This window comes from Lutjanus erythropterus, chromosome 18 (assembly GCF_056507025.1).
Source record: "Lutjanus erythropterus isolate fLutEry1 chromosome 18, fLutEry1.hap2, whole genome shotgun sequence".
Taxonomy (NCBI): Eukaryota; Metazoa; Chordata; class Actinopteri; order Lutjaniformes; family Lutjanidae; genus Lutjanus; species Lutjanus erythropterus.
In genome coordinates, this window is record NC_139334.1 from 11495473 (window position 1) to 11783830 (window position 288358).

The 288358-nt window shown below is 40.7% G+C and overlaps 3 protein-coding genes and 1 long non-coding RNA gene across 10 annotated transcripts; 3 read left to right on the forward strand and 1 right to left on the reverse strand.

Moving 5' to 3' along the window:
* Nucleotides 1–390: 390 nt before the first annotated feature.
* On the reverse strand, nucleotides 391–2971 carry arf6b (ADP-ribosylation factor 6b). The gene is made up of 2 exons (XM_084741950.1): nucleotides 2813–2971; nucleotides 391–2555 (listed from the first exon to the last, which is right to left on the reverse strand). The coding sequence occupies exon 2, from the start codon at nucleotides 1910–1912 to the stop codon at nucleotides 1385–1387; it is 528 nt and encodes a 175-aa protein (XP_084598076.1). The 5' UTR covers nucleotides 1913–2555; nucleotides 2813–2971; the 3' UTR covers nucleotides 391–1384.
* A 4545-nt stretch (nucleotides 2972–7516) lies between these two features.
* Nucleotides 7517–30245, forward strand: aspg (asparaginase homolog (S. cerevisiae)). 4 transcript variants are annotated; one of them, XM_084742215.1, is made up of 17 exons: nucleotides 7518–8062; nucleotides 10759–10885; nucleotides 14740–14851; nucleotides 15100–15225; nucleotides 15312–15395; nucleotides 16155–16281; nucleotides 16377–16489; nucleotides 18576–18761; nucleotides 19038–19151; nucleotides 19311–19430; nucleotides 19806–19901; nucleotides 21803–21966; nucleotides 24989–25075; nucleotides 26641–26740; nucleotides 26843–26908; nucleotides 27045–27098; nucleotides 28805–30245. In XM_084742215.1, the coding sequence occupies exons 1-17, from the start codon at nucleotides 7816–7818 to the stop codon at nucleotides 28847–28849; spliced, it is 1968 nt and encodes a 655-aa protein (XP_084598341.1). In that variant the 5' UTR covers nucleotides 7518–7815; the 3' UTR covers nucleotides 28850–30245. The 4 variants fall into 4 exon arrangements, with proteins under 4 accessions (XP_084598344.1, XP_084598341.1, XP_084598342.1 ...); XM_084742216.1 differs by having other exon boundaries at nucleotides 27045–27093; nucleotides 28803–30245; XM_084742217.1 differs by lacking the exon at nucleotides 27045–27098.
* Nucleotides 30246–37619: 7374 nt separating this feature from the next.
* kif26ab (kinesin family member 26Ab) lies at nucleotides 37620–135755 on the forward strand. Of its 4 annotated transcripts, none has more exons than XM_084741860.1 (16): nucleotides 37620–38086; nucleotides 40701–40919; nucleotides 78490–78966; nucleotides 87321–87532; nucleotides 114436–114619; nucleotides 118758–118970; nucleotides 121450–121543; nucleotides 122700–122962; nucleotides 123842–124025; nucleotides 126160–126319; nucleotides 126660–126822; nucleotides 128208–131445; nucleotides 132534–132727; nucleotides 133770–133793; nucleotides 134526–134676; nucleotides 134781–135755. In XM_084741860.1, the coding sequence occupies exons 1-16, from the start codon at nucleotides 37952–37954 to the stop codon at nucleotides 134960–134962; spliced, it is 6093 nt and encodes a 2030-aa protein (XP_084597986.1). In that variant the 5' UTR covers nucleotides 37620–37951; the 3' UTR covers nucleotides 134963–135755. The 4 variants fall into 4 exon arrangements, with proteins under 4 accessions (XP_084597986.1, XP_084597987.1, XP_084597988.1 ...); XM_084741861.1 differs by lacking the exon at nucleotides 37620–38086 and adding an exon at nucleotides 40227–40469; XM_084741862.1 differs by lacking the exons at nucleotides 37620–38086; nucleotides 40701–40919 and adding an exon at nucleotides 69378–69504.
* An 8048-nt stretch (nucleotides 135756–143803) lies between these two features.
* LOC146310708 (uncharacterized) lies at nucleotides 143804–270474 on the forward strand. The gene is made up of 4 exons (XR_014772270.1): nucleotides 143804–143934; nucleotides 187921–188022; nucleotides 189224–189368; nucleotides 270319–270474. It is a non-coding gene; the product is annotated as an uncharacterized LOC146310708 (long non-coding RNA).
* Nucleotides 270475–288358: the final 17884 nt, after the last annotated feature.

Below are 288358 nucleotides of genomic sequence, written 5' to 3' on the forward strand. Positions count from 1 at the left end.
GAATTCACAATTCAGCTGCCCCTTTCCACTCTCATGCAAACTATCATGTGGCTCTGTTGTTGCTCCATAAAGACCAGCAGTTGGACTTCCTGTTTTGTACATTTTCCCATTTACTGGCGAGGGAACTGAGGCCAGCAACTTAGTCTGAGGGTGGACATAAACGTTTTATGAAGAATCTAAGCAATAGCACTAAAACACAGGAGAATTTTAAAACTGCAGACTTCTTTGAACTGAGCATTGTTGAAACTTTCCCACAGCTTTCTTTTTTTTGAGAAAACCACTGTTCATATATTATGCTCTGCTGCTTCCAAATGAATAACCCTTTAGGCCTAAGCAAGCAACCTGAAAGATTAATCCTTGAAAGAACCCCAAATAACCAGACATAACAGATTTAAAATCACTTTTTTAATAAGACATTACAATGACATTGTTCTGTACATGAATCCCCCAGTCAAAATAGGAGTAAGAGCTGCACCACGGGGTGTCTTCAACAGCTCCCTCTGACTGCACGACAGATGGACTCTGATGTAGGGTTACTGTACTTTCGTACTCATGCTACAGATATAGGCTATCATATAATGTCCCAAATACTGAGACTAATCAACTGTGGTATCAGATTGAGAGAGAGCTCAGAGCTGAATGACATTCCTTTGGAAAGATTGAGTCGATTGACTACGTGTTACCCAAAAATTAAAAATGCATCCCGACACAAGCATGTTTAAGAGTTACTGGAGGCCTATTTGTTGAATATTCAGCACAATTAGGTATCAAGACATGACACAAAAGGTCAATCAGTAAACTATATAGCCCACATAAGGGGATTGGAAGGGGTAACAAACAAAATGTCTGAAGTAATTCTTTTTCTGATGCCAAGACAATGAAATGTAAGCAATGGTGAACATTTTCAGTCAATACCATTGAGAAGAAATACTTTTCATCACAGTACTGTGTTTAAACATGTCAAAGTCCTTCACGTAGGCTACATGAAATTAAAGATCCTCACCTTAGAAGAAAAAAAACAGACTGAAGAACCTTTAGTCCAAGAATGAAGATAGAAAGCTGCATTAGAAAAATAATATAAAATGGGGAACAGAATAGGCAAAGGTGGTGATCTCTGTGGCTTTAACATTAGGACCAATTAATTCAATATTCATCAAGCAAGCCCCAAAATAATGAATGTGATATTGGCCTGCTACAGAGTACAAGCAAACTTTTAAGCCAGCAAACCCAGTTTAAGATAAATTAGTCATGGGGTAAACGTAGTATTAAAAATAAACGGGAGATAATCAACTTTTTCTTAACCATACTCATTTTTGAGAAGTTATTTGTTGTTAACTTGCAACTTTTATTATAGTTTCGACCTAAAACAGTCTGCACTCAATCATTAAGATTTGTAATTTGAGGTTAGCCATGTCAAGCCCTCATACAGTCCATCACCTGTGGTCGCACAGGAGGGCTGAACATACCAATTCCTATCTCTGATGCGGGTCAATCCGAGCTTCTCCTGGATTTCATGCGGCTTCATGGCATCAGGAAGGTCTTGCTTATTGGCGAATATCAAGATGATGGCATCCCTCATCTCCCGGTCATTGATGATGCGGTGAAGTTCCTGCCTTGCCTCGTCGATGCGATCCCTGTCCGCGCAATCCACCACGAAAATTAACCCCTGGGTGCCCGTGTAGTAGTGTCGCCACAGAGGACGAATCTTATCTTGGCCTCCAACATCCCAGACGTTGAACTTGACATTTTTGTAGGTGACAGTCTCCACATTGAAGCCGACTGTGGGGATTGTGGTGACAGACTGTCCGAGTTTCAGTTTGTAAAGGATTGTTGTCTTTCCAGCAGCATCAAGTCCAAGCATTAATATTCTCATCTCCTTGTTGCCAAATATTTTCGAGAGCATTTTCCCCATTTTGAGCTCTTGTGCATAAATACTTTGCTCCTAGCGAGAAAAATGTCCGATACTGTGCTAATGATTATTCACTTAAGACTACAGCTTCAGTTTATGGGCTTATTTGTGAAAACATGAGAGCATGAGAGCAGTGGAGAGCATATATGAAGAAAAAAAGTTAAAAATGCACACTCATGTTAACACACAGTACTTATAGATCTTTTACTTGAGAGTGTGTGCGTCCTGTGAAGTGCTGCTGGGGCATTTATGTTCAGAGTATCACAATGTTTGCAAGGCCTGTACACAACATGGCACGGTTACACTAAGAACTTGGCAGCAGCTGTTGCAGGACGTTCATTTTGTTGTCCAAATCAACATGAAACTGCGTGACTGAGACAGGCCGAGGCGATTAAAAACTGCAGGGAGTAGACATAAGGCCCAGAAAAAGCCGCGGTACTTGTGAATTCCTTGTGGTGTTTGTGTCTGGCGGTCCTCCTCATCGGGTGCGCCCTTGTTCTCTTCACGGCTACCGGAGGAGAAAATCAGCTTTCTGCGGCTGGTCCATCAAGCGTCGAGCCGGGTCAACTTCACCGTCTTCGAGAAAAAAATCCTCGGTGACTCAGCAACACATGTATCCACTCATGAAACTCCACTCCTTGTCCCCCTGAAAAGAGATTTAGGAAGGAGGAGGGTCAGACATGCCAAATTAGCAAGCTACCGCTCATGGCTGCTAAAGAGGGCTAGAAGCTAACATTAGCTAGCTGGTTGCCTAGCAAGCTAGCTAGCCGTAAGCTAACTAGATAACGACAGTTAGCGGCTGGAAACTATTCATATCTGGATGTAAAATACGCGCCAATGTGACAAAATTTTTAGCTCACGTCTTTCAGAGTTGGACTGGCAATCGAAATATAAGTAATTTACCTCCTATCTCCCCCTCCTGTCTCGGTAAATACACCCAGCTTTCGTCTTTCTCCTTTAAGTCGAGCTGGTCGCAGTGCTGCTACACCGGAAAGGTGTGGAGCTGCATTAACCGCCACTTCCTCCCGTCTGCTTCAGTTCATTCAGCTGCTGCCTGCTGCTGCTGCCGAGTGCAGCTCTCACTGTCTGTCTGGGCCATACACCACTCACAGGATGAACAATGAAACACACAAACTGACATTAAATAACATGAAACATAACTTCTTTTCATGTACAGCCTCGTAGAGTTCATAGTTACACATCAACAGCAATTAATCTTAGTGCTAGAATGTAATTTTATGCTTAATTAAAAATGGGCAAGCCAAAGACGTTGGCATTTTCTTTTAGGTTTCTTTGGGATGACCACATTATATGTCTAAATGTTTTTTTTAATCAATAAAAATGCATACCATAGGTAAAATTTCAGAATCTGGTGTTTTCATTGATTGGTGGCTTCTATGTGGGCTATGTAAAGGATAATATCACCCCCTTGTGGAGTTATATCGAAAAGACAGTCAGTCCTATGTACTACCAAACTTAATATAATTAACTAAACTCAGAACAGCCCCAAAACCAAAGACTCTTCTTTTAGCATTATAACTGACACCAAAAAAGAAGCAAATTCTCACATTGACTAAAATTATTAATTGATCATTAAAATAGTTGGCAACTAATATTCTTTCAATTATCTTATCTATTAATCACCTAATCATTACAGCTGAAGTGTAAAAAGATATTATATACATGATGTATATAACTGAAATACAAATAAAAAGTAGAGAATACTGTTTATTTTAAAACCTAAGATATATACCAAAACTAATAAAAACTAAGCTAAAACTAAACATTTTTAAACAATAAAAGTGAAACTGAAATGAGCGTACCCACTCTGGAAACTAACTGAAACTACACTGAACTGGGAACAAAATTTAAAAACAAATAAATTTAAAAACATAATTTCAGTATCTCACTGTTGCTTCTTCAGAATCACATTTTCATTAATAATCAACTCGACTTCAACTAATCAACTCTAATGAATCACACAAATAATTATTCCATAAAAATACATAAGCATGACTCACTACAGAAAAGATTACCAAACGAGCCAAAGGTCATATCGGAATTAGGGTTTCTTATTTTCTGAGCCAGGAAATACAAGGGCGTGAATATAGGACTATACAAGAAAGCTATGCCTTGTGTGTTGAAAGCTTGGCATAAAAACTGGGTGCTGGATATATCACACGACAAATTATAAAGAGAGGATGACACCACATTGAGCTCCAACTAAGATGTTTTGACTGCACTTTGACTTTTTTTTTTTTTGCAAGTGTCAGATACAACCTTATAATAAATACGCATATTTCACTTGGTGGCTGATAATCAATTTAAAAGCTTTTTTTTTTTTTTTAAGGGAATCAACCTTTTTCACAGCAGCCATTTTGACATGAAATAGAGTAAACACAGGAGTTACCAATCATACTAATTAAGGTTCCATTCTGTTCAGGTCAAACAGACTCAGGGTGCTGCTATTGTGCATGTTGGCTTACTCTAAAGGCACTGCTACACTAAATGGAACGGGACCTCAATTCATCATTGATATCATTGGTAACACCTGTGTTTACTATTTCATATGAACATGATTGTCATAAAAAAAAAAAGGTCTGTGGCTTTTTTTCCACAGCAGACATTTTGACTTGTCATAAGCAGGAAAAGCACAAGTGAGGTAATACTGTTTGCTAAAGTTGGCTGTTTGCACCCACACAGGCTGAAGTCAGTCCCATGTGATCATTTTGTGGATTTATTTTTTGTCTGCCTTGACAGTCTCTATCAACAAAGTGTTTTGTTCATGCTGTGATTGGTTGTGGGCTACACACCTCCGTCAAACAAGCATAAGCCCAGAAATGTCCCAAACACAAATAATACAGGCAGAGGTCAGGGTCTCTGCAGATACATGTACATGACTGGGAGAGATTATTTATTAACAAGCTTAAACAAGGTGCACAAAAATTGAGTAGTTACCAGGGAACGAATGGGGAATGAATGAAGAACATCATGCTAGTTAACCATTAGTTAATGATTAACCCCTAATCAAAAGTTATAGAGTTGCTAATGATTAGTTAATGAAAAAAATAGTGAGGAACAAATGCGGAACTATTAGTTAACCATTAGTTAATGAGAGACCTGTGATCAATTTTCTAGAGTTGCTTAATGAAAAAAATAAATAAGGAATGGTTCAGTTCAGTTATCACTGATGAATTGTCACTAAGTACTTCCCTAATAATTCCTAATGGAGGAGTACATTGCAGATAATGATGAATTACTACAGAACAGTATGGTGGTGCAATGGTTAGCACTGCTGCCTCACAGCAAGAAGGTCCTGTGTTTGAATCCCCCAGCTGGCTTGCATGTTCTCCTCATGTCTGCGTGGGTTCTCTCCAGATACTCCGGCTTCCACCCGCAGTCCAAAGACATGCAGCATAATAAGTTAATTGGTGACTCTACATTGCCCGTAGGTGTGAATGTGAGAGTGAATTGTTGTGTCTCTATGAGTCAGCCCTGCAATGAACTGGCGACTTGTCCAGGTTGTATCCTGCCTCTCCCAGTGTCAGCTGGGATAGGCTCCAGCACCCTGCGACCCAAGGATAAGCAGTTAGTGACTAATACTATAGTCCTACAGAACAGAGCAGGAGATCCTGTGCTGATGAATCAATAGATAAGAATTCATGAATATCTGTGAAATAATCATACTGCACACTTTCTGGATAAATGGTTCCTGATTAACCCTGTACTGGTGGTTGAATGGCACAAAACTGGCAACGATTCATTAATAACGAATTACTTAAACATTAGTCTTTTTGTGTCCCCTAAAGTTAAGAGATACATAATGAGTTGCTAATAAGTAGTTCCTCATTTCTCTGGAACAAGACTGCTGTAAAATTTTCACCAACTTACTGACTGCAAGATTTTCACAATATAGGATTACCATGGTCTGAAGGCCTTTCTGACCAGATTTGAGTTAGATATGGTCAACCTGCTTGGAGGAGCATGTCAAAGTCTAAAACATGTCATTTCCTGTTGCCAGTTGGGGGCAGTAGGTAGAATATTGTCAAGTAGATGTGTTCAGGGTGGGCCTGCTATCAAACGTGAAGTTTGGTGTAGATCGGATCATTTATATTAAAGTTATAGCAATTTCGTGTTTCATGGTGGGACATCAAAATTACACGCCCTCAAAAAAACATCGTAGGTGCCTGTCAGATGGCAGCTGGACACAGGAGGTGCCGGCCGAGCTGTGATCGTCTTGTCAGCAGCAAAATCAGATTATATCACAGCTCTTTAGCATTTAAACACAACACAAAATGAACCATTGCCACAAATCTTTGCATGTATCACAATATGACAATAAAGTGTTTCTTCAAAATCAGTACGATGACAAAACTTAATATTCCAATACTCAAGTGTATTGATATTTTCTTACACCCTTAATCACCCTGTGTTTAGGGTGGGACTCTTATCAAACGTGACATTTGGTGCACAAAAGTCATATCATATGTTCAGGCCTGGACGACTGCTGAACATGGGAAGTTTCAGGCAGATTAGACCAAACAAATGGATGTCCTGTGAGCTGCCTATCACACAAGCTGTTGACTCCCAGAAACTTGTCTTCTGATTCTGTTGTGGCTTTGGGTCTGCCAGACCTCTTCCTTTTAGAGTTTCCCCCAGTTTCCGTCTGCCTTTTGATGGTGAAGGAAACTGTACTCACTGACACCTTGACTTTCTTCACTGTAGGAAAGATCTACATTTTAAGTGTTATGATGGTCTGTCTCTCTTCCATTGTTAATTGCCTTTTTCTCGCCATTTTTATAGCAACACACTAATTTCTGCAGTACAATACTGTTCAAATAATGCTCATGAGGGTATGACACTGTAGTGTGTTCAAATACGACTTTTATGCAGACAGAGGGGGTTGTAAGGAATCAAGAAAAGTTGGGACACCTGTAGGAATTGGTAGCACCAACTTTCAAGGCTTGATCAACCTCCATTGCTGCAGAACACATTTAAGTTGTTAACCCATTTCTTGTTCCCTGAAGGCCTTTTTGTATAATTCTGAAATGTACATTTTTTTCAGTTTTGGGTAGCCTTACCTTTTTTTTTAAAAAAAATCTCTGGCAGTTCGCCACTTACCTTTGTACCATTTCAAGCTATTCATTGGACTTGAACTGCTTGAATTTCAATAAAAAAAAAAAAAAAGGAAAAATTGGGGTGTTCTAAAACTTTTGACCGGTAGTGTACTTTTCTGTCTACTTTACCTCTTGCATTAAATTGAATAGTCTTGTCCTGAATAAAAAGAATATAGCAAATGTATCATAAGGTAGTGCACATATGTTTCTTATATCAAAATATGACTAGTGTATTTGAAGTACTCTAAGTCATGAAAGAAAAGTGAAACATGTTACAATTGTCTCCCCTACTTAAGAATTCATAGACTTTATTTATTTATTTAATGCCTGAAATCTATAGTATTTTTATGTAGTTAATATTACTCACACAAATTATTAGTTGAAAATAATTCTTTAAAAGTACTGAGCAGTTTAAATGTTCTGAAATAGTGCGGAGGATTTTTGGTGCGATTTTTCCACGTTTGGCCACACCCACACCCGCGACGTCAGAGTGGATACTGTTCATCAGCCTTTCAAGGACGGAATCATAGAGCGGGTCCTACACGAGGAACAGTAATGTGCTGTAGACTATACTAAATATAGGCTAGCTGTTAAAACGATGGATCCGTCCTAATCCACCATATGACTGAGACTGAAGCTGTCTTTCTGTGTGTAAGACCGGAGAAACGGGACCGTGTGTCGGCTCGTCCTCAGCACGTGAAGACCACCGTGTTTTGAACACTTTCCAACAAGCGTGTTTGTGTAGGGGAATCACTTCTTCCATCACCCTCACCTCAGACACAAGACATCATGGCGGATTACAACCTAACGCCCCTCGCCCGGGCTCTGTCATACCCACAACTGGACATGACAGAAGGGACGTCTGACGTGTCTCCTCCGCGAAGTATCCAGCTGCATCCGACCCGGAGGAGAAAGTTGTCGAGCTGCGCCTCGGTCGAGTCACTGGAGGCGTTGGTGTCTTCGCCGTCCGCCGCTGAGGCGAGAGTCCTCGTAATCAACACCGGAGGAACCATCGGGATGACACTTCATGATAACGGTATACGTGTAGCTAACTGTCACTGTTCTGCCCTGTTCCCCGGGGCAAAAGCATCGACACATGCTAGCACAGCAGGTAGCTTGTTGTTAGCGGGTGTGCTGCATGTTGGTCTGATGTTATTGTGAGCATGTGGCGTGAACTAAAGCCCTGCGTGACAATGGCAGGCGAGTGCATCCTAAAATAGTCCTGCCAACAGCTTAGCCACGCAGCACAAGATAGATTAGCAAGCCAAATGAAACTAGAAGGTGTACACATGAGCAGACTGCCCTCCTTCACTAAACTGCGGAACCAGCGCTTTTAGCCGACTAAAATGACTTAAAGTTAGCGAATTTCTGAGGGAGGCCGTGATGTAGCTCAGTGGTTTCCAAACTGGTGGGGTGGAGAGTCACTGCAGGGGACGTGGATGACCAAGGGCCAGTATTTCAAGATTTTTAATCTTTCAGTCTTAAAATGTGCCATTTCCAAACCAGGATATGTGATCCCGATCCTACTAAAACAAGATACGGATCTGGTGATCCAGTCCTGCCCAGAGTCCAGATCAGTTGTTGTTTGGGGTAGTCAAAAGTCTAAGGCGTAGATTAGGATAGTTTTGATGCTAAAACCCAGGATTACTATGATCCCACTGGAAAGTTAACTTCAACATGGAATTCAGGTGAATGTAGAGACATGTAGTGCTTGTGGGGATGTATTTAATCATTATTTTATTGATTTATTGCATATTAAAGTAACACAGATCACATCAAAACAATTTCCACTCAAAATTAAACAATTAACAAATGGACAAATATTTTCAATTAGAACACAAGTGCAAGGTTCCTCACTGTAGTGGAAGCCACAAGTAGATGATCCTGACATCCCACCGGCAGCACTGCAACCAGACTGACCAGCTGTACATCAATGAGAGACACTCTAGTTATGTGACAGTTTTGTGTGTTTTTTTTTTTTATCCAGCAAGACATTTAATTAGTCATAATATTCCACTTCCCAACATTTTCACATCTGTGTTTCACTGACAGATGGTGACCACAAATTTAGATTCTGCAATCCTGATCTTTGGTATCTGGATCACAATGATCCTATTTGACAGTTCTCTAAAAAAACAAAAAAAAAAAACAAAAACAAAAAAAAAAACGGGCCAAATCCAACAAGAAGAAAAAGTCACAAAATCTGGATAATTCTGATCAGATTGAAAGGTTTGAAATACTGGCCCCTGGGTAGAAATACAGAGTGAAAAAAGTAAAAAGTGTGTGTGTTCTGTTTTCTGTTCCTGAAAAAGTTTGAGAACCACTGGCTGCACAGCACAAGCGAGGTTAGCAAGCTAAATGAAACTAGAAGGTAACACATGAGCAAAATACCCTGCAGTTACTGCTGAATGGAAAATTTCACCATTATTTCAGTTCAGCACATTTAGCCAACTAAAATGAATTAAAGTCAGTAAATCTCAGCGGGAGGCCATGATGCCGCAACACCGCAGATTCTCTGAATGAATAACTACATGTTGACACGAGGTATTGGGCAACCTCAGCAGCATGTAATGAAACCAAATAACATGCAAAGGTCCCACCAGCTTCAGGTACTGCAAGCTAGAACAAGACTTCTCCATTATTAGGGCTCGGTGATATGGCTTATAAATAGCAATGTACAATAAATATATTGATATACAGTAACACACCCTACCTGTATTAAAAATAGGGCTGCAGCTAACAATAATTTTCAGTATTGAGTAACCTGATGATTATTTTCTAGATTAATCATTTAGTTTATTTAAATATAAAAAAGTGAAATACGCTCATCACAGCCTAAAGTGACATCCTCAAGTTTTTTCTTTTGTCCAACTAACCGTCCAAAACCCAAAAACTCTTCATTTACTGTCATAAATAATAAAGAAAGGCGGCAAATTGTTGCATGTAAGAAGCTTGAACCAGCAAGCATTTGACATTTTTGCTTGAAAAATAATGGAAACCATCAATTAGTATCAAGATAGCAGCTGATTTTCTTTTGATAGAGTAATCAACTAATCATTCCAGCTCTAATTAAAAGGCATTCTCTTATTTATTTTGTAGTACTTATTCTGAATCACACTTGCTGAAATGTATCTCTATTACCCAAGGAACTAAGACATTGAGTCTACCACTTAGTTAAATATCTTGAGGACAGCTTAACATGAAATATGGAAATTACTCTACCAGGTCCAACTACTGAAACGTGCTGAGTGAGTCCACTTTGCATTTTTGTGTTTTCTTTGTGTGCTTCAGGTTATGATTTACTATGACGGTGTTCTCTCCGATCTTTCTTTTTTTTCTGAAGGTACTGTTTTTCTTCAGGGCCTGTGCTCATGTGACTGTTAGCTGCCACGTGTCGTCTCTCATTTTACTTGGCATGAAGAATTTCTGCTGGCGTTCACTCAGACTGTACAGAGGCACAGCTCAACTGTATTCACAGTTCTTCACTTTGGATTAAAGATTTTAGAAATGTGTTTTGTTCAGTAGCAAACTCTGAACTCAGTGTTTGTCTGCAACAAAACCATTTCTTACATTTACCACTAGGGTTCAGTATGAGACTGATGTTTTGTGTTGAGATTATTTTAAATCCCCTGTACTGTCTCATAAGTTGTTATTGATTAAAAGTAATTCCACAGAAGGCAAGTTATTAAGTAATACAACAACCACCTATTTTTCTGTTTCTTTAACACACAGTGCTTGCCCCAAAACCCAATGCTTTTGTGAAGAGCTTGCGCAAGTTGCCCATCATCCATGATGAGACATATGCCCAGCAGACCTGCCTGTATGACTACTATGGATCTGAGAACACGCTGGTCCTCCCGTAAGTTAGTGCACCAAGAATTCATTCTTGCTCAGTCAGCACATACTTATAACTTTACTTAAGAAAATTACAGAAATATGTGTTCTGTTCTGCACATTAACATGCTCTTGCCTGTAGAGCATGAGGAATTTCAATGCATATGTAATATCTTATAAACTAGGGGTAATATGGTTTGATTCTGGTTAAAACAGCGTTTAAAGGGAACAAAATACGTAATTTTATTAAATCACTCTGTTACTTACAGTACATTGAACTGAAAGATTGAGTGTTGTTAGAATTTTAGTGATCGATAATAATACTGCTCTTATTGATACTACTCACCATAATTTGGAGTAAGAAATACAAAACAAAACATAAGAATACATGCACAACAAATTATACGTGAAATGGTTTCCTGAATTATTGTGTTTTGCTGCATTTTGGACACTTTTGGACATCTTTACAATATGTTACATAAATACCGATAGCAGTAGTGTTTGTCCATGCAGTCTGCTCTTCATTTTCCTTACTCTTATATTTTTGCATGAATAATGACACAAACTGTGTCTATCACATCCCATCTGACTTACAGGATGACCTGTTCCATAGCATAGGGCCTAAATCATATTGTTTCTACAGTATGTGAAATAGTTTATATGCTCGTCAGACATTTTTACAAGGTTGGTTGTATAGACTAAATCAGGTTTAAATTAATGAACACTACACATTATAATCATGACTGTTAATATATAGTCATGAGTCTAATGAATATTATGGTCTTCATACAGTGCAAGATACATTTCATGTCAGAAAAAATAGAAACTAAATGGAAACTAACTCACTCTCCTAATTGTTTTAATGACTTTAAATTACTTTTGTTGCTTTAACAGGAAGCCAACACCTCATTCTGAACATCTTTTTCATGTGTGCGTAGCACGGGTAACATTGTGTGTGCCTGCACTGAAACTGAGAGTGGCTTAATGTCTCAGCTGTCCTTCAGACTGAATACTAGGGTGTGCTTGTTTGCCAGGAAATGCTTGCCGATGTGGCCTTTAGCAGTAAGGGAAAATACCAGGAAGGTCACAGGAGCGGTATATTATTTCCTGATGTATTTCTGCACCAACATGCTAGCTGCTTTAATGTGTAGCAGACAGAGGAGTAGCCCAACTGAGATAACCTCATGTTTCTTGGAGCTTTAGTTTGTGAATAGCTGCTGCTAGCCTGCTGGGAAAAGCAAGGCTATCCGACTCACTTGCATGTTTGATCCACATTGTCTTGATGTCTGGTGCCTGTGCTGTGAATCAGTGAGAGTGGAGCTTGTGACAGGCCTCCCAGCTGATCAGCTCTCTCTGTAGGGTCTTAATTGTCAGTGATAGCGGGGGCGCCTCTACCAGAAACGTACCCTCACTCTCTAATTTCCATACCCCCCCTTCATGTTGACTGCCACTGCAAAAGTGGGCTGAGCAGCAGGGTGGAAGAGTGGGATGTATCGTAAAGATAAGGTATCTGTGCATCGGATGCTCTTAGCTTGCTTTGTGAAAACCCTGGGGTTGATTATATGTGAGCAGTCGTTTGTTAGGATTATAATAATTATGTCGCAGCGCTGTTCAGTTTTACTGTCTTCCATTCCACTATTTCCACTCCTTCAGCAACTATGCAAGTGCTGCCTGTTTGTTAATAGACTTTTTCCACAACATCAATATTAATATGAAATAGTAGGTGTCACCAGTGATTCGCATTAAAATGCAGTGAGCCAATATGGAAGCTAAACGACAAGGTGCCGTCAGCAGCAAAGGCCACTTAAAAAAGGTCCATCTAAAAAATCTATATCAGTAGAAGTGTGCACTATATTTAGAATATTTTTACAGCTAACTTTGCAATCAGACAACTTTTTACAATGAAAAACCGCCCTTATATGAGCCAACTATCATTCTCTTTAAACCAACCAAACTTCATAGATGAAATCAATATTTTTACCTCACAGAAAATGTGTTTACGCCACTATTTCATGTCCTAATGGCTGCTGTCAAAAACATGTATTAGCTGCTTAGTAAGTGTTTTGAATGATCAGTTGATTTTGACTAATATTGAGCCTGCTAACATAATATTAAAATTTATCCTTAACATGAATATGTGAGCATGTTCTTATTGAATTTACTGACATCTCTGGCGTTCAGCATGATTTACTTTTTAACATTTGCTCATCCTTGAGTTAGTGTTGATATCACCTGAAGAAGGCTTATATGCAAGTCTAATGGGCGTACTGTTGGCAGTATGCTCGGCTCTATGTTGAAGGAGGGAATTAGTTTATTGATTTATTGAAAAGCTTTATGCATGTGATGTCGAGAGGCAGCGCCACAAGGCCGATTGCATCCCACCTCCAACCTTGTTCTTTCTCCACTTCATGAGTCCTCCATCACACACACACACACATACAGACACTTATATACGCACTTACACACAAATATTCATTATGCTTAAGCTTTGAGGCATCTTAGCACTGGTATGCTAATTCTACACCTTAGGGTACAAAACCAGATAGATGAGTAATTGGTGATTTGAATAGTGTTTTCTTGTGGCACTTTGGCTTTAAGATTATCCACAACATATGTTTCGAGGGTCGTGTGTGGACTTGAGGCTAATTAGAGGAGTGTGTGAAGGACCCCTGGTTGGGTGGACTGGGACTTGCTCGGTCGCCCCCCCGCTGTTCCATTCAGCTCCTATCTCCATGTTATGAGGCAGCCCTATGGTAATGTGGGGGGGTGTCCCTCTCTGTTTCTTTAAAAGGGAGATTATAAAGAAAATCTTTCCATGGATGTTTAGCCAGTCACGCTGCCTTATATGGAGTGTCGCAGTTTGGGCCATTGGACGCCTGAGTTAAACTCCACTTCGAGGCAACATTAATATGTATTCATGCGAGTCTCTGAGTTTTTGGAATGAAAAAGAAGCACAGGCTTTTGCTCCAAACTGGAATAACTCAACAAATGTCCCTCAAGATATATTAAATCCACCTTCTGTCCTTCAGCTTTGCGTGTTTTTACAATACACAGAGGCAAAGCTACAGAACATTAGGACTTGACAGTGGAAAGGAAAAATGACACATAGCTGTTTGACTACCATGCCCCTCCCTATTACATTTCCAAAACTCTATGTGTGTGTGTGTGTGTGTGTGTGTGTGTGTGTCTGAAACAGGTTCTGGCACCCTGCAGCTGAGACAGAAGGCCTGACTAAATAGACTTTGTCTCGCTTCATAAAATGAGCTTGTTTCTTAGCATTCCCCTACCCCTTTAAACTCACTTCTAAAATTTAAGCAGAACTTTGTTAAAGAATCCAAATTTGTTTAACAATATGTCCTGTTTCGGAGTGAACATTTGCACCAATTAAGATTGAAACCGGTGATTTATTTTTGGCTGTTTGTCTTGTTGTGGCTAATTATCCTATAGAAAGTAATCATTAATAAAGAACAAATTCATAGTTATTAAATCTTTCGTTAACAAACTGTATGGTCTTTTCCTAAACTTGCATCAGCAGTTATTGCGCCTTTATTTTCACAATGTGGATGGTTATTGTAAAATTACAACTGATGTTTATAAAACTTTGTAAATGGTTAATAAATACTCTGTAGTGCATCAACAAACATTATTTGGATTGCCCTTAGAAAGTTGTAACTGATGTTAATTGAAACTTAACAATTTCTTAATAAATGATTTCTAAAGCATATATAAACTTTTTAATGTTTGTTAAAAGTAAAATAACTAATAGCTAATGTTTAATTAACTATAAGTTTACTATTTATTAATGATAGTTATTATAAAGTGTTATAAATAATGAAATTTCTGTATATGAGGATATGAACTCATTTCTCTCTCTTCCAGGGCCAGTAAAGGCAGTAAGAGGATAATCTACACTGTAACTGAGTACAACCCTTTGCTGGACTCCTCTAACATGACTACAGATGACTGGGGCAGAATTGGAAAGGACATTGAGGTAATTGCTGCTGGATCCATGTTGTTGTTAATTTCCTTGATTGACTCCATTTATAATTAAACGCCACTTATAGGGTGCAAAATTAACTTTTTTGTCCACTGTCTAGTAAATGTTTATTCTTCTTATTCTTATTCTTTAACATTGATTTTGCTCATAAAATAGAGCACACAATTTGGTAGATAAACATGTAATTGTATTGATGTTTCCTTTTAAAATTATCCTTGTTAATCTTTCTTGTTTCATTCCAGAAAAACTATGAGAACTATGATGGCTTTGTGATCCTTCACGGTACAGACACTATGGCTTACACTGCCTCTGCCCTCTCCTTCATGTGTGAACATTTGGGCAAACCAATCATTCTCACTGGCTCACAGGTAACAGCTGCTGTTGTGGAGGCTCTAACAAACAAAAAGACAAAACACGTCTGCCGCATCTTTTAAGAAATTTGGTCTGTCTTCAGGTGCCTATCTACGAGATGAGGAATGATGGCAGAGACAACCTGCTGGGGGCGCTGCTGATTGCTGGCCAGTTTGTTATTCCTGAGGTGAGGAAATGGAGATGGGAGAAACACGCCACTCACCTACATAATATCAGACTATTAGAGAAATGTAATTAAAGAAAGGAAAGTCAGGATTTAGTGTGCTTGTGACTGTGAGGGAGAGAGAGTTAATGAGACTCTAGGTGATCACCAGTTGTGGCTTTTTTTGGTGAGCTTTAAAGATTTTAAATGTGGGGCTGATGCTTGATAAATTAAATAAATTCTAAATGAAAAGATAAAAGTAATTCTACAATATATCACATCTATATATTCACCATTAAAATAATACGCTGTGTTCTGCAAGGACAAGTGTCAGCACTGCTGGCAGGAAACAAAAGCTCTTCTAAGCAACTCGTCTGATTAGAATGTGATTCTGCGATACTGAACAGCATTTACCAGAAGAGGAACAATATTGAAAAGTGTCATCGAAACTACACTGGCCCAATTAAATAATGGTCACGGGTCATATGTGTCACGATTTATTTTATCTCTCTCCCTCTCTCTGCCTCACGTTCGTCAGCAGACGCCGTGAAAATAGAAGACATGAAACATTTCAAATGTACATAGCTCAGTTATTTTAAAGTCTCAAGCAAGTGTTTGTTGACAAAAAGGCTCAAACATGTTAAGATTTTGTAGCGAGGTTTGAAAAAATCTTTAGATCTATGTGTATAGATTTTCATGTATGTGTTAAGTCCTGCAGAGTTAGGGGGATTTTGAATGTTGTAGAAGAAAGAATGCATGTAAAATATATCTGTCTCCATTCAGGTGTGCCTGTATTTCCACAATAAGCTCTACAGAGGGAATCGTGCGACCAAGGTGGACACTGGAAGTTTTAATGCGTTCTCCTCTCCTAACTTGCCTCCTCTGGTCAATGCTGAAGTGGATATCACGAGTAAGCCAGTGGTGTCAGTGGGTCTGTCGCGGTTCATCACATGTCCAGGAGAGTCATTTTTCATTTTAATTTGTTTTCCCTGTCTTTTCCTCTAGTCAACTGGGATACAGTGTGGAGGGCAAACACTACAGCAAAGTTTCGAGTCAGCACCGAACTGAACAGGAACGTGGGCTTGCTTAGGCTTTTCCCAGGAATCACTGCTGCTACTGTAAGTAGCTCATTACCTAACCAGGAAATGAGATGTGTATTCTGTCTCTGTCACAGTCACCTAATGTCCGGAGGTTACTCGTTTTTGATTGATGTGCCCCACAACAGAATAATTAGTAGACTTGACTGATATTTCCAGATTAGATGGTGACACAGGAGTAAAATTTCACTCCTTTTCCATCCTACTCCCACAAAAAAGTACTCCTTTCCTGTGCCATCCCATTCCTGCATCGTCAATTTGCATATCACATACATATGACTCCGCTGATGAAATAACTTCTTGTTACAACCAGTAAAAGGTTGGTATTTTAATTAGTTATTAAATTAATATGCATCATAACTCCTTTTGATTTGAGATCCTGTATTTTTCTGATTAGGCATCTGATGTGGAATTTATTAAATAAGGTGGAAATTAGACTAACTTCAAAATATACCACTATTATCATTCTAATGTGCTTTATGTGTGTGTTTTTCAGAATTTTGTTTGAATAAATATTCAATAGTCATTGAAGAATTAATTGTTAGGTGCAGCCCTATGCGTCATCAATCCACATTCCACAAATGCCATGCACCGGTCAGGTGGCAGCAACCAGCCATCAGAGCAGACAGAAGGGAATAAAAAGGACAACAAAACAACCATCCAGAATATAGAAATTATTCATATTGTATATATTATTCATATTAGAACAACATACAAAACACCTACAAAAGGACAGGACTAGAATATTGCTCTCCAGCCCAAATAAAAAACAGAAAAACTCATGTATAGTATTCCCCACATGTGACTTAAAACAACTGGAATAATTTTGACAACAAATGCCAATGTACTAGTAAACAAACAAAACCCATTGCCACAGGAGGTAGCAACAACACAAACAATGGGGCCAAATTACCACAAACCAGGCAGATCTTTTAGCTAAGAACGTTTTCCTTCTCAGTGCATTAAAGGCAAACTATGCAGGATGTATAGACTCATACAAAAATAATTCCTTTGAATTACCACCCATGACCTGCCAGAAGTGTGTGACAATGCTTGCGTCCACGGAGACCCAACCCCTCCGTCTGCTCTTTCTCATTTTCCCATTATTTTGCTGTGCTCAGGATGCTTTACAAACCCAAAACTTCAGTATTTGACATCGTGGGACTCAATAGTCAACTATCTTTCTGGTGTGTTTACAAACAGCAACTGACAAGTTCTGCATATTCTGACCTTTAAAATGTAATTAAAGATGTGTTCTTCAAATTTAACTGACTGCTCAAAACTGTAGTTCTGTCTAACTGCAATAAAATATAGTTAACTTTAATTTAATTGTGCTATTACCCGTCCTCCGTTACCTTCCCGGTCATGTAAACTGCCATCAAAGCTCAGCCCAGAGAAAGATGAGAAGGAGTTATGGGCCATGACCAATCACCCTGTAAAGAGGGAGGACTGGCGTAGATACTGTAACATTTAGCCGCCCTTCCCCCTGCAGAGGCTGCTGGGAGACCGACTTTACTGTCTCAATCTGCTCCCACTGCCCAGCTCAGCTATCAACACTTCCTTACAGCCTTTAACTGTCTTTACGAGGCAGCGTTTTGATTAGGCACAAGGCCCTCGTGTGCCCGCGGTCTCTGCTGTACGGAAGCTTCATTTGTAATCTGCGTCAAACACTTCCTTGTCAAAACTGCTTATCACATCAAAAAATACTGACTGAACCTGGCACGTTTAATGTCACCTTCTTCCCACATTTTATGGTAACTGCCTCGGTCTTGCCAAGTGACTTTATGCTTGCTAACACCTTCAGATTAATTGCTCTCCTTCCTGCCATTCCAGTCATCTGCCATTCTAGTCATATGCCATGGCTAATGATGTGGTATAGGGCCTCCTGGTGCCAGCCAACCAGTGACTGAGATACTGGTTGCAAAGGCGGCACCAGATGGGCTTTTAGGAGAGTGGATGGACTCGTGCATTGGAGTGAAAGATGCTGCAGGAAAAATAACATGGAATGCTAATTCCTCAATTTGATTCTGCACAGTTGGGCAGCCAGTTCAGTTGTCCATAAATTTTGGGAGTTTGCACTATGAAACCTTGGTGTATCTATATCCAGGTGAGGGCTTTCCTGCAGCCGCCCATGGAAGGGGTTGTCCTGGAGACCTACGGCAGTGGAAATGCCCCTGATAACCGTCCTGACCTGCTGGACGAGCTGAAGAAGGCCACCGACTCTGGTGTCATCATCATCAACTGCACTCAGTGTCTGAGGGGGACTGTGTCTACATCTTACAACACTGGCAAGGTGCATCACGTCAGCTTTTACTGCATTTAAAGAGCAGAATCAGGTTTAGTGACAAGTAGGTTTGCACAGACAAGGAATTGGTCTTCATGTTTTGTTACATAACAATAAACACAGTAAAACATAAAGAAAAGAAAGCAAGTACTGCGAGTTAAGAAGCATAAACAGGAAAAAATGACAATGAAATATGGAAAAATATGAAAATACTTAAAAGTATGTATTTTGTGCCATTTTGAGAATTGAGAATCAGTCAAATCACACATTTCTGTGACTGCTCAGGTGTTGAAGGATGCTGGGCTGATAGCAGGTGGAGACATGACTCCAGAGGCAGCTCTGTCAAAACTGTCCTACGTTCTGGCCAAGAAAGACCTCGATCTATCTGCTAAGAAAAAGGTTGGTATGCACATTCAAAATTGATGTTGTTTTCAACTCTTTATCCTCCTACAGAGAAACAGGACCTCCACATGGATGATGATAACAATAATCATAAGTGAAAGTGAATTGCATGTGTGGGTGATTTTTTTTTTTTTGTGTGTGTGTAACACTGTCCAGATGATGGCTGAAAACCTGCGAGGTGAGATGAGTGCTGATTTAGCAGGAGCTAAGCTGAATCTGAGCGACAGCCGTTTCATCCAGGTCATTGCCAAGTCTCTGAGCATCAGCTGCAAGGAGGTGAGGACATGTATTCACAGACTTAAACAGCAATGATGTTGCTAGGTATGCATCCTGCGTCTCTGAAGCATTAAAGTTGGAAAAGACAAAGTTAATGGGGATGTGACATTGTTTTGCAAATGTAAATGATTTTATTTGTTTTTTTGATATATTTCAAAAACACATTTTAGCGGGGACCCGCTCAAATGATCACTGGTGAGTCCTGGGGACTCACTGCATTTAAAACTTCACTGTTACAGTGTGACTACCCATCTCTTGACCAAGCAGTTATTAGGATTTCCAACAAACCATATAGAATCACATACAAGTCCAGACATTTGTGTAAAGGTTGTCATGATTAGACAATGATTTGATGAAAGTCTGTGGTGTGAGCAGGAGCTGGAAGCCATCCGTGATGCCCTGACTCCCCCCCTTGCATGTGCTGCTGCTAAGATCGGAGACTTGGAGGCCTTAGAAGCCTTAAAGGAAATGGTAAGCAACCCTGCAGTCTCTACTACACACACAGTACTACAGTGTGTTTGTAAAGAATGTAATAACCTTTTTTATAAGCCCACCCTGGGATGGTTTGTTTTTTACAAAAGTGTTGCTCAGTAATTTCTGTATTGTATTCAAATCAGACGTAACATCATTAAAAGTTGCTGCAAACACAGCTTAGTCACAAACTTTTGCACCAGTAGATCAGCATTTGAGGTGGCTTATCTCAATCATCCACAATCTTAATGTTTGTTTTGCCAGGTCAATACATCCAGGTGAACCTTTGGCATGGATGATGTTGACAAAAAAAAAAGGGTCAGGGTCTCCTTTTCCGTATTAGAAGGTGATAGTAAACACACAGGCGCAGAATCAAACAAAACATGAGGCCAGACTGGTAAGGCAGGCCTGCGGGTCACATGTACATGTTTGTATGTGGTTTAACTGGTGCACAGTCGCTGCTTGGATTACCCAGAAGTACTGTCTTTATAGCCTAATGTGTAGATAAAAGCATAACAATTAAATGAAGCTTGGTGGTAGTTACAATACATTTTCCCCACTTGTGTTGGATTTTTTATTTATTTATTTGTTTATTTTTTAATTTTTTTCCCCAGTTCAATTTTCATTTATTTTATCCCCCTACTACTCATTTATTTGGTTGTTGCCTCTGTTCTACAAGTGCTGCTGAACAGTAGTAAAGAGAAATTGCACTGTTTACTACAGGGTAAAACTGGCAATATTCTTTATTTTCCTTATTATTGTCAACAAAAACCATAAGGCAACAAAAACGTCTTTCCTGTCTGTGGCCCTCCATTCCCATCTGTTCCTATTGAAGACATAAAGCTTTAAAGGCAGGTCACAAATATATATTCATAGCTTTCCATACCAGGACAAAATAGTGTTTTTTTTTTTGTTAGTTTGTTTTTGTACTATTTTCAGTTGCAGACACTTCTTGCTACTCTAGTTAGTATTTAGAGCAGCATGATAGTGTATGTAGGATTGTAAACTACAATGCCCAGGTTCATTGTAATGAAGACACATGTCACCTAGCTGTGTGGCTCACTGATGTGTTTTTGGACAATAATGGATTTTTTGGCACAAAGGAAAAAGCTGTATCGTCTTTGGCCTCACAGGTGATACTTCTAGGTAGGATCAGTTCATTGTTGGATTTGGTCTTTCCATTTTATTTCATATCCTGTTAAGTGTGTGTCAAAATCAAACAAGATGGGAGACCCAAAAATGCAGTCCACAAAACAAATCTAGTTCAAATATATTTAATAAAGTAAACAAAGGAAGAAAAGCTTACGAAAACACAGGAGGGTCAAAACCAGGGTCCAGAACAACAAAAGAATTCACAAAAAGCAAGATGTAAAAACAGTCCAAAAAAAACAAGACTCAGGTCCAACAAGAAGGCACACCAGGAGAGGGCAGGAAGACACACAAGGCCAACAACGAACTGACAAAGAAACAGGGAACAAATAGACAAAGAACTTATCAAACACAGGTGGACAGACAGGAAGATTTTGCATATTTTACCTTCAAGTGGCTAGAATATGACACATTTAACAATGTAATTTACTGTGATGTGTGCTGCCAGTTTTCTCAACTAACCGAGAAGTCAAGCTTGCTTTTCATTGGATGCAGTGCCTTCAAGAAACATCACATCACGATTTATAGGAAAAGTAGACAATACGAGGAAAGCTGTGTAAAGTTGCCTTTTCTGTATTGTTTATACATAAGTTTACATTTTGTAAACTTGTTTTGCCAAAATTAGGGGCTTGCTGGCCCGTGGGACCAATGTTTAAACGTACTATCCCTGGGTTTGTTAACAATAAAAAATGTAGAATATCACCAATCCTTTATCCTCCAGGTGAAATACACTGATGTTTTCTTTGTCATAGGGCAGTAGCTTAAGTCTCGGAGACTATGACGGACGTACACCCCTGCATATTGCGGCCTGCGAGGGCCACTTCAATCTGGTGCAGTATCTACTGAGTAATGGAGCTACAGTCTATGCTAAAGATCGCTATGGCGACACACCCCTGTGCAACGCTGTACGCTTCAGGTAGGAGTCATCTCACATGAAACAATAATGGCTGATGTGTTTGTTTTCCTCTGTCTGTTAAAGTAATAATGACATTTATGAAGTTGCAAACACGACATTTAAAATTCCCCTTTGCAACCATTGAGTGTTTGCTGAAAAAAATATGTTGTTAATAGCTGCTATAAGAGAGGACTTCATTAAATGAGCTGCTGCAAGGTAGGGAATCTGGCTCAGGAAGGGAGCTGCGGCTGTCAGAGGGGGGTTGAAACCAGGGGAGCAACTCGTAATGGAGTTTAGAGGCCAGGCAATAATTATAAACTAATTAGGCTAATTGTCAGCTGACAGTTTAGATGGTGTTTATTTTTACCAAAGCTGTTTTTTAATTTTCGTCATTCATTGACATTGCTGTAAATGTCTATCAGGGAAAAGCTACGCTTAATGTTTCACTTTTAGTGCTTTGTTGAGCCTCAGGGTGAAAACGTTGTATGTGTCGAAGCTCTGCCAAAAGGCTGTTTGTCCTATTTTAACGGTTGGCACTGCGAGTACGGACTTGTCTCCTTTTGTAATGGTAGAAGGATGCACTGGAGCGTGTACACCTGTCGTTACGTTTCCTCTGCTACACACCTTGGCTTGCTTTGCCCTTCCTGAATGTATTTAAAGAAGTGACACTGAGTGATAGAACTGGAGTTTTGAGTTGGTGTCAGCATATCTGATGCACCTTTAATGTCACTATCATTGGAGTCCAGCCTGATGCCCATATAAGGAGTGGCAGAGAGCACAGACAGAGAGGGAAGGGTTAAACAACAAATATGGGGAGTGTCCTCCAAACCAGTCCAACCAACCTGCTCCCAGTTTCACAGATGAGAGATACTGGCTTCTTAACACTCTGCAGGAAGTCTTCTAAGTTCTATTTAATAGTTTTTTTGGCTGTAGCTCGACATTCCTCTGAACAATTAAGTGTCAAATTGAGCTCTTGGATAACTAACCTTATTACATAGCAAGCTCAGTTCATATTTATACACCCAGCTGCTCAGTAGTGAGCAATTATAGGCCTGTTGTTTTATTCTTAATTTCCTGTCACCGCCAGTGTCACTGCAGGTGACTCCTGCGTGGGCGGTTCATTGTGGGGACAAGAAACGTGTTCTCACATGCCACACTCCAGTCGCTGTCACATTGTCTCAGTCAGTGTAAGTCCAAACCAAGCCAAACATTTAGAATTCACTGCATTTAATTACCATGTTTAAAACTGACATCATATCCAAGTTTCCTCTTCCTTTTTTCGAAGATATGCTTTTTGAATTTGAACGGCTATATAGAAACTTAGCTGAAGAAACACAGTAACAACAAATGCACAGGAAGAAAAAACAAAAAAAAAAGCAAAACATGAAAACAAAAGAGGAAATGTTAGACCCAATTTTCCACATAAAGGCCCTTTTACACTGGATAAAAAACCCCACTAACATCCACCAAAGGGTGCAATTGGCATTCATTCCTGGGTCAGATGAATCTGCAGTAGTCACAGGTATTTAGCTGCTCCAGCTAAATCGAGTAATTATTATTACATATTACACAGAACAACAATCAGTACCTCAGCAAAAAGGGAAAAAAGTCCAAGGCATCCACTAGAATATTTTTTTAAATTGACAACCTGCACACAGTGCTGGTACAGACAAAGTCACTGAACACTCTCTGGTTTTGCTATACTGCAAGCCAAATTTCACGCAGGACAATAAAGACTGAACAGCATTGAGGTCTTCAGTGAGTACTGATGCAGCAATAAACAGATGTGGTGGACCACAGAAGTGTACCAGAGGAAATCATTCCTGCCTGTGGCCATCAAACTGTATAACTCTATTTCACCCCTGTCAAAAACCGCAACCCTTAAATTATTCCCTGTTTATACTGACTGACGACATAATCGACATAATCCTGCGCGAACGGTGCGATTACTCTGCGCAATAATTCAACTTGTGTAATAACTATACTGTATACTCTGTCGTACAGAATTTCTATTTACACTGTGATATAAATAAATGTTTTTGTATTACAATGCACATTGTGTATATAATTCTTATTTTTCTTATTTCTATTCTATATCTCTACTTCTAATCTATTACAGTACACATGCATAATAATAACTATAATATCAGTGTATTACTGTTTGGAAAACAAGCACATACCTTTCTATATATTCTGTTCATGTTTTTGTATTAAGGCAGCAGGATCATTTACATCAGTTTACATCAGTGAGGATGTTTTAGACAACAGCAGACAGCAAACTGCACACTGACACACAAAGAGGAGATGAAGAGGAGAGACAGAGTCTGGACTCTTCATTATGATTTACAGTAACGCTGCACAGTGACAAACATTTTGTGGAGGAGACAAGTGTCTGTCAGTTTGGTCTTGCAGGGACAGATATTTTAATTTGTAGTGTTTAAACCACAGAACTGAACAGTAACGTCAGGATTCATCATCAATAATGTTTTTATATCAGTCGGTACTTCACTCACTCGCTCCCCTCCCTCCTCTCTGCCGCTCGTCTCTCCTCCCTCGCTGTTATTATCATCATCGACATGAAGTAATTAAGTATTTAAAAGTACACAAATCTGACTTGGAGCAAAAAAATCATGCACCACAGAAGTGTACAGTAACACTATGATTCATGAACATAAAAAGATTTTGTATGAAGTTAACACATCTGTCCATATTCACACACTTTCTCTCTCTGTCAGGTCAGACTTCTCTTTACTTTTACCTGGTTTCAGGTGCAGCTGCAGCTCGATCGGCACTCTCTCATCTCCCTCCTCATACACTTCTGTTTCTTTGCGTTGAGCCAGTTGCTTAAACAGACAAGCCTGTTCACACTGTCGGGTGACAGAGAAGCTCACTTCTGATTCAAACTATGGGTCAGGCCAACATAACAGAATGTGTGTTAATTGTGCGCTAAAAAAAATAGTGGTGGAATTTGCTTTAACGCGTGATTGACGAGTTAACTTTGACAGCCCTGTTGATGCACTCTATGATGTGTCCTCTAACTCAGGCACAAGGATGTTGTGCAGCTGCTGAGAAAGACTGGAGCCCACTTCTCCAGAGAGAAGTTGGAGGAAGCAGGAACAGAACTGTGCAGGTGAGACACACAAAGAGCATATCTTCAAACCATCGCACACATATACAGTCGCAAATGTCTCGGTCACCCAGCCATTCACAGTGACCCATCCTACATAGCTGACACAGGTCCAACCAGTTGTCCCACTGTTACACAAACTTCAGGAATGCCCCCTGGTAGCATAGCTTTGGATCTGTTCTGTATCTCTAGTGTCGGCAGGTATACAACACACTGGCTTGCTGGTATTTATCTACAGGAGACACTCGGCAGGTTTTGTCGAGATGGTTCCAATTTACAGTTTCAGAAACACGCCTTTTGTAAAGTACGATAAGAATGGCCTGTGTTGCTATTATAGTAAAATGAAAATACCTGAGTCACGAAGCCTGACATTGTTGGTTTGTTTCCTTGATGTGTCCCATGGCCCGTTTCCGGACAGGTTTCTTTACACAGTTTGTCCTTCACTCAGTGTCTACAGACGTGATTCCAAAAAAGATTTGAAGTTGTGTAAAATGTAAAAACCTTTCTTCTTGAAGATATTTATAAGATAACTTTATAGGATAACTTTAATTGCTCATACACTCATTCTGAATTTGATGCCTGTAACATGTTTCAAAGAAGTTGGGGCAAGGGCAGTGTTTATCATCGTGTTATCATGATTGGGTATTAAAGAGGCATCCTCGAATCAAGGATGAGGGTGAAAAACTGCTTGGGCAAGTAGTCCAACAGTTTCTAATTTAATTTATGGATTTTACCCTCTACAATCTATAATATCATGAAAAGATTTAGAGAAATCTCTGCACAGAAGGGGCAAGGCTGAAAACAACCATCGAATGCCTGTGACTTTCGACCTTTAAGATGGCACTGCATTAATAACCAACATGATTGTATAAACAGTGCTGCAGGGGCTCAGGAACACTTTGGAACACATTGTCAATAAATCACGTTCGTTTGTCGCTGCATCTACCAATGCAAAATAAAAACCATGCAAAGAGAAAGCCATGTAACAATATCCAGAAATGCTGCCAACTTTGCGGGGCCAGAGGTCATCTGAGATTGTCTGACAGTAAGTAGACAAGTGCAGGCTGTCCTCTGACGAGTCCACATTTCATGGAAATCATGGATGTTGTGTGCTTCAGCCTAAAGAAGAAAAGGACTATTCGAAAAGTTCAAAAGCCAGCATCTGTGATCAGATCATATATCAGTCAAGAATGGTTAAGAATTTTGCTTTCAGAGCGTCAACAATTGGTGCACTCAGTTCCCCAAAGCTTACTGGGTGTTGTTTAAAAGAAAAGGTGATGTATCACAGTGGTAAACATGCATCTGTCCCAACTTTTTTGGAACATCAAATTCAGAATGAGTGACAAATAAAGTTTATTATTTTGAACATGAAATCTCTTTCTTTGAACTATATTCAACTGAATATATGTCAAAAAGAATTCAGAAGACATTGCATTCTGTTTTTATTTACATTTTACGCAACATCACAACTTTTTTGGAATCAGGTTGATGTTTAATTGTGTAGTAATACTGATTTTGGGAAACGTTGCCCTTTGCTGTAATAATAACTGTCAGTCTCTGTGTGTCAGCCTGGCAGCCAGTGGTGACCTGGAGGGCCTGGAGATCTGGGGCCTTGCCGGAGCAGATCTGAACGAACCAGGTTATGACGGACAGACGGCGCTTCAAGTGGTTGGTTCTAGGGACACACATTCCACTTAAAAAACACTTAAGAATTCATAGAGTGAAAGCGCTTCTTTTTCAAACTCCGTTCTCATTCTTCACCTGTCACAGGCCCAGGCTGTTGGCAAAAAAGAAGTGGTGGCATTTTTAGTCCAACTCATGAGCAATATATCCAAGGTGACCACTGTTCTCCCCTCTAGCTGCTTTATATATCTTACTTCTTTCATGCCAAACACCCACAGCTTTAATTTAATATGGTGTAATTCTGTCTGTAATTGCCTTTTAATTACTTGTTTGTCTTGTTTAATTTCAGACATTATTGGATGGATTAAATGAGAATGATGAATATGATGATGATGATGATGAGGTAAATGAGATCTGGTGAAGTGTGGTTTCCCCGTTTCTGCACGTTTCACATATTGAGCATGAGATCCCTCTGAGCATGGCTGCTTTGGCTTTCCTTTATCTTTGTGTGCATCACCTTATGTCTGTTTCCCTCCATATTATATCCTGCTATGCGTATCCCTGCATGCGTTATACGCATGTGGCAGATTAAGTGGCAGATTAAGTATACACATTCACACCTACAGGCAATTTACAGCCGACAGTTTAACCAGCACTTAGAGGGAAACACATGCAGACAATGTGAGAACATCAAACTCCGTGCAGAAAGGGCTCAGTTGGCCCTACAGGTTTTCAAACCAAGGACCTTCTTCTTGCAACAATGCTGATATCGTATGTTGAGAAACACATACATGATGCACTGCAAAACACACAAAAAGATTGCAAAACATGGAACACGAGAGTACAAGGAAAGAGACAAAGCACAAACAAAAAGGTGTCTTGAGTAGAGATTAAGATGGGCTGACTGACCAGTTTGGTAATCTTTTAATCTCTCACATCTTAGCAAAAATGTGCTTGCAGAAAAGGCACTATTGTTGTTTCTCAAATGTGAGGATTTCTTGATTTGTTCCGTTTTAAAGCATTATAAATGAATTTGACTGGCATTTTTCACGATTTTATGATTTTTTAATTGATTTATCTTTTAATCTATAAATTAAAAAAACAGTTAACGATTTTGAAGAAAGTATTTTTTTTTGTCTTTTTTATATTTTATGTAGAATTTTTAAAAAGTTTTTATACAACACATTAAAACAAAAATGAAGCTAGTGTGTGCGTTGGGGTGGTGTGGTGGAAGGGCTGTAGTAGGAATGGAGGTGACATGTTTGCAAGATGGGGAAATGTATGGCGTTGTTTACAAAATGACGAGATTCAGTAAAAAAAGAAGAAAACTAAAATGAACCAATAGACATGACAAAGCAGAACAAAATGTAATAAAAGACTGCCAGCTCATAGAAAATGTCAGTTTGTACAATGACTGAAATGCCATGGATTGAGGGTCAGAAATTGAGTCCGTGGAGCCGAGACTGAGTGAGGAAGGCCCAAGACGAAGGTCAGGAAAGTGGGAACTTGGTGGATCAAAGCCAAATACCATCCAGAACAGTAGAGTTCCATTCAGTCAAATACAATTATTTCCCAGGTTGACGCCTCCCCCTCTTAATATGATCGATAAAGGGTCCAGAAATCTTAAGAAACCATAATCATAAAGAAAGTAATTGTTTGCAGCAGCCCTAGTATTAAGAAGAAGCCATTATCTTTTGAATTTAAGATAACCTTTAAGACCTTTCCTGTCTTTTGTCACATCTCTGTCAGATAAAATCTGATCATCTTTAGTCCCTGCCCGCAAATGCCTGCGAATGCTAAACCTGCGCAGCCTGCTTCACACTAGGACAGTGGTTCTCAAACTCATGTTGGCATGCCTCCCTTCAAAATGTCCCTCAACTCCTAATTTTTATCAGTCATCAACAGTTATACAGGAAGCAACTGATAAAAAGGATCAGAGTAGAATTTAATTGAATAAATTTGAGAACAACTGCCTCAGACCTGTGTGTGTGTGTGTGTGTGTGTGTGTGTGTGTGTTTGTGTGCGCGCTCTAGTACTTAAGAGTGTCGAAACACCGCTCACCTCTGCAGCGCTCCATAGTAACCTTGTCTCTTTTTGTCTGGCTCACAGAACGGTGGAGTGATTGAGTTCACCGTCCCTGTAACAGGCCTGTGAGCTGACGCTACCTCACCCAGCGGGATTCGTCTTCCATTTGCGTCCACTTCCTCCCAAAGCGTCCTCGGCATTTCAGAGTCACTCTAACTTTGAATGCTTATACTTTTAAAGCCATCCCTGCTGACAGTCTTTCCCTCCAATCCTTCTAAAAGCAAAACATTGTGTAACACTATATGTGTATGTGTGTATGTTTGATTGTTGCAGGTAATTATTTGTATGAGGAAACATTATCACCCTGAATGTTTTAATCAAGTGCTTTTATTGCAATGTGTGAACACCAAACTCAGTTATCGTATCGTCCAATCAGGGAATTCAGGGAAAACCTGAGTTAATTTAACATGAGAGTGCTGAAACCTCCCAAGGATGGTGGTTAAAACTATATTTTTTCAGTATACCAAAAGAGTTAAGAACTCTAAAAAGTGCGACATTACTTTATAAAGTACTGTTGTGTCTGGCTGTAGCAATATATTCATCACAATATGTGGAACTACAGGGTATGGTCACATATTTTTATGTTTATTTTTTACAGAGATGCTGGAAAGTGTTAGATAAAGTTGTCTTTTTATCATTGGGGATGTTATCAAACTGTCACAGTTGTCCACTTTGGTCTAAGTGTGCCTCTGCCCCTGAAGCACAGGTTTTCACTTCCGTCTGTTCAAACAGGTACTGCAAAACCCTGCAGTTACCTTTCTGACTCATCCAGCCTGTTTCACTTGCTGACTGTCGAGCTAGAAGAGTCACATATCTCCCCATTGAAATGTAAAGAGAATGGAGCCACAGTTTCGGTGTTCTTTTATGTATTTTGATTGTCATCTTATTTGCAAACAAATGACTGTTGTTCATTGTGTCAGTGTTAAAACATTGCAACTCTTGTTTGATTTAATTTAGTTTTAAAACCAATATATAGGTCAAAAAAATGTTTGTACACTTTAATGTTATCAACTGTGAAGGAATCAGCTGTGATCACATTTGACTTTAAAGTGAATGAAAGCCAATTTCTGCCATGTGATTAAAGAATAAAGATCATATAAGTTTGCTACAAAACTTTCATTATTCTCATTTTGAGAATGTTTCAATATTTTGAGATACTACCTCATTTTGAGAAAATGTCTCATCATCTTGAAGTACAAACTCATTCGCGGAAAGTTTCACCTTATTTAGCTGTACTCATTATTCTGATAAAGTGTGATACTGTATCATTATTTTGAGAACATTTCTCATGATTTACATGATGGCAATGTGCTTTAATATAAGTGCAAACAGCTTTAGACAAGACCTTAAATCTGTTCTGCTGTTTCCATTGATGCTATTGTCTTACTACTGTGTTCAAATAGTGTGAAGACAAAGGTTTTTCTGTCCGTGGTAAAAGCAACAGAAATAAATCTCTTGTTTCAAAGCAGTGTCTCCTGTGATTGCTCCTGTCTTGCACCAAACTCTCATTGAAACCAACCATCATGAGCAGTTTCCCATTTGACATGGTTTTCTGTATGAATTAAAGCACGTCTAACCAATCGGTAGAGGTCATTTCTCTTAGTGTGCACAGTCCCTTTGTGTTCTCTAAAGAAATGTGCTTTGAATAATAATTGGAGTGACTGCAGCAGGCCTTTAGGAGAAATACATTAAACCCAAAAGTGGAGCTCGTCTAACACCTTTGTGTGTGAGTCTGACTGTGAGATAAATTTACCATAAATCAGACAAAAGTTACAACACAAAGGTGACATTAAGCTCAAATGTCCATGTGACTTCTGGGCCTGCTCTGGCTGGTATTTGCTATCTCTGTCTTGAGGGCGGCTGCCCCGTCGTGCTGCTCGCTGGTGGAACCCAGCTCGTCCGGTTAGACCAGCATGGGCCTCATTCCTGCCTGAATGAGAGACTTGTATGAACCTAACCCAAAACACTATATAAAGAGCTCTGAGCTCTGCAGTCATTCAGTCTGGGCTAGGATGACACCAAGGAAGCACCATCGCAAGAAGACAGAGCTGCACTTTCTCCCGGTAAGCACTCTCAACACAGAGCTTGTAGACAGCGGAGGCCCTCTTGTTTGTTTTGGGGTCTGAACTCTGCTGTAGTGGTGCATTCACTGCCCACAGATCGTGTCAGGAAACTAACTTAGCTGCTGTCTTTTTTTTGTTGTTTCTTTCACCAGTGAAATCGACAGTTTGAAGGACGGACTTTGCCCTGAAGAAAGTGTGGTCTCTCTGATTAAGTGGTTCTCAACAGTTCAACAGTTCTTTGAGAAAATTGTGAAATGTTTAGGACCACTTGACCAGTCAGACAAATGCTGTCAGCTTGGGAAAATACTGCATTTGAATTGATCTTTTCACAAAACACAGGCAAACACCTCTCAAGGCATGACTTTGAATGATTTTGTGTGATTTCCTCTGCTTCTCTGTTTCCTCTGTGTCTCTCAGTCTCTGCCTTCTACTCTCATTGTGCCCCCTTGTGTTAAATCTGCAGTCCAGGAGCTGTAGGGGGCTGTAAAAAAACATCAGGCTTCAGTAATTTCATTCTGCTGGCACTCACACACATTTTTAATAGCTCTGCTGCTGTCTTTTTTGCTGCTTTACTGTTCAGACATACTGATTAAAACAAGTCAATAAAGAATCATTTGTCTCTGCTGAGTCCGTGTGGGACGATGGACCCTGAGTCTGCGGGGACGGTCGCTGTCCAAAGTACTGAAACTTCCGGCTACAGTAAATGTGGCAAAAAAACTCTGCATCTGCTGTCATCTTCCATCTCATCTGAAGTGGTGGAAGAAGTATTCAGATCCTTTACTACAATAAAAGTACAATGAAAAAACTCTGTTACAGGTAAAAGTCCTGCATTCAAAACTTTATTTAAGTAAAGGTTTGTAAGCATTATCAGCAAAATGTCCTTAAAGTATCAACTGTGCAGTAAAATGGTCCCTGCCAGAGTTTTGCTATTATATATAATGTTTTTGGATTCATTTTACAGGTGCATTAATGTGTATGTTGTTTTTCACTTCTGTAGGTCGACATCATTTTAACCACTTTTTATATTGTTGTGTAGTTTGATCTACAGCACTGCATCATTATCTACGAGATCATGTTGCACTGCTGTCCTGTGAGAACCATGTATTTCTTAAAAGTCAATTTTTCATCAACTCAGAAAAACAGCCCAGTTTCAGCTTTGTGACCGTGTGCATTCTCCAGCTAATCAAAGAGAGTTTTCGAAGACTTTGTTTAGCTTAAGAAGAAGAAGGATTTTCTAAACTCACACTAAAATTCTTCATCCTTCAGTTTATTACAAACATTTTTACTGGACAGGAATAGCATGAAAAAACTGTAATCTGTAAAGTAATGAGTAACTACAGCAGACCGACAAATGTAGATGAGTAAAAAGTACAATATTTGCTCTCAGTAAATAATAATAATAATAGATTCTTTAGATACAGAGTTTTAAATGAATTTATATTTGTGACAGGTTGCACTGGGTAAGTTGTCACATTATTCAGGATAAATTGTCACATTATATTTTGTACACAATTAAGAACATGTACAAAAATTGAGGCTTTGCAAAATTATTTTTGAAGTTAAAACTCAGATGTTTTGAATATTGATAATATTCATATTACTTTATTATGACAGGTGAAGTACTGCCATTGTTGATCTTTCATTTTTCTCCTCGTTCGTAGATGTGAAGATATTTGATCATTATAGATTTTTTTTTCTAATTGAAGGCTAGTTATGCACTTTTTTGTGCATTTCCGCCATTTATAACAATTAAATACTTTAATACCATGTTGTACTATGTTGTTTACATGTGCAACCAGTCGGCTTCCGCAGGGCTGCAGCTGGATAATGCACATGAGTAAACTGTCACGTGTTGATTTGCCCTGAAAGCACTGAGACAACTAGCCCCACAGTGACATGTGTGCTGTTGTTAGCTATTCCACAAGACAGCTTTAGCAGAGGTTAGATTTTTGTTTAGGTATCAAAATACACCTTTTCTCTCCTCTGACATATGCAAAGATTACATAATTGAACATATTTATCAAATAGTGCAGTTTAGTTTTTTTTTGTTTGTTTGTTTATTTGTTTTTTACCTTTATGGTTGAAATATATGAAAACTGTTCTCAGTGACATATACTGCATGTCAAAAGAAAAATTAAAAATGGGTTTGACTCCCGCCTGCGGACCTTTACTGCATGCCATTCCCCGACTCTCTCTCTCACTTTCCTGTCATATCTTCAGCTGTCCCATCTCATAAAGGCATAAAAGAAAAATGTACATCAGGATGGTAAGTTGCACATGCAACTGTTAGACTTTTTAGATAGCGCCCTCTGGTGTTGGTGATATGACCAGTGTGGCACCTGTGTGACAAGATGCCCCACTGTCCCCTACAAATTACAGTAAATGTACATAATTACATTCAAATCTACAAAACTAGAAAAGACTGATGATCATTATTGGTCAGTGTCACCTACTTCTGCCTTTATTTTGACTTTTCTTCTATTACACTGATTAAATCACGTATTACATTCAGTTAGACTGTGAAAACCCTAATCAAATTCTAAACACACGCCTGCATTCAGGTCTTTTATTTTTTGGGACTAGTTTGATGGGGAAAACCTGACCTAAAGACTCAAAATCTGACACAACTCTAGCAAAGAAAACCCAAACGCCTTCCCCCCCGAGGTATCGGCTACTTTATGCTGCATAAATCATTCATGAACGCACTGTGCACCGATTATACCCCCTCTCCTTTCAGACAGCCCCCTGCTCTCTTTTCCCTTCTTTGATCTCCTCCATGCGCCAAGAACTATCAATATTTGCTAAACGTTTCTCACAAAGCCTGGCCGTGCAGCGGGAGAGGCTGCAGAGGTCTCACAGGCGAGGGGATAAGAAGAAGACATAGGAGAGGAGCATTAATGAGATGCCCTGAGCGATCTCCCTCGTGCTCTGCGTGCACGAGGGCAGCAGATGTAGCAGCACACGCGGTCCCCTGGGGACCCCCGTCCTCGGAATTTCATCAGCGGCCGGGGGACACCCACCCCAGACCTCCTCCAGCGGGGAGAGCTGGTGACGGACGTGGTAAATCATCTTTACTATGGATTGTAATTATCGGTTTGCTGACAAGCAACCCCCCGCCTCCTCCCTGTCTCCAAAAGAAAAAGTGCGCGCGCGCGTGTGTGTATTCCTGTGGGGTGATGAGTCGCGTGGTGTTTGTGTGGGATCAAAAATAATTTATTCATCCCTAGAATATTTATTATTTATCCCCTCTGCTCAGCTGTCAAAGCATCATTGTTACACGAGAGTCTAAATCTTTGATCTTTTAATCATCTTTGACCTACTGAAAAATAAAAAACTTGAAAAAGTCCCCCAAACTTTTTCTCTTTCTCCGGTCAACCTGTAAGTTTGAAGTTTAGAAGCTGATTATAAACTGTCTCTCTTTGAGGGGACCAGGGACAGTTGTAACAGGGGAAATGTAACACACTCAATTGATGCTTCAGCCCCTTTCACTCTGCACTCCAGTAAAAGCTGGGCATGTTTGGAACCCACAGAACGATGGAACCTTAATAAACTTTCTCCTTTCCTCTTTCTTGTAGCCTAATTATGCTATGCTTGTCTGTGTTGCAAAGAAAACCAATTTTTTAGGATTATTAAAAGATATTGCCTGGGGACCTGCATAAGTATCACAAATTATATATAGACACATCTTATTCTAGTTAAATCTTTATCTTAAAGTTAGCACAATGCTAGCCAACTACTTAGCTAGCCAATTAATCACTAGACTACAGCTGACAGCTAATGTGAGCAAAATGCTAGGTAACTAAGCTACATGAATCAGCTTAGCTTGCTTCTAAAAATTTGTTCAATTCAAAATTTGTTTTTCTGTTCATCTGTTGAGCCGAGCACATAACATATCTATGAACAAGAAAAAGCTGACTGAGGTTCCACCCGGTAAGCAATATTTTTTTTTTTACAGGATGGTGAAGGCATGACCTCTCCTTGTCTTAACTTGATATTCTTACCCTAATCTTATCTAATCTCACTCTTCTTGCCTAAACTAGACTAATCTAAATGACCCAAACCAACAAAGGCAAAGAGTACTACCTATTACAGAGCTAACTGTTTTAGCATGTGGGTTTGAAGGTACCAACGGAAAACATCAAATTTGACTAATGAAACTGCTACTTCTGGTTATATAAGCCAAATCACTTTATCTAGAATAAAATGAATGCTAGGCAAAAAGTAATCCTGATAAAAAAAAAAAATGTGTTACCTGAAAAACAGTTTTTGCAGCTTTTAGTACCACAAACTACTTTCCAAGGAACTAAAAGGTTCTTTTAATCTGTTTTTGTCTGTTTCCATTTCAATCAAAGACCCGTGAAAGTTAGGTAAATTTGTCGGCTGATGTATGAAAAAGCAATGGCTGTTTTTTTGCACATGACTATACAACGACGATGACACCATTGTTGGTTGACTTATCAGTTGTACATTTCAGTCTGTAACTCTGTGTTGACATGTTGAAGCACAATGAACAAGAAACAAACTGGTTTGCTGCTGCAGATTTTTAAAAATGGTGGCTGAAATAAAATGCTGCAAGTACGCAACCAATCGGAAATAGTCAACTCTACAAGCCCCACCCCTAAAGTTCCTGTACTTTTGGAAAGTACTACTCCCTGAGCAGTGCCTTTTATGGACAAAATGATGTTCCTGGAACTTAATTATTTAAGTTCCTCTTCCCCAAAGTTACCCGACCTAACCTAAACCTACTTAAAGATTTTTTTTTAACAGAAAGCCTGTGTTACAAACTGGGTGCATGGAGTTTGAAGGTGTAGCCATTCACTAAGCAGGGGAAGCCTGCTTGAAGCTTGATGGGAAATGTAGTATCCAGTGTTGTGAACCTTTTTGGACCTGGGCTTGACACAGTAGGCACTAAAAGTCAGAATATCTCACCCTCTGCTGCTTAGATTTTGACTTTCTTATGAAATCAGTCCCTTGCAAGTTCTCCAGCATTGTAGCAGTGCCACACTTAATCACAGGAATATCACTTTAAATCTAAAACCACTGAACTGGACACTGTTTTCTTAGTTGTCATAACTAAAATGAGTCTTATTTGAATGCAGTGTCATCTCTGAATCAGAAACATATCTCAGTGAAATCACCCTGGGTGCTGTCATACCATTCCTCTGTTCACCGTCTGTGGAGCAGCTCCATGTGGATGACATCACCACGAGAGCGACAGTCTGTCTCTCTGCTGCTTCAAATACATTACACATTAAAACTGAGCTGTGAGCTCTGTTTTAGACTTTTAGTCAAAAACATAGTCTACATATTAACATCGTCTTTAATACTGCACATTCAGCCTGATTACATCGATATAACTAATGATTCCCCTGAACCACATGCAGCTACTTACTGGTCTCAGCCATTCAATCTGTGAGATAACTGGAGGCGACCTCTCAGCCTGCTGGAAACGGTGAAGGCTATTCATTGAATATTGATTAGCAATCATGAGATTTTACTGACTTCTGGACATTATATGCATTATTTAGCATCAGCAGCTACAAATACATTAGAATGTTAGAGTGTGTATTTGCACCCAGGTGAGACACAGAACAGCTATTCGGCAGGATTTGAGTCCTCTCCCAGGAGAATAAATATGTGAGTTTAGTGTGAAATTAGAAGTGTTTGATGTAGTTGACTATTGTTTGCATGTTTTTATTATTGTTTTCAGTTTTAAATCTGGGTTTGGACCAGGCTTAGACAACAAAACTACTTGGTTAGGTTTAGAGAAGAATACTACTTCTTTGAGTTTGAGCAACAACATTACTTGGTTGAGTTTGGGCAACAAAAGTACTTGGCTACATTTGGGCAAAAAAAAGAAAACTTGGATAGGTTTAGGCAATAAAACTACTTAGTAAGATTTAGGTTTAGGCAAAAACAAACAAACAAACAAATAAACAAATGACTTGGTTGGCTTTAGACAACAAAACTACTTGCTTTGATTTAGGAAAAGATCTGGTTTGTTTCTGCAGTGTGGGTGTGCAAAGCCAGTGATTATATAGAGCTGAGTGTAAATAGTCACACTGGCTATTTGATCCTGGGTGCAAATAGCCATATTTCCTATTCTTCGATGGGTCCATATTGGCTATGTCATATGTATGTCAATGGTGCAATTAACATCTCCCAAAATCTTAAATGATAAAGTTTCTCAGAGGTCACATAATAATTTTATTCAGTATTCAGCAAATTTTGATTGATTCCACTTTGCCTACAATATGAAAATCTATCAGGATCAAATTGGTTTTCACTTAATTTGAAAACCCTCTCAATACAGTTGAGTTTTATCATTATAGCAAGTAATTAAAAATAAACTGTCTCCTATTTGATATCCCCTTGTCAAAAATACAATGATATGATTCTGCAGCAACTCAATAACCATATATATTATTATATAGGAGAAAGGAATACCATAAAGAAAGCTATGATGAGGTCATTACTGCGTGCCACACACACACTGTGAGTCCCCACATGAATATTATGGGAATATTACAGGGGATGTGTCGTTATGGGTTATGGACAGGATTGTCATTGTGCTTTACATCTTCTTGTGGGGGGCTGACAACGAGGCACGAGCAAATCGGGTGGGAGAGCGGGTCATCACTGTCTGATGGAGAGAGAGGGAGGATGACTGAGTGAGTGACTGAGAGAGAGAAAGAGGGGGAGACTGGGGGGAGTGAGGGAGGCAGAGGAAGGCTGGAGAACAGAGAGCAGCAGCAGACGCACAAGGTGCTCCTTCGCTCTTAGACCCGCAGCGCTCCAAGATCACAGACCCGAGCATCTTCAGGGCAGCTTTAAAAGTATCTCACTGGATGTAAACCTTTATTTTCTGCATACCTGATGGATTGTATCGCTTCATTGTCTCCTCGGACCCCTGGAAATCTGAGAGGTTGCTGTTTTACGCACACGTGTGAGAGCTCGCCGTGAGTCACTGGATGTCCGGATTAAAAAAAACGGTGGTGGATCTTTTTGGAGGGCACGAGAGAAAAAATGAATTAGATGGATGTACAACAAAACAAATAGGTTTCCCGAGGCGGAGTGGAATATTTTCTAGGCTACACTCGCAGCCCACATGGCTTTACCAAACTCGCCGGGCTCTCCCGGAGCTGGGAAGCCCAACCCCGGCGTCATAGACCTGGGGACAATCTTTGTGGACTCCGACATCATATTTGGATTTACAAGTCATCTACTGAAGAGAAAAACAAAGGTAAGAATGTCCTGGATGGATGACATGGATGATAAATAAAAATATATATATCTCATGCTGGTGTTAAAATAAATGGGAAACCGTGATGAGACAGACAGCTGATGTGACGGCTCCTGCCCGGGATTCAGGACCTTGAACAGCACCCCGCAGCATCTTCATCCCCTGTCTGCCTCTCAAACGCACCTTTGGATTTTAATAATCATATAAGTTATTATTTATAGACTTAATGAGCACTTTTGCAAAATTGTGCTGCACATAAAAGTGTCTTTGCCAGAAATTAACTTTTATTCTTATAAACTATTGCTCTGCACAGAGCGGACGTCCAAAATACATCCAGAAAATGGATAATCAAAGAAGAAGCCGCACTCATTTAAAACTCAAACCATTAAAATATGTTTGATAACTTTTATTCTGAGCGTTTTAAGATTAATAATGACTAATCATGATCTTAGATTTCAGTTTCCACACACAAATCGTTCAGATAATCATCTTGTGACCTAAAAAATGTTGCATCCCAACGTGAAAACGACTTTCAACGACAACTGAAAATATATTTGACCCTATATACTTTCAGTTTCACCCCGTGACATTGTCTACAGTTTAGTAGGAGTTGTGATGAGAGAGGAGACAAAAGACAAAACAGGTCGTTTGAGGGCAGGAAAAATGGAGAAAACCGTCCATGGCGCATGTGGCCACTGTGGCTTACATCACCCACATGAAATATTGAAAGTTTACCAAATTAAATATTTAACCTCAGTACCCCCACCCTCCCTGCCAGTTTGGGAGCTGCTGCCGCTCTGGATTTTGGCCAGAGGATGGCGCCAGACACCAACAACACACAGGCAGAGGCAGGCAGAGGCAACCTGCTCCTGGAGGAGAGGCAACAGTTGCTGATGCGCCCTGAACTGAGCCTTCACTACTGAAACAGAAACCTAATGATAGACATGATCTAATCCAGGGGTGCATGATATAGCTTTAATAAAGAGCTGGAAAAGCTGATATGGAGCATGTAGGGGAAGTGCTAAACATATAACTTTTTTGTATTTTCCTCTTTGCACAGAGATGCATTTATTTAGAGTAACCATATTTCATCGTGAACAACACACACGTCCTGTACCTGTGGTTTTTACAAATGTTTTTGGATAAATGAGTCAGATGCTATCAGACTTGAAACTGACACTGTGCATTGTTACTTTTGCTGCTCCCTGTTGGTCAAAAGTAACAGAATGGTTTGATAAATGGACCACAAAACAATTAAGGTAATTTAACACTTAATATCTCTGGTATATAACAATCAATAACAGTTCAGATAATCCTTCAAGCAATTGACCATGTTAGTCATGTTAGTAATCAACTTAGCTTTTTAAATGTCACACCCGCATGAAACTGGTTCATTGTGTCAAACTAATCATAGAGCAGAGTCACTTCTTAGAGACTGTCACTCACATAAAACAGCCTGACTCACTGCAGCATACACAGCTGGACTAATGAGACCTCGGATGGTCCTCCTCACCCGAACCTTGAGTGTTTCCTCAAAATACAATGAGCAAAGAAATTAATCTTTAATAATATCAGGATCAAAGTAACACCATTTTACCTTTGCCATTCCCCTGTCTCCATCTACTTTACCTTTACCAATAATAACCTAGCATGATAAATTAAATCTTTCACTGGTACTGAGCCTATGGATCTGTCTAACAGATGATACACATTTACAATATTCAACACATTACTTTACTCTTCAAAAGGGAAAAATCTGATTTCTATTGCAACTCTGCCCAAACTCATCAGATCAGATTTTCAGGTATGGACTTCACAGCATGTTCCTGACTTCTGTGTCATGAGAAGTTCCATGTTGCAACCGTCCCTGCTCTCCCCTAAGTTATACTGTCACACAGTGTGGAATAACCCTTAAGTAAGATGAAATAAGGGGAAAGTATATTTAATTAGGTTAAATTGGTAGACTAATATATCACTGTTCACCAAAGAGCTCTGTGGCATAATAACAACTCTGAGCTTGCATACACCCCTCCACCCTGCGCAGGAAAAGTTTTCCTCAGCCCTCCCATTCCAGGAGTAACACCGCCTCCTGCGCACCGCTGCGCTCCCTTCTGTACCAAAACTCCTCCGCTGCAAACTTATGGCACACACTCACCAGTTGCCTTCGAGTCAGCGGTTACTAGGTCCAGCACAATCTGACAGATGACTGGTAACCCTGAGGCAGGACGTCAGTCTAGCCTATGGCTCTGCTCCGCGTTTATCAGCGGTAAAACTTGTGAGTTTGACGAAGACCTGAAGGTTTAACCCTTGATCTGGGAAAATGAGCTCACCCGGGTGCAGTGCAGCTCCTGATGGAAGGGACCCCAACAACCGCATGTTCACTGTAAGTTTCTCACCAGGCATGATTACGTGTGTAAACAGGAACTTTCCGGCAAAAAAAGACGCACAAGTTGCATCTCTTTGGTGCGCAGTTGGACAGGTGCTCTGTATTCAAACCGGTCGTGAAGGTACAATCAAAGTTTCACTCTCACACTTGCACGCGCTGCAGGTGTGACCTATAAATGTCATTCATGCAATCGAAACTTAACCAAACTTCTTCCTCATGCTGCCGAAGGTGGAGGGATGTCCGGGTGGAGAGTCTCCGGTGACCCCAAGGAAAAGGCTTCACTCCGCAGAGGACGCGCGGTGCAGCAGCCGGCCTCCTCCTGAGGGCGCCGGGTCGGTTTCCATCGCAGAGTCGGAGGAGAAGGGAGGCTTCTGCCAGCAGTGTCAAAAGAAAGTCACCGAGCTGAAGAAGCAAGCCCTGGCCCTGGCAGACCAAAACTCACTGAAGGTTGGTGTAATAACTTTTTCTCCCTCTCTTTTAGACCAGTTTCTGCTCAATTTCCCAACTGCTGTTTGAAATACTGTGAGCAACATTGCAGATTTTTTTTTTTTTTAGAAAATAGTCAGATTGGGCACAAAAAGTCTAAATATGAGCTAGTTACAGTGCTGAAGTCAACTTTGGCAGCAGTATCTCAGTCAACATTTCTGTAAGTACTATGTATGTTTGTATTTGTCATCCCATATTTATTGTGTTATTTCTAGACAGTGTTAGTTTTTGCAAAAATGCCAAATTTAATAGTTCAACTTTTCCACCAAAGTCTTGCTCTGGACTGAAAGTTATCTTGCAAGGCAAATTAGTTGGAGGGAGCAAAGCTGTGAGCCAAATTGCATCATGATGAGATTGAGATGAAGTCTTTCAGTGATGCTGAGGACCAGGCCAGATCACAGCCAATACAGGGATGATCAAAATCATCTGCATGTCGGCTGTGATCTGTCCTAGTTCTGGACTTTTGGCACGCTGGGTTGGCTTCACTTGCACACCTGCACCTACTCTTACAGCTGACATCTAAGGACAATGATCCTCTCTGTGGTTTATAATCGTACCAAGAAAGCTCTCACTATCCACTTGTAGGGTTGTTTATTGCATGCTTGACTTCAAATGCTGGCCTTGGATGTGAAAATGGAAGCTTTTGAGACTTTGAAAGTGGCCCATTGTTTAGCTAAACAATGCTTATCTCTTTATTTTGCTGTTGGGTGTGGGGGGTCGAGGGAGTTGAAATGAGCGAGCTGCTCACGTCGCAGACTGTGGAGGAAGTCAAAGTCCCAGTCGACCTTCGCTGTGCATTGAAAGTGTTCCTGCACGGCTTCTCCCACAATTCCCACCGCTGTTAAATATAGGCCCTGCTGTTGTTGTGGCGGGGCTGGGTTTTTGCCCCCTCGGGTCGGTTCTCCTTTGTTGTTGTCCCGTTTTTAGAGAAAGTGGGATTGGATTACAGCTCTTCAAGGTTCACCCCCGAAATCCCACAGCACCTGATGTTCGTACGGGAACAGGTAGACAAGAAACAAGGGGGCATTTCTGAAGCACCTGGGCTCCTTGTTTGAGATGTCTGCATGTGTGGTCTCATCTTTGTTCTGAGCGAATCAGATCTATGTTCAGGTATCACGTAAGTCCACCCCATAAACACATTAAGCTGCCATTATCTTCCATGGGAACTGACCTCCCCTTTTTAGTGTGGGACCCTCCAGCACTACTCTGTGGCCTTCACCAGGTGCTCAGGGCCCATTTCCCCACTATTTTGCACTTGTTGATGGCTAAATTGGGCCTTAATTCCGGGGTGGCAAACGCTGATGGCAGGGTATTCTTATTGTAGCAGCATTATGGTATGGAGGGATAATAAACCCATTGTCTTTGTGAGAGTTTGAGCTGCCCACCTGTCAGGCCCCACATAGGATGGACGCGGTTATGGATGATCGCTTCCAAATTGCTTCCTCTGTGGAGGGAATAAGGTCAAAGGGGCGACTCAGGTGGTGTGTCTGGGATCACGCTACCTGCTCTGCTAGGGTCCGGCCGTGCAGTGTTGTGTCTGCGGTCGTCATGGGAAAAAACGAGAGCAGGAGACTGTTTACCCGAGGTCGCACTTCCCCTCCCTCCCCATCCGCCCGTTTTTTTTGTGCAGAGGAAGTCGGCTTGGTCCCCAGACGTCCCTCTCCCCCTCACCCAGCCTGTAGACGTATTGTTTGAATACAGTAGTAGTAACGAGTAGATAAAAATTCAAGGAAGAGTGTTTGGTTAGAGTGAATGTGTTTTTATACATGAAGCCGACTGGAGGGAAAGTTCACTGTTCACATAGACTGAAGCCTCCCAGACAGAGTTTGTCTTTTCCTGTTTGGGTCTAAAGGAAGCTGCTTATGCTGAGTCCTGCAAGAAATTTATGGAAATAAAGACTTTTTCCCCTCCTTACTGTAGCCTAGACCACAGATTCCCAACCTGGGGGTCCCAACCCTCACACCGGGTCACCAAAGCTTCACCAGGGGTCATGAGGCCTTTTTGATTTTAAGGGGTGTAAGAAAACCTAAAAAAAAAAAAAAAGAGAGAGAGCGAGAGAGAGAGAGAGAGAGAGAGAGAGAGAGAGAGAGAGAGAGACCAAATTCTCAGCATTTCAGAAAGAAAGAAGAAGAAATCAGAATTGTTATTTTACGGTAGTTTATTATTTAAGATGGTGCTTCCCAACCCTTTTCCTTTAAGGCAGAGTCAGTAGCATTTGTCTCTTTGGAAACTGTAACTGAGAGAGAGTTTTCCTGATATTTTTTACCGAGTTTTTATACATTTCCCTGTCTGTATTATGTATTTTTGTCATTTTAAACAATCATGCATAGCTATCCTGTGAGATTTTTGTTCTGTCCTAAACTTTGAAAAAAATAATTTCATTTAGTTTTCTTCACGACCCACCATTGAAGCTTTTGCGACCTCGAGCGGGGGTTGGGACTCCCAGATCGGGAACCAGTGATTTAAGATATAAACTTTAAAAAAAATCTTATATAATAAGGGCACGGTTATGACATGAACACAGGCTATGTTCACAGCCGTCATCCTGCATTAGAAAATCTCACAGTTAAAACAACCAAAGATCTAACTGAACAATGACAAAGTGTCAAAGAAAGTAAGTATGATTAAGTATGATTGTTAAAAATTAAGCCAAATTCCTTGTTTTATTCAAACTTCCTGCAGTTATTATGTTGACTATTTGGGTTAATTGTACAGCTGTTCTGTACTGTTATTATTATTATTATTATTATTATTCATTGACTATAACATGAAATATCCATAAAATATGTCAATCAGTCAGGGGTTGTCAGTTTACTTAGTATTAGAAAAGGGGTCCCTCAAGGGAAAATGTTGGCCTAGAGCTGCTGGTGAACCCTGGCAACAACAACACAGTCTTATTTTTTTCACAGAAACCACTTGGGCAGCATTAGAAAACTCAACATGACTAAATATTTCTACATGCGTCCACATCCAATGGCAGCAATTAAATATTTTTCATGCCTCCTGCCCCTAAGTGCCTGCTTCACTTTAACGGCAGCAGCGTCTTTAGTTTGTGTTTGACAACTTCTGGAAACTACTTCAACTGTGCATGCAGCTATATTGCTCTTTATACACATTTACAGTGATTTTCTAATTCCGAATATTTTATGACATTGTGTTGAAGGGCTCAACCCCAAATTAACTTTGCTGAAATTATGACCTTAAGCTATCACCCTCAAGTTTCACTTGAGGCGCATTTTATGTTGTCCCAAGAGACAAAGAAAAAAAAAACCCTGGGAAAAATGCCCTTTGCTAAAAGGACGGGCAGACACTGACAAACAGCACAGACACTGACAACCTCCAGACTTGATCTAATCAAGGGAATTCACCTACTTAATTTGCATAATTAAAACCTACTGACTTCAATAGTGAACAGCAGACAGTCTGGATTCAATAATTGTAGAGTGTGCTTATTGTGGCTGGACACAGTGGCTGGGCGAGGTATGATATAAAGAAAGATGATCACTTAAACCTCAACTTCAGAGAAACCAATTAGCTTCTTACTGTAAACACAGGCGGATAGGACCAGGCAGCTGGATTACAGCCAACATCAGCTCATAAATGCTAACTGTTGTCTGCTTCTTGTAAGTCTCTGACCTGACTTCATGTTCTGGTTGCGTGTGCTGATGAGCTGAAATGAGAGGAGAGTGTTTTTCAACCAGCTCATGAAAAAGTGAAGAGAGTGTCGGGGACAACAATAGGCTTAGATTAGGTTTGTATGGAGCCACTAGCCTGGAGTCATTGTGACCTGCGAGGACTATAATTCCTCGCCCGTGGCCAGGCTGGAGCAGCTCGAGCCCCTCGGTCTCAGTTTAGACAGGAGCTCTGTCACTTGATATCTTTTTAACCTTAATTGTATTCACTGATCCATGAGAGACATGACATTCAAGGAGAATGGGAGCCAAAAAGACTGCATTATGTTGATGAAATATGCAAGGAGCTGCGTCGCTGTTCAGGTTTAAAAAATCCTTGGAAAAAAAAGTTAGAGGTGTGCAAAACTCTTTTGGGAGTTAATTTGCTTTCTTGCAGAGAGTTAGAAAAAATATGGATACCACTCTCATTCTAAATATGAAGCTGGAGCCAACAACCAAGACTTTCGCTTTTCTTTTCAGTTTACTGTCATTAATCATTTGTGGTTTGTTTGAGTATATCTGCCTTTTGCTTTCAGTTATCACCACCACTACTTATTCCATAATAATTACTGCTGTTTAAAAACTCTGTTCGCCCTACTGTTGTTGTTGTTTGTATGTTTGTGGTATCTTATCTGTTCTGAAATGACGATAAAAATTGTTGACCACAAAAAAAGATTAACATAAAGACAAGAAATAGGAGGAAGCAGCTACTGCTAGCCTGGCTCTGTCCAAACAATTTGCCTACTAGCATCTGTGAAGCTCACTAATTAACACATTATATCATGTTTTTTTTTGTCTGTAGAAACACTGAAATGTAAAAACAACATGTTGTGTTGTGATGAAGGGTTATGTGCAGGGCTTCTTCTGGTCAGGCAGGGCCACTTCCTGGATCAACTCTGCAATGTGCAAGGCTAGCTGCTAGCTAGCAGTCGGTGGTCAGAACTTGCTTGTCTGCCCTGGCTAGCATGACTTTTAGCTCCTCAAAGTGTTTTTCAGCATGTGCAGTTATAGTAGTGCTTGATCGCATAATTTACTTGGGGTTGAGTTACCAAACTAGCTCTTTGAATCCCTCTGGACACCAACTGGGTGACATCACATTTTCTCCTCCAGGTTAGCAGCGATATGATGCTATGAGAAATCCTTGAACGTGGCAGCTGTGTGCTTCTTCTCAATGTGGTACAGTATAGTGCTAGTGCTACTACTAAACATGAAGAGTAGCATCGCACAATTTACATTTGATTTCTTTGCCTTTATGGAGGAAATGTCCCCACACTTTGCTTCACCGCTAGCTAGAGAAGCTGTTGGCAGAGTGTTTGTGTGTGCAAATTAACCTATAGACTGACATGCATAACTGGTTCAAAAATATTCTTGATGGTTAACTGCTTTGTGTTTGTTGCCCTCTTAGGATATGATGTATGTAATATGCTTTTTCACTGATAAAATTAATGGTTTGAACATCGAAATATGTTAAGTCTTCAGTTCAGTTCTTGAGCAGATTCATTGGGGTTTGTTGTGCTGCAGAGGCTGCAGGTCAGTGATAAAGTCAGCACTGCTAACACCCGCTCATAAATACTGAAGCCTATGAATATACAAGCAGTGTTGGACCTTGTGAGTACACTGACTGATTAACAGAGAACGTCCTGCAGGGCTGTGAGTGCTTGAAAGATTTGGATTAAGTTGAGCTGTTGGGGGTTGAGGTCAGTTGCAGCCAGGTCTTACCTTTCTGTTGACCTTTGCCCTCTGGATATAGGGAAACTGAATTTAAGATGAAAAGCTAACCTGGTCGCCATGGAGATCGAGGTATAGCGAAGTTAAATTTTGGTGACAAAGAATGAGCAAACCACCAGCTAATCATGAATACCACGCACGGCTGATGTATGCACCATGTGTCCGAGCCTGTTATGGATGGTGTGTGTGAGTGTGACTATGAATGCGGCTGCTGGAATTAATTTGTACCATGAGGCCTTTTGCCAGTCTTTTCATGTTGAATTCATAAATTATGGCACCAGTAATTCTAACAAATGACTCGTTTGGATTCATGTTTGATTTGTTTTTGCTTTGTTCCTCATTTGACCCATGATCCACTCTAACTGCGGCGTTGTTAGTGAATCCATGTCAGTGTTTCAAATCAGGTTTTGTTTCCTGAAGCACAGAAGAAAGAAAATTAATCAACACTGTGTCATGCAACAAATGTTTCCTCGCCAAAAAAAACCCAGTGACATTTCACGATTGACTTTGTTTTGTGTGAAATAAACACTTCTTTCTACACAGCGATTTATGTGTGTATACAAATGTCATGTATTAAGTGTATGTTGTTTGCTTTCCATCTACTTTCCTAATACAGTCTGTGCCCACTTGCCCCACTTGTATATGTGTTAGGGAAGAACCGGGGCACAGTGTTTGGTTGACATGGCCAGGGAGCCTGCAGGAACAGTGCTTTGTTGATAATAGTTCTGTGCATAGATCAGTGTGTGTTTTACATGTCAGTGCACACTGATTTTCTCTTATTATTCTGAGTCCTGTAAACAGCATTTTTCTGTTATATTCCGATTTAAGCCCTATTGCAAATGTAGCATTTTCAAATTAAGACATGTTGGATAAACTAGATAAAAGTCAACAGGTTATTGGATATTGGATATTGGTGTATGCACATCTGCATGTAAATGGGAATATTAGTGGAATATTCTGACTCGTTAGCCATGTAAACAGCTTAGTAGGACAATTGTCTTTTTTCAGAATAAGGGCAAAACAGGAATATTTAATGCATGTAAACGTAGTCAGAGAAATGGTCCAGGAGGGACCGGGAATCGGTGGGTGCTGGTCAGTGGCTGCAGGCCTGCCTACCTGGCTACTGTTTCTCAGGGGAGTCGAGGAGGACTGTTACCTCTCCTTTGTTAACTGACCTCTGACCTTTCTGTCAGTTCTTCAGTCTTTATGGTGGATTAGGGTTTCAGAGGGCCGACCTGGGCTGGAACAGGTGTACACTGCCAGGCTCGCTGCAGGAGGGCAGACAAGAGGACAGAGTGACTGGCAGACGGATGGACGGAAGGACAGGAAAAAAAAAAGACTGTGTGAAAAACCCCTCCGGTTGTGAAACTTGAGCTGACGTCGAGTTAAAACAGAGCATGACCATATTATTCTATTCACCTCTAAGCACCTGAGCCCCTGGGGCTCTTTGTGATGTGTGTGTTGCGTGCCTGTGTGCCTGCTCAGCAGTGCATGCACTCCGGAGAGCCTGGGAGGAGATGAGAGACGAGAGGGGAGAAGAGAGGAGACTCCGGGCTGAGCAGTCCCCCCCACTTCATCCCTGCATGCAGTGTGACTTCTGCTTTATGGCATGTGGCTGTATTAAACCGCAGAGCAATAATCTGGTGTCAAGTGGTGCAGAGACCACAGACATCAGTCATGGCGCTACTGTGCCGCACTGTATCTGTGAGCCTGAGCAGCATGCAGCTGTTCTCTGCCACCTTACCTCAAGTTTCCACAGCTTCATTCATTCACTCTTTCAGCTGCTGTCAGCCACCTCTTCATCTGACAAATCTGCATGCATTGTGTTCGCTTCTTTTATACTGACTGATAGGGCTGGGCATTAAATCTCAGTACTTTAATGGCACTGGTTGAAATGTGTCTCTAGCACTGAGTATTAAAAACTGAAGTACTGAAATGTGGTATCATGTATGACACTTCTTGATTTAAAGGAACAGTCTGTCGCATTTTGTTGCATTTAGCAGTGAACCTCCAGATTGAACACACATTGTCTCACCCTCCTCATCCAAGTGTGTAGGAGAACCTATTGTGGCTGCGAAAGGCAACATGGATGCTGCCATGGAAGAGAACCTGCAGCTTCTGTAGATATAAATGGCTCTTTCTAAGGTAAAAAAAAAACAGGGCTGATACTCTCTGGTTGGTTGGTTGGTTGGCTGTTAAGTTAATCTAGAGATAATGTGCAGTTTTTTTTTCCATCAACCAATCAAGTGGTTAAAGAGGTGGTAGAATTATAAGATATAAAAATAAGTTGGAATCTTTAAATCAAAATTGTATTGGACTGTATTTGACTTTTTTTCATTGTCGAAAAATCAGCTATCTTGTTGCCACGAATGTTTTAACTCTTCAAATGAACAGCCAGACTATACAGCACAGTGTTATGGTAGAGTGGGATAGAGCAAAGGTCCCAGTTCACTTTTGTGGTTGTCTTTGAAGAAAATTCCTTCATTTACTTTTATTTTCCAGCCTTTATCTCCACTTGGAAGCTGCATGTTGCTGCTACAGTAAAGCACATAGTGCTTTAAATGTGGACAGTGGAACAAGTCCGCCAGTAGTTAAGGGAGCGTAAAGAGTTTCTCATTCACTTTCCTGCTCCCACATTTTCACAGCTGGTCCCGCTTTTCAAAGTGGCTGACTTTCACTGGACAAAAACCTTTTTTTTCTAACCTTCAGGCAGCTCTGGAATGAAGGCCACATCTTCACTATGTGTGCTGCAGTTTCACTTTACATCTTTAATTTGGTGAGCTGAAAGTGAATTGACCCCAATTCTTGCTGCCCAGTCTGCTACTTATCACAATTGCAAGGGTAAATTGCTTCGAGGCAGAGTGCAGGAAATGGGTTCAGGGTGCGCAGATGCAAGGGCTGATGGGTGGAAACCGAGCTGCTGTAAGGTTGATGATGCTCATTGCTTTTCATCAGGAGGATAGTGAAGGAATCTGTTGGTGGAGGATGAGGAAGGAATTCTCCACCTGGAATAATTGCCATTCCTTACGTCTGCACTGCGCTCCTGACTGCAGATCCAGAGCCGGCAAAATGAAACAGGAGCTGACTGAAGCTCACCGCCAAACACACACACATACACACAATCTACATACACAGGCACATGCACACAGGTGAACTCATGCATGAGCTCAGACACGCACTCACATATGGACAGAGTTTACCTGAATATGTCCTCTTCTGGCCATCTGGCCCTTTCTGGTACGGCTGCATGCCACTGTAATGTCTACAGAGAGCCGTCCAGATGTTCCCTCAGTTACCTGTCAAGGTGAGAGGAGCTATTTAGAGCTGCTCAGACTTGGGAATTTACTTTGCTGCCTTCAGTTATTGTAAAGGTTGCAGTGCCTCTCTCATTCATTAAAGTCAAATATGTAAAGCCGACCTATTATCCTTAACAGCTATTCAGTAAAGACGTTCAATCAAAGTGTGTGACTTGGGAGACCAGCTGCACCACTACCTTATAATGAGCTGATGAGAAGGCAATAAGCTACCAGAGGACAAGAGGCTTCACGCTTGGTTGAGCATCTTAGATTTTCTTGTGTTTAAATCTTGGCCTGAATGGTCTGGTGCATTTACAAAGAGATGTATTCTTAACAAAACATAGTACCACATTCGAAAAGAGTGTAAAGAAATCTTCTTTTTACATACATAGCAACAACATCTTACTGTCCTTGGCATTTTGTAAAGTGCTCATTCATCTTCTTGTCAAGTGTTAGTGGAGAAGATTGATAGTCTCCCAGTCTCATGCCATCCTTTAAATATGAAGCTACAATCAGGAGATGGTTAGCTTCTTAACATAAGATAAAGACTGGAAGCAGAGGGAAATGGCTAACCTGACTCTGTCTAACTGTACCTACCAGAACCTCTGAAGTGCACAAAGGACATGAGCATTACACAGAAACAGAGGTGACATATTAGCAATTTAGCATCGCTCTGGTTCTCTTAACAAAAAGCCAATGGGATTTTTCCCCCTTTGGATTAGTACAGAAAATAAACTCTGTAGCAAACAGAAAATTATTTAAGTTTTGTTCAGCGAGATAATCTTTATAAAAATGCAATAGCCAAACTGAAAAAATAACATTAGGCTATAAACAAACTACACCATGTATAGTTTAATGTCTGTAACAACCTCTGTATTCTCATTTAGCTACTTGGAGGCAACCGTGTCTTTAAAGACACATAAAAACTTTAAATTTCTTGAGTATTTATCCTACTTACGTATTTTGTCATAGAACAAAACGAGCAAATCTCTTAGTCTTTTGGTTTTGCATCTAATCAAACCCATTAAAAAAACCCCAATGACTTTGAGACGAGGGAACTGAGACCTGGATCTTTTTTTGTTTTATTAGCGATCATTTTTACAAAATTATTTGAATTAAAGCACCAGGTAAAGCTGAGATTGTGACAGCACCTGTATTATTTAGCTGTTTCTCATTGTTATTGTATTTGAAGAATGATTGCCATGCATAATAGCGCTTGTCTGAATGGGTTTGCTGCTGTTTGCTGAAGGATCATGTGTTACACTGAGCCAGACTGAAGTGAAACAATGGATCTGCAGTCTGGGCTGACAGGGCGATGTGTTACAGCACAGCACAGGTCTGCAGAGCATGAGAACAGCGCAACAAAGGCAGAAATGTCAACGAGCAAAGAACACAAATGCAACAAGAAGTGTAACCAGTGGGAATTAATCAGTTTGACTTGTTAATTTAGGGCCAGCCGCCTGTGAGTGTGATCCTGGGAGTGTGCATGTTTGTTTTATGCTATCGCGGGGCTCCTACTGCCCGGCTCCATATGTCACGGTGAAGTGAGACGTGCTCGATCCGGGCAGACTGCAGTCCATTATTGAGTCCGATTCAGAGTATTGGAAAAACATAGTTGTTGAGATAAATTTTCAAGGCAGTACGCAGACATCGAGGAGCACTGAGTTGGAGGTAATCTCCTGCTGGCTCCATAAAACGCACTCAATTGACAGCAGGCCTTGTGGTAGCAGACAAATCGCCTGGCTTATAGCAATGTGCTGAAAGAGAATGCCAGCGCTGTGTATCCTTGCCAAGATGGATATGCAGACAGCAAACTCCGGGCTGTTTGGGCGTGGCTCTCCTGCTCACAGCAAACAGCGGATCAGTGGAGTATGGTGCCTAAGTTGGACTTGACATTGCCTTGTTTGTTTTCCTCTTTGGCTCATGTTGAGCGTTGGATGTTGATGTAAGAGGAACAGGTTTATAAAATCTGTGATAAATGTTTACAGGGAATGGGCAGCCCCCTCGCTGAACAACCATTGTCAAAGTGCCAGGAGAGAGGCACTTAAAGAGTTTGTTCTTTTGCAGGATTTGTTATTTTTTCCCACCCAATGCGAAATTAAATAAACTAAAAGGTGAAAGATTATAGTTATAAACAGTATTTTTACATACTGTTTAAGGTGTGTTTAAATATGAGGGAAATGAAGGGTGCTGAAATTAATGTAAAACTATAATATTAAACTATTGATGTACACAATTATTCTAAAATTACATTAAATGTAAGTCAAATATTAATTTTCCTTTTAGCTCTCTTTTGGTCTCCACCAGCTCCTGTGGGAAATATGTGCTTAAACAGCTAAATATTCCACTATGTTTATTAGCTACTTGCTAACTTAATAATAACTTAATCGACCTTATTAATTACAGTAAACTAGTTAAATACAATGACAAATGTACTTTTGTACAACTTTAACAAAAGTCACACCTCTTAAGAACATTTTATACAAGATACATTTAACCAAAGATTATTTATATAAAGTAACAACAAATTAGTTCTTTATTTTCTTGACAAGGCAAGTAAAAACAAAAACAAACATGGTTGACAATTTGAAATTATGTAATAAAATAAAAGCATTTTAAAAGTAAAAAACTGAGCTATCAAAATAAAAACTTAATGTGGTGAACAAGGGGCTCAAGCAAATCACATTCAGACATAAGTGCACTGAGCTTTCTTGCATGCACGGGCATTTTTGATTACGATTATTATACATTTGTTTAGGGGAGAGAATTTGTTTCTAAGAGTTGCATTCCACAATGTGTGTTTGTGTGTGTGTGTGTGTGTGTGTTTGTATATGCTGTTTGGTTATGATAATGATATTGTAGATTAGAAATTCAATTTGTTTGTTGTTCAAGATAACTGGACAACATGGAAAGACAAGAAATCTATACTTATGGATTTGGACTGCAGCCTATCATACAAGGCTCTCCGTAAGCTTTGGATCATATCACAAGCATAAAATAAGTACTCAGTTTGATCTTTCAAACTGAGTACTTACTACACATTATACAATTTGGGTTGCACAGGTGACAATGAAATACCAAAACAGTAAGGCTGCAGGCTGCAAACAAAGCTGATAATATTCTGTGGGTTCTTCGGTATGAGTGACTTCTTTCTCATTACTCACTGGCAGTCATTTCATTCATTGGAAATGTAAAAATATTGATTGGGACAGCTTTTTGGTTTGTTTTTAGTCGGTTTGCAATATAATTGCAAAGCTGGTAACCTTTGTAAGCTAGCTCGTAGTTCACGGATGCCTATGGACTCTATAGAAGCTCTTCAAAGGTCGGGAAATACACTCTCTCCAACACTTACTAACCTGTTAGTTCCCAGAGGAGCCTCTCAGTGAGCAGCAATAGTGAAGTGTGGTTGTGGTGTGCAGCTGCTGCGTGAGTGCACCGGTGTGCTTTCATGTCATATTTCTATATATGTGTCTGGGTGACAGTATGCATGCATCTCTGTGTGGTTCTATTTGTGTTTGTGTAATAGTAGATGGATTGTGATGGGTTGTGTTGTGATTGGTAGAAGGCTTGTGTTAACTGGTCTTACTGGCCTCCTCTGCTATGCGTCGGCCTATTCTTTATTGTCAGGAGCTCATTCTGATACGTATATAGTGCTCCATAAATCCTGGCGCAGTGTGAAAATGCCAGTCAAAGTTCACGCCGCTCATGTTCATTTCATGCTTGAGTGTCCAGCCCTGTGAGCGAGGATGAGTGTGTGTATTGATGATGTGTGAATGTGCGTGTAAGTACCAGAGGAAAAAGAAAGAGATGAAGCACATTCAGAGTCCCTCCATCCTTTCCACTTTGCTGCAGAAGTCATCCATCTTTCTGAACTTAACTGCTACCAATTTATGATTGCATTATTACAGCCAGTGTTTTATCCTCATTCCTACACACGGGCCTGGTGGTGGTCTGGTTAATGGAGAAGGTGATGGAGAAGGTGACTGGCCAGTGCCATTACTCTGGTACTCAGTGGGCTTAGCTTTAGGGTGGATATGATGAGAATACAAGCTCTCCTTAGCTCTGATTGTAGCCCTGTGGTTTTTTGATTTGCTGCTGGTTTGGTGCTTATACCAGGGGCTAACATGCCACATATTATACACTTCACTCAGTTATTAGCTTAGTTATTGGCCTGTATTGTTATATCATCTAATAAACCTCAGATTTGCTCATAAGCATGTATCACTCCTGTAGTCAGAAGGAACAGAAGGAAAGAAAAAGTGAAAAGTGTGTGTTTCGGTCGCATTTTTCTTTCATTATTGGCTGTCTTGACTTACCAATTCACCTGCTGACATTTTAAAGGAAATACCATAGCAATGCATTCTACAAAATGGAAGCAAAGTTGCTTTTATTCCGATGGAAAACCGTGTTGCTGAATTTCTCAATAGGCGGAACAGTGAAAAGGTCAGCCTCAGCTGTATGGATTTTCATAATGGATTTTCTCCAGAAAGAAGTCAATCAAGATGCAGTAGCAGTGTTGTTTGTCTTTGATTGGCAGAGGAAGCCTTTTCCCAGATTTTTGCACTTTTGGGAAAATGTTGGAGAAGCTTCCAAAACAGCGAGGACTGAGATATGTTGTCCTCCTTTTCTGCTTTCGTCCTGCTTGACTGAAAACTGATTTTCATCCCTTCATGGCTGCGCTGTAGTAAGGTTAACCTGAACTACTGATATGTACAACCCTGATTCCAAAAAAGTTGGGATGCTACATAAAACGTAAATGAAAACAAAACTCAGTGATTCTCAAATCCTTTTCAACTTATATTCAATCAAATACACTACAAAAACAAGTTATTTAATATTCTAACTGATAAACCTTACTATTTTTTGTGAATATTCAAACATTCTGATTTTGATGTCTGCAACATATTTAAAAAAAAGTTGGGACAAGAGCTACAAACGACTGGTAAACTTGTGGAATGGTCAAAAAACACCACTAGGTCGACAGGTTAATCGATAATAATCCATAATATCATTGAAAGATTCATGCTCATGGCATGAGCAGCTTGCACATCTGTGAAGACACCATGAATACTAAAAGGCACATACAGGTTTTGGAGTGACATCTGCTGCCATCCAGACAATTGCTTTCTCAGAGATGTACCTGCTGCAATGCCAAGAAACATTTTGCACATGTTACAAGAGTGTGTCTTCTTAGTAAGAGTTTGAGTACTGGACTAGTCTGTCTGCAGTGCAGACCTGTCTCCCATTAAAAATGAAAATCTGTGGTGCATTATCAAACACAACATACATCAATGGAGGCCGTGGACTGTTGCGCAACTGAAGTAATTTATTAAGCAAGAATGAGAAAGAATTTCACTTTCACAACTTCAACAATTAGTGTCTTCAGCTCCACTTACTGAGTGATGTTCAAACAAAGGTGATGTAACACAGTGGTAATAATTACTGCCTATTGCAGGCATCAAATTCAGAATGAGTGTATGTTTACAAAGAATAATAAAGGTTGATCAGTTTGAACAATAATGTCTTGTCTTTGTACTGTATTCACTTTAACCCTGGTCAAAGGGGATTTGAAAATTGCATTCTAATTTTATTTATGTTTTACACAGTGTCCCAACTTCTTTGGAATCAGAGTTGTACTTGATGTCTTTGCATATTTTGTCTGAGCCAACGACTCAACCAGACAAGCAGCATCAGAGTGATAAAGATGAGAAAGAAAGAGGCAACACAGTTTCTGCAGCCAACATTTCATGCTCCAGTAAAGTCTACTCAAAGTTGAGAAAAGTGTAAGATGGTGCCTTGAAGTTTGAGAAACAGCAGCACAGTAAAGAAAAACCAATTCATTATATTTGTTTGGGTTTGTTGTGCACCTTGGCTGGTATTTTCACCCACTTGTGAACTATTTCAGTAAATACATTTACTTTAGAGGTCAACGGTGCTCAGAAAAAAAAGCTAAATGAGGATAATTAATTTATCTTCACATCAGCAGAGATATTCTGTCTTGAGAGATGATGGCATCTTGAGCTTGTCATTACTCCCAGCGGATTCTTGTGGAGTAAACCTTCCCCTGCCTCTCTCCCATGAACCGACTCCCATTAATAGATCCGTCCTTTATGCATCCCCTCTTGTTACTGCCGCTCTATTTTATGATGTCACTCTCTCCGCTGAAGAGCTCTGGGCTGTTTTATCTCCTTCGTGTGTGTCGGGCACTTAAACTTAAACCTCTCTGTTTACGAGTCCCAAACTGCCTCTCCATCCTCCGCGTTTGCTTCAAAGTATCGGCTCAGCATCGCCTATAAAAGCCCGGCTACCCTTGCTGTTCTGGGAACTCGCTGCTGGGCCTCACTGTAGCAGACCCCCAGCTAAGTGCCCGACTCCCATGCTGAGTGTGAGAACAAGACTGTGAGACAGTGTAGACAAGGATGTGTGTATATGAAAACAGGGTTAGTCATAGAAATGTCTGTTTGGATTTAGATTTTACTTTAGCATGAAGCTGCCTGCAATTAGTATTTTGTTGCTACATGCTGGTGTTTTCAGTACTCAACTGTTTCTCTCAGATAGAGCTGTCGCGGTGACAAAATCTTCCCTGTGGTTATCTAGGTTGACTCAGCAAAACCGACATTAGCACCATTCTTTTGTTTGTTTTTGCAAATTACTTTTTTTTTTAATGATGAATGAAGTAATTAACATCAAGTATAACATCGCTTTGGAACGCAATTCACGACCCAGCGGGCAAGTTTTTGGTCTGAACAAGCTAGCTGCTGGGTGCTAGTCATATTTGCAAATGAATTCCTATAGTTCGACCTTTTACACACATAGCTATATCATTGTTTATGTCATGTCTATCAAGTAAATTTACATACAACAGCGACACAAACACACACACACACACACAGGCGAGCGGATCTCAGAGCAGAACCAGATGATTTATGTACAACAGCAAAGCTAGCGCAGGTTGAGCTAAGCTAAACTTTCACAAAATGCAACATGAAAAACCAGTTACTACCTCATTTAACACACACAAGTGTAAGGCAAGAGGGGCCTATAACCTCATGAAAAAAAATAAAATAAAATAAACACAGCAGTTGTTGTGTATGCTTTCCATCCCCTGCAGTTCGCTTGTCAGTAGTTTGGTATTTCAAAATTGCAGTTCTTGCCACAGCCCTCTCTCAAGCATTTAAATCAGCATGATAGATAGTAACTATTGTTTACTGCTCTAAATGTATGCATCAAACAAAACATTGCTGGAATGCCTTTGAGCGTGTCTGTGCAACACGGAAATGCTTCCCTCCCTCAGATGCCCGGTGAAAAGGAGGGAAGCTCCTGCAGAGCACACCTGTGTCTCTGGCCTTGGTGAATTCCTGCAGAGGTTTACTGTTTGGCGCAGGAGTGGACGCTACTGTTCAGTCCTCTGACCCCTCTGCTGTGTCCAACGCACCACCTCTCCCTTCTCTTCAGGAAGCTCATACGAGCCAAAACTTTCAAAACCAGGGTCATCCACTTATGACCACCGCAGGTCCAGACAGCTGGCCGGTAATAAAACTATTATGTGGCCGAACTTAAATGTGTAGTTTTATTTACACACAGCGTTTTACAGGTTGTGTCCACATGAGTTTGACGTTGAAGTAATGTGTTGGTTTCCAGGGGAGGACTCAGTCGAACAAAACAATGCTGACCTTATGCTTGAGTTCAAGAGCTGTTCAGAAATAATTCATATGATCAACATCTTTAATTAGTCTCTTCTTGTGATTGTCATTCAGTTAGCAAATATTAATTTAAACTGTGAATGCTCAAATCATGATTTCCTCTTTTTTCTTTTTTCCTTTTCATGTGCTGTTCCTGACCTCTCTGTGATCCAGGTAAATGTATTTGTGAACACATGCATTCAGTTTTTATAGAACTGTCCGTCCGTCTGTGGTAGCGTTCCTTCACCAACATATATTCTTTTTTATTAGTATACATTTTTAAATTAATATTCAACAATCACTTTTCTATCCCATTATCCACTTAAATTGGTCTGAAATGCCCTATTTTGAGATTTATAACAAATGCTAGAGAAATAAAACCAAAAGCTGAGAGAGCCTATGGAACGTTACATGTTTCGTGTTCCATTTACATCAGAGGTCGGAAGTCAGAGTTGGGAATGACCTGAGTTGAAAAGACAAAAGTGCTAATAAACAGCAGTTGATGTGTGGAGCAGCCATCTTATTTCCAATAAGGAATGCACCAATAGTTACCCCAGTATCCCAGATAGTTCAGGTTTATGGTTAATATTCATATGCTGTTATCATCTCCGTTTTGTGAATGTCTGTTGTAATGTCCACCCAAGCATTTACTCTCCTGGGATAACCATTTCCTCAGCGGACCTTTTTAGCAGCCACCAAAAATATATTTAATAAATATCTCTCTCTTTTCAACCACTCTCGAGGTAAGAGTCCAAAAGCTTACTCTCCATGGGCACAAGAGATCTGCAAATACATCTGAAAATATCTTGTAAGGCATTACGCATTCGAGTTGTCACAATACCAGAATTTTAAACTTCGACACAGTACTAGTATAAAAAAATATATGTGATACCGCTTCTGATACTGCGACAAAAAAGGAAAAAAGTAGTTATAAAATTTAAAAATAAAAGGATATGTTTTTTCTTTGTCACTGGCTGGTTTTACTTTGCTGCAAGCCAGATTTCAAGCAGGGCAATAAAGACTGACCTGAATTGAGGTCTTTAATGAGCACTTTGATCGTTATTTTTGTATCTTCAGGCATTTTGATGCTGTAATTAATGGATATTGTATTGTTTTAAACATGTGGTATTGATGTTTCAATACTAAATAGTCTGTAATAAACAGGGCAGTCCCAGAAGACATGGTCACAATTTGCATTTAGATTTCCACAGTTTCTCCAGCCAGAAACATGTATTCACCACTGTCACACGGTCATTACCACATCCATCTAGCGAGACATTACCCCCCCTCCTCCCTATTCTGCCCATCCACTGACCCTGAGGCCTCGCCTCGTCCCACGCTGGGCATTTATGTCTTCATCTCTTTGTGAGCGAGGGGTTGTTTTGGCTGCGGCGTCCAATGGAGGGGCGAAACCAGGGCACACTTGAACTCCCACAGAAGGCGGTCACTGGAGACCACATTTGAACTGGATTTGACCTGTCAGGCTATACCTGACTTGTGTGTTTCCATCTCTTTTATGCACTTCTTACATGCATCTATAGATAGCTATCATCAGAGGCCGGTTCCCGTACGAGAAAGTGATTCCTGCTCGAGTTGTTAAGTTATAGAGGCTGCTGTAAAAGCCCTACAGTAGCCATTGAAAGTCATGGTGGCGCTATGGTGAGACAGAGGGCTTGAGGCTCCTGCAGCCGCTGAACAATGCTTAATTAGCTCATAAACAAAAGCTAGTGGGGGATCAGAGGGGGCAATCAAAGTGTCCTGTCCCTTTGAGCTCCTCTCACCATCAACAAAGCCTCTGTAATGACCCCGTCACTCCACTTGTTGTGTCTCACCGTGGTGTGCTTCCTGACAACATAAAAGACCCACATTCCAAAAAAAGCCTTGGACAAGAGACGATACCCGTCCACACCTCCCTTCCTCCTCTCTCTGCTAGATATTGACTTTGCTCCTCCGCTCCTCACCTCCGTGGTGTATGTTTGGTTCCCCGTGGCGACAGCAGCTTTCATCTCTCCTTTTTCAGTCTTGTGTCCGTGACTTTGGTGGTCTGTTTTATTGCGTTCCTTTGTGTGACGCGGTGTTGGCACGCTGCTGGGAGCCTCTGAGGAAGTGCTCGACACACTGAAGAGAGGACTGTGCCAGCCTGTGGAGAGGTTGTTCAAGCCTGGCATGAAGACAGGTGTGTGTCAGGTGTGTGCGTCACAGCGGCCTGGTGTCCAATGTTTGCACTCGACAGTGAGTGTGTTATTTTTTGAATGTTTGGACACGAGGCCCTCTAAAGAAAACAGACGTCCACCGCCACACGAGGACAGCACGGCAGCAGGTCGGAGGCAATCTCTGCTTGTTTGTGCAACCATGTTATCATCTCCTGTTTCCTGTGAAAACAGGAAATGACAGGGGCGAAAATGGAGGCTAGGAAAGTGCTGCCTTGATGTGTGTTGGCTGGAGGTCCAGCTCCGCCTGACAGTGACCCTCCCGGCCAGGAAAAACAGACCCGTCCAGGGCGTAACCCACTGCGGGATCCTTCATGGTGTTATTTTTATCACTTTCACAAAAGCACAGCGAGGGATGCTTTTCCCAGCTGTTGACACAGGTCTGGGTCATTTTTGTCTCCAAAACAGGGCAGCAGAAAAGAGAGGGAGACGTCCCATCTGGCCATGTCCCGTTGGCTGGCAGCCTTGCATGACTGCAGTCTCTGTTTAGGAAGGGAAATCCTTTTTGACATTTTGTTAATCATGAAAGCGAGACACTCCTGTTCTTTGGATGATCCCTAGACCTCCATCACAATACCTTTTTCCGTCAGGCTGCAGTTGTCATGTGATTTTATCCATCAATCACGCATATTTTGTTAATTCTTAACAACAGGCTGGCACACAGACACACAGTGGGGGAGAGCAGGGATGAAAATATAACTATTTTTGTCTTTCCCTCTTTGCACAGAGATGCAGAGTAACCATATGTCCTTCTGAACAACATAGATCAATCAATCCCAACCATTTTTCTAATCAGACTGGAATTTGAGGTTATGTAACGTTACTTTTACCCTTTTCTGTCAGGACAAAAGTAACAGTTTGAGAGACTTACCACGGACTACGCACTGAATATTTCTGATGTATAACGCTCATTAACACATCAGTTAGTCAAATCATTTATTTATTAATTTGAATGTCTCTATTGTGTGTCATTGGTCCAATGCATCGCTCACATAAAGAGAGAGTGGGAGAGGAGATTTTATTTGGTTCGTCAAGTCTGTGGTAGAAATTCTGTAAATTTACATTTTATTTCTGCAGCTCACTTTTTATCGAAAGAAATAAAAGTTGTATATTGTTCTACTAAGGAGAGGAAAAATGAGAGCCTGTTAATTCTGCCTTTAATGCGTCATTATGAAGTTGTCTAAAATGTCCTTTATTGTTTTCCTGGTGGGAGGGAATAAAAACATTGAGAGGGCCTGTTGACTCAGACTAAAGGTATTTATTTCTCATTTATAAAGTATGTAACATGTTTACATGTTTTCATTAACAACTGTTGAAATAATATAAGGCAATACGAAAATAGCAGTAATAACAATCAGGAACGTTCATTTATGCACAAATTTCACAAGATTTATTGATAAGGCCTGTTGTGAATTGGGTCACGATGTTTTGTTTTTGAAAAGCATGTCCCTCCTCAGAAAAGTTTGGGAAACGCTGCTCTGGCATACTTTCATCCACGTTCTGTGCTGCAACTGTCCCGCCTGTACTTTCATCCCTGCTCTCCCCTAGACCTGGTAAATGCTTCTTTATGGGGCTCAACTGCGAGTACATTCCAGACAGTAGAGTCAGCTATCAGTGTGGCTCAGGCGGTGGATTACTGCTGATGGCATGGCAGGTAAAAGCCCCGGCGTCTGCTGTGATATGGTTAAATGAGAGGGCACGGACAGGCACGCCGCACAAACAGCTGATTAGCAAGTCAGCTAATTATTGGCTGTTGAAAAATGATAACCATCTCCTGCTCGACTCTGCTTTAGACAGTCACTGTGTAAAACTGAGAGTTGCTCCCGTGGAATTCCAAGAGTTTGAAGGCAGAGCTAAGTTTAGCTCTTTATGGGGTCTCTAAAAAAGAAAAGAGCTGCTTGCACAAGAATGCTATTGTTAGACTGACTAGATTGCATCAGGCGGACTTTTCTGCTTCTGTTGTCCCAACAATTTGAGGCCGAAGTGTCCGCAACTAGAGATGTAACAATATATCAAATAAGGCGATATCGCAATTGAAAAAAAATAGAGATGGGACCGATACAATCCCACATCGGGGGCCAGTACTGACGTATTTTATCATCAGATATCAGACTACCATCCTGATCCGCATGCCAATCTTATTCATAAGTCTGTGATGATCCAATTTCTAAGTCTTGTTATTGTTTATTGATTCTATACACAATTAAACAAAAGATAAATGATTGTATTCTTGGCAATTCTACATTAATATATATACAGGGGTCAAATGTCTCAGAACAGCCATGTTCTCAATAGATACATTATAAACACAATGAAAACAGTGACACAAAGTCACACTTGCATTTTTGAACATAAAATAGAAAACTTATTGTTTGTAATGAGTCATGAGAAATGAGGGCAGACTCTCAGTAATACCTGCAGCACCTGTGAATGTCACAAGCAAGCAGTCCTACAGCACTCCACAATGGTTCGAGGACGCCATTGCATATTATTTTTTAAACTCTAAACAAGCTGTGAAAACTTCAAGCACCAAGCACAGTCCATGAACATCAACTGACACCGAACTTTTCACCACTAAACTGAAGTTCAGTTCCACCTTCATGTAACCTTGCATATAATACTAATAATAATGGTAGGAAATAAGGAAAAAAGAGCACTAGTGTTGGTTTAATATCGGTATTGGTAGACAAACAAATTTGGGTATTGTAATCAGATAAAATTGGTGGTAAAACTGGTATTATTTGACCTTGAGGTTTTGGTTATGTTACATCCCCATTCACAACCTTTATTTATATTACACAAGAAGCAATAGACCACTACCACTGCTTCAGTCACCAAGTTTGATGTCTTGGAGAAAGAGAATTTTGTTTGTGATATTTGATGAGTAGCTCAACATGAGACCAGACAGGTAAACATCAGCAATAGATCCTTCAGCACGTAGCGTCTGGACTGGCAGCGGTGGTCTGCTCCCGTCTCCATGACCCAGATTAAGATATGGCGAGTGCTTGCTCACCGGGGTCGATGTCATCAGCAGGGAGGTCGGAGTTCATTTGTCTTTCTTGACAGACCTTTAGGAGGTGGTCCAGTGCTCTGGCAGAAGGCTGCACCGATGCTGACCTCTGTGAGCTGCACAATTAGTTACCCTTTGACCCCCGAGTCCCCACAATCAAACCCTGAGCATGGACTGGGCATGCCTGTGCATCTCCAGACCCACTTTACATATGACTGTACGTGTGTGTGAAGCTCAGAAAGGCACAGATGAAGCACATGATTCAGTCTGACATGATATCATAGCTTCCTCTTGTTTCACTCTTCTTCATGAAATTAAAAACAAAACAAAACAAAGCAATTAAGTGACTCAAAGCCATTCATAAAGATTTACACCCCCTACTTAATGATATATCAGGCTACTTTTCCATTCTCCTTTCATAAATATATAAAAGATCCATTAGTTTGCATCCGTCTGCTGCAGCTCTACCCTATTGTTGTTTAACTGCTCTTAACTGTGTGTTTCTCATGCTCTTAAGTGCAATTAAAGCACATCACTTAGAGCTTATGCAGACAGACAGACTCAGACGAATACCATCATACCCTTGCGCCAAAAAAATAAATCTCATTGCAGACTCAAGCTTTCTGTTTTCACTTTGTTTGACATGTTCTGTCCTTGCAGCGCAGCTCTGAACACGCAATTCAGCTGTGAACCTGCATCCTCCCTCCACTCCTCTCAGGATTGCGTGTTTCTCCATCACAATGAATTCTTCAGCTCTCGCTGAGCTCTGCTGTGTTGTGACATTTCATATGAGCAGGCAGAAAGAAAAGCCCCCGAAGAATGTACAGAGCACAACTCAAGATGAGAAGTCAGAACTCAACAAAGCTGCCAACAACGCCAAGGTTATCTCTTCATTTCACAATGTGAAATGACAGCAGTAATGTCCTTGTCCGCCCATGTTGGTGTCCCTGACTTCACAATAGAGACAATTTTGCAACTTCTCCCTGTTTTGTGATAGGCTGTGCTGAAAAAAGTATAGACTGACAGCCTCCCACAGTTCGGTCGTGTCTACTTAGATGGTGATTTGTCCGACCTCTTAGTCATGTAGAGACTCGTTCACACAGGTGGGCGAGTTACAAAGCCTTGACAAATTGGTCTGCTTTCTCCAGTGTCTGCTGGAATGTGTTTGAAAATTAGATGAACTAGATGGCAACGCTAGTTTTACAGTGTGTCGGTTGGCTGGTCTGTCATTCCACCACTTTGGTGGAGACTGAAATTCCTGAACAGTTATTAGATGGATTACCATGGCATTTTATACAGGCCTTCCCAGATGATCTATCCTACTGAGTTTGGTGATCCTGTGACTTTCCCTCTATTGCCACCAGCAGGTTGACAGTTTTGGCTTTTAGTGAAATATGTCAACAAGTATTGGACAGATTGCCATAAAATGTTGTGCTGAGATTCATGGTTCCAAGTGGATAAAATCATAATGACTTCGGTGATCCCCTGACTTTTTCTTGTAACGCCTCCAAGAGGTCAAACTTTCCATTTATCCTGTGAAATATCCCAACAAGACTGATACAGGCACTGGTTAATACTGTTTGATTACACCTGACATTTTACAAGAAAAGATATTTGTCAATGACACTCATTGTCGGTAATGTTGGAGTGCTTTGATCTTAAATGTTAGACTTTAGTCAAATGATTAAATCATTTTATCCCATTCAAGTTAGCAGAGGTTAAACCAGAAGTTAGCTGCTTGGCTGAAGGAAGCCTCACAATGTGGAATCTCCAACACAGAAGTTGACTTCATGTGCCATTAAGTAGCTCTCACAGGAATGAACAGAGGCCTCCAATGCTGTGATCGGTTCTCTATGATACATCCATGGCTTAGACAGTGGGGGCAGTCGGCAAATACATAAAATAATAATGTAAAATAAAATAATCAGTGCCCAAACACTGTGTAACACTGGTAACACATACCACTGCAGCAAGCCTCCCACCAGCAAATTTCAGTGAGTCTAACACGTACAGAACCACGATATTCCCATCAGCCTTTGCTGCACTTTGAGTTTTGTGCTAATTATCAAATGTTAACCTGCTAAACCAAGTTTGTAAATATAATAAACGTTATACTTGTGTGACTTGAGCATGTTAGCAGTTAGATGAAAATTAATACTGTAGATTTTCAGCCTTGTTTCAGCTTGTTTAGTATTACAGCATGGAAATATTCAATTTAACATCATTGCAACTTAAACCCTATGAAATGAAACAATAAAATGTAAAAGCTGTTTTTTTCCACGTGAATTACTACAAATTAGAATTGAATATTACTTATGAAAAAATGGCTTCCAACCCCACCAGACCTCACCATATGATTTGAATAGTAAGTGAAATGGTTGGCCTTGCTTTTTGTTATAGGCCATAAGGCCATTTGCAGGATGCCATTGTTCCTGAAAGACAAAGTGGCAAAATGTGCATGTGAAAACATTTTGATAAGCCTAGCATTTTCTAGGGTGGTGAATGAAAATCCGTCAGACTCAGTAAGTGGATTAGTGTGCAGTGTGCACTATTCTCCACAGAGATAGTTCAGCCTACTTCCTTATCTCGCTGATGTTCAATTGAATGTGTCTAGACATCTCAATTAGCAAGGAAAAAAAAAACAAAAAACAGATAATGGTTAGTGCTTATCTCAGTGTGTTTTTTTTCTACCCGTCCTCTCACCAGCCGTCAATATCTAGTTCTCATAAATAGACAACAGTTTTCCATTAATACAACGCTTCCTGGCTGAAAGCCCTGGGCTGATGTTTAAATTTCTATTATTAGTGATAATTGTGCGCTCTGAGAAGTCATTGGCATGGTAATGACATCTTTCATGATAAATTAGTATTCCCCCCTCTCTCCGCCGTACCTACACTAGTCTGTTGCACTAGAACGACTCAGCCGCTCGCAACTCTGCTGCTCCATTGTTCTGCCGACACGCAGCAGCTTTGTGAGACACAAAGCATGTCACTCTCAGAGATAATGCTCTGCAGACTGGGAGTGGATGGGATAGGGACGCTCAGCACAGCTCACCTTGGCTCAGGATGGATTGTGCTTTGCTGTACGAACACAGTTAAGGAGCCAAAATGGGGGACTAACCTTTAGCTCATTCTATAGTCCCTACGGCTTTGTGAGGCTAATCGGTTAGCCTGTTGCTCACGTATCCGCGCTGGCACATGGGCCGATAAGTGAAAATTGAGATATCTTCCAAATAAAAAAGTGCCACGCTCAACAATAACCACTTGCAGAGTCTCATTATGTGGCTTCTCCTCACCGACTCAATCTATAGAGTCACTCCACGTGTCGAGAGAGAGTGGGAGGCAGACTGAAACTCCAGCACTAACTGAAAACTTGAATATTTATCCATATGGCAGCTTGCCAGCATAATTACTGCACCGTCCATTCCAAGGGGAAAGTGGAGAGAATAATTGTTGTAGGATACTCAACATTTCACCTCATCATCACTTTAATATCGCTCTATTTTCATGACTTTGTAGAGCATTTTTGCAAAATGTGTCTGGGATAAAATACTGCAATAACAATATAAAAAGAGGCCAATATGCTAATGTTGTAGATCCATATGTTTGTGTCTGCATCTGTGCTGCTTGGCATCAAAACATGTTCAAATGTTGATCTAAAAATGATGAATTCTAATCATGTTGTTGATGTGTAGAATGAGATTTTTTCCATTACTGGATCTGGAGGATGTTGATGAAGATACCGTATTGCAATTACTACTGTTTGAGCATGAGTAACTCCCAACTCCCTTTGCATTTTTCTCTCATAATTAACCATCCGCATGCACACTCGCGTGTCACACTTTACCCTCTGTGTGGCTGAGGGAGCCCTGCGATGGAGATTAGCTGCCATAAGCTTTTGCAGCAGCTTGCTTCCCCTCTAAATAAACTGCGGGGAACTGGGAGCGCTCCGTCTCCCAGTCAAAATGAGAAGTCCTCTCGAAGAACAAACTGCCGGGAATGCAGCTCTCTTAGTGTGACAGTTCAGACGGAGGAGAAGCAGGTGGCTGTCATCGCAGCGTATAGACTGAATAGGGGTTTCAAATACAAGTGAAGTAGTGGTTTGGGCTGTTGGAAGGAACTATTGTATCAGGATCCTCTGCTGAGCAGTGAGTGTTTTAGAGTGGGCTCTCAGACAAAAATAGATCTCTCAACAACCTCCAGTGGATGGTTGGAAATACTGAATACTGTTGGAGTTTCACTCTGCACACTAATGAGGACTTTGCTGTAGTGAAATTTCGATATGACCATAAATGCTTGGTTTTAGCTTTCGAATGCAAGGGCCTCTGATTAAAATCCAATTTGCACATTTCAAATAAGTTTTTTTTTTTTTTATTTGAGACAACTTACAAATGTTGTAACCCAACTCTTAATTGCTCCAACCTTCAAAAATGGCTTGCATGGAGTTAGAAATTTCAGGTTAAATAGAACAGATTTTTTACACTACATCAATAAAGACAAAAAAAAATCCTTAATTTAGGACAAGTTGAAACAGAAAAGTAGAAGTTTGCATGGTGTGTGATATGTTTTTACTCATGCATCCTTTTGCAAAATAGCAGATTCAGGTTAGAGGGACAAATATTAACCATATTTTTCATTAGCCATGTGCTCTGACAATGTGCCAGATGATTTTTTTAACCCTCTTTTCACCCTCCAGCCTCTCACCCCACCCTTGCTTCCCCCCTTCTGCCCTTGTTTTCACCTGCAGTTTACTGCAACACCTGGCTCCTGCCTATCCAGCTTGCCTGTTGAATTTTTCATTATGTACTCAGTTTGGTTCGTTTCCACAGCCGTGCCTGGTTGGGGGAAAAAGAAGAACTACCTTGAGAGAATCCCTGAGCCAAAAAATTAGCCATTCTAATTAGAAGTGCACAATTTCTGGTGCTAGTGTACATAAATACAATCCAATGTGTCCCGGGTGAGGACAGCATAGCAAGCAGCCCTGCTGCTGTCTGACTTGCTCCACAGCAACTATGGGCAGGAAAGTGGAAAATATTTGGAGAGGAAAAAACATTTTCATCCTTCCAGTTCATTTTTTGAGGCAGTGGAGCATTACTTTTTTCACTGTTGAGAAAACTTTTGAGGGATAGTTCATACTGTTCTTTCTGCAGCCATGAGCATTGTTTCATCTTCAAATCCTTACTCTCCACTTCCACAATGTATTGTGATGTATATGATTATGAACTGCACATTTGTTTACCTGACAGAAATGTTATGCCTCAAACCTTAGTGATCACCCCACAGCTCTTCTTCATCCTTAGTTACTTTACTTTTCACAGTGACACCGTCTGACGAGAGTACGTGGTAAAGCTCTGACTTCACTGACTTCATCAAATTTACTATGAATGTTAGCTGGACATATATGATTTAAGACACTTATCCAGCAATGAGGTTGGAGCCGTAGTAATCTAACGTTAGCTAGCTAAGCAGTGAAGCTCTAACATGTCCTAAAATAGGCGGTTGCTTACAAGTGGCTAAATAAGACTACAGTGGTTGTTGCAGACTTTAAACATCATCATGCCAAACACGAGTCACTTAGTGGGGGTGATGCTGGGTCTTGGGATTGTGGTGTAGTCTGTTTGATTTTTGCTTCTGGTGATTGAAGTTACTTTTTAAAACTCATTAAATTGGTGTTCATTTGTGAGGATTATGTAGCTGAACACAATAAACTTTTTCTCAACACAGAACTTATTTTCTGGACTAATCTTAACTCCAGTGGAAAAAAATCCTATTGGCTTTTTCTGGAGGGAACCAGAGCAAAGCTAACTTTTGATTTGGCCTGTAAAAATGTGTCAATTGTGCAAGTAGAGAATTGAGTTGAAGTGATGATCATTCACTACCAGATGCCCAATAAAGACATCTCTCTGGCGATTGCTAAAGTCCAGGCTGGACCTCCCAACTGTGTGACCTCGTCCAAAGCCGATGAAAGCTTGACGGATCTGGGGCTGAGACAGTGAGCGCTGCCTTCGGGTCCGCAGCGGAGAGAAAGAGAGAGATGTCGGGGGGTGGGGGTGGAGGGGAGGGTGGTGGTGGTGGTGGTGGTGGGGGGGGGGTTTGAAGTCTGTCCAAACAGTCTGAAAGGGGCTTGTTTTCTTTATGTGCGTGAGTGAACAGGAAAAGGTAATTAACTGGCCAAGTGGCGAAAGGCGGGATTGATGGATGGGTGTGGTGTAAAGAGACAGCCACACAAGGGGAGACAAATACACACACGCACATACACGCATGTGCACCCATTTCTCCTTCTAAAGCCTGGCTTAGTTAACCTTTTATGAACTTACACTTTTATAAAAACCTGTATATGAGTCTCATTCTAGAGAAGCTACAAGCACTCACACCCTGATAAATGGGTCGACCATATGGAGTGGTGACACGTCATTATAGGAGGTCGTTAATGGTTGCAGGGTGGTTTGGCAAAGACTCATGAGTGATTACATCTGACTCTATCTATGTTTAACCTGAGGGTCAGCAGGAGTATGGTCTCTTTATTTCTGATGGATAGTGGCATCTGTTTTTGTGGATGACAGGCTTCAACTATAAAGTACAATCGGCTGTATCACCATACAAACATTCACAACAGATCAAAATACTCTAAACTAAAGGTCACAACTGTATGTTGCAGTAAATTTTGTGCGTTTCATTCATAATCGTTCATCAGATGATGTGTCGCTGTGACACTCTGGACAGGTGGAGCTATCATGTGTTGAAAGTGTCACCAAGGGGTAAAGCCTATTTGCATTTTCTGTCAGCAGTTCACTGACAGTTAAAGGGAGGAAAGGGCTAAATCACACAGGGCAGACAGACTGACATCTGTCTCTGCGAGCTCCACACGAACAGATGCCTGATGCAGGGAGACTTGGCTGGTCATTTAAGGGAATACTGATACAGAAAATTGATGTGCCTCCCTAAACAAGGTAATCGGCTGTTTGATCTAAAGATGGGGAAGTTTGTCCATTGTAATGTCTTGTTGATTCTGTAAGTAAGCAGTTTGTCTTCAAGATAGCTGCAGGATTAGGTAATTCCAGTTTATCTAAAATCTCAGAAGAATGTTATGTTCCCAACATTTTTGGCAGAGTTGAAAAGATGAAGGTTTTGAATCAGAATATGACTGAAATGGAATATAATGTTCAGGCATGTGGCTTCATTTGTGTACAATTACGTGAAAATAAGAAACGCTGTGCTTTTATTCTTTTATTACCTTGGAATGAGCCAGTTTTATTTACATAGGGTGCAGGTCCTCTTTCATGGAGGTTTCCATGTTTTTGCTGCAAGAAAAAATATATAAATAGTAATTCTTTCTATATTGCGGTACCGAAAGGATTAAATGAAGGTATCCAGAAGTTTTGATACTACTTGGTTCTGGGTTATTGCAGTTGAAGTGTTAAGGGTATCGATTAAGGAGTACTGATACCCAGCCTTAAACAATATATCGAATGTTTAATATTGATTGTTTAATTTTGTAAAAGACTGCTACTGACAGAGTAATATAATATAATTCAAGCATTTATCCACAAAGACAATTTTTGGTAATTTTTTACACACCGTAGGTAATGGCTGGATACTTTTACAGATCATTCCATTTTTCTGTTTTTTAAAATTGTTTCGTGGAATCTTTGATATTGTCACGTCCCTTTGCAGCTAGCCTTCTTTGTTGTCATCACTCATTGAAATGACAATAGCTGATCTCACAGCACAGCTGCTGACTGCTGTTCAATATTATGAGCAGTGATCAAATTTCATACTTGCTTAGTTGTCAACAACAGAAAACAGATGTTAGATAAATTTTGACTCCAAATCACAGAGATGCTGATTTGCACAGGACAATTTCCATAAAAGGATCTCTGTGTTTGGCAAAATGTGGTCATTTGTGGTGGAAATTGTACTTTACAAATTACGGACATGGCAGATTTGAGCAGGATTAAGATCACAGGCAACCTTCACTGTTATTGCAAATTGCTAGAGGCTCCAAGGGGATACTAGTCGTGTTAGAATAGGGCTTAAATTGGTAATTTATTTTTGATGTTCCACCTTTGTATAACTATGAGGTTTTCTTAGTGAAATTGTGGAGTTTAAAATAGTTGAAATCACAGGGGAGTCGCAAAGAAACAGGAGCAGTGAGACATCAGCCCGTGAAAAGCGGGAGCGGAATCGATTTTTGTAACCATATCTCTCACAAAAGCTTTAGCTAAGATAATGGGATAAGAGTCTAAATGTGGCTTCACTTAGACAAAAGCCAAATTTCGCATTAGAAATGCTGGAGACGCGGCAGAGATATTTCATCATTATTTGATGGAATCTCATTGTGCTCCAATAAAACCCCCCAAAGAGTGACAGAAAAATGAAGCAGCCAGACTTTTTCACACAGCCACTGAGGGAGGATGAATGAATTCATTACTGCGGTGGTGTGTGTTTTTGTCTGAGGCGGTATTATCAGGCAGGTAATGACAGTGTTCTGGTGTTGCTGCAGATACTGTTGCTTTGTTTGGGGGAAACTTTATTATAGGTTTGTTTAATCCTGTCAAGTCAGCAAACAGAGGCGAAACATCTGTTTGATGTGATTTGGTGAGCCGTCCTATTTTGTGTTCGACCAAAGGCGTTCCCACAGAGTTAAATAGCATGCTAGTGTGACATCCTGAGTCATTGTCCTTTCTGCCTCCGAGCAGGCAGTGGTTAAATTTAATGGTCTGTATCCCAGATCTGCAGCTGCACTAAAAGCTCTACCTGATATCTAATCACAGTCACAGGCCTTCCAGCCCTCCGCTCCTTCAGGGGATCCAAGTCGAGTCAGCTGGCTTGGGAAGCGAGTAAAAGAGGTGGAGGTGGTGGGGATAGTTGAGAAGGAGCAGGGAGCAGAGAGGGATTACACCACTGGATGTGTTGCTTTTATCCTGGGAATGTAATCTGCCTTAATGCCCTGCGCTCACCCGGGGCAAGGCCAGCAGCTGTGCTCGTTTTTCTCCGACTTGGCTGTCAAGAGTGAGCCGGGGCTACCTGTGGGAAAGCAGGCCTGCTGGAAGCTCTCGTCCTCACCCTGGGACCTGGACTGGGGCTCCTGCAGTTTATTGTGGGCCAATCCCTTTGAGACTTATGGTGTGTGGTTAGGGTCAACACTGTCTCAGGCCGAGTAAACAGAGATGGCTTGGTCGCATCCTTGCAGGGGAGCAGAGGAAAGGAAAGTCAGGAGTTGAAAGGGCATTGGATGTTGCAGCTGCTGTGTGGTCTTGATTTTACAAGAAATGCAGTCATAGGAAGTACTTAAGAGTTGTAATGTGTGAACAGGACTGCTGCTGGTGAGAAAAAAGTTTAGTGAGGACAGATATAAAGCAGCGTGGTGTTGTACTGACTGTCTTTGAGGAATGTTTCCATGCTTGTACAGTTGTAAATGAGAAATGTGGAAAGGGAAAGAAGGAAAGGAAGACCGACTGACCAATTTAAACTTAGGTTCCAGCCTTTTTTAGTCCGTTTGAACTGAACCCTGGAGCCATTTCACCCTTGTTGTGGTTCGTTTGGGTTGGTGTGAATGCTGGATCGAGGACATTCTCCAGGCTTCCATTGCTAAAACTGAGAGAGAGCAACTAAAGAGTTTAAAAGCCCTCAGTTGCCAAACCAATCAAAAACTCTTCATCCTTTCAGACTTGGGATGGATGGAGATGGAGGGAGAGCTTTGTTTCAAATAAGGAGTGTCCTTGAAAAAATGTAAGGGTTGTAGGTTTGTTAGCCGTCGTTCTCACCACCTTTCTAGCAACTATTTTGCATTTCGAAATCCCCAGACAATCGGTAGATAGTGTGATCTTGATCGTCTAGTATCACAAGACTAACAACAACTCTCTGATATGCCTCGTAAGAGGTGGTCTTGGACCACTGTAAAGTGAACTGTGGTTCATTCCTGGTGTGAACACCATTTGAACCCATCAGAGAAGCATACCATTTCACTGGTTAAAAAATGTTTTGCTTTTCTGTTTTGATGGCTAGTAGAAGGTTGCTACCAAAATGTGGACTGGCAGGGGACAAACCTGGACTCAGAAATGCCTGCATTATTAAATTATTTAATAACCGCAGTCTTATAAGATGGTCATATGCATGCATAAAGTCAACATTTAGGAGTTAAAACTGGCTTGTGTTTGCGTTTATGGAACAATCACACTGAACACTGAAGATCAAGGGATACTGAAGCTCTTATCACTACACTGCTAGTTCAGTACTTGAAACATTGCCCTGAGAGTGATGACAGAAATAAGGAAGTAAACCACAGTTGACAGAGTGCCTCAGATTGTCTGCAGCTTTAAAACAGTTCAGATATGAGCAGACAAGCCGCAGGCTGCAGTATGTCAGAACTTTTCACTTTATTTTTTCATCATAATGGATGCATGTTGTATGCAATTTTGCTTCGTTTCCCTTTCTGCCACTGCTGCTGCAATGGGTCATGTGGAGCTTTTATGTCTGGGAAATATCTGTTGGGCTCAACTGGAATAGAAAATATGGTTTCCTAGAGTATTTTACTTTCAATGGAGCGTGCCTAAAAGTCACTCTACGAGCGAGGGGCCTCATGCATTTCAAATCACTATGACCTTCCCTTGATTCGAGTCAGCTTGCTACTGCTGTATATCTGGCATGGTGCTCACATCACATGATGAATGCAGAAACAGTCACATGGCAGTTACACTTTGTCTGGTTAGAGAAAGGTGTCCTGATGAGATGAGGTAAATGAGGTGTGATTTGAGGGAAAAATCTGATGTGGATCTTTGCCCGGCTCCGTTGGCGCCCAAAGGAGACATGGGAGAGAAATCATGCACATCTTTCTACCTGTCCCCTCATCCATAAGTGGTTACGGCTGAGCTTGTTTCCATCAGCCTCTGGGCATGGGCTGTCTGTGATGACACTCTCCATCAAGCTAGAGAGACAGTCAGTTAGTTGGGTGGCTGTCTCTCCTGCTGCTGTGGTTTTCATCACAGTTAGTGTGAGGGACAGAGACAAACTTAGGTCTCTAAGGGCCGTGAAGGGCTCATTCCACAGGCAGGCCTTTCTCTCCCTAGTGCGCTTGGCACACCTCCTTTCCATAATAAGGCCATAGCATCTGACTGCATTTGTCCCCAGAGTTTAATAAAGATCAGTGCTGACAGGCAGTAAACCAACACAACCACCCACAAGCCTCCAGGCAAGGGCCACAACCCCGGCCTGCCTCCTCCTCCCACCTCTCTTTCTCCCTCTGTCCTCTCATCCTCACCCGTGCAGTTTGACTCTCTCTGTGGACAGACCTCAGGTTGAAAACCAAAACCGTCTCCCACTTGTACAGAACAATGGCCGAGGAGTCAGAGCCCTGAAGTAGCTCCACGCCTCTTCGCTGTCGGGAATGCTTTGAACATTTGGATTGTGTTGGTGCTGCACATTACATACTTCTCTCAAGCAGTGCTACTCTTCACACCCACTTGCACCTGTCAGTAATAGATCATATGGATGATAAAAGAAACAATATGGCTGCAGGCGCCGGGTGTGCTCATGCATCACATGCTAGGTTTTCCACTTTATGCTTATGAACAAGCTTTCAAGCAGTTAGCTTTAATGTTCTAGCACAAACATAAGATTAAACTATTACAGGGTAACATTGGTATTCTTAAACCCAGACTCTATTTTCCCACATTTTTGTGGGACTAATGGGAACAACAATTTTTGAAATTGGTCCAGTATTTAGGGAGAGCAGTGTAGCTGTCAGAAGAGAAAGTAAGCTACAATGCCACTCCAAAAAAGTTCTTAAAATAAAGAACTTGAATCTTTTAGTTTTAGACATAAAAAAGTATTTCAGTCTGTTGAAGATAGAATGAAAGTCAATAATGGTGAATAAGTTAATGTTTTCAATTGCAGCCATTTAATTGTCAAGCACCCACATAATGTCAAATCAGTTACTTAACTGTGAATAGTTTTTTTTTAAATACAGAATTTTCTGAGTTACCAAAACTCAAGTTTACATAAAGAAGAAAAGTTAATTATCTCAACAAAAGATTATTTGTATAACTTTTTTTTTATTTCAAACCCAGTATGAGTTTGACTTAAAACTCGTAAAGACAGTTGCTTTTCCCAACTTTCTCTCCGTCTTTTTTTTCTTTTTCTTTTTTTTACAGAGCACGTGCAACTGCACACTGTCAGAGTCCACTAAAATACTTATTTTGGCCACCAACAGGTTCATATTGTTGTTAGAAATGTTTGACAGTATTATGGAAATGGGCGCTGCAGAGAGAGACCTTTTTTAAAGAGTACGATGTCTTAGTTTAACCAAAAACAGCTATTTTCTCGCTGTTCCCAAACTAGTCAGACTCCCTTAGCAAAACTGTCATTCACACTTGACAGAAAGAAAATAGAACTCACCAAACCATCTTGGCTTGTCTTTTCACTGCTCCAACAATCACCAGCTCTGGTTTGGTTGAAATAAACCCTTGACCAAAGTAAATTGGAAAATAATCTGTTTTTTCACGCTGTTTCTATCCACTGCTTCCCTGATCTCCTCTACCAATATTTTCACATCTAACATAGTAAATTAAGTGTTTATTTAGACCAAACCAAAGTTGGTGATTGTTGGAATAGTGGAAAGACAAGCACAGGCATTTATGGTGAGTTTTATTTTGTCTGAGTGAAGATTTCAATGACTTTCAAAATTCCAGTGCTGTAAATGGAACCTGGTTGGTTTGGTGAGTGAAACAGCTGTTTCGGGTTAATCAAAGCACATCTTAAAAAAGGTCAATCTCTGTAGTCAGACACTTAACAATAACAATCTGAGCCTGTCTGTGGCAAAAGCAAGCACTTTAAGTGGACTTAACTTTGATGGTGTGTAATTGCTGCAAAATGATTACATTTCAGCCCATTTTTTCCAGGTGACGGCTGCAACACTCTCGCTCTAGAGTGGATGAGATTCAAAAATCGTTGTTCCTGTTACTCGCTTTGACACAAAAACATGGGAACATGGGGTTGAAAAATTCTAAAGTTACTCTTTAAAGCTTGTGACTTCATGGTGACTGTTCAGCAAAGCTTTATTGTGTTAAATTTACATAGGTTTGTGTCCAGCATCTCTCTGTGAGTGATGTGTACCACCTTATAAAAATGGATTCTTTGGCCTTCAGTTTCATCTATACCCACATCATTCTCCTCCGCAATCCCCAACATCATCATCATCCTCATCATCAACACCGTCAGCCTCATAAGCCTGGTGGCCCTGACCCTTTATTCACTCCAGTGGGCATAAAGCTTACAGACAGCTTTACAGGAGAAGCCCGCTCTCTAACCTCCAGAATCCTAACTGAATAGCAGATGGGCTCAGCTTTGTGTGTCTTTTTATTAGCTCTCCTAAATCAACACCTAACAATGCATGGAGAGAGAGAGGGAAATTGATTTCTTCCATCTACCAGTGCCCTGAGGTGGGTAAAGGGGGTGGTCGGAGGGTAAAGGGTGAGGGGTGATGGAAGGGCGGAGTTGGCTGGTTATGACTTCGCCTCAATTTCCTGTCTAGGAAGCATGTACATGAAGCCAGACCAGACTGTGAAAATAGCAGCCAGAGGTGTTTTCTTTAGCTCGCATTTCACTCCAATTTGTTATAGACCGTTTCATCTTCATTCTTCAGAGGAACTGTCCTGTCCTGTGCATAAATATCCCACAGTAGAGATAGTTCACGTGTCAGTATATGTTTTTTTAAAGCACTATCATAGCATCATATTTCTATTATAAGCTTCTTACATTTAAATCCATTCCTCACTGGGATACAGTCCAGCATCAACATTCACTTGATACCATACTGCACTTGATCTACGGTACCATTAGCCAGTCGTCAGTCCATCACAGTTTCTCATTCGCCATGAGATTTATGGGATTTTCTACATCCTGAGTGTATTTCTCAGTTGTGCTCACATCCTGTCTGTGCCTGCCCATGTGTAAAGTCAGTAGCCAATATAGTAAATCATTAACCAGAAGCACTCAGTGAACATCAGGCCAGTTCTTTGCATGACTGTCCTTTAAGTGAAGTCATCATGTGGAGATTATGGTTATCCAGCAGGGTGTAATTCAGTATTATTCACTGTTTTCTGTCCATATTTGAGAAGATGAGGAATCCACAGATAATATGAATAATATGAGACTGTTAAAAATAAGAGTTCTTCCTGAAGGCCTGAGGTTCTACTCAAAGCTATCTGCTTCTAAAGAGCCTTTTTTTAAGAAAGGGTTTGTCAAGGGTTCCATTAAGAACTGTTTGTCTTGCGAACAACCCTTTTGGAAGAAAGAATTCTTCAAGGATTAATGAAATCTTTAAACTCTTTCGTCAAGGGTTCTTTCCACCATTATTTAAAAGGGTTCTCATGTGGCTGGGTTCTAGACAAAACCCTTGGAATATAAAAGGGTTCCCTCTAGATAAAACAGTTGGAATGTAAAAAGGTTTTTGGTCGGACCCCCTGAGTGGGTTTTAGGTAAAACCCTTGGAACAGAAAAGGGTTCTTCATAGAACCCCTGCAGGAGGCTTTAGATTAAACTGTTGGAATAGAAAAGGTTTCTTGGCAGATCCCCCTGATTGGGTTCTAGATAAAACCCTTGGAATATAAAAAGGAACATAATATATAAAAGGATTATACAAAGGGAATATAAAAGGGTTGTCTTTAGAAAAAAGGTTCTGGGTGGAACCATTCCACCACAGAAGGATTGTCTTTAGAAGCTCTCAAAGGAGATTCTGGGTGAAATCTTTCATAGATGGTTCTAGGCATAACCAAGTTCCAAGTGAAACCTTTATAAAAGGTTCTAGTGTATGAAGGTTGTGTGATCACACTGGTAACTCAGTGTGTGTTTGCAGAGAGAGGTCATGTAAAGTCCTTGTATTGAGCTGCCTTCATGATGGGAGGAGATTTAGGGTCCCTCTGCCGGCCTCTGTGCTCTCTGGGTCTGTTGGGTTAGCTGTATTAAGTGGCACTGCATTAAGGCAGAGGATTGTTGTTTCCCCGCCGCCTCACTCCTCCTGATCACCTCGGAGGTTCCACGGAGCAAAGGCCTCATAAACATTTATGTATGGGCTGTGGGCTGATGTCTTAGGCCACGACTCCACTGGGCAGAAGCGCAGTGCCCCTTTATGCCTCTTAAGAGACTGTGCTGTGTGTGTGTTTGCGTGTGGAAGTGTTTGTGTTAATGTTTATTTTCCCTAAAACAAAGAGAAAGTTATGTTCTGCCCTTGCTTAGGATTTGCATAGTTCACTGCATGCCTCCAGCTTCCTGGAGGACGTATTTATTTTCACATTTGGTGGCTTATCATATGTTTTCATGCTGAGGCACTTATCATATGTTAATGTATGGCTTTGGGCGCAAGAGTCTCCTCAGCTGTTGTTTTCTTTTGTCATTTCGTCCAAGCAGAGATGGACACCCTAGGGAGCCTTCTTAGAGATGGAGTGAAAGGACAAAACTCCACTGGACACCGTCTCTAAAAGCAGCAATAAGCTGAAATCTTTTCTTGTTTCTAAAGCTTCACAAAATAAATAAAATTTCACTTGTTTTCTGGGAGGAATGTCTCTGTGGGATCTTTAACTAATCTCTCTGAGCCTTATTTTAGCATCTTCTCCTCACATTTGGCTCGTTTGGTCTCTGTGAAATGAGCACATGCCTGGTCAACCTGATCAGCGGTCTTAAGTTGCATGCAGACGAAACATCTCAGTCTAAACAAACAACCAAGGAAGTGGTTAAATAAGCGAGTGATGGTCCCTGAGGACGGTTGGGGACCACACTGCTAGCAGACCACTGACGCGCCTGGAAAATGTGAACAACATCCAGGAAATCCTTTCAAAAGAACAGATAGTGAGATATGCTTGAGATCAACTTACATCATTGTGTGTGGGCATATTGTGCATGGAGTTCAAGCCTCTCTCTTGTGTGTGTTTGCTCTGCAGGACCCTGGATATGCAACCTTCCTCTTCGAACAGCTCCAAACACCTGGGAGCCATGACGCTGGTGTCAGCTGTTGCCAGGTGTGCTCCACCCCTCTCCACCAACTGAGGCAGGAGGCCTTGCAGACACTCCACGCTCCCATCCTCACCTTCAGCTCAGACATGGCAGCCCTACCCACTACGTCCTTTCTACCGCAGCCTGCAAGATTCACTATGTCGTCCTCCAGTGTCCATGCAAAACAGCTGCCCAAAGGCCAGTCGGCTGCCCACTCTGTCCTGCCCCTGGGGGAGCGGCACAGGGTGCCAGGCTGGTCGCAGAGCCCCTCTGTCTCCTCAGGGCCTAAGGCGAGCGTCCAGGTGACGGTGGCAGGAGGGCAGCTCAGTGGATCTGTGAGCTCTGTCACCATTCAGGCACAGCAGTACCTCGAGGGCATGTGGAGCATCTCCAGGGTCAACAACTTTGTCCCTCAGCCTAAACCGGTATGTCTTTCATGTCTCCTATTTTCGTCACATTTCATGCATTTTGATACAGAGAAACTTTAAAATTGTGCAAAAGTAGAATGAGCTAGCTATTAATTTCCTGCTTACACCTGGCATCAATAATTCAGTAATTCAAAAAGGCTTTATTGGCATGTGAAACATGTTTACATGTGTGAAATAAAAGCCACAAAAAGCACATAAACTGAATAAATGTGATTAGGATTGTATGAAATATACATTTATATATTCAAATGAGTAAAATGTAACTTAAAATAGAATAGAAAAATGTAGATTTTAAGGTAAAAAAATACAAATGCAAATAAGTGGGAACTGTATAAATACTGCAGTATTTTTAATGAATGTGTTTACAGATATTTGTTCTGTATATGTGAACAATAAGTATGTCAATGTACTGAGTGCACAATGAAAATGTTCAGTGCAAACTCCCATAAAAAATCATGCAATCTTGAGAGTTTGTTGAGTAAGGTGGAACTTAATAAAAGGCCCCTTCTGCTAATTCTTAATCATTTATACGTTCTGATAAATTCGGCACCAAGTACAAAACATTAAATTATTTCTTTCCTTGTAAAAAATATTGTGTTGCTGTGAAGAGCAGACAGGAGAGACACTCTGTAGTACTCTGGGATTTTGTAAAGCAGGACGCACACTTTTACTTTGTCTGACTCTGACATTAATGCCTTCCTTCATAATCTGTAATGTCAGAACATTTCCACACAGTCAGAAAGAGTAAAAGTGTTCATTCTTCAATTATAAAATCCCAGCACACCATGCAGCTTTGCTGCTTATAGTGCAGGAAAACATGAGGCTGGGCTGATACAGGAGTTTTAGTGTGGTGCTGATCTGAAAAAAGGAACTAATAGTCAAAGTAATAGATGTCACAAGTGGTCATTCAAGATGCATGTGGAGACGCATTCTACTGCCACGTGTGAAACGACGTACATCGAGCTGTCCACTTGTGATCAGATCACCCAAGACGCATGTTAATGTCAGGGGTAAACAGGCTTAGGTCAAACTACTTGGCCATAAGGACCATAAGACCATTCTAAATAAATTAAACATTCTGGGCAGTTTAATCATGAGGAAAAATCATAATGAATATTCCAAATAATCAACCTTAATCAACGAAAAATAGCTGTGAAATAGTTTGAAAAAACCTTTTATTGAAATGTCTCGTCATGTTAAGTCTTGTCACTACAAATGTTACATTTCAGACCTTTAGTAGAGATGAAGCCCTGCGGAGGATCTGTGAGTCCGAGCTCTGCAGGAGTGCTGACCTCTCATTCCTCAGTAGTCATGGAGCCTGAGTGATCTGAGGTCGGAGGTCATTGCAACACTAATCGGCTGACCTCCTCCTCAAGGGCATTTCAAATGACCACCCCACAGCCTCACCATAACTCTTCTCTCATGTTGGATAAGCATTAGTCTGTGCTTTGTTTGATGTCGGAGAGACTCATAAAGGTCTTGAGTTTTGCCCTTGGTGTCATGGGATTCATCATGCTGTACCTTGTTTACGACGTTAAGTTATTTATTTGCTCATTCAGGCAGTTTGTGTTCTTACATAAGGTTTACTGCAAGAAAGTGCTGCAGGGATTTCTAGCATCTTGGAGCGTGTTTCTAGCTGCTGATATGAAGGTGTCCTCTTGCTGATGTGTATTGATGGGGACATCTGGTGTCAGACCTCATTTACAAACCACTGTGACATTCTTCACCAGGTAGACCCCGTGTGCAGACCAAACAGCGTCAACATCATCTATTCCTTGCACGTTAATATTTCCCATCAGATATATAAACTGTAGATTTCTGCTCTAGCTGTGTTGATAACCACAGTCTGTTATGGGTCTTGGCAGTGTTGTTCCTTCCTTTCTGCTTGGCAATTGAAGACAGATTTTCACTCCTCCCTTTAATGTCAACAAGTGCCTTTAGAGATGGTTTATGGGAGGCCATCAAAAGCTTTTAACTGCATGTACGCAATCCAGGGCAAATCAAACAGCCTGGCACAGAGGGGAGAGGCAGACTTGTGTTCTCCATCTATGTGTCTAAAAGCAATTAGCGGCCCTTGGAGCTGCGATGAGTTGCTCAATGCCACATAGCTGAGGCTGGGGCCCTCATTGGACAGAGAGAAATGTCCCTTCAGGACATGAGGTTACAGCAGAAATGGTTGTTATTTTCTCAAGCTGGTTTCTTTCATTAAAACCAGATCCTTCAGAATGACAAAAACACACACACGCTCCCGAGGTTTGAGAGTTACTCCATGCCGAAAGGCACAAGATTCAATCCATTATTCCCTCTTGGTTTTTTTTGTGGGGAGAGTGTGCAGTGTTGTTCAGACAAAGAAGCATCGATGGACTTTGTGTGTGTCTGTGTGCGTGTGTGTGTGTGTGTGTCAGACTGAAATCCTTCAGAGTGTGTTAACCAGGGAGCCTGGGGCGCTCCCACACACAGCCCATTATCGGGCACCTTGAATCTCCCTTTTGGGAAAAGGCTCTGGTTAACATCTGGAATGATGTTTGCGGTCATTGGAATTGAAACTATCTGGCTCCCTCTTTGTAATTGGCTGACATTGGTTCATATGAGTGGAGCTGCCTTGGATTTTGCAAATGGCATCCACATGCACTTTTCTGAGGCAGTCTTTTGCAGGTCTAGAAACTGAAGCAAAACCCCAATTTAGATAAAATCCAAATTCACAACTGCTTAAAGTGATAGTTTGGATTATTTTAAGTTGCACTGGGTACATCATCATACCCCTGGCTTAGAGAAGCAGTGAGGAACATCAGCCTAGAAGCTAAGCAATGTACTGCAGTGGACAAGGTTGGCAACAACGCCACTTAAAAAACTAAACTAACCTAAAAAATGAATATCAGCTCAATTTTACACTATATTTCTAATATTTTCACAGCTCTACTGTGCCATCAAACAGCCTTTTCTGACGGGAAACCACTGTTATAGAAGCCAAATGTCACTCTCTCCAAACCAACCAAACACTATATACGAAATTTTACCTCGCAGAACACAGAAGTTGCTTGTCAGCAGCTAGTTAGTTTATGTTATTATGTGCCTGGTGAATCTGCACTATCCTTTTAAAACACCAGACACAGAATAACATTAACAAACTAGCCAATTGAGGCAATTAAAGACCAGCAACACATGTGGTGAGGTAAAATGGCTGTTTTTTTCCTATGAAGTTTGGTTGGTTTGGAGAGAGCGAGATTTGGCTTGTATAACAGTGGCTTTCCCATCGGAAAAGGCTGCCTGACTTAAAGTGTGAAAATATTCTAACTATCCCTTTAAGGCAATCAAGAAAACCACATTGCATGTAGTGTTATGCCTCTATTCAAAACAAAAAACTGATTGACCCAAATCTGTGATTCTCCCTTTGCTCCACAAAACCCACAGCCACATGTGCGCTAATCTACAAAGACTAAGTGCTCTTGACCCACGTGGGTTTCCGTTATTGGCCCACTGGTTGCCTGCTGCCATGGTCTGCTCCGCTGCCACCAATTTGAAGCCCAGCAGATGATCTTGGCTGCTGCTTCTTTGGTGCAGCTGGGTTTGTATGGCAGTGTGCCACAGGCAGCGAGGAGGATAAGAGAAGAAAAGGATACAGGAAGGAAAGGGAAGGAAAATTCCCTTCTCTCTACGTCTCTACAAATTAGGAAAAAATTAAAAATTAACAGTTAGGTGTTGGTATTTGCTTATAGACTGTTAAATGAACATCAGAATATTCTTCTTAAGTCCCTTTCTCACATGGTACACTGTAAAAATAAACAGTTTTAACTTTCAAAATGTTAGTGTCTGGCCTACCTTAAACTTTCAAGGGACAGTTCACCCCAAAATATCCATCTTGATTTTTTTCAGTGTGAGTTGCAGAGTTTTGGAGATTTATCTGCTGTAGAGGTGTCTCCTTTCTCTCGAACATAAAGAAATAGTGTTTGTAAATTCTTAGGTGTTCTGAAAGTAAGTACTAGGAAAAGTTTAATTAACTGAATAAATAAAACTTGAGATTAGGTGATTCTTCTAAATTCCTGTATGATTTTTTTTTATTTTTTTATTTTTTTTTACAGTGGTTGGACTCCAGTATAGTTAGAAGTCGATTCTCACCTCAGTTGGTTTCTGTTGGTTACAGAGACCAGCCAAGCACAACAGTCAGATTAACACAGGGCCTATTTCAGTTCAGCAGTAATCGTCTGTTGACCGCTGGGATCAGAGGTCACAGGGGAGTCCTGCTACTCTCAGCGGCTGAGGACAAGATGGACTGCTGTGCTGATAGGTTGCCGCCCTACCCTGCTCGCTTCACAGGAAGCACTTCCCCAAACTCTTCTTCTGTACTTTAATTCTCTTCTTCACTCTCTTCATTATGTTCAAATCTCGCTTTGTGTCTTCCCCCTTCCTCCCTTTTCTTCCCTTTCTTTCTGGTGGCAAAGGGATCAGCGAGGGCTGGGGGTTAAAGGGTGGAAGGCCAGCTCATTACTGACTCTTGGTGCAAACGGCCGAGCACACAAGGCTTCACTGACACGGCCTAATTACCTGACCAGGGGATAGATTGTACTTTTCAGCCAGAATCAGGGCCAGTCCAGGTCCAAGGCTGCAGAGAGCTGCATGGCCGAGGGGCTCCAGTCTCCAAGGGGAATTCTCCTTGATAGGCACTGTGATGTGCTCAAATGTGTGTGCACCTATATGTCTATATGTAACGCCACGTATGCCCAGCTGTACTTGTATGTTCCTGAAATTTGCTGCCACTTGATTTAAAGCTCCCCTGATTCAATCAGTGACAGATCTGATGTGTTGCTATACACATCAGCTTCCTGTACGGCTGCATGTGAAGTGGTCTAGTCTTTCGTGCCAAAGTGTAATGGGTCTACTTCCCTGGTATGCGCAGAGATCCCAACCTGTCACCGACACCAGCATGGTGTGAGGCTTTCTGCTCTGGCATCTGTGTGAGGATCTGCATGTGGCTCATTTGAGTTCGTTCATGGTGTTCTTCTCGAGCCATAACTTCACACGGCACAGCGTGATATCTGACTTAACCTCAATGATGAAGTCTCAAGAGAGCAAAACCAGAACTCTAAAACAAGGCGAACAAGTGATTCGTAACTCTGATAACAAGCTCAAAAGGAGGAAGGATTTCGCAAAAGAAGTGGGAATTAATGAAGTACACTGTAAAAAAAAAATCACACAGAAATTTAGTAGAATCAGCTACTCTTTTTGAAAATTGATTGAAATAAGCTTCCAATATTAAAAATTGGATTGAAGGCAGAATTGCAGATTCCTTTAGGATTTTTTTCCTTCCAGTCTTAACTGCTTGAAGAAAAACAACAACACTTAAAGATGACACAGCTTAGCCTATCGGCTGTTATATCACACTTGATACCATGTAGACTTGAAGCTAACAATCTTTACAAAACAAGATTCGATATTCTAATAATGGCAAAGCCAATCAGTGCAAAATAAAGAGTTTAAACTCATAAATCAAGACGAATCGTCATGATACCCTTACCCCTTACACTTGGAATGTAATAAATTCACTGGAAGCAGTTTCACATGTTGTCTTTGAGACAATGTTGAGACAAAGTAGCTCCAACAGGAGCAGCTGAAGCTCTGAATTCTGTGTGAAATGAAGAACTGACTTCACAAACTGAGAAAATATAAAGTGAAAGCAAATTTGTTTCTGTTTGTTAGTGTGACTGAAGAGTTTTTCAATTCTCAATTAAATATCTTAAGCAATGTGTTTTCTCAAGTGCAAGCAAATTTTTACAGTGGGCATTTGACCAAAACAAGTTTGTTTTGAACATTACAAAAGTTAAATTTTTATGGCAGCCTGGACATTAACTAACTTTTTTAACAGTGTACATGCACTGCAGGTCTGCTGTTTGACAAATGGTCAGTGAAGCTTTTGTGGGAGAAGATAATGCACACATGCTTTATTATAGCACCACATTGTACTGCATGTAAAGCTAAGAGGGGCAGCACTCAGCAGAGCAATGGCCGAGCCTCTCATGTGAATGTCAGAATGTAAATATGTCTTCAGTTCCTGATGTATAGTGTTCACATGTCAGGCTTGGCATATAAATAGTGCAGCTGTCAGCCTGTGTTGACAAATGGCAGATAATGGAAGGGCCATACACTCTCCAAAAAAGATTGTAAAGGATGTTATTTTAGTTGCCAAACATGAATCTAGGGCAAACACTGAGGTGGTAAATATGCAGAGGGCCTGAACTGTGTTTATAATACATATCCTGTCAAATAGCACTGAGGCTGCAGCGCTGTGTTGTGCTGCATTCAAGGTCGTTGCTGATTACACAATGTTCATGTGTCAGTGTTATAAATGTTTTTAGGAAAACTTTGGCCTTTATTTATTTAATTTCCGACGCTGGAAAGCCACAGAACCGGTTCTTGTCAGCTGCTATTGATCATTGTCTTGCAGGATAAACTAGCGGCTCCGGCAGGGATTAACCTTTTGTCAGTATGGTGACTCCAGCTGAAGTGTAGTCTTGGAGTTAGCTTTTGGCTTGTATAATTAGCTCTCTGCAGTACTTCAGTTGGACTATGAGCAATCAGTGAACCACTGCAGGCTGCAGAGCTCCAGCTGAACCTTTATGCTCCATCTCCACCAAGCTACAACAGTTTTAGCGTCAACACGAGGCTAGAATGCTTAGTGCATGGTTTCTATTCTGTAACTCTAAAACCTTTTCAGCGACATTCATTTTACTTTGTGTATTGTTAAAAACTACACAAAGCAGTTTTGTACAGTCATTTTGTAGATATCCTCAGGTATTTTAATGGTATTTCAGAGTTGATCTTTACCTGAAAAATGATTACAAATGTTGATGACTCATCCTGCACTCGGGGGGCATACACTAGATTTGCGTCCAATGAAACGCTTTCTCGCTTATAACGCCACCAGAGCATGGAAGGAGAATACATCCAATGGAGTGTTTCTGGGAGTCGAGCCTTACTGTACAAAAGCACAGCTTTATATCTTTATTTTCTGATTTTGGTGAAACTCATATTTTATGGAGAAGATATTTTCTAGTTTCCACTCTGATATCCTCCAGCTGCTCAGCTTCAACTCTCAAGGGGTTTCTTGATGACAAGATAGCTTTAGCAGTTTACTTGTTGCTAAAATAGCTTAATGTAACTGTTAGCCGCCATTAGCCTGCTACATAATTAGCCTTAGCAGCCTCCCAGTGAACACAGCCAGTCACCAGGACAAATAGCCTCCGAGACCAACGGAGCACCAAAGTACAGCACCAAAGTCATTTACAGACTTTCCTGATGGAATGGGGTGCTGGAAGCCAAAGCCAGCAAGAGAACCCACCTCGGTGCTGTGGGCTGGTCCCTGTTGTCATACTGGCCTCTGTTGGTCTCAGAAGCTGTTTCCATCCCGGTCTTGGTGTTTTTGCTGTGAGCATTCAGTCCGGGAAGAGTAAGCTCTTCTTCCCACATCCATGGACCGTTTTAACTTGAAACATGTAAGCGTTTCATGGGAACTCTAATGAAAGTCTGGTTGACACTTGTTTGTTTTTATCTAGCTGCAGTGTTGATGAATCAGAATCGGTTTTATTGCCAAGTAGGTTTTCACATTTACATACACACATAATACATTTGCTGTGGTGTGTCGGTGCATAACAACAAACATAGTACAAAGAATATAAGACTAAAGCAAGATCATGAAACTGCTATAGCTGTTTATTGTTGACCTGGTGCAGCAAATATGTAATAAATAAGAAGACATACAGGTGGTATAGCCAGTCTAGCTTTGGCATTAGTTGGCTGAGAAACAGATGCAGCTCACCTCACTTTACTTCTCTTCAGTTCCAGAGCTGCCAGAACAGGGTGTGCTCATGTTGGCACAGTTTCAGTACCTCGTAAACCTCATTTCTCACACTGTTGTTGATTGTTTACTCCCTTTGAAACTTGCTCTTCGATAGTGAAAGTATAAGTCAACCTGCACCGTGACACGTTTCCTCATTGCTGATGATGCGTAAAGTGCCAAATTAGCCATGGAGGTATAGATATAATCGGGAGCGGGGTGAAGAAAATCGCTTGTGATTTAATTACTAATTAAATGTGGGTTATCACTTAATTACAGCAGGCTACAGCCAGAGCAACCTCAAGAGTGTTGCCAGAATCAATGGATGGTGCAGCATCCTTGCTGTTCTGTGGGGAACTCTCTGCTCTGGATACTGCTGACTCCTGCTAAGCGGAGCTGGCTGCAGCAGCTGTCTGTCCATCTGTGGCACAGGGGGAGTAATGGAGTGGAAGGAAGGTGGGCAGGAGCAGTAAAACTTATAAGTGATGGTTGTGGTCTTATCTCTGTATCTGTGTGTCAACAGGCCCAGGGTTTGATAGGAGAAGCAGACAGGGATGTCACGGCCTTAGAGGCCCCAGTCGCCACCACCATGACCACCTGCACCACCAGCAGCAGCACCCTGACGCCCTGCCGACTGAGGAGCTCCAGCCAACCGGGACTCCCAGCACCCGTCGCCAACACATCCACCTCCTCCCCCTCTCCCTCCTCATCTGCAGCAGCCTCCTTCTTCATTAGGTAAGCGCCTCCCCCGTCCTGTCAGATTGCACTACGGTTGAGTGTGTCAAAAGCTAGAGAGATTAGATTGAGCTGTTGTGGTGTTAAATGAAGTGTTTAGTGTTTGTGCGCACACACCTGCATGCATTCAGGCTCCTGTGAGTGTGTGTGTAGGTGTATATGAAGAGGCGATATGCACAGACTCGCCTGATGAAGGTCGTGGTTCACGGTGTCAACTTCCATGTGGGGCACCTATTCCATGGAGATGTTGTTCTTGCCATGGTTGAATTATAGCATTGCCTTGGGATACGCACCATCATGGGACTAAATGAACCTTTGGTTACAGGCACCAATGCCCATGAATGGATAAATAGAGTTACATAATTTGATATGACGAGGGAGCGTCTCACGAAGGGGCTTAGGTTAAAGCCAAGTATTGTCCTGAGGCATTTCATGTTTTTTTTGTTTTTTTTTTATTCTTTGTTTTGTTTCTTTAACGTAAAACCAGGGTTTGGTAGGGCTCAGTATAATTTTAAAAAAAGATTGACAGTACCGGTTCCTGAAACAAAATTGTTTACATCAACTTTATAAAATTAATTTCAACAAAAAGAAAATTACATTACACTTTACAATACAATTTAACGCATCAAAGGAAGAAGCTGTTTTTAGTCTGCACACTGCATTCAGCCTGGCTAACTGGACAAAATGAAGAAACTGATGAAATATCTGTTCAGTTTTACTACAAAAAAATATATAAATAACTGTCAAAACGAACATTAATTATAAACAGTGTGTCTGCTTTATTCAAAGAAGAAGTGAGATGTCTTACTTTCTCTGTGCTAAAGAGCAACTAGCTCGGGTCTCATGGTCAGCTTCACCTTGTCAGAAACGCTCCCAGCCTCGGCTCCAGGTTATCTATCACCACAATGGTGAGGAGCGCTTCGGCTGGTTCCGTTTCACATCCATATTGAGGCTCCGGTTTTTCTTTTTCTTCTTCTTTGGATTAGGCAGACTTTTCGTTTTTTTTTTAATGGCAGTCACAAAATTTTACTTACTTTACTTGTTGATCATGATAATCAGCAGCCCATTACGTTAGAGGTTCTTTCTTTTAGACCAGACAAGTGCCACTTTCGAACCAGTTTTCTTGCTTTAGAGTCACTTCTCTGGTAGTCAAAATGCAAGAAACTGGTTGGAGATTAGGCACTGGCTCTGAACCAGCCCTCCAGTAACCTTGGTGGAAAAGGGGTGTAAATGGCACCAAAATGAGGCACCGAAATCTGTGTTGTGACTCAGTCTGAAAGATACTAGTTGTATAGGAACATATTGTCACCATGTTTTGATACAACCCTACTTAAAACAGCTCTTCAAATTTTGCGGCTTTGCAGGATGTTTTTTTGTATTTTGAGAAACCTTTTTGGTCCCCGTGTATCTCAGGCTGAGGGAGGCTTTTTCAGCATTGCTTGGCGCTGGTGTTGTTGTTGCCCCGGAGAGTACTTCACCCTCTCCAGGCGGGTGGATGGCTGGTGCAATGTGCTATATTGTCATTGATAGATTCCCTGGCAGGCTGGTCAGTGCATACATTGCCTGCCTCTACTCTCTGAGGAGTGCTATGCCATAATGAATGTTGGCGAAAGGGGAGCTGGCTAAGAATGATGCATAGGACCATTGAAGCTCCGCACCACGGGAGGCGAAGGGACTTGTGGAGTGTGACAGGAAACCCATGGGGGATCTGTGGAGCTTAGCTTTTCTCCAAGCACCCCAAATTGAGTTTCTCTTGCCAGCTTTCACAGAGTATATGAGTGGGACCATGAAGCCTCTCCTTTGGCAAAAGGGACATTCCAGATCCTCCACTAAATATGCAACTTCCTGTGCGTGCCGCTTCCCGTCACAAGTGCAGTAGTCCTGAACAACAGCGAGGTGTGGCCCTCTTTGCTAGACAGGGTTAATTCCTGACACTGATTTATTAGTTCTCATGTTTTCTTTGGAGCTGAGCTCAAAAAGAGTAGCACAGCAGTGAACGGAGTCTAGCCAGTAAATGTGGGCTAAGTACAGGGAAAAAAAGAGGGAGGTGGACTTGTTATTTCCCCTGTAGCAGGTCCTGATGGGGCAGAAGGGGTGTAGGTGGAAGTACTGTAAAGAGTTCCACCTTTCATTTCATCCCAGTGATAATTTGCTGCCAAGAATGTGGTGTTTTACTTGGCCCAGAGAAATACAATGAAGATGGGCCAGCTTTAAACAGCATCGCATTCTGCAGATACAGAAAAGTGGCAGAGATACACTGAGCTTGATTTGAAGCTCACACCCTTTTCCTGCCCCACTGCAGCTGTTGCCTGCAACAGGAATATGATCATCATCATCATCATCTTGTTGTTGTCTTTGTTTTATCTGTTTGCATATCACTGCTGATTGAAACGTAAGTCCTGGAAAGTCAAAACGAATTGAATCAATCAACAGATTTTCATGTTTTCTTGCACCCCTGGAGGCGCTTGCATTTAAATAAACAACAAAAAGCAATGAAAGGAGTGTCCTTCACGTTTTAGACTTGATTGAAAACTCACATCTGATTAGTATTCCTTTTTGTTCTCGAAAGATACAATTAGTGGGATGCATGTGTAAATCCTGAGAGCCCGGGATGCAGGAGCGGAATAACCAAACAGCAGTTTCTACCCCAATGGAGTGGAGAAGGCTCCTTAGACACTTGTCTGACATTCACTAACACCGTTCCACTCAGAGATGAAATTTTAATTAGAATGCAATTAGCTAGAGTCTAGCGGCTCCAGCTATTCTGCTGCTGAGAGGAAAGAAGAGAACAAAAGCGATTCATTCATTTTTCATTGCAAAACTAAGTCAACCGTTCAACTGGTTGAAAAAAGCATTTAATTTGTTTCATTTAAGATGTCTACTGAGTTGAAAAATCATTTTAGTAGAAATGTTGATTTGATAACTAGAGACCAGCAGGTCAGAGTCACATTTTTGGCAATTTCTGTGCACAAATAAGTAATGTGTCCAGTCAGGAAAAAATATTTATGACCCTCAATTACTTAATCATGCTGCCAAATACCTTAATTTCTTCAAAACAGAGTAAAACTGTTCATATACTGTCACATGATTGTTTTGGATTACTCAGTGGTATAGGTACCCATTGTGTTAATGACGGGTTAACACCGATAGAAACAAATAATTGAGTTATTTTGATGTAGTTTGATAATGATGTGAAGTACAGGTGGGTGATCTGGCCAAAAAATAATATAATGATCTATTTAATTATGATCATTATCTAAATTGCAATCTGTTTTCTCTATTTTGAAATGCTAAAGCAGAAATCAAAAGACAACATGAACATAAAATAACGCTTTCCAAGTAATCACAATCCAATTGTATTGTTTTACATAAAATCACCAAACAAAGAGTCTCATGAAGCAGCATGAGAGTTGTTGTCTTCATTGTTCAGCAACCTCCATTGCTGATGAAGATCTCACATGACTGCTGTCCAAATTCAAAACATTGAAAACAAGTGCAACATTTTACTGGACAAGCGATGAAGAGTCCTCCACTGTAAGCTGATCAGCCGTTTGTAACTCTGTCAGTCGTCTGTCGATGTAAGGCTCAGCCTGTTGCTCCAAAACCCACTGCTCTGCAAATACTCAGAAAGTTCAGTGACTGCCTGACAGACTCGGCCAACATATTGCTTAATTTCACTGTTAAAAATATCTACTCCTTCTGAAAGATTATTGATCTGATTTATTACGACTCATAAACAGACACTCATTTAGCAATTTTAGCTCCGTGTAAAGCGAATAAAAGGAGGAAAACATGCTGGCTATAGTGTTGTTGTCAGAGAAGCCAGTATTTCACCCTGGCATGTTTCCTTAATGTCTTCATGATGTAGTACAGTAAATATATTACATGTTCCTTTTTCCTTTATCTCCTTTAAAGTTAGGATATAAATTAGAGGGAGCAAATTATTGATTGGAAGGATGTAGTTATTAAGTCAAGGGAACAAATTGCTCATTTATAAACATATATATCTGCCTTTACTTGGTGCTGCTGCCCATGGGAGAATTTTCCCATAGAAGTCCAGCCATGAATATTATCTTGTGATGCATCTATTTTCAGAAAATAGTCTTTGATCCTACAAAGAATGCATCCTTTAAATCATTTCTGAAATTCCAGTTGTAAATTGCTCTTTTATCCTGCTTCCTGTCTCTGGTAATTGTGGAAACCTGAAACAAAGATGACCTCGGGGTCAGTAATGACTAAATGGCAATTAGACTGACTATACAGTCACAGGGAGACAGGGAGAGTCAAGGGTCAAACTCTGACCGGATGATGTGTGTGTGTGCATGTGTGCATATCATTATGTGTATATGTGTGTGTGTCAGGGTATTACGGGGGGTTGGAGTAATGGATTTAGAGCCATGTGTTCAGCTGACTAGCACGTTAAGCACTGATTGCCTTGTGACAGAGCATATGATTAGTGTATTGACACAGCGTTGTGTAATGAAACCAGGCGGAGCTCGCAGCAGGGGCCAGACGATGTGGCTAACTGCTGCCTTGCACATCCTTCTACCCATCTTTCTGTTCCATTAACACCTGCTGATTGTGACGGTGTGTTTATTACCAACCCGGCTCTTGGGATTTCTCAGCGCACACTGCTGAGAGGAGTCGACTGCTCAGCTTACAGGCTACTTTTCTCAGTGAGCTCATTTTTGCATAGCGGCATGAGACAGTTTCCATGGTCTATTGTTGGTCCCTTGTTTGTGTTTGTCAGGAGGAGGCTACCTGGCACTAATCGCACTCAGGAGAGGGATGATTTACTCACTCTAAAGATACATGTGGGCAATGAATGGAAGAGGGTAGAAAACCTTGGAGACTCAACAAGTCGGTAGAGGATTCAGGGATGTCGCACACTTCAGAGGTGGCACAGAGGCTGGCTGTTGCAGGGGCAGGGCGGACAGCTGTTTGCTGGAATGCGGCCCTCGAGGAGTGTCAGGAGGAAGTGGTTTTATGGTCATCCATCGCCGCCCCGCAGCTGCTGCCCAGGTGAGTGTTTGCTCAGTAATGACTGTGATTCTGCAGAAGGAATCCTCCTGTAATTGTGGTGGCAGGGCCATTTAGCCTCTGTTCTCCTGCATACACAAGACCCTTCCCTTTGTGTCAGCAACACTCACTCTGCCCTTCATCCCCCAGGCTGCTGCAAGTAACCATAGAAACAAGTCATTAGCTTGTGGGAATAAAATGTGACTGATTTTTCTTTCAAAAGTGGAGATTGGAAATCAGGAAGTTGAAATAGCCCTCTCTACTCTGCTGGACTATAATTTAGTCAGAGGGAGGGTAAAGCGTCTCTTCAGTAATGAGGCCTGTGTATTTGCAAAGTGGAAGCACTGCAGGATCATAAGTGCTTGTTTTTGTTCTGAACAGCACCGGTTGGATGACTTGCTGAAGTCCATTGTCAATTCAGTGTATAATTTTATTGATTATGAAGTTTTCATCCACATCCTTGTTAGCCATGTTTCCATCACAAGAACTTTCCTAGGAACCTATGGAGGAACCGCGTTTTCACTGGAGGGACCAGGCTCTAAATTATGTTCTGGAGACATTTTACTAGGTCCCCAGGAAGAGCACCAAGCTTTAAAGACAATTTGAAATGGTGGCCAAACCGTGTAATACCAATGTTATATGAGGTGTTGCAGCCCAAAAAGATGTTTTCCCATAGACTTACATTGTGAAAGACCGTAAAATAGTGAATACATTTTTTTGCATCACGGACCCTGTGAAATGACTTCTTTCACATGATTAGATCCATTCTGTCTGATAACATTTGGAAAGTCTAGAAGAACAGCATGATTAAATCATTTTATTCCCATTCAGAATTACAGTTTAGTCCTCCACTTAGCCACTCACTGAAGAAAGTTGGAGAACATTTGGGAAGAGTAGTTCCTGGAACTAAAAGTTCCACAGTATTTTGGGTGGAAACACGGCTTTTGTCTGTAAAGAAGGCGGTGATGCTATCACGTGTTACTGGGGTAAATACAGTAGTTCTTTCACAGTAGGTCCTTTCAAAGCAGGAGAGCGCTGTGTTTGGTTGGCTGAGCTGTGATTGACATCAGGGATCTCTGTCACTGACTAATAGGCAGGGCAGATTATGTGGAGCAGAGGGGTCTACAGAGCACAGAGGATGTAGCCCACATGGCTGGGGGATAAAGATACAGAGCAGGACGGTAGCTGCTGGTTAATGTTGTCATTCAGAAGGCATGCTCTGGCTGATGCTCCACTCTGACAGCATCAGACGTAGGAGGTCTGAGGAGAACAATATTGGATTCACCACCATGGGAGTCAAGTAAGTTGTGTTGTACACAGACTTGGATGTGTGATACTCTTGTTGTGTGTGTTTGTGTTAGTCGTGCAGCCAAATGTTTGTGACTCTGTCTGTAGAGCTGCGTTCTCTATTGTCTTTTCTCTCCTTCCTCTCTCCTCTCTCTTTATCTTTCTCTCTGTGTCGCTCTCTCTTTTCCGCTCTGTGGAATGTGCAGTTTTGTGTAGTCGGAGTTGGACTGTCTGCTCCCTGGAGGTGAGAGGGTAATGGTTTTGTTGTCAAGCCACAGCGAGATGGATTCCTCCACCAGAGCGAGAGTGTGAGCAGAATGTATAGCATGGCAGAAAACATACTGCTGAAACGCTGGCTCCATTTTGAGGAAACAGCCACAGTGGAGCTGAAATGTTAATACTACCTGTACCTCTAGAGCCTGACAAATGAGAATTGATTCATATCAATCTGTTGAATCTGAGCAACACATGCCCAGGGCGGCGAATGGCTCATCAGAGGTATTGAGTGGGTGGTAGTAGCTGGGATGGTTGAGCTGCTCTGTGGTATTTTGTCTTTGTTTACTGTTGGATAAAACACCAGCTGGCATTTTCCTGCAATAATCAGGCTGATGGGACTAATGGCTGCCCCCGTGTAGCGGCAGACACAGTGGCAGCACCAGCTGAGGCCATGAAGGGGCTGCAGTCTGTAGATAAGCCCAGGTGTGAATCCATCCAAGGCCTGTCAGGCGCCGTCAAGGCTGAGGTGTTGATGGAGATCCAGCCTGGCCCTGCAGCCTTAGGCATCTACAGCAGGTAGATACATCCCACTACCCTCATGCACCTTCTCATCCACCCACAGCAATATGTTGCCTCCCTCTGACTCATAATCCTCCATGACTCTCACATAAGAGACATTGTTTCCTAATATAAAAATATAGATTTAATCTTTACTGTATCTAATATTGCTGCAAAAAAGACCATGTTCACACAACCTGAGTGACTCTTGGGGCGTGTTCACACCTAAATGTACTTAATGGTTTCTGAATTGAACCAGTATGAGGATGATACATTGTTTCAGCTGTCCAACTGGTGGGGTTTGTGTTCACAAAGCCAAAACTTCATGGTCCAGACATTGTAAACCCATACACCGACCCATAAATGACGTTTGTCTTAGCAGCTGTAAAATGGTGGACATTTCATTTCCTATAAATTCTTCACAATAAAGGTACCCTGATTGTTATTTTAAAGTTTTTTTTATGAAGCAGCAATATCAGGAAATGTAACTTAACACAACTCCTATCCAACATGAAACAGTAAAATAAAACACCTGAACATAAAAACAGTGGCGTAGGAGAGACTTCAAACCACAGAGAGTGTGTTAGAAGACACAAATGCTGGAAAAAGCTGGCTAGCTTTGGCTCAGTTGGTTTGGGGTTGACATGTGTCCGTCTTTGGTTTTAGATGTTTGTTGGAAAGCTTTTATTAGACTGAAGCCCACCAATTGACCACACTCACAATGAGCTGAAATGACAGGACTGCACCGGTCATGAAAAACAGGCAGAGAAAACATTTTTAAACAAACAATTGACACATGCGATGATATGCTTCTGTACTACTTGACAGTTCATTTGAGACGACTGTTTCGAGGTGGACCACAGAGTGGTTCTTGGGTCTGGACCATATTTCGAATCCGGTGTTCACACCAATGCAACCAAACCACACCAAGGGGGTAAACACTCGGAGGTTCGTTTTGACAGAACTAAACAAGGGTGGAATTAACCCACCCTAACATTTCTAAAGAGGACCATGTTCAGACAGCCTCAGTGACTCTTATATATTGCATGCTGCACAGGAGTACGTATATTCTGAATATTGCATGAGAAATTCTTATTTGGATTCTGCATGTTGCCCTTCACATAATCGGTGTTCTGAAGACTTTGCTGTCCTCTTGCTGTGCTGGATTCCCTTGCCTCTTTCCTTGTGTCTTGTCACTTCCCTGGGATTTGATAACATAGTGTGATAGCGCTGTGCACCAGGGTGACGGGCAGCACAGTAGAATCTCTTGTGCCTGTCATCATGAATGGCAAACAGCTCCAGTGATAAAGAAAAGAAAAGCAAAGGGTTTGTCAAGCCTGTGTGAGGGATAACCCGGTGGCCTTTCCCCTGTTCCCCCAAATAAATCCCTGAGTCAGGAAGTCTGTCTGGCCCACTCACATAGCCTGCAGGGGGGCAGCGGAGGGAGGCCGGCAAACAAAGAGCTGAAGCGCTGACTCAAGCCTGTGCACTCACCCTGGGTCCACGTCTGCTAAGCCCTGTGGGGAGAGGGGGAAACACTGCGATGCACTCCTGACAGATTCCTTTCACACATAGAGAAATGAGAGGATGTGGAGCACAGACCTCTGTCCTATATGTCTGTTGTCTAATGTAGGGCTGCCTTTGGCCACATTAAGACAGAATCAGGGGCTGCAGTGATAGCGTTAGTCAGTCGATCTCAAGGTTTTTTTGGGGGGAGTTTTACCTTATTCTTTAGAGGGTTTACAAGACGGGGGTGTCGCACCTGTACAGATTGTAAAGCCCCCTGAGGCAAATTGTGCTTTGTGATATTTGGCTATGTACAACAACACTACATGTTTACCATGTATTTTTTATTTCTAAATATGACCTTAAATAGTGCAAACTGAGAGTTCAGTAGTGCCTTTGACCATTATACAAGTTACATTAGACAGACTACACAAGCTTTCCAGGCTGAAATTCAGTTTCAGTCTTATGTATCCTTACAACTACTGCTGCTACTACTACTACTACTACTACTACAACTACTACTACTACTACTACCATTGCTACTACTACTAATAATAATAATAATAGTGATAATAATAATCATAATAATGATGATAAATAACCATAAACATCAAAGAAAAAAGAGTGCTGGTATCTGTATAGTTAGGTATTGGTACTGGCACATATTGGAATTCTAAGCACAAATAATCACCTCCCACACTGCCACACAACCCTGCAGCTAATTTCCTCAATATCAGATTATATCTAAATGAAGCCTTTCGTCTCTCAATATATTGGTAAGTACCATCAAAAAGTCCAGGTTGTATGCGACTAGTTGCATGTGGGCAGGAGAGGCCATGCCCTCAGCATCAATCCATTTCCTGCTCTGTTTGCCTGCCCACGTCCATCAGGCATTCCCCAACTGGATAACGGCTCTGATAGCTGCCCACAGGGCTCCATGATCAGTGCATTAGTGTTTAGTTATCATGGTTGACTTTGCTCAATTCACACTGTTGAATGGATATTAAGCATCACGCCTGTGGGGGCTGAGGGATGCCATCTAAACCTCTTTAGTGTCCCTCAGTGAAAGGTGTCATGCAAATGGAGTCTATTATCTTTATCTCTTCTGCATTGTGGTTGAAACACAGTGTGAGAGTGTTGTGGAATAAGAAGGAGTGAATTGCAATAGCTGGTGGCAGCAGAGAAATTTTATGACCTATTGTGTGAAGATGCAGAATTGAGCCGGTGGCCTCTGCTCCCATGAGCTGCCTTTGTGGCGTAGAAACAAAGATGGCTCCCGGTGGGGCTTCACAAACATCACGGCTCCTCAGTGCTCAGCCTCACCATGACCTTCTATTCAACACGCATAACTAATAGCTGCTTAATCAGTGGTAGTAGGTTGATTTCCCCAAACACTGGTGCTTCACTTTTCAGCACCCCTATCCTTTTGTTTGTCAGTGGGAAGGGCCCAGTTTTTACTGAGGGAGCTCAGATTACCACTGAGGATAAGGCCATTGTCGGGACAGGTGGTCTGATGTTTACCTCATCACCCACAGCTTCGATCGCTGAAATGTTTCGCCATGATCATCACACAGCCCTCTTCATATCCATCGAGAGGTAGCTTGGCTGCTGGGGGTTTGAAATTGTTCAGACAGCCAAATGGCAACTGTGGGGGAATTATGAGACTAATGAGACTAATGATGATACTGTATATTGTTGACAGAGTTTATTATCTGCAAATGTACAAAATTAACCTTTGACTCCACTGTGGACTGGTGCAATAAATACATAATCAGCCACGTGGGAAACATTGTAGTGCTACTGGTGCATATTCCACATCATATTTGTACTTCTTAGTGGAGAATTAGTAAAGATTAAGAGTTATTGTGTGTCATATTATGCCTTCAGTGTTTTCTTGTCCATCTGAGTCGGTGGAAAACATCTGTATCAAACTCAAAGTAGCAAGGAGGATTTATCTGGTCTGTGCTTCTGCTTTCTGCATGCACATCGTCTTGAATGGAAAGGATTATTGCCTGTAATCGGTTCACGACCCAGCACGTGAGAGCCAGCTGCAGTGTGCTAAAAATCCCATTATCCCCACACGCTCTATGTGGCCCAGTGAGTGTTGCTGTATGTGTTTCTGTGGTTGACTTTATGAGTGTGTGATACAGGATAAACTGCTTAACTTGGAATAATGCGGTTGTAGTCACAAACGTCTTAACGGCTGTTCTCAGGGAAGCATTTCCTCATGCAGTTAGATTAGAACTCCCTTTTCTATTTACTGTACTGTACTGCATCTGTGATGTGTTTATTGATCCGCCTGATGCAAAAGACAATTTCTTCCTTCCATCTAACGGCATTTAATTCCGTCTTTGACTCCCAGATCTTCTATTGTGGTCATCAGGGCTCTAGTCAATCAAAAAAAATCTTGGTCAGCTGAAATTCTACCTACTCTTCAACAACTTGATTGGTTGATGCAGAAAAAATCTGCACAGTATCTCTATACGAACTAAATCAGCCACGTGGCACTGAGTGCATTCTGCCTGCTAGCCTAAGGTCACTAGATTTCTGAAATGAAAACCAGGGACATTTCCAATTCAGAGGTCAATATATAATGTAATATCCCATGTTATTAATAAAAAAGGGGACATTCCAGTTTCTGCACTGTAACTTCTGCACTATAATAAACTATGATGTGCAGGCTGACTGAAAAAGTACGTTTGTCACTCGTGCCAGAAAGTCTCAGTTTACATACCACTGTCTTCTCCATCCAGTGTTTAAATAATAAATTAGTGTCTCCTTCACTCTTCTTCCTATCTTGTCCTCTTCAACACACAGTTAACAACAGGGACATTTCCAGGGCCAGTCCCTGGAAAACAGCGTCCAGTCACCCTATGGCAGGCAGCCTTATCAAATCAACCAATCAATCAGCTAATCAAAGTTACCCAGCGATGCCAAGCAAATTAATTCCTGCAGTTTGACCATTTGACCACACAACAACAAAGCTAATGCTAGCTGAGCAACTGTAGTGCTGCAGTATAAACTTCCAAAAATAACAATGTGAAAAACAGTTACTTGCATCCAACCTCCTACTCTCGTTATTTAGTTGGCTTCAAATGAGGTTTTATGTTGAATGTCCTTTAATATTACAACATTAGTCCAGCATCTCCTCAGCCTATGTGAACAGCAACAGTAGCCATGCAATACACACCAAGTTCAGCAGGATAACCTACAAAATAAACACTAAAACAGCATGAAACATGTCAAAACTTACAGCTTTCAAATTTTAAGTCAGGTCACGGACAGCTGGTACTTTGACATAGTGTCAACTGGTTTGGAGCCGAGTAAATGTTCAGTAAGCCCATCACTCAAAAATAAAATTTGTTAGGTCTATATATGTTCCTCCCACCCTCAAAAATAATGGATTAAGAGGCTCTTCTCTCCTCATGAAAGTAAAGGCCAGCGGTGATCTCCCCAATGAGAATTTGGTCATACCAAATTTGGTCGACCAGAAGTTGACAGCCCCAGCAGCCACGTCTCTGACAGTACGACTCATTTCAACTGGACCCCCTCCAGTTTTTGTTAGGTTGCCTATTGACTTGAATATAGATGAAAGATTAAGAAACACATGTTGGAACTCCTCCCTCCTCCTCCTCCTCCGTTCTGTCTCTCAGGACGGCCCACTGATTAATCACTCCCAAATGTTCACAGCAGCCTGCGGGCCTGTTTGTTGTGATAGCCTCTGTGTGGAGAAGTGCAAATAAATAATCGCTAGGTGTCTTACCCTGGCAGCGAGTGATTAATGAAGCAGAGAAGTGGAGCAGAAGTATGCCGGCTTTCTTCCCCCCCTGTCTGTCTCTCCCACACTCATCATGCTCTTAAGTTATTCTCCATTATGATATGGTGTTAGGGATTAATCCAACAGGACATAATATTTGATCAGGGAGGCTTTCCGTGTTAATATTAATCATCATTTGTCTCTTGTAAATCAAATATCCTGCCTCCATTGTGTGCGGAGCTGATTTCTCAGACAGGAAATGTCACTCAGTCAGTGATGACTTGATGTGAGTGCCAAGAGTTCTTCTGTGCATGCCCTGAGCATGAACAGCCTTCCTGAGGTTTTCAAGGGAAAACGTGGGTGGGATGCTGGGTGAATCGGAGTTCAGCATGTGTATTGAGAGTGTGAAGTTATTCCAGATTCTCCGCAGCCTTGGAGAGGAGCGTAGCAGAATACCTGGAGCAGCGTCTGTGGAGCAGAGTGAAAATGCACTGGAAGAGATGAAAGCAGCTGTTAATCTTTGTCAGCAGTGCCAGGGGTGGGGAGGCTGCAGTCTGCAGAGCAGGGAAGAGCATGTCTTCATTATCATCTGTCACCCATCAGCTGAAAAGTGAATTTTCCTCCAAGACTTATATTTTTGCTGCCTGAACCAATTTTGACGTAATAGCTGAGCATTTTCCCTGCTCACATCCAGAGTTTTCTGGAAGGCTCTTGTAAACAAGTTGGAGTCAATTGCTAGAGATTTTCCTTTTAAGGACCTTTTGACTCTCATAGCAGGTATTTCCAATTCTCTCCTCCAGGGGCCTTAAATTGGCCCCTTTATCTCACTGACTGACAAATGGGTCCTGCAGAGCTAATTCCCTGTGCTTTGTTCACCTCTCCATGGCCTAATGTTCAAGCTAGTTAAGGCCATATTAGCAAGATGTGATCCTAAATGCAAGTAAGAACAATAAAATGAACTGTAAATAGAATTATAGCCCCTGACTTTTGCTCTTACATTTCCTTCCTTTGTTTATCTTAAGCCCCCCTTAAGCCTCTAACTTAGCAAGAGAGCTTTGTGGCCTTTCAGGGTGGGATAGAAGTTACTGGTGGCTGTGTGACTGGGACTAATGAGTGCAGACGGGGGGGTTGAGATGCAATGCTTTATGGACAGAACATTGAACACAAAAACACCGGATGTCACTGTTACCACAAGATGGGTTTGTCACACACTCCTCCAAATATATTCCCTCATCTATCAGTAAGACTCAGTTGAACAAAGATTGGGCTTGTTCTAATCAGAGTTTAGCGAAACTAGGTATAAAATCAGTAAATCCCAATTTAAAATTAAGCAGAGCTCTGTGGTATTAAAAATTGCTCTCTCTTAGCAAATCCAAGTTTTGGATGTAAATTGAAATTAAATAGAATTTAAACAGTATGGAGATACTTTCAAATTGAAATAAATTAAAGCTTAAAAGTTAGTTAGTCTACTCATGAAGGCTCGGCAGAGAAGCTCTAATTTCTCCTACCATGAAGAAAAACTGGTTGTCTGAATTAATGGAACAATATAGCCAAATAATTGAAGATTGACAGACAATGGCACAGTAAGGAAAGAGACTGCCTGGGAGCAACTGGCAGACTGTTTTAACTGGTGAAAGAAAGATGGGATACATAATAAACCTCAACTGAGCTGACTCTGATACCTCCATTGCAAAGAGGCAGCAGTTTTAAAAGTCAGACCTCCACCAGTTCATAGCGGATCAGATTTTAAATCGGAGTGTTTTTTGGTGCAACAGAATTACATTTAATCTAGGTGTAGAGTAAAAACTAAACCGAGGTTTAAATAGAGGTTTATTTTAAATTTTGCTACTACATAATTTCAAGTTAAACCAGATTTAATTGGGTTTAAAAATTAATCCTTTTTGATGCAAGTCAGCCTAATGATTTAACCTTGGCATAGAAAAAGAGCACCTTCTTTGCACAGTCCTTTGGGAGGTGACAGTCTGTTGGCACGAGCATTTTCTTCTTGATCTGGTGTCCAAAGGCACAGATGACAAATCTGCTTAACATTCCTTTCCTTTGATATTTCACGACAAAATCAGACTAAAATGGATTAAGGAGTTGCTTTTACCTCTGTGTTGATACAAGCCAGTGCTCAAATCTACTGTTGCTTACAACACTGTAGCAACAAACCAGGCTTTCGTGAATATTGATGAGTTTTGGGGGGGTTTTTTTTCACTTTTTGGCGCCAACTGTTCCATTTATTCTTGGCCGACTGGGGATTCCCATCTTTGGGAATAAAGCAATTCCAAGCTGGCGGTGGCATAGCCCCAACGATCATTTTTCCTGTTTCTTTCTCAGGCAGAAAATGATTTACCTCCTCATGGACAGCGCCTCACTGGCACAGAGCCAGGCCTACTGATCGAAGAGAGGACTTGGCTGTACACCCTGCCGCTCCCTCACTCACTGCCTCTTTCTTTCTGTCTCTCTTCCTCCTTCCTCTTCCTGACTGTATTTGGAGATTCTTTCTCCTATTCCATCTCAGTGATCTCTAATTTACTACTTTTTCATCGCCATCCTTGCCTCTGCACTGCTTTCTTCCCTGTTCCCGTCTTTCTTCCCCTGTGCTTCAAATGATCCCCCGTTATTCAAGCTATTCTCCAGAGGATGCCCTAATCCCTCGTTTTCCACCTCAGTCCACAGACCATTTCAAAAGAGTTCAGAGGAGACCGTGACAGAACAGGTTTACAAACCGCGGGTTGAATTTAGGATTTTATTTACGCAAAGCTGCATGTTCTTCTCTTGCTCTGAAAAAAGAGCCCTTTAAACTTGCATTATGACATGAATGTGACAAGTCTGTTGCAAGGAGACGTCGTTTTTTTGGGAATATTTTCTTTTTTATGACAACGCATTGTATTCACAGATGTTACATGAATACATTTTGGCTTTACCTAATTGGCCGGGGATTGGTGCAGTGAAGGTGTGCATGCAGCCTTGGGCTGTCAGCAGTCAACACACAAATGATGCCCCCATTTGGTATTCTGTGTCCAAGGCCAGACACGGTGCAGGAACAAAAGGCTTGTTGAACACCTTGTTGGAACAAAGGGATTTTCTTAAAGGCCTTGGTCCAATATGTTTGGAACGTGCCAGGCAGGGTGTTGCTTCGCTAACTGGACATCACATTCATCGCTGTCTGGTGTAGCAGGGATCCGTTTATCTATTTCTGAGGATTTATAGGAAGTATATAAATCCTAGCCTGAAGGTGTTTGGCCACTTCCTGCAAACTGCTGTTGTGTAAATCGACACTGGAGCTCTGCCTTCCAGACTACCATTAAAACAGCCAAGCAGGATGAAAAAGGCTGGCAGTTGGTTGAAAGCTCCAGAGCTTTGGATTGATAAGATTCAACTGACAGCCAGATAAGCCTGTAAGTTCTCTCTTCCATTTTAATGTACGTTGGGCTGCCGGAGGAGAGAGGAAACGCATTTTTCAAAGTGACTGGAAAGTTCTGGGTTTGGGTAGATGGTAATCTGAATCTGAGTGATAAGATAACAACATTGCACGAAGAAGGGAAATGCCTGTTTCTGTATCTCCAGGTGGGAGCTTTTTTAGCAGCTACTGTGAAGTAAAATTCCCCATTTTTGCTACAATTAACATTTTATCTATTGATTTTATTTTACCTTTGTTTAGCCAGACAAATCAATTGAGAACCAGGTCTCAAGTAAGCCCCCCTTAAGCCTCTAACCAAGTAATATTATCACGTAAAGATGTATAAAGGGCTGGGCAATATGGCTTAAAAATAATATCTCAATATTTTTAGGCTGTTCCTCATTATACATTATATATGTCTTGATCTACACATTTTCTTTAAAATAACATACTGTAAATTCTCAAATAGTGCAAATTTATGATGATCTTCTAAAATGGGATGCATAGCTGTAGATTAAACTACCCAACAGTGTATAAAGTGGCTAAAATGAGCTCAACTTAAAACATGTACAGCTGTAAAATACAACAGTATTAGTAACACTATTACTACCACGGTAAAATTCATCAGATATAATAGTATAGTAATCAATATAATATAAGTGCTGACAGGTACCATTTTAGGAGAGAATGAGGAATACTGCCTTTACAACATTTTGCTATAATACATATATAGTTTTACCTTAGTTAAGTTTAGAATGCAGAGTATTTTCAACATGGGCTATTAGTACTTTTGCATAAGTAAAGGACTTGAATTACACACCCACTGCACCTGTGTTAGCCTTTAGTAACTATTGCATTGCAGCCTGAGCTGCTTTTTATAGCTGACTGATGTAAAATAACTGCACCTCTGCAGTAACTAGTGAAGACGCTGAAAATTTGAATCTGACGATGTGGTCATCTGTTTTATCACACATTAATTCACACTTGAATATAACAAGCATAATGGATATACAGCTAAGCCGTAGATACATGTAGAACGAGGAAGCTATGTCATACACAATTAAAACATCAAAATATAAATATTGTTCCCTCAAATTTAGAAGCAGAACATGAAACAGTCAAATGAGATGCAAACTGTTGGGATGACCATGTTGATAAAATTGCTAGAGCATACTTTGTGTTTACTGTTGGAGATATTGAGTAGTGAGTGGTGTTTTTTTTTTTTTTTTGAACTGTTGAGCCAGATACCTAAATACCTGTAAGAGTTCAGAAATTTGAGCTCTGACCCATTCAGGGAGGAGAATTTGATGGGACAGGCAGCTGAAGACCATGCATTTTGTTTTGTTAGTATTTAAGAGAAGGTGAAGGTTGGAGAAGGCATGCAATCGTTGGACTATCTTCATAGATTCATCACTGTATTCAGGATGTTGCAGCCTCAGTTGTTTTGAGTGATTTAGGGTAAGGGAGAGGAAGTGAGAAAAACAAAATTAATGTTTATAGCAGTGGTCCCTTGATTGCAGGGGGACTTTAGAAAGGAGACAGACTCATTACCAGACTAAACCTCAGCGCCACACAGGAGGCCTGGATCAGTTTTGTCATACATTCAGCAGTCTGTTTCTCTGTTATTGTCCCCATGTGGCTAATGCTGTGGCTCAGGTAACCCGAATCCACATATTTCTGGGGTTATTTTAAGAGCCCACCCTGTGTGACCCTCTCAGCTTTTAGTGTTGGGGTAATGCATATATTTATACATGAATAGCCATACATCTGGGGGATGCTGACACTCATTTAGATCCAGCTACAATGACTCAGAGAAAAAGTGTTTCATTGTGTGGAAGCATTAATGATCGGCATCCTGACCTCGCTAGTAAATCTCGTCTGGGTGGGCCTTCTTGCTGCCAGGGCTGGTTGGCAGAGAATGACATCATCTCCTCTTGTCTGTGCACCATATGAATCTGTGTGTGTTCACGGGCTGATGTCATGGCTGCTTAATCACCACTGCAGCTAAGCAGCGGTCAGGTCAGGCTGTGGGTGACCTGGGAGCACGGCCATTGATGCCAGCAGCACAGAGATGCAGATTTGTTTTAATCCAGCCCAAATTTGGCAAACCATGCAGCAGCAGTGCCTGTCAGCACTGTGGAGGCTGAACAACAGTCTGGTGCTGTTGTTGTAACTGAACTGAGCCTGTGTTTCTCTAACAGTCGAGCTCAGTTTGGTAGATTTATGTTATCCCCCCACACCTTTGGGGCAGAGGGTTGTTTGATCGTGTCAAGGGCAGCCCATCAATAAGACAGTGTGTACTGATTTTAGCTCTGGGGAGGTTTCCTATTGATTATCTTATGACTCAAAAACACAGCACCTCCTCACCTGATAGACCTACACACATCCAACCCAATCAATCATGGCCATCTGCTGATATGGCATTTTGGGCTTGGCAGTGTCTACAGCACACAACAATATGGCTTCAAGGGAAAATTTCACACTATTCAGGTGGATGTCCAGTCGGTATTGATGGTAAATGTAGCCAAATGAAGAAATAAAATCATCAGTGTGTGTTGCAAAATCTTCTGCTGCAAAATCTTATGTTCTTCCTTCATCCAGTGATGTCACTGGTCTTAAGGAAGAACTACAGTTTCACCTTAGATTTGTAGTCACCCCTCTTGGTAGTCAGGGGGCGTGCTGCTAGATGAGTATTTTTGTCACCTAACACTATGCTCTGGCCAACAAAGTAATAGCGACTGGCTAGGCTGGGGATAACATGGGTCACAAGTCACAAGCTTGCCCACAATGCATTGTGGTACATGTAGGCACTAGTGCATGGCTCAGTGAGCAGGAAAATTCAGTTTTCATGGTGAATAGAGCATGCACTGAGGAATTTATTACTTTGATTGACTACATTTACCACCAGTAGTGATTGAAAAGTGAGTGAGAAATGTTCCATTTCATGCACTTATCTCCTAGGGTTCAAAGTTAATGCTTTTTCTCACTTGTCCAGCCGAGCAAAGAGGTCAGACATCTACTTGTCCATAGTCAGGTTTTAAATTGTTTTATTTATTAGCGGTTTTCAAATAATATCTAATACATTCTCTTATCCTACCCAGTCGAAGTCCTGTTTCCAGGATAATTGAAATGATCACTTGCGCTTCAGCTCATGAACTTTGTCTTTACCAGCCACCATTTTCTCACAACTGCTCAATCATTACTGCTGTGAACTCTCAATGGAGATAAGACGACTCACCCTTTAGCTACCAGCATCATCAGCTCTGCAAATAGCGATGTATTTAATTCTAATTCTAGTTATTAGATTTACCAGCTCGACTTAGCATTTTACTTGCCTCTGGCAGTCCTTATTGTCGAGCCCTATCTCCACTTTAAAAATCTAACAAATACCTTCACTACTGAATCCAGGATAAATTGTGAATGTGTGGCAGCGAGTGAGCCTGACTCATTGTGCTGTAGTCATTATCATTGCATGTTGTTGAGGCTGGCTGGAGCCCAGTATTCCCATCTCCATTCATGAAGAGCTATGTTGGTCTGCTAATCATCAGCAGTGTGAGGCAGGCAGACTCACTGTGGGGGGGATGAAGCAGTCTGATATCAGTCCCACTGATCTGATCCCTGCATGAATGGCCGGAGCAGCCTTATCTTGTCCGTGGAAGGAAAAAAGGAGAATCACAGAAAGGAAATGTCAAGGATAGTAAATGTGGCCAACATGGTAATTAGCCACAGAAAGGGGTTACCTAAAGAGCTGTATAGCTGGCCGGGAGAACAAAGACAAATTTGAACAAACAAGCTAATGGGTGTGCCAGCTAATGATTCTCCTGGGCAGAGGAATTTCTCTTGTTAATTTGACAAAGCTTGAAAAGAGGGCTGGAGCGATTATTGACAGCGGCCAAAGAGAAGCCGGCAAACGCAGCTTCGCCGCTCTCCACTCATCATTGACCTCCTCTCCTCCTCCCTCACTGTCACCCACTCTATAGGTAAGGACAAAATCTAGATGTCCTTTATGGAACAAAGGCACCAGGAGACCTTTTATTTCAAACGACCTTTGATTTTACATCTGTCTTGCTTTGGTTCGTTTATATATATTACAGTCATTATCTGTCCCCGAGGTCTGTTCATAAGGAGGCAGTGATGGAGCTGAAAGGCTATCAGGCCAGTTCCAACTGTGGCTGTTCCATATTATTATGTCATTTTGATGTACACCACTTGAAACCACATTGAGGGTAGTAGCAGTGAGCATGAGAATAATGACTGGTTGGACTGTCAGGATGAGCAATGTCCACATTAGTATTCTCTACCTGCACAATGTAGTGTGACGTAGATCTGTTTTACGAGCAGTATGTCTGCTTACTTCCTGTCAATACGATAGCAATGTTAATTTCGCCTGCAAACTTTCATTTTTCATCCTTAAGGTAGTTACTTCACTTGTCACAGGTAGTTTGGTACGTATTGTTAGAGCGTTGTTAGTTTGTAAATTATTAGTGTGATAGTATGATATGATAGTTTGATAATCACCTCAGTGTTTTACATTACCATCAGCAGCATTAGTTGGCTAGCACTGTCATCTTCATTCAAACTTTACAGAAAAGAAAAACCTCAAAAACATCTTGGTTTGTCTTTCCAGATTCTTAATTCATGGTGTTAGATGTGGGAGGGGAGTGGGAGGGAGGTTAGACATCAAAGAAGTAGCAGGGATAAACGGTGATGCCAGGATATTTTCACATCTAACGCTGCGAATAAAAGGGTTTGTTTCGACCAAACAAGAGTAGGTGATTGCTGGAGCAGTGAAAAGACGAGCCAAGACATATATGGTAAGTTTAATTTTGTTTCTGTTGAGTTTCAACAATGATGATGATGCTAGCAAGCTAACATTGCTAACAGTTATCTAAGACACTGAGGCGATTATCAAAATCCCTCCAAACAAATATTAATAAATACTAAGAATATTCTGACAATATGTACCAAAGTATCAAGTAACTATCTTGAGGATAAAATAACCATTAAGTTTGCAGGCAACCTTAATGTTACTACAGCACTGACAGGAAGTAAACTGACGTGGATCTCATAAGAGACGTACATCACACTACATTGTGCAAGAAGAAAATTGTTTTCCCTTCGTCGACTGTTCACGGTCATAAATTCAAAGGGATTCAGAGAACAAGTAGCACGTGGTAGTGCTTCAAGTAGACGGTTTTTGCTCTTTAAATTGAGCCCACCTCGGGCGAATTAATTTGGACACACTGCAGAAAAGCAGAGGTAAGCGCGCTGTTGCAAGGAGGAAGGTAAAGGTTATGTGATATATCAAACCGCATCATTACGACAGTATACTGTCTGTGCTTTCCAAATAGGTAGGCAGCGGTGGGTGTTATTTTTCTGTTTTTTTTGGCCTCCAAATTTAATCCAGCAGAGTTCATAGAAGGGGCACTGTGTCAGAGGCAGAGAGGCAGCGGAGAGAGCTTGGTGTGTGTTTGCGCTGAATGTTCTTTCATCTGGCAAGTCTCACACCCACTCTGTCTGCGGATATGTTGTAGTAGGCAGGCACTCTGCAGCCAAAGCAGCAGCCTTTCAAACAAGGCTGGCTGGTCGGGGGCTGGAGAGGGCTTACTGGTAAATTGGCAGCCCAGGGAATACAGGGTACTCTCACCCCACCGCTCGCCCACTCGCATGCTTTCATTCCCCTTTTTACCCTTGACCATTGACTGACTGCACTCATTCTCACTGGCCGGCATTAATCTGCCTTTCTAAGATGTCATCTGTTCATTGTCTGTCCTCTCTCTTTCTTTTTTTTTAATCTCTTTTAGCTTTCCAATTGAGTCCGAGCATCGCTCATTCAGGCAATCCATCTCTCTGCTCTTAAGTATATCCTTCCTTATCTGCGCGTCACTCCTTATGATTAATAACACTCTCATTCATCTGGCTAATTACATCCTTCAACAAAGGAAAAAAATACAAATGTGCACAAGTGTACACTCACTCACACACATACACACACACACACACACACTCATGCATGCATGCACTGTAGGCATACTAACCAAATCTGTTTGAAGTGTGGGACCCTAAAAGAAGAGAAGGCTCCTGTATGCATTAAGTATTCATGTGACGTGTGGAGGGGTGCATACATGTGTGTGCGTGTATGTGAGAGACGGTGTGTGTGTGTGTGGGTTGTAGAGAGAAAAAGAGAGTACTCGCAAATTGCGCCGCGAGCAGCCAGCAATCGAGCGCTGACACCTCGTCTGGCAGTCAGAGGGAAAAGGGGCTGGGCTGAGGAAAGAAAGAGAGAGAGAGGAGGGAGAGAGGAGGGAGTGTGTGTGTGTGTGTGTGAGAGAGAGAGAGAGGGAGAGAGAGAGACACGGCAGGACAGCTGCCAGCATTTCTCCGATAGCAGGAGAAGGACCGAGAGGCGGAACAGGAGTAGGAATTCTCCTCATTCTCAGCCACCCAAGGAAATCTTCCAGCCCAGCCAGGCGTGCTGATTCTCCCCCGCTCCTCCTCCTGCCGGTGAGCAGCAGCAGAGACTCGGGGAAAGACCTGGGCATCAGGACCTGCAGCCACTCACGGCATACACACCACAGTGGATTAACTGAGTGAGAGCCTCTGAATGCAGGATTGGACGTGAAAGGAATGGAAAACTGAAAGCTGTTGCTATGTTTTTGCATCTCTCAACTTCAACGTTGAACTTTTTCTGGCAAGGAGAAGAGGCATGGAAAGAGTTGGAGGTGCTTCAGCGGCTCTCATCCTTCCTCCTCACCTCCTGCTAAGAAGCTCTCTGGACTACCTGCTCCCCTCACTGTGAACCCACTGCTTTTCTGCCTTTGCCCACCTCCACCCTGCCCCACCTGGCAGGCGCTTGTTCCATTTAGTTACTATGACGCCCACGCTGCCTCCTCCTCCTCCTGGTTCTCCCTCCGCCCCTCCAGCTTCTTACAAACCTCTGTGAAATCAAGCGGAACCTCGATGATTGCGATCGGAGCAAAGAGGACCCCCGTGCCCCAAGTAGCGAGCGGCCCCGCCTCGCTCTGTTTCCCGGCGTATCAAATGTGCGAGTAATGGAGAGCAGTGACAACACAGACATGGACCAAAAAGTTGAACTCTATCAGTTGTCTGTTTTTTGACTATAACCATTGACTAGATAATGGATTGGAAAGAGCTGTAAGTACACCAGCGTTTTCTTAAACAAACCTTAAACACAGCAAATACAGTGTGTGAATATTCTGTACCGACTTAAAACTGTCTTTGACTGATGCTCCAGTTTCTACTTTGAGTGTTTAGACCAAGTTGTGCAGGGAAACAGCTTCATTAGCATGGAGATTGGGAGTGAACAGGTGGACAAGCTGTTGTTGGCTAAGAAATCCGAGCCTCTCCTCACCGCCTATTTCCCATTGACTGATCATATAGTTGGGTAAGGCAGAGAGAAGAGGAGGAGAGAAGGAGGGAGGGAGAGAAAGTGACAAGCAATTAATTTCCCCGCGTTCTGTGCGTGTGGTTGTGGTGGAAAAAAAAAACAAACAGCAATATCATCCTTTTTTCTCACCTCCATTGAAGAACACGTGCGCCGATCGTCATTGTGCGGCACAAATTAAAGCTCAAGGTTACGAGCCGAGCTTTAGGTTGTGAACAGCACTCCTCACTGGCCAAGAAGACAATTATAAATCATTACAGTGGCTTCTTCCCTTCATGGTGTCTTAAGCTGCCTCCTGATGGCTGATTTATCTCTGCTGAAAGAGGAAAGAGACAGAATGAGGTGACAGAGACGGACTGAGAGACAGGGTGCACTCTTAGAAATAATGGTGCTAACTAGAACCATAAAAGGTTCTATGGCTTTTTTTCCCCATAGAGAACCTTTTCTAAAGGTTGCACTCAGAACCCTTTCAGAGAGTTCTATCTAGAACCCAACATAAAGAGCTGGAAAGGTTTCACACACAACCCTCTATGAGAGGTTCTACATAGAACCATTCTGTGGTGTAATGGTTCCACCCAGAATCCTCCCTGAGGGTTCTATCCAGGTGGTTCCAATCAGAGCCGTTTTATATACCAAGGGCCATCCCATCCCACCCAGGGGATTCTTTTATATTCCAAGGGTTTCATCTAGAACCCAGCCAGGGGGTTCCACTGAGAATCCTTTTATATTCCACAGGTTTTAACTATAACTCCCTGGGTGGGTTCTTCCAAGAGCCCTATTATAGTCCAAGGGTTTTATCTGGAACCCATGCAGGGGGGTCTTCCTAGAACCCTTTTTTATTCCAAGGGCTTTATCTAGAACCCATGAAGGGGGTTCTACTGAAAACCCTTTTATATTCCAAGGGTTTTTATCTAGAACACACCAAGACTTTTACCTACTGATAACCCTTTTTCATTGCAAGGGATTTATAAAGAACCCACCCAGGAGGTTCTACCAACCTTTTCATACTGTATTATGGCACAAAGAACCTTTGATGAAAGAGTTATTCAAGGATTTTAACAACAGTAAGGAACGTTTACCCCAAAAAAGGGTTTTTGGGATGAAAAGGGGTCTTAATGGAACCCTTTCTCTTACAAAGAACCCTTGATGAACCCTCTATTCATAAAAGGGTTCTTTAGAAGCAAATGCTCCTGGGTAGAACCTCATCCCTTACGGGAGAACACTTTTGGATCCCTTATTTCTGAGAGTGTACATTTATCTTGAATGAATGTGCTGCAGATACTTCTCATAAATGCGCATACACGCTCACCAGCCTGCATACACACACAGCCACGTGTACTCCGGTATAGTTTCCCCTTTCTTTCTTTCTCTCCATCTCACATTCATCTATTCCATCTCATTTTTTTCAGTCACGCGATCCGTCTCGCATGCTATCACACATAGGCAGCTCCCCAGGGAGAGCCTTCTCCTGTAGCCTACTTGGATGCAATAATTATTCCATCAGCCGGCAGTGTGTTCCCTGATTGTGCTCTTGGGCTGTCGCTGCAGGGGGCGTACAGTGGAGAGGGGAGTGTTGAAGAGAGGAGGGGGGCCGGTTGTCACTCCAGGACGCAGGGAGAGGGAAGGAGATAGCGGGAGGGGGGGGTTGTGTTTTTGGCAGTAGCCCACCCAGTCCTGTCCGGAGGAGCCCAGAGCAGGACTAATGAGCTCAGGCTGGCCTATTAGGAAACTGCTGCTCACCGGGACACACATGGATTTGCTCTTTACTGCTGTTTCTCTTTTTCTCATGCTCTTTTTCTTCTTTTACTTTAGCTAAAATCCCTTGCTCTGCAGATTTCTCATCTTTTAATCTCTCGCTCCAATTTTCTTTCATTCCCCGTCCCACTCTTTCCCTCATGTTGACAACCGCCTCTTTGTCTTCCCCTGTGTTTCTCTGAAATCCGACTGCTTGAGTGAAAACCGTTTGAGTGCATTTGAATTTCCTCTGAGTATTACTTTCCTCCCTGACCTTGAATTTCCAGCTGAGGTACAGTGTTAACTGATCCAGGCCGATGCCATACCTGGAACCACTCTAAAAGTCTGGCCAGATTCCCTGCAGGCTGTGCACAGATATTGCTGCTGTCCTCTGAGTCGAAGGAATTTAGGCAGAAAGGGGTACATGTGCCTTACTCTGTTGGCCCTGTGTCCAATCTATGTCTCCTCAGCGGTGAGTCTGGGAGACAAGAGGCCAGGATGACAGTGGATTTTAATTAGAGGACTGTCAAAAAGCTGGATTCAGTTACAGCAGAGGGCTCTGTTAGGTGCCAGCACAGCAGAGCTGCTCATGCAGACATTTGTCTATCTAGATACCACTTAAGCAGAGGAAGGAGTCAGGTTTACCTACCTGCCACTCATCTGCTGGAGCTGGCCAGGGAGGGATAGTTGAAATATTTGAAGTGGAGTTGTATGAGGTACTTACCGATAGTCAGTGTATTACCTACAGTAGATGCCAGTGGACATGCCGCCAGTTTGGAGAAGCAGAATGGAGTTCCAGCATGGAAGCTAAGCAATCAACTTCTGCAACAGCAGAAAAAACTTTGCCACCTAAAAAATGATTAACATCAGTTTAAGTGTACACTGTTTTTACAGTATTTTCACTGGAATCTGGTTAAACAAGAGAGAACAATATTTGGTTTATATAGCGGCAGTTTTCCATCAAAAAAGCAAGGTAACATGGTGAAAATATTCTAAATATAGCGTACACTTAAACTTATGAGCCTTAAGTGTCTAAAATACCTTTTGTTGGTGACCCTGTCCACAGCAGTACATTGCTTTTCTCCAGTTCTAGTACTTCTCTCCCAAAACTGGGGGCGTGTTGACGGCCATCTATTGTAGTTAATACACTGACTGTAGATAAATACCTCATACAACCCTATTTTAAATAATCCAAATTATCCCTTTAGTGTAAATGATCAAAACTGCCAACGTACGGTACAAGCTTCAGCTTTGACTTAAATGACGGGTGAACATACTCTGTCATAATTGCTTAGCTTAAATAACAGAGACAGACATAACTTGATACCAGAGGCCAGTGTTTCAGCAGTCCTCGTCTGTCATGTGTATGACAGTTGTTTTGTGTTTGATCAAGATAAATGCATGCATTTACTGTGCCTTCCTGCTATGACAGCCTATATTTGGTCCCTGACAGGCAAGAAGCAGTGCCTGGTAATCATTTATCTTACAGTTTCTTCCATTTTTTCCATGTTAAAAGGGTCCTCTTTGGAAAGTTTTACCTGAATCGAAGATCTACAGACAGAGACTGTATGATAAATTGTTGTTCTGGGGCTATATAATAAATATAATTTTAGTTGACTTGACTTATAGATTTTTAGCTTCTATTGCAAAAATCAAAGTAGTTGACATGCAGGGTTGAAGCACTGTGTTTCTTGGTAGGGGAGTTTGAGTTTGGAGTTGGAAGAAAAGCAGTTGTAGAGTGGTAAATGGTTGTGAATGGATTCACAGAGTAGCTCTCCTGCTGACTTTTTTTTTACTTTGGAAACTAAAAAGAGCTTGTTGACCTTTGAATTTCCAAAGGCTTTGCAGCACGGCCATAAAAATATCAATCTAGACATTTAAAATCAATACTCTCTTGGTTAGGTTCCAGGCTGGAAGAAAATTTATTTGCTTATGTATGAACTTTATGGATTTTTTTTTTTTAGTTTAGCTTCAACCTAAAGATGTTTTTTTTTCCCCCTTTTTTGTCCCTGCAGGGCAGCTCAGAAGCTGAATCTGTCCTCCAAGCGGAAGAAGCACCAGCCCTCACTGCTCCACCCACAGGAGCCCTCCATTTACCCCACCAACTTCAGCGGCATCCTGCAGGTCTCACCGCCCCCTGCCCCGCCATGCCTGCTCCGAGCCGTGTCCAAAGTGAAAGAGAACCCAGGGATGGGGAAGGTGAGAACAGACACAAAAGACTCAACAGATACATTAAGACTCTGCTCATGTAAGCCCCTATAACCCCCACCCCGCACACCCCTACACAACCACACACACAAACACGCAAACATACAGGCCCCTATTTGAACGGGAGAATGCGGGGTGGCGACATGCTGGTCCACAGGCAGCGTGCCGTCTGGTCCGGTCCATGGAGATGTAGTCCGATAAGCCTCCTGGAATGTCACAAATTCATTCATTTTGTGAGAGCAGCATTCCTCTGTCTGAACACAGAAACAGAGTAAAAACTATAATTCACAAATCTGCGGTAACGTTAACAGCAGGATGTCTAATTCCATTTTAGGTACAGCAAGCAGTGATGAAAGTCGGGCTGGCAGCAATAGGACGGTCATTAAACAAAGCTGTATAAACACATCGCTCTTCCTTTGTGGTTTATTGGGTATTGTTTGTCTGAGCCTGGCGTCCTGTATTTATAAAGCAGAAGAAGAAGAAGTCCCCTAACAAGATTAGATCCCACCTGGATAGGAAGTGCTCGCTTCTGTTGCCAGGTATCCAGACGGTTGAGACTTAGCCATTTATTGTAAATCTCCCAATGACACACGGACTTCATAAAAAATCAGTGTTATTAAAAAGGCTCCTCAAGCCCGCACCTGAGGTCTATATTATACATCTGAGCACCTTAAGGGCCTGCTTCTAAAAGGGAAATCAAGACTGATGATATCTTCCAAGCCTATGAGGGTCAGACTTTCAGGTTTTCTTAAAGCAAACACTAGGGCTGTCGCAGTGACAGAGTTTTGCTTGTGGTTATTTAGATTGGCTCAACAGCACACAGTGTAGTATTAGCACCATAGTTTTGTTTGTTTTTGCAAATTACTTCATTTATTATAAATTGAGTAATTCAGTGCAGAAACACTAAGTGCAACTTTATCTGTGGATTTCACCTCACTGCACAGCGGGCAACTTTATGTTCTGAGCTAGCTAGTTGCAGGGTTCTAGTCATAGTTACAAATATATTGCAAATGAATCAAGACTTCTGAAGTCCTGCACCAGGAAAGGTGGAAGTTGACTGAGGTACCAAGGTTGCTCAACTGTCATTAGAGAACAGAGTGAAAAGTGGTGGGAATTAGGAAGGGTCACTTCCTGTGGTTGGACCATTTTTTTCACATGTACCTATATCGTTACCTACAGGGTATGACTATCAGGCAAATTTATATACGACAGCAACAGAAACAAATAAACGCACACCAGCAAGAGGACCAGTTTGAGGATTAATATTCATACAGTTGATTGTCCCTCAATATTACAGCTTTGTTTAACATCACCCCAGCCTGTGGCAGTATCCATATTAGCCATGCAACATGCTAATGCTGAGTTCAACATATGAAATATGCACTAAAACAACATAAAACATGCCAAAACTTGCATCTTGCAAGTTACAAGACAGGACACAGACGGCCATCAAGGTATCTGGTATCAATCCATCATTGAGCTTAAACAGATACTGGTCTTTTTGTTGCATTTATTTCATAATTTAAGTGTAAAACAAGAAGGACAATAAAAAGAAAAAACATGAGCATAGCTCACACATTTTTTGCGGTTTCTTGTCCTCCCCTGCAGATGGCTGATCAGTATGGTATTTCAAAATTGTGGTCATTGCGACAGCCCTGGTGAACACATCTGTGTGCTTATCTGTTTCTTTGCCCTGTCTCTCTTTCACTTGTAGAATCACAGTTGCACTAACATTTTCAGTAGTTGACTTATCCCACATCTGTTTCATATTAATTCACCTTAAAACTTGGGTGAATGTCTTGTTTCCATCAACCGTATGTGGGTCATTTCCACTTTTCCACTTTTGACCTAGACACAGTTCTTCCAGGCATAGACAGTTGAGGATGGAGGAATGCCAAACTGCACTAATGCATTTTCTGAGGGATCAAGGGACAGGGAAACAGAGGCCATTAGCACAGAGTCTGAGGTGTGAAAATACTGTAGCCAATCCTCTGTAGCCTCCAGTATCAGATCTCTGCCAACATAAATAAAACTGAGACATTAGCTCGCCTGGTAGCCTCTGTCTGGTAGACAGAGACTCAGCAGTCGTATGTGGAAGCCCAGTTTAAATGTCATAGCAAATGTAATTTACTCAACATATGCACACGTCAGTCACGATAACAGCCCCCTGTGGAGTATAAAGAGAGTTTGCACTTGGCCTGCAGGAATCCAAGATGAATTCACTCACTGAAAGAAAGGGATTTCCAGTGACATTGTTTCAGAGGGATGGAGCCTGGATCTGTAGCAATATTTATATACTGGTGAGGGAAGAATGGGCCTTTTGTGTAGCCATGAAGAGGGTGGAGAGTCCCAGGCTGACTGAAACAGTCTTCTCTTGAAAAGGGAAGGGAGTTAGCTATATTTTAAGGGTTTTTATTTCAACGCCTACAAGGCATCATAGGTACTTTTTCAAGAATCTTTGAAATGAAATGAAGGATTGTGTTCCCTATCACATATTCTGCTGGATATAGGAACTGCTCAGTTGATATAATGCTTGGCGTAACACTAAACACTGACCGGGAGCCCAAAGACTGCTATACATATCCCAAGAGCCGTTTATGTCTCCTGTCACCCACAGATTTATTTCCACAGTGCCTTTGGAGATATAGTTGAGATGTATTTCTGACCGTCAGATTGTATGGCAGCAATATACAGTAGTGTTGTCGGAATTTCAAAAGAAGGGGATTGTAAATGGGGGTGTCAAACACAGTGGAAACCTCATGAAGTGATCATGTCTGTCCGGATCATATTGATCACTATAAGTGGATACTTAAAATTATACAGAAAAATTATACATCACAACTGCAACAATTCACTGATTAATCAATCACTTGTTAGGTGTTATATTAATCACCAACTATTTAGATAATTTATTAATCAGTTTGGGTCATTTTTTTCCAGCAGCAGCAACAATGTCTGCATTGTTGCTAAAAAGTTAATATTGTTTTACAATTGTTTTTACATATTTTTTAAAAATAGGTTTTGGTGCAACAGTGAATTTTAAGATAATTCAAAAACTTTGGTGCAGCATAATTTAAAGTTAAACCATGATTTAACTGGGTTTAAGAATAAATCATTGTTGATACAACTCAGCCTAAGCTAATTATTTAAACAGAGTTTGTACAGAAATTATTCTTTCCCAAGCTTTTTGATCTGCAAGTATTGATCACTGTAATTGCATGACCACACAAACCAAACACACAGGGAATTTCTTTGTTATTATTTGTAATAGATGCCACTAAACACAACTGGTAGAATGACTTCACTCCTGGTAATAGCATTAGACATGAGCAGGCTTGCCGGAGCAGTGCCAGATCATCACCTTAAGATATAATCCACCATCCTTTTTAGCGTACGATGCAGGCGTGATGAACTGTACCATGACCTGTGGAATGTGTTAAGACTGTGAGCTCATGTTATGAATGTCAAGCCCCAGAATGCAACAGGGTGGGTTTCCAGCTTCTTAATGTGGAGCTGCCATTTTCCAGGCAGCAGAGGGGAGAGAAGGGAGGAGAGGGAGTGAGTAGGTGGGATAAGAGGGGGGCCATATGCTCCTGCGCTCCCATGCTGGTGAGCTGCTCCTGGTCCAGAAAAACAACCCCCGCTAGAGGGATAATCCCCCAGCACGGTGCTTCACACACATTAATTTCACCATTTTCTGCTATGACTTTCAATATGCACCTTGCTGCCATTCACTGACACCATTAGGCAATATGTTGACCCACCGAGTTCGCCAGTCAATGTAAGACTGAGTGTTTCCACGGCAACCTTCGATGTCCATCAACTCTGACAAAGTGGACATGATCTTAATGCGCAAAGCTGAGCCGTGCTCTCAGTGAGGAGAATGTCTACCATAGATTTCTCCTGTTTTACTCACTGCGAGTAAAAGGTGTTAACCTTAGACTGTAATTTATTTCCTCCACTCTGCTGAATCTGAAAAATGCGTTTTTACATCTCTCTGCTGAGTCCAGCTGTTTCATGCTTTCTCACTTTATTTTTTTTAAATGCACTTTATTGCTATCTCACTTTCTAATCCAACCTTTTGTTCTTTTTCTTCTCTTTGCTTATCTATCTTCCTCTGTGGTTTTAGGTGAAAGTGATGATGCGTATCTGTCCATCTCTGGAGGCTGCGGACTCCTCAGAGTCTCAGTCCTTCTTGAAAGTGGACAGCAGGAAGAAGCAGCTGACCCTCTACGACCCCGCGTCCAGCCCACACTCCAGTTCAGGACACAGGAGATCTGCCACTGTGGCTGTCCCAAAGATATTCGCCTTCGATGCTGTTTTTACCCAGGATGCCTCACAAGTAAGGGACAGATTACCATATTTTATATTTCATAGTTATAGAAATGTAGATACCTCACTGGTCACTGTTGTATGTCTCTGCTATGCATCTACGTGGTTGGCATATTGAAGAGGTCAAGCTGCACCAGTAAACAATATTGATAGATGCTAATTTCACAACAAAATCGACTGTAACTTGTGTAATTCTGTAACGATTTTCATGAAATTTGATTTGCTTTGAACCTGAAAAATGTATCATGATAGTGGGTAATGGTTGGAATTGAATTCAGTTGCAGGAGTGATCTAATCAGATCAATGCCAAAACATTTACCCTCTGAATGGACACAAGTTGCACCTTGCACTTGGACACATGGACACTTGGCTCTGATCTGTCAACAGGCAACAAGTGTAAATTAGTCAGATTTTCAGCTTTTGTGAGTTTCTCCAGAATCTGAATTTTATTCCAACACCCACTGTTATGTTAATTTTCTCAGGTTTATAATTAACTAAATTTCCTAACAACCAGTTCAGAAAGAGTGGAGTTACAGTTGATTTTGTAGTGACGTTTACTAGCAAATTTTGACCACTGCAATTTGTCGGACAGGTAGATGAACATCAAATCCTGAACATTTCTATGTTTGCATGTGTATGAATGTGTTTTTTTAAGACATCGTGTGGGAATTCAGCCTCTCAAGGGCAAAGGGATGTCTTTATGCTGGCAGGGTGTGGCCGGGGGCTTAGAGGAAAAATGCCTGTCTTGGGTCAGAGGGCATTCTTACCAGTGTGGGCCTAACAGCTGGGCCTTTTAAGCCCTCTGGGGAATGATTTGAATCCACTCCAGTTATATCTAACCTCTCCTTTCATAGGACAGCTATATCTAACCTCAGACCTCTGCAGCCCCCAGCAGGCATACCCACAGAGATCAAAGACAAAGGTCATGTTCATGTTTACTATATGGCGACTTGGGGAGCAGACCAGTTTTATTCTTTCCACAGCTTAAGACAAACACCACAGTCTTTTAAAGGGATAATTGTATGTAAGATTTCCTAAATATCTTAAGGTCAGGTATTTGATGCATTTCCCCACAGTGCAGTAAACTCTAAATAGCCACAAGAGCGGAGGAGGTTGTCATCCCTGGTGTAGGACGGCATGAGAGCCTCAGATCTTCTATCATACCACCTACTTGGAGCAAGTATTTTCCTAAGTAAGCTGCAGCCTAAATGTTGCCGCTGCAGAGCCGAGGCCAAGCTGCTAGATTGTGCCGCTGGGACGGCGCTGCTGGTGGCTAACAGTAACAGCAAGCTGTTCTGCTGTTAGAGGCCTTGTTTGCTGTGTGATGTATGGGGAAGGGGCCTCTGCTGCTGAAACCTCGCCCCAGAGGACCCATGCTGAAACAGATTGCAAAAATGAGCCACACGTTGCAGCACACACAAACACACATAAACGCACATACTCCTGAGTGATGAAAAATACACTCTGAGAAATATAGGCGCAAACTAGAACAGTAACGATTCTTTAGCTTGTCCCCATAGGAGAACCCTTTCTGTTTCCCATTAGAACCGTTTATGAAGGTTTCACTTGGAACCCTATCAGGGAGTTCCATCTAAAATCCACCATAAACAGTTATACGTAGAGCCATCTGTGAGAGGTTTTGCAGAGAAGCCATCTATGGTCTAATGGTTCCACCCAGAACACTCTCTCAAGGTTCTAACCAGAATCTTTCCACCTTCTAAGGGCACCGACAAGACCTCACCCAGGGCGTTCTACTAAGACTCTTTTTATATATACCTAGGCTTTTTATCAAGAACACCCTCAGGGGGTTCTATCGAGAACTTTTTTATGTTCCAAGGGTTTTATATAGAACACAGTCAGATGTTCTACCAACAGCCTTTTTATGTCCCAAGGATTTTATCTAGAACACCCAGAGATTTTTATGGAGAACCATGTAAATTCCCAAGGGTTTCATCTAGACCACACTGAAGGGGTTCTACAGAGAACCTTTTCATTGTCTAGGGGTTTTATCTGGAACCCACTTAGGAGGTTCTCCCAAGAGTCCTTTAACATTATGGTACAGAAAAACCCTTGACGAACCCTTGATGAAAGAGTTCTATAATGGTTTCAACAATACTTGAAGAACCATCTCTTCTTAAAATGGTTCTTTGGGTGAAAAAGGTTAGGTTTAGGATTAGTGTTGATGGAACCCTTTGTTTTACAGATAACATTTTACAAACCTTTTCTCCAAATGAGGGTTCTTCATAAGCAAATGATTGTGGGCAGAAGCTGAACCCTATAGGAAGAACCCCTTTGGAACCCTTGTGTCTAAAAGTATCCTGAAACCATTAATGTGATTTAGTGTAACGGAGGACAAATAACTGTTAAGTTTATATGATATCATTTTGGATTCATTGTTCTCAGTGTGCCTGTTTGACTGTATTTCTTGGATATGGCTGAGTTGTAAATTGACTGTGAGGGTTGGGGCTGTCTCTTTGTGTTTTTCACAGGCGGAGGTGTGCTCAGGGACAGTAGCCGAGGTCATCCAGTCTGTGGTGAACGGTGCAGACGGCTGCATCTTCTGCTTCGGCCAAGTCAAGCTCGGTAAGCTCCTCCACTGGCGAGAGATTAGACCAGAGCCTTTGTTAGCCAAAGAAAACTCTCATTGCTCTTTGTTAGCTACACTTGATGTCCACAATTGGCTTAGCGGTGCACTGGGGTGAGTCAAGGAATGGGAGATTGGAGGAAAGGAATGGGTAGTGAGCCTAGGCTGGGAAGGCGGGGGCACGGAGCAAAGTGCTGCATCCAAGCTTCAGGGCTCAGTCTGTAATTAAAATCTTAGTAATTGGCCTGGCCAGTGCTCTTAGGCTGGAGGGCTTGCTCTCCGTATACTGCTGTTTCCACTACCTATAATTCTCCACAGAATTACTGCTTCTGGAATGGGTCCTTGGATTAGTGCTTTTTTATTTGGCGTGTACTGGATATTACCTCCACAGCCGCACATCAACCATTATTAATTGTTTTTTCAGCAGTTGTTAAACACAGTAATCCTCAGAAAATATCCAATGTCAGTGTCTATTCCTTTGTCAACCTACTTCCCTTTCCAGACACCTTTAAAAGGATAGTTTGGATTAATTGAGGCGGGGTTGTATGATGTACTTATCAATAGTCAGTGTATAACGTACAGTAAATACCGAACAGCACGTCACCCAGCCTGGAGAAGCAGCAGGAGTATCAGCACAGAAGCTAAGCAATGTACTGTTGTGAAAATTGAAAATAATCCACGTAAAGAAAAGCAATATCATTTTAAATGTACACTATATTTGCTTTGCTGTCAGACAGCCTATTCTGATGGGAAATCACAGTTATACACACCTAATATCGCTCTCTCCAAACCAACCAAACTCCATGGGTGAAATCATGAGGTACCGCTGGTCTACTGCTGAAATAGTTCAAATAGTTCTGGGAAAATGCTCAGCCCTTTAGGAAGAAACATCTTGGAAACTTTGTTTCTAAGGGCAAAGGTGATAGACTGACTATAAATAAATCATACAACCCAACATCAAATAACCCCAACTATCCCTTTAAATACAATAACCCTCTGAAACGATCCAGTGTCAGTGTCTGTTCCTTTGTCAAATTTCTGCCCAGCTTAATTAAAGAAGTCATTTCAGTTTGAACATATACTGAGGGTAGCTAGCTTCCAGACACAAGGCAGTATTTCCATTTCCATCCCCCTCTCTCTTTCACACATCCTCAGGAAAGACATACACCATGATTGGCAAAGACAGCACCACTCAGAGCCTCGGCATCGTCCCCTGTGCCATTTCTTGGCTCTTCAAGCTCATCAATGAGCGCAAGGAGAAGACAGGCACGCGCTTCTCCGTGCGAGTGTCCGCCGTGGAAATCTTCGGGAAGGACGAGGAGCTGAAGGACTTGCTGTCTGAGGTGTCGACGGGCAGCCTGCAGGAGGGCCAGTCCCCGGGCATCCACCTGAGGGAGGATCCCATCTGTGGCACTCAGGTGAGACACGCTCCACCACCACCGCCTCTCTACTTTTTCTTTGTTCGCTGATCCTTCCACTCTCTCTGCGGGTTATACAGTATTAGTCTGTCTCAGTATTGATTTCTCCCTGTCTATGATCTACCTCTTCCTCTCCAAAACATGTTTGACTTTCTCTTCTGAGTGTGTGCGTATATGTGTGTGTTTTTATCTCCTAGGACTTCCCACTCTATCCTACTCGCATCTGAAATCCTCGCTTTATATTTCCACCAAACCCATCTGTGCTATTGATGGCTTTCTTCCTACCTTTGTATTGACTCTCCTGTCAGCATCCATCAGCATCTATTACCTGTGTGTTATCATTGGCCTTCTGCAGCACAATAGACGTGCTATGGGGGGATGGTGGGAGACTGTAGGTTTGAAGACGCTCACAGGTGTTGCTGTCAGATGTTGTTTTTTGGGGATCTGTATGGACTCTGACTTCAAAGGCTGTGCACTTCTGTGAAGCTCCTTCTTGCTCTTCCTCTCAGCAGCCACACGTGGGCTCTCTTCATGATGCCCCCCACCTTCTTTACCTCCCCCCATTCCCTGCTCTCTTTCTATATCCCACCATCATCACATCCACGATGAGGGAAGTGCCCCTGCCTCCTGCTCCACCATTACCTCTCCTAATCCTCCTCCCTCTGTGTGCATATCTGCTGTTTTAATTGCCCCCGAGACCCAATCTAATGGGCAAGAAATGTGTGCCGGGGTCCAATTAACTGACTCCCCTCTCTCTCTGCTTTCCTCTCTGCCCTGGTATCCTTTTCACATCTGTCCTCTTTCTCAAGCCCCTATGTGGTCTCCTTTGCTCACCCATAACCCTGCTCTGCTGTCTGTCTCCTCCCTCTCCCCCCGCAGCTCCAGAATCAGAGCGAGCTACGCGCCCCAACAGCTGAGAAAGCCGCCTTCTTCCTGGATGCAGCCATCGCCGCGCGCAGCACCAGCAGACCCAATGCAGATGAGGAGGATCGACGCAACTCCCACATGCTGTTCACACTGCACATTTACCAGTACCGCATGGAGAAGAGCGGCAAGGGAGGAAGTTAGTACCGTCAGATTACTAAATCTACAGCTGTGTAGCAGTGGTCCAACATGTTGCCACCACACATTTATGCAAGAAACTAATGACTACTAATGGTTATTGCTCAATTTCACAGCACTTTTACATGTAGTTTAGCACTGTGGTTTTCAAATTGGGGTTCGGGGAATCCCAGGGGTCCTAGAGGGTTTTCTAAGGGGTTGCAAGCAAACAAAATTTCACAAGAAGTTTCATCCAAAAGTAACTCAATAACAGAATATATGACTACGTTGGTCATGGGTTTCATACAATTCCTGCACTAAAACATCTAAAAGCAACAATCCTATCAGATGACTGTCCATAGTCTAATTTGTGTAGGTTTATGGGTCCTTGATTTGAAAGAAATTGGTTTAGTATATGTGTGAAATAGGAGTACAGCTGTAGTATAATTAGTTAAAACATTTCTTCTCCTAATTATAGCTATTGTAAGCTTCCACTGTTAAGGTGCCACGTTCCACTGCATGATACAGCTTGCCTTGACTTGACTCTATTCACTCTTTCTGGTTTTCCATTATGGACAGAACAGTATTTGGTACCAGGTACGTTGTGTTGGCATCACATTGGTATCAAGGCCACATGATACCACAAGGTGATGGTGAAACACTGCAGGCCACTGATTGGTCAAACAACATGGAGCTAAGAGCAAAATTTTTGGGGTGAAGAAGAAGAACATGGGTCAACAACAAAGAAAAAGAGACACTTACAACCAGAGATATTTTATTAATAACAGGGTTTCAGTACAATGACCTTCATCAATTTAATCAGGTTGTTTTTTTATGAAAATATTTTGAAAAAACAAATCCTAAATGGACTTGCATTTATATAGCACTTTTGTCGTCTACCAGTCACATTCACCCATTCACTCACACAAACACACACACACAGATTCACACACTGATGGAATAGTCACTGGCGGCAATTTGGGGTTATCCTGCCCAAGGACACTTTGACATGCAGACTGGAGAAGCAAACCTCCCATAGCTGCCTCAAAATAACCTGATGAAGGCTGCTGTGCTCAAATGCTGTTATATGCTGTTATTAATCAAATATTTTTGACAACGAGTAAAGACAGTGTGCAGTCATTTTGTTCTAAATAGCCAGTAATGACTGCAACTTTTTTTTTCCAGATTTCAAATAATGGCAGCCCACAAAACCATGCTGTGTTTAACTAACAAAATGTAGATGTATCAAGAACAACATCCCTTTAATACGTATATATAATATTTGGTAAAAGCACCTGTAGTTACCCCTACAATATTGTCACAAAATTGATAAATATCAATACTCAGATATTTCCTCAAAAATAATGTGATATTTGATTTTGTCTATATCACCCAGCTGTATTTCACAATTGCGTGTAAAACTGAAGGGACTTAACGCATTGTCACAATTAAGATGATGTTAGGCGGTTTCACGTGGCGTCTGACGATCAGTTAAGGATCCCACCTAGGTTGAGGGGTTACTATCTGCAGTGAAACGGAGTTGACAAAAGGCAGTAGAATAGAGTTGAGCCATACCATGCTATGAAAACACAAATGGCAGAAAATGGCTCTATGAATATGAATGAAACAGCAGACAAGTCTTTATTTGCGATGTTTATGGATGAACTGGTTGTGGCAAGACAGAAACCTGTTTGTATGCATGTCTTATACTGTGGTCAAGAGCAAATGATTTGAAGCCACACTGACAGGAATTTAATGTTTTGTTGCTGCTGTTGCAATTACATTTGTCACCCACATAACAATGTGTAGCCCTGTGATTTTTAAAATGACAGTCTATTCCCTCTCACTGTGTTTTAAATCAACAGAAGGGGGCTGAATGTGTGATTCTGACTGTCAGGGGATTCTTTGCTTTTTATGTGTCTAATTACCATAAGTTACACATCTTGGTGGGAGTTTACCAGTCTGGATACAATTTGAATCACTTCAGTTTGTGGGATTCTTACTCATAAATAAATCAGACAGCTCTGACAGTCAGTCGTCTAGTCTTGGCTGAGCCTTGCTGCTCCTGTCATCATGCCACTGTGCGTGAGGAACTGACTTCAGGGAGGGAGTGTCTGTGCTGTGCTCACCTGGTTATTCTTCTGTCGTTGGCTCAGTGTCGGGCGGACGGAGCAGGCTGCACCTCATCGACCTGGGGAGCTGTGAAAAGGTCCTGAGTAAGAGCAGAGATGGAGGGGGAGGCTTATGTCTTTCTCTAAATGCACTGGGAAACGTCATCATGGCTTTAGCAAATGGAGCGAAACACGTACCTTACAGGTAAGACAACCACTGTTGGTTTTACATTCACTTTTGCGGTGTTTAGGCTTCTGTTAATTTGTATCTATAAGTAATTGTGTCAGGCAAGTCTCTGCATGTGTTGTCAAGCCAGCAGGTTTGCTACGTGTTTATTTAGTTTGTTTAGTTAGACTCATATAATAGTATTCACTGGTGTTGCACAATTATATTATAGTTACTCAGGTATGAAAGGACTAATGCCTCGTCATGTGGGAGTATCTTATGAGCTCAGAATTCAAAATGGCACCTCCTGGAATCAGGTCACCTACCTTTGAAATATTACTGTGCCATTTGTTAATAACAATGTAAATGTGCCCTGTAGGGACAGCAAACTGACAATGTTGTTGAGGGAGTCCCTTGGCAACATCAACTGCAGAACCACCATGATCGCCCACATCTCCGATTCCCCCGCCAACTACGCTGACTCACTCACCACCATCCAGCTGGCATCGCGCATACACCGCATGAGGAAGAAGAAATCTAAGGTGAACTGAAAAATCTGGTTAAACATATGCAGTAATAAACTGATATAGTAAATAAAAGTAATGGATGAAATGGATGACGGGGCATCAGCCACCCAAAAATATCTATATCCGCTTAACTACTCTGCATTTAGAATATTTTCACTGCTTTATTTTGCCATCAGGCAGCCTTTTCTCATAGGGAACTGATATTATGTGAGCCAAATATCAATGTAATTTTGCTTTGCAGAACATGGGGGTTGCTGTTAGTTTGTTTGTGTGACTTTAGTGAATCCAAATTAACCTATTAAAACAGCAAAGTCACACAATAACACAAACAAACTAACAGATTGAGGCAGCAGTAGACCAGCAACTCCTGTATTCTCCAAAGCAAAGTGACTGTTTCTGCCTTTGGCTGGTTTGGAGGGAATGATACTTGGCTTTTATAACAGCAGTCTCTCATCAGAAAAGGCTGTCTGATGGCAAAATAAAGCAGTGAAATTTTTTTCTCTGTGGATCTTTAAGTGGCTAAAAGACTTTTTGTTGCTGATCCTGTTCACAATATTATATTACTTAGCTCCCTTGACATTGATAAGTACCTCATACAACCTCACTTTAATCATACAAACTATCACTTTAACAAAATAGGCATTTAGCAACTTGCATTATAATATTTCTTAATAATGACTCCTGCAGTAACTATGCTCCGTTTAATGTCCATTGTTTATAAATGATAAATGCAGAGTAATTACTATTTAACATATTTAAATGTTGCTATCATAGCAGTTACATTCCTAATGTGCGGATTAAACTTTGATTATATTCATCATATTTCATGCCACGGGTTAAGTCCTTAAATTTTTCTTCCTCCTGTAATTTTGGAGCCATTAAGAAAATGAATGTGTGAATGCTTCTGAAAATGAAAGATTATTAGTGCAGTAACTCAGAGCTAGTATTTCTCAGCTCCTCAACACATAATCACGTAATCAATACCACTGCCCAAGGAAGTGTGTAATGCTCCTCGGATTAGGGAAATATATGCTCCAGATAATTAGGTCGAATGACAGTATGTATTTATTCTGTATTGGTCACAACCATCATTATAATGCAGTCCACATACAGCAATTTGTATTATTGACATTAATTTCTGTGTGTCCATTGATGTGCACTTTTAACCTTTAGATAAATATCGACGGGTAATTTCACTGGAATGAATATTTGCCCTATGATTGATTTCACCATGAAATTGTTAAGAAATGAATCTACTATAAATTATAAGGAGTAAAAAATGACAAGATTGTTACATTAATATTGTAAGAAGATAGAATCACATTACTGTCATCACTTAATGAGATCATTTTCAAAACCCCCAAGACTAACCTCGCCTCTGCTTCAACTCTGCTTTACAGTATGCGTCCAGTTCATCTGGAGGGGAAAGTTCCTGTGAGGAAGGGAGGATCCGCCGGCCGCCCCACCTCAGGCCCTTCCACCCTCGGACGGTAGCCCTGGACCCAGACCTGCCTGCAATGCTCAGTGACCCAGACTACTCCTCTAGCAGTGAACAGTCTTGTGATACTGTCATTTACGTGGGCCCTGGGGGGACTGCAATCTCAGACAGGGAGCTCAGTGACAATGAAGGCCCACCTGCCTTTGTTCCAATCATCCCCTCCCTGAACAAGAAGAAGCCTACAAAAGAGGGCCCTCTGGACAGAGACCAGTTCTTTAAATGCAACACATTTGCTGAGCTGCAGGAGCGGCTGGAGTGTATCGACGGTAGTGAAGAACCCACAGCCTTTGTTGGAGAGGGCAAGCGAAACCAAGGTAGCCCGAAGACGGACAAATCCAAGGAGAGCCAAGGCTCTGTTTCACCAAAGACTGTAGCAAATATTCCTCACACCCAAGAGGGCATGTCACCCAAACAATCTCCTAAGTCTGTGGCCACACCACCGTCCTGCAGTCCCAACAAATCTAAACTGGACAGTGCCAAGATGCAGTGCACACCTGCACCACCATCAGACAGTATTCAAAATGTGTGCAGAACCAGTGCTGATGGTGAGAAAGCCTTGGTTTCAGAAAGCAGAGTCAACAAACCTAACTCTGAGCCTGTGGTGAGGGAGAAGGTCTTCAACAAGAAAGCTCTGCCGAAACCAGCGCCACCTCCGTCTCAACAGAGCAAAGAAATTCCAGACAATGAGGAGAGATCCAGCACCAGAATGCCTCCTGTAGGAATGAGCCACCAAGCAGTCAAAAGAAGGGATCCCTACGCTTCCCCTCTGCTCAGAGCTCCGGTGGAGGTGTGCCAGGTGCGGTCTACCTTAAGGGAAAGATGTCTGGATCGGGACATCCTTAGAGCCACTGTCACCTTGCAGCAGCCTGTGGAGCTGAACGGAGAGGATGAGCTGGTGTTCACTGTAGTGGAGGAGCTGTCAATAGGCAGTATTGTAGATAAGGGTCGGCCATCCAGCATTATCAGCTTTAACAGTGACTGCTCCCTTCAGGCTCTGGCCTCTGGTTCTCGACCTGTCAGCATCATCAGCAGCATCAACGATGAGTTTGACGCCTACACGTCAGCCGTGGGAGGATCAGAGGTGAATATCGCTGTGGTCACACCCCTCCAGGAGGGAGCAACGGAGTGTATAGACAGCAGGGGTTCATCTATCAGCTCCTGGCTGAGTGAGGTTAGCGTCTGCACTTTGGAGAGTGAAGGGGCTCATTCTACGGATGTCTTCCTTCCACAGGCCAAACACATGGGACCAGAGGCCACCTTTTACTTTGATTCCCTGGATATGTTCCACTGTGTTTCCTCTCCTAGAGATGCCAAGAACTCCTTAAATGACAGTGGATTTAGTTTTTCTGAACTAGACAGTGATAGTGCTGCCTCAAGCAAGCTATCTTTGACAAAGTGCCCCCCATCTCCGGAATCAGCCAAAGGCTCCCTCAGACTCACATCTAAGATCACTAAAGCTCACTCGCTTAGCTCCTCCCAGCTTCCACAGGGCCCCTCCATAGTCCACTCCAGTCTTCCCAGGAAGATTAAACCTACCTCATCCATCTCTCATAGTAGCAGCAGTAGCAGCAGCAGCAGTCGAGAGCCACCAAGGCAAGAGGCTAAGCAGGAGGATCCTTGGCAGCGTGGTGACAACCACTCTGAACCTCAGTTCTCTGACTCCAGCAGCACCAGCAAATTCCTCAGAAATCCCCCCAGTGGCATCCCCTCCAGCAAAACATCCAACAACAGCAACAGTGTACCTCGCCCACCCAAGGTGCAGGGGTCTACCTCATCCCAGAGGGTGGTCGATGGCTGTGAGAAGTCGGCCAGTAAGAATCCACCGAGCAAAATGCCTCAGCTGAGACGAGGTGCCACCACCCTGGGAACTGTGCCCGTCATCCATCCATCCTCATCCTCCACAGAATATAAGGGAGCCCAGGACATTATTTCATCTACCACTAGCCTTAAATTTTCCTCTCTGGGGAAAAACAACAAGGCTAACTCACAGAAAGGAAGCAATCTCCCTAAACCTGGTTGCACCTCACCTCCTCCACCTCCAGTGAGAAAGTCCAGTCTTGACCATAAGACGAAGATCCTGCTACCCCAAAGTGCCTTAAAGTCAGCATATGGGGAGGCAGGAAGGGCCTCTGGAGTGAGGGCAGCTGTATCAGAGGATGAGCTTGAGGTACGTCACAAAGTAGACAGTTTCAAAGCCTCCAGTCTCAACACAGCCAAAGTTACCTCCAGCCTGAAGGCCAGAGGGCCTAGAGGAGAGGCTGGGCAGCATTATGGCAGTCAGATGTCCCTGGAGAGGTGTGAAAGTCTGTCCTTATCAGGCTCCAGAGCTGCGCTTAGTAGAGAGAACAGTGGGGCAAGTCTGGGGAGCAGCAGCGGCAAATCCAGCAAGTCCATCCCTAGATTTGGTATTCCCAATTCATCCAGCTCTCCCATAGCTACCTGCCCATCATCCCCATGTGGAGGAACTCTTGGCAAACCTGGTCAGGTGAAAGCTTCTGTAAATCCCAGAGCTTTAGGGGCAGTCAGTGGTAGTAAGGCACGCTCACTGTCAGCCAACAGCTCCAAGGGCCTGAGCTCCTCCACCAAATCTTTGGCCACTCCCGTGACCAGGAACACCAATGCCAACCTCCCTCCTTCGGGACGGACATCAGCTCCTCGCACCGCTGCTGCTGTCGGCAGTAAGCCGGGGAGAGGAACTATTATGGGCACGAAGCAGGCCATGAGGGCTGCTAACAGCCGTGTGAGCGAACTGGCAACAGGCAACATATCAGGCAAACACATGAGAGGTTCAGGAGACTCAGACAGCGGGAACGACAGCGGGGTGAATGTGAGTGATGACAAGTCCCCCGTAGCCATGCTGCCCTCTCCATACAGCAAAATTACAGCGCCGAGGCGGCCTCAACGCTACAGCAGCGGCCACGGTAGTGACAACAGCAGTGTGTTGAGCGGGGAGCTGCCTCCAGCTATGGGCCGCACAGCTCTGTTCTACCACAGTGGTGGCAGCAGCGGATATGAAAGCATGATCCGTGACAGTGAAGCCACAGGCAGCGCTTCCTCTGCCCACGACTCCATGAGCGAGAGCGGCATGTCATCTTCAGGCAGGACGAGGAGCTCCAAGTATCCCAAGAAGAGAGCAAATGGTGAGAAACTAATTTTGGTTCTGGTGTTTTTACTCGTACCAATGCAGGTGTAGGTAATCAAACTCAAATTCTTAAAGGAGAAATATGCAATATATTTATTGTAACTTATAAAATGACCGTGATATATCATCAGAGATTCAGGAAACATGCTAAGCTGAAATAAACATGGTGTCCATGGTGGTTTCTTTTCCAGGCCAATTTGCCAATGTCACACTATTTATAGTTCAAATTAAGGCTGAATGTTTGCCAAATGAGCATCTGTTTGTGAGTCGTGAGGAAGGAGTAGATGTTTAAAAAAATAAATTTAGAAAAATATTGACAGAGTCTGGCACTCAGTAAGACATGAAGCCACTGAACTCCAACTGTGTGTATTTTCATAGCTGTGGGCTTTTGTTTTCAGGATAATGGGGTTAGCTTTATTTTGACAGACAATTGACAGTTATAAACAGCTGATCAACTTACAGTGGAGGACTCAACTGTGCTTGTTATTGTCAAATTAAAATGTTGTGTTTGTCATGCACTCCTAGCGTGGTCGTTCAGCTTCCCTGTGTCTGGAGAGGAGAGGGTGGGGGGCAACAACTCCCTATTAAGAAACACACATTGAAACAGCATCCAGAAATGAATGTGCTCTCTCCTAGGAAATTAGCCATATAGCGGCTCTGACTTTATGAATCCATTCTTATTACATCCATGAATTGGTATTTCATTGGATTTTCTCTCCCCTTCAATCAGCAGCATACATTATTCATACATATATGGGCAAATAATAATGAATGTTTCAAACATTCGACGAGGACTTCGAACTGTGTTACCAAATAAGATGAATTGAAACATGAGCAGCAGTGACCTGGTTCAGGTTTTTGTAGCTGTGTATCCATTTGAATTCGGGCTATGTGTATACAAAAGAGTGACTCATGAAACACTTATAAATATGCAATCACCACAACTCGGTCGGCCTGTGTAAAGCCTTGCATAGCTGTACATCTCAGAGTGAGACTCATACATATTTACTCATAGATCCCAGCAAATACTGCTATTGTATATCAACAACGTAACTGTCTGACCATACTCTATGCACGGCTCTGTAGGCTTCCAGAGGAGACGGCTCATCCCGGCACCCCTGCCAGACACCTCGTCCCTGGGGAAGAAGGTGGGCACAGCGGGCCAGTGGGTGGACTTGCCTCCTATGTCAGGACCGCTGAAGGAGCCTTTTGAGATAAAGGTGTACGAGATCGATGATGTGGAACGGCTCCAAAGGAGGCGTCAGGAGGAAACCACAGAGGTGAGAAGAAGGTCACTCTCGGCTTGTTCTACACGCTGGTTCATGCTGCTGAACTTGTTTTGGATAATGTTATGTCTGGGCCAAGGGCTTGTGAATCCCAGTCGCTAAGCCTCAGCAATATTTTGCATGTGCGACATTGATGCTCATGATGCGCCACGCTGACTTGCCCTGTGGGAATGTCTTAGCTCACTTCTTCCCAGTTTCTTTTTAAAGAACGCGACAGGAATAATATGCCTCAGACGTCTGACCTTCAGTCAGCTCAGTGGCAAATCCCGGAGTTTAAATGTCTGTATCCAGATTCCCAGAGCTTGGTATTTTGGCAGCGATCCTCGGGAATGTCAAGAGTTCAGGAGGCAATTACTGACGGGGGTTAATTGGTTTGGATATGAGTGATGACTGGGCTTACTGCTGACGGTGGTGGTGGTGATGTGAGGAGGGGTAAAAATGAAAAAGAAGATGGTATGAGAAGATTGGTCAGGGAATGTGTGATGAATGTGGGGGCATTCAACACAAGCCCAAATCAGCTCACCGCTCGCACTCATCACTGGCTGCCTGATGGCTTTTTATAGCTGACTCCTCTTCTGTGGATCATTAAGTGCTCCCACAAGTTCAGCACTGCCAGACAGAGATTTGTTAAGAGAAGATATTAAATCAGCTCGATAGTGGTTTGATTTTCTTTCAATTAGGAAAAAATGATCTTTTCTCCCAGCCGTCATTATGTGAATTACAAAATTGCTTCTCTTTCAAAATTAGTATTGTAATGTTATGCATGTGCATCAGTAGCTTGTTTCTACAGTTAATATACTGTTAACTGTAACTTGCTGTAACTCTAGCATACTGTTCATAGACTGTTATAACATCGTGTAAGGGTTAATGCAGGTCCTGCATCATCCTGTCAGTGTTTACTTCAAAATACTGACCTGCTAACTGTATATTATCCTACTTATTACACTGCTACTTATAAAAAAAAAAGTCATGGACCAATCAGAATTGATTATGTAATTGTTCATTATGTTAACTTGTTCTGTTTTTCTCATTTCAGCAACCATTCCAGGATGTTGACAAGGTGGGCTAATTTTTCAAGATTATTGAGATTTAAACATTAGCAGCACAGGCTGTTTTACAGTAGTTACATAAACATAATTTAGCCCACAATGGAGGAAACATAATTTTTCACATCACAAAATGTAGACAATTACCACATTTCTGAGATTTTTAAATTTTACTTTAAAGTTTTTATTAGAAATGATTGTATACTCTATTCTATAAAATGTATAAGTAATGTGTTAGTCATAGATTTCTTAATTTCACATTTAAGAATGACATTTATTGGAAATATTCCTATTTTATGTTGTGCCAGTTCTTTTATGACTTTTAGTTGACAGTTTGCTTTTAGCTACTTAAAGGTTTAGTTCAGATTATTTCACAGTGGTGTTGTGTGAGGTACTTATTGATAGTCAGTATATTACCTAGAGTAGATGAACATAGAGTCAGCAGCAAAACATACAATGTATTTTAGCTGTCTAAAAATGGCCCACCTTAAAAAAAAATGATATATACAGCCAAGCTGGTGGGCCTTTTTGCTGCTGACGCTGTCCACAGCAGTACATTGCTTAACATCCTACACTGGTACTCCTGCTGCTTCTCCAAATTGTGTCAACTGCTGTCTACTGTAGGCAATTCACTGACTATTGGTAAGCACTTTAGACCACTTCAAAAAAGCAGAATTAACTCAACTGAGGCGTTGGCAACTATAATGTAGTCCCTGTAATTAATGATCTTCATCTTTTTCCTTCAGGGTCTACAGTATTTTAACAGCAAACTGAAGATGCTGGAGAGAAGGCAACAGCAAGTGAGAGAACTGAGGGCAAAGCATGAACTGTTGTTGGAGGAGCTGGAGGACACCAAGATCCGACTGATGATGGACCCCAGCAAGTGGATAGGAGAGTGTAAGTATCTGCTAAATGTTCTTTTCATGTCATCTGAATTTTAAAAGACCGTTGGAGACAAACTGTGTGAGTAACAAAACATTCATTTTTCTATTTTCCAACAGTCGAGGTAGACCAGAATTTGGATAAAGAGTCTCCGGAGTACCTGGAGGCCTTAGCGCAGGCCACAGAGGAGCTGGAGTTCTGTGTCAATCTATGCAAGTCCCGTGTCATGATGGTGACCTGCTTTGACATCAGCATGCCGACACCCGGTGCTCAGGAGGGACTGCGTGAAGTCGAGGTCTGAGGACAAAAGAAAGTCGAGGTGGAGAAACGAGGAAGTGAGAAAACAAAGGGTGATGAAATGTAGCCGTCAGTCTATAGATAACACTGGAATGAAGAAGTGACAAAGAGGAGATGAGAGGGGGTCTTTGCATGAAAATCGAGGGGATCTTAACCACCTATAGCTACAGTGCCTCGTTGTCCAGGACATGTTTTACTGGCAGAGAAATGAAACGTGAGCACAAATGCTGTTGCCTGTAATGGCAAGGCAGTGGCCATCACTTACTCAAGAGTCGATGAACAACACCTGGAAGTGCCTTTTTTATTGTTTTTGTCTTGAGTCATTATTTTTCATATGGTGCAGGTATCTTAAGCATACCTAAGCAAACCCTGAACATATTGCTTTTAAGAAAAAAATATTTTATATTGCATTGTATAGTGTATTTATATGATTATGTGGTGTGTAAAATATCCTTTTAAGGGAAAAAATAAAGAGGAAAAAAGAAAAAAGCAATAAGCTAATGTTATTGCGCTCCCAGACTTTGCCTTTTCTCTTGTTTGAAACCTCAGTCAGCATTTTATACATATTTTTCATGTTCATTCAGCCTCTTGCGCCTTATGTTAACTCTCTGGTTCTGTAGTTTTCTAGATTTTTCAAACTGGACTATGTTATCTCATCAAGGACTGCATTTGCTGTTGTCACTCATCGCCTGCCAGCTGGCCTGTGAAAGCTCGCAGCAGGGCTGAGTAACTGTTTTTCCCTCCAGTTGCCTTGATCAAAATGGGTCTCAGTGGATGCACTAAGGTAGAGCAGCAGTTATGTTGGGGACGGAGGAGCCTTTTCAGGCTGTGCTCGCCCGTGTTTATCTCACTGAAAATGAGAGATTAAGCCAAAACATATCAATCAGAGGACCACTGTGATGGATAGTGAGTGATTATTCTTGATTCAGCCATTCTCTCCGGTGCCTCAGTACAGTATGTGGTCATGCAACCTTGAGAGACTTAACCCTCCCTACACTAGCCTATGATGAATGGTTACACTGATAGCAGCGCTCATCAGTAAGCCCAGTAGAATGCTGCAGGGATGGCGTATTTTTGTTTTTTTGTTGGCCAACCCAGAGGGTGCCAGCGCTCTGGTTCCCTCCACAAAAATCCAACAGGATTTTTCCATTGGATTTTTTTGGATCATTGTAGAAAATGAGCTCTGTGTCGAACCCAGAAGTTTATGATACGGACACGATTTGTGTCGGTATCAAATGACACCACTTTTATGATTTTTGAGGTGTAAATGAAATAAAAATGAAATAAAAAGCTAATGGTAGGCTATAAATGAACTACACCACCGTTGTGTGGATCAGCATCACCAAGGTATCACCAAGATACCGTTTTCCATAGACATTTGCTGGCCTAGCTTGACTGGCTTGACTGGCCAATGAAAAAGCCCCATAAGTGACTAATGTTTGTCATGATGATGTTAAACGTCAGCGACGACCACTGTAGTCTCATTTAGCCACTTGTTAACAACTGCTTTTAAAAGAGATACAAAAGCCTTCCAAAAAATCCATTGACTTCAAGACAAAGGAACCCAAAGTGCTAATATACTAAGTGATATCTGGGTTTTAGGACTCATTCCTGCAGCACTCTATTCTTCTCCAAATGGCCTTGGACTGGATGCTGTCTATACACTGTAAAACACAGAGGCAGATGAGATAGCACCAGTCCACTGGCCTCTTGTACAGTACTTTTTCAAGCGCTACCAAGCCTCGGCTCTATGCATTCCAATACATTTACTGCAAGAACCTCAATACTCACTTAAGGGCAGCAACACAGTTTGGCCTCTTTTGTCCCCTGTTCTTTTTTTTTTTTTTTTTTTTTTTTTAAATAGACAAATTAGCAAATGATCCAGTGTCTCAAACAAAGACTCAAGAATTGTTAGCCTCCTGTGCAGTGATACAGTGAATAAAGGCAAATGATCGTGACATTGTTTAGAAAATCAATCATGATATCAGCTCTTTGTGGCTGCCAGAATGTGCTCGTCATGAATCAAACAGCTGACACAGAGAGAACAAAGATGATCGGTGAAAATGATTGTTATGAAAAACAAACTGGCTTTGTTGTATTTTGGTATGTTTGTTTCTATATCTATGACAAATATGACTTTGTTTTTTTTTTTTTATTATTTTACAAAGATGTTCTCTCTCAGGCCCTCTCTGAAGATGCTGCATGAGATTTTTTAATCATTTTTAAGAATGATTTCTACTCCATTTTTACCATTCTAATTTTTTACAATAAGCTTCAGTTTTCACTAATGTGGGGTTAGGCTCATAAATTAAATAACTATTACCAAACCAAGACCTTTTTCCAAGAAATTATTCTATGTAAGGTCATATTTCATATCAAAACCCATATTTTCGAATATCTTTGTTTTTGTATAGGATTTTCAAACCCTGTGTACAAATGTATGATATGGCAGCTTGTGTTTTACTTTTACAGTACCTGTGAATAAAATGGTTCTTCTTACTGATGATTCAGAGTTGAATGTTTTTCCTCCGTTTACATATTCTATATTCATGGGCTTGTTAGTTTGCACATCACTGCGGCAAACAAGGAAATGTTGAATGCAGCTACAACAGCAGGTAGTAAGAGAAATCGCAAGACTGCATCAAGGGGAAAACTACATGTTATTTCAGTTGTTTACAGCTGTGTCTCTAAGTCTCCAATCTTCCTAGGAAATGCATACAGTATCAGTGTAGCTTGCTTACTTTTGCACACCTTAATGTTCCATCTTTTTGTAATTTATAGATCTAATTTTAAGATTTCCATTAAATTAGCTTTTTATAAAATGATACAATGACCTATGGGTGGCCTATATATAGATAGAAAGTCTAAAAATATATATATTTTCATTTCATTTTGTCACACAAAATAAAAAAAGAGTTGCGTAAACACCCATAGCAATGTTTCTGATTCTGAATTAACTGTTGGCTATGAATGTTACTGAAGTGACATACCTAAGACATAGGAGTAATAGGGCTACATTAAGTACATTTTGAGTACTTAAATTTTTTACATAAGTAGACCTCTGTTACGTTTCTGAAATATTACTCAATTGGATAGCGTCAGTGGCCACAAATATGCAGATGAAAGACCTGGATATTAATTCAAACTGTAGGCCTCAGTCTGTGTTTGGTGTGGGCAGAGGATGCGGTGTACCACACACGTGATGGAGGAGGCGAGGACAATGGTGGCTCTGTAGAGCTGAGTAGAGTCTTTGGGGAGATGTTCATCTCCCGGAGCAGTCTGAGGAAGAACATCCGCATGTCTTCCATTTCAGGTCGCTGGTGATGGTGGCACCCAGAAACATTAATTCTCTGACTGATGACTGAAAACTGCTGTGTGCCTGCCCTGCACAATGCAATGTGTAAACAATCATTTAAACTGAACTTTTCCAAGAAAGACATAACAGTGGGTGCCGACAATAAGTTCATTATTTTGTTACAGCTTCACACCACACAAAAAAATAGGCTACATCAGTACTGGTTTATGTTACCATGATATAATTTCATTTCACGGCCTAAAGGTGCATTTGTAGCACTTTGAAAAAATCAAATTAAGTGATTGTCCATTACTCTGGGTTACAATGATAGCTGGAACCAGAATGCATGTTGACATGAAAGGGGTAGTTAGTATTGTTTGAAGTGGGGCTCTATGAAGGACTTATTAGGGGTGTGCCATATTGTCTTGTCCCAACACATTGTTATAAATGTTTTCATGATTAAAAAATCTTATTGTGGTAAGGGCAATATTACGATTTAGGAGTTGGTTTCAAAAAGGGGAGCGACTTCAGTAGTGTGTAAGTGGTTTGGTTACAAAAGATCCAATGTACAACAAACAGCATTAATATGTAAGTAGTGCAGACTGTGAATGTGAAAGGGGGCAATACAACAACCTGAAGAGGCCTTCACATGATAAGAAATTTGTGTCCTTTAAAGTCTTCCTTTAAAGATGGTCTTTTGTTTAAAAAACATATATCTCACAAACAAATTTAGATTTTGCGGATGATGGCTGCTCCTTGTGGGAGAACATAGTTGTCTCTGCTAACTTGAATCAACAGAAGCCAATTGGCAAAACTGTTAAAATGCTGAGTTTGGTATATGGGAAATGAGATAAAAAGAGAGAACGTGCAAGTCCAGAGTGATTAATTACTCTCTGTATCAGGAGGGCTCTCTGCTCAGTGTGATACATGAAGTCCTGTTGGGTGTTATACTGTAGACGTGAGAATGTGTTCAGCTAGAAACTGAACCCTGCTGAGCAATAACATCTTGCCTCCTCCCAGTTAATTCTGTTTTGATCAAAAGCATAAGAGGTTAATTTGGCCGACTGAAAAGACCAGCTGGTCAGTGTGTTTCAAATCAAATTCTTTGGGTGAGTTTTGGTCTCGGTCTCAGTGGTTCTTGGTGTTCTTTGACACTTTGTGAAGACAGTCCAAGTCAGAGTTAACTGTACAGAAGAATCTGCACCAAAAACAGAAGTCCGTAGATGATGTGTAGGCCAGTACGTCTCTGCAGCACAGCGATATTTAATTTAAAATGGTGTTCTGACATGCATTTTTCCATTAAGAAATATTGTACCCCCTGCAATTTAAAAACTAGACCAGTAGACCATATTGAAATTTTGCTAAACTTTTGATTAGTTGTTCTACCCTAACTAGAGCTGCAACAATAAATTGATTATGTTATGATTAGGGGTGTGACGATTCACTCATGCATCTGATGCATTGGACTTTAATGTGTTAGACACATCGCTTCAGATGGCCTGTATCGGTAAAAAGTAATCAGCAATGAAACTTATAATAAACTAGTTGCAGCCCTGGCTCTTATGGATGTGCTGCTTGGTTCTAACTCTCACTTGAAATGATGACTTTACAGACATTATGAACACTGTTGTCATCTTTCTTCATGAAATGACGCCACGATTTGGACTGTTCCTTGTTATCCACCACGACTCCTTCTTGTTGGAAGTTTACAGCAAGACGCATGAGTCTGAAGTTCCTGTTTTGCAATGCACAACTGTCATTGATTAAAGGAACTGATAAGCTCGGAGGCATATGATTCTGATGGATCCGACAAGTTGCAACCGGTTCTCAGCGGTTCTGCTTCTCAATTCCCCTCGCTAAGAACTGAATTAAATCAAATGTGTCACTATACGTGAGTCTGACAAATAAAATGCAGGGAATTTTATCCTTTTTAATTAGTATTCAGTTAATCTTCAGCCTGTAGTGATTTGGCAGACAGTAAAAGCCTTTTGACAAATCACTCAAGAGCCTGTCAGCTCAGACTGTACCTCGTTGCTCTTAGGAAGTTGCTGTCTGAGTGGAAACAGTTGGCCTGGGCTGCTGCAGACGTCTGATGGCTGTTGAGGCTGTGCTGAGCACAGTCAGCCCCCATGTATCCCAGCCCACTTTGCCTCGGGGCTCCCATCATTAGCAGGGAGTTGGGTGTTGTATGAGAATAGCAATGAGTTCACTGAAAAGTCAGGAGCCCCCCACTCTTCTCTCTTTCACCCCAACCCAGCACTGACCCTGTGTTGGAACTCTACTCACTCCTCTCTGAAAGAATTTTTTACCTCAGTCAACTCCAAGTCTCAGTCCATTTGATATCTTTCCCTTCAAGTCTTATGTTTTTATTTCCATTATTGTCTGTTCAAATTGGTCAAAGTGAGTCAGAGCATTTTGTAAATGAGATTTTTGCCCCTTTGACACTTTAAAGAAGTTAAATCCTACAAATCTCTAAAAGAAAATGACACTTTGATTTTCTTTTAATTCCTTTCGTTTTGTGATGCATCATTTTAGATGACCTCATGTCTTCAGTCAGACTGAATGTTCATATTAAAGTAGAACAGTCTTTTTGAACCTACACCCCCCCCCCCCCCCCCCTGCCCCTCTTAGACTGCATGCATCTGCCCAGAACATTGTTAGTGGTAGTAGTTGCTCAGTTTTTGGATTTACAGCTCTGCAGTCCCACAGATTGGTCTGACTAAACCAAGCTCACTCTTTGAAGAAGACCCATAAACCTGACCAAATGCTGCCACTTATTCACAGTAATTAAAACAAGCTGGCGTGGAGAAAAGTCCTTAAATTATAAAGGGCTATAGGCAAGATGTAAGCCACACACACAGTCTTTCTGCCTGCATAGTCGTGCTTCAGGGGGGTCGTAACCATTGACATCTCCATCCTCAAAACAGATTGCGTGTGTGGGGAGTTTTGCACCAAGACTGGAGCCTTTAAGGGAAGTAGACCTGAAGGCTTTTCTCTCATATGTACTGTAAATTCAGGATGGGTGGCTATAGAAGTTCAACAACATGCCTCTGAGCTCAGATAACACTGCAGGCAGTAAATCAAACCAACGCAATCCATAATGTGAATGTGAATTAATTAGCCTCTTGAAATGATCTATCACTGACAATTTAACCCTGTTTACTGTGGTAATATAACAAGCACTAGGGGCAAGAGTGGCTAGGGAACTCGCTGTCATTGCCATTAATAAGGTCTAATAATGAAGGGCGAGGGTTCCTAATAACTTTTTCAGCTCAAGACCCAAAGAGAAATTTGGAGTCTCCCCAGAATCCAAACTTACAAAAGTAAATCATGAATTCACTCCTGTGTTGAATGTCGGTAAAGGGTTGAGAGCTGCTTTTTGTCTCATTCACTGCTGGTAGCAACTTGAGGAAATGCAGCATGCATTTTACTTTGCCAGTTGGTGACAAATTTTTGGGTCCTGATGTATGGCTAATAATTTAGTATACCGGTACTGACTGTAATGGGAATCATCTCCCTTGTTATTACCATCACTGAACACCCCAAGTCCTCATCCAGCCTATCTGGTCCGGGCAGTAATGAGGAGCAGGATGTGGGTCATGAGTTCAAACAGCCTGTTGTGTTTTGACCTACAAGCTGGCAAGGTAATGAGTGTCTAGGTGATGAAAATGTAAACATACACAGACAGCCAGCCTCAGTGTTGTCTGACAGTGAGATAGCGGTGCCATGTGTAGTCTAAAAGTGCTGGTGGAGGAAGAAGTAACAGGAGAGTTGGATGTTTTATGTTTTTGTCAAGATGAAGCATTACATTTTTAATTCTTATGTCATTCTTATTTCACAGGACTTGCTCAGAACTGACTACTGAATATGATTTTAAATGCTAGTTATTCATGCAACAGTCACTGGTTTATCATGTTTGGTCAATACATGGTGCACTGACCTTGTCAGAGAGTGATGAGGAGAACTACTTTCTCTTTCTCCATGTGCTGACCTTGTTGTATCTGTGGTCTTGTGGTCCCTTGGTTCAGGTTGCTTGTAGATAACCACTGATTTACATAAAGGCTTTGTTTAGAAACACTGTTTTAAAATGCTTTTAGAATACTGATGTGAGCAGTTAATGAGCAATGAATATTCATGATTTTAAAAAAGCTGTTCTACACAATTGAGCATAAAAAATAGACAGTAAAGTCCTTGATTACATTAATTGTTAGTTAGGTTGCAGTACACTACAGTCAGGTTAATGACTTGGAGCTCTCCTATGCAGGTATTTAGTTTTTTTTTTTTAAGGTTTCATCTCCTTTAAAGATCAGAAAATTGCACTCAGGAGATCACTGGCCATAAAGAAAATTAATTAATCCCATAGAAGAAGCTAAATAATTTAAAAAAGGGAAAAAGTGCTCACTAAAATATTGCTGTTAATTGCATAGTGAAAGTGAACAGCCAGCCATTCCATCAGGTTGTGTTCTCTTAACAGATGGGCAGGCGTGATGAAAAAGACCCTTTTAATTAGTCTGTCTGAAGACGTTTCTTCATAACCGACAGCTCCCTCTACGTTTAAGTTTCAGTGGCCACGAGGCAGGCTCTTAGCTGGCTCACAGCAGCAGTAGCCATCTGGTGGACAGCAACACCCGGGCTACAGGGTGGCTCCCCACTCCACTGAGCCGACACGTAGCCCAAGGACACGAGGAAAAGGCTTGCACTGATGGGTCTTTGCGCTGTGTAATCTGGTACCGTTGTTTTCTGTGTGGGGATCAGGGGTCAAACTAACAAACTGCACCAAGATATGTAATATTATCAGACAGAATGTGATACAATTTAAGTGCAATTAATTGTATTGACAGGTGTTAAATAGGGATGCACAGATACCACTTTTTTCAGACCAAGTACTGACATTTGGGTACTTGCCGATACTGAGTACCAATACGAGCACTTAATAATGCCATTAAAATTCTTACAATAACTTTTAAAACATGTTTTATTTTCATTAGATGCTTACTTTCCAAATCCAACAAATTGCTGTTGTGGTTTCATGCTACAAGTGCAACCATATTTCAGTATAATAATTTCACAACATTATTACGGACTTGCAGAATTAATTTCACTATCATAAATGGTGTGATATATAATAATTATTTCATTATCATTTACAGCATTTTATCTAGTATTTTAATCACACATTTATATGTGTTGTATTTAAGTTTCTTCCTCACGTCCCTCTTGTCTAACAGCTAATTAGTTCCTACCTGTCATTGTTTAGGGGGGACAGGTATGAGTGTGGTACCATGTGTGCAACAGTTTTGTTGACCCCACTGTGAACCTCAAAGAGTGAAGTTGGGTGTACTGTGCTGTCAGGCCTTGTTTTGTTTTTTTTATGAAGAATAAGTACACAAAGAGAAGTTGTAGCAGCTTATTACGAAGAAATGGGGTACAGACTGGTGGCGACGGTGTTTTTTTATTCGTCTTCGGATTAATTTGCAGAGGCATCAACTAGTTTACACCCGGCAGGACTGATTGGACAGCGGCTGGCTGTGGCCTACAAGTGGATTCTGCATTTATTTCAGTTTTACATGGACTTAAATGGAATTATACGGACAGTTTCCAAAGTCACTGCGGTAATTAATGGATGATGTTGAGGACAGCGAGTCCCTCGCTCATGATGACGACGCGTCCAAAAAAAGAGGGTAAGCATCAGCAAACACTTTGAACTCTGCATCATGGCGGTTCTTTACGTTTACACTTTTCGTGACGTGGTATCGGAGTAGTTTTATGAGTACAGTAGGAGTACGTGAAGACAGTATTGGACCGATACCTGCTGCTGGTATCGGTATCGGTGCGTCCTTAGTGTTAAGTATGTATCAAGTAGCATATTACTGCAATCATTCATATTTAAATGTAATCCTGACTGAAAGATGGACATTTATCATGCAGTTTTTCAAAACCCTAAGTATAATATTCCCTCTTGAGGTATTTTCTAATTGGCTCTCAGTGACCCTCTATAAAAACATATACTTCATGTAATTTGACAGCATATAGTTTCAGAAAGATTACATTTACATTTGCATTTTGAAGCATCTTCTCTCTGCTGAGTTGACTTCATATTCAGTTCACTATTTTCTTACTTTCTGTCCCTTCTCAGTTGGTACATCAGTAATGCAACATTGCAATAATAATAATAATAATGCAAGTACAATTTCTGAATCACAGAAGCTGCAACTTTTTGATAAAGGTAAAACCGCATTATAATGAAGTCCAGAGATGCCCTGGCCAACAAATCTTGTTCTCTTGAGCATGTCTATTTGGTTCAGTCCTAATCAATAAAATGACTAAAATTAAATTATAAGAGCTTCCATCCTTTCCCAGCTGAACTATGACTCTTTAAATGCAGAGGATAATGTGGTTTCAGGTCTCTGTTACAGTTACTGATAAGAGGTGCTGGTGCTGGTCAGGATTGTAGCCCAGTTGAGAAGTAACCATGATGTACATATTACATTTAGGGGTGGAAATCTGTTTGTTCTATTTTCTCATTTTCAAAAGTAGAAATGAAAGGTCTTGCAATATAATATATATGTTTTTTATGTTTAAGCCTTTTGTATTTTTCTCACTGCTAACCTCACTTATTGTGATATAATTTGTATTGCATTCACATTCTGCATGTTTTTACAGTGACTGAAAAAATTAATTAAACTGTCATAGTCCAGCCTCTGGGTTAATCCACCAATCAGACAAAGCCTTGCTCTGCCCATCATGCTTTCATCTGCCCCTCACTCACACCTTTTGATTATGTGTGCTGTTTTCATTTACACATGTAGATGATGATGATTATAGCTGTGGGGTGTTTTTTTTTTAATCCTTCCTTGTTGCAGCAGTGAGGGGCCCCTTCATTGTCAACACTGAGATACAGTGCATTGTCTCATCAGACAGTTTGAGACGCACCACGGTGGTGACAGCCCAAACACTGTCTTTGTGTTCCTTCTCTGTCTCCCAGATTAGAGCTTGATTGGTGCAGGTTGCTGACAGGAGGCTGTCAGTAGTTGTGATGTCTGAAGTGGAATATGTGCGAGTGAAGAGGTTAATTACACAACATTTAAGACCCTTCTTTGCCTCGCCATTCATACTGTAGCCAATCACATCCAAGATGCTCGCTAATCAAAAGTGGGCTGGCAGCTCTGTGCCGTGGCAACAGTTGCTGTGATGGCGGCTCGTCTGGCAGGGAGCTCACGTCCTGCTGTTTGCCTATTTGAGTTGGTTGGCAGGCTGGTACAATCCCCCCTCTTTTTTACTGCTATTCATTCATCGCCAAAAGAAGGTGGGGAATAAATGTGTTCTCTGAATTACTGATGGACTGGATCATTCTTACTTGTTTCTGGTTTGTGCTTCATTAAAGCTGACAATCATGTTAAAATAGAAACCATTTGTCTGCTATTCAAGGAAACAATAGAGGAGAATATTAAGTATTTTTTTATTCCAACGCCATAGAAAGAGCTACATCAGGTATATTTTCATCTTCTCCACATGTTTAGTGTGTTCCAAACATACTGGATATTTTTGAACTGTTTAATGTTAAATTAATAATTAACTAATTCATACATTCATTATTTTTTTTAGTTTATGTAATTTGATTCTGATTTAACTTCTTGACTGTTTGATATTGTTTGCTGGTTTGCTACTGCCTTTCAAAAAGTAGAAACAGGTTAAGCGCACAGAGGTTCAGTTTCACTTTAAGTGACAAACTTTAAAGACGAACACGGCCACAATGACATATGGCATTCTCGACTGCCCCCTCACATGTGCTAACAAGAAGACCCTCGTCCAGTGCTCCAGTCGTATGGCCGCCATCGGTCACTTCATGTCAACAAAGTCGTCACTTGTTCGCCTGAACTCACAACTCCAGCTTTCATCTAGTCCTCTTTAAAGTATGACCTCTCTGACCTGTCAGAGACAGGCATATCCACTCTCGCACGCCCTGCAGGACCTCTCACCACTGCGGTAATGAGTAGGACTGCTGACAGGCAGTATGGGCTTTTGGAGGAGAGTGACAAAGATTATGAGCGAACTAGGAGGAAACTTGGATTTGTGCAATCGTGTCCATGTGTTATCTGTCTGAATTAGTACACTAAAATCCTGCTCTAAAGTCATGAATGTTCTAGTGTGTGTGTGAAGATCTCTGCAGATATCAAAAGATTCATGGATGACTTTTATTCTACAGGAGGACCCTGCTAATTATTTTCTTTTATGATTATATTTCTCTGTGGAGCCCCGTATGATTCCCACAGGTATTAAAATCACAGAGACTTGTAACCAGCCTCCTCTTTATGATTGGTGTAGTAGAATGTGTGATTCTGTTTGGTTAGCTGTCATATAGGGGAAATCATTTTTACAACTAAAGTGCATGTTTTTTTATTGTGTACTGTGGTTAAAGAAAGCAATTTGACTTTAGTCCTTGTTGTTACAGTAATGAAAGTGGATGGAGGAACGAACACAAAATAATGTCCTTGACAACGCTCAGCTGCCTTCTTTTCCAAGTGAAGCAACAAGACATTGTTCAAAATAGCAGCAGTGAGATTATTCCTGGTGCCAATTTCCCCAAGGTAATGTTCATTGTGTTTTTTTTTGTATATATGTTGTTCCATAGCAACTGAGATGAAATGGTTATTGATTTGCTCAGGAGCAAATTAGGCCTCACCCTGGAGTATCTGTGCAATTCACTGTGCACCGCCTCTGCTGGGCTATGAACAGCCTTCAACAGATATTTCTTCCTCCTCTTTAATTACCACTGGTTACCTGAATGGCATGGCACACACAGAGAGCTGCCCTCGTAATTAGCTGTCAGCTGTTTTAAGGCACAGCTCATTGATTAGGTCATGATCGCTAATAGGACGTGAAATCCTGCTGCCTTCTCTATTGATATAGACAAGAATGAATGGTGGTTTTAAATTGAAGCCTCACCTCAGAGTTAAATAGGCTATTTTAATAGGCAAATGTGTAATAACAGTGTTTTACAATCATCTGAATCTGAATTATAATTACTGACTGGACACTGTCAGTGACTGTAACAAATCTGGGGAAGCCATGAATTAATGAGAGATTTGCTTACCATGCTGATTTTGAATATGGAGTTATACAATTATTCCTGTTTGGCCAGTCTGTTGCCATGAGATGCAATCTGGTGATGTCCTCCCAGTTGGCTGATGGAAGCCTTTCAGGCTTAATATTGTGACTTATTGTCGAAATGCTTGCAACTTGCAAACTGCAATGTAAATCCATCAGTCTGGCTTTGCATTTTGGAGGGATGTGTTGTGACTGGTTCAAGAAGATGGTTCAGGTTCTAAGTACTACAACCATGTGAGTATTGGATCTCACATGTGTCATGTCTAGTCTTTGTAATTTCAAAGTATTACAGCTCATCACTTTCAGTTTTTACTATTTACAGAAAAGCAAATGTTATAAAAAGAGCAAGCAAGGCACGTTGTCGATGAAAAGACGCCGACAGCTGCTGGAGCACAGGTGTGGTGCCAGTTGAGAACACAAATGAGTGACTGCATATGTGTATTTGATCACGGGTGTGGGTCAGATCATGGGACTTGTATTAACAGTTACAAGCAGGTCTGAATTTGACTTGGAGATAATTGCAGGCAGTGGGTTTGAACTGGACCCATGCATGACTCTGCCGGAGTCTTTTATTAAACTACAGTAGTGCTGGTTTTTCAGATTTATTTTTATTCTAGTTTTCAACTATACTCATCATTAAAAAATAAACGCCACTAGATTTCTGTATCTTTAAAAATGAATAGCAAAAATTAGGAGTCATAAATATTGTCCACTGTCACAATCTGTAATTTGTAAGCTAATAGCCACTATGTGAGGTTAAAGTTTGGCAGATGCACATTAAATATCCAGATCTCAGCATGCTATTTCTTTGTTCATTCGTGATCATTGATCTTCTCTCTGGGAATGTGACTAGTCTGGATGAACAGGTGGGCCAGTGCCTACAGGCATGTGAACTCGAGGCCTCCGCAGCTCCACCATCCAGACTTTGTGCTCGGGAGACTTTTGGCGGACGTGTGGCAGTCCCTCCTCCTCCTTCAATCTCCACAGCTCCCCTAACACAGTTGTTCATGAATATGGATGGCAGGCAAGGCTCCCTGGCATCATTAACGTGCCACAAGCCCATATAAATCACATCACCATAAAACCTCCAAATGCTCTGACGAAGAATGTAACACGATAACAACCGGCAGAAGTCAAGAAGACAAACAATTCTTGAGAAGGGAAACACTGGGTTCTTGGTTAGTAGCTTGTTTGGAGATTTGATTGGGTCCTATATTACACTGCAGTTGTGTAGTAGTGTTAACAGCCTCAAACATCTCATATGACATGGCTGGATGCAGTTACATGCACAGACAGTTTATCTTGGCTGAGATGTTGACAGGCACTCGTGCACAGCTGCCATAGATGTAGTAGACTCTCCCTTCTCAGCATGGGGAAGAAAAGCTCTGACATCGTTTCACTGTGAGAAATGAGGGCACATGCTAAACTCACCGTGCCCAGTTTTGTGAAAGTACTGTAACCCATGGATTGCAGGGTTTGCCCAGAGATGATGATATGATGGCCAAAGTCTACAGTGCTACAAAGGACTGAACCAAGAGTGCATGGCTGTTTTCTAAATTTTTAGTTCCCAAACTACAAATTTGTGTGTATTGGTTATAACAAGGGCTGTAACTAATAATTATATTCATTATTGATTAATCTATGGAGTATTTTCTTGATAAATCGATAAGTTGTTTGATCCATAAATGAATCACTGTTTTCACAAGCCCAAAGTGACGTCCTCAAATGTCTCCTTTTGTCCGCAATCCACATTTCAGAAGCTGAAATAAGAGATTTTTTTACACATATATTTTTACACACAGTGCATCACATTGTCATAATAAGTTTGTTACAATATTTAGTTTTTTTTAAATTTCTTCCCTCCCTCCTGTCTCATCACTGATAAACTCTGAGCCATCAATGTAGATGAATCAATAATTCATTCATCATTAGTAATGAATAACGTACACATACCCATGTATAGAAATGCATACATACATGCTTCTTTATCAGCTGGATTGAAAATTTTTTATTGAAAAAAATAAAAACAACAACAAAAAAAACCCCCACACCAAACAAAGAAGCAAAAAAGGGCGTGCGGGTGGGGTGGGTACAGTCACTAAGAAGTCAGTCCCATATTTTATGACAGATATGGCTTTTTGTTTGATTGTTTTTGTAAGCCTTTCAGTCGCTATGCAACAAGACAGCTCATTGATCTAAAGGTGTAAAGGTGGACAATGAACAGTCTTCCAATACCTTGCAATAAGAAGCTTCGCATGTATAAGACATTGGTTAATTAACTTAGTTTCATGAGTTCTCAGAGCTAATGCTCTGGGAATAAAACCAAGGATACAGGTGTCTGGGTACAAAGGGATTTCTTTGTGGATGATCATGGAAATTATATTAATTATTCCTTTCCAAAAGTCTTATATGTACAAATACAATGAAATAGGGTCCCCCTTTCTGTTCTGCATTTCATACAACTGTCTGGGATATTGGGATTAATTTATTGACTTTTTCAGGGGATATGTATGTTCTCATAAGCCAGTTACATTGAGTAAATTTAAATCTAGTAATAGATAACATTTGTGCCTGAGAACATGCCTTTTCTCATTCCTGCTGTGTGGATCTGAGGATCCTCCATCCATGCCATTCTTTTATAATTTGAGGATTCTGCAGCAGATGTTTTACATTAACTGCGGTGCCCAAAGTACCTGCAAATTTTAGTCCAATTAACTAATTTTCAAGGAAGAAAACATTAGGATCAGGCAAACTAGTCAGCTGTCATATGAAAAAGCAACAGCCGTTTTTACGCATCATTTTTGTGCACAGCAATGTTACTTTAAGTTACTGCACTTGTGCAGGTACCCAAGCAGGTACTTTTTGGGGGGTTAAATGATGCCTGTAGAACTTATTTAGATTCTGGTCCCTGCAGTGGAAACGCGTTTTTTTTTGTGGAAAATGGCTAAAACAATTAATCGATTAGTGATTAAGTAATCATTGCAGCTCTAGAACTCATTTTAAAGATATTACTTTAAAAGAAAAAAGCCTCTTTCTCTCTCTTTGTGTGGAAAGAATGGCGGGATAAAAGCAAACTACATGTAAATGGTACAATCAGCAGCTGGACTCTGCACTGAGGGCATTTTGACAATCTGTTGGCAGCCAGCCTCAGCCCTTCTCATCCTCTCTGACAAAACCATACACAGCCATGAAACACACACAAATGCTTGGTGCGTATTGTTGCCCGTTAAAAGACCTTCAAACCATCTGTAGTGCTCTTGAAGAGGAACCTTTATGACTTTGGTTTGTGGTACACGTGAACATGCCATGTGTATCCTAAGGCCACGCTCAGACCAACAACGGCACTGCATCAAAAAATAACACAGTCTCCCTCTCTCTCTCTTTCAAGGAGACCACTGTGCTGGCAAAGCAGGGTTGCTGCCGCAGACGGCTCCAGCAAAATACACTCGGTTGTCTATCAAATAGTTGCTTCTGGCTCAACTTTGACCACACTGCAGTGCAACATTGTACAATTTTCCTGTAGAGAAATCCTTGTGGTTTGTGCTGTAGGGTGGAGCTATGTGCCCAACAAAATTTACTTGGTCTGACTTATGCTTATCTCACAAGCATTGAGTTGTAATACTGTGCCTTGAATGAGTATAAAATGCTGAAAGTGTCTGATCATATGCATTTGAACTGGATTTATAAATTAGATACAATGCTTATCACAATACAGGGCTTACTATTCAATATATTGTGATATATTATGATACTGTAAGAAATGTGATATAATGCTATTTTTGTGTGTTCATGCCAGTTGGCTAATGGACCTTTTTCATGGCAGAGGATGTGGCAATAGGTGTGGCCTATTTCAAAAAGGCACACAAATTCCAACTGGATTTGCAGACCTGCAATGTTTTGTGGAAAAGTTGGTCATGATTATCTGTTCAGGCCAACTGGCAAAAAAGGGCAAGGCAGTGGGAGTGGCCTATAACACAAAGATGCACAACTTTTGAATGGAGTCACGTAGCATTACCAAACTTATGACCACATCCCTTTCATAACTCATGAACCGTTTCTCATAGACACTTGTGGGAGGCATCGTTGTTCTATTGGTGTGACTCCCATTCCTTATACTTTAGCCAAGGAGGTCAATAGTTGGAAAGCCATCATATGCATAAAATCTGAGTTAAAAAGTATACATTTTTATGTAGTTAGAACAGTAGCATTAGATAGGAACACTGCTGTCTAGCAGTCAGGAGTTTAAACACAATGCAAAACGAAAGACCTCCGCAAAACTTTGCATTTATTACAAAATCAAACGCAGTGTTTTCCCTAGGATGGAGTTGTAGCAGCAACGTAACTTGCATCACCACATTGTTGTGATATCAAATAGTGTTATTTTAGTGTGTTATTTTGTTAAATATGCTGACATTTTCAAAATTAACATAATTTTAATTTGTGGCATTTCTTTAATAATATGCAACGTTAAAGTCTCTGAGGGGATCTGTCAGCTGTCTTTATTGACAACATTCCTGAATTAAGGCTCCCTCCAGGCCTCAGATTCAGTACTTCATCATAACTAACTCTGTATGGCTAAAAGAGCCTGGTTTGTGGATAAACAGGGAACAGCAGGTTACTGAAGGTTTGCATTCAACTCGTTCAACAAGTGATTGATAACTTGGTTTTTGTTTCCATGATGAATAATGACTGTTGGAGTCTGATGTATAATGACTCGTGGGGTCGTAAAATGTATCCTAAAGTCTGACTCATTCTCTTTCAGTGAGTTCTGCTCTGAAGCTGTGCTGCTTACAGTCCACTTTGTGAGGAGGAGCTCTGCAGCTCTGCCCATCCTGCAGACAGGGAGAGCAGAGGGACAGCAGACTGACTGTCGTCACATCTGTAGATCTATCCATATCGAGTACAAAATGTCAAGATCCCATATTGAGATTGCTGTATTTCCCAGCCATAAGCTACTCACTGAAGTGGCTATGAAGAATAACTGTGTTACCCGCCACTGCTGAAATCTACCCACATATGGCCGGTGCTCACAGGTTTGTAAATTGACCTGGATATGAAGTGTCTGTAGCATGAAATAATATAACCGTTTTTAAAGAGATCAGACGCCCCTTTCCTCTCCTGCATGCTTTACTCACAAGTGTATTTAACATGGATGTGATAGCACAGAATAACAATGGTTTGTAAAGAGATGAGACTCAGCCCTCTCCTCTCCTCTCCTCTCCTCTCCTCTCCTCTCCTCTCCTCTCCTCTCCTCTCCTCTCCTCTCCTCTCCTCTCCTCTCCTCTCCTCTTCTTTCTCGTCTTGTTCCTTCAGTGGTGGTCCTATTTCAGTAGCGGTGTATTTTCACTACTAAATGCATATCGGGGAAACACTGCAGTGTTTCTGAGAATCGATACAGTATCACAAAACATTATATTGCAATTCTCAAGTGTAGTGATGTTTTCTTACACCCCCACTCTGGACTACAGTTCAATCAAAAGAGACTTCATAGAAACTTTAGAGTGAATAAATATTTATCGACCGGTGCAGATGAAGAGTCTTTGATGATGGGATGAACAGCAACAATATGATTGGCTGTTGGAGACTGTGACAAAATTGGGTTAGACTTCCAAAACTTTAATGCCACTGAGAGGCAATTTGTGGTACAGCACAAAACATAGAGATATGAAACGAACTGAAAGAGAAAACCATAGTCAGCTGATTATAAGGAAAGATGGAGAGAGGAGGGAGAAATGTGATTGGCTGAGTAGCGTAAAGATAGTCCTCCTGATTGAAGTGATTCACTGAGCTTCATTAAGGTTCACTTATCTTGAACAAGGCAATGTTCTATTGCACTTTTGGCAAAATGTGGAAGTAAACCATATAACCTAATTTAGTGTTAAGTTTAACAGCTGCGAGACACATATTTATTCTGCCCATTTGCAGTCCTTGTTCACAAAATGAATGGATAGTTGTTCTGTATTAAGGCCAAAGTTGTACACAAAAAAACATGCAGCAGTGATCCTTTATGTGCTGGAATTTTTTTTATGGACATGGGTGACTAACTACAGGGGCACTAATTCTCTGCACCACAAAAGAGAACACAGTGGTGTGCCTGTTATTTTTTCCATGACAGTGCACCCCTGCAAACATCAAACAGGCCTCCATATCCAAAAAAGGAGGTGCTTTGAGTTTGTTTGACTTTTTCCTTGTGTTTGATGAGTGAGTCTTCCCCCACAAATCCACGCATGAATATGGAGTAGCAGGGCTTCGATGAGGCAGGCAGGCTTCTCCTTTCCTCAGAGCAACTTCAGACGAGGTTTCCTTGCGGGGGGTCTGGAGTGGATTCTGGGGGGCACCACAATGCCAGCCTTCTTCACAAACCTGGCACTTTTGTCTTTGGAGAGAAGCCATGTAAAATTCATCGTTTTCACCCTGCAAAGACAGGATGGATAAATATTTTTGAAGCGTATGTGTAAGGAGAAGAGAGGGATGTTGCCCTGGCTTTGTTGCCTTGTGCTGGAAGAGTTTCTTTTCTTTCTCTTGCTCTCTAAACGCAATTCAAGACACTGTAGATACACTTTACTATCCCTCCTTCCTAATCAATGGAGGAGTTATGGAGAATTATTCAGTAAGGTTGTACATGATTGAACATGTGGCTGCAACACTTTGATCTTTCATGAGATAATTCATACAAGTGGAAGTTACAGCAGTATTTCCTCAGCTGCCCCTGCTTTACATTTAAAAAAGGCATTTGACTTTTAGAAGTAACAAGTTTTCCAGTTTCATTTTTGTTTTAGCTTTGTGACATCATATTGAAACATATCTGAGGACAATCACTCATACACACTCTAAGTGTATGTTATATAAACACCACTTAACTTGCCCTCAGACCACCTTTTCTGACAGGAAACCACTGTTAGGCTATAAGCTAATATCACTCTCTTCAAACCAACCAAACACCATGAGCGAAATTAGCTATTCTACCTTGTAGAATATGGGAGTTGGTCTACCACTGCTGTGATCTGTTTTATTAGTGTTATTGCGTGGCTTTGGTGTTTTAAAAGGATAATTTAGATTCACTGAAGTCACAATAACACAAACAAAACAGCAACTTCCATGTTCTGCAAGGTAATTTGTTGATTTCGCCCAAGGAGATTTGTTGGGCTCAAGAGAGAAATATTTGGCTTAATTAATGTCGTAGTATCAACAACTATTTCATGTCAAAATGGCTGCTGTGAAAAAAGTTTATACTCTGACTATCAACAAGTATCTCGCACAACCATTCATCAGAGAATCCAAACTGTCCCTTTAAGACTCAAATAGTGACATATATGGGACAGAGCTACAGCTGTCCCTCAAACATCAGAGCTGCATGAAAAACAACGGAAAGAATTTTATTGTCTGATGTTTTACTGTAACTCATTTAACACGAGCACTGATGCTTAGATGTGAAATTCATTATCGTATCAAACAACTTCAAACAGGAATTCCAAACCTTGAATATATTACAGTATGTAACAAGTGTATAATTTCTGTTTCTGCTCCGCTGTAATAAGGTGGGGATGAATAGCTGATCAATGCTTAATATTCCATTGTAAAGCAGCTGTAAAACCATGATTGATGTTTTATTTTGAGGCAGCAGTTTTTTTGTCACTTCAGTTTCATGTCTGATCATGCTCTGATTTCCTCAGGGACATTGCACACCAGCAAATCATCCATTTAGAGTCGCAGAAATCTGGTCGAATTTGCTGAAAATGATAGCCTGTAACTCAATTAAGCCAACTTTAGAGCAGTGCTCTCCCACTTCATACCGAATTAGATTAACAGTAGCCGAATGCTGATATTAACCAAGTGATGTAATTACAACTATAGGTTTGGTGCTAAAGCAATTATCAAGCTGAGTGGATATTCCCAAATCTGATTAGCACGGTGAACTTCCACCCCTCTGGATTGAATAAGACATAATTTATCCATAAAGAGCATGGCTACACCTCCTTTTGCCTTTCACTTGTCTTTTACAGTAAGATTAATATTCAGGTCTTTCACTGACATCCACTTAAACGTACCTTTGTCATAACTTTGCCTCATAGGCTATATCTCATTCAGTAAATTATATTACAGCTCTTTTTCTCGATCTAATTTCGAGCACAGCTGCACAGTACTGATTTAAGCAGATATTTGACTAAATCCTAAACTGAACAAGATTAAAGAAAAATTAGAAGTCAGAACAAGCCAAATCATGTACATATGTGTGTGTATATGTGTACATATATGTATACATCGTGATTACAGCTGAAAAATGTACCACAATAAAATATTTTATTTCATTCTATATAGGTAATAATTGATTTTTAATGACTTATCTAAACTAAAGTCCATTAGAAAAAGGGGTTGGGGTTTTGGGGGGGGTTGGGGTCACAACATAAAATAAATAAAATTGTTTTTTTCAAAGGGGACAGGGCATCCTGATCCTGTAGGGCGGGGTGGGCTGACCCCCAAAACAGTGGTATGAGAGACACTACGATACATAACACTATTGTGGGGGGGGGGGGGACTTGGACACAGGTCATTATTATTGCCCTAGGTTAGGATTATGGAAAAGTTAATGCTAAAATATGCAGTGGGATGGAGATGTGGTTAGGGGAAGGTTGAGCATGGATTGACTCCTTAATGTAATTACACCCACTCGGGAGAGAAGAAGACAGAAGTGGGTTGGGGATTTGAGAGAGGGATGTGACAGCCTCACAATAGAGAGTAGGGGAGTGTCAGCAGACCTGTCTCTCAGGGTTGAGGGTCGGCCTCATGGCCTCGGGCCAGGCAGAGATTAAAACATCCTGGCCGTAGGGCCTGAAAACAGCACACCCAAACACAGGAGGACAGTGGGGCTCGAATTAGAATAATGGGACATGAGGATGATCCATATAATTCATTGTTATTCCAAATGCATCCACTGGGTCGACCTCTGTGGAAATTATGCAGCCTGTTGTTGTTGCACTAAATTTAAGCAAAATTGAGGATGTGAAAGTGTGTGATGGATGCATAATGTTTAGAAAGACTTTGGGCAAAGCTTGTTATTTCTGCCAGGTGTGATTTCCGGCGAAGACAATGTGGCTTTTACTTCTTTGACATGCAATCACAGAATGGATTGCCCACTCTGGAGTTGGCACTCCCTCACACGGAGAAAGAAAGAGAAGGGGGGAGAGAAAGACCCTTTGATGAAAGGACTGAACCCAGCCCCCCGCTCGCACTCTTTCCCTCCCTCCTTCTCTTACTTGCCCTGTGGAGTTAATCTGGCAAAGAGAAGGCAGCATCAGCCAATTTACGCAAGCAGCAGCAGCTTCTTTTTTGTGCTGTGCCTTCTCCTTTGCTTGCCTTGCCTGTGTCTCCACCCCTCCACCTCTCTGTTCTTTGTGCATATGCTTGTTTGCCCATGTTCATGTGCATGCACGATGTCTGTGTTGTTCTGCTTGCATGGGGCGGTGGAATAATATCAAGTACAGTAAGGTGAAAGACGGTCCAACCCCTGAGGCTGGCAACACCTGCCTCATGCAAGCTGTGCAGCTTAGGTGTCATGGCACAGGTAACACTACCTGCCTCCACCCGTCCTCATATGCCCCCACTTATTGTGCTGTCTGTCACTTGTAGTACCTTTCTTTGTTAGTTTCCATTCTGTCTTTAGACAGATACATGTGAACACCAGAAGAGAAAAATAAATAGAAAAATAAATCCGACAAATAACAAAATGAATTAAAATAGCTAAATACAGAGTATAAGAAAAATCCTTGGCAAATATTATGAGATAAATATCCAAAGAATTTCCAATAAATAAACAATGTAGAGAATATACAGTAACACGTCACACTAAAATATACAAATATACACAAAAAATATACAACACACCACACCAAAATATAAAAACCTACAAGAATATACAACCACATACTATACTAAAATATAAAAATATGTAAGAGATAATGCACAGTGAGCAAGTCATTATTGTGAAATAAACCCCCGAAAGGTTATTTCACAATGATGACCTGCTCACTGTACAGTATCCCACATTTTACACAGCCACATACTGTGGAAAATGTGTAAATAAAAAAAAACATTAATTTGGCACAAAATATTGATTTAAAAATTATTTTATTGATTCAAAATTATTTTATTGCTCCTCCAGGAGTGCATGATCAATGATCTGTTTTTCAGAAGGACTGGACCTTAGAATGCTGTAACTGACCAATCGGAATCGAGTATTTAACAAAGCTGTGTAATAAACAAGAATAATATACAAGAGCACACAATACTAAAATCTAAAAAAGTTTAAATAAATTAGGAGAACACACTATAAACATAAGACGAGTGTGCAATGAGGTAGTGGGAGTAAAGATAAGGTGTGTGCTTTACCATGACCATGGTAATTGGTAAGGTACAAAACAGTTTTGTCAAACAGGAACTATATAGTTGAGAGTTCTGAGTGTTGTATTGTGTCTTAGTTCTCCATGATTGAGCCCCACCCTCTCACCTCCCCTACACACACACACACACATACACACACACACACACACACACACACACACACACACACACACACACACACACACACACACACACACACACACTCTGATGTTCTCTTTTGGGCACCTATGCATATCAGACACAGCTGTGCCCCTGGAAAAGAGGAGAAAAATTGACAAAACATCTTTTAATTACCAACAGGGCTTAGACGGCAGTAAAATTAATAGCCTGAATGACACTGTGTTTTATTCGCATCATGGCGGATGGACGTAGGCGTTAATCAACAGTGTTTACTCTGTCCATCAGTGTCCGAACAGTAATTACCTAAACACAAACTATGGTTTTTGTTTTGTAATGGTATTAGTCATGCTGGCAAGAGATGCTTGTTTTCTGCTTCCTGCTGTAATGTGTTCAATAAATCCTCCAGACACACTCATTCTCTTGCACTTTGGAAGCGGATCCAAACATTGTGGCCCCCACCATTTTTTCTCCACCGGGCTTGCCCAGATCAATTCAATCAAAGTTCATCTCAGCCGGACGTAAATTATTTAATGAATAGCATCTGGATGTGTGGCTGAGCATGCATCCGAGCTGTGATGGGAGTGGGAACTGAAGGGACGTAGGATGTTATTCTTCATCAGTGCAGCCATCTCTTTAATACTTTGAAGCTAATATTTCTTCTTAATATGCGCAGGGATTTGTCTGGTGCATTATTTGTGTTGGCAGTTGTTGTTGTTGTGGATGAATTAGACCACAAACACTGGTTTCCCAATTTCTTTTTTTCACTTCAGTTTTTATTGATTATTTCACCATTTATAAACCCATAAAACCAACAGATGAACTTGCAAACAAACAAAGAAGTGTTTTTTGGGACTTATATTTGTAGAAGTCCATCCATTTTCATAGTTTCATCAACTAAATCAGTTGTTCTTTCCTGAATAAGTTTTCAACTTTTCTTCTAGCTGTGTTCTTGTAAACACCAATGATGTGACAGTTTTTCCATTATGTAGATTTCTTCTGTTATTTTTTTTAGCCATTTTTCCTGGGTTGGAAGATCCATAGAAATAGAAACATAGGTGCCGTGTTAGCGATTTGATATGTATCTGCATGTCTGCCATTTTTTGGGGGTCAGGTTCTGCCAATTAATAATACAATATGCATTGAGCGATGGAGATTTCACTACAAAATCGTATGTAACTCACTTAATTCACCAGATTTCATGACATGCAGTTTGTTATTAACACGGAAAATTGTAAATAATAGTGGTTATTAAATTAGTTATTTGCCAAAACATGAACCTCCTGGGCAGACAGGAAGTTCTGCTGGGACCTGCAGGCTCCAACTTACGAACACGCAACATCAAGTATAAATTATTTAGAGTTTCAGCTTTTGTGAGTCTCGAAGTGAATACATGAAGATGACAATAAAATACTTGAGTTTTACAATGTTTGTGACATTGTGTGTGTAATGGAAACTGTCAAGCCTGCAGAGGTGGAGCTATCATACATGTGTCAGCGTGTCCAGATTTAATATATTGATGGTTATATAACTGGAGTCTCTGGAACAGAATTAGTCTTGTTTATTTTATCACTGAATTAATATCAATGAATGATCCTCAGATTGAAGAGGAACAATGCAGATTCCATCCTGGTTGTGAAACGATAGACCAGCTTTTCACTCTTTCAAGGATCCTGGAGGGGGTATGGGAGTACGCCCTTCCAGTACACATGTGTTTTGTGGATTTGGAGAACGTGTATGACCAGGTTCCTTGGGAGATGTTGTACGAGGTGCTACGGGAGTATGGGATGAGGGGGTCACTGCTCAGGGCCATCCAATCTTGGTACGCCCAGAGCGAGAGCTGTGTCCGGGTTCTCGGTAGTAAGTCGGATTCTTTCCTGGTGAGGGTTGGCCGCACCTTATCACCAGTCCTGTTTGTGATATTCATGGATAGGATCTCGAAGCATGTTCAGTTCTGAGGGTTGAGGAATGCAAAGCTGCTTTTGGCAGATAATGTGGTCCTGATAGCATCATCAGTCTGTAACGTCCAGCACTCATTGGATCCAATGGATCACATCCTGGTGTGAAGCTGCTGGGATGAGGATCGGCCCCTCTGAGTTTGAGAACATGGTTCTCAGCAGGAAAACGGTGGATTGTCTGCTCCAAGTAGGGAATTAGTCCTTACCCCAGTTGAGGGATCTTGAGGTCTTGTTCTTGAGTGAGAAGACAATGGAGTACGAGATGGGCTGGAGAATTATATATTTTTTGTAGTTTCTGTTGACAACCAAGAAAAAAAACATTAACACAGGTGACAAATATACCCAAGATGGTTGTTGATGTGGCACAAGAAAATTACAATCTTTCACTTTAGAGTCAGTTTCTTCTCTTTTCAATTTGTAGGTCTGCCTCTCCTTAGCCACTGGTCAAAGGTGAAGGAGACCAGTCCCATTCTAATTTGCACAATGATGCATCAGCACTTTGTGTGCCCCGGGTCAATATGAGTCTGCCAGCACCTCGTGCAGCCTGTCAGAGTCAATAGACTGGCTGCCATGACATGTCCTGCACCAGTGATTGAATTACTGGCCATTTGTCTGCCATGATTGTCTTGCTGTCATATCAGTGTTAATCTCATTGTTGCTGCTGTCCATCATATCTTCATCAGACATGACAAAGGAATAAAAGAACATTTTGCAGTGATATTAAGATTTTCTTTTGTCATAGGATGCAATTTGTTCCCATTCCAGATTAACCCTAAGTACCTTCATGATTTAGACAGACTCTTTTCATGCTACTTAGTAGATTTAATTCACACCCACAGTCCACACCTCAAAACCACATAACTCTATTCAACGCTGTCCAGTGAGAAAAGGAAATCCAGTTTTCTAGTTCCTGTGTGGTTTTAGAGACACATTGTTAACGCACTTTACCAATAGTAAAATTAGATTTTTGTAAAATAAAGGTTGTACTGGCTCTGAACAAGCCGTCATCATGGTGACAATGATTTTCCTCCATACACATAGGTAGAATTGTGTTTGCAGCAAGGTGGGCCCATCAAAATGCTCACACATACTCCATGTTGTAGTGTAAATATCTATCATTTCTTGCACACAGCGTTTATGTAATGTATACGTCCATGTGTTGTAGCTGCCGCACCACATTTTCAGTAAATTAATTACCAGCAATGTGCAGTACGTAGTAATTACTGCGAAGGAGTGGCGTGAACTGAATTACGATTAGTACAAGTAAATAAATAAAGAGTCACTGGGGATATCAACTGGAGGGAATGCTCTCAGAATAACTGAAATTTACAGTAAACTGGAGTGTTGGCCTGAGGTTAACATTATATTTTCAAATGTGTTCATTGTGTGTAAGTTCATGTAAAATACCTTCAAGTTGTCTTGAACATACAGTCACAGCCCCGAGTTGTTAAGGATATACTAGGCAGGATTTTCCTACATAAACAACTTATTGGCTCATAAAAATAATCCCTTTCAATTAAGGGCCCAAATTTTGTACATTTTCCTTAACCAGTACTTGAACATGTTAACAATAATATTTATTAATCATTAATAAGATACTAAATGCATATCTTTTTTCACAGTTTTAGTTTTAATTACACAATTCTAGCAGCCCATTAGTTCTGTGAAACATTCATTAATCAATAAGCCTCTTGCTTGAGACAGCTACAGAAACAAACTGCTCAGCCAAACAAAACATTGTAAAATGTGGTGCAGTTACTGCCATTTCTAGACTAACAAAGCAGACCAAACCAAAGTGTGAGAAAATATGTGAACTCCGGTGAAATGGTACACAAAAAGATACACTTTATTATATTGGGTTTTTTTTTTTGGCTGGCTGTTGAAGCAAATCCATTGGCTAACTTTGAATGGTTCAACAAATTCTGCATATTATTCCTTCGTCAAATATATATAAAATTAATCACATATATATATGAATTACTCCTGAATTAATGTTTTTATCCTCTCATATTCCTGACTTCATGCTCCAACAATACTGAGACAAACCGTAGAATTGTTAATAATTCAGACATAGTGGAATATGCATGCTTTTTCTCTCATAGACTACTTAAAATGCACAGACTGAGACTCTTCAAATATTGATTTTCTCCCTCTCTCCAATTGTGTTTTTATGCAAGAACCTCCGGTTTAGCCCTTTCTGTGACATATGAAACAAAGGAGTGTGGAAAGGTAGTTAGACTACAATAGTGAGTCTGTTTCTTGTCTAGTCTTCTTCTAGTGCCTTCTTATACTTTAGCTCAGCATGTGCATCAGTTCCAACATTACTTGGTGGTAATTTTGTGGCATTCTATCATAGAAAAACAGTCCACCTAGCTTGATTAAGCAGCTCATTTATCCAACCACTGTAACTTCCTCGCATGTGTAAATTTCTTTTTACAGCCTGTCAGGTTTTAGCAAGATGCTCGGTGGCACAACTTCAGAGGAACTTCATGACAGCTATAATTCATCCGCTGCAGTTTTCAAAACCTCATAGTTCACCTTGCTCCTCTGATCTGGACCCGGCCTGGCACGAATTATTTAACGGGAGATGAATGGCCGATTGGGCATTGCTCATGTGTCATTGCGTAAGTCATGATAAATAACAGGAGTGGACAGACAGGACACAGGACAGTAAAGAGTAGAGATATCAACATCAACACAGGTCCAACCAACCGCAGTGTAATTTTGCAAGTCGTTAAATCACTGCCAGAGAAATATGAGTCCAAGGTTATTGAGCGCAGCATGAGTGATGGAGACTTGGAGTGGTCCACGAGGCTCAAGTTGCTGCGGAAATGAGATTTAACACTGTGTCATGTCACGGACCTTAGCTGAGTAGAGGAGTAGAAAAAAAACCTGAGTGGAGCCAAATTGTATCTGTTGATGCAATACTTGGGATGTTTAGTGCATTATATTGGTAGGAATTACGGACTGAAACTTTATCTGAAAATGAATCAACACAGTATTGCTTCACTGGCGCCATGTGTTCTCATGGCTCTTTGTAAAACCAGAGAACCTTTTGAGGAACCATTTAAGAACCATGATTTTTAAGAGAACAGCACTTTTTTCATTTGTTGGCTGTTGTGTTTCTTCTGATGGGCATTTCCCATCTATTGCATACTGGAGAAAGAGAGAGGCAAGAAAGGGTGAGGTGATGGGGGTTGAAGATGTGAGGTGGAGGGGGGGGGGGGGGTTTAGACGGGGTACACTATCCAATTTGTGATGGACCAGATGCTATACCCTCAAGCGAGGTATTTTACCCCAAACGGTACCTGTAAAAACTCCATCTGTTGAAATGGGCCCTGGAATATGTCAGCACTAGCTGAAGGCTCTCTTGCTGTGCTCGAGCTGGCTGTCTGGCTCTGAGGATCATGTGTTGTCAGCTGTACCCCATGGGCTGAGAGAAGGAGAGAGATGCTGCTATGGCAGTCTGACAGCAGGGCTGTGGCAGCCGCAGCCTGTACCATCTCTCTGAGAGCCCAAGAGGGGGAAGAAGGGGGTGGGCAGAGGGGGAAAAAAAGAGAGAGATCCTATCATAACATGGAGCCCGTGTTGTTGAATGTCAGTGTGGTGGAGAGATTGCAAATCACCTCTTCTGAATGTCACGAAAGGTGCCATATGCATACAGCTGCAATATTTGCTCTGTCGAATGAAAATACGAATGGTCAGCAAGCTTCTGGACAGATGTGTCTCCAGATGATGTGTTCCCTGATGCAAGAGTACTGCAAAGTCAGTAGTAGAGGTTAGGGTTGCAAACTTTGTGCATTTTCCTGAGCCAGTAGTTGAAAATGCAAATAATTGGTTAATAATTAATAACATACAAAATTTCTTCTAATTTTTTGCTAATTTTTTCTTTTTTCTTCTCATCTTAAGGTAGAATTAAGTTTTACACTTTCAAAAACTGGCACTGCCAGACAAAACAATGTCAAATGAAGTGAAGTTACTGCCTTTTCTGGACTATAGATTAGTTTTCAGTAATACATTTTTAATTTGCTAAATTCTTCACAATAATCAGTCTATTAATGATTAATCATTAACATCCCTAGTAGGGCTGTACCTGACTCAGAATTACAAATACTCAGCTATTCTTTTTTTTTTTTTTTCGAAAAGGACTATCAAGCAACACTTTATTGAACTGCCAAAATTTTTGAACAAGATTCATGTAGTATAGTAAACAAGCCCAGTTAAAGCCCGGATTATACTGCCAAGCAGACATCCTTTGAGCTACTGCGTAACAACAGGTGGAAATGTGCAACAGCTGCTTTTGCTGACACTAGACATGAAACAAAAGCTAGACACTGTATTGCATTAAGTTGCTGTGAACTGTAAGTTCAGCATTTCTGAACTGAAGGCAGAAAGTAATGTCGTTTTGAAGCCTGACTGGGCAAAGCCTCTCTTCCTCCACTGCTGCACATCTGTGATGTCCACACCTGTCCATTTCGGAGTATACTCTGGCTTTTAGACTCACCCTGGGTCTGGGATATTTTAGTCCCCAGAATTAAACTTGTTGACTCAGTGGACTCTGCTGATGATTCAAATCTTTGACTTTCAAGGGGCCCAGGTCAGTAGGTTCACACCTAATGGGAGTTTTACAGATGGAAAAAAATGTGTATGTGCCTGCACATGAGTATTTATTTAAATTGGCACACAAGTTTTGAATCGTTATTTGGGCTTGTCTTGTCTTAAATCATCATCATAAAGTGCTGTTTTGAGGTTACAGTAATTCAGAGCCCTGTAGCTCGCTCAAAGGAAGCCTCAGGCATTGTCTCATATTGTATGATGATGAAGCGTGCACTAAATGGAAGAAACCCTGATTGGAATAACAACCATCTAATTCATAAACAATGTTTTTTTGCACGTATGTGTTTTGTGTACATCTCCAAAACATAGTCTAAAATACAGTCTTAGAAATAAGGGTTCCAAGAGGGTTCTTCCTGAATGGCTGAGGTTCTACCCAGAACTGTTTGCTTCTGTAGAACCTCTTTTCGAGGGGTTCTTTGGAAGAAAAAGGGTCCCATTAAGAAACCTTTTCCTCCATAGTGCCCTTTGGAGGATTCAGGGATTTTGAGGGACTCATTCAAGGATTTGTCAAGAGTTCCTTGTACCATAATTCTCGGTAGAACCCCCTCTGTGGTTTCTAGAATATAAAGGGGGGTTCTTGATAAAAACTCCCTGGGTGTGTTCTAGATAAACCTCTTGGAATATAAATTTGTTCTCAGTAGAACTCCCTGGATGGGTTCTGGGTGAAACCCTTGGAATATAATTAAGTCCGTAGTAGAATCCCATTGGTGGGTTCTTATTAGCACCCTTAGTAGGTGGAACATTAATGAGTTAGTTTTGAACCTGAAAAGTTGTTTCCCAGCTGAAACCACAAAATAGCAGGTTTTCCTGGAAACCAAAGTGGGCATGTCGTACTCTACAGGCTGTTGTGTATCGTATAACGCCCTTGTTGATGACATCTTTGGTTACAACGGTTGCACTCAAGACGGCTCAAGAACCAGAGCTAATTTTAAGGAAAAGGGCCAAAAGGGTTCAAGGTGGAGCCTTTATAAAAGGTTTCAACAAGAAACAGAAAGGCTTCTATGGGGGACAAGCTGAAGAACCCTTCATGGTTCTGATTAGCATCTTTATTTCTGAGAGTGTTCTCCTAACATTTGTTTTTCTCTAAGCCTGAATCTGTGACAGCAAGTACAGTTTGACTATTTGATTAATTGCCCTTTAATCATTACCTTTCAATTAAGGTGTGGCTGAGGGCTAAGGAGTATTACTCAGCTCATTGTAATGCTAGTTCAAACTGTAAAAGGCCGTAAGGTGAGGCTGAAACAAGAACCAGTCTGATCAGTAACTCCAGATTTAGGGGAAATGCTGCTGAATGATCACGTTCTCACCACAAGCTGCCAAGCAAACACTCACCCTGCACTGGGAGGCAAAACATTGCCTGCAATTTTCCATCCAGTCTCACTCAATTTAACCCTGCCGTTTCTCTGAACTCTGGTTCAAAATGCCCATCTTTATAAACGACTATAGATGCAACTTTGGCAGCTCCTGCCCGTCTTCTCACACATGTCACGTAAAACAGCTGCACAGGTGGGGTAAAATCGTGATTTCTTCTGCATGGCTGCAGTCAGAAACTGGTAATCTTTTCCTGTGGATGTGCTGCGGTTTGGTGTCACCCCACAGTGAACCAGGGCTGAGACTGTGGTTACAGCCGGACATCTGTCCTCTGTCTGCGTTTAGAGGACATTTATGCCCCCACTAGCAAAACCTGTAATACATTTCATTTGCAAATGAGGTCAAACAGTAGGGTGAAATCTGCTGCCTGCACAATGTCTATATTTTACTTTCATTTTGTCATACAATTTTAACACTTCTTCTCATTATAACTAGTTTTCACACCTGCAGCAGTTCATGCAAGTGTGTCGTGTGTGGAAATAATCAATCCCCATAGCAGTAATCAATGGGGGAGAAGTATGCAGTAATTTAGTTAATTAAAAGCTGGGGGGCATCAGACAAGACTGGGCGTTAGATCTCCATTTTAGAGGTAGCATAATTATGTGCTATACTTTGTAAAATGGCTGATAGGGAAAAGAACTATGAATATTCATCAGGCATTGTTAAACAGTGTTTGCAGACGTATCACCACTTCGGGAGATTTACCCTTGCTCTTCAGTTACTCATCCAAAGAAGCATTAGTGGAAAACAATTCCATGGGCCGTGGTGTTAAACACAGTGCTGTACGTGCATGTTAACAGCGAAGCAGAAGCACGTCGTCTTGTAGACATTCGAACAACAAGACATGAGAGATGCTCCAGCAACGTGGCAACCATCCTGGCAAGAAGAAAAACACCAATTAGCTGTAATCTGTTGGAGCTAAGTGGACTTAGAGTGAAAGCCCAAATCAAATAGGAACACGAGGGATGAATTCTCTCTAATTTGGAGTCATTTTGATGGGCAACCTGAGCACGGTGGAGCATATGGCAGACAATTCCACCGTGTTTTGATAGTGTTCATAAACAGAGACCATCGCCATGCTTCATTTCAACCCAAGTGCACTTTGCTAAAGATAAATGCAGCATAGAAAGATGAGGGGGTGTAAATTGGTCCGTAATTGCAATCTCTAGGGAAAAACCTGGACACAAATCTTATCCCATATGCACTTACATGGAACACCTACACATATGTGGAAGTTACAATTTGCATTTGAGTAATTGTATGCAAATGTCCATCTTTCTGTATCACAAAAACTCCTCGTAAACTTTACTTAATAAGGGCAGAATAAAATGACACATGTCTGAAAAAGGTCTGCTCACAGATTGCGGGCATGCTTAACGAGTGAGAGAGTCTGCCTTTAACAAACTTAAACCACACCAGCCACAGAAATGCTGGTATCATGATGTCATCCAGCTTACTCATTTGGTGTCTTCCCAGATTTCATAGCACAAGCCTGACAGCATTGAAACACTGAATTGCCGTGAGGACTGATGAAAACCAGTGGTGGAAATCACCTAGGTACAATGACTCAAGCACTGCACTTGAGGAAAACACAAGAACCTCAGCACTGTGCTTGAGTATTTCCATTTTTTTGCTACTTTATACTTCTACTACTCCAATATTATACTTTATACTCCATTGAATGTATCTGACAGTTCTAGTTAATCTTCAAATTAAGATTGTACACAAGATAAAGCCAGCAGTTCTGAACCTTCTTGGTTTGTGATCTCTTACAACAAAACAGTGTATAATGGGTATGACTTGTCATCTTACAGATGTCTGTGAGTTGTTAGTTCTACTTCATTAGTTCTTCTAACTCCTTTTTATGCTTCTGTGCCACTAACAGCTGTAGTCGGAGGCATTATGTTTTTGGGTTGTCTGTCTGTCCATACGTATGTCCCTTTCTTGTGCACGTGATATGTCAAGAATGCCTCGACAGAATTTCTTCAAATTCAGCACAAATGTTCACTTGGACCCCAAGATGAACTGAATAGATTTTGGTCAAATGCATGGTGACTTCACAGAACACATTTTTAGCCATAATTCAAGACAAATTCTGACGAATTCTACACAAGTGTCCAATAGGATAACGTGATGAGTTGAGGACAATTTATTTCCACAAGGTCAGTTTCACTGTGACATAATGTTCAGCTCTCTATGAGTCCACTGTATTCATCTGAAAATATAGTCTCTAAGTAAAGACAACATGTTTCTCCCTGGAAATTCACTGGAATTACACCAGTTAATGTAGTGATAACTTACATTTTGTCAAAAGATTACACTTAATACCTTTTGTTAAACTACCTATGTTATGAGTCTGGACAGACATGGATATAAACTACAATTTGGCCGGTTGCTGGAGGCATACAACCATAATGTGGTGATTCTAGATTCAGATGGTATTATTTAAATTACTGCAGTCACTGGACTAAACTACCTAACTGTATATAATCTATAATGTTTTTCCTTCAGTGATTATTTTTTAGGCTTTTGCCTTTACTTTGATAGGGACACCTGAAGATATGACAGGAAAGGAGATGGCACAGCAAATGGGCCACAGGCAGGAGTTTAACCGGTGTCTGCTGCAGAGGACAAACACTCTACCTACTGAGCTATAGGGGCGCCGCAGTTCATGCCTGTTTTTTAGTGGCCTTAATTCAATACACCTGTTCTTGTTGAGGCGCGACTTGGGTTGTCAGATAATGTGGATGTAAACCTCAGAGCCTGGTTCTGCTTGAGGTTTCTGCCTAAGGGAAGAAAGTTTTTCCTTGCCACTGTTGCTGTAGTGCTTGCTCTTGGTGGGACCTGTTGGGTCTGTAAATAATATTATAAAGATATGGACTAGACCTGCCTTACATAATAAGTGACCTGAGATAAATCCTGCTATGATTTGGCAGTATGGTTTTATAAGTAAAACTGACTTGACTAATAAGGCCTTGATTATAGCTCCAAGAATTATGCAACTATATAGATATAGCTTGCTATAAATGTTTATATCAGTGAGCATACAGATGTGCACTAAGTCAGACAAAATGCGTTCAGAGGAGCAGAGAGCCGCAGGGCACGCCAGTCTGACGACACATGTGTCTGTCACTCTTTGTTTGAAATGTCCATAAAACATGATGGGAAGTTGAAGTGTTTCTGTCTGCTTGTGGGCTGACAAGTGAACAGCACTGACACGGTCTTCAGAAAAGTGTGATTTTTCTTCTTTTTTTGGATATATACCTAATTCTGATTTACCCTAAATAACATCCTGCACTTGACTCTTTTAGTGTGGACTTTCATAATTAAATGAACATACAGCTTTAGCAAAAGTGTCAAAAATCCTTTGTGTTTTCCTGTGTGTTGAATGTTTTCTTTGGCATTAAGTGGGAGACAGCTGGACCACGGCCGTGTCTCCATGTCCTCACTCCACCCTGCAGCGAAGTGCTTGTATCATGTCTACTCTTATCACATCTCTGTCCCGGCAGGCCCTGTGCATCCACTCCGGCTTGATGCTGGGCTCGACCTGCTCCTCTATGGAAGTGAGGGGGGTGTTACACACATGGTACAGTCCGAGTACAATATTTTAATTAAAAGATCTGCTTCAGAGGAGGGAGGCTCAGAGGGTGAGAGGTGGACCATAGGGTGAGAGACATCTGCCCTCACAAGCACAAAGACAGATGGACACCTTTGTGGGGTCCTTAATGCTAATTAATATGAAGATGAGAATGTTTTATTACTGACCTGAAGTATGAAAGTGTATGATGGCCAGTTCTTGTCTGATCTTAAAGGATAGGGCTGACGATATTCTTTCTTTCTGTCTAGATCAACAATGTATTAGCACATCCCTCAATACTTTCTGACTGGCCTTAAGGCCTTTTCTTCCCACAGACACTGACATAAATTTCAGGGAGGATACATGGGGCGTGTCCTCCTCAGTATTTCAAACATGTGCATTTAGTCGCAGACTTTTGTTTTGACAAAGCGCTAACGTGACAAACAAAGAAGAAGAAGTAGGAGTTATATGCACTTTTGATAAGAAGACTGTCCAATATTTTTTTGCAAGAAATCCAAGTAGGCTAATTTGTTGGTTGTGATGACAGCTAATGAGCTGCTAGGCAATTTTTTTGATTTTTAATTTTTTTTTTACTAGTTTACTTTTAGAAGTGTTGTTTGCTAGTTTGGCAACTAATCGTAAGTAATGCTGAAAATGGTACACGGCAGGCTTACTGCCTCTTTCAATACAATCAATTGTACAAACTCTGATTTCAGCTTGAAGGATCAGCAGTATGTCCCTCTGATTTCCATCTCAATCAAATATTAATATTGCTTTTGTGTGGCATGCACTTGTCCATTTAGAATTAAAATTGTGCAAGGAAATAAGACAACATTAGTGATAATAGTGTTTTTCCTGTATATGATGTAAAACATATATGGTGAGATTATCCCATTGATAATTCATGAGCTCCTCAGATGAATAATAGATGATGTCCTTTGAGACCGGTGCCCTTGTGCCTATCCTCGTTATTAAGAGAATTCCAGATCATATCAGGCCAGCGCTTTCCCTTTGGTGTCTTGTACTGGAAAGTCTTTTTCAAAACCGGCCACTGATCCATCATGTTGCCTTGGTGTTGCACGTATCATACATCATCATATATGATATTGTGTATTTTCTGCTGCTGTCTGCTGTAATATTTGGCTTTGACATTTTCTGTATTGCTGTCCTGTATGTTGCTGTACTGGATTTGTCTTTATAAAACTAGAATAACTTGTTTTTGCTCTGCAACAAGCTGGAATTAATTCAGAGTTTTCCCTGGTTTGATGAATCATGAACTTGCTAAACATTTCACTAGTTCTACATTTAGATTACTAAGAAAATAATTACTCTCAGCCTGCGCGAAACGTGTGATTATCATACTTGGTAATGTACGAATGATACACTTCTTCATTACGATCTACTGTGTTTAAAATAGCAATAATTAAACATCTGCCACATTTCAATTATTTCCACTTGTGGGTAGGAACGGCCCCAAGCAAATGAGAGGCTGTGCCCTATGCATCTTGGGTATGAGAGCCTGAATAATCGAGATAATTATCTCCCTCAGCAACAGGGGTTTTTTCAAACGGAATTACCATAAAACATTGCTAATTTTAATGGGAGACCTAATGCAACTCAAATAATTATAACAAGATCGGATGAGGGTGGAGAAGCAGAGGGAAGCTTGAATCATTCACCCCCATTTAGTGGAAGAGGAGGGGGAGGAGACAGTGGTCTGTATATCGAAAGGTGGAGTCAGATCTGTTGTCACTAATTGATTCTGCTGATAGCCTGTATTGCAGGTAAAGTCAGTCAGTGAGTAACTGTCTTCTGTAGAGTCTATTTTAATTATTATTAATTATTTTAATATGGTTTATGATTAGATTTGTATGGAAGTCTGTTTCTCGATATGATGAAAAAAAGATGCTGTAAGTCATTATAATGAAAAACCTTAAAATAATGGGTTAGTATCTTAAAATAATGACTGTATCTCAGAATATAGAATATCAAGTATATAAGATAATGAGTAGTATCTCAAAATAATGACTCTCTCAGAATAATGAGTAAGTATATCAAAATAATGACTTGAAGTTCAAAATAATGATTTAGGCTGCATTCACAGTGCTAAATTCTGATTTAATGCTCAGATCTGATTTTTCTGTTTGGCTGTTCAAATCATTTTCAGAATGTGATCAAAATCAGATTCCAGTGTGAACTGTTCCTGGTCCTGAAATGACCAGCATGTGCAAAAGAGCAAGAACAGAGACTTCATGTGCAGCACGCTGTGGTATGACGATAACTATTGAGGACACTGAAGTGGTGCTTTTGACTGCGGAGTCGGGGTGGTGGGATTGTGATGAGAACAGCTTCACAGACGGAGTTAAAAGTGTCCCTTGACGTCCAGAACTTTTGGATGAAATTTGTCTCTTGTCAGCACCTCTCCACAAGAGCTTTGCATCAAGACACTTCAAGACAAGATGTCAAGACCAGCATAAAAGTCACAGGGATTCAGATATGACTGTTCACACTGTGGTCGCATTGCAAAAAATCAGCCCTGTCTGATTTAGGACCACATATGAAAGTAGCCCAAATCAGAACTGAAAAGATGTGATCTGGCCTGTTTACACTTTCAGACACAGACAGACACAGATCTGAATGTGCCTGCAGTGTGAACGCAGGCTTAGTATATCAAAATAATGTCATTGACATAGTCTCACGTCTTATTTTAATGAAGTCTCTCATTATTTTGAGGTACTAATTCAGTTTAAGATACTAACTCATTACTTTGAGATACAAAGTCAATGTGATATCAATCCATTATTTTGAGATAATAAGTCATTATTTAGTGAAAGTTTGCAGTATCCTTTTTTTTTTCCCCTATCACACTGGAGAAAATGGACATCCATAGATTTGTAGAAATGGCACAATTTGCAAAATGAATATATCCAGTTTTCATTTTTGTGGTCTTACACACACACAGACTCCCACCCACACACACAACCAAAAAGGTCAAGCAATTAATCTAACCATAAACCACGATAAATTACAAAAAACAATTTTACAGAATAATCCATAACAATATCAGTGTGGAGTGGCCGGGCTGTAAATACAGCGGCTCGATGCTGTGATGCATGGCTGCTGAAGACTGTGGTGGAAATAAACTCTTACTGGCGTCCCTCAGTGAAGGAATGAAATTCAGGGTCAAGTTGTTCTCATTTCCCCTCTTTCTTACTCTCAGTTGGTTTCTGGTGATTTGTTGGGTTTATGTTTTGTGACATGTAATGCTAACTGAGTCCCTTTTGTTTTTCCCCTTCCGCTCTGTTTTGAGTGAATAGCTCTCAAGCTCTCGAGGCAATGATAAACAGCTCAGCTGCACACACTGGCTGTTTTCACCCTGAGGAGAATTTTGCACCAGAGTAGGGAAGTTTCTGTCAGCCTTAGTTGGATACTGATTTTGCATGTAATCTTCTTTCAACGCGCTTGCCATATCTCCTTAAGATTTTACAAAAGAAACCACTCGTTATTGTTTCTTCACAAGATCAAAAAAGTCATCAGAGAGGCGCTTTAACCCAGTCACTCTTCACTGACAGACCTGATCTTCAGTGAGTTTGAATTGTGAGCAGGAGACAAGCTCCCAAAGGCAGCAGTTCCAGAGCCGAGCACACAATATCAGTTCACCCCTTAATGAAGCTGCTGTAATCACACTCGTGCAGGATGGTCGTCTCTCATTAGCACTCGGGTTGGAGAAACGCTCTGCGACTCTTTGATGTTGTCAAAGATTCTCACCACTGTGTTCAGAACAAAGAGCGTCTTCCTCTAAGATAAGGGGAGGAGGACGCTTCCTTCTGTTGTGCCGGGGATGTCAGGAAACTGTTTGAGTTGGGGAACCCTTTGTTTTGGATCCAAAACAAATTATAGGAAGAAAAACCCTGACTATTATTGTGATTTGTTCTGCGGAGCCTAATTTGAGAGAGCGAATCCCAACCAAATGTGAAAAACATACAGCACTTGTTGTTTGGATTGGGCCGATAAATTTACCCCTCCCTTCAGTAGTATTGCAATACTTAGGTGCAGAGTTGATATATATAGCCCTTTTCCAGGCTGACGTCTTGATTATATCAGGGTGTTAGCTGGAGCAAAAACTGGAGCCAAACACAGAGTAGTAGGTCACATAACCGAGTGTTGTTGGGTGTCAGAACTCAAGTAGGAATGGCTTCAAATTGAAATTCTGTTGCAAGCCAGCTGCCATTACCAGTCCAAAATAACAAAAAAACATGTTAAATGCAATAAGATGGAAGTGTGCGTGTGAGCCATGACAAAATGCATTCTTTTACCAAACTAAGACTTTAAGTGCCTTGTTAACTTATTAAAACACACTTCATTTAAACTCAACAGACAGAAACAAAATAAAACTCACCAAAACCATCTTAGTCAGTCTTTCCACTGTTATAACAATCATCAGCTCTGGTTTGGTTGAACGTATCCTTAACTCAGTGTGTTGTATGTGAAAACAGTCTGGGTCTACAGGCTATTTTATTCTCACTCGTCCTCCCCGCCAACTGTAATGTTTGTAATTATGCAGCAGTCGGACCATGACGTACTGAATAGTAACATGGCTTTATTGACTGAGCGTCATGCAGACACCGTAAACTCCGTCTCACTGACTGACAGTGTATATGCACCCACAACAGGTTGCATTGTTTGACTGTAAAATACTTTCCTCTGAACGTCACACCGACAGCACTGTCCTTCTGGCTCAGTACACCCTCCTGAGCAGCTCCTGTCACTCTGCAGACCTTTAAAGGAGCAATAAGTAGCAGTTTCACATGCAAAAGTGTGTACCACAGTCCAAATAAAGAGCTGGAGCTGTCAGTTGTCAGTTGTCTGTCGAAAGTTAAGTCCCTTATCTCTGACAATACACACTCTGGACTTTGAGTTCTGTGGCTGAATAAATAACACATTTCTCCTTTAAAAAAGCAAAATAAAATGACAGAAATCACCCAAATAAAACAACCAGCTATTTACTCAGCCAATCTTCAATAGATTGAGGTTGCTGTAGCTGGTCTGTGTGGAGTGTTGAAGCCAGAGTAGCCGATTGAGTGAACAAAGTGAAGTCAGTAGCTAAAAGTCTGTTTCCACGGAGCAGAGAAAATATGCCTGAAGGTATGAGCACACCTGTTGTTTTGTGTTAAGCATGTCAAGTAAAGTAGATCTGTTTGTTCAAATAATATTACTGCTACCAGGATTCCAATTTCTGTTAGCATGTTAATGGGAATTCCCATTATGTATGATCCGATGCATAAAATTCAAAAATCAATTTTCAAAATGTCAATTATCATAAAGTGGATGGAGCGAAAAAGGCAGAACTCAGCTGCAATGGCAGCACAGCACCCAGACAGTCTACAGCGCGGACACTTGAGAGAGTTTTCAGCAGTTAACAAGGAAAGATTCCCACCCCTTCTGTGATGGTCTGGTGACCTGTATGCCTGTCGATTGCTTACCTGCCTTTCACCCAGTTTATGCTGGGAAAGGCAGTAACCCCAGTGATCTTGAATGTGAATAAGTGGGGATAAATGGATGAGAAGATAGTTGCTCACAGATGTCTAAAGCACTTGTATGGCAGTTTTTGATGTTTTTGAACCTATTTGAGGCATCTGAGGCATACCTGGCATTTGATAAGGCTCCGTTCCGAGGTTGCATTTGAGACAGGATCTTGTGCTTTCCGCACTTTGGCTCTCGCTGCCATGGCTGCTGTCTGGAGATAACACTGAGGCTGCAGTCGCCAACCTAATGCCACAGAGCAATCTGAGAAAGGCTAAGAAATGGGGGGAAAGCAGAGTGATTGTGAGAGAGTCCAAGCCTAAGTCTTATTTTTCTTGACTTATTTTAGATTGTCTGGGGGCCTTTGGTCACACATGGGAGCTTCCTACGTCGGTGCTGATTAAAAGGCACCACCACTCTCCTGCCCTCAGCAGAACGGCTGCAGGGAATAATACCAAACAGAGAGGCTTTCCTAATTGTCTGCATACCTGTAGGGCAGTGGAAGTTAGTCAGCTAGCCACACGCTGTTTACTCACTGTGTATGAAAGGAAACAATTATAAGCTGGGGGAAGGGAATCAAAGATTAGTTTTGAAATTTTGATTGGCATGTAGCCAACTGTTTATTTTACCCATAAGAAGAAAGCAAGCTATATAATTGAAAATTTGTGAGATGACCCATTACATAAAGAAAACACTATAAAAAGTCTGTGCTGTAATTACATTGCACCCAGTTCTGAATGCCAATGAGACGGATAAAAATGTCACTTTTAAAGCATTAAATCGCTGGTCATTTGCAACCAAAACACCTACAGTTTTATATTTACACTTGCTACTTAGCATGGGCTGACGTGATTGTCATTACTTTTGCAGGTATGTTTGACAAAGTGAACATTTGACGTGCTGATGACGCAGAATGTAAAATCAGGGCATCACCAAAATTGCAGGTTAATTATTTTGTGTCTTAATTTATTCTTTTTTTTTTTAAATAATTTTTGTATTATTTTGAGCAGTGTAGAAACACAACTGACAGTGCCATGAACATAAACAGTACAATGCCTTTTATTATTCTCTACATACCTCCCCACCTCACCCACCCAATGTGACAGTGCATAGGATAAACAAAAAAAATAAGAAAATTTAACACAGCATTGAAAATAGGATTAGGGTTATGTTAAATAAATGGTGATGAAAATAAGACTAAATAAATTACAATAATGATAAGAATTAGAATATTAAAACAGATACTTAGAAAACACAAGCAGAATCAAGTCCGTGGTCAGCCATTGTGGGAAGGCTAACTGGAGTATTTTGTGTCTTTATTGTGTAAAAAAATAAATACTTCTTGCTATTTAGCAGGTGCACGTTGCTGATTACCATAGAGAGAAGGGCTAGCATAAGCCATGAAAATGTTAATTCTAATAATGTGATTTGTCTCAAATTCTAAATAATACTGTAAAATGTATTGCATGGTTATTGTGGTAATTATTAGTGATGTGTCATCAGAGTGATTGTGCATTGCAGAGTTTGGTAGGCCCTAATCTGATGTAAACTAAGGTAATGAATGCTCTTGAATGCTCTTGGTCAGGGATCAGTGCTCTCTGGATAGATCATCTGCCAGTGACCAAACACACCAGTGCACACATTTGACCGGCATAATTACACCAGTAGGAAATCAACTTGCAGCTGAGGGAAATTAAGGTTTTAATCTAATTAAAGATAAGACTGCACACGAAGATATGCAATGTGTAGGTCTTTAGGTTTTACAAGCTGGTGGCTCAGGCTTGGCAGCTCTCTAGAGGAAAATTAAATGCTGACTGCTCTACTGTTAACATGGAAATCTATTGGCTCTGCAACACAGTGGAGTTACAGTGTCACCATTCACAAGCATTAATGTGTTCAATGACACACCAACTGTCTTTGAATTATCAGATGAACATAATCATCAGGATTTGGAGCGAGATCGCTGCTGCAGATCTGTATCCCCAGCAATAATCTGCCTCCAAAATTTCAACCACATGGCCGAGCTTCAGACTGACTCAAAATAGCTCTATTGACAGATGGTAGGCGTTAGACCTGCCGTGAACAGAAACAATCATTATATCCCTGTGGAAAAAAAGTCTCATTTAAATTTTTTTTGCTCTCTTCCCCCCTACTGTGTTACACACATTCACAAACACACACAGAAGAGCAGATGAGGCAAAACTTAGTGTCATGTTAGTGTTTAGATTGACTGTTTCAAATCCAGTAATGTCTGTTAAATCATATTGGTAAATCTTAATATTTAGCATTTATAAACACATTATAACATAGTTTTAAGCAGGTAGAAGGGTTTGTCCATCTAGTTCTCAACAACTAGAACTTCTTTGAAGTGAGTACTTTTACTGTGATGTGTAATATAATTTTCTCTTTGTTGAAATGGATTTTATAAAATTGGTATGAAAAAAAGTATTGTTTAGGCACCAGGACAGAAAATGTGATGATATCCAGCCCTAGTTATAAACCACTGAATGTTTGTATACAACTTATAAATGCTAAATAGAGACACTTAAAGGTCCAGTGTGTAAGCTTTACAAGGACTTATTGGCAGAATATTGCAGAAATGGAATATAATATTATAAAATAAATAAATAAAGTATGTGTTCATTAGTACACAATCACAATAAAATAAGAATCATGATTTTGTTACTTTAGGATTAGCCCTTTATATCTCCAGATTACGTGGGTCCTCTTTAGGGGTGGGAATGTCTGGGTACCACATGATTCGATTCGATTACGATTCAGAGGTCTGCCATCCAATGATAAAACAATTTCTTGTTCTTAAGCTTAATCTTAAACTTTAAAGCAGGATATTCCACTTGGATTATCTGTAGCTGGTCACATTCAGGCATCCTCACCAAAAATTGAAAAGTCACACCATTTAGAAGTAAACATGTCTGCCTTTTTTAAAAAATCAGCTAACTGCATTAATTAGTGAATGAATCATTTTTGAAAGCATCATACAGTCTCCTGTCCGTATGACAATAATAAAATGAGGGGGAGGGCGGAGTGTTTGGCTGTGTGTGTCATTAACTTTGTGTCTCCGGCAGTAGAGAACAGCCTCTCTGCTGTTAACTCTGAGGAAAGACATCGCTCTCCAGTATGCAGAGCTGGAACAGAGTTGTAGAGTTTAACAGACTGAGCAAAGAGTGATTTTCTTCCCTACAGCAATGTTTTACGTTGTGTAATGGCACGGTGTGCGGTGTGCGTCGCTCAGCTGCTCGTGTTTCTTACAGCTGATCGCTGCTCCGCTCCTCACTTATTAATGTCTCTGGGTGATGGCAAAAAGTGTTCACAATAGACTTTCATGTTTTTCATGTTCATCTAGACACCCGCTGCCTTTTGGGAAGATGAAGTACATCTCCCTGTTAACTGCTGTAGATGGTCCGGGTGCTGCGCCTTTTTCACTCTGTCAACATCATGTTAATTAACATATAGAAAATCGATTTTTGACTTTCATGAATTGATTCTGAATCTTCCACGTTGCAATGGGATGCCTCTAACAATCAGGTATTTCCCCCCACCCCTGGTCCTCCTCCACAGAGGCTGCCATGTTACACTGCCATGTTTCTACAGTAGCCTAGAATGGCTTTGATACAGAGTTTTTGCACAGGTTTCACAGTAACTGAAATTAGTTATTTGCAATCTGCATTTTTTATCCTGGCCATCTGTTTAATAGCTTATCATTTTTAAAAAAATACACTGACATAGAGGATGCTTCTTATGTTTATATATATATATATATATATATGGTAGTACCAACATGAGAACCTAAGCACCTGCTGTAATGTAGCTTTTTGCTGCTTAGCCAGACCTTTAGACACCGAGTGGAGCTGTGGATTTTACAGCTCTCAGTAGACAAGCAGGCTATCGACAGAGAGGAAGAGACTCCTCTGAATTCTGATTACAGCCACTTTGTGACACCTGGGGGACTGAGAAAGATGTCTTTAAACCAGTCATAAATATTCACAGCAACTTAATTGTGCGTGCTGAAGTGATATAAAGACCCAGCCACATCACACTTCTGGGGAATTGATGCTAAAGAACGGAGTACTTTGGCACCTCACTCGGACTCAACTTGTGAGAAACTCGCAGGAACAGGCCGTGTTGGATCCTCGTGTCGTGAAAAAAATCTCAGTGTACAGTCTGCTCTGTCACACATTCAGCCCTGTGTTCCTTGGTGCCTCCTGCCTGCTGCAGTGACAGCTTTCTTGAAACTCCACCTCTCACCTTCTGCTTTTGTTCCTCCTTCACTGGTACCTCCCCCACTTTTTTATTGACTATTGCACTAATTGCAGCCTGCATAAACAAAGCATGGAGGCGACTTGGCAGTATAAAATGCTCAGATAATTAGTTTTGCAGGGGGGAGGACTGTGTCTGTGGGCATTGATCTGATGGTTTGCTGTATTGAATGGGTGAGGGAGGGTCTCCTGTGATGGTGACAGGTAGCCTGTCTCATGGATCACAGCTTCTTGTCAATACTGCGCCCCCTTTCCAGTGGTCTGCTGTGGAGCATTTTCTAGAATGACACAGGTGCCAATTGATTCAGGGTACTGAAGAGTCTTTGTCGTAATTTAGCATTATTTCAGTGTGTTTTCATTGCTTTTCCATTCTGTTGTTGTCTTTTGCCAACCTAGTATCATGTCTTTATTAGTGAAAACAGCAGCTTGTCAATCATGACTGCAGAAATAAACTGACCAACTCTGTGGGAAGTGAACATTTCAGTCACTCTTTGCTTTTCAGTGCACTAATAAAATAAAACAAGCTGTACTTGATATTAAATTAGGCGTAAACTAGAAATAGCATGTTCTCTATGTGACTGTATTAGACCCTTTATTAGATCCTTCTTAGATTTTATTAGAAGGTAATAAAGGTCACGTTGCACCAGAACTGTATTGTAAACTAAAGTTTATTGTTTCCCACTGTTAGACCCTTATTAGACTTCATTAAATGGTCATTAGGGACACATTACATACTATACTGTAAACTGAAGTGAAATCACGTATCTGCTACATTCCCATTTAAAAACAACATCAGCCAATCCCAAGCTTAACAGTGCCATGACCCAATATGAAATCTGAAAATCATCTGCGAACCACTCAAACCTTTAATCATAGCTGTGATCATCATGATCATACAAGACCAATGGTGGCCTGGTTGCTCAGATGGAAGAACATTTGCCCCATGTATGGAGGCTATAAGTCCTCTGCAGCAGGTTTGACTTCCGCTTGACTAGGTCAGATAAATGAAGAATGACATGCAAATTAAATCTCATGGCTTTGTTTTATTAATTCTGATTGTTTTTTAAATCATAATAATCATATCATAAATATTTAATGGTCATTTCAAACTTATAAAATTTAAACTTGAAATTGTTTTTTTTTCTTTTTCTCTGGACTTTGGGAATCATTGCATTATGTGGTCTCTGTCTGGTTAAAGCCAAAATTATAGAGGGAGGGGAATATTTTGCATATGGGTGAATGCACAGACTTACTGTAATACTGTAGGCAGATAATGTGACAAACTTAAACTTAAATATGATTTTTTTGGGGGTGTTCTTTACTCCTTTATGACAGTAAATTATATATCTTTGGGTTGTGAGCAAAACAAGACATTTGAGGATGTCACCTTTGGAAAAGATTTTCTGACATTTTATCAATTCATCAAGAAAATAATTGTTTAATTAAACAACTATTAAAGTAATTATACAAAGTACAGCTTTTAACATCTTTTGGTGTTTACTTTGAAAAAAAGTGCAACTAAATTTTCATTACCTAGAGTGGTTTTGTGTTTGCACCATTGTAGGACAAGTTTATTTTTTGCAGGTGGGACGTAATTCTCAGCATGGTGTGACACACACCAGCAGAATCTAAATGGTTCATTTTCTCCTCAGTTAACATGGGTGGGGGGAGTTGGGGGACGGATTTGCGCAGTGGCGTGTGCCGTAGGTGTGGTGGGAATAAAGATGATGATGATGGGAGTGTTGGGGTGCAGGTGCACAGAGAGTAGGGGAGGTGACCTTGGCCATGGTGGCGACCGCAGAGAGGAGCCAGCCATCTGTCTTGGGCCACGAGGAGGTGACCCAGCATCATTGTTTAGTCTGACGGGGTACACTGGGGTCACTGGGAGGGCCAGACCTCCCGGGTGGGGACCAGAATGGGGTGTCTGAGCTTTATGAACACTGATGACAAAGAGAATGAAGATGTAAACCAAAAGTGTACAATAAATTATGCCCTAAATGTTTTTAAATGTTCAAACAAGCTGTTATCTACTCTATTATTAAAGGGATAATGCAGTAAGAAATATAAGAAATACTACATCACACAGAGTCCACCTCTGTGGCCCCTTTCTATTTAGAATCCTCTTTTATACCATTGAAATAGCCCTCGCCGTAATTATTCTGTCATTTTGATGTGGCACCCCATAACCCTTTACCAATTTGTGAGGCATTTTATTGAAAGCACTAAGAAGAGAAGCGATTTGGACATAATTTGCTCCCTGACTCAATTCAAAATGGGCTTTTAATCTCCATTGGATATGAATACTTCACCAATAACTGTAATTTTTGTATCGGGTTCGCCTTCTGTTCAGGCCTAGAGTGCTGGTGGAAAAAACATTGTGTGTGTGTCCTTAATGGTGAGTGGAGCCTGGTTTAAAAAAAGAAAGAAAGAAAAGAACAGGAAAAAGTGTATTGGAGACCTTTTGTTAACAACAGCAAAACAAGATGGAAATTAAAAAGGAAAATGGAGCAGAGATCACCATCATGGACAATAGTTCACTCTTCTGTAATATGCAAATGTGCAGTGCATGTCTCATGAAGCATAACATGAACATTTTACCTTTATGGTAAAGTATATTCTACTCTATTATCTGCTCTACACTGTTCACATTTTGATGTGAGTTTAAGTATAATTAGTTTCATGATATGTGTGTGCTTACAGTTGTGGCAGTTTTACTAATTACTTGACTGTCCCACTGTCCCACAGTCCTCCATATCAACTGCTTTCTGTATGGAGTTTAAGCAACTACATGTGTAGGCTACCTCAGAGAATAACTGGTGCCCCTGAATGTGGATTGTGACAAGGAGTCATTGTATTGTTACAACTGGCTTACAAAACGGAAAAATAATTTGTGCCCCCCTACCCCCGGTTTGGATCCTGTCCAAAACTGAATATGCTCTTCCTTGACTCATACTATACATTTCCACTGTTTTTTTTCAAGAAACTTAGGCCAGTGGTTTTTGAATAAACACAACATCCTTGGCTGAGATAGCAAAAGTCTGCGGCCAAGCTAGTGCCTCTGTGAGACTGCAGCGCACACAGTGGTTAAAGTTAAAAGCTAACATCAACATGACAGTGCTGGACAAACATTGTGGTGCTTTGTAAGTTTACCACACAGATGTATAGAACTAGATAGGCCACTGCTGCTCAGCCTCCCTGCCAATATTTCTCCGTGGCCACTTGAGGTATTACAGCAGAAATTCATCTGCAACCGAAAAAAGTATTTTCCCCGTTAAGCCACCATTATAATAGAGATGTCTGTAAAAATCTTTTGTCGTGAATTTTGATCCATAGAGGTTTTACATTAGTAAAACTTTCCTAAAACCAATAAAAATGATTTAAAAAATCTGCAACATCATGCCCAGGGGTAACTTGTGGGCACAGCCAGCTGGAGAAACACTACTGCACATATTAAATGGGCTGGATAATGTGGAAGTAAATCCGGACGCTAGAAAACTATTTTTGGTGTATGATCCAGACAAGTAATTCTCATCGGACTGAGTAGGTGCCATCTCTGGAGCCGGTGTCCGGTATATAAATGGTTTACCATTTTGAAGCTGATGTTTCTTTATGAAAGAAGAAGCACCAGCTAGTGATGCTAGTAGAAAGTCAGGGGATCAACATACAGTTGGATTCATTCTCTCAATTCTCATTTCTCCTCAACCAGTTGTTGATCTTTGTCAGCCATGGAGCAAAGTGGCTAGATAATAGATTGTGTTAATAAAAAGCTTAAGCATCAGTTTTTTTTTAAATCATAGTTATGAGAAGAGTTTCTTGCATACCTTTATAACTGCTTCATAAACTAAATGGTTTATAAACTGAGAAGCTATAAAGAATTCAGTCACACTCAGTCTCAGTTATGGAATAACTCTGCCAGACCTCATAGAAATATTATATTTTTGGACATTTTCTCCTGACCCATTTTCCCCTGTCCTCTGTGGTCTCTGGGGAAAGTCCTGGGACCAAATGGACCAGACAAAGACCTCCGATGGAGCAGTCAGTCTGACAGGGACGTGGCAGACAAGCAATCAAGGTGTTAAATGATAGGAGGGCCATAATGTCTGTCCTTTCAGTTTAATCACAACCCCATAGCTCAGGTTTTACTCTGCAGTTTCAATCACCATCCCTGTTTCCTTTCAAACAAGGCTTGACCCCCTCGGCTTGTCCCTTTCACATTCTTCACTCTAATGACAAGTTTCACTTCTCACCTCGTGCTCATTAGTCACCTTTGTAAGCAATAGCACCATTGCAGCAGGGTCTATAAATTCACAGGGATACAGCCACATAAATGAGTCGCTTTTTCCAGAATGCTGTCATATAAAGCCAGCTCAGTCTGCATGAACATGACCGCTGAGTGCGGCTGTTTTATATGATAGAAAAATTGGGCCATTTTGAGAATGATTAGTTAAAAGGAGAATAGAGCTGTTATTATGTGTTAATCACACCCAACTTCAAAGACGCAGCTTTCAACTTCCTGGACTCCAGCTAAACTGCTAAACGAGGTTGCAGCAAATATGGGTGAGATCAGAGGTCGTGGTGGAGCTGTGGTCTGTCAGCTGCTAAGCAGATAAAGAGTGACAGGGTAGCAAGAGCCTCATGAAAGTCACCATAAAAGAGGTTCACAGCTTTGCATAGTAAAACTGACCTCTTCACATCTCTTTACTCTGTCTGCAGTGTAATGACATCGAGTGCTACAACACCAGCGCACACCAGGACGAGATGAGGGCAGATGAGAGGAAGGCTGAGCTGCTGACATGGCTAAGCCCGGCTCGTTCCTGTCACTTCCTCTGTTTTACTGGAAAACTTTCTGCCTAATTGGTGCCGTGTCTCTTATTTAAATCAGAGAATTCATTATTGAGTTTGTAGTGATGTGGCCTTTTTTGACCCACGGCACAGATTTTGAAAAGCTCACATCCTTTTCACAGACTCTCATTTTCAACATGTCAAAATTAATTTTCACCAGCAAGTCAGCGTGGGCTCTCTAAAAATACTGAAATGATAAAAGACTAGTTCACATCGTTGCAGCAAAATGTACAGTTGCACGTTAATTGTAGAGAATTACTATACTTTTAAAAGTAATTTTGGGGCTTTTTGTGCCCTTAATGGATAGTGCAGCTTTAATTGTAACAGGAAAGAGGCGAGAGAGAGGGGACAACACATGCGCCAAAGGGCTGCAGACTGGAATCAAACTGGGGCTGCTGCAGAGGACTCACAGCTTCAGGACAAGTGGTGCATGCTATACCATCTGATCTACCATGGCGCCTCGATGATAATATGCTCATTTGCTTCCTTATCTGGAGTTAGATGACAATATTGATACCACTCATGCCTGTGCAGTAAATATGAAGCTACCGCCAGCCGTCAGTCAGCTTAGCTTCACACAAAGACTGGAAACTGGAGAAAACAGCTGGCCCTGCTCTGTCAAATGATTACTAAATCCGCATGGAGAGTATAAAGTATAAAGGCCCCAAATAGATACTTTAATATTTTTTTTAGGACTTTCTCTTGAAATTCTTGAATTGAAACTTTTCAATCTACAAGATCTTCCTTTCTCCTTTGTGCCCTTCAGTGATATTTTTTCTTGCACCTGACGTTTTTTGTCTGGATGTACTCACACTTGGTCACTTTTGTGAAACAAATCCACTTACCAGCAACATTGCACTCAACCCACTTAAACACCAGGAAGTTACTGGTTCTGGCCAAGGAGTAGTTCAGCACAAAACAAGGTGCGATAGTGGGTGACATTTTGTTACCTTTTGTTTCCCTCAGTGTTTATGCTAAGCTAAGCTAACCTAACCAGCTACTGATTCCTAATTAAAGATCCTGCCTACCTAATTCCTGGCAAAAAATTAATTTGCCAAAATGTCAAACCATTTCTTTGACGTTGTTTGTATTATTATCATTATTAATAATCTAGATTTATAATTTGTTATTTGATGATCACGTTTGTCATGGCTTATATGACATTTGCATTAAGCTGCCTTCACATGATAAGAGGTTTGCTCTTGGCTCAACGTGAAGTAGGGCACAGCGTCTGTTGAGGCTTAAGGAAACAATGGCACAGCCAGCGCAAAACGGTTTTATTGCCAAACGTGTGGGCATTTTTGCTGTGGCTAAGAAGCTGAAAAGACTGAAATAAAAGTTTTGGTCTGAGGAGAAGTACATTGTTCGGTTTGGTTGGTTGGTTTGGTTTATGCACCCAATATCATCCTCCATTATCGGCCTATAAGCATGTATCATCAACAGGAAGAATAAAAAGCAAAAACTGTATTTGGAAGGATGCTGTTCCCTGTATTTACTCTACATCAGTTTATGCTTTACTGTTGCCATGTATTGTCTGTTTACATTGGATTTTAACTCAACTGGAATTTGTTGCCTTACAGGTGTGTGTAGCTGCCTTGGTGTGAAGCTGATATGTCTTAGAAATAGTTAATTTCATGGTTGGCACAGTGCACCATCCCCCTCTGTATTGAGCAAGGGTTAAGCCTGTATAAATGCATAGGTTTCTTGAACAGCACATACCTCTGACATTCGTTCTCCGGCTTCTCTGAGTTCAGTATGTGTGAAATGGTGTGTGGTGAATCTCACTTCTTATTCCTTTAGCATGGCTGGCACCCCTTTTGATTTCATAGGCTCCATTACTCTTCAATCTGCACCATGCTTAAAGGCAAAACGTATGTGAAGGGCTGCCAGAATATCAGAGGAAATTATACTTTTACGTTTAATGTTTATGTTTGAGTTAACAGTGCTTCTATTAAAGTAAGTGAAATATGGTGTGAGAAAAATATGTAAAGCATGAAATAAACAATTTGCTTAAATAAAATGTGAATTTAAAATGTAATTCTAGTTAAATTTAAAAGCAGGAGAGAGAAAAAGCACCTCTACATTGTCGTCATGTGGTCTTGATTGGACAGTTTTATGCCTTGCATTGAAATTTATGACTGCATGACCTACAAGCAACCCAAGGAAAGCAGTAGTATGAAAGCTGCACATAGTGAGGCACCCTGCACTGCACTGAACTATCAATTTAAATCTGAAGCATCTCGGCCATGACCCTCATGTCCATAGTTCACAGATGGAGATCCATCCAAATCCTGCTGAGTTCTATGACCTTAATTTTGACTCTTGACCAGGGTCGTTGAACTTGACAGGATCCCGACCTGGTGGAAGATGGAACGTGGAAGACATGAGGTTCACACTGACCCCGGCTTTTAGCACAAGTGATTTTTATATGCACTTCCACATGACACTGATGGATGAAGAGTTTTCTTTTCTTTTCTTTTGAGGGAAACACACAATAATGGGAGTAACAGGGCAACCATTTATTCTTGGAGCTAACATGTACGTGCCGTCAATCTGACAGTCATCCTTACTTGCCGTTTTAATAAGTATAATTAAAATTTGTCTTCTAAAATTGGCAGATACAGCCAAGCAAACCTTGCATACAGAAATAGGCTGTATCCCTAATTCTCCTTGTGTGTTCAGATAAAAATAACATTTGAAATGTGTTGATGCCAAACGCTGGCAAACAGAGAGAGAGCACAATATGAAACAGATGCTGCCACAGATGGAGGATAAACAGGCACATACATTTCTGTTACAAAGCAGAACTGTCAGTCGCAGCAGTAAATGATTGTGGCGAATAGTAGGGATTCAGAATCTGTTGTCTCGGGGGTTTCATGGCAATTCTGTACATCTGTCTTACTGTGGAAAATAGAAAATCTTCACCACAGCCTTTGATATTGTTCATTTGGCCCACTAAGGCAGAAATTCTTTTTGCGTTTTGATTTGTTCTCGCTGAATCTTCAGCGTTTGTGGATCAAATCTGCAGAATGGGTCCTCCAGCAGTGTTTCACTATCCACTAGATATCTGAGTATTTGGGTGATATATTGTCCACAATTTGGTGTTCTTCCCCGGCTATTTTGACCTGTATGTCTTGCATTGTAGTTATCAGCCTACACTGCCAAGGTTGTGCTCGACCAGACAGTGCCATCCTATTATGTGGCTGGGGGGGGGGTCAAAGGTTGTGTTGTAGGCATTCATAGTAAAATCCTGGTCGCTTGATTTTATTTGTAATTTTAATGTCGTAAATACTACATCATGATTTTCATTTCTTATTTCTCTAGGTAAAAAACATATTGTTGAATTGTATGTTTTATATTATTAGTCTCACTCGCTGCCTGCCCACCTTTAGTTTATTTTTACCTGCTGACTTTGCTACCTTGTGAATGTATAGAATTTATAGAAGTGTATCCCTGTAGGGAGCCATATGATGTTTTGCCTAAGTTCTATTTTTGACATATGAGAGAAAAAATAAAAAGAAGCTGTTGCTGCTGTTCATGTTCTTATCAAATGCGACTAACTTACCTGAACGCTGTGCCGAGACAAAGAACTTTTTAGCCTGAGCAGCCATCGTCCAACAATGGCCAATTTACAACAGCTTCATTCATTAAATATTAATCTGAAACCTACTTCTGTTGGTCTCCAATCAACACAGTTACATTGTGATGCGTGTCTTATTATGACTGTAAGTGAGTAACCCAGAAGACACTTAAATATGTTCACCTCAGACATCCGTGTCTCCTCCAGTGTGATGATTATATGCAGGAAGTTTTGATTAACTGCCAGCACAGGTATGAGATTACACTAACTGTCATCCTCTCTCTGTATTTATTATGCAGAGTGTTTATATTTGGGCCACTTCTACATATAGAGGATGTGTGTGGAGTTGGCGAGACGAGGTCTGGAGCTGTCACCTACTGAGAAAGCCCAAGGGAGCACAGGTAGTGATTTACACTCTGGCAGGACACCCGCAGTCTTCAGCATGGTGTGTTATGACATGTAATCACAGATTGTCTCTCTTTGTCTCTCTGCTATTTTTTAACACTGCCTCCATCTCCCACCTTGCAACCCCATGGCTATATGGTTTATCTGAAGCTTTAGGAGGCCTTTTGTTTTATGCTGTGAATGGATTTGCCCGAACTGGTTTATGTGCTATTTATATGGCTGTTGTAATATCTGTTAATGTATAGAAGAACCAAGGGGGTTCCAGATGTGCATATTTACAGTAAAGCCCAGAGGCAGCACATATTCAGTTAACTGGAGGGATTTTAACAGCTGGCAATCCTAGATATTTTTAAAATCCCTATAAAAAATGAAACTTGCCTAATTGCTGGATTTGAATATCTGCATGAGGTAGTGGTTTTCAGCATGTAAACACAAAACATGGTACCTTTTTAAGTAAAATTCACTCAATATGGAAAGTAAAAGTACCCAACACAGAAAAATGGTCCCTGTGACTGTTACACTGCACCTGTAATATCATTAGATTTTTAGTTGTTGTAAAAGCAGGATTTCACTGTTGAGGTGGAACTTATCTTGAACTATTTTCTACATGGCTGCAACTAATGATTTTTTTCAGTATGGAGCCTGTTTTGATTAAATAAAAGAGGAGACACAGGAGAGGGAAGAGGGAGCGCTTGTTACGTGTGATTGCGGCAGCAGGCGTAGTAAAAAGTACAATACTCAAGTAAAGTACAAGCTCTGCTGATGTGTACTAAAGTACAGTATATGGGTAACATCAGTTACAGTCCACCACTGAGAACTTGTAAAACCTTTCGTAACATTTGATTACAGAAGTTAATAGCTATTTTGTTGTTTGATTAAGCCATGCAAAAATCTGTCAATAAACACAGACAACAAATTGGATTTTCAGCATGTTATGAATCTCAGAAATGTCTTCCAAGTGGAGATGATTTTAAAAAAAGAGTAATGCCAGAGGCAAGACTGTTTTGTGGCTATGTAGCTATCATATGTAAGACTGTTGTTACCTTTGGAGTAACTTTTCCAGGAATATTTCTGCTTTTAATACACTGGAGCCATCGTGGTGGTACACGAGGGCGAAAAGGCTTCAGTCTGTTGGTCTGCATCATTCTGCACTGCTGTAGGTGGTGTGTGTCTCTGACTGTCATATCCTCTTTACAGGTCACTCATCACAGAGCCGAGGTTTGGCTCGGCCTCTAAACACAGCCAGCACTCAACCTGAAGCCTGCCTTCTCCTCTGATCTGCTGACTCACCCCGCACATAACGGACCATTCAGTCCAGGAGGGAGCGAGATACCAAGAAGAGGTAAACAATGTAGCTGAGAGGCTTGGAGATGACAGGTACACCAGTACAGAAGCTCTGCTGTTTTTTTTTTTAAGCAAAGGCCAAGCACTCAGGGGTTACAAACACCCACACACAAATATTTTAGTGTGCAGACTAATATTTTTTTGTGTAGGTGTTTGTAACTGTAGCACACATACACAGACATAGAGCCAGGGTAAGAGAGGGAGAGCACATAGAGCATATTTTCTGTTTTCCATGCCCTGGGCGTTAGACATACCAGGAGCGACAGAAATCTCGCCAAGTGGGATAAGATCATAAAACTGCAAGGCACTCTCCTCTCATTTTCAACTAAATGGATAAAATGGTGTCAGCATGTTACTGCGAGCCCCTCAGGATCCGAAAATACTGGCAGGACTATAAACTAAAGCAGTTACTCCGTGACAAGACACTGAATCCTTTCCCATCAAGACAGATTTCAGTTGAAACGCTGTAGCAGTTGCAAACATATCAGAAAATAAACTAGGGAAACACTGACAAATATTCTATTATTTTTATACATTTTACCAGTTATTTCAAAATCAGTGTATATCAATTCAATGCAGTCCCAAATGTCACTACAGTATGACAATATTATAGAGTTTCAGGAGATATTTACAAACAGAATCATTATTAGCATGAATATGATAACCAGTTAGACAAAGCACTCATTTTTCCTTCCTTATGTAACCTTAAAGGGATAGTTTAAATTATTTAACGTGTGGTTGTGCGATGAGCTTGACTTGATAGTCAGTATATTACCTACAGTAGATGATGGTCAGCATACCCTGACTAGGAAGGAAGCAAGGCAGTGCACTATAGACGGCCATGTACGTGATATGTAGAATATTTTCACTGCTTTACTTTTTGTCACACAGCCTTTTCTGATTGGGGAGCACAATTTTATTAGCCAAATATCGCTCTCTCAACCTAACCAAAATCCATGGGTGAGATTGGTATTTTTGCCTCACAGAACAGGGGAGTTGCTGGTCGACTGCTGCCTCAGTTGGTTAGTTTATTTGTGTTACCTTGTGACTTTGGTGTCTTAACATGTGTTAAAACCTATGTTGTTGGCTAAATTTTAATACAAGCTAGTTTTAGTGTCATGTCCTGGTTGTTAGGGAGGCATACTTACCAGTAAAGAAGAATGCTGAGTTAAAATTTACATTTTGCCAAGCCTCTTCTGTCACACCTGGTTCTTTGGTAAATACTGTTAAAGCAGGTTACAGAGGTGTTGATAGAAACTCTCACACATTGTACTTGCATTGTAAAGCCCTGCTGTGTTTAATTTCTTTTCTTCAGTTTTGCTGATCCTGTTCAGTTTTAGAAATTTCAATTACCGCCGCCCCTTCTCTGTGCTTTATGGGCTGGAATTGTACTGTCAGTTTTCAAAGTCATTAGGCTTTGTGTTAACCTCGGGGACTGCCGGGGTCAGGTGTCACTTCATGGTCTGGGCGCAGATGAGACGGGAAACAAGTGAGAGAGGGGACAAGAAAGGGGAGAGGGGCGATAATGATAAACTGGATTAAAGGACGTCTGAAGGCGTTAGATTCTGTCAGATCGGCTGGAGAGGTGTCAGTTTGAAATGTAGGAAGCGGTCACAGTTTGTTGAAAAAAGCTGCTGATACGATTGTCACCACTCAAATGCGAGACCATTTAAAATAAACCTTGAACATGAGTGACTTTGAAATGGTCAGTTGTGTGACTGTCAAAGCAGAGATGATTTACACCCCATTTACATCTGGTATTAAAATGTGATCTGTATCAGAACACATTATCCAGATATGGAAAAATATGTGATAATGTAAAGTGTAAATGCGTCGCAGTCGGATCTGCCTGACTACATCTGCAGTTAGTCTGTCTTGCATTGTGATCAGCTCTAAATGCAATCTGTACAAAGAGTTGGCATCCCTGCATATCATAGCATTGATAGACATTTTTAGCTAATGTAAAATAGAGGTTGTTGGTCAAATTTAGAAAATGAAATGTCTGTGCCATGAAAGCACCTAAATAAATGTTATTCAACAGAACTGCATGAAAAAAATGAAATGAAAATATGGGTGAAAAATGAGTGATATACAGTAAGAGATAATGTGACAAATAACAAAATAACGTGTGACGATGTGTGTTACACTGTGCAGCTGATCTGCTATTAACAAGGCACATAATTTATCTAGACACAGACTTGTCTACATGTTTGTAGGCCACTTCAACACACCAGGACCAGCAATAACGATTATGTATTACATCTGCCGACTTTGCCGAGTTTCCCCCTCACTCAACAACTCACTATACTCATTGATTTTTTAAGGGAACCTGAGGCTGAAAGCCCTCCACCTCAGATGAGGGAAAAAAGGAATGATAAAGTCCTGCATGGGTCCAGTTTTGCAAACCTGCACCCACGCGCGTAGTAACGGAACTGACCCATTGCCTGCAGTTATTGCTTAGTCAAATCTGAATCTGCTTGGAATTGTTGATATAAGTCCTTTAACCCGAAATGCACCTGTGATTAACAATACACACACAGTCATTCACGTTTGTTCTCAAGTGGCGCAACGGCTGTGCTCCTGCAGCTTTCGATGTGTTTCCTCAGCGACAATGTGTCTAGCTTGTGGTTATCAAACGCCAAATACTGTAAACTTTCACAATAAAATCCTGGCAGTTGATAGGCTCGATATTTCTGTATGTATTATTGTATTGTATATCTAATATTATTGTTTTCACATGCACATGCTGCCTGCAGTTAGTTCATTTTTAACCATGTCTGTACCTGTGAATTTATATAAATATATTTTTTGCTGACTTCTTTGTGGAACCTGATGCAGGACTCTATTATGCACCCTTCTTCAGCGCCAAGATGTCAAATGATGGCATACTAAACGTTTATGGACGCACTATATAGTGTGCAGACTTTACTTTTTTAACATGTCCATCTGTCCAACATTGAGTATTTATCGAGTTGAATGTGCATGCTTAAACTCTCTGTCACCTCAAATTACTGACACGGACAGAGGACAGAGAACTGATCTCACTAATGAAAATGCAATAAAAAATCCAGGTGTAAAGACAAAAACAAGATCAGGTTGTTTATTATCTGGATGACTTGTCCAGATACAGATTCCATTTTAATACCAGGTGTAAATTGGGTGTTAGTTCAGCAGATTTCCTGCTGTATCCTACATTATAAAACACCTGCGCTCGTTCAAAAATCCCTCAAAAACCTTTCAACAAGGGACCTGTTAAGCAAGGTTATATCATTCCCTTGAGGCAGCAGGCACAGTGTCTTCACTCTTTTTCTCTGCTTTTCTGTCATTTTGGTTTTGACAGTGCTGTGTTCATAGCTGAAGGCAAGTTTAAGCTCCATGTGCTGACTCTCCATGAGGCCACACAATTATCTGGAGTTTGATAGTAGAGCCTGACTCTGACACATCCTGTGTCACCATATTGAGTGTGAGTGCAGGGTGGGAATGGGAGCTACCTCTCGAAAAACCTCCCCTGAAGGCACAAGGCAGCAGCAGCATAGAGATCAGCTGCTGCTGCACTATGTAGTGCAGTGTAAACCGTCACGTTGGCATGAATTGCTGATAATAAGACTCACACACACACAGGCATAATTTCATGAGCACTCATTTATTTCTATGTGTGTCATTATCAGCATCAGTCTGTCTGTTGTTTCACCTAGGTGGATGTGGGTTGCCTTCTTTATTAAAGGGACAGTTTGTAGTATTTGTCCACAATGCAGGAATTTGCCTTTGGTTTCAGCATAAAACATGTCATAAAAACAACAATACACAATACATACAACAGTATGTCATCTCAACATACTCTATATTTAAAATATTTTCACTTTGCTGCCACACAGCTTTTTCTAATGGGAAACTGTCATTATATAAGCCAAATATCGGTCTCTCCAGACCAGCCAAACTCCATAGATGAAATCAGTAATCATACCTCACAGAACACAGAAATTGCTGGTCTATTCCTGCCTCGATCTTTTTGTTTGACTTCAGCGAATCTGAGCTATCCTTTTAAAACACTGAAGTCACACAATAAGTACCTCATGCAACCCAAACTATCCCTTTAAATGAAATGCTGTTTATAGTGATATGTGTTTGTGTGGATTTTGCAAGGATAACAGCGGTGCAGTCGTTATTCAGCCCTGCACCATCTGTGCTTTGAAGGAAGGATTTTCACATGATTGAGTGGCACCTGCTTGTCAGAGGGTAGCTGCAAAAATATTGCTGCATTCAGAAAAAGCAGTACCCCACCTGCATGCCAATCAGGCTGTCAGGCTAATCCCCTCCACCTCCATGCACTCACACACACACACAACCGTGTGCTCTCTGGTTCTCTCCTTCAGTTTGTTTCTTTCACCACACATATCCCCTGTAGGTATGGACACATATGCCCATCATCACAACATCCATTCATGCATTGACAACGCATGAAAACAGGCACTAATTAAATTTTCTCTGTGTGCGCTTTGCAGTGTGTTTTGTCAGACGGATTGTCTTACCTAAACATGGAGGTAAGCTGACACTGACGCTATTTAATGTCTGCTCACTCTAGCATGGCTGTCAGCATTGATTTACACACTCTCAAGGTGTTGGGTGTGTGTCAAGCAGGATTTTGTTTTTCTGCTATTTGCAGTAGCTGACATCCATGGAAACGCTCGTATCAATGAAAGAATAGGAGGGAAAATGAGGAGCGTTCTGTCTGCTGGTTCTGAAGCTATTGATTTACACAAGAGGAGATGTGAAAAGAACCTTTGCCCATGCTTATGATCATCTCTGCTGCTGTGTGTGTAGGAGTGACTGTTTCATATGCTCACATGCATCTGCATAACTGTTTTTTCCTGTGCATTTGAAACAACAGAAGCCTGAAAAAAGCAATTTCTTATCGACTGTGTCAGCAATAGGAGCTCAGCTTTGCACATACAAAGCACAAGCCTCATTCTCCTGAGCATCTTCTCTGATCTCGATTTTCTCTGTCATGTCAAGACAGTAACAGGTGTCTCACCTAAGGCAAAAACACTGTATCACTGTCTCCCTCTTTATCTCTCTGTATTTATCTATTGTTGCATCTCTCTGAGATAAAGCGGGAACATCGCAGTGAATTTGGTAACCAGGCTATGTCTCTGTCATGCTGCTCCCCTGTGCCAGCCTTGTAGGTATCTTTGGCTGTATAGTTTCACAGGGATTAACCGCATGGTGCTGCCGAGCTTGGATACATTCCCAGCACTGAGCCCATGCTGGGCTGGCTGGATGAACAGAAGGTCAGGACATGCCATAACACTGTGTAATGCTGGGCGGGCGACAGCACCCAGGCGGTGCCAGGCACTGGAGACCAGGTCAGGCGCCAGTATCAGCCTAGTATCTAATCAAGGTGACTCACCTGGGTGTGTTCAGTGATTTTTATCTGAGATTTATTCATCAGGGCAGAGGTTCTCAATGTTTTCTCAGACAAAGACTCCTTACAACGTAGAAAATATACCAGACAGCCATGTATTTGAACCATGTCAACACAGAATACCCATAATTTACACACACATGTATCAAGAGAGTGGGTTTCACTCTTAGTGCATAAATAAAAATAAAATGTGCATTCAGATTATTTAAATAATAAATAATAACATAGTAAATAATATTATATAATATTAGAATATGGTATAAATGGAAAAATATGGTATAAAGAACCCTTGACAAAAGAGTTCTTGAAGGATTTCAGTAATCCTTCAAGAACTCTTTCTTCCAAAAAGGGTTCTTTGCATGAAAAGGGTTCTTAATGGAACCTTTTGTCTTACAAGGAACCCTTAACAAACCCTTCAAAAAAGGGTTCTTCAGTAGCAAACGGTTCTGGTTAGAACATCTGCACCCTTTTGAAACCCCTAATTTCTAAGCGTGCATGTCCACCATTAATGGGTGATGTGTGCTTTATTAAAAGTTACAGATTGTTAGATGAGAACACAAGCTATAAACTACCTCAGATATAAAATAAAATATTAAAATAAAGTCAAATAAATAAATAAATGTAAAAAATTTTCACTGACTTCTGGGACTCCTTGGACTCCTATTTGAGAATCGCCTCAAGGTGTCACACAGTGAAGCTGCACAGTGTAAATCTTTACTGCAAATTGGATTTGATGTGTAATATCATCCGCCACGCCTAATGACAGACGTGAGATCTCACAATGACTGCAAATTACACTGTGGAATGCAGCATTAATGTTAAAATGAGACCATAAGGAAGCAAAGTGTTGATTTATTTTTGAAGAGAACTGTGACAGAAATGCATCTCTTCCTTCCTCTGTCTATTTACATTGTGCACTGCATGAGTCATCACATTAAGTGTTGTATCCTTTTACCTCTTTCCTCCTCCACATCCTGATCTGTGATGCAGGTAGTCTGACTGTAAAACAATAGAGACTCGCTCCCTTGATTAAACACTGTCAGATTAATTCACATGTCAGTGCGGTCTGGCAGCACAGAGTGTGTTTCACAGAAGCCTGACATCATTATCTGTCTGACTCCTGGAGCCTCATGCTCATATACTCGAAATGCAATTTAAATTACATTTAACACTATGATTACAACACAAAAAAAGCAATATTCACATCAACTATGCAACATATTGGTTGCTGTACCTTTTAAACTCCCCTGCAATAATTAGTAGCTATATAATATGAACTGCTTAATATATAAAACAAAGCACCGAGTATGAGTTCATTAATTCAAACCTTTTTTTGGTCCATTAAAGACTCAAAGTACCCAAACACATCCATCCATCAGCTGCTAACTCGGGTCATTTTGAAGTTACCGGGGCAGCCACAGCAGCAATTTTCTCCAGCGTCAGCTCATTTTTACATCTCCGAGTATCCTTCATGTCCCCCCTGCTCATGCTTTTCCTCAGGCTTTACAAATGTCATGGTAATCTAATATTTACAAATAGGGAATTAATTACCCCTTCATTAGAAGAGATAAAGCTCTGACAATTAGGCAGAAGAAAGAAAACGTAGTTCTGCCCAAGATCAGTTAATGCCTTGAGTGGATGACGTTAATGATGCAGTTAAAACCTCTTTCAAATAGAATAGACAGTGACATAATGATCCATAAATACACACATCACTGGGAACTTTAAAGACAGCAAATGGCTTCTTTAGCAGCTTAAATCTAACATTTGATAATTGCAATCCTATGCTTTCTGATGCAGTAGATGAAGTAAAGAAAGTGGAAATAATTAACAGCATTTCTAGCATATACAGTGTTAAATAGTAACTTGTTGCCAGTGTGGTGTGAAGCATTTCAGATTTGTTTCAACGTGGCATTCTAGAGATAAATTATGACTATAATTATTTAAATTCATCATGTCTTGATGCTGACTTTAGAGTTGCAATGACCTGTTAATCCACAGAAATTATTCAGCATCAATTTCAGTGATTGAATCATCTTTATTTTTATGTCAGTGTCTCTGGTTTCAGATTGTCTGTTGTGATTATTTGCTGCTTTCTTAGCACTCAGTGTCTTTGACTGTTGATCAGACAAAACAACACATTTTAAGTTGAGCTGCAATGATTATCTCATTAATCAATTAGTTGTCAACTGTTAAGTGAATTGCCAACTTTTTTAATGATTGATTAATCAGTTACTTTCAGGGTTAGTTTTTTAAGAAAACAAAAGTCCAAATTCTCTGATTCTCTTTCTTAAATGTGAATATTTTCGGGTTTCTTTACTCCTTTATGATGATAAACCGAATATCTTTGGGTTGTTAGCAGAACGAGACATTTGAGGACATCATCTTTGACTTTGGGAGACACAAATCAACATTTTTCACAATTTTCTGACATTTTGTAGACAAGCAGCTCATCAAGTAATCGAGAGATTGATTTACAGAGTAATCAATAATGAAAATAATTGTTTGTTTCAGCCCTAATTTGAAAATGTCACATGTGAAACTGAGGTTGTGAAACTGGAAAGGACATTTTTTTTCACTGTTTTCTGACATTTTATAGACGAGAAAATTGATTTACAGAGAAAGTAATTTGCAGATTCAGCCCAAGCTGACTTACAATCATTCAAGAGACAAATAACGGAAATAGAGGATTATCCCATTGTCTCGGAAGCTTATTACAGCTGCCAAAGAGGTGATGTTTTCTGTGCTGTTTGTTCTTCTGTTTGTCCTTTTGTCGCAGGATTATGGAAAAACTACTCGCCTGAATTTCAAGAAAGTTTGTGGAAGAATGTAGCATGAGCCAAGGAAGGAACAATTAAATTTTAGAGGAAATCTGAATCTCAGGGCGGATACATGAATTATTGCACACTTTATTTGAAGGGGTCTACATAAGTCTGTCATTACACCGTCATAACCATATCATGACACCTGTCATGTAACATGAACATGTAAGACTTTTTATGAATGTTTCTGACTTGTCATTAAGAGTCATTTTTTATGCAAAGTTGGCATTGTTTGAAATGTCTTTGTTACATTACTTTATTACATTATTGACAACTTGACAATAACCAAGACAACATAGCATGTGAGTGTATTTGTTATGACTTGACATGATCAAACTCAAAGAAAGTACTTAAACTGTCATGATTGGTTGGTTTTGATTTTGACATGGGCCGTCATGAGACCATTATAAGTGTGTCATAATTTTTCTTTGACCGTAATTAAAAGTGGTACATTTTGGACTTGTCATAAAGATGTCATTAAGCTTTATATTGTCACTGCTTTGTAACAGTTTCATGAATAATTTACTGAATGTCAAGTAAAGTGGTACCATAATAGTAAAATATAAAGCTAAACAGTTTCTGGAAGTTTGATAATGCCAAGGTGCCATAACAAAGACATTTTTGTCTTAATGTGGAGTTGTCATACCAAAGATATGTCAAACAATATAATTTTGCATTAAAAATTATATAACTGACTGAATTACACCTGATGGCAACAGTCATAAACAAGACCTCTTGTTCATGACAGATGACATGACAAGTTATAACGTGTAATATTTCAAATATTAATAGATTTCACGTTGACTCAAGACCCCTCCACTTTGCATTGGGATCCTGCATCACAGTTATTTTTACAATGATGACCTGTTAACTGTATTATCTTGCTTATTTCATGGTTGCTTACCAAAATAAATCAATAAATTGGCAAAAAATACTGATCATTAAAAGGATTTTGTTGATTTGAACGGTGTCCATAGCAACAGCTTGCTCTTCATAGCAATGGTCTGCTAAAGAAATAACAGCCCTTAGAAAACTGCAGTTGACCAATCAGAACTGAGTATTTAACAAAGCCGCATGGCTTCATTAAATGATAATATTTATTTAAGGATATATTGTGGGCTTTTGCCTTTATTTTAAAAAAAGGGGGCAGAGAGAGAGGGGATGGCACACAGGAAGTGGGCTGCAGGTGAGAATTGAACCAGCGGCCTCTGCAGAGGACCAGTAGCCTCCTGTAATAGTAATAATAATAATAATAATAATAATAATAATAGTAATAATAATAATAATAATAATAATAATAATAATAATAATAATAATAATGATAACAACAACAGCGACGACAACAATAACGATAATAATGATAATGATAATAATGATAATGATAATAATAACAATAATAATTTTTGGTAATGCTCCCTTCAAGTATGTTTTTTGCTTTTTACTGTTATACTTGAACATGTTTGTAAATGTACCCTGTGAGTCAGTCCAACAATAGGCCTGGTTTCTACCTGTTGGGATTTGAATGTAGTTTAAAAAAAAAAAAAAAAACTAAAAAAAACAAAAACAAAAAAATAAAAAAAGATCTGCACAAAATACAGGTCTACTAACTCTAGCTTGTTTTGGAAGGTGTAGTAATCTCGTGTCCTAATTGCCTTCAGTCAGATAAACAGGATGCTTCGAGGGCATTAGACTAATAATAGCCTAAGCATGGTGAAGGCAAACACCACCTGGCAAATGTCACAGCCAAGTCAAGTGAAGGAGGGCGGGGTCGTGTTTACATTGAATCAGCTGTAATTGTGTGTGATTGAGGTATTACAGGCTAATTGTGTCTCCATTCATGGGATCCGTCCTGTGCAAACTGAAGCATTTCTCCGGAGAAGCACTTAAGCATGGCGGCATATTTTTTAATTATTTTCTCAATTGCTTGTTTGTTCCTGGAATCACAACCCAACTCTCATGAAGAGGAAGCACATTTAAACAGTATTCAGAAATAAAAAATAATTACTCAAGGAACGGTAGTTGGCCAGACGGGCGAGTTTTTTTTTTTCCTTCTTCCCCCCGTTTCTTCTGTGAAAGCGGTCAATAAACAATCTGCATAACTTTACCGCATCAATATTTAATGTGCCAGCTAAAGGTCTCCTCTCCTACAGGTCGCAGTCAGTCTGGTTTGATGTTTACTACTTTGAAATTCGCCACAGACGCAAAGAGTCCCAAGGGCTTTCACTACGCTCTTAGAAATAAGGGTTTCAAAGGGTTCTTCCTGTTGGACTGAGGTTTTCATCTAAAGAACGCTTTTTTGGAAGAATGTGTTCTTCAATGGATTGTTTAAATCTTAAAAAAAAACCTCTTTCATTCAGGGTTCGTCAAGAGTTTTTTGTACCATAGCATAAAAGGGTTCTCAGTAGAACTCCCAGGGTGAGTTCCAGTTAAAGCCCTTGGAATATAAAAAGGTTCTCTGTAAAATTCCCTGAGTGTGTTATAGATAAAACCCTTGGAATATAAACGGGTTCTTAATAGAACACCCTGGGTGGGTCCTTGATAAAACCCACAGAATATAAAAGGGTTCTCTTTAGAACCCTTTGAGTGTGTTCTCGATAAAACCCTTGGAATATAAACAGAATCAAAGTAGAACCCCCTGAGTGCGTTCTAGATAAAACCCTTAGAATATAAAAAGGCTCTTGGTAGAAACCCCTGAGTGGGTTCTTGTTGGCACCCTTGGAAAGGTTCTGAATAGAACCTCCACAGAGGGTTCTGGGTGGAGCGATCACACCACTGAAGGGTTCTCTGTAGAACCTTTTGTTAAACCATTCACAGATGTTTCTATATATAACATGTTATGCTGGGTTCCAGGTAGAACTCTCTGAAAGGGTTCCAAGTGAAACCTTCTCTCCTATGGGGACTAGCAGTAGAACCCATTTATGGTTCTAGTTAGGACCTTTATTTCTAAGAGTGTGTTGTGTGTTGGTGTGTATGCATAATGAGGAATGTTTATGTGCTTAATATTTTTAGTGTACTTTGTGAGTCTGTCTTTGTTTGTGTGTCTGTTGGTGTTTCATACATCAGAGAAAGTGGCCTCAAAGCCCCCATGAGCCAGCAGAGACGATCTGCTCCCCCCACCTCAAATTGCTTACAGCCGGTCTATCAGTGGGGAGGGGGAAAATATGGGGGTGAATTTTTAACGACGAAAAACAAATGAGCCAACACAGGCACACAATTAGGGGGAAGTCATGGCTATGTGTCGTCTTTAGATGAGCAACATGATGGCCTCTTTACCCCTGGCGGGGGTAAAGCCCTGCCCCAGGAGATGGCTCATTAGGGCTGAGGAGGGGAGAAGAGGAGGGGCTGCTGACAGTCAAAACAGTGGGCGTGGAGAGAGAAGGGGGTCGCCACCCACTCGGGGAGAAGAGGGGCTCGGCTGAAGTCCTTTCACAACAAGGGCCATTCTGGTTCTGTGGAAGACATTAGCTCATGGTGCGAAATCATCATGTCACACAAAGGACAGCTGCCATAAGGGCTGCATTAACTCTAGTGCCACAATATGGCCTCATCAATGTGGATACTTTGTGTGTGGTAAATTGTATTGTTTTCATCTCTTACTGAGTTTTGTTCACAGCCAAATCTCACATCCTCATATAGAGCTTGATTAAAAGAAACTTAGTTGACAACTATTTTGATTAATTGATGAATAGTTTAAGTCACATTGCTGCTTTTCTTTGTCATTTATGATAGAAGATGAAGAGTCTTTGGGTTTTGGACTGTCGTTTGGACAAAAGAAGCAATTTGAAGATGTCAGTTTGGGCTCTGGGCAATTGTAATGAGCATTTTTCACGTTTTAAAAAATATTTTATAGACTAAACGATTAATTGATTAATCAAGGAAATAATTGGTAGGTTAATTAATAATGAAAATCACCAGTTGCAGCCCTAGTTGCATAATTTTATAATTATTTACCTTTATTTTGTGACTATAGATAGATAGAACATTGTAATGATCATAGAGATGTCATCTAATTGAAATTTGGAATGATTGTGATATCTTACAATGGGACAATAATGAATGCACTCACCAATTATGCTTAATGACTTGTAATGTGGAAATGTAATTTACAGAGTTGGTTTATCAGTGATATAATCAATAGATGATGCATGTCATTAATCATGATGTGGTTGTCACAGACCATGCATTCTTAAACTGGTTGGGTTTGAACTTGGGGGACAGGGATTTCAGAATGAGCAGTGTAAACAGAAACTGCACGTACAGTAGATGCTTTATCTGATAGAGCGAGTGCTACTGTAAGGATAATGTGATTATGATCTCCATCACAAAAGCCTTTGTTCAGTGGGTGCAGCAGCTTTTGGTCCCACTGTGGGACTGTACATGTGACGCACTCCTGGGTCCTCAAAAGCTGGAAGAGTGCCACCAGATGGCTGAGAGCAGAAGTGAAGATCATTTTCCACCCTGCATCTTTTTTAATGGTCCATCACAGTGTACTGTATCTCAGTTGTGCCAATAATGGAAACAACATTCTGACTTAACGGTGCTAAATTCCATAGCTCACTAATCACAATAACACACTCTGTATTCTGAACAAATCTATCTGTGTTGTATGTTGTTATGTATCAGTGCTCTGGAGGCACGCATAATGCGCTCTCTGTGGAGACACATTTCTCCTTTGGGGACAATAAAATCTATCTATCTATCTTACAGTACACACACGATTCTATTAAAATGAAACTGATAAATTGACAGATAAACACTACTGTTTAACAGCTGTACGTAGTGGTGGGTAGAGTAAGGAAAATCTATACGCAAGTAAATTACAATTACTCCCACAAAAAATGACTGAAGTGAAAATTATCGTTTGAGAAACCTACTCAAATAAAAGTAAAAAAGGATCCAGTTAATAAATTACTCAAAGTACAAGTTACTCTTCATGTTAAGGTACATGGAAACTTGTTAAGGGAGAACTGTATTATGAAGGTTATGTTAATGTTGAAGTTGGCCTTATGTGAGGTTAACTGCTTTCTGAAGCACACCAATTTAAAAGCTCAGCAGATCTCTAGCCACAAGATAAGTTAATGTCAATATCATTAAGATAGAAGAACGTTATAAGGGCTGAGTATAATAATATAATAATAGTAATGTTTAACGGGTAGTGACACCTTGACTTTGATACCGATTCCTGAACATAACTTTTTTGAAATTAATTTTATAAAATCCATTTCAACAAATTGAAAATTACAGTAGACATTATGACACAAATCTTATGTTTAATCAAAAAAAAAAATTTAAATGTATTTTTTCAGCTCCTTTCAAGTTGTCTGTTTGAGCTTTGAACTTAAAGAATAAACTACAGCTTGGATATTTATTCCTGAGGTATCAAACTTTGGTATCGAATGACAAGTCATTTTTGGTAGTCGATAGTATTGAATTAGGAGTGTGCCATATCATATTGTTCACAATATACCTTTGATAATGGAAATATCACAATAATATAAATTCATGTTGTAATAATATAAATACTATAGTGGTGGAGTTAGTTCCAGAAAGTGGAGTGACTTAAGTAGTTTGGAAGTGGTTTGGTTACAAAAGATCAGATCAGTCATCAGATCAGATCAGATCAGTATTTTAGATCTGTATCGCCCTCTCTAAGTTGTGAAGGCATTCAGTCGGTGCCATAAAAGAACTGATCTTTGGTCCTCAGCCCTAAATGTTACACGTTGAAACCAAATGTGGCCAGAGATTGTTGCTGCTTCTTTTGTTCTGGGTTTTACTCCAACATCAGCGCATCCTGAACACATGACACGTGGTGCTAGAGAGGTTCAGTTTGAAAAAAGGAACAATCAAATAATGTTTTAATGAGGGATTTTTCTGAGAAACTTGTTTGATGTAGTGTACTGTGGTAACATCATTTCAGCCATCACACCTCAGTTGAAGTCCCAGCAGCCTGTTGTTGTTATAATAGCTTAGCAGAGATTTCCCCACGGAGAACAAGCCCCTGATTTCCTGATGCTACAGTAATGATTTGTCAAACTTTCTCTTTGAAAATGACCGCCATGCTTTGCCTCTCTGTTGATCAAAGCAACTAAAACCAGACTGATTCATTCGCTGTCTGTCTCTCTTGTTGAATTACCTCGCGCTGCTGTATTCAACGAAATTTGCATACTGGGTATTAGCTTTGGAACAAACTGGGATTCACACAAACAAAGCGCATACAGCTTAATTTCAGCAGCTAATTGAGAACCGAGTAAGCATCTCTAATCTGTTTAACGAAAAGAAATAGTATTTTCTCATCTAATTAATATTCTCAGTTTAGCTAATTAAAAATCCAAACGCGAGTATACACTAGTGAGTTTGGGGTGAAGTAAGACTGACAGGAGTTTAGCACCAACATAATCACGCCACAGCCATGTGGAAACTCACAATAAGAACAAGGAGAAAAAGACCAGCTACTCTTTGTGTTTTTTAAGCTCCAGCCATCAGAAGCTTGTGTTGTTTCCATTGAAACAGCCTCTCATTAATATATAACCAGAGTCTATAATAAGCACTGTGGGGATTTGTAAAAAGGTAAATTTGAACCATTCGGCCTCTGACACCTGTACACCTAGAATCATTATAACCATATTAGCTCATCATGAAAGAGAGGTAGTACTGACTAAAAGTGTTAGGAGAGGCTTCACATCAAATGGATGCCGGAGTCTTTATGATTCTCTCCCTGATGGACATCTACTGCCAAGTGCCATTTTCTCAGCATTTAATGAACATGGATTCAGGCTTTTCTTTATTCATCTCCTGTCTTCTCAGAGGGCCAAGCTGGATGCATTTAATCTGACATGAATAACATCAGTTTGATTTTCACATCCCCGCATGCTCGCTGAAAAAGGAAAAAAAATTCTACTCCTTTCAAGAGCCTGTTTCAAACTGACGTGTCGGCAGTCCTAACGGCTCGATAGTCATTTTTGCCGTTTTCCTTGTGCCGCACTTTCAAGGACACACACTGCACAGCAAGTTTATGTGTAACGCTCTCAGTTCTTGACCTTGGGACAAAATGGCCACAACCTCTATCAATCACCAGCTCAACCAAGAACAAGAGAAAATGATGCCGCTAACAACATTATCACAGCACTTGTTCACATCTCATTGATTTGACAGAAGCCATCACTCAGCAGTGTCAGTCACATGGTCCAGTGCTCTGTTATAGGAGGGATGGGCAGAGCAAAAGATCAGATGCTGTAATGGTCTTAGAATTTTAAGAGGGTATGAAGAAACTGTTTTAAATCAGATCACTATGTAGTACTTTGAAAATATTCAGAATGATGTAGTTGAATACAGAAACAGTACAAATGATCATAGTGTTGAGTGAACACCCCTTCAGACACAGCCAACAAAAACTGATCATCTTCACAAAGGTAGAATTTATTGTAGGGATATTGTTTAAGTTTTATTATATTGTACTAGGTTTTATTTTGTGCACACCCTGTATGGGACAGTAACACACTCACAGTCTATTGTATAATCTATTGTATATATATATATATATATATGTATATATATATAATGAGCTGAGCAGACTGTATCATCTTCTCATCCCCCTCACATGTGGGAACAAAATTCAGCCCTGGTAATTTCCGTCTGAACTATTCCCCCCATAAATTAGTCTTACCATATCCAGTACATTTTTTTTTTTTTGGCTCTGCTTTGTGCGAAATCACCCATGATATCATCAAAGTGAAATGCACTGGTCAGTTCACTCTCAATTGCCATGAGAGACGGTGTCTTGAGGCGTTTTTGCATCATCCTAGTCATCAGTTCATTTTTAATCGTAGACAGGAGAGAGAATGACAGCTGCTCCTCCTCATCTACCAACATGATGGAGCAGCCCTGGATTCTGTGTGGCACTGCTGTTGGCATTGGTAAAAAAAACAAAAAAAAACAAAAACTTTGAGTAATAAATGTATGAAAACATTTTGCATCATCTTTTTCTCTCTGAACCTTTCACCTCCACCTTTTCGTTCATTTCGTTTCGACTTGACCTCTGGCATTACATAGATGGATGGATCTAATTGAAGGCGTGGGCTGAGGCATGCTTGCCAACCTTGAAGCCTCAAAAACCAAAGCAGTGTGGGGCGGCTTGGGGGCTTTCATGGACTGTACTTCCTGCATCCTGGTGAGTTTTAAAAATAACAAAATAATATGTACACATTTATATATCTATAACTAGCACTTATTAGCTGGAAAAACAAAGGGAACACAGTATTTAGCTTATGAAATTTGCTATCAGTAACAGAAAATGAATATTTTACAATTTGTATGTTAGTCAGGCTCCTTTCCTTTAAAACTTTATGTGTGAAATGGGAATTCTTCTTCTTTCTCTTAGTATTATCCACTTCTCTGTGCATCACTCACTCATGGTCGTGTCTAACAGGGAACCCAAGAGAGATCATTTTAACTCTATCCATGATCTTTCTCTAACTCTAACCAAGTGTTTTCCCTAAACATCCCTAGATTTTAACCAGAGCATTGTCACTTTATAAAACACAATTAGAAGAAAGTAGAAAGAAACAACTCTGCAAGTCTCGCAAAAGTTTTGCAAATCAAGTATTTCCATCTAGATATGGCCCTCACTCACCGAGGAGACGCAGGTGGATGAGGCACAAGCGTGGGTGTGTTTAAAGAGGAACTGGATACAGCCGTAGATCAGGTGCGAGCAGCACTCTTCCAATGTCACGAAGCAACATTTGGTGTAGCTGCATAGTTACCCTGGTGAAAACAGTAAACTTATAGAGCTGTAGGGCTTATATATTCTGTACAGTGCCAGAATTCTGTCATAGAAAGGAGAATATAGGAAAATTGTGACCTTGGGAGGAAACTGGGAGACAGCAATGAAATACAGAACTCTCTTGGGAAAATCAAGTGGGTTGGCAAGTATGCGTGGACGTAATGGCGGTCAGTACCACTTCCTGCACCTATTGACCATTTTGGGGCCGTGTAACCACCAGTCAGATGGCAGGTAACAGTTTTTTTCCCCACATTTTTCCCCCATCTGGCCCATCTGGTCTGAGCCTGCTCACATGTGATAGGTCCATTGTTTTGTTGACTTCTAGATAATCAGAGGTGTCCTGCAGATTTTTTTTTCTCTTTTAGAAAGTTGGAGGTCTTCTGAGAGAGAGGTGTAAAAATTAGAGATCAAAGTCGATGCAGCAGAGGTAGAGATATGCTGATTTTTATTCTTTAATGTAGATCAAACTCAAGAAACATTTGATTGTACACTTACCATAATGCACCTCGTTGGACCTGTTTAAATTTTGACTTTCTGTTAAAAATGTGTCTCTAATCCCAGGGCAACATAACCGTGATGGTATCAATATAGTATTTTTTAAGACTTTAGAAGAAACAGAAGATATTAAACAGACAAAACAGTTATTCCAATTTTCATGTGTAAAATTGTTGGAGTCCTCCTTTAATATTTATTTCCCAGCAGGATGTGTGTGAGCCGTTTCCAGTCAGACCGGGGGGGTTAAGTGAGCCGCATTCCTGAAACTCTTTCTGCCTTCGTCTTTATATGACAGATTCTTTAAATTGGCCTGTCAAAAAAAGAAAATGCTTTTAATGTTGTGATTAATTATTGATCAGAGCAGGACCCCACCCCCACGCTTTATCTCTGACATAAAGGCCACATAGTGCTTGTTTTTTTTTTTTTTTCAGCGGACAGTGGCACACCCCTGCTCCCCTGAGGTATCCTGATGTCACACTATTCATCATCTCCTATTGAGAGGCGATGAGGGAATGGATTCACCTAGAGGATAGCCAGCGGTAGCTCCCTAGACAGCTTTCCCGCCCTCTCATCCCCTCCGCGGTGTCCCAGGGGAGGTTTCAATTAAACAGGCCGAATGTTTGGGACATTTTAATCCTTCTCCCACCTCGTTTATCTCTGCACCCACACCTCTGGAGCCCAGACAGTGGAAGAGTGCATTCGTGGATAAAACCATCTCTCTGTTCACTTTGTGTACTTGTCTTCTATATGGAGATTAGAGGCACAGTGTGAATGGGATTAGCCTTCTTCTGCCTGTGTAGACACCATATAGTGAGAGTGTGTTACTAGATTCAGTTTTAACACCATTGTTAGTATGTGAAGCAGCACTAAATTTTGTGTTTCACCTTTAAAAAAGTAAGACCTTCCCATTATTAATGTCATATTAGTAATAATTAATCACACTGCTTTGTTAAATTCTCAATTGTGATTGATCAGTTGCAACATTCTGCTTACATCTGTATAGCAGACCAGTGCTATAAAGAACAGACCATTGTTATAAAGAACAGCTATGGATTCAGTTTTTATCATAGGCACTAGAGGAGCAAGAAAATAATTTTAAAATTCATATTTTGTGTCAAATTATGTCGTGGTGTGTAATAAGTTGGATAACGTATGTTGAGTAGGTCATTATCATGAAATAAACCCCTTCAGGGTGATTTAAGACCCCTCAGCTGTCAGGGTTTATTTTGCAATAATGACTTGCTCCCTTGCTTAATTAATAATAATAATAAAATACGATTAACTTAGTTAAGCAACCAAAAGGAAGCTCACATTCTTACTTCCTCCTGACTCTGTGACCCAAACCACCTCACCTAATGAATGACTGGTATTACTCTTGTTCTCGGATACCACTTCTTAATTCCCTGAACTCGTCACAATAAAGCAGAACATTCCTGACATTTTTAAAACTTCTTTTCTTCTTAAACTTCCTTTACACCCTCCCTGTTCCTGCAAAAAAGGTCACCCTAACCTACCTTCTGCCAAAAGAAAAATTGCAACCCTTCCCCTCTTTTAATGCTCCCCACCCCCCAACATTTTCTGTACGGTCCCTTCAAGCTGGGGTAGACAGCTTATATTTGATGTCATTGGGTAAAAGTGTCAGAATAACCTTTTAACATAATATGAATAAAATATTCTGAGAGAATACTAGACTTCTGCTCCTCCTACTGTCTGTTATTCAGTTCCTCAAGTTGCATCAAACTTCAGAAGTTGTCAGGGAGCTACTTAGTTTAACTTTCTATTAAAAGCAATTCGTATGGTAGTCATTAAAAAGACAGACAAAAGTCTCGCACATGCTACTTTAGTACATGGCTTCAGAGAGTTCGAGAGGCAATAACAGGATGTCTATACTGTCAGTCTGTTTCAGACCTTTTCTCAGGGTCATTAAATATTCATGTTCAGATTGACATGTTTGTGAGAGAGAGAAAATTGATGTGATGACCTTAATTGAATAGATATTCCATAATGCTCTTTTCAAAACATATTCCAAGCTTGGCTCCAGATTTGTGTCTGATATAATTGACTGCATGGTCCTACAGCTCTACATATCTAGTGAGAGACAACCTTTGGCTGGCGATTTTCTGAGAAACAGCTTGTTAATGGTCAATTGATTTGGGCTTAATGGGAGTATTGATTGAGGTGATCTAGAATGTAAATTTTTCATCCAATGTTCTGAAGTCAAACAGAATAGCTGGCGTGTCTGCGCAGGTCATGTGTTAAATGTACATCATTAGTGCTCGGCTTTCGGCTCCTCACTCAACTGCCAACCCAAGCATGAGCAGATTAGGGCTGGTGAAAATTCACCTGAACAATCTGCAGTCATTTAGTCCCTCAAATATCAACACAGTTTTGCATGACGTTCATTAAAAACAACTTGATCTGTGCCGTCAGCGTGCATTTTAGAAAGGCTGAATCAGACGTTGAAGTGTTGGTTTGTTCCTTTCCACTCCAATCAGACAGACGTGCATTTCCCCTGTGCTTTTTAGTATGCATCTCTGCGTGAATCAATACTTAATGTATCTGGTCTGTTCATTTGCACTTTCCAATTCGCAGTCTAATGCACCCTTCATTACTGAGAACTACCTGGCTTAGTATCCTCAGAAGTGATTGAAGTTATTCAGATCACATACACACATACACACACACCGTTTGACCACTTTAATATGTTGGTAATACCATTTTAGCCAAAACAAGCATAAAAATGAGCTGTAAATCATTTCGTATTGCGCCGTTTCAGTTGTATAATTTTAAACTGTTCTAGTCTCCCTCTAAATGTGAGTATACAGTATTGTCTACCAGTCTGAGTGTCAGACAGAGAGCCATCTAAAGACAATCAACATGTCTGTGGTAAAGGATGAGAGTGCCCGGCAGCTACGGAGATTCATCACTCATCAGACACTGTTAGGGAAATTTAGGAGCTTAATTCTGTCGTTCCAGGCGGTTGATACCGCCAGTGATTCAACATTGTTATACCAGAGACTGATGTCTCCTCTGTAACTGATGTGCGGACGGGCAGCAATTCCTCAAGGAGAGGGATGGTCTCTCCGGCTGGAGTTAATGATGTCATGCTGGTGGTTGATCAGGCTTTTTTTTTTCCTACTAAACCCTTGGTTATATTATCAATGTAAAGCTGGTTCAGATGATGTAAATCAAAACTATAGTGCTGGAACAATTAGTCACTTGATTGATTCATAAAAAATTAACAATATTGATAACTGAGTCATAGTTTATTTTCATTTATTGAGCAAAAGTGCCAAATATTTGCTGCCTCTAACTTCTCAAAAGTGAATTTGCTGTTTTGCCCTGTTTTATTTCACTGTAAAGAAAATATCTTAATGTTTTATGCTGTTGTCCAGACAAAACAAACAATTCAAGTCGTCATCATGCAGAAATTCCACTCATGAAAGAATAAGTTAATTCATTGATATACAGAAAATCTTTGTTTGTTTGTTATTGCAGTTTGTGGTGTTGTTGTATTGCGTTTTACTGACAAGACCTTCTGTTATTTTGTTGATTCCATTTATATCAATAATTAGGCTAAATAACAGAAACTCTCATTGATATAATGTAATTCCGTTCAACATCACGACAGCCTCCAAAATGTCCGTACAGTTGACTGAACAACTGAAGGGAAGATTCAGTGCCGGACTGTTGTATTAAACTGCATTAGCTTTAGATACACAGATGCACCTGATGGGGATGAAACAGTTACTGGCTTCATGATTACCTGTGGTGAAATTCTCAAGTATATTACTGTTTCAAATTTTAATTATTATTAAAACTGTTTTTCCTTTGAACAACTCACAGCAGATACGAGGGCTGAACCCCACTCAGTATTTTGTCAGTCTAATTGGATTTAACTGTTACATACAAAACAATTCAGTGCACCACACTAAACTCCTATATCAGCCTACATGAATATGTTTTACCAACAAGATTCACATTTTAATTTCATCATCTGTGGTGTGAAAACCTCAGATTTTCACACTGTCAGAGAAAGTAAAAGTGTGTGTCCTCATATTCATAGTTCAGGTATAAAATTCCAACAGCGATGTCTACATCATGTGTTGCACGCTGCGGGCTGACACCTGCCCTCGGTTATTTTTGTGGTTTGTGGTGATTTGGAGACTCAGAGTAAAGTTTGCAGCCTGCCAGGTTGTTGCATTGCTCTGTGTACAATGATGCAGCTAAAAAACAGGAGCAGAAACTTGTTTACTTGTTTGATTCCCCTATTCCAAACTTTATGACCTCAGTCTGCGCTGAAAAGTACAGCTTTATGATACCATCAAGTATAATTTTACTACAGCAGGACAATGATCTGATTGGACAATGCAACTGCAGCCTCCAGCTGAAAAGAAGAAAGACCTGCCGTACAAATCCATTTTGACATTGCCGAGGGCTTAAGATATGAACGTGGTTGATCTTCATATTGCCGTTCTACTTGTACCTGGATCTCCATTTTAATAGGCTAATTACTGGGCAGCTGGCTCGGCGGGTCGACGTGCGCCTCAGTCAGAGGCCTGGCTCTGAGCACGCCGCAGCCTCTGCCAGCAGACTTCAGACAGCTGGCTGTGTCGTGTGCTTTCCAGAGATGTCAGAAGAATCCTTCTCTAATCCTCCGCTCCCCTGCTGGGAGCCTGTTGTTGGAGAGGCATCACACAGAACATATGACACTGTTGATAAGAGGGCCTCGGTGCGATTCAGTCAAATTAAAAAAGGATCACTTTGGGTTATTAGCTAACTGTTTGTCAGAATGTTATCGCTCTCAATATGATACTTATTCAAAGATCGTTTCAGTGGCACTGCTGAATGGCTGTCGCTGGGGCTTTCTCAAGAACCAAGTGCAGCATTTCATGAAGTGGAGAGGATAGACAACGCTTGGATTTAATAATTTATACTCCTCATCCCAGTCTGGATGAAGTGTGTGTCATTCAGAGGTGTGAATGGAGTCAGATCCCAGGGGGATTGCTGTTGGATCTCTGCTGGCAGACCAAAAGAAAGGAGAGGCTTTCCGCATGATTTACCATGAAGCAGATTCAGACGCTGCAGAAAAACGCTCTGCTTCCACTGATTTGTATCATTTGATCACACTGTGCAGTAGTCAAGTGAAGGTCTGAGCCCAACTGTATACATTAGAGATAATCATGGGCGGTATCTGAAAGAAATTGCCCTTTGGTGACCTTTTGTTTTGCGTTGATTTAAATTTTTTAGGTTATATTAGCTGTGGGATCGGATAAGCCGTTCAGTGAAAACAGTGTGGGAGCACCTTGCTAATTGCTCTGCGGCGAGATAAGGATCTTGGAAGAGCTCCAGATGTGAATTATGAGCACACTCAGATTTAACTACCTACACAGTAATGCTACTTTGAACACATGGAGGTCGGACCCGGGAAATAACTGTTTTATATTTTGGCTAAACAGGCTCCTACCTACTGCATACAGAACCACACACACACACACCCAGACCTACACAAACACCAAGTGGCTGGTAGAATATGACTTTCACCTGGAGAGCAGCAGCATCAATCTTTCTGGAAAAAGAAGAATGAGAGCCATCAAGATAAGAGCAATGGCTTTAATTCACTGGTGGGCTTGTGGAGAAGGATGTAACAGGTTTGATATTCCCAAATAATGATAGAAAAAAAAAATGCTACAAGCCTTTTATTCTGAAGTGCCAGGGGGATAGAGGAAGCAGCTCGCTCTATAACTCATACAATACATGATATTACGGCTGCTGTTAAATAATCGAAAAAATGACGTATCTCGTTTTCCTAAACACTTACCATGTTGTGTCATGCAGGCTAGATAAATGTAGACAACCAACTGAAAAATATTAGTTCATTATCAAGGCTGGAATTGAAATGAAAACATAGGAATATAGGTTGTCAGTCACAAAAGTGAAACGAAATGGTTATCACATTGAGAATGATCATTTAACATCATGAATCACAATTAAGATTATGACGTGAAAACAATTGTTAAATTTATTCAAAATAAGCATAACTTGGCCTACAAATGTACTTGAAATTGTCTCATACATTTTGGATTAAAATATAGGATTTATGTATGTATATATATATATATATATATATATATATATACATATACACAGACAGTATTTTTCTTTGATGTATCTGTAGTGTTTAAGAAAGAAAGTGTCAAAACAAGAGAAAAGTCTTTTGCTTGTGGGTATAGACATGCAAAGAGAGATATGCAGATATATCAGGAGAATAAAAATGGCCTGCGTGTTCAGAGGGGGGCTCAGCAGAGTCTGATTGATTTGGCTGTAACAGTGACAACAGGCCTCCCCTGTGTTTCACTCCGCATAATTCTTTGATTAATGCCGCGCATCCCAAAATCGCTCCACTGCAACACGGAATCAAATTAAATCACCTGGATGCAATCCGTAATTGATTGGAAATGTCAAAGACAAGAGGCAGCGTCATTAATAACTTGAAGGATTCTTTAAAAACGTGGATTAAATGATTTCTTTTCATATTGTGTTTATTTGGCCCATAATGCATTTCATCATGCTGCTTGGTGTTATCAGGATGTCACACGCAAAGTATCACTGGCGAATATCTTTTCTTCCTCCAGTACCTATTTCACATTGACAGATGTTGGTGTCATCGCTCCCTACAGGCTGTATTCAGATGTATGTCTCATTGTTGTTGGTTGTTGTGTATCAAATCAGAGGCCACAGATCACTAAAGCATTAAATGAAAGCACTGTACTCCTCTATCCACTTCACAGTGTATGACTTTGTTTCAAATCAATACTGTAAATTATTGAAGGCGTGGGCTGGGGATATGCCAAATGATATTCATTGAAGGGAATCATGTTCCCCTGGGCTGTCAATAAAGCACTGCATGTTCGTTCACTCCACCTCTTGGCAAGCCTACTGTGGATAGGAATTTCCTACTTTGTCAGATTGTATTTTTCATGAATAACAATTACAGACTTTCATAATTCCTTTCATGCAAGGTTGGTACTGCCTCAGTGATTGATCTTCTTAAATCTGCCTTTTCCTACCTATCCCTGTGATAAGCTGACAATGCACAGTAACACATAATACATCAGGTGCCTAAAGGTGTGTCTGTTTGTCCTATTTCAGGCTCTGTAGATTCAGGTAGTATTTTTAAAGGTTATTTAATATCTGTGCAGGAGAGAGTCTGGGTTGACGAGAAAGCCCCACTAGTGAGCAGAATGACATGACAGTAACATTATCAGCCAGACGCAAATCCAAAATTCAATCATAAAAAAGGTTGTATTAAAAAAGCATATTCTGTGAGAAGATATTTTCAATTGAAACCTACAAGTTCTCACTCAGCAGGCTTAATAGCACGAGTGGGAAGAAGGACCGTACACAAAGAAGAGTAACAAGTAGCAGTTAAATGTAGTGGCATCATAAACAACAAAAGTTACAAACAAACGAACAAGATAACAGCAAAGATTCACTTTCTTGTTTTTCAGCTACAGCTCTTTAAAATATCACCCACATGAACACACCTTGAGTGGTCTGACTAACCCTTTTCTTATTTTGAAATAAATATCCCTTAAAAAATGACTAATTTCTAACCAGCCGTTTCTTATTTTTAATGCAAAGTTCTCCTGGCAATTAGTGAGGCAACAGGAGCCCTGATTTTCCTCCATGTCAGACGATATTTTTTTCCTTGGAGTTAGGATGGTTTCTTCCACCAAATTGGAGATAATGTGTGTAAATGTGGAATCATTAGCATCTGTCACGTCAGAGGGAGCACATGTCACCTGTGAGTGTGTTCCTCTGCTTCCCCACTATTTTTAAGAAAAGATGCAAAGTAAACATAAGCAATACATCCTGGGCTGTGAAGGTCCAGCAGTTGCTTCACTGATTTGTGACAGCCATTATTATTCTAGCTGTCAGTATTACACACATAAGTGAGCAGATGATGCCTTATGAGAAGTAGTATCCTGATAGAGCCATCAATATACTCATCCTTGGCCTCATTCAGTCCGTCACACCTTGTTCCACCGTGTATGTGCTCTGTTGAGAGGGAGGTTTATGAATAAATCGACAGAGTGTGAGATCATCAGCATTTTCTGCTGGAAATGGGTGACAATCTTTGCCCCTCCTGTACCCTGATGCCCACATCTCATCTTTATCAGAACATCATTGTCAATTCGAGAGGTACTTACCACACATTTTATCACCCAGCATGGTTGACAGTTGAATAAAGATTTGATGAGAATAATGAAAAGAGGCATAGCTGGTTGTTTTTTTTTAAATGTCTTAAATAAGATTGCCCCTTATAGGTCAAAGAATTGTAGTTGGAGAGCTGTCAGTCAAGTGACATTGGCAGTTAGTATACATTACAACAGTGGGAAGCTTACAAAAGGATAACCTTTTAACAAGGAATTGTAAACAATGGGAATTATAATTACGTATTAGCTGGTGCATTTAATAAAACAAACTCATGACAATACGCACTGATGGATAATTTATGAAAGAAGATGAAGCAAATTTCAGCATGGGAAACTGTAAACTTTACAAATAGACTCTCTAAATCACAAAAACCACAAAACTAAGTAGCCAAGTGTGACAGAAAAAGAGCACGGGAGATGCGCTGTTAGTCGCTTCACTGGAGCGCACCAATGGAGCGCTCAGAGCAGGTTTCGCTTTCTTGTTGACTTCTGCTTGTTTTAGCCATGGACAGGCTCAGATTTTTATTCTAATTGTCTGACAACATTAAAAAAAGGATAAATTGTCGAATACTTGTGTTGTATAGTTGAATCTGATTTGACTGAAACAACTCTTAGTCAGGGACGGCCCTAGTCTTTAAGGGACACCAGTATGTAGGTTATAGTGGAAACTAGTGGTGAGCTTGCAGACTGCAAACACTCATCTCACCCTCACCATCCAAGTGTGTAGAAGACTCGAAGGTGGCTGTGAGTCTTGGGGTGAAAGGCCATATCTAATCTGACCTGGTCTGCTGTGGAAACATGATGGTGCAACATGGCAGCCTCCATGGAGGAGGACCCACACCCTCTGTGGATATAAAGAAGTCATTCTAAGGTAACAAAAATATGACAGATGATCATCTTACTTTCAGATGATTATAGACTAATGAATATTTATGAATATCATTCCATTTTATGCCCATAGATATTACACACTGGACCATAATTGAAAATAAAAATTGAAATTAATATTGTGTAACAAAAATTTCTTATGAGGAGAATATCTCTCTATGCACCATTGCTTCAAGGATAGTGATATAAGGGCTGATGACAAGTACAGTAACAAAGTATTATCTCTCTTCTTCCAGTTTCTTTTCTAAAAAATCCTCATTCTCCTTTGTAGCTGAGTTCCATTGTGTAATCCTCATCTCTTGCTGTGGGCTTTGCAATCAAGTCCTTCCTATGTGCTACTACACCATTATTTACTCTCAAGCATCCTTCTTCACACTAGTGCCTCTATGTCGCTCCCTTTCTTCGCTCTTTGTCCCCTTACATGTGCAGAAGGAGATAATTTCTTGGCTCTTCTCTCCGCCCATCTTGAGTAAATCCTGGCTGACAGTTTAATGGTCCTAAGACATGTGGGTATGGAGTCTAGAGCAAGGCCTGATATCTATACCCCGCTGACCGACAGATGAGCGATGGAATAGGGATTGAATGGGAGATGTGTCTGAAATGTGTGAGGTGCATCGCTCTCTTCTGTAAGCCTTCAACTGAGTTCAGTCCGGGACACGGCAAAGAAAAGGGGCAGGAAATAAGGTAGACTGATATTCTCACGTAGGATGTGGACTGCCTATTAAACGTGGTGTGAAGGAAAGTGAAGACGTGATTGAAAAAATTTCAGGAGACCTTGATGTTTTACGTAGGAGCATTTATTGAAGTTTGATTGAGGAGAATATAGAGAGAGAGAGAATCACTGTGCTACTGCCACATTTACATGTCACAGCACCTTCTATTCCAATTCTGTGTCAGACTGTTTGGTCTAAAGTAGATAAACTATCCTTGAACTAGCCTTTGTGTTCCCTGGCAGACAGAGACAGCGTTATCAGGACAGCTGCACTGGTTGGCCCAGAGTCAGGCAGAGATATTTGTAATATGCTTTTTGGATTTATAACCGACCCCAAACATGACCCGGTCATGTTAGAAGGAAAACTGCTTCACACATAGGTTGTAAAGGGTTGTCCACCAATTCATTGACAAATGTCACATTTATAAATGGAACAGTTTGACATTTTGTAACATTATTTAGTTTCCTGCTGCGAATTAGATGAAAAGGTTGATACCACTCTTGTTTAAGCCATTTATCAGGGAAAATGAAAATATTCGCTGATTCCAGCTTTCTTGGATGTGAGAATCTGCCATTATTCTGTTCTTTTCTGTTTTCTGTTGTTAAGTGAATATTTCGAGAGTCCAAAAAAGCTTAATCTTATGCTTGGGAAGGACTAGAGGAAGGGGGAAAAACTAGCCTGGCTCTGTCTAAAACCACACCACAATTGTCTGCAAATAGCCTGTAAAATGGCAAATTGAAGTTTTTGTACAAATTAAACAAATGAGATATAATGTCAATGAGTGAGCTTTACAACAACAATAGAATGGCACCAGGCTAGCTGTTCCTCTCTGTTTCCAGTGTTTCTTTATGATAAGGAAGCGACCACCAGCATAAGCTGCTGGCAGCAGCTTCATATTTACAGTACAAACATGAGAGTGGTATCAAGGTTTTCATCTAACTCTTGGCAAGAAACCAATATACATATTTTCCAAAATGTCAAACAGTTTCTTTGAAGCCTCATTGGTGCCAATCTAACAATGAAGAAATTTAAGAAAGATGTGACATTTCTTCCACTAGGCCGGTAATTTGGACGCTACTAATTCCATAAAGTGCAGCTACAAGCTATCAATGAATAACATTAACATATAAATCCTAATGTGATTTTACTGCACAGCAATGTCAGGGTTTTAAGGAGGATTTGCATAGTTTAAGATTCTCACTCCTCATCTCACTTTGGCCCAACATCTGCTGAGTGACGGCTTTGGCCCAACATGTGCATCTAATCTCAATTATGCTGCATGTGCACATCACTGCAAGATAAGGAGCGCAGACTCCACCCAGTCATGGAGGTCCCTGTGGTTTGATGATGCCAGTCAAACATTTGAATTTACACTCTAGATAAAGCCTCCTGTCCTGTTATCCATATTTCATCCATACACACACGTGGTTACTTTTATAAGCGGTCATGTTTGTGTGAGTCGACAACACTAGACAGTAACAGAACCATTGATACATAGTGTGTGTTTTTGCCTTTGAGGGGATTGATCTACAGCAAATCTGCAACATATTGAAAAGCATGTCCTCTTCAAGGAACTCAAATGGAGGCCCACATTGTTTACATCAAGAATTTCTTTTGAAGTTTATTAGCTTTTTGATCCCTCACGAAAGAAAGTACAGTTAGCTTTATTGTAGGAGCAAACTACCATCGCTACTTTCCCCAGATCTATAGTTTACAAGCTGCCCTGCTTAAAAGTTTGTATTTGCTCCTTTTGGTTTTACAGCAGAAGCATACCTGTGAGACATTTTTCTTTCCCCTCTTGCATCCCTCAAGGCAAGTCAACTGCTTTGTATTGTTCACATATGCATTTCTTAATGCTATGCCCACTTGGCAGGTCATTTTGTATTCTGATATGACATTAATATGATGTCAGGCAGTGAGAGATCCAGGACTATTCCATCATACAATGAGCTCCAGTTGTCTTTCTATCTGTCTGTGTTTCTGTTAATCTGTAGCTGCGTCAGAGACATCAGTTGAAGTGTCATTAGTTGAATCGTGCAGGCCTACAGTGGTTGTCTGTGTGCCTACAGTGTTTTGGGTTGCTGTCTGATAGATTAATCATTTAAAAATAATTATTAGGTGCATCCCTAATTGAGAATGCATTGAAGGAATCTCTTCAAATTTAGCACCAGTGTCCACTTGGACTCAAGGATGAACTGATTACATTTTGGAAGTCAAAGGTCCAGCTCACTGTGGCCTCGCATCAGTCTTACTCTTGTGAATGTGATATATCAGGAAAACCTGGAGGGATTTTTCTTTTAAATTTGATTCAGATGTTCACTTGGAATCCAGAATGAAGTGATTAGAATTTTGTGGTCAAAGGTCAAGGTCACTCTGACCTTCGTTTCAATTTCCTGTTGCATTTAGATTAGGTTTAGGCACCAAACCTACTTGATTAGGTTTAGGAAAGATCATGCTTGTATTAAAAAAGACCATTCTGGCAGAATGCTTTCTAACTGAAAGCCCTGAAGGCTACATACTCCCATGTGCTGAAGGAACATGGTAATTCTAATGATCCTTCATTAGCTTTATCATTCAGTCCTCTTCAAAGAACTTCATTGTGAAGGAAAGGACTTATTGTGAAAACAATTCACCAGCTGAGCAGTCTTTAGATAATTAACAATAATCAATTAAAAGTTTAATTGGCAGGGAAAGTCCTCAGGCAGGACTCCAGGGTACTGAGTTTCATATCTTCACATATTGTCAATATAGAAGTTTAATTATTTGAGTGAATAATTATGGCATTTAAAGATTAGCATCAACAGCTGGCTCATGTCCAGATACGTAGGAATGTGTCTCCACTGCTGTGTTCTTTGGTCTTGATGTCAGACAGGACATTGTTGGCCCCGGCACAGACCCCCTGCTGATTTCACGCAGTAAAGTCATAAGATTCAATTTGGTTTTGTAAATGATGCACTGGTACCGTGGCTCCCATTCAAGGCAGCCTGGTTTTTAATTACCGTTAATTACAATTTGCATAAAGCTTTTTAGCAAACGGCTCCTGAAGCGCCTGTAATAATTATACATGTAAATGAATGGTAAGCTGATAAAGGCTTGTGAGTGTGCGAGTGCTCAAAAAAGGGTGGGCTGCTTTTAAAAAGCCATCTGATAAGTGAAAGTCAAATGGAAAAGAGCAAAATGAATGTGCTACGGTTCGGGAATGTGGTGGAACAATAAAAGAATGTCTGTTTGCTCAGATGTTGTTTGCAAAGAGAGGACAAGGGGTTGTGTTAGTCACATTTCATGAAACTCAAATATATGTATTTTGCAAATGGCAAGAAAAAGAAAAGTGGCAGGGGAGTGGAGGGAGGCAAGTGTGTATACCAGTCTAAAGCAGAAATGGTGAACAGAGTGTGGAGAATTTTAAACAACAAAAATATAAAGACAACATTTTTTTTTTTGTCCCCATTTTTCATGCATCAAAGTAAAAGATTTCAGACGTCTTCAGTGCACACAAAAGATTTATTTCTCTCAAATTTTATAAAATATCATGTTAGTGAGCACAACAGATTAAACAGTGTGATTATTGCACAGTCAGTCCACTGTCTTGGACTGATCACAATAACAGACCACTCTAAAATATGCAGTTTTATCATGAGAAAAAACATTTATTAGGCACTCAACTATGGCTATTTCACATAGGACTATAAATACCAAAATTTGGCTAAAAACCGTTCCCTTCGTTGGTTGGGTTGGTTAGGTTTAGGCATGAGGAGTGATTGGTTAGGGTAAGAATAGGCTTGTTTGAGATGAACTGTGCCTCGCCTGGAAAGTAGATGGGAGCAGGCAGTTGCAGCAGAAGGTGGTGACAAAAAACTGAAATAAAATCGGACAGTTTCCAGCATCCTTCAGAGAAAGTGTAGGAAGTGACAGAAATATTTCTGTCCTACAGCCATCTGTAGGCTACCTGTACTCTGCAGACCACATTCGGATACCTATAGCTGAAAAGGTAAAGCATGTGTACTTGATCACAGATGAAACAGAAACAGCTCAAGAAACTCAAGCAAGTCCAGTTGCCTATGACAGCTCATAGCAAATACCATGACCTGGATGACTAAGAATCTTCACAGATGAGCTGAAGCAGAAGAGATCCCTTTCATTCGTTTTATGCCTGCCTTGCACTCTTTATTGTTATTATTAACAGTTTAAACCTTCATTGCACAACGTAATATTAAAATATAGCCAGCGGTAATCACATAGTGTTTGTTATCAAAACTAAGAGCCGATCTGAGTCAGTGAGCTCACTGATCAGGTGAAAGCCAGGCATTTGCAGTTGGTGGAGAGTAACTGCAGCGCCTGGCTCTAAAAACTGCCACCACCATGACCTTGTGAGATTATCATCGCTCAAGTATGCATGACATCAGAGCAAGGGGAGACCAAATCTAACCGGTATGCATTGGTGGCGATCGCTGCTGATCAATTCTGCGCAGGCCTGGCTCATCTCCAACTAGCCTTTTATCAGGATAAGCCAATCAGAAGCAGAGTAGGCCAGGTCATGAACCCTCTGTAGTTCCATGTGAAATAGCCATAGTTCAGTGCTTAATAAATGTCTTTTTTTTCTGATCAAACTGCACATTTTAGAGTGGCCTTTTAGTGTGACCAGCCCACTTCAACTCATGAAAAATGTGAGCAAAAACAAGTGTTGAGTTTATATTTTTGTTGACTGTACGCATTTTGCAAATGACAATGCAGAGAAAAGTGGTGGGGGAGTGTGTATACCAAACAACTGCAGGGATACGTTTGTATTAAACAGACAGTGGAGCATATTTTTGTTAGATTGTTGTTTTTATGTTTGGTTTCCTTTTTTATGTCTAAATGAAATGCTGTCAAAAGACTGCATTTGTTAAATTTAAATTTGCATGTGGCACTGTCTCTGTAAATTCTCCTTTTTTGACAGCTAAACTCTGATTAACCCAGTATAAATATTGATTCAGAATGAATATGCTGAAAAAGATAACAAGGACATCCATCTGAGACTTCATAATTCAGCACTTAGCATTTTAAAGTCGACATTACAGAGCTCCTCAATCGCATCTAAACGTCACAATCAAGCAAACCCAAATTCTCATCGTGTTTGCCACATTGTGTCTAGACTCTCTCACCTCTTCTATTTATCACCACCTCCTACGACAAATGGCACCATTAGACTTCATATTGTAAATTGGAAACAAACATGAGATGTCTCCATCACCAGCCAATCAGCACCGCTAATAGGAGATAGCCTTCACTCATGTTTTCATTGGCCATGTGTCTATGCCAAACGCTGTAGTTAAAAGGTGACACTAAATAAATTGGGCTCCACTGAGATAACCACGGCTGAAAACTGAAATCACATTTGATGGCAGTCATTAGCTTGGCTCGTTGGCCAAATACATCATTCTGTCACAATTTTGGCCCACGGAAACTATTAAATGCCATTAGTGGGGAGCATTTTGAAGGCAGGCGGCAAATTACCCATGTGCTACACAGGTTTCTGCATCAGGTTTTTCACAATGTTTGCTTTCATACGGAGAAGGAGCAGTGTATATCTTTAGTTTTTGGCATCTACTCACTTAAGTTGGGACTGTGCGGGGGTGTGTATGCTACAAATGCATTCTAATAACCCAATTCAAATGTGTTCCTCCACTCAGAGGGTAAATCACAGGGGACACCTGCTGCCATTAATTGTTTTGTTCTTTTGAAACGGAAGAGAACATTCCTGCCCTACTTTGAATACGGTGCTAACAGGTTGCCCCGGTGCATGCCAATGAACTGACATTTAAAATGCATCTCAATTTTGGCATCTTCACAACAATATTTGACATTCACAACAACCTCAGAAATTCCTGGAGGTCGTTCCCTTATCTCTAACCAATAGGTATGTGCTTGAACCTCTCTGACACGGCTGATAAACAGGACAGAGAGGACCCTCTGTGGGGCCGATGTCGCCCCGTGACCCTCTTTGGCCTCCCGTCCCATGTCACTGTTTGTGATGCCATGGTGACAGCCACTGTCACAGGAGGAGCCTGCGACCTTTGCTTAACTAATGGATCCTTTATCATCCCCCGTGCCACTAGCATGAGCCCCGTGTTTATTGCTCTTTATTTTAAATTAAATCCACAGCAGTGCCCATCCATCATGGTCGCCCATGACCTTTACTGGAGGTGATGACTTGGCCCTGGAAAAGGCAGTGTGCAGGTTTAAGCGGCCTAATACACCCGAAGAGACAGTTTCTTTGTACTATGTCAGCTGTCTCAGATATCTCAAATGTAAAATGCTCACTTCTTTGCAGATAGTAAATGATTGTGGCTATGTTTTGTTCAAAATAAGTTCAGAAAAAGTGCTCTTTATTTAGAAATTGTTAAAGCTGGGGTTGGCAACTCTAGAGAAAGAAAATTGATTGTTGACTTTCATTCCCTGATTGTCAAATTCAGTTGTTTTGGGTTGGAAGGGCAGTCCAAGCACACTGCTGGCTCTGATTGGTTGTTTTTGTTCAGACATGGTGGGACATCTCAGACTAGACTAGCGGGCTCGTCTTTGTTAACAGTACCAGTACAAGTCATTCAAAGTAGAAACAAGCAGAAGTGATGCCTGTCATGTCATGTATTTATTTTTATGCCTCAAAATTAAGCATAAGCCCAGTTGTATCTTATTTTTCTGGCTGGCATATTGTTCAGATTTCTTTCCTGCAGAGAGCGAGTGCATCAGGAAAGTTTGGAAATTAAAGGTATGTTGTTATGACTAGGGTTGCCACATTCAATGTGGAAAAATAAGGGACTCCAGCAGCCCCAACACGTACCCAGGCATGGAACAACGTGTTGTTCATGTTTATTTGGGTATGGTTGAAATCAGGTGTGAAAACTACCATAACAAAACAAGGAAGTGGACTGATTTTGGGATCTTGCAATTGTCAGGCTTTTCTACACCATAATGAAGACCTAAACAAATGTTGTCTAGATAACCATGAACGTGTACTTGGGTACAGAACAATGTTATTAATGTGAAAGTGGTGGGGCAGTAGAGGGGGTACAGTATGAAGTAACAGTACCTGATATGAAAACACACACAGAAACTTGCCATTTTAGGTGTCATTCTCTTAATTTAATTTAATATTTGCCCTCTGTCTCATGACAGTCTTTTGGTTGTATTATTTCTCATGTCATTTCAAGCATGTGAAAAAGTAGTGTATGTATTAGATGTGGACAAATCACATCCTGTATTGATTCAGTACAGGACAGAGCATTTACTTTTTCGATACAGGACACGATCCGAGTTATGACTGCTGCTGGTTAGATTTTATTGTTGCACACGAGAGCAGTAGGGATCCCGCCCTGTAAAATGAGCATGTCAACCTGAATGGAATGTTTCTGCCCTCGAGTGGTGTCCTAAATCGTTGGTGATGCTGATCACTGCTGTACTTTGGTTTCTCTGCTGAATAAGAGAGTGCCAGAGTACTTTGTGGAGGTTATTCTCCCCCGTTCCCCCGGCTCTGCTGTGATAAAACAACATCGGCTATGAGGGAAGAGTTCCTGTGTGGCTAATAGGATATCTGATAGGATCTTTCACAGGAAAATTGAGAGGCTAGAGGAGAGTGCTTCCTTACTTCTATTGCTGTACTTTCCTTTACTAAGACCTAAGTAATTTTCTACTATCCATCAGCACCTTTAATAGTTTGTCATGTTGCATGTAGCGATCTACAGATCAACGCGGGGTATTTAGTTTCCTTGAATCAAAGGAAACACTACAGAGTATCTGTCAGAGTGATGTAATTGGCTGTAATTGTGAGCAGTGTGTTTTATTTCAGAGGGAACATCTAAAGGGTGGTGCATGATGTTTTTGACTTTGCTTTTCATCTCTTTAAAAGTAATAACTTTTTGCATCCATGGATAAGCATCTATTTCCCCTTTTGCAAATTGTTAAAATTGCGACCTTATACGTTTTTGTACTGCAGGGATTTTTATTTTTTAGCTTTTACACATGCACATTGTAAAAGCTCAGCATTCTGTGAAGCAGAGTGCTTTTTATGGCACTCCTTTGTAAAATGGAACTCAAAGAAAAAGGACAAATTACGTTTTTTACATTTTGAGTGGTTTAATGTCAGATCGGAGCGTGCAATTATACCTGTGTGGTGCAGAGATTTCATCCATAAAGCGCACTTTACAGTGCTTTTGGGCGTAGTGAGATGTCGTTATCTCTGTAAATGGAATACGTACAATGGAAAGCAAGATAATGATTGACAGAAAAATGTGCATTTATCCCCGTCATCAGCTTGGATGTGGTGAATTCAGTGTTTTTAATAAAATCCCCTCAGGCTGTACTGAATGCTGCTGCTGTTCTTACTGGGCAAGGCTTTGAAAAAGCAATGTAACACAAATGGTAACTGTCTGCTCTGCCTTCTTATAAATTAGCAGTGTGGAGATGAAGAGAATTTCTCTTCAGTGCAAAAGCAACTGGAGGAAGAAAAGATTTTAATAATGTCATCTGACACGTGGAACAGTGGCTGGCTGTGCGTATAGTGGTGGGTGCTCATTGGACCGTGACTTTTGAAGAAAGGAGCTGCTGGGCTTTCTTCGAAGTCTGGAAAGCTTCTGTCAGTCACATTTTATGGAGCCAGCTGAACAATGAGAAAACTAATCAATAGCCTGTCATCTGCACCATCAGGAGCAGAAGTTATCATACCCTCTCTTCAAACCCAGTCCAGTCTGTCTGACTGTAAACCACCAGGACAATAGAAAATCCTCAGAAAATTTTACATCCACCGTTATGAATGAAAATGAATGAGAAGAAGTAACGGCAAAAAAGTGGCAGTGGCAACTTAATTATGCGAGGATGTTCTTTTCACTCTTAAGATGTTCTGATGTGCTGGAGATGCTTTATGTACATGGGGGTTAAATGTGTCCCCATGACTTCTGGCCATACACAGCTGTCTTTGCTGGAACAGCAAGAACAGCCGGCAACCATTAGAAAAGTCTGCAGTTTCTTTCTGTCAGTCATGTTCCAATACTGCAATGTGGAGCCAGACAGATATGTCGGTTATACAGTTATATCATAGAATATCAGTATGGTCATAAATGTTGTCCACTATTCGCTGTTATGAAAACTCATTTGTGTCAGGATCTACTGCAGTGTCTCCCTGTGATGCTCCTGCTAACCCTGCTTATTTTTGACATTAGACATAAGCTGCATTTCCGCTGCGTGGTATGACTCAACTCTACTCGCTGTTTTTTGGCTTTCCGTTAAGGAATAGTTTTGGTGTTTTTTTGGCATCACCTCGGCCAAGGTTCCAAGCGATCTGAGCCAATACTGCTATGAAAGGTGACATGAAAACACTACAGATCACTGATTGGTTGTGTGACATAGGAGATCCTGCACAAATCTGGCATTTTTAAATAGCCAAGCTACCATCCATAGAGACCACATTTTTTTAACTCACTCAAAAATGGCAGCCTGCAAAACCATGCCATGGTCAACTGAAGTAGTACAGACATATCAAGAACATCATCCCTTCATATCCTCTGTCCTGTTTGTGTGTGTAATGAGTGTGTGGTTGAGGGAGAGAATGAGCAGCATCCCAGCTGCTGTAATAGTGTCGCTATAACAAACAGTTTTGCCTACATTGAAGGAATACTGTCTGTGGTGGGTAACGAAGTAGAAGAGAACCAAAAGCAAGAAGAATACTCGAGTCAAGCCGTACCATGTAGTGGAGAGGCTGAGAAAACCCTCCAAACTCCAGCATCAGCATCCCACAGATCAACAATTATACAGTAAACACCGCCTCTGTTAAGAGTGAAATAACCTGAGAATTGCAAGCTTTACAAAAATAGCAGTTATTGCAGCCTTGGATGACATTAAATTGCTCAAGCGCTGCTAAAATCCTGATAACTGTAATTGTGAGTGGTGTTTTAGTTCACTGCAGAAGTAATTTGCTATTTGCAATAATCTACAGTATGAGATATAAAACCCTTTGCGAGTTGTTTCCTATTATTGTTTGCCTTTCAAATGTGGCTGTATGAGTCATTTTCAGTTTTTAGTTGTCTTTCTCTATGTGATGCAGAGCTCCACAAAATGTCAGAGGATTCCTTTGTAACTAATAGCCTCGCTAAAGGCTAAATATTCAGTGGGTATTTTTCATTACCATACGTGGCTTTTTACTACTAATTTGCTATTCGTTTTAAGAGCATGTTCGAAATTGCTTTATGTTTACAAGCCCATAGGTCAGTGGCTCCAAGGTCAGCTTTATTGTTGAAAATTGAAACTAATGAATATGCGAAACAGAGGAAAAAGCCTTTGCACTATATGTCCTTTTATGAGTTCCTGCAACCCTGCAGTTAATGAGGGTGAATACAGGGCTTTAATTCAATATTTAAAACGGACAGATATCTGCTTTATTCAGCTCTTGGATAACACAAAGTGTATTCAGATAATATTTGTTGTGTTTTGAGTGCACATATTTTGACTATATACTATCGGTTTAAGATGTTTGATTATGTTAGATGTAGAATATATTGTTTTCCTAATCTTTGAGGTAAAACATTGATGTAAAAAAAGGTATCACACAAATATATGAGAATTGGCTTTCGTAGGAATCATCTTAAAATACAAGCTTGATATCCTGTCTTTGTCTTTATTAAAAATTGGCTGCTGTTTGTGAGCGAAAATACATAAAATACTTAAATATGAATCTCCAAGTGTCTGTTGTCATTGTTGATGTATTGGTAAAGAGACATCAGAGCAGGTCTGATAAAGCCAGACACTGCCTCAAAGATCCCCAAAGCCTGCAGATAGGGCTGTCACCCTCTCGTTTGGCGTAATCTCTCCCACTGTGGAGGTGGCATGTCTGCGAGGATGAAATTGAGCGATAGCTGTCCGCTCTTATCTGACAGGATTCGGTCCGCGGGGACAGATTTGGCTGCACTGGGAAATGGAAGCAGCATAGTGGAGCTGACCATAACTCTCCAAATGGTATATTCTGGTGGAGCCATGGCTCAGAACAAACACACACATACGCACATACAAGCATATAGATGCACTATACTGAAACATTACACACAATAACAAAGATCCTCCTGGAGCGTAAAGCCAGATGGCCATGTATGTTCTTTGTCCTCTGAGCTGTATCTCTGTCCTCTATCAGCACTTTTTGCTGTCTTACAATAATGGACTTGCCTGGGATTTAAACGTCAGGTCAACACCCTGCTCGCAGACTCATCAGGATACAGGATATTGAAACAGATAAATGAAAAGGAGCTGAAGGATAGAGAGAGATGTGTAGGCTGAAGATTGTCTTAGAAACAACGTCCAGGCATACAATACTCCAGCAGGACTCATGGAGATATATTGTCCCTTGACTGATTGGGACGCTTTGCTTTAAGGCACAGAATGACCGATTTTATCAGGTACACTGGCTCTGCTCTGTATTACAGTCTGGTCAGAGTCTGAAAAAGAGATTTTAAAGTCATCTGTTTGTGCTGCAAAGTAATGTCACATGAGGAATTTTTTGCTCGGTTTTATCACTTAAAAAAAAAAGTGGAATTATGTTGAGACAAGTCACAAAATTTAATCTATTAGATTTGTGCACATGGACATGAATTTTCTATTTCTGTGACCCTCAGCAGTAGGCTCAGGCAGTATCAAGGTATCAGGGTATTTACAAATCCTGAAGTAAGTGAATATTAATTTTTGAGAGTATGGATTTGGAGCCAATGAGGACTGGCTCAGTTTCACTACTGTTGAATTTTAGGTAGTTGTTTGTTATCCAGATCTGTAAGTCCTGGAGACTAGCAGTGGGAAGTTTAGTAAAGGAGTGTGATTTAGGTTAAAATAACTACTTCTTTAAAATAATCAACATTGGCCGTTGGTCTCACACAGGAACTGAACCCTCCATCTCCTGTTCGACCCACCCCTCCCTATGCAGACTTTATCACTCTTTATATTTCATTTGTCATTATTTTGAAAGTCATGTCCATGTACAAGAAACTACAGAGTATTTCATGAACTGCTGTGATATTAGGCTGATTGATAGTACTGGAGGATGAGCATTTTGCTAGAGGGATTATAAAGGATTTATTCATTTCTGTCATTCGATGATAATGTAAACATTAATAAATTATACAGTAAATTAGAGTTGTCACTATACCAAAATATTAAAGTTAAGTTAACATATACATTAATAGTATTTGTGGGAACCCCTGCATTAGACTTTATGTTTATCATTCATGTTGATGAGAAACACTCGACTGCAATAACACAGACAGATTGCTACGTAATTAATTGTTATGACTGCTGCTGCTCTAATTCTCCATCTTTCTCTTCTTCACGACCTCCTACCTGGTGTCACGAACAAAGAGAGATGTGTTATATGAAACTCTGCTTCATCGGTCACAGGTAATGAAAGCAAAAAGGTCAGATGGGAAACACAGTAGCGGTGTGTAGCATGCCTTCTTTGGCGAACACACGGCAGCCTAGCTACTGAAAGAATCCAATACACGTGCAGTGTCACATTGTGTGTGTCTGACAGTGTTATGAGTTGGCCATATAAACCTCACAATAACACCTTAATGACTCTTTCCCCAGGATATGCAATAAATAATTGCTGTTTTTCTAGGAGTCATATGGATTAAGATGTCAAACGGCACTACGGGCAGAAAAAGGTACTTCGCAGAGCTGTTGTTTACATGACAGCGGCAATGCAGGCAAGCCTGTCCCTATTGTTCTTGGCCCATGTTGGTTCCCAAGAATGTGCTTGTACTCAGGCTTATTATTGTTACCAGTGCCCCACAGCTCAATGATCCCTCTGACAAAGGACTCTGGGGTGGGTTGGTAGGGGGACGAGGGTGCTGAATAATTTGTACGTTGAGCATGTCCTCAGGTGAAGCATGAGAAACGCTCACACACATCTGATCTGGCACAGGCCCAGAGCCTTAAGTAGCAGCAGGAGAGGAGGATAGAAAGAGCGGGAAAAAAAAAAAAACAGAAAGAAAGAGGCTAAAAGGTCGATGTGTCTTCTCCCTAGATCACATTTTCCAGTTTTAATGACCCTGTATATTTGTCTCTTGTTACCCCTGATGACCTGTTGCTATTCTTCTACCATGAAGGGGAGAAATACTCACATATAGATTACAATACTGTGCCGCAGACCCCCACTTAACCTCGGGTCATATATCTCTCCTCTACAAACAAATTATTTAGAGACTACCTATCATTTAACCTTGCCGTTGAGCATCATCTTGCGATATCTCTTCCTTTTCCTCTCCTCTCCTCTCCCTGTGCAGCCAGCTGAACCTGTGGAGTTAGGAGTAAATAAAGTGTTTATTCTGTGGATCACAGCGCTGAAATATCTTCCCCTGCTGAGTCTTTAAAACCAGAATAACACTCTGCTGCTGCAGGCTTCTGCACTTAGGTGTAGCGTGACTGCAAATAACCACAAGATTTACTCGATTACCTTAACCGTTCATATGTAAACATGTTTATGTAGGCTGACATCTGGGAAATATTTGTATCGGTTGGGTTAAAATGTGAGAGGAATATATGCGTAAAAGCAACCTCACTGTATGTATGCTGATGTTTAATTTATTTCCAGCTACAGCACATGCATATGTCTGACTGCAATAGTGAGTGTAAATTTGCAGCAAAGTGGAAAATCCCCCGAGGTAAAGCTGGTTAAAATATAACAGTTCCAGAACCATTACAAATTTGACTTCCAGGTTCATAATCTGCAACAACTGTAGCAGTAATGTAATATGGTGTTGTAAATTAAAATAAATGATAGAAATAGTGAAGTCGAAACGTGAGAGAGAAGAAATAGGAGGAATAATCATCTTAATATTGTTGGTCTGGCTGTATAGATGGGGCTGAAGTAATTATAAAAATGTTAATACAAATATTTTTCAAATATAGATACAGGTTATAATGGTCAGTCCCAAAGACTGGGTTGGAACCAACAGGTAGAGATTTTCTGTCAGTCATAAAAATAAATAAAAGACTGGAAGTAATTCTGCCAAGATTTCTGCAGTGCACATTTATAAAGCATGTAAAATGTACGTATTGTTTTACTGATGAGAGGAAATAAAAACAAAGGGATGACCTGTTAACTCACCCTTGATGCATTTATTTTTTATTTGTAAAGCATTTAACATGTATGTTTTTAATAAAATTTGTCAAGATAACATACAGTGATGCGAAAATGGCAGTAAAAGTGGTCAGGAATATTCATTTATACACAAATTAACCAAGATTTATTGACGAGGACTATTGTGAATTTGTTTGAGAATGTAATTTTGGTTGAATAATTTTTTAAAAAGTGGGTTTCCATAAAAAAAGCTTAGGAAACACTGGGTTATGATATATAAAATGTAGGAAAAATCAAATATAAAATGATCAACTTAATGTCCAGTGCGATGAACTCTTTTCCACAGTGGTTCATTTAATCTTCACAACTGTAGGACACTGTCGCCTCACAGCAAGATGGTTCGTATCCCGCAGCGAGCTGGGGGGCTGGGGAGTTTGTGGCTGGGTCAGGACCTTTCTGTGTGGAGTTTGCATGTTCTCCTCATGTCCATGTGGGTTCTTTCCAGGTACTCCGGCTTCCTCCCACAGTCCAAAGACATGCAGCATAATAGGTCAGCTGATAACTCTAAATCGCCCGTAGGTGAGCATGAGTAGTTGTCTGTCTCCATGTGTCAGCCCTGTGATGAACTGGCGACTTGTCCATGGTGTACCCCGCCTCTCGTCTAGTGTCAGCAGGGATAGACTTCAAAGATAAGTGGTTATTGATAACGGATGGATGGATGGATGGAACTGTAAAACAAAAAAGGCAGTAGTGCACCCATTTTGTGCACCTACACAGGTGATTTGGTTTATTTCCTAATTAGACCTTTTCTTTGATTGACATCTCCTGATTCTCCAAACTCTATTATTGTATGCTGTGCTATATCTATATTCCAGCATTTTATTTGAATGTCTGCGTTCACGATGGGGTGCCCTTAAAACCTTGTCATCTTCATGTACAGGGCTTTCTGCTAACAACCCCGTAATTCAAGGTGTAGGTATAGAAAATAGGCCCTTTTATAGCACAAAATAGGCATTTTTCCCAGCAGCCATTTGACATGAAATAGTAGAGTAAAAAGGTGTTTACAATGGTACTCATTAATTCCATTCAGGGTGCTGCTATTGTGCTTGCTGGCTCACTGGAAAGGCTAAATTTGGGAGACCTTAAGTATCATATGTAACATGTTATTTGTTTTTTTTTTTTTACCCTACTATCAGCTGTGAAAAAGGTCTATGTGACTTGTCATAGTAATGTCACGCCCCACTGTTAGGCAGCTCTAAAGGGTGAAGAACACCCACCACTGACCCAAATCAACCACTGAAAAACATCTTTAAAACAACTCAAATAACCAAGACACTAAATCAAGACAACCAGTGGACAGAAAGTCAAAACCCAACAGTAACAAAATCCCAGACTTAGAGGCAGCAAGACCAGCAGTCCCTACACCAAAAGCCCCTCTCTTGTGATAATGGCACAGGAGCTTTTAAGCGCTTCATTCCCAGGCCGGGTGCCCCTCATTGAGCGATCAAACCTGGGCAGAGCCAGAGAGGACATGAGAGGAAAAGGGACGAACGGCACAGAGAACACATACAACCATAACAATAGGAAAGCACAGGTGTTACGAAATAGATGAACAAAATCGTCTTACCAATGAGCCGTGAAAGTGTGACAATGAGCCAGTATGCACAATAAAGCGACCTTGAAACTGACGCAGCTAATCAGAATTCAGCAATTGTTAATTTTATTATTCACACCTGTGCTTTTGTAACTGTGACATGTCAAAATGTTTTCCATGAAAAAAGCCCCAATACAGCCTTACACTGCGCCGCCAGTGACATGTCAATTTGTTGATCACTATACAGTCAAGTGTTAAGTGTTCATTATATAAGGAGTGAATGAGTGAGTGATTTTGGACGCAGCCTCTGTTTCATGTCCTCTTGACTTCTATCGTTGTCAGTTAGTAGACGGAGTCCCAGAACGTCTCTTTCTGTCTTCAACTTTAGCCAGAATAACTCAGAGTACCTATTTGCCTGTGCAGAGCCTCTAACAATCATTAAAGAACAGAAAACTGTATCTACATACAATATTATGATGGTATTGATATTATTGATGATATTCACTATAGTCACTACTTCAGGGTTTTCCGTGGCCTGGCATGTGCACCATTGTACACAGTGTGGGAGTGTGAAGAAAAGAAATCACAATTTCATTTTTTGCCTAGCAACTTGAGGACAGACAAAGAAACTAGAGAGAAAAGGGACAAAGAGGCACAGAGCTGGATATTGAAATAAATATAGTAACATAAAAACATATATGAAACTGGCTGCAGGAGACCAGTTTCATATATGTTTTTTAGATTTTCACCAATGTGGGCAGTTGAAAACAACTTGGGTTTTTTGACATTTCAAATGGTAATAAACTGATGGTCCCTCAAGCAGGACTTGAAGCGTCTTGTACAGTAATGATTGAGGCACAAGCACAGCAGTTTGAATTGTTTTTGGCCTGTTAATCATGGAAAATATTTGTGCTGTCATGTAACAGCGTTCAAAAAGTGGCTACTGAGGTTCGATATCCAGTCTTATTTACTTCTGTAACGTAAGCTAACTTAGCTTTCTTCACGAACACACATTTGTTTGCCTCACAGTTACCTTGATCTTGCAGAAATTGTGACGGTGTTATTCCCTGTTGCCACCACACTTGAGTGCCGCTCTTACCTTATGTGTGCTTGGTATAAGCGCATCAAAGCAGTTGCTGATAAAAGGCACAACAGTTTTGGCACTTAAAGAAAGCCTTTAAGCCCAGGCTTTTTTTTTCAGAATATCCAACAAAAGCCATGGCCAAAAACACAAAGGCATGGAAAGCTCTGTATATACTCTCATCTTTTCCAAAGCTCGACAGTTACAGTTATCTGGCTGCAGTTTCACAAGTCTGCATGAGGAACATACTGTCAGCTGTTGCCTTCTACTAAACAGTTAGCTAACACTAGTATTAACCAGGCTGTTGGGATTACATGCTGCCACCATAGCAGTGGCTGTAATAATTGGGCAGGGATTTCTTCCTCCCAGTCTGGGGCATGAGGGTTGCTATTTATGCTAATAACGTGGGCAATTAGCCTCTGAAAACACAACTAAAAAGACCTCATCTGCATGAGCCCCTCAGACACCCCATGAGCGGACATGGAGTCACAAACACTCTGCTGACCTCTTAAGACGCCGCAGTACTTGGCGTTTGTCAACGCTTTAAGTGTGTCTCTGGGCTGTGCGAGAGCCCCTTGTGTGTTTCCTGAGATTTTGCGGTCACGTCTGCAGGAGGACAACAGCAGCCGCATATCTGACTGGCAACCAGACAGGAGATCCCCTGTTGGACAGCATTGATCCCAGCACCCCTCTCATGATTGGCTCTTCCCGTGTCCTGGGGGTGTAATTAGGAGACGGGTCAGAAGAGGTCCAGCGACGCCTGTTGCACCACTGAGGCACAAATGACCCATCATCTGCTGTGACAATAATGGCATGTGTGCTGGTGGAGCAGTGATGACAGGCAGCCAGCAGTCATCATCATTGCCACCACCACACATGAGAAAATTGCGGGATTATGGGTAGTTGAACTCTGTTTGCTTTGCTCTGCTTTTATCTTCAGGGTCAATACCCAAATCTGCAGACGAATATTTAAAGACTTGAGTTTTTCCTTTTGTTCTTTTTCATCTGATACTGACATCTCCAAGTCTGTCCTTGAGCTTTATCTCATTTTCAATCACTAATTGTTGTGTGATGAGATGTTTCCATTGTGTAATGTGTTTGTGAATTCAGTGTGTGTGGTGTGATCAAACCCCAGTGGGGATTGAAGGCTTGACAAAGCATGTGTGACCCCCGCCCCCAGCTGCTGCTTGCATAGAGCATAATTGGAAAGTGTTTATGCGCAGTTGACATTTAGATATTTGAACAGGCTTTCCCATAATCCTAGAGGGGAAGTGGTGAAGCTCTTTTATTGGCTGGTGACATTTATGCACAGTGTGCCATAGTACTAGGTGTTACGTGGATAAGTATTATATGGCTACATTAGTATGTGTAGTGTTTCTACTTTGTAAGGGCTGTACTGATTTTAACTGCGGTGTGCTCTTATTTTGAAAAAGCAGAATCACTTTACTCTGAATTGTTTTTAGTGTCTGACAAAGATTTTTTAAATTGGTTTAGAGTTTCCTAGTTGTGTTAAATATTTGCAACTACGTGTCAGTGTTTATGCATAATTCATAATTTAGTAGAGTGTTTCACAAACATGCAGTTTTTACTCTGTGGCTCTCAGATTTCTGCAGATTCAGAGGTGAGAGGAGGACACAGCAGGATCACAAGTACAAAGGTCAGAGAGGGGCACATGAAAACTTACGACTACTTCTGCGCAGCCAGCAAGTTCCTCTTTTCAGTCAGATCACATCTTGTGGTGTTCAAATGAACTTTTGCTCTCTATTCCACCACCAAGTGCGCAGTGAGCTGTGCGGAGACTGATAGTGGTATTTTGGGAATGATAATAATCCAGAAACCATTTCTCAAGGTCAGCAGTTTATTAAATGTATTTATTTAGTTTAGTTTTTAAATTTCATGTCATCCATAATTTGCTCTGAAAATAAGGCATTTTCTACTAAAAAGAGCATTAATTCAGAAGTCTGATCAGCTTCTTACAACATAATACATCACTGAGTTTATTGAGGGACACCTTACATCTCAGGACTTTTTTTTACATTACATTTACTGTCATTTCTACGGAATTATTGTTACAAGAAGTGCATACATGTGGATACCACCCAAAAATTGCAAGGATCATGGAAGTACATCAGCTTCATCAAATATGCTGAACTGCTTAAAGTGATGCATTTAAAAAAAGAAACCATTTTAAGCCTTTTAGGCCTTAAACTTGCACCGACCTCATGTTCACTGACACAGCAGGTAAGAAATGCAAATACTTTGTTCAATATAGTGTTCAACATACATGTGCAGAAAGATGACCTAAAACCTAAGAAACCTAAAAACAAAAGCAACAAAAAACTAGATGAAAAAAAAATGAAGGGTGCAGCTCTCTACCAGGCAACAAAGTACCTAAAAAGTCAGGATGGTGCACAAAAATATTAGGCTGATCAGTCCAGTAGTATGTGAGATCAGCTGCAGACAAAGGATCAGACAGAGGGTCACACACAGATGCATGCATCCACACGTACACACACACAACTGATCGCATAATCCCCTCCAGGCATAAGGAGGGGATGATAAAATAAAGAAAAGCAGAGGTGAAGCCTGAATATCTGAAGGTCTTCGGTGCAGCGTGAGGCTGAGGGAGTTTGAATTTAATCTGCAGTCTCTGTCCACTTTCAACTCTCTAAAGTAGAAGACAACAAATATCTGCTGGAATCTTATTTTAGTAAAACACAAAGACTTTCCATAAAAAGAAGTAGCTATTGAATTTGTGTTTGTACTCCTCCTTAGCCGTTGCCATAGATATGACTTTATGCATTACTATTTCCCCCATTTGGTTGCAGCAGAAGGCTCTGGCTGTCAGAGTCCTTTTGTCCTGTTCTTTACACTTTTTCTATATGTTTTCTTTCCCTCGTTCCCTTTCCTACCACAATATGTCTGATGATTCCTTGGTATACCATTACATAAAAGCAGACCAACATAAAATATTGTCAGCAGAACAGCAGTCACTGTTACATTTCGTGATAGCAGAATTCCTTCCAAAGAAATGACCTAGATATTCAAGTGACTTTTTGTTATGGTGATAATGACCTGGCCATTTATCAATCATCATGTCGTCATTTGGCCAGTCCTGAGGGGGGGAAAACACGGGAAATCTTTGCACGTGGTTTTGGAAAAGACAGTTGCCAAGTAGTAAATCATAGCGCAAATAAATAAAAGCAGATTCTCTGTTTCATCATGAGTGCATGTGCACCCAGTGCCCCTACGTAAAGCTTCTTTTTTCACCCGTTGGTGATGATAATAAAATTATTTTGGCACACAGACATGCAAGATGCCTCAACATGAATTCACCTCTTTCCATTTTTAATTAATGCGCTGTTTTATTCAGTTATTTTGCTCAGTTTCCTCTCTGATTTCTGGGTCACCTGTCGTTTTTTTTTTTGGTTTGATGTTCAAAGAAGCCAACCAACTGAAAAGCAACAACTAATCTGTGACTCTATTATGCTTCTGCTACTTGAAAATGTAACCCTTCAAGTGCAGATTGAGGGTTTTTTCCAGCTCATCCAAGACTTTGATGTGCAATTAACTATTTGTATTTTCCTTTGGGGTTTTTTCTTCACCCTGACGATGGTCCAGGTCTGTACTGGCAGCCTCATCTTTCTGCAACCCCCCACCCCATCACATCACAGCACAGCAGCCAAGTCGCAGCACATAACAAAGAGCGATGATTACATAGCAATCCATAGCTATTACCCAAGAGGTGGAAAACATGAGCCATTTGTATGAGCTCTTCACTTCACCACCACCGCTGCCGTCCCCACATTCCCTCGCTGCTTGGGCTGTTCTTCCCAGAAACACTGACCACTAATGATAGTGGAGCAACACCTGAGCATCCTGAATGACAGCGTGCACCAGGCACTCATGGGAAGGACACCTCCATAATATGATTCAGATGAATGGTTTGGCAGCGTTACTTCCCTGAATCTCAAACCGCAGTATCCTCCTCAGGCAGATGTCATATTCAGCTTTTGGGCTTGAAGCCAAAGGACGACATCCACGTACCTGAAAGGGGCTTTTAATATTCCACAGGGCATACGCAGATCAATACACAGTGTCAACGGGGTTAAAATTGACGCGTATGGTAATACAGTAAATATATCATTTTAGCAAAGTGTATTGACACTCCTGTAAATTTGTGATCGCTGGTACTGTTGTTGTATGATGACTCATGGGCAATTGGTCGGAAATCACATCGATTAGACGCTGGGTCCAATTAAGGAGATAGCCTCCACATAACAAATAGTTTGTAATGGATAGAAGTAAATAGTTTTATTGTTTGGAAACGTCCATAGTTTAGCTGTAAATTATCCTCAATTATTGACAGATTATTCTTCTTGTTTTCTCCCAGCTGATTTCCCTTGAGACTTAAACAGGCGGCACAGAAAAAAAAATAATGTGATGCAGCCATTTGAGTTTCAATTCAAATGTATTCTGTTTGGCTGTGGTGTGTATAATCAAATGGTAAGCAATACGTGACTGAATGTGAATCCAGGCTAATTCAACCAAACAATTCAATTTATCATCAGGGTAAGGTAGATCAAAATCTTTTTCGTGATTCAGTAATTAATATTAAAAAAAATAACAATTTACCCTGTTGTAAGGCAACCATGGTAACACTTTATTTTACAGCTTTGTAATTTTCTAATCATTTGTTAGCACGTTTCCTTGAGAGAAAGTTGTGTTCACTTCATCAGCTGTTGTTGATTTTCAGAGACAGATTTTTTCTTGAAATAGCTGCTCCATTTAAACCCAGTTATTTCTGTTATTTCCTTTATTCTTCATAATGTTTAATTGTATGTTTTCCTGTTGGCAAAGTGCAAGTTTTTGCGTGTCCAGCTGACCTGCTGTGTAATAATTAAAAGACGCTGGGTTACACTAAAAATTAATTGGATTGAGTTTCAGAATAATATTGTTATTAATACCAAAATCATTTTTAAGGTGAAATGCCCTGCAGAGTTTTCTTGTAACAAAAGTGAGTGTTATTCACCAAAACAGATTTTTAGTAGCCTTAAAGGAATAGTTTCTCCCTGAAACTGCTCACAAGAAGGTCTGTGGATTATCTTGAGTAACCAGGTCATGATTTTATTCATTGACTGTTGATTTTTTTTTTTTTTTTTTTTGGCAGTTTTGAGCACCACAAGCTGAATGCCATCTAGTTCAATTATATCCAAGTGAAGGCAGACATCTTTACAGCCAATATCACTAAAAGTATTTAAAATGCTGCATTGTTTCCATCCATAGTTACTAGATAGCTTTTCTTTTTCTTCCCTGTGTTTTTGGGCGTTGCATTTCTTAGTGCGTTAACACCACCCATAGATCAGAGGAGCAGTGTCAAACTGTTGTCAGAAACCTGCACTGAGTCACGTGCACCTGTGCCTGCATCACCTCACATAGGTGTACAAAACAAACAGGGACCCACTCATTAAAAAACTGTAGCACCGCTACAAAGTCAAAACTCCACAGTGTACCTTTAATAGAAAATCATTTTGGAAATTATGGACCTGTAAAATAAAGTATTACCTCAAACATTTTTGCTTAAAGCAAACATTTATAATCTATGAAAAAAAAGTAAGTACAGTATCTACTTCACTTTCTTTTTTACATTGTCATATACCAATTAAGTAGTAAAAGTGCAATGATGCATTTTTCAGATTTTACAGAACTGTCTCCAGCAGTCTGAAATCAGCATTGTCTCAGTGCATAAACCTGCATATTATTCCCACAACATGACCTCATAGGATCTGTGATCACCCCTGCCAGGATGCTCTGTTGTCTAGAAATTCAATTCTGCAGTCATGATGTCAGATGACATGGAGTTAAAGACATCCAAGGGTCATGGGAGCAGGAAATGGCTTCAGCTACTGAATAATGTCAGGTAAATGAGAAATGGAGGCGGCTGGCTGTCCTCCAAGACGAGCCTGCACCCTGAGGAAAATTAGAAGCAACTACAGTAAATTGCCTGCAGCTGGACACCCATATCAGATATTAAGAGTGGCTGGGACAAGGAGCACTCCTGATTGACACACGTGAAGACAATTTATGTGTTTGAAACAGCAATCATTAGGATTCATGAGTGGACAACATGGTACCTCTGTGACCTGCGGCTGCTCGAGGATCCATAATAGGCAGTTTGAGAATTTGAGTATCTAATTACATGCACATACTTTATGTACACAGAGACAGTTATTCCTACTGTCCCACTACACTGGACAGGTAGAAATGGTAGAAAGAAAATCGTTCCTGCATGCAGCTGTTCATGGTGGGAAACAACTCACTTCAACCTTAGACTGTATATTAAATAGGATCTCGACATATTTAATTTACTGTCTGTTTCTGTTTTTGCAGAAAACGATGCTACTGTTCTAGTAGTAACTAGATTTTAATTATTTTAATTGACTTAAAAGTAATTTTAAATTTCAGGCAAACTGTGCTTACATTGGGCTGGATCTTGCAGCCATGATAAAATCTCATATACTAGTTAAGAATACCTACGTTAGAATAATTTGTTCAGCTTAACTTTTTTAAAATTCATGTCAATTTGAATTTGAAGTCATCTAAATTTTAGACAGCAGAAGAAAAATACTATACATCCAAAGAAAATCCTTTCATACCTCAAAATGAGTGTTTTGTTGAAAACTTCTGCAGAGGTGAAATGATCCTGTTCCTGTTCCACAGGCGGAGAGAGAATCGTACCAAGCATGTGCAGAATAAGTGTTATCAATTGAGCTTGTTTGGAGGAACTGTGTGTGTTACAGTTGCGCCCCGTTACAATTAGCCCCAGTCTACCCTATCAATTTGGTATTTCCTGCACTGTGAGGAAACATGCACATACACAGTTCAGAAAACTGCCAGAAATCATTTAGGAAACAGACTTGTTGAGCCATTACTTCAGAATTTAGAGCATTTCTAATTTGCATTGCCATAAAAAATGTTAATATTTACATATTAACTTTGTCCATATTGTAAATCATTCTATTTGTTTCAGCTACTAAATTCCACTGGCATTTATTTCATGATAGCAGGAAAATGCAGCGATAGTTTGTTCTGCTTGTTTGAATCCTAATTTTCTCAGGTGATGCACACTACAGGGAATTAAATTAAACTTCCAGATAGGCACTGATTATGCAGGGCAGGATTTCTAGTACATGGCTTGGAGCAAGTGTAAACATTGCCATATTGTAGCTCAGCGAGAGTCTCTGTACGTTGTATTCTATGTTTATCAGCTCCTCTGAGCTGCAGCGTCTCGGAGACGCCCGCCGCTGTCACTTCCCGGGATCAGCCGAGCTCAGATTAATCTGGGAGACATGGCATGCACCACTCCATGCTTCTTTGCTCTGTTGAAAACTTGATAAGAAATTCACAATCCCTCCAATCATCATTTAGAACCACAGAGGAATACTACAGTAATGAGTTTCTTCCAAGGCCGTTTGATTGCCGTTTTCCAGGTGGAAGATGGATATGGTGCGGATGCGGTCCCTCAAGGCCCCCAGGCTATAGTCACTCTTCAGTCTGATTTAAAAGGAGACTTCTGCAGACTGGAAAGCAGGCGGAGTGGCTAATGGGAAGCACCCGTGGAGACTTAAAGCTGAGATAAAGAGAGAGGAGGAAGAGAAAAGAGAAGACGGCACAAAAAGAGGGAAGAGCAGGGAAAGTGCCTCCAGCTCCCTGGTGACATACAGAATGAGCATCGATCAGGAGAAGTGTCTGTTAGTGTCCGCTTCTTCTGAGCAGAGAGTCTCACCAGTGAATAGTGTGAACATCAAGCAGCCAAAATGCACCATGAGGGACTGCTCTCATAACAGGTGGCAAGAAGTTTGCTCCCGGCTGCTTGGCAATGCTTCTAATATCAAACCGAAACTACAGTGAACCCTTTGCTCTGCCTCCAAGTCAAACTATTCGCTCAATTATCGATACAATCATGAGAGGGTTTGCCAGCACTGTGCCAGGTGAGGTAAGGTGGTGCTGTTAGAGAAAGCCATCCATCACTGAGGCTTCCTTCAGCTGTCATTAGCAGGGGGTTGTGTCTGTTCTTGTCAGGAAGATGTTGGGAACAGGCCCTCAGAGGCACATGGGTAAATCTGTCCGTGCTCCTGATTCACTGGGGCCATAAACATCGCAGGGACTTTGTGATTACAGGGCCTCGGTTTGAGTTCTCTGGATTTGGGTTGAGTGCAGGTTTGGAGGGAAGTGCCAGCGTTCTGTGAAAGGATCCTCTTATATAGGACAGGTATCAACACCGCTGATTGTGGAGGGAGAGGCGCTGCATGACAGAACAGGATCTGAGGTTACAAGCTGCACAGGCAATGACAACTTAACAAGATGGCACATTTGTAATTATCATTCATGACTATCATTATCTATTGCATGAGCTAGCTTTTCATCCAGACCATCACACTTTTTTTCTGTAATACAGCAGGTATTTTTATATGGCATACTTTTACAAAGGTAGGTAAAGTCTTCCTTGAGGGCATGAAGGGAAACTATACTGAAGATATTGCTGGAAGTGAACTCTCTGACCTGTAACTGTGCCAGAAGCAAAACTATAATAAAGTGGACTTGAGCGCAAAAGTGAATTTCATCATTCACTCTATACCCTGGAGCTGTTTTATATCTGGAGAATTAATATTGTGTTTATATTATTCTTTTGTTTATATTAAAAGCTTTAAAAATGAAGAATGAACAACCATTTAAAAACCAGTTAAAAGGCAAATTCCTTCATTTCACAGATGTAAAAACTAATTTAAAGTTTTACAGTAAGACAGAGCCAGTTATTAAATCTGGTTTATTAAAGTTTTGAAGTCAGTATCCATGAATACCGAGCTGACCATCTGGGACCACAAGAGTAACACATGCTGTCTTATAAATTGTGTATGAGTGTGAGCAAATGGGCCATACAATGTTTACCAGTGAGTGAGTGAGTTCTACCAACATTTTGTCATGCTGGTGGCGTGTCATACAGATGCACAAGCCACCCTTTGGTGTTTGAGACGCACCAGTAGCTTCAATGTTAATTCATCCACGCCAAGTGAGCGAGAAAGCTGCTGTATGTAGGAGGTGGGGCTTCAGACCCTGGAGACTGGGGTTTGTGTCCTGAGGAAAACTACAAGTGAACGTAAACCCTGATCTTTTCCTGAACCTAAGCAAACTGTGACCATTTAATTAACCACGTGTTTAAAATGCTTTCTGGCAGACATGTTTCACACAGACGCTTAAAGGTACATTGTGCATCTAAATGAGACAGCAAGGGACATGGCAAAGCACTGCCGATATTTGACGACCTGGAAATGTGAACAATAGTTGTAATGTTGTTGGGATTTACTTGCAGATTATGGAAGAAACTGAGTAGAGTAGAGATTACTCATAAGTATGTTTTTATTAGTGATAATCAACTGAAAATAAGAATTGTTGTGTTTTTGTTTACATAGAATGAGCTGTTTATCTCTACAGACGGCGTGGGTCCCCTTGAACCGGTGAACGGTCTTGTTTCTAGAACGGTCAAGCCAAACACTGGCTCTAGATTCTACGTTTTGCGTTTTGCACAAGTTTCACAGCTACTGTAGGTTCTCCTACATGCTTGGACGGAGAGAGTCAGGCAACATCTTTGCAGTCTATAAGCTCAAGCAAGAAGTAGCTTTGTGATTTTAAGGTAATGTTTTCCATGAATATGTTATCCAGAGTTGACAGATAAGTAAATTCTTATGACTGTTCACCCTAAAGTACTTCTCATCTTTATCGTAACACCGTACTATTGTTATTTATGGCTAAATATTGTCTTGCAAGTTATGGTGTGAACCCCAGCATATAGCACTTGGCATATCAAGAACGAACATGCTGCTAGTGCTAAATATGTGAAAGTGAAGTGGAAAAGGCAGCCAGTGACTGCATCATATAGTGTGAAGTCATCATACAAAACGGGTAACAAACTGAAAATCAATTTAAGGTTTATGGACCTTGAGCCAAGAGATATGATGTCTCCACGGGTCGTTGTATTCTTCTGTCGGCCATGATCACAAACACTGCAGACACTGAAGCCATGCTTTTGTTTGACCACTAAACATTGATATTCATTGTGTTGTAGAGAAAGGTAAAAGCACAAAGGGACTTAGATTAAAGAACTTACTTTAATTGTCCACATAATCTGAGACTTGAAGATTAAACATGAAAAGTAAATCATTATATTTATTGTAGACACTTCTTACTGTCCAAAGGCATTTTTGATTGTCAATTGATACTCTATCACTATCAGTACAACAGGTGCAGTGCCAAATGATATCAACAAAAGAAACTCCTTGGCCCTGCTTTACAGCCACGGTCTCCTCTCTCCAAGTGGTCATCTTGACACCAATCAGCAGGACGTGGCGTGCCAGAACACACTGAATTCGCTGGAGTATCTTTTCTCTATTCTTGAGGTTTGCCATCTCTCCATGCTTGGCTGGTTTGTATTGGATACATGTAGCAGAATTTTGCTGGATGGCAGCTGGGGAACCCTGTAATTGTCCTTGACAGAGTGAGAGAGAGCCGCTTCGAGTGGTGGCGATCAGCATTGTGCCGGTCGTGTCAATCAAAGCGGCTCGACCCCACCGGGCTGAGACAGATCAGCTGGTGACGCAGTCAGAATAAAGTGACTCTTCTGTAATGGCCTGTCGCCATACCATTTTCTATGTGACAGTACACATTTCCAAGACTGGCACAGGCTCAGCTGTTAATGGTTAGGTAATTGTTTGTGGCAGCACAACAAAAAAGATGGAAAAAGATATTTTGCTCTATGTTGCACAACATAGTGAAATATTACATACAGTACTTTTCATATAAAAATTCTTGATTGATTTTTTTAAAATACATATATATATACTTATTCTTCTTGGAGCTGTCTAAATTTTGGATGGCCTTGCTGCTATCGTGTAGGATTAAGCGACTGTGACAAAATGATGGTGCATTAAAACTGTAAAATATATCATCTGTAAAAATATCATCTATAATGGAAGAAAGTGGATGTTTTGGTGTTGGAGGCTTATTTACACCATATGACAGATTTAGCATATTAGCATGGTGATGTTAGCATTTAGCTCAAAGCACAGCTGTGACCAAGGACAGTCTCAGAGGGTTGCAAGCTTGTCTGTACACTCTTGTCTTGTTACACCATCTCTCTCTGTGCAGTATATTAGATTAATATCTGAAATAACTTAATTTCACTCCGAGTGTTTAGTGTCAACAATGACATCACTAGGCTGCAGTGGTAAAGAGGTTGTTGGGAACGATGATTGAATCATAAAAAATCACACAGAAGAATTCTATAACTCCATTTACTCTGCCCTTTGTTTTACTGCCATAATCCTATTTTCCAATTTTACCATCTATCACAGGCCTGCATTGTGCCTAAATAATGTTGTTTTTACAGCGCTGTAGATATAGCAGTGAAAGTCTCGGGTGTGTTGGCTTTATCTTCTTTATGTGCCCATTCCTCTCTTTAGGATGTCATTACTGGGGCAGAGGCACTGTGAGCCATCAGTATGTGGGTGTAGGTGACCTCCTCTCTGCCTGGTCTGATTGTTTGTTGACAGGCCCTGTTTGAGGGAGGAGTGAGCAGTGATAAGAGTCAGTGAGAGTGCACAGACACTGCAGACAGAATGACCCGCCACCGAGAAACCTCCATCGAGATACACTTCCTTTTTAATAATGTTTGTAGAGAGAAGCAAGGAGATGTTTTCATTTGGCTAAAAACCACCAACAGAGACACTCAACCCTAAAGACTGACGCTCACTCTGCTATTACTCTCTTATCTGGAGCCAATGACGCTTCGATATGGTGAAATGACATGCTGATATGTGCGCGGATATGGAGACAATGGCTGCTTGTGTGCTGCACAGGTTAGAGGATTGGGTTACAGTCATGCTCCTGCTGCCATGGCAAAGGAGGACACACGCATCACTCTGTGGCACCGTCTCCTTTGGCAGTCGCTGGAGTGAGAGATCACAACATAATTTCCAGGCAGGAAGGAACATGCTGGTGGAACATGCGTGAGGCAGAAGGCCACTGAACAGGCGTGAACATTAACACAAACACTGCCAGTCAAAATGACTGATTACCTCGGAGGGCGTGCTGTGAAAAGTCAATTCAGCACTCAAACCCCCTCTATCCCCCCAGCCTTTAAATGCTAGCCCACAAGCCTTCATGCACCTCTCCCTGGGGTGTTCAAAATGTATAATCATTAAAATACTACCAGTGGTTGGCCTTCATTGTAATTTCCAAGTAGTGGGTTTGAAACTCCTTTTGCCTAAGCTGTTGCCATTAGTCTTCCACAGCCACACCTACGAGGTGAATGAATGTTTTTTAATGTCTCTGAATGTTTTCTGGTGAATCGCTGTGATCATAAATTGATTTTTACACAGACAACAGTTCTCTCCTCCTCAAAAACTAGGAAATACATCTGGAAAACAGAGCCCTTTTTTGTTTTTTTTTGTTCACTACAAGTAGTTTTTACCTGGCTATGAAATATTCTCACTCAGTTTAATAATGAATACTGATGTCTTCCTACTGATGCTTACCTACATAAGCAAACAAGGTCATCCACAAGCAGATTGGCTATTTCTTTATGGTTGTTCTTGATGGCTGCCACCACGTCAGATTCTCTGTGAAATCAGATGAATTGATGCTGTTTTTTAATTTTCCCAGGCAGAGTTTCAGTGAGTAGTATTTTAGCCAGTTAAAAAGAAGCAGGAGATATTCCTTTAGATAATTTTATTTTTGACCTTATATTTTGTGTTTATTACAATGCACCTCACCATTATGTCTGGAGGTTTGTGGCAACACAGATTTTTTTTTCCCCCAGCACACTGCTGATAACTGCGCTGTAGCTTCCGTTAGCAATTTAGCTCCGTTAGCAGTCCTATGGGATGCAGCCTCTGAGATCAGTGGAGGCTGGCTGACAGGAAATACAGCACCTGAAGGGATGTAATGTTAGAGCGAATCTGACTGGATGATAAAGAAGAAATCATAGACATTTACCTTCTTCTCAAGTATGTGACAGTCAACATATCGATAATACATGAGGTTAATTTGATATAAATAATAATTTTTAACAATTCTTGAGTCATAGAAGCTGTGCTCTGACGTAAAAAAGTAATAAAGCAATTTTTATCCTCTGCTTTTGCGCAGTGTCTCTACTACTGTAAGTGCTCAGATAGACATTGAGTGTCATTCCCAGTGGACTCAAGGCTTCTGTTTGCTCTCTCTGTATTTATAGCCTTTTTTCTACTGGAGGAGGACTAGCTGTCCTCAAACTGCCCTTCACATCTGCAGAAACACTAGCCTGTCCCACAGTGCCACCGCACAGCCAGACCCTGATATATCAGGTTCTCATTTGTGAACTCCTTGACACTCGCAGAAATCTTACAATAATACTGCACAGCAGCACCCTTTTGAATAATGAGGGATTAAAGGTGGAAAGCTACATACATACCTGTACTATATATCAGTCAGCACAAACCAACCACCCATGTCTGGTATGCCATCTTTGTAACCGCTGTATAATTTATTTGTTTATATACCGGGAGGATTTCTGCAGCTAATTTGTAATGTTATCAAGCTGTTGTTCAGCACCGACATGCTGACAGTTGTCTGTTTGGGTCTTAGGTGGTTAAGTCTTGCATAGCCAGACGTATCTCCACAATACGTTGCCAGTGCTGCAGAAAGTTCAGACTGAACCCATTATCATTTTGGAATAGGGGAAAAAACATGCTAGCTTGTTTGTATTTCTTCAAACCAACCACCATCATCTTGGGCGGTGCTAAGCCCAGGATGCAGCAATGGTGCCCCTGTAAAATGTTAACTTGTTTCAGTGGAACGTGAGGAGGCGAACCCCAGCATTAATATGGATAATTCCTAGCCAAAGAAAAGATAACAGCAGCTACCTTGTTTACACTAGTACCTTTAGAGACCAGTGGGTTTTAACGTATGGGTTGCTAGCTCAAAAGCTGTTTTTGTTTCATGTAGTGATGGGGACTTTGAAACCACTAAAATGCAGATAACAGAAGAAGAGGAGACTGCAGACTGAAATATTTGGCCAGTGGCAGGCTTGCTCCCGCATCCTACTTCCTGTAAGTCAGACTGACTAAAGATGTTATTGTTATAGATCTTATCAAGGACAATACCAAGGTTTCTGCATGAACTACATGAGAGAAGTCCAAGATGGGAGGAGAAAGCAGAGATATAATTGTGTGTTGTCGGCATAGAAATTGTAACTAATATTATATTTTTTAATGACGTGACCAACATATAAATGGAAAATATTAAGGTCCCCAAAAGCGGACCCTGTGGAACTCTCTAATTCAGTGGTACTGGTCCTGAGATGACCACCCAACGTTCAATGATACAATGGTCAACAAATGTCAAGCAGATTCAACAAGAGTGACATTATAGATGGGTTGACCGAAGATGAACTCTACTTAATTAAAGAAACTGACATTTTCAGAAATATGGTCATTAGCTTTTTTTTTTTGCCAAAAGTTAGAACAGAGGATTGATACCACTCTTGTGTCTGTGCGCTAAAGCAAGCAGCCAGTTAGCCTAGCTTAGCAGACAGATGGAAAACAGCAGAAAAAAAGTTAGCCAGGCTCTGTCCAAATGTAACTAATTCCACCTATCAGCCCCTTTGAAGCTCACTAATTAACATGTTATATATTGTGTTTTTAATCTGTACAAGACAAAGAAGTAAGAACAACAATTTGTGGTTTACAGGGGCAGAGCCAGGCTAGCTGCTTTCCTTGGTTTTCAGTCTTTATACTAAACTCAGTTAAGGTTGCACCATCATGACCTGTAGCTTGATTGTATTTAATAATGTTAAGGTAGCAGAGATGAGACCGTGTTGTCAGCTCTTTGTGTTCTTACAGTTAAAATCTCTATTTTGATAACTGGGTTCTCTTTGCTTTTCTGCTCCCGTTTGATCTATTGACACTTGTGCCCTCAGAGAACTGACAGCTTATTTCGGCTTTAATTTCATTTTCATTGTGTTCCTCATTGTCCCACATTGTAGCTGTGTAAAACAAGTCTTTCAGTCCATGTCCATATGGCTTCTCCTGGCAGTTGTTTGCCTTGAGCCCTTTCCCAGTGACCGTGTCAAACTGCCTTCTGTGGATCACGGGCCTTTGACAGGAGAATAGATTGCATGTATTTATATTTCACAGAAAAAAAATCAGCAGTCTATTGCCTGAGGGTTTGGTTGCCTATCAACGTCCTTCACGATTGTTGGAGAGGGAATATGTCACACTTTCATCTGTCAGCATGGACAAGAAGAATGTTGTTTCAGGTTTCAAATGGAAGCGTACAGTAAATAAAGTCTGCAGGCCAGGGCTGCTGTTATAGTCATCCTATCCATCTATCCACCGCTTTCACATAATGGATATTGGATAAGCAGAACACACCTTAAATATCTGTCAGTTATGTGAATTATAACCTTAACTAAAATCACAAAACTATTGCTTTACACTCATTCCTCTCCTCAGAGAAAAAATACAGCTTTTATCTATAAGATGTCCCTCTGCATCTCCTCCCCCATGCATCCTCTCTCTCACAGCCTGACAGTGTAATCATGGACCAGGACAGCGTTTTATGGGGGCTTCTTTAATAACCACCAGTACCGCTTGACCTCTGCGAGTCCCCCAAAGGCGCCACCTCTTCTAGTCATCCCCCACCATCCTCAGCTTCAGGACCAGGTTGACTGTCCCCTCACATCACCCACCACCCTCCTTTCTCTCCGAACATATCCTGAGCCTCCATCCTCCTATGCTGACATGCTCAGATGCTCCAGTAATGTCTTGTAGGTCTAAAGGTCATGCCTGAGCTGTCATGGTGGATTGGGCCTCAGACATAACAGCACTCTTTGGGGAACGCAGAAGGGCGTGCCTGTCTCCCTGTCAGTCATTTCTCACCACTAAAAGATTGAGTAACCACATGTCATACGCAGAGTTCAGACTTGTTGTCACTGTTTTGCATTTGACACTTGTAACTGATAGTTTACTATTGGATGTTATCCATCTAAACTAATTAAACTTTAGGGGAAAAAAAGCCTTAAATTATGAGGCCAGGTGTTTCCACAAAGACAAATGTTTTTAGTTTGATTGATTTCTTCTAGAAATCTGAAGGGACTTCACCAGAACAAAGACCCACTGGATGATGGAAACTTGCTGCATGGGGGATGTTTGAAATAAAAGATCAATTACAGTTTGGAGCCATGCTGTGTTGTTGTGCTCTGTTGTGTTGCCTTTGGAGATGAAGTGAGGATCAAATCTAAGGAGACAGAGATCTCTTTGAGTAGCCTCTTTAACATCTCCATGGTTGATCATTATATCATACATACACATACCTGTACAGTTCAGTAGGGCTGCCGCCAGCCATTATTATCATTGCTGATTAATATGTTGATTATTTTCTCAATTAATCAATTAGTTGTTTGGTCTAGTTTAAGTTTATAGTTATAAAGTTTATAAAGTTTGGTCACTAAACAAAGTTATTCAGTTTACTGTCATAGAGGACTAAAGTAACCACAAAACATTCACCTTCAAGATGCTGGAATCAGGATTTTGACCTTTTTTTTCCCCAAAATGAGTCAAACCAATTAATAAGTTAGCAAAATAGTTGGCAAACTAATCAATTAATCATTTAATTATTGCAGCTCTACAGCACATACACAGTAACTGCAGTAGCAGATTACAGCAATGACTACATTTTATCTAATTTATGGTTTTGATACAAATTTTTTTGTTTTTTCATTAAGCAAACTTATAAAGCTGTTTCAGATTTGGTGTCACAGCTTGTCCAGCTTGTCAAGTCCAAACTGGTCTGACTGGTTCAGATTGTATGGAGGAATATTTCTTGGTCAAACAGCACTATGTCCTTGCAAGCTACTTACAAACAGGCTACACTAAAGCTGGGTCGAAAATTCCACACCAACATGCTTTGGTTCACTCAAGATTTTTTTTTAAGTATGTCCAGAACCAACGGTACACAAGGTGCATACTATTTCTGGGAAAATATTACAGTATTTTGAAAAACATCTATGCACACCTGAATGTGTAACAGGTGTCAGAGGAAGGTGCAACATGAGATGTTTTATTAAATAACATCCTTTCGGTCTATCACTACCTTTATGTGGGCAGCATCAAAACACTTCCATACGTATACAGTACAAACATAGGAGCTGCCTCAATGATCGAATCACTCAGTCAGAGGCCTGCTGACATTGTTTCAGCAGTTGATCACCTGAAACCGTTCAATGCATCATCATCCAGAGAGTAGCATTCAGAAGATACAAAATGACACAATTTAATAATCTTAAAAAACAAATATGTAAAAAAAAATGAAAAGCCTCATTTGCCAAAAAAATGGAAAAAAGTAAGTAAACACCCGAATAAATAAATAATAAATAAATAAATCTAGACACTACGTCAGCTTAAATATCCAATAATGCAATGCAGTAGTGATGACAACAACATCGACATAACAGACAAAGGCAGACAGCAGTAAAGGCAGCTCTGGTGTAACAACAGTAGTGCTTCTGTTTAAATGTAAGTAAGGTTTCACTCTTTTAGGCATAATATATTTTTTAAATTAGTTCATTGTTGGCAGGTTGCCACAGTTACACATCTCCAACTGGCGTGGAGACTCTCAGAAAGTCATGTGATGTGTAGTGAGCAGTGCGTCCAAAACAATACATACTACTGTTTATTTCAAAAATGTGTTAAATGACAGTGTATTTTGGATATGTAGTGCATAGTATGTGATTTTGGAGCGTAGGATAAGCCAATAGAATAGTTACTGACCCATGTTTTTCACTGCGAGTACCAGCGTCTGCACTCTGTTAGGAGGTTAAATAGATTCAAAAATTATTTTTTTTATAATTAGTAATAATTAATTTATCCTGGTGTCAGATAAAAATGGACACTGGATGGTCCTTGTTTATATATTTAGAGGATCTTTAGGAAAAAGGGACTTCCTTTGATTTTATTATTATTGTTGACGTGTGCTTTTTCTGTCTGCCTAGGTGAACGTTTGTATGTTTGTTTTTTTAAGCGGAGTGTTGTCTTTTATGGCATGGATGGCAAGCCCTTGGCGAATTTCCTGCTCCATTTGACAATAAAGTTAGTCTTGAAACTTGTATAGCCAAGTAGCAGATACCTACTGCCCTCAGTTTGTTTTGTAACCCTTTTTGTTTCTGCCTTGAAGGATTGCCAGTGCTTGTCATTATTCTTTGCAGGAAAATTCAGCTGTGTTATAGTATTATAAAAAGCTGTAATAACATACCGTTTTAATTCACTAAGATGAGGCAAAACCCGACGAGCTTGTATTACAATACAAACTTCATAACAGCTCAGTTACATGCAGAATTTTGTGCGTACTCTGCAGCACTGCCTATGAATAATTTATATCTTTGTTTTACAATAGTATCTCTGTGCAGAGTATCAGACAAATCCCTGTTTCCTCTCCACAAGAAATGCTGTTTGTTCAGCATCTCATTCATTATTGCTATGAATAGTTTGTCTAATGACTGCACAAGAGGTGGTATCGCTGTGGCACAAAGGCCTAAGATGCCCCTGTGGTTCGCTGTATGAGAGCAGGCTTCTGTTAGTCAATACATTGAATACTCAGCCAGGTCCTCGCAGGGAGCTCAGGGCCTGAGAAACTCAGCGGGCGCAGTGATGCTAGATGTACACAGGATGCATGCCTGAATGTATGTGCTCTCTTTGGGTGTATGTCTCCATTTGTGTTTCTTTGTGTGTGTGTATGTGTGCATCACGGGCTCCTGGTGATGGATAGGGATGTTTCTATTTCCTCTGGACCCTCCTGACAGATCATCCATCCTGAAACAATTTGGCAGTGCCCTCAGAGCCTGAGAAGGCTGACAGAAAAGATGGGCCACACAACTGACAGTAGCCTTAATGAAAGACTCATCGGAGGCTCCAGGCAACCAGGAGGAGGCGAGTGGTTTCACTGTCTGCGATGGATGAAAGAATAACATGCTGTCAGGTGCGGGTGGCCATTGAAGCAGGAGAGCATTATGGGATTCTGTAGGCAACAAGTATAGGGGTGGTGGAGATCTGGTCAAGTAGCGCTGCTTTGGAGATGAAGGCCGACACTGAGGATTACTGAGTGTCTTTTGAGATGGTCAGAGAATGAAATTGGAAATGTTTGCAAAGCACTTTTAGCGATGGCATACAGCTGATGAATGTACTGTCAGGGCAAATTTGACCTAGAAAATAGAATAAAGAGCTGCACTAAGACTCTTCCCTGATTCGCTTTGACCTACAGGAACAATCGGCACACATTTACTCAGTTACATCTGCTCCCAAGACTCTGACATCCACTTGAGCTATGACAATTTTTAAAATAATATTTTTACAGGCTCATAACGTGTTTCAATGAGATATATAGTAGTAGACTCTGTATTGGAACATATTGTCACGTGTCTCTGGTGACACGCTGTGTAGTTTGTATACATACCAAGTGAAACTAGTGAGAAAAAGCTTTGGGCTGCTGTCAGCATGGAGATTTATGTGGCGCAGCTGCACAGAGTTGTCTTTGGTCGCTGTGTCAGCCCTGTAACTGCAGCCTAACCTCTTAGCTCTGGCTGGCGCTCCGTGATGGATGGATGTGTTTAAGTCAGGTTAAAAGTCCACTTCCAGTCACTCGCCGGGGCAACCAGACTTTAATCTTGAGCCCTGCGAGGCCGCCTGTAATGCAGCTCTTCCTGAGCCTGATGAACAAAGCGAGGAGACCTGCTTCACCGAGTCGAGGCCGGATGGATGAAACCCTGGCTCCTGTCCCTCTCCTCAGATTACCCACCTGCTCTGATCACGGCCAGTGTGCACAATTACATTAGCTGTCCCTCTCCACTAATAAGGGTTGCAAATGCATGTGAACGACTGGAGCGGACTCGCCATAACAGAATCCTAAATTTGTTTTGACTCTCCGCGCTGTCATCTCCTTGTTGTAAGCGATCGCTTTCGTTTTCTCTGAGAGCCGGCTGTGTGTGTTTCCTGGTGGTAGTGGGCCAAAGACAAAGCCAGGTAATAAAGTCAGCATTAGCAAGCTAATTAGGATACAGACCTGCTTTGGCAGAGCAAATCATTTTATCACGTCTTTCACAATAGGGCATCACAGCTCTTCCGAGTAGCAATATTTCATAACCAATTTCCTGCGCCTCGGCTGTACTCACCAACTTTTGTCAATAAATCTCCCCTCATATCCATATTTATTGAGCTGAGAGTTGGAGGCCAGGAGTGCTGGGCCCCCAATAATGAAGACAGTGTTTCAGTGTGGATTCAAATCCCTCTGTGAGGTTTAACACGTCCCACTGATACTCATTCTTCTATAGTCTGATGCGTACACAGGCCTTGTAAAACTGACTTGATGTCAGCTCCACGTCTTTGCTGTCAGATCGGCAATAAATTACTTTGATTTACACCACAGTGTGTGTGAATGTTTTGTTCATTGTCACGGCTTGATTCAGTTAAGAACATTGTCCAGCACTGTCTGTATTTAGTAGGACTGGGTGGTGTGGCTTATAAATACCATCATTTCTAGATGATTATATACTGCACTCTGATATTATTATGATGACATTATATGGACTGACCTCTGACTGATTTCCAGTGGCCCTGTACTTAGCATTGACAAATTAGGAGAAAAATGTAATAAAAATAAAATCACCCTTAACCCACAGAGTTAAATTGTTTCCATGCACTTAAAATCATTGCTGTAAATTCTCAGAGTGCGAACATGTGATCATATAAAATATGATGCATTGCTTTTGAGTAGTCGAAATTGTCTGATTGCAGCTTCTTAAATGTGGATATTTTCTATTTTCTTTACTCCTCTATGATAGTAAACTGAGTATCTTTGGGTTGTGGGCAAAATAAGACATTTGAGGACATTACTTTGGATTTTGGGAAACAATGATCAACATTTTTTTTAGTGGTAGACTAGCCGACTAGTCTAAATTAAATTTTGCACTTAATCGACAGGGATATTAGTCGCCAGGAACATCTCTAATTGTGACAATATTGTGGTAGTAACAGAATGATTTTTTATCAATAATCATCAGTAATGGATGTAACGACTAAGAAGGTAAAGGCAAATAATAGACCAGCTATAACAAAATGACAGACTTTACTGTAATGCAGGCTTTAAAACAGGATAACACTTGTGCCTCATCATGATATAACAATATCAAAATTCTAAGATGACATCTAGTCTAGAATGACAGTACCAATATAATATATATTCCCCAGATCCCCACTCCTGTCCTAATTGAATCTGGCAGAATCCAATCCTACAGTATCTCTGAGTGCAGATAACAGGTATGGCTCTGCAGTCAGTCAATGCCCTCAGCATCACATCCATGCATGGATAGACCAGCTCTCTCTCTATAAGAGAAAGTGGGATTATGTGTCTTAGCCTCTCAGAGTCCTTTTCTCCTCCCTGCCTCTGCTTTCTACCCTCTCTGTCTCTGTGGAAGGTCACCTGAAGGAGGTAATCCCTATTCCTCTCTGTTTTCTTTTGCTTTTATCTGAGGGGCTTTGTGGCCAGCGCTGGAGCCCATCCACTGATCAGCAAAGCAAAGAACCGGCACACAAACGGAGAGGTAGAGGGGAACAGCCCGATGCACGAGATTGCTGCCTTTTATCCCCCTGGTGTGAATAGCAAAATAAGTGCCTCACTATAAAGGCACAAGGCGATGCTGAGATTTAAAATATGTATGAGTTCTGGTTTTCTAATACATTGTGCAAACTTACTTATAGGATGTGACCAGCAGGTTCCTCCCTGATTCAAAGCAACTGTGTGTGCAAGTGTGGGCGAGGGACCGAATCTGTGTGTTCTTGCTGCATTCTGAGAGGAAACCCAAGGGATCAGAAGCTGTATTTGCATTCAGCTGTTTTCTGGTAGATTTATGCCTTGGCACGATTTGTTTACATCTATTTCTACAGTACATGTCCGTGGAGGATACAGCTGGAAAGCTCCGCAGGGAGAGACCGCCTGCTGGGATGTATAGCTGTTGTATATGTAGTGGGATGTAGCTGTTTGAGAGGGATTGCACTGTGCCTCAAAGCTTCCTTGTGCACTTGTTTAACTATAACTAACCTTCTAACCCTTCAGCGTGGGAGAATTCAGCTAACTGTAAGGCAGTAATGTAATCCCTGCTAGAATGACATTGGTTGTTTTTGCCAGTTTGATGTAGTTTGATGTCAGTGCCATTTGATGGTGATTCATGTTGCATAGTATACTGAAATTTAGGTATTTTTTGATACATTTCTGGCTGAACTGTTATTTAGCTCCAGTCTTTCTTGTCTTCCCTTCTTCTTCCCCTCTGTACGTCGGTCTATTAATGAAGTAAAGTACATTGGATCAGGCAGAATCCGATATGACATGGGGCATTTTTTCCCCCAGAAGCTCCAGCTCTGTCCCCGGCTCTCTGAACATTAAATATACAATTTAATCATAAAGTACAATAAAAAAGATTGTCTTTGTACTGTATTATATTGAATAATTGTCAGAAATAATTTGTAAATCATTCTGATCATTCATTCTCATCATTCTGTTTTTATTTATGTTTTACACAGTATCCCAACATTTTGGCAATTGGAGTTGTACACAGACATTGTGCAAAGCATGTCTATAATACATAATAACATTTAACACAATATTATTACTATAGATTATGAATATCCCCTCATGTGTATTAAATTAAAACAAAATAGTTCTGAGTATTGTTTCAGTTTTCAAGTATTGTTTGAATGATATTAAGTATCATGATGTTAAACTTGTTATTTGATCAAAGTCAAAATGTTGGTGTCATAACCACACAGTGCTTACATGGTGGCAATGTGTGCCTCCACTCAGCACAATGACTGATGGGATATTAAAAAATGACTCACCTCCGCAGGGGGGAGGAAGGGTTAGCCGTCAGAGTTATACCAGTGAGGAACATTACCCTCCTCTGTATGTAATGAGACATATTTAAAACAGCAATCATCCCCTCCTTTGAACTCTGGGTCACAGTGCGGAATCAATCCTTCAGGTGATTGAAAAGAAAAGGCCATATGTGTGTGAGACCGAGCATATTAACCAAGGTCACACGTGCTGCACACGCTGCCTGCATGTGCAATAGATGTTCTCTCAGAATTGCTGAGCGCGATTAAATCTACAGCTTGGAATCACACTTGGACTCTAAATCATCGGTCAGGTCATTAAGTGAGCTGCGGGTCTCTCCGAGCTGTTTCTTTCAATTGAATTAGGGTATTATTCTGGATAATTTGGTTTAGAGATTAGCACTTCATACAGGCTAGAGTCCATAATTGCTTTAGTGCGAACAAGGAAGAAAGACACTGGAAAGAGACATTTCAGTGGGTTATTTATAAACGTCTGCAGAGCATTAGCTAAATTATATTTATTTCAAGTATTTTCAGCATTCTTACTTACTTTTACAAGGTTGTATTTAATCATTTAGATTCAGTATACAGTACATTGCTTCATGAAGGTCTCTGCTAAAATATTTTAGCCTTGAAGGTTTTAACTACTTTGTGGTTGGATGGTATTTTGGACGAGAAACCACCATTATACGAGCCGAATATTGCTCTGTCTCGCTCAACCAGACTACACAAAAACAGTAATTTTACTTGACATAACACTGGAGTTGTTGCTCCACCACTGCCTCGACCTGTTCGTTTGTTTGTGTTCTTGTGTGACTTTAGCGAAGACAAACTAACCTTTTAAAACCCCAAATGTCGCAGAATAATACAAACAAACTAACTGACTAAGGCAGCTGTAAATCAGCAACTCTGCAAGGTAAAATTACCAGTGGAGTCTGGTTGGTTTGGAGAGAGTGATATTTAGCTCACTTAACAGCGATTTTCCATCAGAAATACAGTAAATTATAGTGGTAATAAAATTCTAAACACACAGAGTCTTTGGGTGGCTAAAATACATGTTGCTGCTGATCCCGTTCACAGCAGTACATTGGTTAGCGTCCTACACCGAGACTCCTAAACTGCAAGCATGTTGATCGCCATCTACTGTAGGTAAAACCCTGACTATTGATAAGTAACTCACACAGCCCCACTTCAGATAATCCAAACTATTTTCCCAACTGTGATGGGAATTAATAAATACTTCTATGTGAGGTAGTGAGGTTTCCCCATACTTAATGAGGTTTACATCCATAAATGATTCAGTTGGTTCCCAATGTCAGTTTGATATTTGCATATGGAAGGCAACACCGCACAAACACAACTCAATCAATCACTAACACTGATATCGGCAAAGGGAACTGCTCTTTCATAATTAATTCGGTGGACCTTGAGATGCGTGAATTAATAAATGTTGCTTCATTTTCATATGAAGTTAGTTTCAAGTGATGAGCGTTTGATGAATAAACTGGATATCCTGTCCAGTAACTCCTGGGAAGCTCATTTTGCTATTTATTCCATTTTCTCAAGGCTTGTAGGCAAGGCAGACCGTGTTTTGACATCTCCCTCAGGAGTGATGGCGCAGAAGCCAAGCGATGTACTGCTGTGTGTGGGTCTGCAGCAAAACATGTTTTAGCCACCTAAAAGAAAATGGTCAGCCTAAAAAAATCAATATCAGTTCAGTTGTGCGTTGTATTTAGAATACTTTCATCCCTTTCACTTTACAGTCAGACAGCCTTTACCTATGGGAAACTGCCATTATACAGTGTAAGCCAAAGTAGTAATATTAATTTTACCTCACAGAACACAGGAGCTGCTGGTCTACGCAGCAAGTAATGTTAATTCAGATCTGACCTAACGTGTTAAAAAAAATAAGTGGTGGGAATATTCAAATTGTAGTGAACAAGAGGATGTAAAATTACTGTTTATGTCAAAAGAGTCTGCAGCAATATAACGGTTTCATTTCCCTGTCGTTTAGTTGATTGAGACTCAAACAGGCAGATTAAGCAGGTAGCAGAGAGGTTTTTGTTGCAACCGTTTGAATGAAACAGTTGACATTATTTTATGATTGTTTCATATAATTTGTGTAATAATAAAAGTCTGTGCATATAAGCACACCAAAGTGCCCTAAATTACATAGTTAGATGGCGATTTGGATACGGGATTTCAGAGGCTTGGTCAAATTTGTGATTCTATAGTATTCTCCGTCAATTATGTGACAAATTAGACAATTTTGAATTAGGTTTTATTGCTTACTCATTATACTGCCTTTACATTCTGTTAACTGGCCAATTTAAGTTTACTGTGTGCAGATAGGAGAGTCAAGTAGCATTATATAGTCTCTGTTCCAGGGAAAAGTCACTTTCACGCTATCTTGGTGGTGCATATATGCTCGCTATTTGACGCTAATGAGAATTGAGAAAGATATTAACCCTGTGCAGTGTCTGATAACAAGACAATAACGATGTAAGCATATTTATAGTCTTGTAAAGGTGCTACCACATGGATAGCTAATTAAGCAAGAGGGAGATAAGAGACACTTCTTTCAGAAAAGGTCAGTGTTTGATGCTACAGGAATAGGCAGAATGTAAGGATTACTTCATCAAACACAGCTAGTTCTGCCACCACTACTTCAGTCGTCTAAATTCAAACAAAACACCTAAGCCACCAGCGGTTAAAGCAGATCAGAGTGAATAATTTCTCTGCTTACTGTGAGCTGATGAGTGAAACAGTGCTGTGTCTTTGCTTGCTGTTAGGAAAGGGGCGGTGACATATACGCATCCACAGCGCAAGAGATAAATCCTTGCAGAGCGAGCAGACATCATGAAAACAGAAAGCTATACTACTGTGATAATGAACTGACAAGACCTGCTCTGCTACTGCGCTGCCATAAACCCCAACGGCAATTTATGAGTGCAGAGTGACCAGAACACCTCCCCCTTCCTTCCTTCCATGGATAACTACCAGGGCCGTACAGATCCTGGCTTGTAGTGTCAGCTAACATGAGAGGAGAAGGCCTGTTGAAAACACGTTGTGTGACAGACGGAAGCACAGACGTCTGTGGACTGACAAAAGTTCATATTTGACCATCATCGTCTGTTGACTGAGCTGTTAAAGGCTTCCTCGCTGAGCCGACTGTGACATTTTAAAAGTCTCCTGGAACGACTGCCAGAGAGACAGCGTGTAAAATATACGATATATAAAGTGATGTAATATTGAACATTCAGATAGATGAACTTATAGCCGCAGGACAGTGATTTCAATTATTCAGGGGAATGTAATTACAAACCTCACCATCCAGTGCTGTGCAGCAGTGCAGTTTTGCCACAAGCAAAGATCATCCAGGGTCTGTTTTTATTGATATTCTCATTTCTGCCCCGGTCAGGGATTTCAGCAATTCTACACCACAGATCTGCTCAACACAATTACGCCAGTGCCTCCCAGGAGGAGCTGGCCACATCGAGGGCCTGGATAACAAGGCGATGCTGAATTAGTAATATGGTAAATAAAATACTGGTAGGATGGAAATCCCAATATGCCGAGCCCTGGAGTCACATAAAGTCAGGTTTAGAGGATCTGTGGGGTCTAACAAACATGTTGTGAGTGTTATTGATCCAGGATTGCCAAGGTAACAGAGGGACTGCTGGCATACACACTCTCTTGACCTCTGGTTTGTTTGGACTGATGTGTGAAATTTTGGGGTCTTCAGTATTTATTTCTGAGTAGAGTGAGACATTGCACCTGCCTCCCTATGAAATGTTTAGATTCAATAAAATACTGTATATAAGTAAATGAATAGTTTTTGGGAAACATGCTCATTCGCTTTCTTTGTGTATTGAAAGTTAAAGGTGAAGATTGATACAACTCTGTACATAAACATGAAGCTACCACCAGCATCTGGTTAGCTTAACATAGCACAGGGGAAAAGAGCCAGCCACCAACGGAAAAAAAAAAAACACCTACAGAATCATTGAAACAGAATAAACTTTTGGATAAATGCAGCCCAGTGTCACCCTGATAAGGCCTTTAATGTAAGCAATCAGACCGTTCCACAGTCTGCCTGAAGTGTGACTGAACCTGGGGTCTTTCTCTGTGGACCAAACATTGACACTCTTCCAGTTGTGTCCTGGCTTGGTTTATTTCTTGTAGCCAGCTTCAGCATCTGGGCGTGGTTGCATTTTCTGTTTCAAAATAGCATCTCTCCCTTTGGTTCATGTCCATTTGTTTGAGACTAAATTTGTTCAACTAAATGGGGAGAGGGATTGCTGTATCAGAGGTCTATGTATTGAACAAAATAAAATGTTATTAATGAAACAGGCAGAAACATTGAGCTTGGCTTTGCCTCATAAAACCACATATTGGCATATATATTATTATAATTATAATATACAACATGTTAATTTAGTGAACTTCAAAGCTACTTGCAGGCAGATGATGTTACCTTCGAGTAGAGCCATGGTAAAATTTTTCCCACTGTTTCCGTCTGTGTGCTAAGCTAAGCTAACTAATGCTGTCAGGAACTTCATATTTACCATAAAGAATTTCAAAACAACTAATGTTTATAATATAATATTTGATAAAAAAATATTTACTTCATATGTTGAAGTATTTGCAGTGTTGTGTACTTCAAGGCATAAACCAGAAAGCAAGACCAAGTTGAATTTTGCACCTTTACTTTTAGACCTCACTGATTAGTTCCTGGGAATAACACATCAGTCTGTGTGGGGGTGATTACAGGAGAAGGCTTAAATCTCTAAATTGCCTCTGCCGCTGTTAACTCCCTGGTGTTATTGTTATTTAAAAGTAGCAATTGGATTTGATGCAGAGGAACAAGGTGAAGCAATGAGTGGCCATTATTGTCAGCAGTCTTTGCCTACAGTGCATTGGGCACATTTCTCCGTGAAGTAGAAGACATCCTCGCTGTGTTTGTGAGTTGTTTTTCCCTTGTACTCCCTCCATTAATACAAATAAAATGGCATCGTGCAACCTTGCATGAAAATGTAATCTTACTTTCATACCATGAGAGGATGCTTTCGTTGATTCAGGACGTCATCAGCGTACGTGTTATCCAGGTAATTTGGGTGATAGACCTTGAGAGCCCTGGTACCGTAGCAAGTATCGGGCCTGTGTTTGAAAGGCAATAAAATCACTCCAATATGCAGCTTATGTCTGCACTCACCTTTCAGAAGCCTATGCTTCTCTTTCCACTTTGCTTGCAGTGGCAGTGGAGATGAAATACTGGCCCCCAGAAAGCCATTTGGCACCTAATTGAGCAATCCTATTACTTTTCTCTCCCTTTAGACTGTGACTTTCATTGCTTCAAAGCGATGGTTGGAAGCGGGTGTAAATGATTGTGTTGCAGGAGGTGTGAGTATATGTGTATTTAAGTAACTTTGTTGTGACAGCGTGTGTGTGTGCGTGTGTGTGTCTGTCCATCTGTGTGTGCTCTTATAGCCTCTCCTCACCTGAGCTACCTCAGATATTACATGTTGATTGGGTTCAGAGATGGACCACATTCACCAGAAAAGACTCAATCTTAACTCCTCATGTGGTGGCTCATGGAGGAACAATTCACTGTTTATGACCGACTTGTGGACACAGACAGAAAACCAGCCAAGGTTTACTTCTTGTTTTTTTTTTTCAAATCCCAATACCTCTACAAAAAAAGACTTTTTTATATGAGAGCTCACATCACCTTGTTGAAATGGTACTACTGGGGTTATTCAGTGGTTTCCTCAGGCTGTGCCAGGCAATCATATAAAGTATTTGAGGATTATGTTAGTTTCTTTTTCTGTTTCTGAGTTTCATTCAGCCCTAGTTTGGAAGAAAAATATTGACACCATCAAGCAGAATGTTAATAATGGACGATTGTGACAAGCCTCCATAAATTTGGAAGACTTGCAAGATACCAATTTTTTAAAAAAGGTGAAGCACAGGCCAAGGCCCCTTGACATTTATTATGGCTAAAGCTGGTTCCTACACTTGGTACAGGGTAACTCAATAACATCTCAAGTAAATGCACTTACAGTCCTCAGCCACAAGCTGAGATAACACAGATGGCATCACTTGAGTAATTTCTTAGACTTACCCCCTGTCTCGACCACAAGTGAGACACGTGTCTCACTCACACGTCTCATGCAACAGAAAGGCTCTCATTTTAATCAGTGCAGAAGCTCCAAGCATCTCCCCTCTCAGCTGTGTCTGATGGTCATAAACACAACCTGTAGCATTTATTTAGACTTTAAGTCTATTTTGTAGACAATATGCAATATGCAAACATGAGGTTGGTACCAAGTGAAAAGGCACAGAAAACATATTTTTCCACTTTTTGTAACCTTGGCAAATCACTGGCTCTCAGCAGCTGGGAAGTAAGACACAGAACTTCTTGAGCTTCCCCTGCAGTGTTTATTTGTGGGTAAACTATATATTTATTGCTACTAGACAACTTCACTACTTAACTTAAATCCCTGTGTTCTGATTGTCTATACCTGTCCACTCTGAGTGCACAAACTGGCTTTGTCTTTCTTCCTGTCTGTATGCACACACACTCACACTGCCATGCTTATGTCACAATTATAAGCATGGATACATCAGGGATATTCACACATATCAGAGGAAAACTGCATACTACTCAGACTGTTTGGCTTCTTGTTTGTGGCTGAGACTTTCAAATACTCAGACAGGACAGATCCTGTAAAGACAAACGCTTCAGTGTGAGGTGAACATCACTGTCACATGAGCGCCATGCTGATGTGATGTTTATGGTTTACAAAAGCGGTTAAAGATCTCTCCAAGTACACAGAGGGCATTATACAGGTGTCTAGGTCATTTATTATCATTGTAGTACACAGTGTTACACAACGAAAAGGTTTTAGTCCTTTCATGCTACACACACATAAATAACATATATACAGATGATTAAAAGCAGAACAGAATAGTGTCAACTAAATATTAAAATAAAATAAAGCTATATATATACAATTATTTATTTACAAACACATACATGTATACACCCAAGAAATGAATTCATTTAAATATGAGTCAGTTTGTGTAAACAGCAAGAAGATTGTGATGACAATATTGTTGACATAAAAGGTTCAACATTAGGGACCAGTGTCAATCAACTTTTTTGCATGAAGCATTATAGATGTAAAAACAGAGTCCACCCCCCTCCCACCCCTCATCCTGCCAGGGTCTTGTGTGTTGCGTCCTGTCGGCTTGCAGTATGCTCCGCCCATCAAGTGCAGCAGAGTAAGATGTGGGCGTAACAGTCTTTGATTTCCAGTTGCTTGGCCAGTCTCATTTCGTCCAAGTCTAAGCGGGGTCAGCGTGGTTCTTGTCCCCGCTCTGCTCCACTCCTCCTGGGTGGTCCGGGGCGGCGTGCCCAGCTGATCTAGCTGGGTGGTCGAAAGATGATACAACATTTGTCACAGGTTCAGCCAAACTCCCCTCGACCAGTCAACTAATTTTGCGTGATGTATATTGTTTTCAGTATCACCATGTAGCAGTTGTTATGTGACACTAGAAGATTTCTTTGTTAACAATGAGGTAAAACAGATTTTTACTTTGAAGTGTGATGTGTTAATATTCTAAAATTTGTATGCTTGCACCTGCTGTATAATTTTCTTAACAACTTATTACTTTGAACTTGTAGCATGTGTGTCTTCATTCAGTGGTGCGTATCTGGACCTCTGGTGTCTGCAGAGTTGGAAAAAGTGGTACAAAAACCCAAACTGATTGCAGGAATACGCTAACAAAATGCAAAAATATGGAGAAATTTGCAGCTCAAATTGCCTAAGTGGTTTTCACAATTTGGGCAGAGCGCATTAGAGCTGCCTCAGGTCTCAGACAAACATTAGCATAGAACATCGAACACCTGCTCATTTAGTCATCATCAACTTCTGGACTTTCCCTAATAGCAGAGATGCCAGTTTGAGTTTGAGATTCATGCCTACAGACAAGCTTAGACATTCAGCCCATCCTTTGTTATCTTTTAAAATACTCCTCACTTTCTGTGGAAAAATGTATAGGCTTTGATACGCGGCGGTTAATAAATTCCTAATACTGTTCCAGTTGAATCAAGTGGATGTAAGTTGTAATTTCCTTTGAAGATGTAAATGACAAGTGATTAGTTCAATATTTCTTCTCGGGATTTCCATAATTAGACTCCCTGACCAGAATCTTATTTTAATCTTTTCTCGTCTAAGATATGCGCAGACATTCTCCTGGAGATGATTAAATAATCTTCAATCAGCGTTTAACCAGTGGGGCTGTAATCTGGGAATTGGAAATGGAATCTCTGAGGGAGACGTCTTTCCTTTGTAGGATGATGCACACATTGGCTTTGTGTGTGTGTGTGTGTGTGTGTGTGTGTGTGTGTGTGTGTGTGTGTGTACTGGTGTGGATGTATTCCTGGCTGGCTACATGTATGCGTCTCATTCCTCTTTTGATCAGTTGTTAGCTTCTCTATTTTATGGACATGCTGGTACGAGAAGATGAAATACAAGTGTGCAGTGTGCTTCGGTCATGTGGGTATATGCACTTCAGTTTTATATATTAGCCTTTCAGTGAAAAAACACTACTTCAAACCACATTTATTCAAAAAGAAACACATTTAGATCTGCCGCAGAACTATTCTTAGTATTCACCAAAGGCCACTGAATTTTTTAAATTGTTTCCAAAGGAAACGTTCTATATTGACACTAGGGGTGTAAATAGTAGGTAGTTTCATCACAATATAATATCATATTGATTCTTTGAACAGCCGTACAATATTTGTTGAAATCACAAAGTCTGAATGATAGGATTTTCATTCAATTCAATTTAGGGGCCTGCCGTTGATATCAGATGATATCATGTCCATGTAACACAGTCAGTTACATTTATGTAAAAAAAAAAAGCGACTAAATTGTGGTTTGACAATTTTATCCCTGAACTCTAGACATTTGTGACACCAATATGACATGAAATAACATTGTAAGATAAAGATAATGATATAGATCGATATTTTCACTTTGCATTGATTCTATTGGATTGTTGGACTTGATGGAATTGATATATCGATCCAGATTACACCCCTGATTTTCACTCTGCTACAAATGCCAGCAGCATGACGAGGCTCTGAGTGTCTATTCTGCCCTGAATGTCTGCTGTTATTTTCTGGTTGCGAAGAGTTAAAACTTGTTTTGGTAAAATGTGGCGTGACTTTTTAGCCTTTTAACTTTTAACTGCCAAACTGTGCAGTAGGAAATATACCTGTGGACCTGCTTACATTAAATGAAAACAGTATATTCAAAAACATGTAAGTCAATATCTTGTGATTATTTTCTGTTTAGTATTACAGTTTGCCTCACGTTGTGCATATAGCTGAATTAAATGGTGACTTGAATATATATCAATGGCACCATACTGAAAAGAGGTGGATTTCTGGCATAATAAAACAGTATTTAACCTTTTGTTTTGTTATACATCTTCACATCCCCTATGAGCCAGGATATAGCAAAGGATAAAGAAATGAACGTGATGTCTCTGGTAGTTGTTCTATAGGGCCAGAATTCTGTCAGCAGTCATTTTGGTATTCAGGTTCAGTATTTGTTGATAACACAAACTATCTTGGAAATTAGATACTTGTAAAACATAACTGAACTGATATTCCAGAACATTTCAGCTGAAGTAAGGCTGTGCCTCCCTCATGTGCTCTCAGCTGAGTGTTTTCAGAAGAGCATTTTCAGCTGGGAAAAAATGCTTTGGTGGACACAGGACCTAACTGCATGTTGCACATATAAAGCAGAAACAATTTAAGAAAGCATTAAAAAACAATGCCATGCTTTGTAAATCTCTTGTATAGATTCATGCACTGACGCAAAGCACGGCAGAACTGTGCTCCTTCAAGCAAAGAGATCGTGTCTATTTAATGCTCCTGCAAGCTGGTGACCACATGACTAATGTTGCATTCTCATGCGTGCTCTGGTTTTATCTCTGCCTCCATAGGGGACCATCAGGGCTTTAGATATGTGGTTTCCATACAGCAGCTGCCCATGCCTGCTTCTCCTTTGTCCTCCGCTTTATATAATCAAATAAATCACACAGAATGGAAAAATTGCCCTGTCTTTTTTCCTGTAGAAATAGCTGGTCATGTCAAGCGCACAGCACACCTTGCTGCATAATTCAACAGGCTTGATTAGTTTTAAATTTCCCAGGTTTATTTATTCTATTTAAATGTGCTGTGAAATCCCAGTAATTGCAGATTGCTCTGAATAGGAATGCAGGTCCTGTGCAGAGAGCGGCTCTGTGGACGACTGCTTTCAGCTTCAATTTGTTTGAACAATATAAATGATTTTGACTCAGCTCATTTCCTTTGCCTGTGGCTGCTAATGTCTTGATCCATCTAAAGATAGCCTAGAACCTCTAATTACTCACCGCGCTATTGATGTATTAGCTCACATTCAGTGATAGAGAAAAGACCGGGTTCCCAAATTGAATCGTCACCTCTCGTCTCCCTGAAACATTAATGCTATTGCCAGAGCAAAAATATCCCTCAGTCTTTTCCAAACCAACTCACTTCATTAAATCCAACCCGCCTCAGGATTGATGCCTGTGATTTATTGTTGTCAGTTTGCTGTGAATTTGTAGAAAAGATGTAGCTGTGTCCCTGTGTACCCCACAGTTGTCTTTGTGTTTTTGACTGCAGGTCAGGGACGTCGAGGGCCAGCTCTGGCTCCAGGGGACCCAACAGATTTGGGTCTTATCAGCCCCAGCAGCCCTCTTCATGGGCCACAGAGCGACTGTGGGCCTGGAGCCGCCCACATACTGGGACTGCTGCTCAGCCTGCTGGGCCTGGTGCACTGTCTGCCTGCCTAAGTCTCTGAGCAAAACATCCTGGAGGCTGGTTATATAAATACTAACCACAGCAAAGTTTATTTCTGCTGTCAAAACTTCCCTCATTACTGTCCATTAAAGAACTGTAAACATGTTTTATCACACACATCGTGGAGGATGTGTGAGGTACTTACCAGTAGTCAGTGTATTATCTGCATTAGATGGCAGCCGGCACACCCCTAGTTTGGAGATGCAGACAGGAGCACCAGCATGGAAGCTAAACGGGTCAGCAACAAAGGTCAGCAAAAGGTCCACCTAAAAATATAAATAGTTTAAATGTCAGACAGCCTTTTCAGATGAGAAACCGCTGCTATATTATCCAAATATCCCCATCTTCAAATCAACCCAGCTCCTCAGTAATTTTACCTTGCAGAACATGGGATTTGTTGGTCTGCAGGTGCCACTATCTGTTAGATTGTTTGTGTTGTTGTGTGACATCAGTGAATCTGACCTATCCCTTTAAAACATCAAAGCCAATGAAAATATTGTAAATATAGAGTGTACTTAAAAAGACACTGATTTTTTAGGTGAACCTTTTTTAAGTGGTACACAGCTGTTCATTGCTTAGCTTCCATGCTAGCGCCTCTCTCTCCTTCTCCAAACTGGAGGTGTGTTGACCGCCATCTACTTTAGCTAAAACATTGACTATCAATAAGTACCTCATACAGTCTCACTTTAAACAATCCAAACTATCCCTTTAAAAGAATACACAACGGTACTGCTCACATACTCAAAGCCAACCACCATGGATGAAAGCCTAAATAGAACAGACCATTAGAGGAGGGAAGGGGAATATGCCCAGTGGTCAAGCCATCATGAGTTATCATGTAGGTGGAAACCCAATTTGCAGTTTGGTCCAGTGGCTCTGAGAGCATTTTTGGAGCGTCAATTACTTCAGCCACTTGCTCATGGGTGGTAATTGTAGCGGAACAGGGGACAATGTTTATTCATGCGGTCATGCGTTGATGGCCTTTCACCTGCGTGAATCTCTGTTGAATATTTATCTCTGCACATCCCCCCCAACTCCAGCGATCTCAAGATACACAGAAAATCTCTGCTAAGACCCCCTGCCAGACTAAATCCATAGATGCAATCCCACCAAATTTTCAGCTTTTCTCTGACTCCATATCAGTGAAGGCAGGTGAATCTTGACAAAAACATGGAGGAGCACCATGAAACAAAGACACTCTATAACAATAGCATTTTAAACCCCATTTTCAATTTACAGACACAGCAAATTTTAGATTCCCAGATATCAGAACTGAATCCTTTGTAGAAATACTGTTCTGTCCAAAAATAAAACTATTTCCTCCTAATAAATGTGCAGGGGCAGGAAAACATAATAATAATAAATACAGCACAGAGAGAAAAGGCTGAGCTTTGAACAGATAAACACGCCTGGAGTTCCCCCGCCCTGTCTGTCTGCATGTTGCCCCATGCTGAGAGTGATAATAGCTGGACATGGCCACTCTCTGGCAGTCAGCTGCTCTTTGTACAGAGCCAGGGAAATGGAGGGAGCCAGGGGACCGAGGCAGGGTGTGTGGCTGCGTGGACAGCGGTCAATGGGCTGGTGTTGACAGCTGAGCTGGTCACTGTCCAGGAACAAAGTCCTGGGTCAACATTTACGGTTTACCTTGTGTAACCTGACCCATAAGCCACTAGGATATTAGATGAGTCTCCATTTATGGGAGCGCAGACATTTAGAGTGAACCAGTTGACCGTTTGAAAGCAGCGATTGTCCAATCATAGCTTGGCAACTGTAACTAGGCACGACAGGTCTGTCAAGCTTAGGATTTTTCTCTCCAAAATCCAAAATACAACAGCAAAAGTGTGCCGAATGGATTAAACAGTGTGTCTGTCACAGTGTGTCAGTGTTTTCTGCTCTCAAAAACTGTAAACATTATTATTTATGGCAGACTAGCTTATTATGTGGCCGAACTCAGTATTACGTACTTGCAGCATTTATATTGCACATAACAGAAACATGACAAAGGGGCTTATGTTCCCATTTCTACACATGTGCTTTTCTGGGGTCCTATGTTTCCTCAGTCCTACATTCCCAAGGTCCTGTATCCCAAACAGAGCATGTGAGCAGAATGGTGCGGTGTGAATTTCCGTTCCTCTCTCACAGAGTTGTTTGTCCTCTGAGCGTAAAAATCTACATCCCTGTTCAGGTCAGTGACTAAACGGTGTGCGATATTCATGTTTTTGTACAAAGCAGCCTGGATAATTTAAATCAGTTTCACTCAGTTTACATCAGTGAGGATGTTTTAGACCACAGCAGACAGCAAACTGAACACCGACACACACTGAGGAGATGAAGAGGGAGAGACGGCATCTGGACACTTTATCATGATTTGCAATAATGCAGCGCAGCAACAGATGTTTCATCATGAGCATCTGTCTGAGACATATATTTTAGTTTGTAGTGTATAAACAACAGAACTGTACAGTAACATCAGGATTCATCATCCAAAAAGTTTTTCTATCAGTGTCTGTGGGAATGTGCAGTGGGCAGTTGGGTGTGTGTCACACCTGTGGTGTGAGCAGTACCTGAGCGAAATCCCCAACCCCACCCCGCTCACGCTCTCTAATCCCAAGTTCCTATGTTCCCAGGATCCTTTGCTCCCTAGAATAACATCATGATGGCCTCCATGGAAGAGGACCCTCACCCTCTGTAGTTATAAGCAGCTTCTTAATGCAACGTAAACCCAGCAGTTCTTATTTTCAACATGCATATCTATATTATATACATGCCAACAAGAATCTATGCAATTACGTGTGAGGTACAAAAAAAGTATATAGTTTCTCTTTAAAATTGAAGCATGTGATACATTTTCTTTATGAAATCACACAGTGCTGTATTTTTTTTCCTTCTCTGTCGACCATGGCTCACATCTGTTGTTGGTAATTGGAGGGAGACGTTCTCTGGCCAACTGTTTATTTTCCTCTATTTCTTTTTCCTCAGAGCATGTGATGTGCAATTCCTGGGAGAGGCCAGACCGGTTAAGGATCACTGCCGGGGGACTTGCTTTGCTCAGGTTGCCAGAAAACAGCCGTTTCATCTCTTGCACAGTGAAGCAGCGCGGGTTAGCACGGAAAGCAGATCAAAAGCTCTGCAACAGCTAAGGTGACAATGACAGAGACTCGCCCATATCAACACCGACGCACAAACCTCTGGTCAGTTAAACCGAGGGAGGTATGGAGAGTATCTTCAACAGCCAGAAGCAAGACACGTGTCAGATAATCAATGATTCGTTGGATGGTTTTGGAAATGGAGACAGATAGAGAAATTAAAAGGAGGGAGGGGAGTACGGAGAGCATGAGGGAACACCGGGAGAGGGCCAAATTTAAGAAGGGATGCGGGAGCTCCCACCAGATGTGAGGGCATTAATTACTCCTAATCAAAGACTGTGCCAGCCCGGTGACAGTGGCAGGCATGCAGGAGACACTCAAGGTCATTAGTGGCTCTCCCACTCACACACTCACAGAGCCAGGAATACCAACACACACACACACATTGTGTCTGAGGCAGTCTGTGAGAGAGCTTTGCGAAGATACTGTTTCACACCATGAAATTAACTCCAAATTTAGAGCAAACAGGTTCAGAAAAATTCATCATCCTCTCTTATGTCACAGCGTTGTGGCTTAAAATTTTCCTCAGTGTCCCTGGATTCCTATTGATCCAGTTTCCACAAGCCAAAACAAAAGCAAATTAAATGATAATAAGTGAACAAGTGGAATAAGTAGTGTATTAAAACTGCGTGAGAGTTCTTGTCTCACTCTGTTAATGGTGATATGGGTCTGTGGAGCCAGTGTTTTTCTCCAGCTCTAAGAGGATTACAGGTTGTTTGTTACGGCTGGTGTCTGGGTAATGGTGATAAGGCAGAGAGAGAGAGTGTTGCAGGTGTACCAGACACTGCCAGGCAAGGTGAGAAGGCTTTTAGCGCTCAGCAGCCGGGGAGGAGCACAAGTGGCATATGGTGCCACAGGTTGTTTTCTGCTGATAATTTGGAAAAACTAATTAACTTTTTCAAAGTAGCATGTCCTGTTTTTTTGTCTATGTTTCTGGAGGATTGTTACACAAAATTTGTCAAAGAAAACAAGTGTTCGCTGATGAAACTATGGCTGATGAAATAATCTTTAAACCTGCTTTAACCTTCTTGGCTACATGGGGTCGTAGAAAAAAGATGTGAACACAACACTGACATGTTATCACCTTATAGAAGATGATATAGCTAACATGTTAGCATACAGTTTGTTATATTCACACCCAGCCAATGCTGTGCAAGTTAATTCAGTAAGTAGTTACAGTTACTAGTTGCTTCTCTCAAAAGTAATTAAATTATTTTAATAAATACTGTGAAGAAAAGTAATTAGTTACAAGGGAAAGTAACTTTTGGTGTTACTTTAAAATGCCTGCTTTGATTCTCTCAATAATGCTATATTATTTTAATGACAACTCTCAAATGTTATCTAGAACTGTACCCATTATCATTCATAGAAGTTTTTAATACTCCTGACCCCAGAGGGCAGCAATGACTGGTGGCCCTACCTGTTAGCTAGACTTTTATTGGTAGAAGAAGAACGCAGACTGTGCTGGATATACATGTCAAGCATTGCTACTTTAGATAATAATTTTATCATAGACAGTTTATATTATACTGTCTCTCTCCACAGTAAAGTTGACTGACGTGAGATTATAAGCACGAAAATCAACCCCGTTGGTCGTCTACATCTGCTTTCCTCTCCAGGTTCCACTGTTTTCAGGTAAGACAAAAGTAATAGTTTACAGTAATTGTAATTGCATTATTAATTTGAAAAGTGATCAGTTATGTCTAGTCACCGAACAAAATGGCTGATTTATAGTAACACGTTTTTTTTGCAACAAGTTACTACCAACACTATGTCCAGCACACACATAGCAGTGTTAGCAATAATTTGAGGTCACGTTTCCGTCCGTCTGACTGGGTGTCCAGTCAGACACATTCGCCATTTCCTTGTCCTGAGCTGGAATACAGTGCTGTGACATAAAAGCGCCAAAATTAGACGTTTTTTGTGCATGTCCAATCAGAACTTATGTACACACACAAACTCTCACAAACAAAATAAATGAACTTTATTTTAAGGCAGATTATATCACTGGCACAGGCGATGTAATGTAAAGGTCCTCAGTCTAAAATAAAGCTCTCTTTTACCATCATGCTTGCTGGACAGAGAGGTTTAAGTTTTAAAGTATTTTATGTTGCAAATGCAAATGTTACTTCTTCTTAGTGTTTGTTGACAGCAGGTAGTTGTAGTTGTTGTGTTAGTAGCTGTCATTATTTGTAAGTGGTTGAGCTACAGAAGCTGCCCTAGGAAATTAGTTGGTCTCTACCAGCCTCTAAATGGTTAAATAGTTAATACTTCTCTGTGTGTTTTATTGCAGAAGTATAGTGGCCTGTAGTTGTATTTTAAGCCGCTTAATACATAATTTCAATCTAAACCAGGGAACCAGTGTTTCAACATAAATACATCATTACTTTCTGTGCAGTGATGCCCCACTGGATAAAGCAACATTAATAGTTATTTGATGAATTGGTAATATAAAGTATGAATTTTGATTAAAGTCACATAACTGTGTTAGTGACTTCTCTTGCTTGTCACTTCACATTAGACCAGTTATACACCGTGTGGTCTACTGTAGATGTGATGGCACCTGTTGTGCTCATAGTTTGGTTTGGTATGATTAACCTGATGTGAATCATCTGGTATGTAGCACAGCACAGTTGAAAAAAAAAAAAAAACGTAAGGGACATGCAAATTCTCTTTGATTGGTGTGTTACATTTAGCAGCTCAGTTGAGCAGAAGCACAGATAGATGGAGAGTGGTGGTGACTGTCATCATTACAGCCCCTCCTCCTGCCTGCTCCCTGGGGGCTGCCGTATCATTGGGCTCACTCCAGTGCTAATAGCCCTGTCTAAGAGCTAGCAAGGCACCTTTCGGAGGTAATGCTCCCTGCTGCAATTTAGCTTGCCATTCAGCTGTGGCATGTCCCGAGCGCTGCAGGAAATTACAGCAGAGTGCTGATGTGGGGAATTTCCCCCCAAAGAATATATCTTTTTGCAGACAGTCAGAATTATGAATGATGCATGCAGAACAAGTCAATCAGTCTACAATATGCCTTGAAGTGAGTATGTGTGTGTTTGCATGCATCACGCGTACCTGCGCCCAGTGCGGCCCCCAGTGTTTTTCTGCTGAGCACACAACAAATGCCAACTAATCAAAATTCCAACGACGTCCTGCTGCAACCTTTACTCCACGTATGTCCCTGAAATCTGATATTGTGCTTTACATGTGTGTGAATTTTAACCAGTTTATGGACCTTGTGAACGCTCCGGTCTTGTTTTCACCTCTCATTGACCCTGCAGACAGAGCAGGGAACGCCATAAAATCCCCTCAGCCACCTCAGTTAGGCTTGGCTGAGTAAAGAAGGAGAGCTCTCTTTGACTGCTCAGCCTGTGGATTACTCCTCAATATGGGATTACGCTCCAATGAATGAGTGCAGACACAATACCGGCAGCTCAGCTCTCAACTATACAACAGAGATTTGGCTATAGAGCTGTGATTGAATATCTGCTGATCTGGTATCTGTTAGCGTAGACCTGCACTGCTTACTGTCGTTCACGCTCGTCTATTCTGCTTTAATCAAGGTCTCTCAAAATACCGACTTAATGAGATACCATGTCGCCGAGATTTATAATCCTGACTGACAGATTTTTTTCATTGTCTCATTCGCTAATGTGATTGTCTGTGTGCGCTTCAAAAGAAAGACTGACCTTAATGGTGGAAAATCTGGTATTAAGAACATCTGTATCTCTGCTCTGCTGGAGAGTTTTGACTGAAGTGAGTCCCTCGCAGCACCAGGATTTTGTGGTGTTTTGTGTTTCACCCAGTCTGCACTCTGATTGCTTCGTGGAGGGTGACAATGAAACTGAGATTTTAAGTTCAGTCAAGTAATCAATAAACCATCAACATTACCACTGTGTCTTGGTTAGGTTAGCTATCAGCTTTACTCTCTTTTGATAATAAAAATCTCCACTGACCCACAGCACTAAATGACTATATTTAGTGTATCTGCAGTCATTTAATGTGATTCAAATGGTATTATATCTCCTTATATATTGTAATAATAGTTTAGCACTGAGCCCTGCGATGAACTGGCGACTTGTCCAGGGTGTACACTGCCTCTCGACCAATGTCAGCTGGGATAGACTCCAGCAGCCCGCGACCCTTACGGAATTTAGCGGTTACAGAAAATTAATGAAATGAATGAATTAATGCAGCAGAACCTGCTATCATATTTGTTATTAGTCCAAGCTTTCTTCATCTTTGTCAAAACCTGGCATCTCTGAAACTCACAGTTCAGTCAAGAGACACACGGGAGAAGGTATACTTCTAGTTTGTTTTTTGTTTTTTACAGAAAGCCATTTCCAGCAGAAATCTTGCTGTCAAAAAGATGTCTGCCAGAAGAGTAGGTTGTCGAGGAAGTTGACTTATTTTAGACGTTGTTGACTTATGTTCCACAGTTGAAAAAAAAAAATAAAAATAAATAAATATATATATATATATGTATATATATATATATATATATATATATATATATATATATATATATATATATATATATATATATATATATATATATGTTGCAGATTTGTTCAGTTTAAGCAACAGCACTGCTTTGTTAGGTTTAGGAAAAGATCGTTAGTTTGAGTTAAAATAGACCTTTAGCCACGCATTAGAAAGACTTTCTGTCAGAGAGGAAGGCAGCTAATGCAGTTAGTGCTTTTATCCTCAAGAGGAGTCATCAGACTTTGGGTTAGTGGACTCACTTCTTTCTAACACCAAACTTTTAATTTTTATCCTTTAGGCCCAACTAGTGTTCAAATGACTTCACTTAGGGCAATTTTATCAAACTACCTCAGGATCCTCAAAAGGCTTTTCATAACTTTTCAAGCATGGTGTTTGTGACCCCCCACCGCAGCCCCATTGTCTGCCTGAGACAAAAGCCGCCAAAACCACTGACTTAAACCTGCAATAGATGCAACATCCAAATAAATATTATAAATGTTGTAGCCATCATAAGCACATGTACAGTTCCCTGCTACCTCTGTAGATGAGTCTTAGCTTCATGTTTGGATCCAAACCCTGACTGCCATGGTATTCACCACCCAGAACCACCACTCTTAATTATAACGCTGTGTGTTCATGTTGTGTGCACTGCCAAAGTCATCCAGAGATGAATGACTTTGCCGATATGAGATTGGTATCTAGCAACCATGCATAAAACATATGTTTTTCTCAAGAGACGATGTATGAAGGCTACGTATTAACAATTCTCTTTTACAAGATGGACAGTGTTTTTAGTATTTATAATTAATAAATTCTTGAAGCTGAGTTTAGGTATTTCAGATTTGTTTATGATGTAAACTCTGACATTTGTTTTGAATTCCTTAAGGAAGCAGACGTTAACCTCTTTCTGAGATCAGTATGTCACGAACAGTTTGACGCGAGAATGATGCTTATATACATCAACATATACAACATATGCATTTCTGTATTCTGCTGGTTTATATAGCTTGAAAACTATGTAAACTGTGCTTAATACAAACAGTTTCCTGTTGCCAGACCTCAAACTCAATCCCCGATGTTCTCATTGTGACATTATTTCAGATTATCACTGACAAACAGCTTGAATGTCAGAATTTCTTCAGGATAAATGGCTTCATATTTCTTCCAACAAAGTGTCAAAAGCTTGTAAAAGCTACGATAAGTTAAGTGGTGTACAGTGCATTGAAGTTATTTTAGTATGGTCTGCTCTATACAGTGTACAGTGCAGCGTGACATGATTTATTGTGTTATTTCTATGAGCATTTCCCTGATGTATGCTGGGTTTACACTCACAGAATAAGCTACTGCATCTTTAAGTAAATGAAAAAGTCAGCAGCTGGATCATTACCTCCCTTCTAGTGTGAGAAAACAAGATATTATTCCAAATATTTGCTTTTTAATCCAGTGACCATACAAGGGGACTATTGAATCTATAGTTTTCCATTTAGTGCATAATGTTTCTGCCTCTAATCTATAAAGAATGATTAAATAACATTAAATGCCTCATACTGTACAGCACAGAAACTGCAAACTTATTTAATGTCCAGGGATACCTGAAACAGCAAAGTCCTAATGTTTCTGATCTCCATCTCCATGGGTTTATAGATGACTAGAAAGTGTAGTAGCACTTAAAAAGTTCCTCTACACAGCTCTAAAACTGTCTTATTCACAGACATATTGTTTCTTGATTGTGACTAGCTATAGAGGAGGAACCAAGTGTGCCCATATGTACGGGAAAATATTTGGGTGCAAGACAAAAAATATGTCACTGCAGGGCTTAAAAGAAACTGGTCTACACACAGACTCCAAATAAACAGTTAAAGTCTCTTTTCAGGGCAGTGTTTCGATCATCTCTCTTATTCAAGTCCTGTAGACTGAAATCTTACCTCGAAAAGAAAATTAAACCATTTATTTGGACCCCACACAGTGTGCAGGTCTTTCTCGTTTGTGCCTAGCTGACAAAACTTGTCAACAGTAAATCCAAGAGTCACCCTACATTTACAAGACTGGTAAGTGTACCCTGAGGCTAAGACTTCTAAAATGTTGTGCAGTTGTTGGTTGGTCAGTGAATAACTACAGTGTGTTGTTTTCCATTGCTCAACATATTTTTAGGCTTACAAGATAAAAGATTTATTTATTTATCATAATGCAGGCTAGGATAACAGGATTTTAAAACCCCTAAAAGGCAGATGTTTGGAAATGCCGCTGGACCCGTTTCAGTTTTAAAACTCAGGAGCTACATTTTTGGTCGGATGGGCAGAAATGGAGATCTTTAGAAACAAAAAATGATGCAGACACCCAGGTGCGCTTCCTGATTGGGTTTCTCCATCACTACATGTCATTCCCTGATTCATCACACTTGGGGCTTACAGACACTGTGAGGCTGGCTGTTGCTTGATTGCTTCAGTTTTATGCTCTTTTATTTAGTTTTAATGCTCTTTTAAAAGTTCATGTCTCTGGATGTCTAGTTCATAACTGATCTTCATCTTACATTTAATCTCTGCCTTGATTACCCACTGACTCAACAGCCACGGCAGCCAGTGAGCTTTATATCTAACGTTACCGTTGTTGGGGTTTTAATCAGAAAAGAGACCAGTCTTAAATGTGTGTGCACTTTGATGCACCAATGTTTGAAAGTTTACGACTATATGTTAGCTGCTAGCTGTAGATAGCCACCTGTTAGCGTGTTCAGTGACAGTCTTTAGGCACAGACAAACATTGTAAATACAATGATGGGAAAGAAAGACAAAGAACAAATCGCATTGACATTGTTTTATTAAAAATAGCATTATCCAAAGGGATTGTGTGAAGAACACTTACATTTCCGTACCTCATTACTTTCATCCCATTGTCTTGGTATCTGACTGCTTCCTGTTTACACCGGCATGGACCCAGTGGACGTGAATGGTCATTCGATATGCGTTTTGAGGCGTGTGAGTGTGGATGGAGATCATTCCTGAAATGATGCCAAAATGGCCATCTGGATGTAATAGTGAGGATGTGGCCTTAGTATCCATCGGGCTCTGCGAAGGCGCCCCACTTCATTGGTATTACTGATGCTTGGTGGATGGGCACCAATGATCTGGACTGATTTAATCACTCAGAGCTGCAGAGTTCCTGTCCTGTTCTTTATTAATCCCATACCAGTTTGTGATGTTTCCGGTCAAGATGCAGGGGGTTGGAACCTATCCCAGCTGACACTGGGCAAGAGGCGGGGTACACCCTGAACAAGTCATCATTCAAAACTCAAACTATTTGGGTTATAGACTTTGGGCTCTGAGAAGAAGTGAAAAAGAATTCAGATATTTCATGGACTAAGCATCTAATCGATTGAAAAATAATGTCAGATTAAAAATCAGTCAGATTGAATTGTTTGCTTTTGCACTACATATTATATAAGACATGTGCAATGACAGCTTCAAAGTTGTCGTAAGGCTCCTTTGATGGAGCTTGGCTGTCTGTTGCCTGCCTCCAGTCTTTGTGCTAAGCTAGGCTAAACACATCCCAGACCTCTTTCTTTGTACTGCTGATTGAGATGAAATTGATATTGATCCTCCCGTCCAACACTGGGTAAGACAACAAACGAGTGCATTTCACAAAATGTCATAGCATTTCTTTAAAGTGAAATGCTGACTATATACCTCACAGTGGACCAGATTTGCTGTCAGTGTGGGTTGACGTATTTGACTTAGATCCATGAACATAATTTTTAGGATTACTACACTCTTACAGACTACAACAGGAGTAATATACACTTGTACTTGTACCATATACCATATGTTAACAGCTCTATAGATTTAGTTAATAGATACAGGCTCTGACTTGAACTTGAATCATTATCATCCATCAGATATTTGAACATGACTACATGTCATGTTGAGTCTCCAGAACTCCTTTTAGTGAATATAGATGCTTTAAATCTATTGTATAACGGTGAAATGTATAGAACTGCAGTTGCAGGTCCAGGTCTGGTGTAGCTGGTGCTGACCAGGACTTAACCTGAGACAGTCAGATATGAGCGGGTCAAACAGAATTTGAACATTTGTTCGCCATCCAACATCAAACACGGGACTTGTGGTTGAAAGTAGCATCAGAGACCATCTCAAGAGACAAAAACTACTGTCTGAGAGCTCGCCTCTTTCTTCCTCTGTCCTTTGATGTCTCTATTTCTCAGCTTGGCTGTCTTCATCTCACATCCAAATTTAGTTCTCTGCACAGTTTATGACCCGCCCTCCCCATGCTCCTTCATCCCTCAAACCACTTCAGCAGATTTCAAAACCATTTTGCATCCGGAGTTTATCACTCGTGAGATGCCCTTTAAGAAGAAAGGAGAGAAAAGACCCTCCATTAATTGTGCGTATAAAGAATAATGAAGAGGTGCAGAGTTATCCTTCGAAGGTGGCACAGGCCCTCCCTTTTTGTCATATAGTGGATCCGTCTCGAAAGCAGAGGCAGAGCGTCTTTGTGGTGCAAATGAAATGGCTTCTAAGAAAACTAGCCAGTTGGCTTTTTTGACGTTTGATGTATTTCTTAGTCCTGTACCACAAATCCATGAAATGAAATGTGCACTATAACAATGTAATTTCACAAAAAGCACACAAGCATGTTTTTTTTTTTCATGTTTGGGAGTGTGTGGACCAAGAGCTGCCCTACAGTGCAAACCCTTTCTCAAAGCCTATTATTTTTTCAGCTTCTCTGTGCTGGCTTTGCACCATAAGATTTTACTGCATTTTACTGCATTTTTGATATGTGCTTCCTCTACATGCTCCACATTAATTCTTCTAGCATCATCACATATGAATGAGTCTAATTCCTCATTATCACATAATTGATACGTAATTTAGATGAAGTCATGGGAGGCTAATTGCATGTCATTCTGTTTGCGTAACACTCCTCCGTTTTGAATCAACTGAGGCAGAGAAAGCTAATGGAAATGTCGCATAATGAGGTTAAATATCACCTGGCCGATGCACATCACAGGAGCGTGATATTAAACATGTCTCACCTACCCCTACCCTTATCAGGACTTCATTCTTGTGTACTTTGTGTTATTTAACTTTGTGGGTTTTTCCCCCCACTTTTAGCATTAGTTTAGCAACATCTTCCTCTGCTCCACCCATATTTTTTAAACCTGTTTTTGTCTTTTTTAGGGAGGGCAGGGGATCTTTATGGGGAAAAAAGCAGAACAACAGTACATGACACATAGAAGTACTACGGATCATCTGAAAGCTGGGAACCTCTTTCCTCTCTGGGAACCTTTTGGAACATTTTTTAGTCATAAATTTGTAATAATGTGTGCTTATGTCCAGGCATCAATTAAAAAATTAAAAGACAGTGTAGAGGCCTTAGAGCATTATGATGGAAGTGATGGTCATTCTAATTCTCTATCATGTTTCATAAATTGGTCCATAATACCACATTCAGACACAAGACCTCGAGGAACAGCACAGAAAAAATCATGCTGTGATTTGGTATCAAAACATTTTCTCAGTTGGAGGTTTCTGTCAAAAAAAATATGTTTTTCTTTTCGCTTCGATTGGACGGTGACATCTGTTCTTGAAATTTCTTAATGACTCCCATATTGTTAATATTCAAAAGATGGTCTCACTAAATTGAAATGGCTACAGCAGGGGCTAACATCATCACACATTAATACAATATGACAACTTGAATCCAAAAGAGCCTCAACTTTCCAATCATACCCAATTTATGCAATTCAAATACTGTGTAGGATACCAGGAATATATCAAACAGAATAGGAAAAAATAATATATTTATGTTATTTATATGTTATTTTTGCTTGGAGTGGAAACTGATTTGTTTTTGCTCCAAACAGCATGGGATTAGCATAAAAGGTCCCAATTAAAATGGCCATGCCAGGTTTTTCCATTGTCAGAATTTAGCCTAACTTTAGACCATTATCTATCCCCCCTCTCTCTCTGCCTTTAAAACTCTGGTGCAGACCCAGAAGGACAGTAGTGTTGGCTGAGGACACAGGCACTCTAGTGGAGTTTAAACCACAAATGCTTCTTTCAAAGGCGTCCTTAACTCAGACCTGGGTAAAATACCAGGAACTACATGTTGAAAGGTTCCATCCATGAGCACTTCAGTCAATTAGTAATTTTGCTTACCATTAAACCATTATCAAGCCTTTATTCTGAAAGTGGTCAGTGCTGTGTCCATTAAAACAAACTGCATCTTATTTTGGAACTCAATGCCAAACATGCAGGTTGTTTACAGTACTCTTCTTCTACTGTTGCTCCTGGTACCATTGCAGCCTGTATGAATGAAAGACATACTGTAGAACTTAAAATCTTGGACGAGGATGACCAACAGTAGAGATTTATTACTGTGTTAGCCAGCTTTTAGCTCATAGACATCTACCCATCTACAACGCTTCTGACTACTCCATACACGATATAGATATTCTGACATTATCAATTTCTTATGTGGCCCCTCATAAAATAATAATTGCCCACCTCTCTTATAATGCTGATATAGTTCACAGACTGTTATTGCTTTTTGATATATTTTTTAATTGCTTTGGGTCCCATGTCTTCATGGGCGATGTATTGTTTTTCATATATATATCCATAGGTCTCCCTAGAACGTGGCTGAGATAGATCGAGGTTGAGTGGATTATCCTGGTGAAATAAAGTCAAATTGAATTGCAGTGAAATTGAATTGAGTATATAGGGGAGGCTTCTATGAGCAGTGGATTTTAAAATAACAGTCTAAAGCACAGATTCACCATTTGCTTCTGTCTGTCCATTTAATTTTCGAGCACCAGAATCGAAAATGGTATTCATATCTCCGGAATTGAATCTCAGGTGTCTCAGAAAACTTCTTGTGACATCTGGTTCTCTCTCCATATTTTTCAGCAAGGATGTAGGCGGACAGCATACCAAATCAATTTGTACACTATTGCTGCAAACAGAGGAGACAGATTGGTGTTTGGTATTCTTTCCTTCTGGCAGTCATAGGAAAATCTGCCTCTAAACCCCATTAAGCTAATACACCGGCTGGGTTGTTCCAACAATGATTAATTTAATCTAAGATAAACTCTAAACAGAGTTTAGCAAAACTAGGTAAATCCAGATTTAAAATTAAGTAGAGCTCTGTTACACAAACGATATCTAGATTTAGTGATATGAATTAAATATTTTTAATGTAAATGGAGATGCTGCTGTCACAAATTGAATAACTAAATAAATAAAGTCAAGTGCTGTTGAGACCTAGCAAGTATGAAAGAGGGGGATTTTCTTATTCCTTAACAAAACATCACATTATAACATTGCTATTATTGTTTGACAGCTGGATACTAGCCAGATTATATTGTTTGATAGCAAGCAAAAAGAGTAAAAATAAATTACTCACTAGCCAAATTAGACAAAAATGTGATATTCTTTGCTCACTAGCTTAAAAGTAATAGTAATAGTTAGCTAAGAAACTGGTAGCCTTGTTAACCCACTCATGATGCTCAACAAAAAGGCACCTGTTTTAAAAGTTAAACCTCCTCAAGTGTAAGTTTAAAGTTAATACCGGATCACAGTTAGATTTGAGTTTAAAATTTGGTACAGCAAAGTTAAATTAAAGCAAATTTATTAAAGCAAAACTAAACTGAAGTTTACATTTAAGTTGGCTAAGTTTTAAGGTAGTTTTAAAGTTTGGTGCAACATGGTTCACAAAGTCAAGCCTTTATTTAATCAGGTTTAAAAATGTTTCTTTGTTGGTGCAGCCCTTACGCAGTTTCCTGTAACATGATGAGGCATTTATGCTGTATTACACACCAGCAGATGTAACTGAGAATAACTTCAGCACAGACAGAGGAAGCAGAGTTTGACCTCATAATCCAGTTGTACGTATTAATGAGTGGAGGATGAGTTCATCTGTCATTCCCCATTTTGTGCGTGTCAGCCTCCATCCATAAAACAATCAGTCAGCTGCACTCGTAGGGCAGTTGGTTTTGTCCACAGAGTGTCTCTGTTTTTAATGGCTGCTCATTATTCATTCCCTCAGATTAACATGTAATTCCCTACACTGACACACTACCCCATTTATTTTAGATTAATACCGAAAAATGCTACAGGTCAGCGTAACATGTGTGGACTCATGCTGTGAATGAAGCACAGAGCAGAGGGGGGTTTTACTTACAAGACAGTTGTCTCCACCCAGTGGCCGCTTCTGGAAATTGAATGGAAACTCTGTGCAAAGATGCATTGGAAATGGGTTTGACTGCAAAGCTGATGTGTTTCCATGTTGTTGCATATTATTACTCATCTTTCTCTCCCTCCTTCTTTTGCTATCTCTCTTTCTATCTCTGTCTCTCTCCCTTGATGTCCCTAAGTCCTCTCCCTTAAACCCGCTCGGGTGTTTCTAATGAACAGCATTCATCAAAGTCCCGTCCCTTTGATCAGAGCAAATCCACTGTGCCATGCCTTGCTCCCCACTCCGCACTGTACAGTGCTGTGGCTGTGAGACACTCCCTATAAGCAACCACACTCATAAGTCTTCATGTTCAAACAAACCGAGGCCTCACTATACACAAGTCATTAGAAGACCGGCCTCTGCTTGTAATGATGCTCCTTCAGTGTGGAGCTTGTTACTGCATGATGGACTGCATCTCCATACGGCTGTCTGTGGTCAGAAGGCAGGCTACATGCATCAAATTGCCATCAAATATAATATAATATAATACACTCTTAGAAATGAGTTCTTCCTGAAGAGCTGAGGTTCTACCCAGAACCATTTTTTTCAGAAGAACCTTTGTTTTTGAAGACAGAGTTCATCAAAGGTTCTTTGTAAGATTAGGGGAACCCTTTTCACCCAAAGAACCCCCCCTGGAAGAAAGAGATTTATCTAGAGTTCTTTGTTCCACATTATAAAAGTGTTCTCAGGAGAACGCCCTGGGTGGGTTCTAAATAAAACCCTCGGAATATAAAAGGGTGAGCTCTAGATAAAACCCAGTGGGTTTCTGGTGGAACCACCTGGGTGGGTTCTTCTTAGCACCCTTAGAAGATGGAAAGATTCCCGACAGAACTCCCCAAAGGGTTATTGAATTCCTTGAAGAACTCTTTCATCAAGGGTTCTTTGTAACAGAATATAAATGGGTTCTCAGTAGAATGGGTGGGTTCTAGATGAAACCCTTGGAATATAAAAGGGTTTTCAGTAGAACCCCCTGGGTGGGCTCAAGATAAAACCCAGTGGGTTCGTTTAGTTCGAGTGTAGTGAGAGTATTTTCTTACACATTTTTGAGCTCACTGTCCAGTATTTTTTTTTTTTTTTTTTGGCCATGCATAGACACTTAATGACACCTGCGGGGTCACAGAACCGCCCACAGCCTCTCCATCCAGCTGTAGAGCCATTATGCTCCATCTTGTTGTTCGCAGAGTAAATGAGACCAGAGGAGGAGAGCGGAAAGAGGAGTGTGACAAATTGCGGAGTGGTCCAGGGGATCAGGACAGGTGCAGGGGGGAGGAGAGAGGGGAGGTTCCTTTTGGAGGGATAAATCTATTAACTAGTTTAACAGTTACCCTTCATTGCACACTAACCCCTACCCCACCCCAAACGCCACCATTATCCAACCCCACTCCGGCTTACAAGCTCCGTGTCCACCATTAGCATTTATCAAGCTGTAAGGAGGAAGTGACGGGGGTGTGGAGCTGGAGGTGGTGTCATGTCTGGCAAGGAGAGACATCACTTGTCCGGCCAAAGCCCTTAACAAGGGTGGAGATACACTACATCAAATTTAGTGTTGATTAGTTGAGCCAAATTGGTAGAAACCACTTGAAATCTTCCAGTTTCACTAAATACTGTGGTGAAACGTTTTGATGGATAGTACTGACAACTTCTGATACCGTCAATGCCATGATTATCCCCAGTTTTAGAGGGCACTGTGAACACACACACAGCTCCTCTGTCTTTATTATCAGTTTTAATGTGATTAGGCACATGGGAACACATACCAGTAAAACAGAGACACAGCAGAACCAGACTCTTTGTCTCTACAGCTCCAGCAAGTCTGGCCATGACGTTTTATGCTATGTAATATTAGCTAGTTGCTATTTTCCTGAAGTGCAGCTAGTTTATGGGTCATAACATTTGGTGAGCTGGAGAGTGTGCATTTTATGTACTGACAAAGACAAAACTACCTGCATCAAGGTCGCACACGTTATGATCTTCCTCATGGGTCAGCTTCAGCTCTGGCCGTGGTATTTGTGATGCTGGAAGTGTTTCTTCGTACACAGCGTACACAGAGAAGGATTCTACGGGTACAGAAGGGTAGGCTGCAGAGGCTAGCAGGAAGTTAGCCATTAGGAATTTCTGCTAGAAAGGGCTTTCTAGCAGAATCTTTTTGCCAGAAAGCCCTGAAGACTAACTTCTCCCATGTGCGGCTTGCATAGGAACGGGTGTGCACACTTCCCAAACCTCAATAGTGCGTTGTTTAACAAACTTCAAAACTGTGACACAAAAGGGTTAAACGTACACTCACTATTTTGTCCCAAAGTCCTGCCTTTAAACTATCCACACTGACTAGGGATGTTAAATATTAATCATTGATTGGTTAATTGCTGTTAAGAATTTAACAAATTAAAAATCCCTTAAGCAGTAATGTATGTTTGTGTACCATTTCTCTGGAGCTCACAGATTTTCTCACTCTCATTTGGTCTCTCTTGTTAGTCTAGAAATTTCAGTAATTGCACCCTATTTGATATTGCTTTATTTAGCGGAGCCAAATTAAACACCTAAATTGTACATTTAAATTGTTTGTGCTTCATAAATCAGTGTTTTACAGAGCATAATTGTCTGCTGGAGTTGTTCTTATAAAAGTTTAACAAAGAGAAAGATGAGCATTTTGCATCTTATTAATTATTAATAATTAATGGATTATTGTTTGTTATTGTGTTCAACTATTGGTTAAGGAAATTCCACTAAATTTGCGACCCGAACACTCAGCATGTACACTTTTTACAAAGTAATATAGACACATGATGAGGATCATAATCTCTGAATGTGAAAGGACCAAGAAATCCTCCACGCTAAAATTCAGTTGATGAATTTTACCTGATGAAGGTCTGAGGATGAAAACGCTGCGGATTTTGAGTGAGTACAAGTGTTCATTATGCAATTGGCAGGAAATTTTGGGTTCTTCAGCAGCAATCAACACCCAAATTAATCAAAACATTAATGGAATAGTCTGAGAGGTACAAATGTTCACGGAGCTGCTTAACTAATTTCCAACCAGGGTGCTCTGATTGATGTTTTTTAACATACTTACAGCACAGCTTACGTACAGCATTTAAATAACAGTCTTTTTTTCTCTCAAGTGTTTTAATAATGTTTCTTCATATGCTATTGTCAGGACTATTGTTTTGCTTCTTGCTTTCATCTTAATTTATATTTTCCATGTACTAAATTATTGTTATGCACTAACATACAACAAATTCCTGGCATGTGTAAACCTCCTTGGCAGTAAACCCAGATTCTGATTCTGATGACGTGAAAATTTGATTCCTACATCCCTACTTGTAGATGAGGAGGGTGTGAGTGGAGAGGTTGTCTGTAGAAGCCGATAACAGATCGAGTCGGTGTAAATGACAAGTTCTGTGTTCTGCCTGAGGACTGACATGAAATGTTTAAGACGTCCCTTACATGTACACGGATGTCTGTGTGTGTGTGTGTGTGTGTGTGTGTGTATTTGAAGGACAGGCACATCTAGATATGTTTAATGACTCCATGTTCTTGTAAACCAGTATCCAAAGGGTAAAAGCATAAATCCCACTTTTTTATTAGATCCCATCCTCACCACATTGAAGCTGACAATATATCCAATAGGAACCTGCGGCTAGTCCCGCTAACAGCGCTGCCTTGTACTGTGATAGGACAAGCCATTAAAATCATAAATAGAAAGGTTCTAATGAAATATCAATTAGGCCATAAGAGAAGGCCAATGCTTCGTTTATGAGGCCGGAGCTCATTAAGAGACTACAGGCAATGCCATGAGATCATTTTGTAATTCTCTGCTGATAATCCAATTAGTCCGCGATGGATTTCTCCTGGTTGAGAAATCTTTGTTATTGGAGTAAAGTTTCACTGCACAGGGGACGTATAAATCTCAGAAGCTCCTTAAAGATCAATTATGATGTGCTAATGGAGACCGTAATCATGATTATTACTTAATAATCATATATTTTTAGTGAGTAATATGAGTCGGTTCAGTCATGGGTGTTATTCTGATGGACTGAGTGAAGCTTATTTCAGCGCCTTGTTACAGTCCTCTTGCTCGTATTTGTCCATGTTTATTCTTTCATGGGAGATGATTTTGATAGTGTTGACTCTGGGAAAAATCATCCCTGCAGTTTTTTGATATTTCAGCACTTGGCATGGCAGACAATAAGAAAACATCTATTTTTAATCAGGCATGTTGTTCCCCCCTCGCTCACTGACCTTCAGCCCGTGAAAATTCAACTCAATAATTCAGTATGCTCTGCATTTCCCACCCCCATTTGGTTACACACACACACACACACACACACACACACACACATACAGTATGGGCACACACACACACACACACACACACACACACACACACACACACACGATGGGTTCACAGCAGTATGATATATGGATTGTGATTGCTGCTTGTGGGAAACGCGTTTTCCTACTGACAGCTGACTTGTATCTTCGTCTACATTTTGTTTTCGATTACATTTATTTTCCTTTCTATGTTTTTCTCCTCCTTATCTCCCTCAGCTCTGCTGCCGGCGACCAGGCAGTGACTATAAGCACACAAATCCCATTTTCACATTTCTCTCATTTCCCAAGCCGGGATCAGGGAGTTGATCTAATTTACTAGAATTTGGGGACATGTTTTGCATCTTTGTCTTTATAACAACAACATTTACACTCTCAACAAAAATATAAATGCAACACTTCTGTTTTTGATCCCATTTGAAGTAAAAAAAAATGTAGTTCTTCTATGCACATAAAAGTTTTATCTTTCTCAAATTTTGTTCACCAGTTTGTTGAATTGAACTATGGCCACAGATAGCAATTTTTTTCCCAGGAGGACAAAGCCATGACCTGCCCTACTCTGTACCTGATTGGCTAGTATTTGTTGTTTCCGTTGGTTAGGTTGGTTAGGTTCAGGCATGAGAAGTGATTGGTTATGGTTAGGGTAAGAACATCAGGGTAATGTGAGGCTCACACAACAGGAGTGTCGGGCCGATTTACCTGATTCACCCCTCGTGAAAATCAGTCCCTGACCTCAGTCAGTTGTGATGTTCAGCTCAGATCATCTAGGGGATTACAGATTTAATTTTACTATTCACTTGATAATATCCTATAGTGTG

Excerpts from the sequence above, each read along its gene's own strand:
- arf6b (XM_084741950.1), bottom strand. The coding sequence starts at position 1,912 with ATGGGGAAAATGCTCTCGAAAATATTTGGCAACAAGGAGATGAGAATA.
- aspg (XM_084742215.1), top strand. The coding sequence starts at position 7,816 with ATGGCGGATTACAACCTAACGCCCCTCGCCCGGGCTCTGTCATACCCA. Across the intron at positions 10,886-14,739 it reads GAGAACACGCTGGTCCTCCC|GGCCAGTAAAGGCAGTAAGA; the intron begins GTAAGTTAGTGC and ends TCTCTCTTCCAG. Across the intron at positions 19,152-19,310 it reads ATCTATCTGCTAAGAAAAAG|ATGATGGCTGAAAACCTGCG; the intron begins GTTGGTATGCAC and ends AACACTGTCCAG.
- kif26ab (XM_084741860.1), top strand. The coding sequence starts at position 37,952 with ATGGCTTTACCAAACTCGCCGGGCTCTCCCGGAGCTGGGAAGCCCAAC. Across the intron at positions 121,544-122,699 it reads CTTCGGCCAAGTCAAGCTCG|GAAAGACATACACCATGATT; the intron begins GTAAGCTCCTCC and ends ACACATCCTCAG. Across the intron at positions 132,728-133,769 it reads GTCAGGAGGAAACCACAGAG|CAACCATTCCAGGATGTTGA; the intron begins GTGAGAAGAAGG and ends TTCTCATTTCAG.